A 282,076-nucleotide genomic window follows, 5' to 3' on the forward strand; every position below is an offset into this window, starting at 1 on the left:
AGGCCCAGGCCACTTATGTTTTCAAATTAAGCAAGGTTTAGGTCACTTATGAAGCCTAACTAGCTTTGCTTGCTCAAGGGATCTTCAGGCCTGACCTCGGTTTTCATTTGTTTTAACAGTGTTTATGTGTATGTGTGTGTGTTTATGTATGTGCATGATGGGGGGAAAGCTCAGAAATCGAGTAAGCCAAACACAAATATGTAATTATAAGCAGGGATAAATTCTATGATGAAGGAGTATGGGCCACGGGAGAGCACTTGTGCCAGTCTGGTGATCAGGAGCAATGTCCTTCGGGAAGTGACATTCAAGCCATGCCCTGAAGTATGATAGGAGTTGGTTAGGGGTGAGGCAGTGAGACCCAGAGTTGGGGCTTCCTGCACGAGCTCAGCTGGGCACTGAGGACCCAGTGGACTCTCCTACAGGGCAGTGAGGAGCAGAAAGGCTGAGGAGGGCTGAGTGTGGTGGCGCCCACTTGTAATCCCAAGGGCTTTGAGAGGCTGATGGGGGAGAGCTCCTGATGGATAGAGCTCAGGAGTTTGAGACCAGCCTGAGCAACACAGCGAGACTCCATCACTGTAAAAAGTTTTTTAAAATTGGCTGGGTGTGGTGGTATGCATCTGCAGTCTCAGCTACTCAAGAGGCTGGGGTAAGAGGATTGCTAGAGCCTAGGAGGTGGAGGCTGCAGTGAACCATGATTGTGCCACTGTACTCCAGCCTAGGGGACAAAGCGAGATCCTGTCTAAAAAATGAATGAATAGGTTGTGCGCAGTGACTCACGCCTGTAATCCCAGCACTTTTGGAGGCTGAGGCAGGTGGATCTCCTGCGATCGGGAGTTTGAGATCAGCCTGGCCAATATGGTGAAACCCCAATGCAAAAATTAACTGGGCATGGTGGCTCACATCTGTAATTCCAACTACTCGGGAGGCTGAAGCATGAGAATCTCTTGAACCTAGTGGGCAGAGGTTGCAGTGAGTCGAGATCACGCCACTGCACTCCAGCCTGGGAGACAGTGAGACTCCATCAAAAAAAGAAAGAAAGGAAAGAAGGAAGGAAGGGAGGGAGGAAGGGGAGAGAGAGAGAGAGGGAGGGAGGGAGAGAGAGAGAGAGAAAGAAAGAAAGACAGGAGGGAGGGAGGGAAGGAAGGAAGGAGAGAAAGAAAAGAATAAATAACAATTAAAATAAATAAATAAAGAAAAGGCCAGGGAGCACTGGCAGCCTGTCCAAAGTTTCAGGTCACTTTAGTAAAGGGAGAGCGATGGCTCCTCCCAGGATCTCTGGGATCTCAGCATTGATATGGCAGCCATGGAAGTGCTAGGGCCCAGGCAGACCATCTCAGGGAAAACAAGTGGCTCTGCCCCGCCTTGGCCACTTCCTGGCCCTCTGCATGCCCCAGGGTCTCAGCACCAAGCTGTTCTAGTGAGTAGCTCTCACTCAGTGCCAGGGCTTTTGGACTTACATCCTATGATGACGATGGAGTGCATAAAGGATGGGACTGTGATAGTCCAGAGCTAGGGGTTTGAATCTCATGAGATGTTCATGGAGCCCTGGGAGAGAGTTCAGTGCAAGTTCATTTCTCTTTTTTGGTTGAAATGGGACTCAGAGGAGGAAGGATTTGTTCAAGGACACACAGGGAGTGTTTCAGTGCGGGACGGAGGCTTACGGAGAAAGGGTGACCATCCAAGGCTTGGACAAAGATCTTAATGACTTTGACCAGCAAGCCTCAACTCTGTAGACTTGGTGGGGGCCAGGCCCTCCCAAACACACCCGACAGGTGTCTGTGGTCTTGGGGACATTGTCGCTCACCCTCCTGCTGATGCTCTGCTGTCCCCTTCCCATGACGCAGATCTCCTGTCCTTGCTGAGAGAGGATGGGTTCTCTTCTTACCAATACTGAAGATCTTTAGTAAAAGTTCTCTTTTTTCTGTATTTTCATTTTCTGAAAGTCCCTCTCTTGAGAAATCAGGACAAGTGAGTCAGGGCCAGGACAAAAAACAGTGTGGGCCAGGTGCGGTGGCTCATGCCTGTAATCCCAGCACTTTGGGAGGCCAAGGTGGCAGATCACTTGAAGTCAGGAGTTTGAGACTAGCCTGGCCAACATGGTGAAACCTCGTCTCTACAAAATACGAAAATTAGCCAGGCACGGTGGTGCATGCCTGTAATCCAGCTATTCGGGAGGCTGAGGCAGAAGAATCACATGAACCGGGAGGCAGAGGTTGCAGTGAGCTGAGATTGGGCCACTGCACTCCAGCTGGCAACAGAGCCAGACTACCTCTCAACACAAAAATAAAAACAAACAAAAAACAGTGTATACTTTGTGTTTTTCTCAAAAGCATTGTCAAGCCAGTGCCTGCAGCAGTGGGCCTAGACACCTCCAGAATTGCCTCAGGGTCAGTTTCCAACTTCCCTGGACACTTTCCCCAGGTACGAGTCCCACCTACTTTTTGATTGTCCTAAATCCAGAGTCTGTGGCCTGACCTGGTTTGTCACAGCTCTCAGTCCCTCCTCATCCTGAATCCCAGCGAGCTGCAGGTGTGTGCAGAAGAGGCACACCACACTCAATACATCTTGCATCCTCACTGGACCCAATCCATTGGCTTGGTGATGTACAGACTGAGCCTCATGGTAGCCGTTCGTTGCTGTTGTCCTTTCCAGAGCAATCTGCCAGCTTGGCGTCCCTGAGTTCTACTTGTCAGCAATTCCTCCAATCCCATCACGTACTTTGGACTTCTTTGTGGGGTGGGTTGCTTTATCTAAAATTTTCAGATTTGATTTCAGGTCCCTTCTTTGCCCTTTGCCCCTTAATATGGCTTAATGGCAGACCCTGTCAGAGGTAGAAAAAAACCGAGGAGCCCCGACGTTGAGGTGCACAAGTTGGAGGGTTAGACAAGTCCAGCCACAACCAGCCCAGGCCGCAGTGTAGGGAGGCCTGTCCAGCCGCTCCGTGGTTGAGGGTGGAGCATACAGGAAGGCTTCCTTCTTGCAGCAGCCCAGGTGCTCTGGCTGCCCCAGCTGCCTGGCTTTGGTAGAAGAAAGAAAGGTTCTTTCTCTGACTTGTCACCTAATGGCACAATGAGATTGCACATAAAGAACACTTAACCTGGGTCTGCTCTTCCAAAAGCCTTGGGCCTCTGACTGCAACATGGAGTCTGGGTATCGCTCCCCACCCCTGCCCCGGCCCACCTGCTCAGGTGCTAGGCGTGTGCCTAATCACCTAATTTCTCTGTGTCACCTCTTAGGTATCACTTCCCCTGAGCCCAAATACTTATCAGGTGGGGGCTGACACCTGAATAGTTACTCGGGGGAGGTATCTGCTTCTTACTGGGAACTCCGAAACCAGACAAAAAGCAAGGTCAAGTCCGCCTAAACGACGCTTCCTCCATGACTTCAGGCTTGCGGGGGCTGGAGCGTGGGGGTGGGAATGGAGTAGGGGACCTCAGGGAGGGCAAGTGGAAGTGTCTTGCTTTGCAAATTGTAGAGAACTGTGTAAATAGGAGTGATTATTCTGTCCCTTCCCTTTCTTTCCAACAGGAATCAGCATCCCACGGCCCATGTTCAGCTATGAAGAATGGAAACTGAGGCTCTGGGAGGGGTATAGGGAGGAGCCAGCAGGGTCTTCAGTTCATATTAGTGCCCTTTCCTCCACAGGCATGTCTGTGTTTTATTTTATTTTATTTTTTATTTAATTTTTTTTTTTGGCAGAGTCTTGCTCTGTCACCCAGGCTGCAGTGCAGTGGTACGATCTTGACTCACTGCAATCTCTGCCTCCCGGGTTCAAGTGATTCTCCTGCTTCAGCCTCCCGAGTAGCTGGGATTACAGGTGCCCGCCACCACACCCGGTTGATTTTTGTAATTTTAGTAGAGACAGGATGATTTCACCATGTTGGCCAGGCTTGTCTCAAAATCCTGACCAAGCGATCCACCTGCCTCAGCCTCCCAAAGTGCTGGGATTATAGGTGTCAGCCACTGCGCCTGGCCACATCTGTGTTTTAAATGGGAGGAAAGGGGATAATGTGCATTTTGTGGAAGCTTGGGCCATTTGTGTCTAGGACTCTTATGAGCTTCATGAGTTTTCCCCAGGGAGGACACCACTCCCCTTAGGGGGTGAGGACCTCCAGTCCTTACAAGATTCAGCCTTTCAAAATGGAGGCAGCAGTTCCAGGCCTGGGCGGGTTCTGTTCACACTGGGAGAGGGCAAGTGAGTGGTGTTTGGGACATGGGAAAGTCTTATGAAACCAGAGATGCTCCAATTCCTAGTGATAGGAAAGCATTAAGCTACTTGGCATCTTAAAACCAAGAGTGGTTCCAGTTTGGAGATTGTTAACACACCTTACAACACCGTCGCCGTTATTAAGAAGAAGCTCTGTTTGATGACATCCCACCCTGTGGGTACCTTTATGAACAGGAATTTGCTTTTTCAAATCCCAGAGAAGTAAGATTAAAGTTGGCTCTTCTCCATCCTTGAAAAATTTGGTTTTAGGGTGAATTCAAGAATGACTGACCATACAGAATGGGGAGCAAACTTGGGAAGAAATAAGGCACAGTTCAGAGCTCTCCCAAGAGTCACCCCTGAACTGCTCAGGCCATCAGGTATCTCTGTGGGTAGAGCTTAGGAATCTACAATCCATTTTAAAATTAAAGTACATCGGTGCTGGGCGTGGTGGCTCGCGCCTATAATATCAGCACTTTGGGAGGCCAAGGTGGGAGGCTCATGAGGTCAGGAGTTTGAGACCAGCCTGGCTAACATGGTGAAACCCCGTCTCTACTAACAATACAAAAATTAGGTGGGCATGGTGGCAGATGCCTGTAGTCCCAGCTACTCGGGAGGCTGAGTCAGAAGAATTTCCTGAACCCGGGAGGCGGAGGTTGTGGTAAGCCAAGATTGCACCACAGGACTCCAGCCTGGGCGACAGAGTGAGACTCTGTCTCAAAAAAAAAAAAAAAGAAAGAAAAAAAAAGACGAAAGTATGTCATACATACTACTGTTAAAGGCACAGACCTTAAGCATACAACCCAATGAAATTTTACACATCTATACAGCTATATAACTACCACCTAGATCAAGACACTTTCCAGGCACTCAGACTCCATCATACCCCTCCCCAGCAGAGGTAACAGACCCACCTCTCCTGCTCCGGTGCTAATGAACCACTATTCTGACTTTCCTCACTATCAATTAGTTTTGGCCATTCTTGAATTTCACACAGATATACATTGTCAGGCATGGTGACTCATGCCTGTAATCTCAGCACTTTGGGAGACTGAGACGGGAGGATCACTTGAGCCCAGGAGTTGGAGACTATTCTGGATAACATAGTGAGACCTCCAACTCTACAAAAAAAAAAAAAAAAAAAAAAAAAAAAGTTAGCTGGTCATGGTGGTGCATGCCTGTAGTCTTAGCTCTTTGAGAGGCTGAGACAGGAGAATCTCTTGAGCCGGGGAGGCTGAGGCTGCATTGAGCCATGATTGCACCACTGCACTGCAGCCTAGGTGACAGAGTGAGATTCTGCCTCAAAAAAAAAAAAAAAAAAAAATATATATATATATACATATACACACACACACACACACACACACATTATGTACTTTTTGGCATCTGGTGTCTTTTGCTCAACATTGGCGAAATTAATCTATACTGTGCGTATGAAAGGTTGGTTCTTTTTGCTGTGATGCAGTATTCCGTCGTGTGACTATAGGATGATTTGCTTATCTGTATTCCTATCGGTGGGCATTTGGGCTGTTTCCAGGTTCTGGCTATTACGAATAAAGTTGCTATGGATATTCTTGTACACTACTTCTGGTGAGCATATGCACTTATTTCGCTCATGTAAATATCTTGGGTGGAATTACCTGATCATAAGGTAGGTGTGTTGGCTTTGTAATGGGCTGACTTGGTTATCCTGAATTCCCTTTCTTGTGCATTTCTGGTTAGACTGGAACATGAGGGTGACTCTTGGAGGAATCTGGAGGGCAGAAGGGAAGCAGCAATCCGTTTGTGGCTCACACACGTTGTGGCTGAACTGCTGGTACACCTGGTTGGCAGGCAGCTGGCTTCTCCTTTGGCTTCGCCTACCGTAGGGCCAGGTGTGCGTGTGGTTAGCTCCATGCAATGAATCCGGGCTTCTGCCAAATACTCACATTAACAACGACAGAGACAACAAAAGCTGATGTGGATTTAAAGGCTTCAGTTCATCCTCCTGGGGTTCCAGTTCATACTTATGGGGCTCAGCTTGCTCTGTCTTCCCCACTTTATATGCATCTTCCCTTCCCAACTGCCTGACCTGTGGAATTCAACTGCAACATGACATGCAAAGATAATAACCTTACAAGATTGCCTAACTACCTCTTACAATTGAGTAAGGCCAAATCCCTGCAGCAATCCACAGAGAGACTGGTTCCGCATCCCTGGTTGAACTTGGCTGATTCATTAAGTGTTTGTTTAACTCATTTCAAAACTGCCAGACACTTTTCCAAAGTGGCTGTTACTGCTTACTCCCTCCAATTGTTCTGTGTCCAAGCCCCACCTTGATATTTTCATTCTTTAAAATTTTACCCATTCCAGTGGGTGGATATACCTGCATTTTTAAACAGCTTGTTATGAAAGCGAGTGGGTAAGAAACTAGTCTGAGGAAAGAATTCAGTGCCGAAAGGATGCCAGTTTGATTTTCAATGATATCTTCACCACTTACTGGCTGTATGATCTTAGTTGACTTTTTATCTCTCTAGGCTTCAGTTTTCTCATCTATGAAATGAATTATTAATCATCGCTAACAAGTATTGACTGCTTACCAGATGGCAGACACTGTTCTAAGCACTTTATGTGTATCCCCTCATTGAATCCTCTTGACAAATGTTGAGGTGGGTGCTATTATTATCCCCAGTTCGGAGAAAGGGAAACTGACTTAGGTAATCTGCCCGAGGTTACAAAGCTTATAAATAACAGAGCCAGGATTCAAACCCATACAGTCTGGCTTCCAAGTCCATGTTTTTACCATCTCTGTCCCTCCATTGTAAGGAAGCGCGAGGATACAGTGACAACACGGAAGTGAATTATCTGCAAAGGGCAGCACAGCTAGTGTGTATTGATTATTTCTCTTCAGTGGGTCTCAATGGGAAATTGCCTTTCGGTTCTATTAAATATGCAGAAATTAATCTAAGCAAACAAGGAAACAAAAAGCCTTCCACAATCATGATAAATGTAGCCAGAAAGGTAAGCTCTTCCTAGGATCCAGAAAAATCCAGCACTGTCCAAAGGAGAGGACACCCAGATGGCTCCTTGCCTTGGATATTCTGATCCTTGGCTGGATGGAGGCTTTATAGTGGTATGTCAAGCTGCACCTATGTGTTAATCCATCAACTCCCTTCCCTCTGACTTTGTACTCAACAAAGAACCTTCTGGTATTGATTTCCTTTCCCAAAAGCCTGTCCTTCCTGAAAGAGATTGTGCTGACCAGTCAGCCTTAGGATTCCCGTCTGCTGGGTGGTTTTATTTCTCAGTGTGAATTAATAAATTGCATTTCAGGTTTATCAATCAGTCTCTTATGAGTTGGTTTAGTGTGGGTCATTTCCCCTAGACTTAATCACAACAACTAAGCTCCCAGGGAGGGGCGGGGAAGGGAACACCACTGGAGTAGTATAACAGAGATGTCCAAAGAATGGTATGAAAAGATATACTATTAGGCTGAAGAGGACACAGAGAGGACTTCTGTATGGGGAAGGGAACATCAAGACAGGATTCCTGGAGGCAGATCACACTGGCACAGGAAAAGAGGTCCTTCAGCATCATGGTGAAAACATGGACTCTGGAGTCTGCCTATCTGGGCTGGAAGTCTATCTCCTCCCATTTACTGACTGAGTGACTTGACCAAGTGACTTCATCTCTTGAGGCCTCAGTTTCTTCGTCTTTAAAGTTGGCATAATGATAGTACCTCCCCTCCTTATGGGGTGGCTGTGGGCATTAAATAATAATATATATTACATATAGCTCTCAGCACAATGCCTGTCCCAAAAGCAACACTCAGTAAATGATCGTCATTACTGTTGCCATTATTAATACCCAAAAGGGTGCTTTCATTGAGAATTCCAGACAGGCACACATTTGAGGCCTACTGCCTCCCTGAGGCCCCTGAGGCAATTTTGTCTTAAAAGGAATAAGAATTGAGTCTGTGTTTGCTTTAAGACCTGGAGGGCAGAATGCTTTTTGCAGATAGGGCTCTTTCCTTGAGAGTGGTCACAGCCCATCTTGCGGTTTTGCAACCCACGAGGAGAGCTGCATGTACAATCTATAAGAACCCATCAGCCCCGGGAACTTCCGTGGTTTCTGAGTCACTCTCAGGCCATTTGAGCTTCCAAGCAGAGGCTCCCAGGGCAGACTCACCATACAGGCCTTTTCTGCCCTCTCCCATGCCGCATCTGGAGGCACACTGCTGCACCCCACGACAGATCCCTGCTCACTGTCAGCCTCTGTATGGAGTCCCAGCATTTCAGCAAGTCAGGGCTAAGAGAGGTTCAGCACTCGCTTCACAGAGGTAGGAATGGAGGCCCCAGGAGAGAAAGGTGCCCGGGGTAGCCCACCCAGGGGGCTCCAGAGCGAGGACTGGACCCTGGGTCTCCCACTTCCTTGTCCAGTGCTCTGTCTACAGTCCCCAGTGGAGCCTTCCCTAATTTCACCACAGACTTGCTTCCAGTCTAATGCCATGCCTCGAGTATCATCTGGGGTTCCCATCCTACATGGGCTCTCCTGGCAAGTGGAGGTTCCCCTCCGCCCCAGCTTCTCCTTCTCCCTCCAGCTAATCCCTACCTGCTTCCCCACCCGCCAGCGCCATGGAAACTGTTCCAGTCTTTTCCTGCTTCCCTTTGCCTTTTTTCACAACAAAAGTCCAGTGTTCAACTGGCCCCAGCAGTTTCCTGCTCTTTTCATCTTGGGGGAGTTGGGCAAAGCTCCCAGTGTGAAAAACCCCGTTGTTTTCACTCAGGAGTCCTGTCTCCTCCTCCTGGATCCATTTCCTCTTTTCATGATCATGCGTGTGGGTGGGTGTGGGTGTCTGTGTGAGCAGAGCAGGGAGACACAGAATCACAGACAGGCAGCACTACTCTCTTTGTTTTCATCAAGGGTGCCATCTGAAAGAACTACCCATCTTCATTCCTATTAGTGATAACTGGTACCCCCATCAACCCGATTCCAGAGTTCCTGCTCTGTCCAGCTCTTGGGAAGCCTCCCAGGAAGGCTGCGTAGGGCACAGATTAAGAGCATCCGCTGGCTGGGCATGTTGGCTCAGTCCTGTAATCCTAGCACTTTGGGGGACCGAGGCAGGCAGAGCACTTGAGCCCCGGAGTTTGAGACCAGTCTGGCCAACATGGTGAAACCCCATCTGTACTAAAAATGCAAAAAAAAAAATTAGCTGGGTATGGTGGCGCACGCCTGTAATCCCAGCTACTCGGGAGGCTGAGGCAGAAGAATCACTTGAACCTGGGAGGTGGAGGCTGCAGTGAACTGAGATCACACCACTGCACTCCAGCCTGGGTGACAGAGTGAGATGCTCTCTCAAAACAAAACGAAACAAAACAAAAAGCATTCGCTGCATTCAGAGCATCAGGTTTCTGTCCCAGTCCTGGCACTGCTACCTGGTGATGTTGGGGGAGCTGCTTCATCCCTCTGGGCCTCAGTTGGCCCAGATAATAGATGCTAATAACAACACCTATCGTGAGATTCAGTGACAGATTAAGCAAAAAGCGTTTCGAATCAGATACGTAGTCATTGCTCAGTGCACTGCAGGTATTATTGATATTTCTCCTTTTTCTTCTCAGGGATGGGACGCGCCTGCACGTTGACACACTGTTCCCCAGCCTGGTCCTCAGAGTTGCAGGTTTAGATATTGTCAGTGCGCTGAGGCATTCCTTTCTGGCAAAGTCTATTGGGAAGTCCAGTTACCAGTAAACGGTTGCTTGATGAACATGGAAGTGGAGCTGGGGCTTGGGAGGGTGAGTAGCAGGAGCCTCATACGGCCTGGTGTGATGGGGCCTGGGGCTCCTCTTTCTATTAGGCCTGGCCCAGCGCTTCCAGTGTCTGGTCTGGTGGAGGAGCTCTGTTTTCTGCATGATGAAAGGGAGGCTGATCCAGGTACAACCTCTGCTGCCTCTCGCATCCACTGAAGCTGAGCCGGCTGCTCTGAGGGGCCAGAGTGGCCCCCTCCCTCCAGTGCCTCTTTGGGTGTCCTTTCAGATTCCTCTCTGTTAAACAGAAAGGTCTCCCCAGAGCAAGGAGGCCTCATGTTGGCTGTGTAGTAGCTCCCCACCCTCCTGAGAACTGCTTTGAACACACTAGGAGATACCCTGAAGAGTGCAGCTCTGAGGCTCCATCCCCTTCCTGTCTACTCTGGCTCACGAGCAGACTTCCCACAGCTTACAGGACGATCCAAGCCCCTGCCTTAAGCCCAGACAGTCTTGGGGGGTTGCACTTGGGGGATAACATTTGGGTGTTATCTAGAGATCAGTTCTCTAGGGTGGGGCTTCTTAAGCAAGGTAAACTGAGCTCACCCATTACTTAGTGGATTTTTTTCACTCCTAATTTATTTCTCTTTTGGGTTAGGAACACTTTAAAATTCTCCCTAAATGTGACTTTGTTTTCCGGTAAGTCAATCATATTTGTTAACAACAGTAGCTGCTATTTATTAATAGGGTACTAATTGGGCAGTTTTCATACATTATCTTTAATCCATACAACTCAATTCCAATTTTACAGATGAGGAGACGGAAGCTTGGAGATATCAGTCATTGGCTTGATAGCAGTGTGCTTGTATTATTTTTGGCACTGCCTCAAGAGGATTAGAACTTTCTCTGCAGGTGAAATGATGTTTGCATTTACCTTTTGCTCTCTGACTTCCAAAACAGGCTCTAGAAATCCCTTTCAAGACCGTAGGTGAGAAAACTAAACATTTTAATTTGCAGGAGCCCACTGTGGAAGGAAAGCTGATGTTTGTTTGTTTATGTGTTTGGGGTATGGGAAATCAAAGCCCTTTATGTGAATGGCTCAGAGTTTATCTGCATATTCAAATTTAGAAAGTGATGTCAGAGGGTAGGAGAGAACATCTGGACTCGGCCCAGGGAGTGGCAGCTGCCCTCTCTGAGGTTGTTCAGAGGAAGCTTGAGGAGAGAGGTCTGTGGAGAGGTGGGGACTGCATTGGAAGGTGGTGCTCTTGAGGACTAGAGGATACTAGCCTTTGCTTATGCCAGGGGAATGATGGAGTGCAGCTCACTTATACTGCCCTGTTTGGCAAACCCTCTTTCCCTGACCTCAACATATCCATCTTCCCACTCTGCCCATAAAAACATCCATAGGGTGGATCCTGGGTATCCAGATCTGCTGATGATGGGAAGGAGAACCACCTCCCGCATTGGTACTTCGGTAGCAGGATGCAGGAGACCCCGTTCTATGCTCCCTCTTCCCCTCAAAGCAATGCCCCATGGCTGGCATCCCCAGACCCTGGACTGGTCCTTATTAGCCAGTTGACTGGACCTCAGAAGGGTTTTGAGCAGTTAAGGAAGTCATCCAGTGGCAACCATGGAAATAAACTCTTGCAGCAGAATGGCGATGGCTTGGAAGCAGATGATGCCTGCGTGAGAGATGATAAGTGTCTGCATAGAGCAGTGGCCAAGGATGGATAGGAGAGATATTAAGGGGTGAAATCAATAGGACATGATTGACTGATGTGGGCTGAAATGTTAATGTTCTCACTTAGACAGCGACGCTGGCCTCAAATCTTGCCATTTTCTTCACAAACCTGTGCTCTAGCTGGTTCCCAAATGTTCTGGTTTTGTTGAGGTTCCGTGCCTTTCAGTGTGCTGTGCTGGCCTGTGCCTGGAAGACCATTCTCTCACTCCAGAAATCTTGTGTTTCTTTGTCTCTCCCACTAGAGAAGGAGCCCCTTGAGGGCAGGCACTGAATCTCTTCTCTATGAATCCCAGCACCTGGCACAGAGCCTGGGGTGCCACAGGTATTTGTTGAACCAATCAATCAATTAAAAAAAAAGATGTGAGATGATGCAGAAGGAGGCGAAGAGAAAAGGGATGAAGACATCGGGCGTGCCATCAGACCTTATTATAATCACTTCTCTCCCTGATGTTACTCATTAATCCTCATCGGAGCCAGGCAGGAGAGTGATCAGAATAGCATCTGCCTTTTCTAGCTGCTGGAATTCGAACCAAAGAACATGGGAATGGTTCAGAGGATATTCGAATTTCCTGTCCCAAGAGTTCAGTAAGACGTGTGTTAGCAGAGGCCATATCTTCTGCAGACATTGTCGGGAGATGTGTAGTGGAGGCTCTGAGTCAAGAGAGGTAACAAGATAAGATTCTCTCTTTGCTTTGACCTTTTTCTGTTTCTCCCTTGCTACTTCCACACTTACTGATCCCTCAAGGTCCTCAGGAGACTAAAAGAGCAGAAGATAGGGCATGCATTAATTTCAGAGTCTGTCTTGCAGTAAAATAGAAAATCTTGCATCTTAAGCCCTGATTGTCCTGGGCTGCTATATTTTTGTGGATTAAAATATATTTCTTAAAATAACTTAAAATGTTATTTTAAGAAGAGACTTGTTTTCTCTAATGTCCAAATGTTTGTTAAGATGGGGTGATGAGAGCATAGGTTTCAGAGTTGGGAAGGTACTGCGGCTTCGTAGAATGACCATGGGCAAGTTCCTTTAAAATTCCTCCCCAAAGCTGCTTCTCTGGCTCTGTCTACATAACTGCAGACTAGAAATCCACTACCCTACAATCTGCCTACAGCACCCGCGCCATGCAGGGACCTCATACACCCATCTCATACTTCTTTTAAGACAATTCCTATAATTAAGGTACTCTTGTCCTTGTCTTACAGGTGGGGCAGCCAAAGAGCTTGCCTCAGGTTGTATAACTAGCAAGTAGCTTGGGGTACAGGACCCCAGCCACCCTTCCTCCATTCAGTCAAGTCACTAGAGTGGTCACAGACTTTATCTTTTGTGTTTTGGTGGTGAACTGGAAAATACTCAGTTGGATCTGGAAAATACTCAGTTCTGGCTGTCCCCTATCCTAACCTCTATTTCTTCCTCTTAAAAAAAAGAGGAGTGGGCTTGGAATAGCTGGAGTTCCTGGGCCCCCACGGGATCCAGGTAGCTGGGGTTGGGAGTCTGCAGACTGCATCTAATATGCAAGAAGCTCTCCCCCAAACTGAGCTTTTGGCAAGGGAACAGCCACACAGGCCAAAGAAGACATCAGCTCGCATGCTCTGGACTGGAAGGATAGCAAGGCAGCTGCTTAGACTGGCTACCTCACGCTGATCACAAGCTCCGATGGGCAATTATATATGTCTTTGATTAATAAAAAATGGGGCAATGAATGAATAGTTAATCAATGCAGTCTGCTGGGAAGGCTCTTTCAGAACCTGGGGGTGGGGGTGAGGCAGGGAGTCATCTAAGGGGTCTTTGGGAGCGAAAAGATGGGGCAGTCCTCCAGGGGGTGGTTTCTGAAAAGCCCTCAGTCCTGGTTCTTGGCTGCCTGATTCTGTGGTTGGGATGTTTTTGGCAGCTGTGGGAGTGTGAAACTGGGAGAGAGGGTTGAGGTGGTGAGCAAATAGGAAAAATATGTTCCCTGCCCACCCAGCGGTCAAGGCAAAATGCACAAATAGAGAGAGTGTGTGTGTCCCTATGCCCGCATGTGCTGTCTGCGTGTCCTCTGGGTGCTGTAAGTGGGTGAGTGGGTGACATTTTTCCTAGGTGGGCCTGAGCGTGTAACAGCATTCAACTAACTTGGTTAGGGGAGGCAGAGGCAAGGGGGCTGGGAGGCTGAAAGGCGGTGAGGAGGGAGGGAAAGACACCGCTGGGGTTATAGGGGATCCTAGAGGGAGAAGTTTCAAAAGGGAGAGGTAAAAAAAGGCGCGGGAGGCTGTGAGCAAGGAAAAAGAAGAAGGAAGTGATGGAGAATGGGAGGCCTGCCCCAGCCCCTTCCGGGAGGGCAGGCAGGGGCGGAGGCGAGCAGGGGACTGGGAGGGGCGGCGAGAGGCGCGAATGCGAACCTGGCCCGCGCGGAAAGGGCGCGGAGAGCCCCGGCGCGGAGCACGCGGGTAGGGCGAGGGGTCCCCTTTCGGGGGCCTTGGGGCTCCGAGCCCGGGCTGGCCCCTCGGGCTCCTCTGCGGGGAGGGCCGGCCGCAGGCTGGAGCGGGGTGCGGAGGCTGGCGGGGAGCGGCCCCCCAGGCTTTCCTGGTAGAAGTTGATGCGAGGAAGGGCAGCGGGGACCATGTTTGCGAGTCCTAGGCGAGGGTCATGGGAGCTGGGGTATTTCTGGCAGTAGAATGGCCTGCCTCGTGACTAAACTAGCCCTGTGATCTTGGGCAAGTTCCTGAAATCTGCGGGAGTTTTTGTTTCATTGTCAATAAACTGAAGATAACAACACCAAATTGGCAGCGGGAGTGTGTGTCTTCTGTGAGCCTCCCTGCCCCTGCACCTGGTTGAGTTGCTGTCATTATTTTAGTGGACGGTATTCGGAATTCGAGCGCAGGAGCCTCCGCTTGTCCACCTGCTGCCGGGGAGCTATTGGGTAAGTCGTTTATCTCACCTGTGACTCTAGGTGGCAATTAAGATCTGCCTCTCTACTTACCACGTGGTTACTCAAATGCAGTGCCTAAGATAGTGTATTGGAGTATTTATTCCCCATATTTGCTGCCAGCGGCCATGATCACCCTGCCTCTTAATGCACCCCACAAATAACTCTAGTCCACCTTTGCTTTTCCCGCAGGCCTCCTCTTCCAGCAGCCTCTGTCTTTATTTTACAGGATCCAGAGAATCACCCGCTGACGGTTTTTGCCCAGGCCTGAAACAGAACCAGAGAGCTACGGGAAGGGAAGGGCTTGGCTTGCCAGAGGAATTTTCCAAGTGCTCAAACGCCAGGCTTACAGCGCCTGTGATCCGTCCAGGAGGACAAAGTGGGATTTGAAGATCCACTCCACCTCTGCTCATGGCGGGCCAGGGCCTGCCCCTGCACGTGGCCACACTGCTGACGGGGCTGCTGGAATGCCTGGGCTTTGCTGGCGTCCTCTTTGGCTGGCCTTCACTAGTGTTTGTCTTCAAGAATGAGGATTACTTTAAGGAGCTGTGTGGACAAGATGCTGGGCCGATTGGCAATGCCACAGGGCAGGCCGGTAAGGGCAGGGATGACTTTTCTAAGGAAGTTAAGTCTGGCTCCCAGGTGGTGGCAAGGAGCAGGAAGGACTCTGCCCCCTGCCCACCCCTCTTTCTATGATGAGAGGAAGGGTCAGCAGCCCTCAGCCCACTTGGTCTGGGAAGTGCCTGGAAGGGAGGCACCAGCTCCTGAGGGGTAATTAGGGGCAGCCACATTTCAACTGAGCTGAAGGGACAAGCTTCTGACTGACGAGCTCTCCGAGGTGGAGGGGAGCCCAGGCTGTGTGCTCATTTGGCAGGAAGGCTGGGATGCATGGGAGACCTTTTTTCTCCTCCAGACTGCAAAGCCCAGGATGAGAGGTTCTCACTCATCTTCACCCTGGCGTCCTTCATGAACAACTTCATGACATTCCCCACTGGCTACATCTTTGACCGGTTCAAGACCACCGTGGCACGCCTCATAGCCATGTAAGTCCGAAAGGCCCAGCCCAGGCAAAGGTAGGCGATAGGAATCCTTCAGGCCGCAGCCTAGCTTGGAGTGAAATCCAGGTCAGACGGCCCGGCCGCCCTGCCAGGCACCACACCTGCATCTCGCTCCCAGCGGCTGTTAGGAACAGCCCCAGGCAGCGGGAATTTGTAGACTCCCCACTTCACCACAGCCCCGCTTCCATTTCCTTACCTCTTTCCCTGCTCCGCCTGAATGTGGCTTCCCTATCACGTGCTGAACTGAGCCGGAGGCCAGGCTGACTTCCTGTAAGGGCTGGCTTAGAGCCAGGTTACAAAATTAGCAAAAACTAAAATTGCTCTTCTCTTCCTTCACCCCAAGGATCCATGTCCTCATCCCCTGCACAGCCTCACATCCAGGTTGCTCAGGCTTCATCCGCATCCTCCTCACCGCCTCCCTCCCCCATCACTCCCCAGGGGCTTAGCTAATAGGAAGTTTCCTTGGTATTGCCACTGGTGGAATTTCAGGTCCTTTCTGACTGGAGGGGAGGCAGTGGGGGTTTCCTGTGCAGATGAGTCAGAAGGTTTGGGACGTGATCTCACACACACAGTGTGTTGCTGCATCCTAATCTCGTGCTCTGTGGGCAGCCTCAGCGATAATCAGCGCCCTGCTGGGGACTGATACAGCTCAGAGCAGGTGCTCCCAGGGAGGCACATGTGAGATCAGCTGTCAGAGAGAGGAACAGGAGGGCTAACTGGGCCTGCCTTTCTGGAAATAGCCAGAGAGTAAAGCCAGTCCCTTACATTTTAAGCCTTTGGATGCAGAATGACTGTATCTCAGTCCTTCTTGGTCCTGGGCTCCCTGCTACCTCCCCTTTCCTCCCCTTCCTTAGTCCCCTCCCTCTTCTCGAGCCTTAGGACATTGCTTTTTTTTTTTTTTGACTCCATGCCTTACAAGACCCCTAAATGCTAAGGGAGCCTTATAACCTTGGGACTGTAATCCTGAAATCATAGCACTCTGAGCTAGTCAGTCCAATCATTTCTTTTTATAGAAAAGGCTCCTGAGGCCCAGAGAAGGACAGCGCCTTGCCCAAGGTCACAGAGTGAGGAGGAGTTAGAACTCAAGGTCTTGATTTGCAGACCAGGCACTAACCTCTTTCTCCAATGGGTTGGGCTGTTGGGGCTTCCAGGCGGGAGGATCTTGGCTTTGCCCACTCTGTCCTGGCTAAGTCCCAAGCCAACCACGTCATCAGCTGAGCTCCTTGTCCAAGGCTGCCTATGCTAGCATTGGGCCTCAGAATGAGCAAAATGCACTGTCCATGAGGTCAGGACCACATCTCAATCTCATCGTGGCTTCTCACCTGGTTTTGAGCCTGGGGCTCAGAGGCATCAGTGCTCGTTGCATCCCAGGCTGAGGGTGCGGTCAAGTCCTACACTTGTGGGCTGGGTGAGCAGAATCATGTTTGTCTCCCAGGTTTCTCCTTTCTTGACAATATTCTCCTTTTCCTGTTCTGTGTTTCAGATTTTTCTACACCACCGCCACACTCATCATAGCCTTCACCTCTGCAGGTGAGTGCTGTCAGGTGGGTGGGAGGGATGCAAGCTCAGGGGCACCTGGTGGCTGGGGCAGGTGTGAGCAGAGAGCTATAGGCAAGACATACAGACCACGTGGTTATTCAGAGATCTGTAGCTTGAAAGAATCCTGGAAGGATCTTGAGTTATTGCTGGTCTGTGAAAACAGTTTAGTCTATTGAGAAAATGTGAAAAGCAAGGACAATGGAGAGGGATTACTTTATAGAGTAGAATTTATTCAAAACTTTACATCTGGCAGGGCGCAGTGGCTCACTCCTGGAATCCCAGCACTTTGGAAGGCTGAGGTGGGTGGATCATCTGAGGTCAGGAGTTCGAGACCAGCCTGGCCAACATGGTGAAATCCCTTCTCTACTAAAAACAAAAAATACAAAAATTAGCTGGGTGGTGGTGCACGCCTGTAATCCCAGCTACTCAGGAGGATGAGGCAGGAGAATTGCTTGAACCCAGGAGGCAGAGGTTGCAGTGGGCCGAGATCACACCACTGCACTCCAGCCTGGGTGACAAAGTGAGACTCTATCAACAAACAAACCCTAAAAAACAAAACAACAACAAAAAACTTTTACATCTTGTATGTGTTAAAATGTTCTCTTTCTTTTTAATGAAATGATTATATGAATGACCGTTTTGAAAATATCCTTACTTAGCAGGGTAAAAGTTGACAACCCTATTGTACTCAAAATCTTTTTTTCAAATTTTACCAGTCTGTAAGTCTGGAATTCCAATCTGGTTTGTTCTCCACCACCCTTCCACCCATTACACAGAGGAGAAACTGAGGTCACAAAGGGACCCTTTGCAAAGACACGTCCATGGCCACAGAGAAAGCGAGTGGGAGGTGGGCCTGGTGTGCAGGCCTCCTGATCCCTGACTCTTCTTTCTCTCATTGCCTTGGTTATGGTGGCCACGAGATGCCTCCCGAGGTTCCTCCCTAGTGTCAGACCTGTGGCTCAATTTTTGGTTTAGGAAAGAAGAGTACATTACTCTTGTGTGTGTAAGCTATGCTAAAGCCCAACAGCATCATGAGATTGTCTGCACTCATGCTGGGCAAACACAGAGACTGAGTGTCTTTGTCCACACAGATCTCATGAGATGGCCTGGCACCTCAAACCAATTATTTCAAACCACTCTCCTTATCAAACCAGCATCATCTACTCTAAAAGCCTGTACATGATTTTTAAGCGACTGAATGTGGAGGTGGTGGCTGGGTCATATTTGACTCGTGCTTGCAAATTGAGCAACAATCTTCCTCTTCCTCCATAGTAGAGGGCTCTTCGGTTTTGAAAAAAGCATTGCGCCCACAAGGACTGTATTGTGAAAGAAGCCTCCAACCTTTAGCAATAGGAGAGATGTACATTTTATAACGACAGAAATTGAATGTTAAATTGTGTGAATACTCTAAGATTGGCTCTTGGCAGTGCTTCTTAAGGTATAGCACGGGCCGGGCGCGGTGGCTCAAGCCTGTAATCCCAGCACTTTGGGAGGCCGAGGCGGGTGGATCACGAGGTCAGGAGATCGAGACCATCCTGGCTAACACGGTGAAACCCCGTCTCTACTAAAAATACAAAAAACTAGCCGGGCGTGGTGGCGGGCGCCTGTAGTCCCAGCTACTCGGAGGCTGAGGCGGGAGAATGGCGTGAACCCGGGAGGCGGAGCTTGCAGTGAGCCGAGATCCCGCCACTGCACTCCAGCCTGGGCAACACAGTGAGACTCTGTCTCAAAAAAAAAAAAAAAAAAAAAAAAGGTATAGCACGGTAGTTAAGAGGATGTTAGGGGCACATGCATACTACATCAACTACACTAACAAATATCAAATCACCTGGCAGAACAGCTATTCCCTTTTTATGTCTCTTTCAGTCCTTCTGATTTCATGAAAGAATGTCTTGATGTGGGGCCAGTGTGATTTTAACACTGATGGAAAGAGCAGGTCTTAGGCTTTGAACATTCTAAGGGCAAATGCATCCAGCTACAATTGAATAACATTGTTTTCCTTTCATTGCATTTATTTTTACAGTTACTTCCTATTCATGACAAGCAATGCCAGTGTTTTCATCTACAGTAGTGAAATAAAGTGTCCTTTAAAAATAGATTTTTTTTTTGGATAAAAGTGAGTCAACTTAAAACATTTTAGCAAATAATAGGACAGGCATAGGTTATGGCCAGAATAATGGTGGGCAGAAGTCTGGTTTGGGGAGGAATAATTTGTCAGGGGTTCCCCTCCCCCAGCTCTTGAGCTTTTCTGCTGTGGTCTCACACTTACCAGACCTGTTATAACCATTTGTTTGCATGTCAGTCTCTTTAAGTGCAAGGAGTATCTTTTATTCATCTTGCATTTCCGGTGCCAAGCACACTGCCTGGCACCAAGGAAGTGCTCAGAGTTTAGTGAACAAAGAAAAGACTATGGTCCTTTTCTCACTCAGTTCTCGTAGCACCTGAGGCAGGAAGAGCAGGAACTGTTGTTCCCATTAAACAGATAAGATGACTGAGGCTCAAGGCCAATGCCATGAATTAGGGGATGGGCTTGAGGGTTGAGCCTGGCACCTGAGTCCAGGGTCCTCTTTTCCTAGAGTGTCAAGGATGAAAAGGAGAGGCAGCTTGTGGTTTACTGAGGGAAGAGAGAGGTGGCTTCACTTAGAGCTGTGCCTCTGTCTGTAAACTTCCTGGTCTGCCACAGACTGAGGACCCACTTTGGTTGGGAAGAAGGTGGCTCAGGAGACTTCCACAGAGATATCTGGGGAAACCTTGGCCAGTATCCTAAAAACCCTTGAAGGACGCTGGAATGCTGGCTCGAACTGGGGCCTGGACACTAGGATTGTTGGGAATTTGGAGCAGGTGGGAGCAGAGGTTGGGGCTCCATGTTTGGGTTGCACTATGACGCCATCCTGCTTCTGACTTTGATGGTCCAGGCTCCGCTGTGCTGCTCTTCCTGGCCATGCCAATGCTCACCATTGGGGGAATCCTGTTTCTCATCACCAACCTGCAGGTGGGAGTCTTCCCTAATCCCAGGCACTTGGCAGGGTGGAGGGAAGGTGGAGGGAAGGTGGAGGGAAGGTCAGACCCTTTTCTATAATTGGCTGCCTCAGATGGGGTTGGCTCAAACTGAGGTGGAAGCTCTAGCAGTAGAAGGTGAGTTTGGGTATAAGGAGGGCCTGCCACATGCTGGGTCCTCAGGAAATATCTGTTTCATGAATAAATATGTGATCCAGGCTGGTCCTATCATCCCCAGATTGGGAACCTATTTGGCCAACACCGTTCGACCGTCATCACTCTCTACAATGGAGCATTTGACTCTTCCTCGGCAGTCTTCCTTATTATTAAGGTAAATATAGCAACAGCCTACATTCATTGAGCACTTGTATATGCCAGACGCTTGTCTTGTGAACCTTGCATTATTTCTCTCCATCAACTCGGTGAGGTATGCACTATGTTGCCCCCATTTTACAGACGAAGCATTTGAGTCTCCGAGGTTAAAAAGCTTTTAACAATAAAGGTTCTGCCACTAGTAGCCATGACGCTGGAACTCAAACCCAGGCTTGTTGGTTCTAGAGCCTGAGCTTGTAACCGCTAAGCCCCTTCTTCAGCCTTGCCCAAGCTTTTGTGGCAGTGGTCATGATGTGCTTGGGCCAATGTTGGGCAGAGGCTGGGGGCCCTTCAGAGTGGGGTGTTTGCTGCTGTGAGCTTCTAATTTGGACAAGAAGGTGGCAAGTGGCTAGTGGGTACAGCAGGGGCAGACACGGAGGCTTGTCCAGCTGTCCCAATGGCTGATGTTGAGGTTTCAGGAGATGAACTGTTGCCAAGGCTATTAGAGGTCAATCAACAACCATTCTGCCTTATTCATTGCAAATGGTTTTATCTGGGCAGTGACCTGCTTAGCCCAGGGGATGAATCCTGATTGATGAAAGCCAACCACGGCAATCCGTTTACCCCTTGCTAGTGATGGATGGAGGTCAGCATAGGATCCAGTCCTTTTTAATGAGATAAAGGGGGTGTGTATATTAGAAGACTCAAGGGGCTTTTCTTCCCTGACGGAGGGTGAAAGCAGAGTACAAATGAAGTCTTCCTCATTGAATGTTGCGGTGTGAGGATGTGATAGCTGGGGCTGTGGCAACCATGCTTCAATTATGAGACAACAAGCTGGAGTACTAAAGCCGGCACGCCACAGATGGCTGAGTGAAAGGAAGGGAAGAGTGTGGATCTCAAGCCGCCCAACCTGGGACTTCTCTCTGGGCTTAGTGTTAGGCCAGAGGCAGTTGGCATTCCATGTCGGTTATGGGGGCAGAGAAGAGGATCTCTGGCAGTCACTACCCAGACATGAGTCTAGCTTAGTCCTATAAGCTTTGGAGGTTTGGAGAGTCATACAGAGACTGAGTCCCTGGGGCACTCAAGCCTTTCTACTCCTGGCACAAGAGCCACTTTCCAGGCTCTTCCTCCTTCCCCTGGGTATGCCTCCCTTTCTTTCCTCTTTTTTTTTTTTTTTTTTTTGAGATGGAGTCTCACTTTGTCTCCCAGGCTGGAGTGCATTGGTGGGATCTTGGCTCACTGCAGCCTCTGCCTAGTGGGCTCAAGCAATTCTCCTGCCTCAGCCTCCTGAGTCACTGGGACCATAGGCTTGCCACCACACTCGGCTTATTTTTGTATTTTTCGTAGAGATGGGGTTTCGCCATGTTGACCAGGCTGGTCTTGAACTCTTGACCTCAAGTAATCTGCCTTCCTTGACCTCCCAAAGTGCTGAAATTACAGGCATGAACCACCATGCCCAACCTCTCTCCTGTCTGTCTAGAGTTGGAAGGGGAAAGGCAGCAGGAGTGGGAATTCTTAGTTTAATCTGACTTTGCTGCTGCTTACTCTGACAATTCATTGAGCAATTTACTGCACCTCTCTGGACCTCAATGTCACTCTCTGTAAAATGGGAGGAGGTTGGGCTAGGTCAGTGGTTTCAAACTGAGCATCGAGGAACTTAGGGATTCTCTTTGATGTCATGCCAGTCACCAAGGAGAATAAAGAGGGAGATGACTGGCAAGCTCCCCATTGATGTGTTTTGTAAGTTGAATTTTTGTGTAAAATTTTCTTTGAACAAAAGGCCTTTGCTGTTGTTGGGGGAAGAAAGGCACTGGCTCCACCGGCTGTGGGGAAGGGTCATATGAGGACTCCTCTACCGCTGGGTGTGTCTTGGAGTGGCGGCATATGTGTATCAGGTATCCCTAATCAGCTTCCAGGATGGTAGGTGATGGCTTGTACTCGGACTCCTTAGAAAACAGGGTTCCAGCTCCTGCCTCTTCTGCTGATGTTTTTGTGTGTGATAAAACATGCATAACATAAATATTACTATCTTAACCTTTTTTTTTTGAGACAGAGTCTCACTCTGTTGCCCAGGCTGGAGTGCGGTGGCAGGATCTTGGCTCACTGCAACCTCTGCCTCCTGGCTTCAAGCAATTCTTCTGCCTCAACCAGCCGAGTAGCTGGGATTACAGGTGCGTGCCACCATGCACTGCTAATTTTTGTATTTTCAGTAGAGATGGGGTTTCACCATGTTGGCCAGGCTGGTCTGGAACTCCTGGCCTTAAGTGATCTGCCTGCCTCAGCCTCCCAAAGTACTGGGATTACAGGCATGTAATCATGTAATCATGTAATCATGTAATCACACCCTCTCACCTCAGCCTCCCGAGTAGCTGGAATTACAGGCATGCACCACCACGCCCAGCTAATTTATCTATTTATTTTTAGTAGAGATGAGGTCTTGCTGTTACCCAGGCTGGTCTCAAGCTCCTGGACTCAAGCAATCCTCCTGTCTTGGTCTTCTGAAGCACTAGAATTACAGGCAGGAACCACTGAGCTCAGCCCTGCATAGTGCTCTTAAAGTTCATCCATGTTGTAGTGTATGTCAATTTCTTTCCTTTTTATTTTATTTTTTTTGGAGACAAGGTCATGCTTCATTGTCCAGGCTGGGGTGCAGTGGCCCAGTGATGGCTCACTGCAGCCTCAAACTTATGGGCTCAAGTAATCCTACCACTCAGCCTCCTGAGTAGCTGGGACTACAGGTGTGTGCCACCACAGCCAGTAGCGAAGGGGTGATGTTGTCCATGCTGGTCTTGAACTGGGCTCGAGTGGTCCTCCTGCCTCCCAAAGTGCTGGGATTATAGGTGTGAGCCAGCATGGTGGCCTCCTTCCTTTTTAAAGGCTGAATAATATTCCACTGTGTGTATAGATCACATTATGTTTAGCTGTTCATCTGCTGATGGACCTTTAGGTTGCTTCCATCCTTTGGCTATTGCGAATAGTGCTGCTGTGAACATGGGCGTGACACTGACTTTTTCCTCCTCCTTCTGCAGCTTCTTTATGAAAAGGGCATCAGCCTCAGGGCCTCCTTCATCTTCCTCTCTGTCTGCAGTACCTGGCATGTAGCACGCACTTTCCTCCTGATGCCCCGGGGGCACATCCCATATCCACTGCCCCCCAACTACAGCTACGGGTAAGGACTATCTGGCGATTGTGGTCCAGAGCCCCTCATTGGCCCTCAGGTGGGATGGACAGGGCAAAGCAAACCTGTCACAGGAGAGGAGGAGGACTGGAGCAGTGCATCTGTTAGCTATTGCTGCATAACAAACGATCTCAAAACTCAGCAGCCTAAAACGTTCAGCATTTATCATTTTTCACAAGTCTGTGGGTAGCTGGCTAGTTCTACTGATCAGGGTCAGATGTAGATGATTTTGACAGGGCTCATTCATGCATCTGATCATTTGGAGGGTTACAAGGGGGCTGACTATGCTAGGATGGCCTCATTCACATAGGTTTGGAGTGACAGGGATGCCTGGGTCACGTGGCTGTCATCCTCCAGCAAGCCAGCGTGGGCTCATTCACACCGTGATTTCAGGGTTCTGAAAGAGCGCAGAAATGCACAAGTGTTCTTGAGGTTTAGGCTTGGAATTGGCACAACCACTTCTGCTGCATTCTTTTGGCTGAAGCAGTTCACAAGGCTGGCCCAGATTCAGGGCATGGGGAAATAGAGCTGCAAAGTCTCATTCAAATGGGGGTAAATACAGAGGAGGTGAAAACATGTGATCATTTTTGCAGTCAGTTGCCACAAGGAGTAGAGGAAGGGTGTTCCTTTGCTGCTCACTTACTATTTGTCAGACCCCATGTGCTCTCTGATTTCATCCTCACAATAATCCTCTCAGATATCCTTATCTCCATTTTCTAAATGAGAAAAATGAGGCTCAGAAGGGTTAAGTCTGAGTCATCTTTCTGTTGCTAGGAAGAGGCAGAGCTGGGATTTGAACCCTGGCCTGCCCTGCTCTTTTCATACTTCCAGTGGTTCCCAAACTTTGCTGCATATTAGAGTCACTAGATTCACATAGAGATCTTAGAAAAGGAAGCCTGACTCTCACCTCCAGACATACTGATTTAATTGGTCTGGTCTGCAGCCTGGGCATCAGGGTGGCTAAAAGGTGATTCCAAAGTGCGGTGAAATGTGGGATTCACTATACTGTTCCCTCCAGTCTGAGTCTCAGGTTCAGCTCACAGTCCTTGGCCTTGCTGGTGGGGCTTTTGTTTCCATAGCCTGTGCTCTGGGAATGGCACCATGAAGGAAGAGAAGGAAACAGCTGAGCATGAAAACAGGGAGCTACAGTCCAAGGAGGTCGTTTCAGCAAAGGAAGGTGAGCCCTGCTGACTAATCTCTCTCTCCTCCAGACCTGAGTCTCTCCTTGTGCCTTTCCTGGCCCCTCGCCTCCAGAGCTCCCCCAGAGGCCCAGAATCAGGAAAGGCAGGACAGAGAAAGGACCTTAGGCATCTTTCCAACCCCCTCACTTAATGGAGGGTCCAGAGAGGGGCGGGGCTTTTGTCTCTTTTCTGTCCCTCTTTTCTCTCTTTCACATCCCATCACTTTCCCCCGCTTCAAGCCTGCCTTCCATGGGTTGCCTTCCCTTCCCCCACCTCCTCGGTTCTGCCCTCTTCTGTGATGCCATTGCACTAAGTCTGGTGCAATGTCCCCATTTCTCCAGGTCTCCTGGGTCTGTCCTCTCTTATTGTCCCAACTCTATCACTGCTTCCTTTCCTTCCTCTCTGTTCTGAGTCTTTGATTACACACATCACAAACCGCAGCTAGCTACAGTAGAAATAAGAACGGGGTGGGAGAGGAGATGGGAGATGCAGGTTGAAGGACATGAAGGAGCAGATGAGCAGGATGAACAGGCCTAGAGATCTAATGCACAGCATGAAGACTGTAGGTCATCAAATTGCATTGTGTCTGGGACTTTGCTAAACAAGTAGATTTTAACTGCTCTTGCCACAAAACAGGTAGAAATGTGAGATGATGGATATGTTAATTTGCTTTACTATAGTAACCATCTTAGTAGCTATATGTATCCTATGACCTCATGTTGTACATCTTAAATATACACAATAAAATTGATTTTTTTTTTTTTTTTTTTTTTTTTTTACCATCTGACAGTTGGATCCAAAACACATATTTATTTATTTGTTTTAAAGAAAGAAGAATAGGGTTCTGGGAAGCTTCCAAAATCAAGGGAGGAAATTGAACTTGCCAGGATGTAGGACCTATTTTAGATTAGGTCCGTCCTAATCTAAACTTATGGTCGGTCTGCCTTGTTAGGAGGAACCATCTCATTGGTTAACCTTGAGAGAGGAACAGAACCCTGAATTCACGGTGCCATCTGATCATGAAGATTAGGGTAGAGGAAGATTCCCCAAGGAAACTCAGGATACTGGTACCAAAAGAAAGGGAGGCACTGAGGAGCAGGTTAGAACAGAGTGTCCACACTCATCCTCGTCTTCCTTCTGACTTTCTCCTCTCCTTGTCATTCCTTTCACCTTTCTGGCTGAGAAAGATCAGGAAGGTATTACTGCAAGAAGTGTCATTGACCAGGCTGTGAGAGACAGATCGGATTTCAATAGAGAAGAACACAGAGGGTCATCCAAGGTGGTAGGGCCAGCATGACAAAGCAGGGAGGTGGGGATGTGTGAGTCTGAGGCAGGCGCAGAGCATGCTGGGTGAGTTATGGGACCCAAGGGTAGAAGGTGGGCCTGGACCTGAAATGTTCCACTGAAGCCTCCACCCTCCCCATCCTACCTGTCCACTTTCCTCGCAATTCACGCCCAGATCCTCCTCTCCCCGTTAGAGACCCCAGGGAAAGGGCAGAAGCAGGAACCCCGCTCCTTCTGGAGCTACGCTTTGTCTCGGCGCTTTGCCTGGCACCTGGTGTGGCTGTCTGTGATACAGTTGTGGCACTACCTCTTCATTGGCACTCTCAACTCCTTGCTGACCAACATGGCCGGTGGGGACGTGGCACGAGGTATGTGGTGGGGCTGGGAGGTAGCCCATCTGCACATCCCAGCTGGGAACACAGAGCCTCCCAGCAGGGCTGTACACACCAGAGGAGGGTCTGATGGTGTGGGGAGGAGGGACGTGCAGACAAGAGCAAAGTGGGAGAGTCCTTGTCTGGAAGGGAGTTTTGGAAACTTCTCATCAACCAACCTCTCTTTTCCCTCTGTAGTCAGCACCTACACAAATGCCTTTGCCTTCACTCAGTTCGGAGTGCTGTGTGCCCCCTGGAATGGCCTGCTCATGGACCGGCTTAAACGGAAGTACCAGAAGGAAGCAAGAAAGACAGGTGAGATGCAGGGGAGGGCAGGGCTGGGCAGGGAACCAGGAAGGGAGTCTTCATTTACCCCATGTCGTCTTCTCTCTCTCTTTCTCTTTTTTTTTTTTTTTTTTTTAGATAGAGTCTCACTCTGTTGCCTAGGTTGGAGTGCAGTGGCGTGATCTTGGATCACTGCAGCCTGCGCCCCCTGGGTTCAAGAGATTCCCCTGTCTCAGCTTCCCGAGTAGCTGGGATTACAGGCATGTGCCACCATCCCCTACTAATTTTTGTCTTTTTAGTAGAGATGGGGTTTCACCATGTCAGGCTGGTCTTGAACTTCTGACCTCAGGTGATCTGTCCACCTCAGCCTCCCAAAGTGCTGGGATTACAGGCATGAAGCACCATGCCCAGTCTTCTCTTGTGTTCTTAACCCTGTCTGGTTACACTCATTGATTCATTAAAACACTAGTCACTGAGTGACAGTTATGTGTCAGCCATGGTGCCAGACACCAGGAATTCAACAGCAGACAAGACAGATGTGTTCTTTTTCTCAAGGTGTTCTCAGTCTAGAAGGTGGAGAAAGGCAGATAGGCAGTTACAATCCATGAAGCAAGCCCACAGGGGGTTATGGGGGCACAAAGAAGGGCACATAATCTATTCTGGGTGAGGATGGGATTGGTGCCAGGGAAGGCTTCCTGGAGGAGGTGGCATCTAAACCAAGACCTGAAGGATGAGTAAGAAGGGAGGAGATGAAGAAGTGGGGCCTTGGAGAGTGGCCCAGGAGCACAGTGGGGTCAAAATGGTGAAAGACAGAGTGAAACACTAAGGAATCTGGGCAGGTGAATCAGGCTGGCTAGGACACAGAGCACTGGGGAATCTTAGGGAAGTGGCTGGAGAGAGAGAGGTAAGAAGGGGTCAGGCTGTTTACCACATCAGGGAGTTTTGGCCTGGTCCTTGGACATGGTTGGAGGAGTAGAGATATGCTGAGGTATTTTAACTGCTGGGTCAGGAGGGACAAAAGTAGATCAACATTTTACATACTTATTTCATCTATCCCTTCCCCCACCCCATGCACCTGCTTCTCCCACACCTGCTAGAGTTTTCAAAGCAAATCTTAGACATCGTATAATTTCATCTGTAAATATTTCTCTATACCCATAAATGTTTCTCTAACATATAAGGCCTCTTTTACTTAAACATCCCCATAAAATCATGATCACACCTAAAAAAAACAATAATTTCTCGTATCACCTACTGTGCAGTCACTGTTCAAATTCCTCCAATCATTTCAAATACATCTTTTTACATTTGGTTTGCTCAAATTAGGGTTGCTGTGTCTTCTATAGCTTTTAAAATCTAGAAGAGTCCTCCCCCCTTTTCTTATTTATTTGTTGAAGAAACTGGGCCATTTCCCCATATTTTGGATTTGGCATTGTTTTAATGTGTTATTTAAAAGTATTCCTTTCCGGCCGGGCGCGGTGGCTCAAGCCTGTAATCCCAGCACTTTGGGAGGCCGAGGCGGGTGGATCACGAGGTCAGGAGATCGAGACCATCCTGGCTAACATGGTGAAACCCCGTCTCTACTAAAAATACAAAAAACTAGCCGGGCGTGGTGGCAGGCGCCTGTAGTCCCAGCTACTCGGAGGCTGAGGCGGGAGAATGGCGTGAACCCGGGAGGTGGAGCTTGCAGTGAGCCGAGATCGCACCACTGCACTCCAGCCTGGGCGACAGAGCGAGACTCCCGTCTCAAAAAAAAAAAAAAGTATTCCTTTCCTTGGGTATTTCCTGTAAACAGTGGGATTAGAAGCTTGGAGGAAACACAGTTTAATTGTTTGGGGTTTTTTTTGGCATGAATAACTCAGAGGTAGAGCTGTGGGTTTCCTCTGGTCTCCCATCAGCAGGCCCTGGTGTCTGTTGTCTTGTTGCTGTGTTAAGATTGATCAACTGGTTTAGACATTGCCAGTCTGATCCATCCACTGTAAAGTTCCCCCATATACTTAGTGATTTTAGCAGCCATTAATGATCAATGCCTAGGCCCATTAGAATTACAAAAGGATGATTTTCTTTTCTTTTCTTTCTTCTTTTTTGAGACAGAGTCTCACTCTGTTGCCCAGGCTGGAGTGCAGTGGCACAATCTTGGCCTACTGCAAACTCCACCTTCCAGGTTCAAGCGATTCTCCTGCCTCCGCCTCCTGAGTAGCTGGCTTTACAGGCACCCACCACCTGGCTAATTGTTGTATATTTAATAGAGATGGGGTTTCACCATGTTGGCCAGGCTGGTCTCAAACTCCTGACCTCAGGTGATCTACCCGCCTCGGCCTTCCAAAGTGCTGAGATTACAGCCACTGCTCCTGGCCAAAAGGATGATTTTCTATTTCTATCTTCTGCTTTTAATCACTAGAGTTCTTCTAGAAAGAAAAACATTCTTTACTATTTTGTTACCTAGAAATAAATGCTTGGTTTACATGTTTATTTACCAGTCCGAAATAATGAATTGGTGCCCTAGTGACCTCCAGACGTGGCTACTAATTTTTTTAAATAAAATTTCATTTTAAAATATATTTGACATGTTTCAATCTGTTCTGTCATGATTCTTCTTGATGCTCAAATTGTCTCACCTTTGGCCATTGAAAACTTTACCAACCCAGAATCTGTGTCTTTTAGACAAAATCACATTATTTCTAGACAGTATCTTTACTTTCTAGCACAATTAAATGTTCAGGTCCATTTCACTAGGTGTCTTTCCTGCCCCAGACCTGCAATCGTCATTTTTTCCCAACTAACCCTGGGTTTCTTTAATTGGAAATGGTATTTAGAGGCTACAGTCTGGATGCCGAGGTTTCTTATTGCTCCTGTGTTGTCACTGCTTTTGTGCTTTGGATAGAGTTAACATGTATATAATTTTTGATAAGAAAAATATCATAAATATTTAATACTGATATTTTTATTCAAATTTTTATTTCCTTGATTTTACATTTGCAGCCCTTTCTCTTCCTCTGATAATCCTGGTTCCTAACATATGCATATATACACGTACATACACATATATAGTATTTTAAATATAATTACTGGTTTTAGCAATATTGATGTTACTTGGTAACAGTACAATTGCTAAATACTGTTGCTACTTCTTTCTTTCCTTTTTTCTGTCCTTTCTTATTCCTTTCTCATCCTTAGGATATATCCCATGAGAGATGTACAGTCAAGTTGCCCTATTTTCTTTTTTATTTTTAGGGATGAGGTCTCACTCTGTTGCCCAGGCTGTCGTACTGTGGTATGATCATGACTCACTGCAGCCTCAACCTCCTGGGCTCAAGTGATCCTCTCCCTTCAGCCTCCCAAGTAGCTTGGACTACAGGCGTGCATTACCATGTCTGGCTAATTTAAATTTTTTTTTTTTTTTTTTTTTGGTAGAGAAAGGATCTGTGTTGCCCAGGCTAATGTTGAACTCCTGGGCTCAGGCTTGCCCTGGCCTCCCAAAGTGTTGGGATTGTAGGTGTGAGCCACCACACTGGGCCAAATTACTGTATTTTAAGGATCACCAACTTGGTATAGAGTTCTGTTCATTGGTTTCATTTTATTTTATTTTGTTTCTGATTTTTTAAGATTGTTTTACTTGTTTTCTTCCTATTACTATTTAATTGTATTTGTAAAACATTTACATATCAGACATTTACAGTTTCCCAAAGCTAAAACTGTGAAACAAGATATATTCAAAGAAGTTTAGTTTCCCTCTCTGTTTCCTGTACCCCTTTTCTTCTTCTTTAGGTAACCATTTTTATGTTTTTTAATATAAACATTGCGTAGGCGTATATACATGTATTAGTCTGTTTTCATGCTGCTGCTAAAGACATATCTGAGACTGGGAAGAAAAAGAGGTTTAATTGGACTTACAGTTCCACATGGCTGGGGAGGCCTCAGAATCATGGCAGGAGGTGAAAGGCACTTCTTACATGGTGGTGGCGAGATAAAATGCGGAAGAATCAAAAGCGGGAACCCCTGATAAACCCATCAGATCTCGTGAGCTTTATTCACTATCACAAGAATAGTGTGGGAAAGACTGGCCCCCATGATTCAATTACCTCCCCCACCCAGGTCCCACCCATAATACATGGGATTTCTGGGAGATGCAATTCAAGGTGAGATTTGGGTGGGGACACAGCCAAACCATATCAATACATTTCCCTCTCTTTTAGATAAAAGGTAGTATACTGTACACACTATTCCGCAGGGGTTTTTTTTGTTGTTGTTGTTGTTTTTTTTTTTTGGTGTAGCTCTATCCTGAGGGTGCTCTGTAGCAGGGACCTCTCCTCATGCCTTTTAACCACTGCCTGGGTCTCCGTTATATGGCTGCAACCTAGTTGCTGCAGCGTTCCCATACTGACGGCTATTTGGATTGTTTCCAGTCTTTTGCTATTACCAGTAGTGTTACAAAGAGGATCTGGCCACATGTTCAGGGCGGGGAGGGCAGATGTGTGTAGCCTGTCAGGAGGGCATTGCAGTAATCCATGACTGAGTTAATGGTGGTTTAAAGCTAGGACAAGTCAGTGGGGTTGCAGAGGAGTGGGCACATTTGAATGGTATGTAGGAGGTGAATGATCAGCATCATTGATGAATTTGAGGTGGGGCCTGTGGGGAAGGGATTCGAGGATGACTCCCAGGTTTCTGTTGGGTCAGTGAATGGATACTGGCTCCTCCCCCTTTTTCAGTCTTCCTTGGCCCTTCCCTGACTTCTGTTGGGTTGGCCTACAGAGAGCCTCTTTTTCCTCTCTGTTCACCCAGGTTCCTCCACCTTGGCAGTGGCTCTCTGCTCGACGGTGCCTTCGCTGGCCCTGACATCCCTGCTGTGCCTGGGCTTCGCCCTCTGTGCCTCAGTCCCCGTCCTCCCTCTCCAGTATCTCACCTTCATCCTGCAAGTGATCAGCCGCTCCTTCCTCTATGGGAGCAACGCGGCCTTCCTCACCATTGCGTAAGTGGCCTTGGGGCGGGCTCTTACGCAATGGGACACACTGGGGCAAAGAGAAGCTGGAGGTAAAGAAGTTGGGATGTGAGGCTGGGCCTGGAGGCAGTCAGGTGCGGGAGACTGGGTTTGGGGGCAGGTGTGGAGGGGGTGAGACCAGAGGCGGTGGGAAGGATAGAACATTCATGCACTTGAGCCTTTACATCTGCAGTGTCCTCGCCCTCTGTTTTCTACTTGGTGAACTTGTATTCATCCTCTGAGGCCCACTTCTGTTCCAGTTCTCCAGGGAAGAGATGGAAAAGTGTCTTCCCTTCTTTGTGTCCTTAGTACCGTAGTCTTACTTCCTTTGCTAGTACGTGCATTGTCTGGCATGCTATCCATTTACATGCCTGTCTTTTCTTCCCTGGTGTAGCCTGCATGAGGGTCCTCTCTGTTTGTCCAGGGCCCCGCATGTGCCTTCTCTGGGTTCTGTGGGTCAAATGTCTGAGCAGAGGTGAAGAGGGAAAGGCCAGACAGGTGTGGGTAGAGGGCAGGCGTAGGACAGGGGAGCTGGGAACAAGCAGCTGACAGAGGCCCCTGAAGCCAGGCTCCTGCTTGGAGGGAGGGTGCCTGAAGCTCACTGGAACTCCTCTGGTTTCTCTCCCCAGTTTCCCTTCGGAGCACTTTGGCAAGCTCTTTGGGCTGGTGATGGCCTTGTCGGCTGTGGTGTCTCTGCTCCAGTTCCCCATCTTCACGCTCATCAAAGGCCCCCTTCAGAATGACCCATTTTACGTGAGTACTGGGAGGATGGGCATCCCTGCTGTGGCCTTAGGCCTTGGCTGCCCCAAATCTGGCTGTGATGGCTTGGGTATGTAGCGTGGCGCAGCTTCCCAAAGAGTCTGTGTTATTCAAATATTTGGGGCAAAAGTATTTTTGTGTGTGAGGAAACAGACATTCTGGACTGGGGTGGAAATTCTCACAAAACTTCAAGCAAAATCCTGAGACCTCAAAGGTGCTTCCTGCCTGTGGTGAGTGCGGGCCCACCCTGGCCTCTCCCCTAGGCCCACGCAGGGTTTCCACTGTTGGCCCCAGGGACAGGAGCTCTGTGCTTTCACCTCTGTGTCCTTACACCTGGAGGGCTGCTCTGAGGTCCTGCTCTAGGAGGTGGGCATGACTCTCCTGCTCTTTGCAGAAACTGAGGCTCAAAGAGGTTACTTACGTGTTCAGAGGCACTGGCTAAGGAGCAAAAGTCTTTCAACTTTGAATTCTGTATTTTGACCACTGCACAGCTCTTATTTGCCTCATTTTTTTTTAAAAAAGCAACAAATTGTAGAATAGGAGTTTAAATCCATCTCTTGGAGAAAAGACTAAATGTTTTTTGTTTTTGTTTTGAGGACAGGGTCTTGCTTTGTCACCCAGGCTGGAGTGCAGTGGCACAATCTCGGCTCACTGCAGCCTCAATCTCCTGGGCTCAAGTGATCCTCTTATCTCAGCCTCCTGAGTAGCTGACACTGCTGGCATGTGCCACCATGCCCAGCTTTTTATTTTATTTTATTTTATTTTATTTTTTATTTTTTTGATAGACACTGGGGTTTCGCTATGTTGCTTGGGCTTGTTTTGAATTCCTGGCCTCAAGCGATCCACCCGCCTCTGCCTTCCAAATTGCCGTGATTACAGGCGTCAACCACTGTGCATGGCCAAAAGACTAAACTTGAAATCTGAGGCAAATGACTTGATTGTGACATCAGATGACCAAGTAATCAAATGTATATTCTAGCTGGTGCCTCTACCAGCTTCACATGTGACCGTGAACATGACATTGAATGCTCGCTAGGCCTCTGTTTCTTTACCTGTGAAATGGGCTTAATATTCCTCCCCTTCCCCACCCCGTAGTGCAGAATGAAAAGTAACTGAAAATCCTTCCTCCAGGGCACCATAGTGTCTGAGTGAAAAGTAGAATATAAACTCGGTAGACTTCTGGTCCCTTCGTTGGTCATGGAATGGATCAGTGCTTGCTTCATTGAGCAACAGTTCTGTTGTTCAGAATTCCTGGATTTCACCTGACTTCTGCTCTCCCTGCAGGTAAATGTGATGTTCATGCTTGCCATTCTTCTGACATTCGTCCACCCCTTTCTGGTATACCGGGAATGCCGCACTTGGAAAGAAACTCCCTCTGCAATTGCATAGTTCAGAAGCCCTCCCTTTTCAGCCCTGAGGATGGTTTTGTTCATCTTTCTCCACCTTTGAGGACCTCGTGTCCCAAAAGACTGCCTTTCCCAGCAAACACCACACACACACACACACACACAAACACACACGCAAAGACATATTTAACTGTTAACAAGGACGTTTGAGCAGCAAGAAAAGAATCTCAGTTGCCAAGCAGACTGATATTGCACAGACTCAAAGCAAAGGCATGTGGAACTTCTTTATTTCAAAACAGGAGTGTCTCCTTGCACTTAGCCTTGGTGACTCCAGGGGAGATGACATGGGGGAGGAAGTATGTTACCTACTTCTTTATGCCTGTTTGGCTCTGAAGCCCATGTGTGCCTGGATCCTCTGCCACGGGTTAAATTTTCAGGTGAAGAGTGAGGTTGTCCTGGCCTCAGCTATACTTCCCAGCTCTCCCTCAAGAGTGCAGCCTTGGCTACAGAACTCACAGCTCTGGGAAAAAGAGGGGCAGACAGGGTTCCCTGGGCCCAGTCTCAGCCCGGCTAGTGATGCTGGATGACCTTGGCCTGACCCTGGTCTGGTCTCAGAATCACTTTTCCCATCTGTAAAATTGAGATGAGTTTTGGTGCTGAAGGTTCTTCCTGGAGCAGATGTCCTAGATGGTTTTAGGGACAGTGACAGAGTCAGGCCACTGCAAGGGCCATGGGAGCCAGCTGACCTGCTTGACCGAAGGATTTCTGACAAACTGTCTTTGGGGATGTTTTCCTCTTCAAGAAAGGATATAAGTTATTTACTTTGGGCATGTAAAAGAAAATTTCTCTGGGGAATAATTTTATAGAAAAATAAAGCTGTGTCTAAGGCAACTACTGTTTGCATCTCTAGGCTTTGGGGCTGGGGTGTGTGTGTGCGTGTGTGTGTATGTGTGTGTGTGTGTGTTTCTGAGGAGGCCCTACCCTGGCATGAGAAGAGTGTAGGAAATCTGGCTACACATCCTTGTGTGGCAGCTGGACCCAGAGGTGGGGCAAGAACCCTGTCTATGATTCACCCCGCTGGTCCTGGCACATGGGCCCAGAGACTTTCTCCTCCAGGAACCCCTCTGCTTCCTCTTCCTCTCCACATCCTTAACCTTCAGCAGAACCCTACCCCTCACTCCACATTCCCAGCTAGAGCACTGGATGGAATCAGAAAGTCCTAGTTTGAGTTTCAACTCTGCCCCTCAGCAGCTGGGCAAGCCCCTTAACCAGTCTGAGACACTAGTTCCCCACTTGCAAAGTACAGGTAATCATTTTTATCTCTGACGGTGATTGTGAGAGTGTAAAGCCATTTCGACTGCCTAGCACGTGGTGGGAGCACATGAGGGTTTGCTCCTGTGTTTACTCATGACCCTCGGGGAGGACGGAGGCAAAGAGGGAGAAGTTGAGGGTGCAGGAGGAGAGATGGTAGGTGGGTGGGATGGGAGAATCTGGGGCACACCAGCTGTCTCATTCCCATCTTGTTAGCAGAGGGATTAGGGAAGAACGGTGGGAGGCGCAAGGATGGGGGTGGAAGGCAGGGGGCTGGCAGGCAGGTTGATCCATCCATTCATTCAATAAATGTTTATCAAGGACCTGCCACGTGTCAGGCCCTGTCCTGGGTTCTGGGGCTATAAAGATGCAGAAGGGTCTGAAGCCCAGCTCTTCCTTCTTCCTGTAGGCATCGGGGTATACTTTCTAGGGGCCCAAGAGCCTGGGTCTGAGGATGGACACCAGAGTTCTAGTGGTGTCTGTGAGCAGCATCTAGATATAATGGATGAATTTGGTCTTGTTACCCTGCTCAAAAGCTTTCAGCAGCTCCCCACTGCCCACAGGACAAAAACCCAGAGGCTAGCCTGACATTCAAGGCTGTCACTAGTGTGATCTCAACCTCTCCCCTGCCCTCTTTACCTCCTACCAACAGAGGGGCAGAACCCATCCCCATGGACCAAGATTCCCGGTCTCTGGGTCTGTGTGTGCACCAGTTCCTCTGTGTGGGCGGCTCACCCTGCCTCAGCTTGTGAAATCCATCTGGTCTGCTGGGATCCTGCTCAAAATGTCATCTTCTCCAAAAATCATTACTCAGGCTTTCCAGCACGGCTGAGTCCCTGGCACTTGGTCACACCCTTCCTGGTGACTGGCATCTGCCTCCACATCATGACCCTCCCACCCCTTGCTTGGGCAGCAAACTCCAGGAGGCAAGGTCTGGTCTCACCTGGCTCTAATTAATCTGTGCTTACCATCCACATGGTGTCAGCTAATTCTTTTTGAACGAATGATCGCTGAATGAGTGGATTCTTGTTTTGGCCTCAGAACCAATTAGGAGCCAGAAAAAACACATGGGGGTAGGGGAGGTGCAGTGTGGTGCAGTGGAAAAAAACCCTTCTGGAAATCTCAGCTCTGTCACTTACTTTATCAGCTCTGTGACTTTGGATGGACAACTTCTTTGTCAGTACGGTGGGAGAAATAGACATGCCTCTCTGGGCTGTTGTAAGGATTACAAATTTGGTCGAATGCTCGGCACCTGGTAGGTTGAACAGATCACAGCTAGCATTCCAGATGATATATTAAAACAAAACAAAGATGCCTGATGTCCAGCAGTTGGTGAACGGACAAAGGAAATGTACCGTGTTTGGGATATTATTTGGCAATCAAGAAAAGTACTGACAGGTGCTACAACATGGATGAATCTTGAAAACATCAGACTAAGTGAAAGAAGGCCAAACACAAGAAACTGCTAATGATTCCATTTAAATATGAAATGTCGGGCCAGGGTGCAGTGGCTCATGCCTGTAATCCCAGCACTTTGGGATGCCAAGGTGAGCAGATCACTTGAGGCCAGGAGTTTGAGACCAGCCCAGCCAACATGGTGAAACCCTGTCTCTACTTAAAATTAGCCGAACATAGTGGCATGCACCCGTAATCCCAGCTACTTGGTTGGCTGAGGCATAAGAACTGCTTGAGCCTGGGAGGTGGAGGTTGCAGTGAGCCAAGATCGTGCCACTGCACTCCAGCCTGGGTGACAGAGTGAGGCTCTGTCTCAAAAAAAAAAAAAAAAAAAAAAAAAGAAAGAAAAGAAAAGAAAAAAAGAAATTTCCAGAATAGGCCAATCTGTAGAGGCAGAAAGTAGATTCATGATTGGGTAGGCCTGGGTGGAGGCCATGGGTAGTGATCGCTCATGAGGAAGGGGTTTCTTTTGGGTGATGAAAACAGGAGGACTTATGGTATGTTAATTATATCTCAATAAAACTGTTATTTAAAGGAAGAAAAGATGCCTGGATTCCCCAGGAAGTGTACAGTACACTTCTGTGAGAATCAGAGACGATTTCTGGGGAAGATGGGCAGGAGGAGAGTAAGTGGGGGAAGCGGCCACATGCGAAGCTCTCATCGTTCTGTCCTGAGAGGCTTCCTCCTGCAACTTTATTTATTTATTTATTTAGAAAGAGGTTCTCACTGTTACCCAGGGTGGAGTGCAGTGGTGTGATCACAGCTCATTGCAGCTTTGACCTCCCACGCTCAAACAATCCTCCTGCTTGAACTCCTGAGTAGCTGGGACTACAGGTTCGTGCCACCACGTCTGGCTAATCTTTTATTTATTTATTTATTTATTTATTTATTTATTTATTGATATTGGGGAGTCTCGCTCTGTTGCTCAGGCTGGTGTCAAACTCCTGGGCTCAAGTGATCCTCCCACCTTGGCCTCCCAAAGTGTTGGGATTATGGGTGTGAGCCACTGTACCTGGCACCTCCTGCAACTTCTTCCTCAAGTGGAACCAATGAGGAAGCAAGCAACCCAGGGGTTTCACAAGTTTTTATTTCAATCAGCAATGGGCTTCCAATGCAACCCTTCTCTTCTGCAACCAGCCTCAGTAGAGAGGAACTGGAGATGAATTGGCCCCCATCACACCCCCACAGTGCCAACCTGGGCCCTTCCATTGGGGGAGAACACCTGCTGTGTAAGGAACAGAAAACAGCATGAAATAGGAACTTTGTGTGATGATCCCCTTTAAGCCTATTCAGCCCAGGGAAGTGCATATGATCAGCCCCATTTCACAGATGAAGAAAGAAAGATTCACCCATTAGTGCATTGTGGGGCTGGTATTTAAACCAGGTCTGTCTGACTTGCAAGGTCACATTCATTTAGACATTACCTTTACTTTACATTTCTTCTTCCTCCTCCTCCTCCTCCTCCTCCTCCTCCCCCTCCTCCTCCTTCTCTCCTTCTCCTTTTCCTTCTCCTTCTCCTTCTTCTTCTTTTCTTCTTCTTCTTCTTCTTCTTCTTCTGGTGGGGTCTTGCTCTATTGCCCAGGGTAAATGCAGCATCATCATACCTAAATGCAGCCTTGAACTCCTGGCCTCAAACAATCCTCCTGCCTTGGCCTCCAAAAGTGCTGAGATTTCAGGCATGAGCCACCATGCCCAGCCTGCATTTATTCTTGTAAAACAGATGAGAAAATAAAGAGGGGCGTGAAAAAGACGCATCACTATTAAATGGACAACTCAGAGATAATCATAGTTAACATGTTGCTATGTTCCCTCCTGTCATTTGACTGGATGTATGTGATCATTAAAATTATCTCATAAGCTTTTCCTTATGTAATCAAATAGTAGCCAAAACCATGATTTTAAATGGCTGCTCACAACTCCATCTCATGGCTCTGCCATACCTTATTTATCCCCATCCACCCCCTACCTCCTTTCCCCTTCCCTGCTTGTGCAGGGGTCCTAGATGGTGGTGAGCCAGAGGGCAGCTCCGGTCAGCAGACTAGAGAGTACAAGTAATAATAACACTCAGCTGACGGGCGAGCAGTTGTCAAGTGGGCTTATCACAAAAGAGCACCTTGGGATATTCCAGAGAACGACCTCACACCTGCTAATCACCATCCATAATCTGGTGCTAACTGTGCTTTAGCTGAAGGTGCTGGCAGGTCCTGCCCAGGTGCTGCCACGAACACTTCTATTCTGTGAGAATCAGAGATGATTTCTAGGGAAGATGGGCGAGAGGGAGTAAGCAGGAGAAGCGACCCACAGGCACAGATCTCATCTTTCTGCCCTAAGAGCCTTCCTCCTGCAACGTTTTTTTGTTTTGGTTTGTTTTGTTCTGGTTTTGTTTTGTTTTTGTTTTGAGACAGGGTCTCAGTCTGTCACCCAGGCTGGACTGTAGTGGCAAGATCATGGCTCACGGCAGCCTTGACCTCCCAGGCTCAAGCAATCCTTCCCAAATTCAACGCTTGGAGGGATGGTCCCAGTGGTTATGTCTAGGAGCCCTTTTTCCTGCCAGCCCCTCAGGGGATAGATGGCTCTCAAATGCTTCAGGTGTGACACGAGCACAGCAGTGAGTCATTCCTCTGACATTCTTTGGGAAGAACATTTTCCATCCAGGCTTCCAGGCATAATAAGCCCCAGTCCTTTGGTGATAAGGAGTTCACAGACAGGACAATGTCTGAGTGAGTCTTAAACCCAGGACCATGGCTTGTGTTCACACCAGACCCTTCAGGGATTTTGAGGTGTTCTTTGTTGTTGTTGTTGTTGTGGTTTGTTTGCTGGAGTGCAGTGGCACAATCTTTGCTCACTGCAACCTTCGCCTCCTGGTTCAAGTGATTCTCCTGCCTCAGCCTCCTGAGTAGCTGGGACTACAGGTGGGTGCTACTACGCCCAGCTAATTTTTGTATTTTTAGTAAAGACAGGGTTTCACCATGTTGGACAGGATGGTCTCGATCTCTTGACCTCGTGATCCTCCCACCTCGGCCTCCCAAAGTGCTGGGATTATAGGCGTGAGCCACTGCAGCCGGCCCGATTTTGAGTTTTTATGTTCTAATTCCAAACATCTGCCTACAGGCCCCTCAGTATATTCTTTCCTGGGTCCAGTGTCACCTCCCAGGCCTGCAGGTAGGCTAGAGCAGTAGGGTGTGTGGGAAAGGCTCTGTGCTTTGCAGGCACTGACCAGCTGTGTGACCTTAACCACCCTGAGCCTCAGTTTCCTCAGCTGTAATGGAAATAGGTACCACAGGGGTTTGTTGCAAGGACTAACCTTGGGAATAAAAGGTAGCAGCAGCTTGGGCTCTGGACAGTCCATCTGGAAATGGACCAACTTCCAGTTCCTCCCAACACAAGCTCTGGCACTTAGATTCCTGGTACCTCCACTGCTTCATCTGTAAAATGGAGTAACAATAGGAATACTTTAGAGAGTTGTAAGGATTGAGTGGCTGGAGGAACATCAAGCACTTCAAAGAGGACCTGGCATGTAGTGAGTGATCAATATCAACCACCTGGCTTGTAGCAGCTGTGCTGTGTGTGGCCGCAGGTGTTATTAGTAACATCTGTGCACCCTTCAGAGCTTGCACCACATTTCACTCCTGGTGGAGTCTGGAACGCCACTACTATAGGTCAGGATGGAAAACCTCCCTGCAAGCACTTGCCTTAGCTTGTTTCCACCTAACAAAACAGCACAAGTTCTTTATTATTTGGAATGGGAAAACTTCAAAGGCAAAAAAAAAAAAAAAACAAAAGACTTTCGAATTACTCCAAATCTTAAGCCAAAGTCAATGAAAAATATCAATCTTTACATTCAAATTTTGCGATACTTTTGTCTCCCCAGCAGTCAACAGAGAGAATCCAAGTGCGTAGGAATGTCAATTATCAGGGGTGGGGCTATGAATTCCTTTCAGAGCCCTGGGCTGGGGAAGAGTGCAGGCAGACAGATCTGAGTCCTGTTATCATGTTCTCAGATCAGGTGTCGTTTTAGGAGTCATGAAGCATCTTAGTGCCTTGGTTTGCTACCTATAGTGCCCACTTCAGAGAGTAATAAGGATACGTAAGTCTCCACGTGAAAAGTGCTTGGCCCTGGCACATAGTAGGTCCTTCATTAATGGCAGTTACTAATTTTTATTACATATGCAAAATCATATTACAGGTCAAGTACACTATATGACAGTGAAACAGTTTTTTATTTGTTTGTTTTTGAGACAGAGTCTTGCTCTGTCACCCAGGCTGGAGTGCAATGGTGTGATCTCAGCTCACTGCAACTTCCACCTCCCAGGTTCCAGCAATTCTCCTGTCTCAGCCTCCTGAGTAGCTGGAATTACAGGCATGCGCCACCACGCCAGCTAATTTTTTTTGTATTTTTAGTAGAGACAGGGTTTCACCATATTGGCCAGGCTGGTCTCAAACTCCTGACCTTGTGATCTGCCCACCTCAGCCTCCCAAAGTGCTGGGATTACAGGCATGAGCCACCAGGCCTGGCCGTGAAACAGTTTTATTGTGTTTCTGTGGAATGTGTCCTACCCAACCTATAGCTAACTCCTATAGTTCCCTCAGTTCTCAGCTCAGATATCCCTTCCTTTCTGTACTGTTACCTAGTACTGGTTTTCATAGCACCAGGTACCTCTCTGGCATAGAGCTTGTCACAGTTGCAGTTTAATGTACCATCATAGGGTATTAAAAATATTCAGGTGTGTCTTCCATTAGGCTTTCATTCGGGAACTCCACACAGACAGTAACTGTATATTTTTTATTGCCTACTGCATCCTGAGAACTTTGTACCCTACTTAGCACAGAATGGAGACCCAATAAATCAATAAATACTGGACACATAGGGGTAGAGAGGAGGGAGGGGGAGAGAGAGAGAGAGAGAGAGAGAGAGAGAGATTCAACCTACAATCCCATCTCTAAGCTTCTAGCTCCCTGATGGTGGGGACTGTGATGTGTCTCACATGGTAATGAGCATTTATGTAGAAGAGGCTCAGAAAATTTCTCCTTATGGACAACAGAAGAGTTAGAGTTCTTTTCCAAGCTCCACCATTTACTGGCATGCAAAATTTGGACCACCACTTAAGTTTTCCAAGACTTGCTTTTTCTATCCCTAACATAGGACAATATTCAGGATTGTTGTTTGTTTGTTGGGGGCACCATGTTTCAGGCACTTAGTAGATTACTGTGTCACCACATTTCAGTTGGTCCTCCTCAAGCCCTGCAACATCTGCGAGGTGGTCATCCTTAACAACTCACACATGAGCAACAGGAGACTGGGGGGATGAGGGAACTACCAAGGTGGTCCAGCAGAACCAAGAATGGAACCAGGGTCTTTTAAAATCCAAGGACCACATTCTTTGTGCTTTCCAAATCATCACCTGCCCCATGCATCTTACAGGATAAGCTACATTAAAGAAGGTAGGCAAAGGGTAAGTTACATTAACGAAGGTATGCAAAGCGTAAGTTACATTAAAGAACATATGCAAAGGGTAAGTTACATTAAAGAATGTAGGCAAAGGGTAAGTTACATTAAAGAACATAGACAAAGGGTAAGTTACATTAAAGAATGTACAAAGAACATAAGCAAAGGGTAAGTTACGTTAAAGAATGTACATACCCAAAGGGTAAGTTACATTAAAGAACGTACATACCCAAAGGGTAAGTTACGTTAAAGAACGTACACACCCAAAGGGTAAGTTACGTTAAAGAATGTACATACCCAAAGGGTAAGTTACATTAAAGAATGTAGGCAAACGGTAAGTTACATTAAAGAACATAGACAAAGGGTAAGTTACATTAAAGAATGTACACACAAAGAACGTAAGCAAAGGGTAAGTTACATTAAAGAACGTAGGCAAAGGGTAAGTTACATTAAAGAACTGTACGCAAATGGCTTTGTGCTAGTTATTCACTACCATGGGGAAGTGAGGCATGCACAAGAACGCAGCCTCTTCATTCGGATCCTGGCTCTGACACTTGCCTGGCAAGTGACTTAACCGTTCCCAGGATCAGTCTTTTGTCTGTAATTTATGAAGTTTAATGGCACTTGCATCCTAAAGTTGTTTAGAACATTGAATGACATGGAGCACTTAACATACTCAGCACCTAGAAATTCCTGCCTAAGGTCTCATTTCAGGGAGCCCAACTCAATCTTTGACAGGCTTAAACAAAAATTGTTTTTCTTCATGTATTCACTTACACAGCAAACATGAATTGAGCCTCTACTGTGTTTCCGGAACTGTGCAGGACCAGAGAGGCACAGGTGAAGGAGGCAAGGCTTTAGCTGTACTGGGGAAACAGCAAGAAGATTGCTACAATGAAGTGGGAAGGGGGCTGGACTAGAGAGAAGCCCTGATTAGTCTCCTTGCTACCGTTCTCTGGGAGAGCCAAGGCAGGCTTCCTGGAAGAGGTGATCCTTGGTTGAAACTTCCATGAAGAAAAGGAATGAGCGCAGTGGTTAGGAAGGAAAGGACATTCTGGGCAGGTGAAATGACATGTGACAAAATATGGGCGATCATGTCATGTTAGGAAAATAGCAGGGTGTTCAACATGATTGGAGCACTGTGTGTGTGTGGTGAGGGGGAGAACTGAGGTTGTCAAGAAGTGGTTCTCAGCTGAGCATAGTTTTGCCCCAGAGGGGACATTTGGTAATGTCTGGAGACATGTTTTAATTGTCACAGCCCAGCAGAGAAGGTACTACTAGTGCCGTTTTGGTAGAGATCAGAGAGGCTGCTAAACATCTAACAATGCACAGGACAGGCCTCTGTAACAAAAAAGTATCCAGTCAAAAATGTCCACAGTGTTGAGAGGTTTAGGTAAGTAGGGGCCAAAACATAAAGAGAGTGTGCCCGAGAGCAAGAAGGAGTAATTGGAAAGTGCTGGTGTAATCAGTTCTGGGTTTTAGAAAGCTCATTTTGGCTGCTTGTAGACAGTGCATCAGAGGTGGAGGAGTTGGTAAGACTGGAGGTAGGGAAAGTAATTTGGGAGCCACTGAAATGACCCAGATGAAAAATGGTCAGCAGGTGACTAGGAAAGTGGCAGAGGAAATGGGGATGGGTGGCTGGATGAGATGGTGAAGAAAGCACTACAACTTACTAATGTGTGGATGACGGGCAGGAGGGATGAAGGATGCCCAGAGTGCTGCCTTGCAGGTCTAGTTGGAAGGTGATGATTTCTTCTGAGAAAGTGCCCACAAAAAGTGAAGCGGGTTTGTGTGTGTATGTGTGTGTGTGTGTGTTTGTGTGTTGAGTTCAGTCTGAGATGTGTTGGACTCACAATGCCCATGGGAGTGGAGAAGCACCTTGGGTGATTATATGTGTGAGTGCATCTCAGAAGCAGACCTGGGGCTGGGGATGAAGACTTGGGAATGATCTGTGTATATATTTGGTAGCTTGAGCCACGAGAGATGACATAACCTGTGGAGGGTGTGCAGAGTTGGGAAAGACGTGCACCAAGAAGCCAGGTGATGCCCAGTATTTAACCATCCAGAAGAGTAAGAGGAGCCTGCCAGCAGAAATTGGGAGGGAATGGCCACAAAGGCTATTGAGAAGGGAAGCAGTTCTTAAGAAGGGGGAAGTGAAGAGGTATCAGTACTGCAGAGGTCAAGTAGAATAATAACTGAAGAATGTCTGTTGGGTTTGGCAATGGGGTGGTCAGTGGGCACCTTGGCAAAAGCAGTTTTGGTGGAGCAACAGGGATAACAGAAACAAGATTGCTATGGTATGAGGAGGAAGAGGGTGTTGAGGAAGTGGTCAGCGGGTCTACACTGCTTGCTGGAGGAGCTTGGCTTTGGTGCAAAGCAGAGAAGCCCGCTCACTCATTGACTTAACCTCCAAGAAACACAAAATCATCCATATCCTGGCTCAATTTCCAGCACTACCAGGACATGGTTGGCCCCCCAAAAATGCCATCCCACTTCTCCTCTACTTATCCTATCCTGTCTGTCAGTCTGTTGAGCCCAGGATAAGCACTTCTCCTCAAGAAAGCCTTACTCTGCCTGCCCTCGCCCTTTATGTGATCCTGGCAGCACTGAAAATGTGTGTGTCTTCCATTCATGTTAGTTCTACACTTCTGAGTGTCTCCTCAATACATTGCCGTTTTACTAATATGTTCATCCTGTTTGCCTTATTTATCAGCTACCTTAAACCTCCCTGAAGCTAGAGGTTCTCTTTAAGTATTTATTGAATGAATGAATGAATGAATGAATGGATGGATGGATGGATGATCCAGAGTCTGGCAGAGGCTTGTGTGCATGGTGGATGAGGCTCAGAAAATACCTGCAGAATCGAAATAAATAGACTTGTACTCTGACCTAAACACAGTTAAACTTTCTCCAGGGGGTAAAGTTCAAGTTGATTAGTCAATTGATTAATTAATTCATGATGTAATGGAAAAACTCCTTCTATGATCTGGGTAAGTTATAGGGCCGTGAACGAGACAGACAAGGTCCCTGTTGTCATGAAGTTTAATTTCTGAAAGAGACAGACAATAAACAAGAAACCAGTAAGAAAGCAAGATTGTATCATTTTGGTAAATGCTCTGGTGGAAATAAATGTGATGACGTGGAACAAAAGTACCAAATAGGAGAATGGGGTAGGTGGGCTTCTTTTAGAAAGAGTTCTCAGAGAAGGCTCGTCTGAGGAGGTAGACTTTTAACCAGTACAAATGCTTTAGCTTGGCCAATGGAGCGGGGACCAGTATGACAAGGGTCACTTGGCATGCCAGTGAGTTTGAGCTGGTAGACAAGAGCCTGATCATGAAAGACTTTGCAGATGGTTGTAATGGGTTTGAGTTAATTGCTAGTATGTGGGAAGACTTTGAATGGGAAGCGTGGGGACAATGGCTTGTGATACATGTTATCAAATATGGTCGCAGGGGCTAGTGAGGTGGCAGCAGAGATGGGGAGAAGTAGATGGACTGGGGAAGGTGGAAGGTGGGGCAGGGGAGGCAATTACTGCAAAGTCATATTCCTTCTAAGCTCACTGAATGTTCATGGTCTCTGGGAGCAGAGGTCCCTGGAGGGGAAGGAGGATAATGTCACTCCTGAGGAAGCGGGAAGAACCTGTCTGAGCATGGGGACGAGGCTGGCTCGTTTCTAAGGGGCCTTCCAGATCTCACATGCCAATAGTCTTGGTCAATCGTTGGGGCATCCAAATGGGGAACTGTTGTCCAGGCCGATTTCACAGAACAACAGCCCAGTCCATATCTCCCGGGCCACTCGCCCCTGCGGTGGTGTTAGCACTTTCACCAGCTTTTATCTGCCCCATGAGGATATTGGCCAAGCCCAGCTAACAAGCAGTTGATCAGCCCCAGAGGGCAGGTCCCTGGAGTCCATCACTTTTCTGAGGGCGGGGAGAGAATCCTGGAGCAGAACTTGTAACTAGAAGGGCCACCTGGCTTCCTGTGGTCTGAGGGAGAGAATGGTGAGATCTCTGCCCTGAATCAAACCTCTCTTTCTCACTGTCCATCTTACCTCTCTGCTGTCTCTGGGTTATTTGCCAGCAGCTGCTCAGCCCATTCTTGTGGGACCCTTCTCTGCCAATTCCTGCACCCACTGTAAATTTCACCATGGGAGGGAGATGGGCCTTGAGGGCTGTATTAGTCTTCTATTCTGCATAACAAACTGCCACAAATTTAGCAGCTTCAAACAACTCATGTTTATTAGCTCACCATGAGTCCATCAGCAGTGTGGGCCCAGCATGGCTGGGTTTTCTGCTCAGGGTCTCACAAGGCTAAAATCAAGATGTTGTCTGGGCTGTGTGCTCATCTAGAGTTTAGGGTTCTCTTCCAGGCTCATGTGGTTGTGGCAAAATTCTGTTCCCTGGGGTTGCAGGGCTGAGGTCCTGTTTTCTTGCTGACCGTCAGATGAGGGCTGCTCTCAGATCCTTGAGGCTGCCCACATTCCTTGCCACGTGCGTGGTCTTTTCCATCCTTGAAGCCAGCAATAGAGAATTTCCCTTGTATTGAATCACACACATGGTTGTAATCTCTGACTTCAGGAAGAGAGCCCTGTCCCTTTTAAGGGATCACCTGATTAGATCATACCCATACAGGGCAGTCCCTTTTCCTTAAAGTCAACTGTGGCATGTAACATCACACAACCACAGGAGTAAAATCCATCCTATTTACAGTCCCAGCGATTATGCAGAGCGCACCAGGGGACAACTGAATCCTGCCTATCAAAAGGTCCAAGCAGGATTATTTTGGTGAAGAACAGTGGGATGTCATTCTTGGTTCTTCTGGAAAAAATCACCCAGTAAAGTTAGAGGTTCTCTTGCCTTTTGGGAAGTCATCACAGAATCTCATGGAGGGTTTGGACCCTCACCCTAGAAATATCAAACCATATGTTGTCTATAATTGCAGGGTTCATGGTCCCTTGAAGCCTATTCGTAGTTTCCAGTTTGAAAAGTTCTGCTGCAGGGTGTGGGGAGGGACGCAGGTGGAGGTGAGGGCTAAATAGTGTGAGCTGCGTATCTAGAGCTGTGATTTTTTTTTTAGTCTTTAAGCTGCCATGTGTTGGGGGTTGGGCATGCGAGGGGCATCCCGAGAACTCCTTGGTATTGGCACCATCTCCAAGGTGATCTGTGCTCTGCCTGGTGCACACGTTTTTCTCCTGTTGCAGCAGCCCACCCTTGTAGGGGGGCAGATCCCTCAGTACCAGGTCTGACACTGGACAGGTTGTACCAGGAGCTGTAGCACGCTCTCCCACAAGCCTAAAGTTGGGGTGAGTCCCCAAGAATGAGATCAGAAAAGATTAAATGCAGCGGTGATCTATCAGGTCCCCTTTGGGAGTGCTGGTATGGAGAGGATTGACTGAGTCTGTTTAGGAACCTCCAAGCCTCGGTAGTAACTTTAGGGCTAGAAAGGAGGATGCCTAAGATTCAGGATCCTGCAATGTTGAGTCAACATTTCTTGGGGAAGGAGGCAGGGCCGAGGATTAAATGGAGATGATGGGTATCAGTTCTCTTGCTCAAAGGCACCGGACCCAAAGGCCTCCAGCTCTTTGCTCCTATTCAAAATTCAAGTCCTGAGCACACCATAGTTGTGATGCAGGGAGAGAATGTACTTATCAGAGAGCCCGGGCAAGTGGGCCCCGTGTGAGTACAGTTCAACCTCATTTGTGTCATTGGCACTAGAAGTAGACATCAGTCTCTTGAGAGTTTGATTAATGTCGGTCACACTCAAAGACCCTGGGTAGCATTCATTTACTAGGCAATAACTAAATACCATTCCTGCGCTAAATGCTGCATCAGTTAGGGCTCTTAATGGCAGGCAACAGAAACTCTTCACGGCAGATCTGAGTAGAAAAATCCAGGACCGAAAGGAAATGGAGTAGCTCATGAAATTGCAGGAAGGGCCAGAAAACCAGACATGGAGCCAAAGTCAGGCTGCAGAACAGGTCTAGGGAGAATCCCACTGCTGCTGAGACCTAGACCTTGTGGCTGGCACCCAGGATGTTGTAGGGCCCAGACCCTGGATCAATGTATCCTGCAGTGCCTCTGTGGGTACTGCAACTCCAGGTACTCAATCTTGCCAACGCCACTGCCAGAGAGAGACCTTCTTGGCCTCCATCTTTTTGGTCACTAGCTCCAGATTCAAAGTCTTGAACAGATGCTTCTTCTCTTTGATAGAGCCCAGTCATATGCCTTAGCTGCAAAGGAAGCTGGAAATCTATTAGGCACTTTTGCCTTAAAAAATGAGAGGCCTACCCTCCACCAAGATCCATAAGAAATGGAATCCCAGAAACCACAGGAAGGGGTGAGGTGGTTGGGCATCTCACAGCATGCATGCTACATGTGAATTATCTCATTCATTTCTCACCCTACCCCATGAGGTAGGTATTGCCATCTCTATTTCATAAATGATGATAATGAAGTACAGAAAGTTTAACGAACTTGTCCAGGGACACGACACACAGCTATTAAGTGCTAGACCCAGTCACTTTGAGTCTGACTTGGACTGTCTGACTCCAGAACCCACCCTCTCAGACACTGCTGTATACTTCCAGTGAATGTTGATGAAATGAAATTTTCAGGGTTGCTAAGCTGTGGATTTCAGATCCTGGATTGTGTGACCTAAAAGAGAGACTTCCCTAGGGGTGAGTGTCCCTGAGCAGTCAACTGGCTTCCAAGAATGGGCTCCCTCTCATTACCTTCTGACGGTAATCCTCTGTCCAACTGCCAAAGAGGCCCTGCGGGGAGGGCTTGCAGATGGGAGTGGGCAGAACCCAGCTCGAAGCTCCTGACGAGGCTCTTGTGGAGTCTGTCCTTTCCTGCTTCTGTCTTTTAAATCAATGGAGACAGTGGATGGTTATCTCCATCCTCGGCTCAAGATGAAATGCATCTTTCCTTGTTTTTCTGATTCCTTCCCAATGTGTGTACTGTTAACTTTAGTTATGAAGGCAATAACAGTGTCCTGTGCATACGCCAAGGTTGTCCAACCTCCACATCTTTGCTCAAGCTGTTCCTTCTACTTGAAATGCCTGTTTCCTTCCCTTTTAGTTGCACCTTTCCATCCAGGTAGGAATCAGCTCCTTGGTTCATGGAGCCTTTTCTGCTCTCTTTTTCTATGGATGGACTTCCTTCTGAATTAGCAGAGGGTGTTTGCTGGCTTGGTCTTAACCCTTTTCCTTTTGTTTGACCTCGATTTACTCATCTTACAAATTAGGTTGTAAGCAAATAGAATACAGGATCTATGCTTCGCTCTGTTTTTATCTCCAACTGGACAACATCATTTTTGACACATAAGCAGACACATGGGAAGGGAAAGAAAGAACTGGATTTGAATTCTAACCCTGTTATTTACCTGACCACGTTACTTAACCATTAATTACTTCAACATATGTTTATTGAGTACCTACTATGTGCCCGGCACTATACTAAGCACCAAGGATACAATGGTGAGTAAAGAGATGCAGCCTTCACCATCATGAAGGAAGACCCATGTTAATCCATTAACCAAGTAATCTCACAAGAAAAGTAAAATGACTATGATAAGAACAAGCTGTTGGAGCTACAAAAGGGTGTATACAGGGCATTGATCCAATAAGGGCAGTGTTGTGGGGGAGTCATGAGCCACACAGAGCCTGAGTTTCTCACTTGGAAAATGGGGTATCAACCACCTACCTCACTAGGTTTTTAAAAAGAGGCTAAATGAGGTGATACTTGCCATGAATGGCATTTTGATTGATTGATTGATGGATTGATTGAAATGGAGTCTCACTGTGTTGCCCAAGCTGGAGTGCAGTGGTGCAATCTCAGCTCACTGCAACCTCCACCTCCTGGGTTCAAGTGATTCTCCTGCCTCAGTCTCCCACGTAGCTGGGATTACAGGCAGGCACCACCATACCAGACTAATTTTTGTATTTTTAGTAGAGATGAGGCTTCGCAATGTTGGCCAGGCTGGTCTCAAACTCCTGACCTCAAATGATCCGCCCACCTCGGCCTCCCAAACTGCTGGGATCACAGGCATGAGCCACTGCATCCAGCCACTTGCCATGCATGGCATTTAAAAATGTTCAGTAAATGTTACCACATGAAGGCTGGTAGGTTGGCCAACTCAGTGGTGTGATTCAGAAGGAAAGCAGTTAGACGTATGTGAACATTTCCCGTACTTGAAGATTCTCAGGACAGTGACTCCTAGACCCATCTTCCATCACGATCAGCTGGGAAACTTTAAGCAAAAATGCAGACATCTGACCTTCACTCTAGACCTGTTAGCCAATCAGAAGTTTCTGGTCAGGGCATCTGCATATTTTAAAAAATATTTACTAAGGCAGCCTCAAAATTACAGGTTCAGCACACATTTGCCATAACCACTGAAGAAATGCAAAGTTATAAAAAGAGGATAAACAACAATCTGCCTCCCGCTTTCTTCCCTCTCCTCCTCTGCTTCTGGAGGCGACAAGGTCAACTATTTGGTGTGATTCCTCTTAGCATTCCCTCCATCAATGGCCACATAAGGACGCTCACAGATAAGCACCTGTGCGGGTTTGTTTTCCTTGTAAAACTATTCACATACTAAATACTTTCCTCAGTATCTTGCCTTTTTTCACTTCATAATGTCACGCACACATCTCTTCAGGTTTATAGATACAGGTCCAGATCTTCTTTTCATAGCCATACAACTTTCTGTAGAAGAGAGAGAACACATTTTATTCAGTGTCCAATTGATGGATCTCAAGATTGCTTTCATTTCTACAAACAGACAAGCAATAACACAACTCTGTAAAAGTTTTCTTACTTATAGGTGCTTTTATGTCTAAAGGATGGTCTCCAAAGAGTGAAACTGATCAAATGTGTATTTTTTATTCTAATAGATATGGACAGATTTGCTCTCAAAATGTTTGTGGCAATTCAAAACACCAGTAAAGCAGGGGAGATGTGTATTTTGGAAAAGCACCCAAGGCGATTCTGAAGTGTAGCCCAGGATAAGAACCATTGCCCAGGGCTGTTCTAGATGGTCCCTGGGTTCCTGAAGGAGGTACCAGGAGAGAAATCTTCACTGAATGAGTGGACTCCCCAGGGAAGTGATGAAATGGTCCTTATCAGCCTTGCTATCTCCCTCTGACAGAGGCAAACTCTCTCCCCCTGGGGGAAGTTCCTCCAAGGCCTCTATATAAGATGTCTTTGTGAGAGGGAGCCAAGAAGGACCTGGGCTTTGGGAAGATCTAAAGACCCAGGAAGGTCTCTAGGTGAGTGAGTGCTTTCTCTGCTGTGGTGGAGCTGGCGACAGTTTATTCTCCCAGGAGGTCCCTGGCTGTGGCTGACGGTTTCTGGAGGGCTGGCAGGGGTCTACCAGTGGCTTTCAGGTTACGAGGTGTTGGCAGGGGCAGCCTGCATCCTCTGCCTTGCACATTCCTTCTGTGGGATGTGAAAGCGCTCCTTGGCTGGGGAAGACGGTGGAGACATGAAGGAGAGTGTGGGTGGCTTCTTGAGCTTTGAGGAGGGGACATACCTTCTAAGTCCTGTGTGTTCCTAGGAAAGCCAATAATCATTGCTTCTCCCTCCTCTTTTATGTCATAGACTCTGAGGGACCCATTAAGTACAAACAAACAAGTGTAATAGTTCCTTCTTTACTTCCAGGCCTGAAGGAAAGCCAGCCTCAACCACCCCTCAGGGTTTGCTGCGTCCTGTTTGGAAAGAGGTCCTTGTGTCCCGGATCCTGGAGCATCAGGAACTGAGCTTGGTGTGAGATTTTCTGTCCCATCCAGATTTCTGTTCAGGCCTTCTTTTTCTCCACCTGACTCCCACAGTCCCCTAATGGTGTGATTGTGATGTGTGTGTGTGTGTGTGTGTCTGTGTGTGTCAATGACAAACTGTGTTCTCCATTGCAGGATAAAGCCAAGATGAAACTCCCCCTAATTCTGGCTCTTCTATTTGGGGCAGTTTCTGCTCTTCATCTGAGTAAGTGTTGTTTGCCTTCAGTCTTTCTTTCTCCATTTTTTTCCTTTCTATAGTAAATGAGGTCAGAGTTACACACCCACCCCCTTCTTTGATCGTCTTCTATTTCTGAATTTCTGTGTGCTTAAAGGGATGGGGACCCTATGGCCATGAGTTGAAAGAATTTTTCAGGGCATCTGTTATGTCTGTGGTCTTGGTTTTGCTGTGACATCCCCAATTTTGTCCTTTCTCCACGATGCTTACTTTGAGCTTACTGGGTACACAGCACTTTCCATGCCTTCTCTCCTTTAACTCTCTTAGCATCTCCATGAAGTAGGTGGTATTGTATACCCATTTCACAGATGAAGAAATAAAGCTAGTGGATGATAGAACCAGTACCCAAGCCCATGACTGCCCAACTCTAAGTCCATGCTCTTAACCACCCTGACCTTGTCGGGCATGTTGGGTTCCCCTCATGGAGACTGGGTTCCGGGTTCCTCTTCCCAGGCAGGGTTGAGCACTCTGATGCCCAGGGCAAGGTGGGAGCTGTCCGTGGTTCTGGGGAGGAACAAGGGGAGATGTGAAGGAAGGACACTTGGCCATCCTCCCTGCCAGGGCCTGAGACTTCCACCTTTGAGAGCACTTTGGGTGTTAAGACCCTGCCTGAGGATGAGGAGATGCCAGAACAGGAGGTGGAGGAGATCCTTTCCAGGGAGCTGGAGGAAGAGGAGGGGGGCTCTGGAAGTGAAGATACCTCCAAGGAAGATGGGGCTGTTGCGTTGATCTCAGTCCCAGATATGGTGGACAAAAACCTTACGTGTCCTGAGGAAGAGGACACAGTAAAAGTGGTGGGCATCCCTGGGTGCTCGACCTGCCGCTACCTCCTGGTGAGAAGTCCTCACACATTTAACCAAGCTTGGGTGAGTGACCTGTGGCTGAGGCTGAGGCGGGAGCATGGGAGGGGTGTGGGACATGTCTCCAGCATTGCTATCACTGGCTCTTTTCCCCATTGAGGCTCAGTAGATGTCCCAGAGGCCCTGTCTCAGTAGATGTGAGGGCTCAGTAGAACCTGAGCCTCACAGAGGTGTTGGAGTAAGAAGGGAAGTCCACCTAGAAACAGAGGTGGCATTTTGGTCTCCAATCTTTAAATGGTTGTGGCAGGGAGGGAGGACATGAATTGTGGGAACTCAAGACCCACATGAATTCATGTAGGAAGGATGCTCCATTTGTCTTTTATCCTGCCCTGCAGTTTACTTGCCAGAGGTGCTACAGGGGCAACCTGGCTTCCATCCACAACTTCAATACTAATTCCCGAATCCAGTGGACAGTCAGAGCGCTCAACCAGGGTCAAGTCTGGATTGGAGGCAGGATCACAGGCTCGGTAAGAGAGGTGTGAACACTAAATGGTGTGCACCTGCTGATCTCAGCCAGTACTCAACTTGCGGCAGATTTGTCTGTTTTTCTCCTCTATAATCTCCAGACGAACCGGGGATAGATGGAAACCCACAGACAACACCGAGGGGGCTGCCTGGGCATTCAGGGAAGAGCTGAGAATTTAGAATCAGGAGGTTTGGGTACAAGTTCCTTTCCATCTCTCACTATCTACGTAACTTAACTTATCAGGGCATGGTGGTGCATGCCTGTAATCCTAGGTATTCGGGAGACTGAGGCAGGAGAATCACTGGAACCTGGGAGGCGGAGGTTGCGGTGAGCCAAGATCGAGCCATTGCACTCCAGCCTGAGCAACAAGAGTGAAACTCCACCTCAAAAAAATAAATAAATAAATAAAAATAAATAAAAACAAGACCGTGAGTTTGTTTCCTCATCTCTAGGATGAGTTGGCAACCCCTGTTGCCAACCTTTTGTTAGGGCTGGAAGGATAAGCCTGTCACTGGGATGCATAGAATCTGATGGTGATGATTGCCGTGGATCAGCATTTCAGATGACCAGGACAGTTCCCTTGATGGTCCAGCAGGGAAGGGCCCATTGCCCAGTGGGCAGCAGGAGGAGTTGGCAGATACAGGGCCAGATCTGCCTCTCTGCCTTCCCTCTGCCCCATCCCTTCTTCCCCTCTTGCTTTCTCCAGGGTCGCTGCAGACGCTTTCAGTGGGTTGACGGCAGCCGCTGGAACTTTGCGTACTGGGCTGCTCACCAGCCCTGGTCCCGCGGTGGTCACTGTGTGTCCCTGTGTACCCGAGGTGAGTTGGGGCTGGGGATGAACGATGGGAAGGTCTGGGAGGTGGGAAGTGCCCCAAGGAGGAGATGCTACGAAGAGCCTGACCCTTTGAGGGAGAGGTTTCCTGGGTCTTTTGTATACTTCGACTCCACAGTGGTGTGTGGGTGGGAGAAGAGGCCCTCCTGTGGGTTGAATTGGGGTGGACAAGAGGCTGAAAGTCCCTTTCTGTTCTGCCTTCACAGGAGGCCACTGGCGTCGAGCCCACTGCCTCAGAAGACTTCCTTTCATCTGTTCCTACTGAGCTGGTCCCAGCCAGCAGTTCAGAGCTATCCTCCCCTGGGCAGCTGCCTCCCCTCCTCTGCTTGCCGTTTCTCCCTCCACCTCCCTGCAATAAAATGAGTTTTACTAAAACAGATTTATTTTCTCATCTGATCGCTGATCCACTCTACTTAGCCCTCATTGAAACTTCTTCCTTATCATCTCTCCCCACACCACACCTTTCATAGAAGGGTCAGAAGCTAACACTCCTTGAGGAGGAGGATGGAGGGTGGAGTTGGGTCTATGGAGCCTTTTGGAGATGGAGGAATGGGCTCAGCTGGCTCTCTTCATAGAACATCTCATTACTGGGCACCTAAATAGGTGCTGCTAGGGCCTTTCAAGGTTGTAGGTAGACTCCCAATGGCCCAGTTTGCATCTCTGTACTCAAAGGCCTTTTCTCTCTCTCTCTCTCCAACCCCAGAACTGTGGTTGGTTTGATATGTAAGGAAATTAACATGTCCCTGAGAACAGTCCACAACTCTCAGGAATGAATGTATAAGTACCCCAATCCCCGACCCCTCAAGTGGAATAAACCTAACATGTATTGGGCACCGTTTCCCAGTGGCCTGCTGTGGTAGTTGGCCTTATTTCATGCATTTTATGGGTTGCCTTCCCTTCCTCAGCTGCATTCTCTGCTCCTTCCTACTCTCTGCAACTCCCAGATAAACACTTGTACGCAACTCCCTGTCTCAGGATCTCCTTCTGGGGAAACCTGATATAAGACAGCTTGCCATGTGTCAGACTCTGAATGAGGCCTGGGAATACAAGACGTAGTTCCCTGGCACTTGGGATATATGGTTGTTTGTAACATAGGCACAAAAACATCTACTAGTTGTTACCGCTTATTGAGTGCCCACAACATACCCCCTGCTGTGGCAGGCACCCTGCCTAGACAACCTCATGTGATCCATAATTATCAGCCCTATTTTACACAACCAGGCTCAGAGAAGTTAGGACCTGTCAAAAGACTTGCCTGAGACTGAACCTCTAAATGCAACCCGTACTGAAATTCAACCCTGCTCCAAAGCATGTTCCTTTAACCCTTGTGCTTTTACAGCTGGTTACTCCCCTTAGGATCACACCGGGATGAAGCACAGCGGGAGGAAAGATAGACTGTCTCACTCTTGGGTTCATCTTGGGACACAGGACTCTGGCCCAGCTGGAGGTGAGACAGCTTTAATCAGAGGGGAGGGAGGAAGGCATTCTCAACCCCTTCTCTACTGCAGAGGTCAGCAGAAGAAAATAACTCAAAGTTCTAAAGCCATTTTTTTCTCCAGCATGCCTCCAATTCACAGATCTTCATATGGGATTGGAGGCTCAGAGAGGGGTGAAACAAGAACTCTATTTTTTTTTGGAGTGTGGCACAGAGAAGGGATGCTACTTGTCTAAGGTCACACAGTAAGTTGAGAAAGAAATCAAACTCAGGTCCATTTCAACTCTTGCTCTACGAGAATCTGTTGATTTCAAAGATGGTAGACTATGGGTTCAGCCCTGTGATGAGTGCTGTGAGGATGCAACTGAGGTGGAATTTTCACTCCTTGCCCTATTGGACTTCATATTCTGGTGTGGGAAGGCATTGCTTCCCTTATTTCAATATTAACAACAAAGGGTAATAATATTTCCCATTTATTAAGATTGACTAGGTATCAGGTTCTGTGCTAAATGGTAGGTGAGCTTTGTCTGGTTCCTCATAAATCTCTGCTGCTATGGGTGTGTGCTTTGACAGAAGTTTGACTTCCAGTCCACAGAGATCTTCTTTGGGGGAGTAATATCAAGAAGGGGCATGAAGGAGGCTGCAGGGCTCCTAGTCACATTCTGTATCTCGACCTAGGCATGTTCACATTGGTGTGTTCACCGCAAAGACTCCCCGAGCAGTCCACTCTACAGTGTGCTTTACAGGAGCACATTGTACATTCATTAAAAAATTTTTCTTGGGCCGGGTGCGGTGGTTCAAGCCTGTAATCCCAGCACTTTGGGAAGCCGAGACGGGCGGATCACGAGGTCAGGAGATCGAGACCATCCTGGCTAACACGGTGAAATCCCATCTCTACTAAAAAATACAAAAAACAAAAAAAACTAGCCGGGCAAGGTGGAGGGCGCCTGTAGTCCCAGCTACTTGGGAGGCTGAGGCAGGAGAATGGCGTGAACCCAGGAGGCGGAGCTTGCAGTGAGCCGAGATCGCGCCACTGCACTCCCGCCTGGGCGACAGAGCGAGATTCCGTCTCAAAAAAAAAAAAAACAACAATTTTCTTGGCTAGGCACGGTGGCTGATGCCTGTAATCCCAGCACTTTGGGAGGGTGAGATGAGCCAATCACCTGAGGTCAGGAGTTTGAGACCTGCCTGACCAACATGGAGAAACCGCGTCTCTACTAAAAATACAAAAAAATTAGACAGGCGTGGTGACGCATGCCTGTAATCCCAGCTGCTCGGGAGGCTGAGGCAGGAGAATCACTTGATCACTTGAACCTGGGAGGCGAAGGTTGCAGTGAGCCGAGATCATGCCATTGCACTCTAGCCTGGGCAATAAGAGCGAAACTCCATCTCAAAAGAAATAAATAGATTTTTTTTTTCTTAAAAAGTAAAAATCATGAAATAAAGGGACTGGGCTAATATTGCAAAATATGGGTTTGTGTGTGCATTTTCCTCTCCTGTAAGATACTAACTAAGCTCTGTGAAACAGTTTATCAATGATTCTTTATCATTGAATCCATGGAGTTCCTTACACAGTGCAGAGCACACAGTAGGGGTTCAGTCAACAGTACACTCATTGCTTTTTCATAGACAAGGGGCACCCTCACTCAACCCATGTGCCAGACATATTTCTGAGAGCTTTGCTTAAGCTGATCTCACAGGAGGCAAATCTTGTCACTAGCCTTAGTTTACAGATAAGAAAGCTGAGGCAGAGAGGGGCTGACCCTGGAACTTGTGATTTCATTATACATCATCCTACACTGCCTCTCAAGATGGCAAGGCCTACCCTCTGCATAATGAGGGGATGGACTGAATCTTGGAACAAGAGGCAGAGTTTGAAACCCCTATGAACATAAATGCAAACATTAAGCCAGAGGCTTAGGGTTCCACGGATGCTGAAAACAATGTTGGCATCATTGGCTAGATCATCTGGGAGTAACACATCTGGGTGTGCAAAAAAAAAGCAAAGATTTGGGAGTCAGACAGGCTAGGATCTGATGCATCATTTGTTACTAGTTGTGCAAACTTGGGTAAGTCATTTGACTTCTCTGAGTTTTTGTGGTACATATATAGACTAGAGATGGCAATGCCCAATTTGTAGGATGACTTTTAAGGATTAAGCGGTTGTTAAGTAACAGATGTAAAAACCTTAATGAAGCATAGTGTCTGGTCCCTGGAAGACCTTCAAAAAAGTTTTTTCTTGTTTTAAATCAGACAGAAAAGGTCACTGAGGTCATTGGAATATCTTTGCAAAGGGTTTATATACAATGAAAACAGGGTTGACATGAAAGAGGGAATGGTCTGTTCAGGAGGGAGGTTGATGAGAGGAGGCTAGAGAAACATAGCTAGGGGGTGGATAAGGAGCTGGGAGCCTATGGTTCAGGCCTGTCTCTACTTGCTGTGTGACCTTGGGCAACTTGTTTAAAATCTCTGAGATGCCATTTATCCATCTGTGAAATGAAACAACAAGGCCGGGTGTGGTGGCTCCCGCCTGTAATCCCAGCACTTTGGGAGGCCAAAGGCGGGTAGATCACCTAAGGTCAGGAGTTCAAGACCAGCCTGGCCAACATAGTGAAACTCCATCTCTACAAAAATAAAAAAATTATCCAGGCATGATGGCGGGTGCCTGTGGTCCCAGCTACTTGAGAGGCTGAGGCGGGAGAATCGCTTGAACCTGGGAAGCGGATGTTGTAGTGAGCCGAGATCATGCCATTGCACTCCAGCCTAGGTGACAGAGCCAAGACTATCTCAGAAAAAAAAAGAAAAAAGAAAAATGAAAAAAGAAAGAAAGAAAGAAAAGAAAAGAAAAAAGAAACAATGAGTGAGTGTGAGGCTTATGGTGGCATTGGTTCCTGAGAGCAGCCAACCTTACTAGTCATCCCAATCACCAGGTGAAATGGTACCCCTGACCTGGGTCAATGGATGAGGAAGAATAATGGCAAATGGGGGTCTGTGCTTCTACCCTCCACCACTAGGGAGGTCTCAAGCTTGGAATTCAGCAACCAGGGTTTTAGGTCCTGGACCTGGCCCATCCTCCTACAGTCAAGTAGATAAGTGGAGGGTTTGGTCCGTTGGGCTAAGGAGATAGTGATCAAGGCCGTTACTCTGCAATCAGACTGAGAAGTGGCCTCTCAGTTACTTCTCCATTTGTGGGTCACCTTGGGAGAGCAGAGGAGGGGAAGGAATTTAGGTCTTCTCACCCTCTGGGCTGCCTGTCCCTGCTCCCTGAGCCCTGGAGGGCTGGGGTGGAATATGGAGAATAAACCTGTACCTATTTTTTTTTTTTTTTTTTTTTTTGAGACAGAGTCTCACTCTGTCACCCAGGCTGGAGTGCAGTGGCATGATCTCGGCTCACAGCAACCTCCACCTCCTGGGTTCAAGTGATTCTTCCACGTCAGTCTCCTGAGTAACTGGGATTATAGGCACCCGCCACCATGCCTGGCTAATTTTTGTATTTTTAGTGGAGCTGGGGTTTCACCATGTTGAGCAGGCTGGTCTTAAACACCTGACCTCAGGTGATCCATCCACCCAGGCCTCCCAATGTGCTGGAATTACAGGCATGAGCCACCGTGCTCGGCCCTACAAATCTGCACTTTCTAATTGACAAGGGTCACCCTCCACTCATGTGCCAGGCATACTCATGTTCTGAGAAGCATACCACAGGATGCCTCTGAGTTCACCCTGACAAGTCCACTAGCTCTTGGCAGAGATATCTGGCAAATTCAAGGTTTGAGACATGCTGGCCTCTCTTTAACATGCAGCAAATTTGGTTAGAGCTTGGTCAGTTAAAATTTTGATGTTTTGTTTTGCATTAATTTCAATGTATAAGAAATATTTCATTTCTATTTCACTATTTCATTTATCTTGAATAGTGAATTTCTTAGTATCCCCTTAATTTCTTAGTGTCCCTGAGTTGAGCGCCTCCCCTGCCTGATTCTAGTCCAGACCCTGGGGTGACACAAGGCTGGTGGGAGATGGGAGGTGAGGAGGGGAGGGTTGGGTGGAGAGGATGATCTACAGAATGCTGGAGAGACTCCGCGTGGAGTTTTTCATGCTGCCTGCTTGCCAGCCCCGAAGCTATGCCTTAAGGTTGGACAAGGTGGCATATTCTAGATCAGAGATCCTCAACTGGGGCCATTTTTCTCCCCAGAGGACATTTGGAAACATGTGGAGACATTTTTGATCATCTGCGGGGGTGGGGAGAGGTGCTACTGACATCTGGTGGGTAGAGACCAGAGGGGCCATTAAACTTTCTACAACGCTCAGGACAGTCCCCCACAACAAAGCGTTATTTGACCTCACATATTAATAGCACAAAGGTTGAGGAACCTTGATCTAGATCCACAGCACAGAAGAAAGGATGTAGATTTTTCACACATAAAAGATGAGAAAGCTCACGCTTGTAATCCCAGCGACTCAGGAGGCTGAGGCAGGAGGATTACTTGAGCCCAGGAATTCAGGGTTACAGTGAGCTATCATTGCAGCACTTCACTCCAGCCTGGTTGACAGAGCAAGATTTTGTCTCTCAAAAAAAAAAAAAAAAAAAAAAAGAGGTGGACAGGCGCAGTGGCCCATGCCTGTAATCCCAGCACTTTGGGAGACTGAAGTGGGTGGATCACGAGGTCAGGAGTTCGGGACCAGCCTGGCCAACATAGTGAAACCCTGTTTCTACTAAAAATACAAAAATTAGCCAGGTGTGGTGGTGGGCGCCTGTAATCCCAGCTACTCGGGAGGCTGAGGCAGGAGAATCGCTTGAACCCGGGAGACAGAGGTTGCAGTGAGCCAAGATCGCACCACTGCACTCCAGCCTGGGTGACAGAGCAAGATTCTATCTCAAAAAGAAAACAAAAAAAAAAGATGAGAAAGAGAGAAGAGTGAGAAAGAGGAAGGGAGAGAAAAGAGAGAGAGAGAGGAAAGAAAGAGAGAGACGGTTTTAGAGTAAAAAAGACTTAGAAATTCCAGTTCTTCCACTTCCCATGGAACCTTGGCAAGTTGCCTCCTCCCTTTCTCTGAATCTCACATTTTGCCTCTGTGAATTAGGGGTGGTCATACATGCCTGGTGGAGACGAGGTGGAGATGAGGGTGAGGGGTGTGTTGCCCACAACACCCCTAGGATGGGTGAGAGCTTGGGAGCACTGAGCCTCCCCTTCCCCTCTTACTGCCTCCCCTCATTGTCTCCCACAAGCTCCCTGGGATCTCCACGAACAGGAAGCTACTCCTGGGGTTAAGGTGTGTTGTTCAGACTGGGGCACTTTAGGGGGCATAAATAATAATTATGCCTGGACAATGGACATAACATCCAGGGCCTCCTGAAGCAAACCAGGGTATGGGGCACCCACACATGGCAGTAGGCCCCAGGAGGCAGGTCCCTGCAGTCCCAGCAGAGAGCAGGGCACAGGGTTGAGATAACTGAGCAAACTTCATTATCAGCTCCTTTGTCCCCAACCCTGGCCTAGAGCAATCATTCTGGCCTCTTCCCACTTCCCCAAAAACCCAGTATAAAGGCTGCTTCTGGGCCCCGAAGGCAGAGGCACTGAGAGTGGAGGTCTCAGACTCTTGGAAGGTAAGTTCTCTTCCGGCTGCCCAGGCAGGACCAATGTAGGCCCTGGGAAGAAGCAGCACCTCATAGGGCAAACACGTAGGAGGCCTGTCCTTAGGAACATCGTGGCTAAGCAGACCTGTCCCCGCCGGGGCAGGAGTCTGGGCTGAAGGTGATACTGGGGAGCAGCAACAGAGACTGGAAGACAAACGAACTTTTGTACCTGAGTTATCCCTCCCACTATTCCTTTTCTAGACTCTCCAGCTCAGCGTCTGCTCATGGCAAGAAGAGAAAGCAATGGAGTTGCTCTTTAATCAAACAATTAAACAAACATTCCCTCTATACTATGTGCCAGGGGCTACACTAGATACACAAAGACAGCCCGCAGAAGGAAGGTGGAGTAGCGTCCTCACTAAAAGACAGTAGATATGCAACGCCTCCTGTTCCTGCCCGTTCTTCTGCTGGGAACAGTTTCTGCTCTACATCTGGGTAAGTCTCTCCCTTCCCTCCTCATCCATCTTTCTCTTTTTTCCTTTTTCCTACACTCCCCTCCCCCAGCTTTTATTTGCACTCATGAGGTCAGGACCACAGCCTTCCCTCTTTAGCTGATACAGCTCATCTCCAGTAAGATATCACCTGGACTCAGAACTGTAACCTGGAACTTTCTTTTTTGGTTTTTTGTTTTTTGTTTTGAGAAGGAGTCTCACTCTGTTGCCCAGGCTGGAGTGCAATGGCGCGATCTCGGCTCACTGCAACCTCCGCCTCCCGGGTTCAAGCAATTCTTCTGCCTCAGTCTCCCAAGTAGCTGGGATTACAGGCACATGCCACCACGCCCAGCTAATTTTTGTATTTTTAGTAGAGACGAGGTTTCACCATATTTGCCAGGCTGGTCTTGAACTCCTAACCTCATGATTCGCCCACCTTGGCCTCCCAAAGTGCTGGGATTACAGACTTGAGCCACCGTGCCCGGCCAACTGTAACCTGTACTTTCAAAAGGAAAAACCACCCACCTGTTAAGATGAAGGGCTGGTGACTGCTCTGGGCTTCTCACACGTGCTTTCTCCCACCTTCAAAACACACACTCATGGTGTTGGCCAGGAGTCAGGTTCTTGTCCATTTGTGGGTGTGACCCGAGAGATCTCTCCTTACCTAACACCAAGGAAATCTTCCAGTCTTGGCTTCAGGTGGAGTTCCTAGGAAAGCTCGAGAGAGGTTGCTGGAGCTGTCCACGGTGCTGGAACAAGGAAGCTCTTGACCTGATAGCAGGTTACCTCTTTTTCCCAGAGAATGATGTCCCCAGTCTGGAGAGCCTAGAGACAGGGGCAGACCTAGGTCAAGATCTGGCTAGTTCAAGGGAGCAGGAGAGAGACTTGGCTCTGACTGAGGAGGTGACTCAGGCAGAGGGAAAGGAGGTCAAGGCCTCTGCCTGTCAAGACACCTTTGAGGATGAGGAAGCCATGGAGTCGGACCCAGCTGCCTTAGACAAGGACTTTCAGTGCCCCAGGGAAGAAGATATAGTTGAAGTGCAGGGAAGTCCAAGGTGCAAGGCCTGCCACTACCTATTGGTGCGGACTCCTACAACGTTTGCAAACGCTCAGGTAAGTAGTAGGGAGGCTACTGCGGAGGACCTGGGGGAGAAGAGAGTACATTCAGTCTTCTGTTCCCTATTCATTTAGGCTAGTGCATCAGAGTCACCTGGAGGTATTGTTAAAACAGATTTATGGGCCTCACTCGCACAACTTCTGATTTAGGAGGGCTGGGGTGGAGCCTGAGAATTTGCGTTTACAACAAATCCCCAGGTGATGATGATATTGTTGGTCTGGCGGAGAACCACTGATTTAAACAAAAGGCTTCAGTGTTAGAAACACCTGTGTTAAATTCTGGTTCTGCCTTTTATTGGCTGTGTTACCTGGGCAAGTCGCTTTGCCTTTCAGTGCTTTAGCACCTTCATTTGTAAAACGAAGATATACAGCACCAACTTCTTAGAGTTGTGGTGAGCATTATATGCGATAATATATGAAAAGTGTTTGGAATAGTCACTGGGTCATAATAAACTCTCAATAAAAGGTGGTTATAATTATTATGAGTATTATTATTTCCTGCAGGATTGTCCTGACAGCTAATTAAAGAGCAAAAGATAGGATTAAGGGAGGCGAGTAGGTTTATTTTTAACCTGAAAAGGGATGCTGGGCTCTTGCCTGGAGACTCAGAAATTTGAAATAAATAAGAGGAAATTCTCTACTTTGTTTCTGTCTGCAGAACGTCTGCAGCAAATGCTACAGAGGCAACCTTGTCTCCATCCACAACTTCAACTTCAACTATCGCATTCAGCGTTATGCTAGCACAACCAACCAGGCCCAGGTCTGGATTGGAGGCATCCTCAGGGGCTGGGTAAGTCAGGGGCCAACTCTCGGGTGCAGTAAGTTCTTTCTGATTGTGTTAAAGTAGCACCTCATGGTGCCAAGCTTCAGGCCAGCAGCTAAAGTGTCCTTAATGTGGCAGGCAATGATGTTCTGGAGCTGGCTTGTACTGGCTCAGAAGAACTGATGGTGCACATCTCTTCCCAACTCCATGCTCAGTGACTACATGCTTGCAGCTTGACATCAGCCATGGTGGGAGTATTTACACACAGGAAATTGGCAATTGCTACACATCAGGGCTCCTTTCTACTCCCCATCCTTCCACCCACCCCAAGAGCTGGTATAAACATTTACCAGCATACCACTGGAGTCACGAGACAGAGTCCAGGCCCACCCAGCTTAGTCACTTAGAAAGCTAGCTAAATAGGTTTCTTGGAGCCTTGTTTTTTTTCTTTGTTTTTTTTTTTTTAATCCCTGAAATGGGGACCTTCTTCTCTCAGGGTGGTTCTGGAATTGTGGGTGAAGAAGTGACATTATATTTGGTACTCAAAGTATGGTCCATAGATCAGCAGTACCACCATCACCTGGGAGCTTGTTAGAACTGTAGAATCTTGGATCCCACTGCAGACCTCTTGAATCAGAACCTACGTTTTAACAAGATCCCCAGGAGATAATGTACACAGAGTAAAGTTTGAGAAGCCTGCTCTGTGTGATGGCTGAGAGAGATGGTTGCTCTTCTTGTCACTGCCTGGAAACTCTTAGGAGTGGGTCTCTAGGGTGTCTGGCTCCTGGCCGGGTAGGCAGTGAGAGAAGTCAACAGGGGATATTCTGTGAGGTCCTGGATCTGAACCTCTGCCCTCTGACCTAGCCTGTCGCTTCTCTAGTTCCTGTGGAAGCGGTTTTGCTGGACTGATGGGAGCCACTGGAATTTTGCATACTGGTCCTCAGGGCAACCTGGGAATGGGCGTGGGTGCTGTGTGGCCCTATGCACTAAAGGTGAGGGGGAAGGGCACCAGGACAGGGAGAAGGGGTAGTAAAGTGGATTCTTAATACTACCCCTTTGAGCTGCCTGAACACACCTCCCCAGACTCAGACCCTCCTGCTGACTTAAAAATCAAAGTCCTGTGTGTGAGGAGGGCTGAGACATAGGGAAGCCTCAAAGCAAAACCAGGTGATAGGAGTTCCGGAGAGGGGGTGGGGGGTGGGCTGGATGGTGTGTGTGTGGGAAAATTCTTTGCCTCCTGCAATATGAGGGCAATAGATTCCAACAACAGATGTGACCAATGAGAGTGCAGAAGTGGATATAAGGTGTGGATGAGAGAAAAGGAAGGATGGGGAAATTAGGGATGGCTGAGAGACAAGATGCCTGCCTCCAACAGCAGATGTGGGCAGCAGCATGGGTGCCAGATGTGACGGACTTTAGTATAGTGGCTAAGACCATATGTGCTGGAGAAAGACCGCTGCAGTTCACATCCCAGCGCAGCCACTTGCCGACTGAGATACAGGCACGTTGTTTATCTCTACTAAGCCCCCGTTTCCTCATCTGTGAAATGGGGATAATGACAGCACCCACCTCTTGGAGTCATGGTAAGGATTAAATGCAGTAGTCCACCTAAGTCCATCTAATGCATTTAGCACACAGCCTAGCTTGCAGTAAGAGTTCAGCAAATGTGAGCCAGTAGGGATGTGGGGCAAGCACACAGCTGGCAGATGACGATGGCCATTGATGGGGACATAGGGGCCCCTGAGGAGGGAAGGAGATGAAGCCCAGGCCAGACCTCGCGGGGCGGTTGACTTCACTGTGCTCTCTGCTGCTAGGAGGTTATTGGCGACGAGCTAAATGCAACAAGCAACTGCCCTTCGTCTGCTCCTTCTAAGTCAGCGGCACTGAGATCCTGCCAGCAGCCTCCTCCCGCCCCCCAACCACTCCTGCTCATAAATCCAGACTTCTCACAGCATTTCCTGACTCTCGTTTCTTTATTGCTCACTTTGGGGGATTACCCCAGTTCAGGAAAATCCTGGAAGCATTCACTCTTTCGGGAAAGTGACCGATGGGCCTGGCGGCTGCACTGGGAGGTGGAGTGGGACCTGGGGTGGCGAGGTCCCGAAGGCCTCCTTGGGCGTGGGGTAGGGATGGGGGGATTGGGGCAGGGGTGTGAGTGGTGGGAGTAGAGGTGGTAGAGATAGGAGTAGGGGTGGGAGTGGGGAGGTGGGGCGATGGGGTAGGGGTGGAGGTGGGAGGTGGGAGAATGTGCGTAGGGATGGGTGTGGTGGAGGTGAGGGGTTGGGAGTAAGTGTGGGGTTGGGAGGTGGGGGATGGGAGTAGGGATGGGTGTGGTAGAGGTGAGGGGTTGGGAGTAGGGGTAGGGATTGGGGGGTGGGGGTGGGAGTAGAGGTAGTGGAGATGTGGAGATGGTGGTAGGAATGGGAGTGGGGAGGTGGGGGGATGGAAGTAGGGGGATGGGAGGTGGGGAATTGGGAGTAGGGGTAGAGGTGGGAGGTGGAGGGATGGGAGTAGGGATGGGTGTGGTAGAGGTGAGGGGTTGGGAGTAGGGGTAGGGATTGGGGGTGTGGGGGTGGGAGTAGAGGTAGTGGAGATGGTGGTGGGAATGGGAGTGGGGAGGTGGGGTATGGAAGTAGGGGGGTGGGAGGTGGGGAATTGGGAGTAGGGGTGGAGGTGGGAGGTGGGGGGATGGGGGTAGGGGTGGGAGTGGGAGGTGGGGGATGGGAGTAGGGATGGGTGTGGTGGAGGTGGGGGAAATGGGAGTAGGGGTGGGGGTGGGAGGTGGGGGGATAGGAATAGGGATGGGTGTGGTGGAGGTGAGAGGTTGGAAGTACGGGTGGGGGTGGGAGGTGGGGGATGGGAGTAGGGATGGGTGTGGTGAAGGTGAGGGGTTGGGAGTAGGGATGTGGGTGGGAGGTGGGGGGATAGGAATAGGGATGGGTGTGGTGGAGGTGAGGGGTTGGGAGTATGGGTAAGGATTGGGGAGGTGGGGGGTGGGAGCTCAGTTGGTGTGGGGTGCTTTTCTGGTCCTCTTGCTTTGTTTGGATTCAGTATGGGGTGCAGGTTGGGATGGATGGCTTTCCAAAATAAAGGCCATGGAGCTGATTCAACAGTTGGTGTGGAACATTGAGGTCCCACCTAGGGAACACCACGAGGAGGTGGGGAGAAAGCAGTCTTGTCTTGGGGCAGACTGCTCCTCAGGCCCTATGCCTTTCTGGCTTCTGGTAATGGCCCCCAATTCCATTCCCAGCCACCTCTGTGAGTCCCCAGCCTCCTCTGAGGCACGTTGCCCATCCATTGCCAGGAGGGTGATGGTCCTCCCCTTCCTCCTGGCCTACCTCTGCAGAGGGGCCACATCCTTAGGAGGGAGCGGCTTCTCCCCAGCAGGGCCCTGGGTGCAAAGCCAGGGTATCTGGTAGTTCCCATTCCCAGTTCGGCAGCCCCAGGCCTCTGTGTCTCTCCATCACCCTGGCTCAGACCCTGGGGACATTGAGAGAGATTATTGTTGTTGCTCTTAACTTTGTCACAGATGAGGTACCGGGCTCCAGGAAGGGTGTAGAGTTGATGAAGCAGGAAGCTCACATCTGAGACTGGGTATCAAGAGGGTAGAGAGCCCTGGATTGTGGGGGGTGGAGGCAGAGAGGAGAGAGAGACTTCTTGGGAGTGTATTTCTACATGGGGCCCAGGGAGAATACAAAAGTATTTCTGTGTGTGCACATGTACATGTGTGCGTATATGGTGTGTACATGAGTCAGTGTTTGTGTACGTGTATACCTGTATATGTGTGAATTTATGTATGTAAATGTGCATAAATCTGTGAGTCAGTATGAATTTGCATGTTGAGTGTGCATATATTTATATATCTCTGTGTATTTATGGATATGTCTGTCTGCGTACACCTGTGAGTGCATACGTCTGCAAAGCTTTGCAGCCTTATGTTCCTGAATCTCTCTGTGTATGTGTATGTGTCTTCCTCTGTGTCTTTGACTGGTATGTACGTGGGTGGGTATATGTCTCAGTGTGTGTCTGAGCATACCTGCATACCGGACTATGTTTGTGTGTATGTGTATATCTGTACCAGCATCTGGTGGGATGTGGTTTCAGGAGCGAAAAGAAGTTTTCCTGGATGTGCTGTGTTTCTAAGGGTGCTAAAGTTGAGGGGACAGGATCAGAGAGCCCTGGGGAAACTGGGTGATGGAGAGAGCACAGAGATGAGGCCCTTAAACATGGGCAGGCCTCTGGCAACAGGAGAATGGGAACTGGCATTGCCAGGGACTTTACCCATGCTGGGCCCCAGGGACTGTCTCTACATGAAAAGGCCTGTCCTCAGTAGAGGGGTCTGTCCAACTTCTATGGATGGAAATTGGGTCAGGCAGCTCCTAATCACAGCATATCAGGTGATCCTTCTCCCCAAGGGCATGGAAGGGGAGCTACCTGGGAGTAGGGCGCCACACAGGTCTGCACACTACACACTACAATAGTCCATTTTTTTTTTTAAAGTTTATTTGAGGTTCATGGGTACTTGTGCAGGTTTGTTACATAGGTAAACTCATGTTACGGCGGTTTGTTTGCTGTTCAGATTATTTCATCACCCAGGTACTAAGCCTACTACCCAATTTTTTTTTTTTTTTTTTTTTTTTTGAGACGGAGTCTTGTTCTGTTGCCCAGGCTGGAGTGCAGTGGCAAGATTTCGGCTCACTGCAAGCTCTGCCTCCTGGGTTCAGGCCATTCTCCTGCCTCAGCCTCCTGAGTAGCTGGGACTACAGGCGCCTGCCACCACGCCCGGCTAATGTTTTGTATTTTTAGTAGAGATGGGGTTTTACCGTGTCAGCCAGGATGGTCTCTATCTCCTGACCTCGTGATCCACCTGCCTCAGCTTCCCAAAGTGCTGAGATTACAGGTGTGAGCCACCGCGCCCGGCCTACCCAATATTTTCTACCCACCCTCAAGGAGACCCTAGTGTCTATTGTTCCTTTGTGTTCATGAGTTCTCATCCTTCAGCTCCTACTTATAAGTGAAAACATGAGGTATTTGGTTTTCTGTTCCTGCTTTAGTTTGTTAAGGATAATGGTCTTTAGCGCCACCCATGTTCCCAAAAAAGACATGATTTTGTTCTTTTTATGACTGTATCGATTCCATGGTGTGTATGTACCACACTGTCTTTTTCCAGTTTGTCATTGATGGGCATTTAGGCTGATTCCATGTCTTTGTTATTGTGAATAATGCTGCAGTAAACATTCTCATGCCTGTGTCTTCATGGTACAATGACTTATGTTCCTCCGGGGATATACCCAGTAATAGGATTGCTGGGTCCAGTGGTAGTTCTGCTCTTAGCTCTTTGAGGAATCGCCATGCTGCTTTCCACAATGGCTGAACTAATTTACACCCCCACCAAGGGAGTACGTGTTCCCCTTTCTCCACAACCTCATCAGCATCTGTTATTTTTTGACTTTTTAGTAATAGCCGTTCTGACTGGTGAGATGGTATCTCATTGTAGTTTTGATTTGCATTTCTCTAGTGATCAGTGATACTGAGCTTTTCTTTTTTTATATGAATAAACCCATTCTTTTATTTTATTTTTTCCTATTGGAGAGTCATGCTTTAAAATAAGCCCATTTTTGATGCTATGCTTCTAGAACAGTGTCGTCTGTCTGTGGGAGTGGGAAGGACAGGCGATAAAGGAAGTTCTGTGCATGTGGTCTGGAGACTGGTATTTCAGCTGAATGCCAAGCCCCTTATATCAACCTCTACTTATCTCCCTGACGGAGAATGGGCTTTAGCCAAATCCAGCCAAACTGCAGCCCAACATCCTGCCAGTCAAAATCAGGGGTAGAGGTAGGGAGGGGAAAGAAGAGGGGCTAAGACTCCTCCAGACTGAAGCTTACTTGAGGCAGGCCAGGGTAGACAAGATGTCCCTCAAATCTCCAGCATGATCTAGCATTAGGCCTCAACGTCAACTCTTATATTTTCATTCCTTTGGCTGATTAAGGCCTTCCAGTCTTGAATAACCCCCGATTAAAAAGGAAATACTCTTGAGAGAAGAAATTCCCCAGAATGTTATCTATTCATACCCCTGGAAGGCTGATTGGTAGCTTGCTGAGAACAAGATTTTGTGAGAAGGAACGCAGGAGGAAAGGATGTGTGGAACCATCAGTGGAAATGGTGGGAGTGGGGTGGGAGGGGGAGAAGAGAAGCTATTAAAATGGAGATAATGAAGCAGAGCCAGGGCTGTGCTCACTATTTTCTCTTCCTAGAAACCCAAGAGAACTAGGACTTTCCCAGTATCCTTGCAGTAAAGCTGGGCTCTGCAGCACGCTGCTGAATCCTGCCAGTGAAAAGTGGCTGGAGATGAAGTAAACCCACTCCAGGCCTGGTCTTCGGATTACCCCCTGTGATCCTCCAGTTTTCACTTTCCCTGCAACAGTGACCTGGGTGTCCATGTGTCTGAGATGGCACGGCTACCAGATGGAGGGGGCTGTCTGACCTACTTTGCTGTATTAAACCTTGCGATTTTACTTGTTACTGCAGCAAAACCTGTATTACCTGCATGAGCACACATAGAAAAAAAAGGTACTAACAAGTTTCTGGATTTTCCCCAGACAGATAGAGCATAGAAGTCAGGATCTCAGACTCCAGAGTCATACAGTTCTAGGTTCAAATCCCAGTTCTCCTATTTCAGTTTCTTTATTTTAGTATGCATCAGTTTCTTCTTCTGTAAAGTGGGGGGTGACTTAGACAATCCCTGTCACTCATTTGGTCCATTGCCTGCCAATGGTAAGTAATCAATGTTGGCTTTTATGCTGAATGATTAAAGAGGCAATTTAGTGTTAGGAATGGGCATGGGTTCCAGATCTCATTTCCATGTACTTTAAATTTCTTTTTCTATCAAATAGGATTAATAACAAAACACAGCAGACTCACCAGGGTTGGTGTGAGGATTCATGTGATTATGTTGGTGATTGTGCTGAGTAAACCATAATGCAACAGAGACAAGGTAGCTGTTTTCATCACAACTGATATTAACCCTACATCTAGCACACAGAAGCGGTAACTTAGTTCAGATATGGGGAGGACAACCTCAGGCTCACACACACTTGCTGGCCGGCTCCAGAGGGGCTGAGGCACCTGCAGGAGGACCACCTCCATCTGGGTAAAGGGGAGGGATTGGGGGGAGGGTCCCTTCAGGACACCACTGTCTCCATCTCCCCATTAGAGAGCATCCCTATGACCCCAGCCTCCCAAGAACTGGATTCCCCAGGAATGCCTGGGGACTCCCAGGTGGAAAATATAGTGCTGGCTTCACTGAAGTCTCTGCTGGAGAAGCATAGTCTGGTCAGATCTCCAGGCACTGCCCAATTCCCAAGGCTGACCCTGGGGAGATATGCCCTACCATCCTGGGCATGAGGCTGTGGGTTAGGGCAGAGTGAGGGAAGTCGTGCTGAGCCTTATGTGGAGACAGTCTTCTTACCCCTTCTCCCCCTGGGGTGGGGGGTCATTGGGCAAGGCCTTTGCAAGTACCCACCGTTTGAGCCTCCTGAACTACTCCTGAAGCTGTCCCCTTCCCCACTTCCTGTGCCTTGTGTTGAGGGGCCGCCCTCCATCTACAGTTGAGCTGGTGCTGCTAAGACCTCATGATCATGCCTACTCTGACTGCCAGATGCAGATTTATCGTGAAGCTATCAAAACATTCTTTAGGCTCATTCACTAGCATGAGCCCCTTCTAACACCTAATTTTGTATTCTTTCTAAAGAGATGCCCCCAAATTGTATATGCTTAGGATTCACAAAACCTAGGTCTGCCCCAGAGCCCTGCCCTGGGGCAATTTCTGGGCCTCTCACTGTAAGAGAGGCCAGAAAAGGGGATAGAGGATGTCTGGGTCAATGGACCCAGCTTCCTGTTCTTGCCTCCTTCCTTGAAGGGCAGGACATGTGGGTTCCTTTTTGGCCAGGAACTGTGGCACTGAACCAGTCATTTTCCCTTTCTGGCCTCAGTTTCCTCATCTGTAAGCAAGAGGGTTAGATAAGATGGTTTCTAAGGCCCCTTTAGCTTCTAACCTTAGAAAACGGGGCACCTTATTAAGACCCTATGGGGACAGGCCTGGCCGACCCAGCTGAGCAGCTCACAAGGTACCAGGCCTCACTGGAGCCTTTTCACCGATGTTGTAAATGAGGACTGCTGAACTCCTGGCACAGGGTCCCAGCCTACGACAGGACCCCAGGTCTGGGAATCAAATCCCCAGAGTGAGGGGCCAGATGTGTGTGGGTGCGGGGTCCCGGAGAAGAACAAGAATGACCCCTTCCCTGGTTTGGAGAGAGAGCTGTGGCGTGTGATGAGGAAAATTCACCGACAGCCATGCCTTCGGTTTCCTTCTAAATCTGGGACCCACCCAAGTCAGAGACGGGGTCCCTCACCACTGTCTAACCAGTCTCCCTGAAATGCGGCCTTTGTTGCTGGGAAAGGCATGGGGCTTACTCTTTACTAACCGAGTCATGGTCAGGGCAGAGGCGGCTGAAGCAGCAGGGCTGAGGCCCCCAGGAGTTCATTCTTCTCTCATGGGGTGTAGGTGATGGAGTTAGTCAGACGGAGGTTCACATCCCAGCTCTCTCATCTCCTGACTGTCTGGCCTGGGGCAAATGACTCAGTCTCTCTGAGCCTCGGTTTATCTTCAAAACAAGGGAAACTAATATGTACCTCATAGGATTACTCTAAGGATTAAATGAGATAACGTGTGTGAAACTGCCTGGCACCTGGTAGGCCCTTGTGGCCATCTGTTCTACATCATCATCTCTACTCTTTGGGAAAGGGACGGCTCAGGTGCTCCTGCCTCAGGGGTCCTAGGAAGCAGATGGGGTCAGGCAAGGAGTGAAGGTGAGATTGGGGTCTCAGCAGGGGGCACTGCCTGTCCGCTGGAGCAGTGGGAGGCCCAGACACCTGGGTCCCAGCTGTGCTCATGGAGTGAGCAGCAGCAATGAGAACCCCTCTTCCCTCCCATGCCCCCTTGCTCAGGCAGGGTCCCCTGTGGGGAGGCCTGGAGCCTTTGTGAGTGTGGGTCCCTGGACAGAGGCCCTAGTGGCCTATGGAGAAGGCCCCCGAATCGGTGGACTGCTTCTCCGCCGTGGTCTGGTCGCTGGGGTACACTGGGTTGGTCAAAGCGGCGATTTTCAGCGTAGTCTCATTCACCTGCAGGCAGAAGAACTGGTGTTGCTGAGTTCTGACTATGGGCAATGTCCTCCCATGTGACCCCATTTGCCAGACTCAGCAGTGGGTGTCCATGACCCGGTCATGAGGGGAGCCAGGATGTCTGTGTGATCCCAAGGCCCCTCCTATGTACCCCGAGGGCAAACAGAGCCCCCCTTCATCCCATGGCCTTCCCTAGTCCTGCCCCAGAAATGGAGAGGGGAGGTGACGGGGTGGGGACCTTGACAGAGATGACCCATAGAACCCCCAAGATTCTCTGCAGAGCCCAGTCTTGGCCAAGTCTTCCCTTGTCTGGACCCCAAATATTCATTGAGGGCTGGTGAACTCCCCTTCAGAAGGCCTCAGAAGGGGAGCCACTGAGAGTCCCTGCCCACTCTCCCTTTCATCCAAGGGTGTCCCTCCCCCAACTCACCTCCTCAAACTTCTTGGCCTTGTATTGATCGGCCCCCTTGAGGAAGTTGAGTAGGATGATGTCACAGAGAACAGTTCCCTGGAGGAGGAGAGGCAGGGTGGGCTCCGAGGGGTGCCCTGGGGTGGGTGGGATCAGGGTGGCAGGAAGTGCTGGGCTCGGGCAGCACCCCCAAGCTGCCTAAACAGTGGGCAGGACATTTCACCCTTGCAGCACACTTTTGGGATAGTGCTATGGTTTGAATGTCCTCATCCAAACTCATGCTGAAACTTAATCCCCAATGTGGCCGTATTGACAGGTGGGGCCTTTAAGAGGCGATCAGACCCTGCGGGCTCTGCCCTCATGGATGGATTAATCCGTTCATGGATTCATGGATTCATGGATTAACGGGCTCTCATGGGAGGGGAGCTGGTGGCTTCATAAGAAGAGGCAGAGAGATCCGAGCTAGCACATTAGCAGACTGCAGGCCAGGGTGGGGACCAGTCCTCCAGGGAGGCCTGACTGATGTTCCCTCTTAGAAAAATGCCCAGGGACTTTGCAGGATGTTTCAGGGATGCCTTCCCAGCTCCTAGGGGTGACCCAGACCACAGCTGCACAGAGACAGGACTGTGTGGGGTGGAAGGGTGGAAGTCCCTGAAGGCAGGCTTTGTGCCCACCCTGCCACGTGGGCTCTGTTCCTCATTAAGGCATCCCAGGTCTGCAGAAACCCAGAGCCTCCTCCCCCAGCTACACGGTGAGAAACAGGAACTCTGTAACAGGTGGAGCCTCCTGAAAACGGGAAGGCTGCTTCCGGAGGTAATGAGCTCTCCATGACTGGAGATGTTCCAGCCAGTGCCGACGCAGCAGGGTGGTGGCCAAGGAGACTGAAGCACCTGGCAAGTGCGGGGGGTGGGGACTTTACATTCCAGGCAGAGGCAGAGCTGCCCCCGTCACTCCCCTGCCTGCTGGTGCCAGTCTGGGCCCCACTCTGGCTGGCCCGTCAGAGCCTGGAGGGGCTGAACTCACCACTCCCACAGAAGTAAAGGCCGCCACAGAGCTGATGATGGTGGGGATGATGTTGAACTTGCCAGCCTGTGTGCACAAAGACCAAGGCGAGTGGGCAGAGGGCCCACGGGAGGGGGGTGAGGCCTGAGGCTGCACGTGGAGCCAGAAGGGTTCTTCATGGATCAGTAGGTCCCTCCCCTTCACGGCACAGGTGAATCGATGGGAGAGTGACCCGCTGAGGGTGTCAAAGCTGGCCAGCAGCAGATCCCTGCCCCCAGAGGAGCTTCTTCAGAACCCGAGAGGTGGTCCGGGCTGCCTCCCCTGTCCACCCCATCTGCCTGGCCCGTGGACTCACATTCCCGTACACCAGCACGTCGAAGCGGATGCCGAAAGCCTTCAGGAGGGTGCGGTACTCACTGCCGTTCTCCATTTTGTAGTACTTGGCAAACCTGGAGGTCAGAGGCAGAGATGGGTCCCTCTGTGGGCTCCTTTCTCTCCTGCCTGAACCTTCCGGGCTCTCCAGAGCCCTGTGTCTTCGCTCACTGAGCAACCCTTACCGACGGTTTCTGAGATACTTGCCACGCCCCTCCCTGTGTGGTTAGCTGACCCCTCGCACAAGCATCATCTTGGGGGCTTCTTATAAAAGCAGATTCCTGAGCTCCACCCTGAACCCACAGAATCAGCATCTCTGTGGGTGCAGCCCAAGAACTTGCCTTTCATTTATTTTTATATTTTTGAGACAGAGTCTCACTCTGTTGCCCAGGCTGCAGTGCGGTGGTGCGATCTCGGCTCTCTGAAACCTCTGCCTTCTGGGTTTAAGCAATTCTCCTGCCTCAGCTTCCCTAGTAGCTGGGATTACAGGCATGCGCCACCATCCCTGGCTAACTATTGTATTTTTAGTAGAGATGGGGTTTCACCGTGTTGGCCAGTCTGGTCTTGAACTCCTGACCTCAAATGATCCACCTGCCTTGGCCTGTGCTGGGATTACAGGCTGAGCCACCATGCCTGGCCAGAACTTGCCTTTTAAATAATTTCCATCAGTGATTCTGATGTGTTAGAAAGTTTGAGCCACTGCTAGACTCCAAGCTTCTTCAGTTCCATTTGTCTGGGTCTCCCAGAGCCCAGCTCACTCTGCTTATTTGGGCTCAAAGCCTGGCTCTGCCGCTTACTGACTGTGCAACGTTGGGCCAGTTACTTAACATCTCTGAGACTCAATTTCCTCATTTGCAGGTGGGAATAATATACAAAAGTCCTGCTTCATAAGGCTGCCATGAGAACTGAGTGAAAGCACACACGTCAGGGGTGTAGACAGCGCCTGGAACACAGTAAGCACTCAGGAAACACTCGCTGATGTTGGCCATTGTTATTGTTAACATTTATAGAGCAGTTTTAAAAGGCGCTTTCAGACTCCTTGTCTCATTTCACCCTTGCAACAAACCTTTGGGACAGTGCTATGGTTTGAACGTCCTCATCCAAAACTCACGTTGAAACTTAATCCCCAACGTGGCAGTATTGACAGGTGGGGCCTTTAAGAGGTGATTGGACCCTCCGGGCTCTGCCCTCATGGATGGATTAATCCATTCATGGATTAATGGATTAATGCGCTATCACGGGAGGGGAACTGGTGGGTGTGTAAGAGGAGGAAAAGAGATCTGAGCTATCACATTAGTACACTCAGCTCTGCTCCATGTGACACCCTGCGCCGGAGACTGCAGTCCCCACCAGTAGGAAGACTCACCAGATGCAGCTGGCTCCACAGCCTTGGACTTCTCAGCCTCTATACATGAAGAAATAAATTCCTTTTCTTTATAAATTATCCAGATTCAGGTATTTTGTTAGAAGCAACGGAAAGCGGATGATTATAGATAGGCATGTGATGGCTCTGTTTTTCAAACGAGGCTCTGAGGGGGTGAGGTGACTTGTCTGGGGTCACCCAGAGCTGCTGCTGAGTTCACCAGCTGGTGAGCTCAGCACTAGATTTGCCCAAGTCCAAGACTTTGACCCCTGCACCTTCTCTGCCTTGGCTTCTGGGTGCCATGAACTGTGCTGGGGACTTCGGAAAATGATCCCATTTCATTCTCACCACAAACAGGGGTTAGTGTTCACCACACAGAGGTGAGTGTTCAGACCCCCATTTTGCAGATGCCTATGGTAGGGAGGAGATTTGCCTGTGGTTTCGCAGTTAGTGAAGTGCTGGATTTGGGATTCAAATCGCATCAGTCTTTGGCTTCTAAAGCCAGTGCACTTTCTGCTGTGTGGCTCTGCCCATCATGGGCCAAACTCTAACATTAGGAAAGTGTCATCTCTTTGGGCTACTGTCCCACAGCTGTAAAATGGGTTTCTGATGCCAGTAACCTTGGAAAGTGGTGAGGATTAAGTGAAATCGAGGGAACGAAAGGGCCCAGAAGCTCCTTAGCCTTGTGGGGTCGACACTGTTCCCTCTCAGTGTCTCCAGTCCCGACAGATTCCCAGGCCTCTCCCACCAGGGGTCTGAGAAACTGATTCCCTGAAAGTGTTCAGTGATTGACGTGATGCTCCTGACAGGGATATTTGCATTTGAACCTGTACAACAGAGAAGGAAATGCTCAACCCAAGTGAATCAATCATGGCGAGATTACAGGCATGGGAGGAAGATAACTTGTGATGGGGAAGGAAAACGTCTGCCACTATCTGCTCTGGCTGCCATCTGGCAGTGGGGCGCTCTGGAATCAGGCAGAAATGAATCTAAATCCTGGCTCCACCACTTGTTAATGTGCCTCTGGGGTTCCTTAGCCTTCAGGGTGTCTGTTTCCATGTCTATAAGCACAGGTGTGCTCATGCCCCGCTAGAAGGTCTGTTGGTGAGACAGGGTAAACGCGGACATCATTGAGATTCTTGTGTTGGAGACTCTGTCTGCTCCTCCACACCCATTCTCTGTCCCTTCTGTGCCCAGTTCCGGGCCCTGAGAGCCTGGTCTGCAAAGACTGCTTTGGCCTCCATTTCCAGGTGGGTTCGGCCAATGGAAGGCACTGACAAGGAGATCAGAGGGCAGGGAAAAAGAAAGACCAGGGCACTGAGGTGGCTGGGCAGCCTGGGCATTTTTTCAGGTTCTGGGAATTGCTCCTCTCCTCGCTCCCGCCAGCCTAGGTGGTAGCAGCTTGGCCTCATTGCCAGCACAGAGGCCCTTCACTGGCTTGGTTAGTTCCCCTCCCTTTACCTCGAATGCACCTTTGTGTACAGTCTCTTTATTCAATCACCCCTGTGAGGCCACCCACTGTTTCCCCTCAGGACACCTACCCTGACCACTCCCACTTTACAGAGGAGCAAGTTCAGTCCTAGAGAGCTTTATCTGGGTCAGGAGGGAGCACAGGAGAATGGGTGACACATTTTCTCTCTGCCTGTGCGTGGGCATGAGCAGAGCTGGTGTGCCTGAGTGATGCACCTGTTGCTCCAGTAAGGCTGAGAACGACTCAGTGAAAAAATGGTTTCCAGGGGAGCCTGACCTGGGAAGGTGTTTCCTTTTGGGCTCTGCAGCTGAGGGAGAGGCAGGGGAGGCAAGAGGATCCCAAGAAAGAATGAGAGTGACCCTGAGAAGGCAGCAGAAAGAAGTGCAACCACTTAGCTGGAAGAGGGCTTGGAGGTCAGGGAAAGAGGGGAGGGGCTAAACCAGCTTTAAAATGATGCTAAGTTCAAGTCTAGGTGGTGGAGGAAGATAGCCTCACAACCAAGGCAAAACAGAACGAATTCAAGGTGCAGCAAAAGGAGAATAATAGGATGGACACAAGAGAGGACGTCATTTCCACAAAGACGACAGGGTCTAAGAACATAAATTCTTCAAGGAGGACTCTCAGGATATTTTAAAGAAGTTTGCAAAAGAATTATCTGGAATGGGCAGAAGGCTCCAGGAAGTCCTTACTGTGGCTTTCAGACTGTTCTGAAGGTAAGTACAGACCATCACTGTCTCCACGCCCACTGTTTATAGAGCACCAGCAATATAGGTGGTTCCTTAATATAAGCATCTCCACTAATCTCATGAAGACTACACTGTTGTTGACCCATCGTACAGATGAGGAAACAGGTGAGAAGGTAACTTGCCAGAGCTGGGATTCTAATCCATACTGATGCCTCCAAAGTTCATGCTCATGTCCCTTGAGCCGTCCTGCCTCTGAGCTCTTGGAGGCTGTTAAGGATAACACAGCTCTTGTGCGAGATCTCAAAGCCTTCTAAATACTGTGTTCTGTCTCACATCACTGGAGAATTCAAGGCCCTTGTCTCAGAGATTTGGCTTCTCATGCCCATGGGAAGTGGGCAGGGGCGAGAGGGTAGGTCACAGATGTTTGGCTAGGGCAGAGGCTGGGCCTGCGATCCTGAAATCTTCACTGCTGGCCAAAAGCTGCAACCATGAAAACGGCTCTGACAGTGACATCAACTTGGAGAACAAAAAGTCGTATCCTGGGCACTGCCGTTCAAAGTGAGGGCTGGCTAAATTTATCCTGGGAAGGAATGTGAAGGGAACAGGGAGAAAAATCAAAGCGGACTTGGTTTTTCTCCAGCACCTGCCTTCCAAGAGGCAATAAGCATGGTAAGATCATTATCTCACCAACCACCCACCCTCTGAGGAGGGTTGGCAGGGACTGGTTCTCTTCCCGGGTGGAGGGAGGACGAACAGAGCTCAGGGAGTGTGGGCCCAGGCTGCAGACAGGAGGGGTAACCCAGGAGTCCCAGCTTCCACACTCTTCTGTGGCTGATGGGGATCACAGAATCTGCCCACCCCTGGGGCAGAGACGGCTCATTGGTCACCAGGATCTGGTTATCTCCTCTCTTTGCAGATGATTAGACCACATTTCCCGGTCCCCTGCATTTAGCTGCGGCCCCATGACTAGTTTTTGCCAGTGAAATGTGAATGGCAGTGAGGTCTGTTCCCTCTGGACTGAGGTGGTTTAGAGCAGTGTACCTTCTACGTCTTCCCTTTCCTCACCGGACGGCCAGTTGCTCAGGAGTCAGGAGAGGACTCTGAGACTCTAGAGAGGCTGAGTCAAGATGGTAGGAACCTAGAGCCCTGAATGACTGCACGGAGCTCCCTACCCCCACTGGCCCACAGTGCACTGTGCCATAGGCAAGAAATCGACCTTCACATTAAGTCACTGAAATGAGGGGTTTGTTTGTTATAACAACTAGCAATACTAACCCTGACTATTACAAACTCCCAGAATTTCATGGGCAAGAGATGTAATTTGCCAAGGGACAAAGAAAGAGCTGAAGTTGGGGAGTTACTCGGGATTAGACAGAGGGCACAGTCCCTTGATGCTACATCCCAGGAGTAAACCCTCTAAGGAGGCCCTAGGGGATCTGGGTGCGGTGCTATGGCTGTTGTGAATTAGCTTCTTGATCTTGGGAAAGTCAATCGACTTCTCTGAGTTTTTTACTTCAACTGAAAAATGGGAGGAAAAAGAGCTCTGAGGAGGATGAGTTGAGAGAGTGTCCATATATAGCCAGTGCTTAAAACGCATCCCTTTCTTATCCTAGCATTAAGATAAAATGAAACAATATCTACATTGACTTTGATCATTACACTCTCCTGGCTCCTGTAGATAATGATATTAGTAATAATGACAGCCAGCATCTACTGAGTGCTCCTCTGTGACCAGACACTGTGCTACGTGCTTTATGCTTATTAGCTCATTTGATGCTCATAACCACCCCATTGCATTTAAGTACTGTTGCTACTCCCATATCACAGCTGAGGAATCAGATCAGAGAGGTGAAGCAACTTGTCTAAGGTCACAAAACCAACAGTGAGTGAAGCTGGGATTCGAACTCAGGCAGTCCAGTTGTCGGACCCACACTCTTAGCCAGCATTCTACACTGTTCTTTCATTGCCTGATTTCTGTGAGGTCATAACTAATTTTGTTCTCCGGCTGGGGCATCTTTTTGCATTTGCTAGGTGGGTCTCCATGCCCAGAATCCCTGGCTGGGAGCAGAACAGGAAGCCTGGGGGGCCGTGCAGTGTCAGGACAGAAGGACCCTGCAGCCTCCTCATCCAAAAAGGGGAATGGCTCAGCTACATACACCATGCCCAAGGCTTGATTTCCCCCAAGTCCTCTGGTTCTTACCAGATCACTTTTTTTTTTCTTGGTTAGGATTGGGGTTGGTGAGAATGACAGCACCATTTGATACCTTGGCCCTCCCGACCTGGCCCAGTCCACCTGCCTTATCTGCAGGCTCTTCTTCCTGCCACACACTCAAGTTCCAGCCACACCAGACTACCTGCCTTCCTGCATTTCCTGAACACATCCCACAGACACAGATGTCTATGCTTTTCCCCATGCTGTTCCTCTTGCCTCCCTTTTCCACCGTGCAGACTCCAATTCATCCATTAGGGTCCAGCTCAGATGGCCTCTCGTTCTTTTAGCATTCAACAAATATTTGGAGCACACCTACTCTGTGCCAGATACTGTTTCAGGTACTGCTGATACCTTGCCAAGCTCTGCTGTCACCTTGCCAAGCTCTGCTGTCATGAGAAGGAGAGAAATACTAATTAACCACACAAACCCATAAGTAGCTAAAATCAGATATAAGGAAGGGCTGGGAAGGAGAGGAGTGCCATTCTATGAACATGGTTAGATGTCTGATCTAGGCTGGGGGTTAGGCAAGGCTTCATGTGAAAAGGACCCTGAAACCAGAAATACCATTTAATCCAGCAATCCCATCACTGGGTATATAATGAAAGGAATAGAAATCCTTCTATTATAAAGATACCTGTATGCATGTTTATTGCAGAACTGTTCCCAATAGCAAAGACATGGAATCAACCCAAATGCCCATCAATGATAGACTGGATAAAGAAAACGTGGTATGTATACACCATGGAATACTATGCAGCCATGAAAAGGAATGAGATCATGACCTTTGCAGGGACATGGATGAAGCTGGATGCCATCATCCTCAGCAAACTAACACAAGAACAGAAAACCAAATACCGCATGTTATCATTCATAAGTGGGGGCTGAACAATGAGAACACATGGACACAGGGAGGGGAACAACACACACTGGGGCCTGTTGGGCGTGTGAGGGGAGGGAGAGCATCAGGATAAATAGCTAATGCACGCGGGACTTAATACCTAGGTGACAGGTTGACAGATGCAACAAGCCACCATGGCACACGTTTACCTATGTAACAAACCTGCACATCCTGCACATGTATCTCAGAACCTAAAATTAAAAAAAAAAAAAAAAGAAAGTGACCCTCGAGCTGGGGCTTGAAGGATGGAGAGTTAAAAGGGCAAGAAGGCCAGAGGTAGGGGCCGCTTTCCTGGCTGAGGGAACTGCAGGCCCTCTCATGGGAAAGAACGTGGTGTTTCTGAAGCAGCTGGAGGAGGGTTAGTGGGCTGGGGGGTAGAGGCAGATGGAAGTGGCAGTGGCTGGGTCCACACGCCCCAGTTGGCAGCCAATTGTGTGCATCTCTTCCCAATTCCATGTTTAGTGACTTCACCCTGGTAGCTTGAAATTGACCATCCTGGAGTATTTACCTCACAGAAATCCAGCAAATGCTACAAACCAGGGCCATGAGCTGAGACTGGGACATCCCCTGGGGCTGCCTTTTCTGTCTCTATTAGGATTCAGGCCTCTACTACAGTATCTGCCACACCAGACTATAGCTGATAATTTGGACTATGGACTGTGGACTATTAGCCATATCTCACTGTTTCTTTCTTTCTTTCTTTTTTTTTTTTTTTTTTTTGAGACAGAGTCTCGCTCTATCGCCAGGCTGGAGTGTGCAGTGGCACGATCTCGGCTCACTGCAACCGCCACCTGCCGGGTTCAAGTGTTTCTCCTGCCTCAGCCTCCTGAGTAACTGAGATTGCAGGTGTGCACCACCATGCCCAGCTAATTTTTTGTACTTTTTTAATTTTATTTTTTAGCAGAGACAGGGTTTCACCATGTTGGCCAGGATGATCTCCATCTCCTGACTTCATGATCCGCTCACCTTGGCCTCCCAAAGTGCTGGGATTACAGGCATGCGTCACCGCGCCTGACCTCATATCTCACTGTTTCTGTTTGCCCAAAGGCCTCATGCCCACAGTAGGGGGTTGAGTAAATGCTTGCTAGAAGAATAAATGAACTTCTGGGATTCTTGACATCTCAAAGATTGAGTTTAGCTAGGCTGTCCTCAGGGCTCCCTCCTGCTGTCGCTGGTTTCTCCAAATGCTCCCAATTCTGCAGGTGGAGCTAGTATAAGGTGGTAACAACAGGCTATTTCTCTCCCCAGCAGAAGACGGTTAGGTTCGGCAGCGAGCTAGGTGGGAAAGTGGGTGCCACTGGTGGGAGCCAGCCTCTCGATAGGGGCAATGGGGGAAAGAGTAGGAAAATACATGCAGGACAGTCACTCCTGCTAGGCACTAGGCTAGAGGCTTCCATACCTGTTGTTTCATTCAGGACTCACAGCAACTGAACGAGGTAGCTGGTGGCTTAGGGACTTTGAAATGAGATGGTCCTGGGCCTGAATCCTGGCTATGCCACCTAGTTTATACGACCTTGGGTGAATTACCTCTCTGAGTCTGTTTTTCCATCTGTAAAATGGAGATGAGAGCAGTAGCTGTAGGGTTGCCTAGAGAATAAAATGACTCTGGAATGTGAAGGTTGAGCACAGTACCTAGCACACAGCTTTCTATTAATATTGTGTACTGGTCATCAGGCAACATTCCTGATTTTACAGGCTGGGGAAAGGCACAGACATGCTCCATAGGCTACTCTGCCCGCAAAGGGCACAGCTAGGATCTGAAATCTGGCTGCTTGACTCCAAAACCCTCGCCTACCCCTACGGCCTCCCTAAGAGAGGAGCCAAAAGGTGTTCATTGCAGCCTCAGTGGGCAGGGAGCTTGTTAAGCTGGTGTCTGTGAGAACACTCAGCTGTGGAGAAAGCACAGCACGGCTGTGACTGTGATGATGCCATAGGCATCAGAGGAAAGAACAGAGCCCGAACAGCTGCCAGCACCGAGCTGGAAAAGGGAAAAGCAGCCCCAGAGGCACAGGCAGGGCCGGAGTTGTCAGGGCCAGGGGCTCCTCTGACAGGCGCGGCTGGAAGGGCCGCTGGAGCCCAGACACTTGAAGGGAAGCAGGAATGGTTGCCTGGTGGGCCGAAAACTCTGCGCTTGCCCCGGGAGCCAGTCTTTGGTCTGGGGAGCCCTGCAGGTGGACCTCTGCAGCCCACATTCCCTGGCTTCCTCCCCGCTGGTTTCTGGGGAATTTGGTCAATGGGCGGCACTGGCAGGGGACCCAAGGGTGGGAAGAAGGGGATGGGGTATGTATCCGCTTGCCGCTTCCCTGCTCTGCCTTGATTTTGCCTGTGGCTGTGTCACTTTGACCGCTGCTCCTGTCAGGTACCCCAGCTCAAAACCAGGCTCCCATTCCCCACTGCGGGGGCGGCAGGTCTACAGTGGTGACGGGTTCCCTGAGTGCCTCGACTCCCATGCTGGTCCCTGTTGCGTAAATTTCTTCACAAACCCCAGCTGAATGTGCTTTCCCTCTGGGCCCTTCACTGAGACACCCCTAGCTGTGACCAGACAGGACACCTCTAACGCAGGACTCAATCGAATGATTTTGATTTTGAGGCCTAATAGTGCTGGGATGTTGTGCGTGCATGTGTGTGTGCGTGTGCTCCCTTGTGGCATTACCAGCAATAGATAAAGAATGAGTAAGTACAAACGTCAATTACCATAATAAATCATTTGTCAGATGCGCTTCTGCAGGGCAGGGCTGGAGCTCCATTCCAATGCGATTGTGATAGGTCTATAAATAATAGTGCATGCTTCAGCAGCCCAAATTTCCACAGCCCTTCCTCACACACCCACACACGTTTGATTCAGACTTTTAGAGCTTGAAGGAGCCTAAAAGATCATCATCTTTAACCAGCCCATTTTACAGAAGCAGAAACTGAGGCCCACAGAGGCGATGAGATGTGCTTTACATCACATCCAGGATTTACAGCAAGGCCTGAACTGTAGCCCACAGCCTGGGCTCCTTCTGCTTTACCTCTGCTTCATCTTGACTATCCTCAGCTTGCCCCAGCACAAAATATTTTTTTTTTTTTTTGTATAAGCATTTTTGTTATTTGGATTCAAGTTTATCATCACTATATTAAAACTTGCTTGATTCTAGGAACTGGTCTGGTTCATCTCTGCGTTCACCACAAAGCCCAGCATGTGATATAATCTGGAAGTTGAAAGAGACCTTCAAAGTTCTCCCTACATTATCTACAAAGGGTTTCCCTGCCGATGCCTGAATACATTCAGTGCAAGGAAACTTACTACCTGTAGAAGCAGCCCAAATTTAGCTTTGGATAGCTCTCACTGTTAGAAGTACTTCCCCATGCTGAGCTGACATTCGCAGTAGTCAGCAGTCAATAAACGTTTGCTGAATGGAGAAGGGTTTTTTTATCACGATGTACAAATCCCTTGGAAGCTCTCAGACATCTGTTTAGAAATGATCCATCCTTTCATGGAGTGGTGGAAATTCCTTCTTAAAGCAGGGACACGTAACTGTTACAGCAGCAGGAAAAACAGCAACAAACTTGCGGGAGCCGGGTTTGACTTGCAAGGGAAAACTTGGGCCTGGAATTTGGGTTTCTAAGTGAAAGTGGTGGTGTTCTCAGCAAAGCTTTGCCTGGTGGGAAGTAATTTTGCCAGCTGAAATACACTTTTACAGTTGATTTCATACTGATAGGAAAATATCTCCTGGCAGACTCTTTGCTTCAGGGTGGGGCAACATCCTTAGAACACGCTGGAACTCTTCTCCTTAGAGAAGGGCCCAAAGCCATCCTTATTTATTCATATTCCAGGCACTAAATCAACCTCAAAGGCAGACATTAAAATAAATGCTTCTTGTTGATCTTTTAAAAATGCATTACTATTAATTTATCTTTAATTAATAAGGTAGGGAAAGATCAATGGACCTGGAGCCAGAAGATGTACCTGAGAGCCAGGTTACTCGCTGTCTGCTCCCAAGGGGGATCTTTTGGGCCTCAGTTTCCTCATCTGTAGAATGGGAGTTACCACACTGGTCCTACTTGTGGTTGCAAGCACAGGCTCTGGAGCCAGGCTGCTAGGGTTTGAATTCTGGCACCAGCAGTAGGAGCTGTGTGGCCTTGGGCAGGTAGATGAAACCCCTGAGCTCAGGTATCCAGTTCTAAAATGTTCTCTTGAGCTGTTACTTCTTTTTTGACTTTTTCATTTTTGACAGAGTCTCACTCTGTCGCCCAGGCTGGAGCGCAGTGGTGACATCTCAGCGCACTGCAACCTCTGTCTCTGGGTTCAAGAGATTCTCCTGCCTCAGCCTCCTGAGTAGCTGGGATTACAGGTGCGTGCCACCACGCCTGGCTAATTTTTTTTTTTTTTTTTAAGTATAGACGGAGTTTCACTATGTTGGCCAGGGTGGTCTCAAACTCCTGAACTCGTGATCCGCCCACCTTGGCCTGCCAAAGTGCTGGGATTATTACAGGTGTGAGCCACCACTCCTGGCTTTAAAATGTTCCCTCTTCAGGGTCAACAAGATAATCCACACAGAGCATCTGCTAATTCTCTGGCTCACTGGTAAGTGTTCAATGAGTGTTAGCTAGTATTTTCTATGAATAATACTGGTTGCTGTGAGAATAGGGTAGGCATGAACATGATAAAGGGCTGTCTAAATCCAGGATCACTCTAATTGCATCACTTCCACTGAAACCTAAAAAAGATGAAGAAGCAAATGGATTACGGAGAATTCAAGCAAGTACACTTCCCATGGAAGAGGGCCTTCAAGTGTTTCTGTGGAAATGATGGTGCTGGCTGCTTTTAACACATATTCTATGGCTTTTGGAAAGAGAAAAATCCAGATTGTAGAGAGAATGATCAAAGCCAAGGGTGCACTTCGATTCTGTCTCTGTCAATTGGCCTAAGATCTTGCTGATCCACACGTTTTTGCCTGGAAGCAGGACAGGCGCCAAATCTCCGAGCTTCATGAAAGCTGCTGTGGGTACATTTCCAACATGAAACGATCACTAAAAACACCTACCGCACCAGGAACATCTAGCAGCTGAACAAGTGTTTTTTTGTCCCAGACACCAAGAGAGGAAATCCAAAACTGCGTTGCCTTTTAGTAGCAAAGCTGTCTTAGGAACTCTCAGAGGAGAAACAAGAAATCAGGCATTTTGAAATGCACCGTTTCGATTCTCTCCCATCAATCACACCAGCCATCGCCACCGGGTATATCTCTTACGGCTATTTTTTTTTTTTTCCTTTTTTGCAAGCCATGTGATGGCGCAAGGTATGCTGGAAGCAACGGATATAGATCAAATCCCTGGATCTGAGTCCTGATGTGCCTCTTAATTAGGCTGTATAATCTCAGGCAAGTTTCAAAATCTTTCTGAGCCTACCTTGGGGGGTGGGGAAAGATGGCAAGCTGTGAATCCTGTCAAAAATAGGTGTGACAGGGCTTTGCAAACTTAACTCTAGGGCTCTTAATCTGAGGTGCAGGGATAGGCTTTCATTGATTATTTATTTTTTAGAATTTTTAATCTTATTTTTATAGAGAAGGAGTCTTGCTATTGCTGCCGAGGCTGGTCTCGAACTCCTGGCTTCAAGGGATCCTCCCGCCTCAGCCGCCCAAAGTGCTGGGATTACAGGCGGGAGCCTCCACACCTGGCTATGGGATAGGCTTTTAGAGGGCCTCAAAGTCTTGGAATTTTATGCTGTATAAATATCAATGCATAGAATAAGAACTGGAAGGAAACTCATTAAACTGTCCCAGATGTTAACTCCCTGCAAAGGGTGCAGGCCTAGGGAATGAAGGGGACTTCCCATGTCATTACTCTGTATACAACAGAATTGCTCGGATTTATTTCTCCGAGAATGTATTTATATCTTATTTGTAGAAATGAAATAACTTGGCTAGGCGTGGTAGCTCACGCCTATAATCCCAGCACTTTGGGAGGCCAAGGTGGGTGGATTACTTGAGGTCAGGAGACCAGCCTGGCCAACATGGTGAAATCCTGTCTCTACTAAAAATACAAAAATAGCTGGGCGTGGTGGCGGGTGCCTGTAATCCCAGCTACTGGGGAGGCTGACGCAGGGGAATTGCATCAACCTGGGAGGTGGAAGTTGCAGTGAGCAGAGACTGAGCTACTGCACACGCCAGCCTGGGCAACAGAAAAAGACTCTGTCTCAAAAAAAAAAAAAAAAAAAAAAAAAGAAAGAAAGAAAGAAAAAAGAAAGAAAATATCCTTTAAGAAGATAACTTGCCTGCGAATTTTCTCATGTCTGTGAATATGTGCATCTTCCTTGGATGCATCTTCCCCACTTCTCATCGGGGGCATAAAGCAGTTAGAGACCTCTGAAAGTTAAGGAAGGGCTGTGATTTCACAGATGAAAGTCGTCAGGACTTGTCCTGGACATCTCTGCAGTTGTCCCTCTGGTCCACGCTCCTCCCTACCTCACCCTGCCCTGGGCTGCCTCAGTGGGCCGCTTTGCCTCAGCTCTGGCTTCCGGTGAGGCTCTCCCGAGTCACAGCCACACGTCAGGCTGTCCTCTGCTCACAGCTCTGTCCGTCTCCATGTTCCTGTCACTGCTTCCTCTCCTCGCCTCTTCAGACCTGGGTGGTAACCGGTGTCCTGTTTCTGGCCCTGGTACTGCACTATCCTGTGTGGTTTCCGTCCACCCTGCCCACACCTTTGAAACAGTCTCTTTATTAAACTCTCCTCAGATTACCCAGTTAGAATGTGCCATCTGTTTCCTGCGGGGACCCTGACGGATACAGTATTTTTAATCTGTCATTGCACCATCAATGCCTATACACTCACGCATACACACACACACAGACACACTCACTCTCAGCCTCACACATTCACCCACTAACAAATACACCCACTCTCACGAACTCACATGTGCACGCGCGCACACACACACACACACACACACACACCATCACCTGCTCCCAGGACTTTGGGAAACATAGTACTCTGGTTAAAGTCCTGTTCTGTGAATCGAGGGTCTACCCGGGCCTCAGAAATCTCGCCAACAGAGAAGAGAGCCTCCTGAAGAGCTGCAGGGCTCTGCTGAGAGCGCCTTTCACTTGTGCACCACTGAACTGGCGACTCCCAGTGGTTCTTATTTTTAGAAATTGCTGCACTTTGTCTGCTAGAAATCCAGATGACCCCACCGACTGCAATCTCAATATGCTTGGAAAGAGGCTTCATAAAAATACTAAGTTAAAGCAGCCCACAGAGTCTTTTAGCCACGCAGAACAGACCAAGGAGTAAAAATAAAATCTCTCCACTAAATTTCAGGTAGGGGAAGAACAGAATCTTCAGGGGACCACAGAAATAAAGATTAATTTGCATGGACAGCACCAAGTACGCTGGGGAGGAGTTGAAGGGAGAACATTTTGGCTCAATTTGAGGTCACCTTTCCAATGACTGGAGCAGGCCAGTTTGCTTGCCACGGATATCAGAGATCCCCCAGTGTCAGGGTGATTACATGGGCCCTCTATAAACTCTTTTAAATCACAGGGGTCAAATTAGGAGTTGAGATCCAATGACCTCTGAGGCTACTCTAAGATGCCCCCTTTGGAACTTCCGCTTTCTCATCTGTAAAGTGACCACCTGACTTTGGGTGACTGCAAGGGAACTTCAACAGCTATAAATTCTCAAAATCTCTTGATTCTGCAGGCAAAAAGCTACAAAAAGTAGGGGCGGGGGGAGTGACATTTGGAAGGGAGCTGCGAATGTAATTAGTGATGGAAATGTGAATCTCTAGCTGCCTCTGGATGTCTTAGTTAGCAGATTCAAACAAGGCCGAATCTTGGCTGAATAATTCCATTCCCTCCAGAGCAAACGGCAACAGTAGGGGTGTTGAAAATACTGCCTCTGTTGGAGGGAGCGGCAAATGAATTTGTTTGGGAGACAAAAGCCAGGCTATGAATTGCACCGCCAGCATCTGCTAGTCTTTAAATCTCCCTGGAACTTGGATTCTTTGTTTTTAAGCAGGGATGAAAGTGTCAACCACATAGGCAGGCTTTTTTTTCTGAGGATTAACAAGTACAAATGTCCCTAGTCTTCCTGGCTGGGGTGGAGATCATCCAAAGAAATATGTTTTGAATCCAGGCTCCCCCTCTTGCTTGCTTTGTGACTTTGAGAACCTTATCTAACAGTGAGGCTCCATCTTCTCCTCGGTAAAGTTGCAGGGGATATTGTAGCACCTACTTTGTAGGGCGGGCAAGGAACGCTGAGCTGAAGCACACAAAACGTTTTGCATACAGGGTGACTAGTATGGTTTCTACCGGTAAGTAGCTTGGTGAGATTCTAAAAAACAGTGTAAATTTTACCATATCATAGAAAGTGCACTGTGAGCCACACTGAACCTGGCTTTGTGACCCTCTCTCCTATTCGAGGATTCAGAAAGACGGCTTTGCAGCCTCCCACACGTGGGCTCTTAGCTTAGCCTTGGGTGCCAGCAGTTTGAGGGTCACAGGAGGGTGGTGGGTGGGCACCCAGGTGAAGGGACTGGAAGGGGCTTGGGCAGAGCCCTCTGCTTGCCACGGATATCAGATATCCCCCAATGTCAGGGCAATTACTTTGGCCCTCTGGAAACTTTTAAATCACAAGGGTCAAACTAAGCAGCTGTGCCTCCTTCTCTGGCCTGGAGGGCATTGTTGGAAGAGTCAATTATTTGAGGCCCTAAGAGGGGGTGGTTTCTCTTAGGCCTCTGGGTATTACGCAGGCAGGGTCTTTGGAGATACTCTGTCCCGCCTTCCCAAATACCCTCCAAGCTTATTTAGGACCAGGTCCAGCTCACATCCTTCTGTGCTCAGGTGGGGAGGGAGGGAAGGCAGCTGCAGTGCAAGAAATTGGAGATGAAGAACTCCAGACCAATTTTTCTTTAGATGAGAGATGCTGTTCTAAAACTGTATGATATCAGTAGTTGGGGGTCTTTATAATATTCAGATTCTTCATAAGCTCTCCTGCCAAATGAGTTATTTGGAGGATTAAAGAATTCCCAATGGCCAAAGGAAAGTTATGTAGATGAAAACTTGCACTTTAGATCAAGAGAATTTTATTAATATGTTACTATTTTAAGCCACCATACAAATATCCTTTGTATTGATCTCAGTGTGATATACCAACTGAATAAATATGCCAATTTCTGCCAGTGAGCCGAACAGTATTTTTAACCTACTTTAAAATATGTGTTGTTTCCTATGGTTTTTTTAAAGTTTGGAGTTGATTATGAAAGTACTTTCAATTTTTAAAGATTCTTCTTTCCAGAGAATATACATGTATATTTTAAACTATTAAATATAAAGCTTAATGGGGTGGGCGATTATTTTTTAAGTGATAAATTAACATTTTAAAAAGGTGAGATGATTATTTTTGGCTTATGTATGCCATTGTATCAGAGAATACCACCTCAACAAAGGAAATTTGAGTAACAATTATTTGAATATATTCAAATGTATATTCTTATGTTCAAATGTAACTGAAATATATTCTTATGTATTTTTCCCCCTGGTCACAGCCTATTTAGTCTATTTAAGCTGTTTAGTGTATAATGTTGTGTACTTAAACAGGGCCCGGCCAGAAACTTCAGGATCTTCAAAAATTGGGGGAAATCTACAATGTATACACATATCAAAACATCACATTGTATCCCATGTATATACACATTTGTTATTTATCAATTAAAAAGAAAATAAAACTTTTAATAAGTAGTGTTGACCTTGTAGTCTACACTTTGAGAACTGCTAACCTAAGATAACTGAGTACGGTCCTTAGCATGTTGTAGACAATTGGTACATGTTTAATGGATTAATCGATAAATGAATGATTCAGAAAAAAGTAAGAGACAAACAAAACAGAAAGCTGAAGCTTTTCACACATTGGTTAATTGAATCCTGAAGATTACAGCGGTACTATCACCATTTCAGAGATGGGGAAATTAGGATGGGAGAAGACCAATGGCTTGTTCAAGTGCTTTCAGTTACTTCCAAACAGTTTATTCTCTGATTCCTCTCTCCCTTTCTTCAAAATGGAGAAACAAAACAAAACCAAACCTGAAAAGATCCCTGAAGTCTCAAAGCCATTGGGATGATATTTAAAGACTGGTCTGAGTTCTTGTTTGGAGAGGCATTGAAGAAGAGCCAATGACAATTATAATTTGCTATTGGTGACACATGTTTGTGGACAGACACGCAAAAGTGCCATCTTGTAAAATGTAAAACGATACTAGTTATCACCCTTACTTTGTAGAATGAGAAACCTTAGAAAATTCAGGCCCAGGGCAGGGACTGCACCTATCTGGAAGTCACTTAAGCACGTTACAGTTTCAGGCCAGTGTTAGGAACAGGCAAAGAATCGCAAAACCCCAGTATTTCAAGAGACCTTGGCCGTCTCTTCTAACGACTGACCTGCAGCAGGAATCCTTGGCGTGCTCCCCTCCAGTGATAAGGAGACACTGTCTCCCAGGACACCCAGCTAGACCCTAATGGCTGTTAGAGAGTCCTTCCTGATTTGAAATGAAACCTGAGGTGGGACTTGGCGCCAGGGGTGAGTGGATGGATGTGGGACCTTGTCTCGCCGATAAACATTGCTGCTTGAAATAAACTTCTTTAGAACAGCCCGCACCTTCTTCTCCTGATGTCCCAGGAGACAGGGGATTACCTGAAGTTGTAGCCTGGGGACACGCTGCTCTTCTCAGAAACGCTGTCCAGCCGGGTGAAGGAGTATTTGGGGATGCACTGGTCCCAGGCCTTGTCCAAGTCGCACACCCAGCCAATCTTAATGCCCAGAACTCCTCCCTGAAGAAAGGGGCCGGGTATGAGCTTTCCTCTCGCCCTCCGACTCCCTGCGCTGGGCCAGGGTGGGGGTGGGGTGGAGGTCGTGACAAATGATTTCCTCCCATCCTCCAGGTGGGAGACGGAGGCAGGGAGAAAGGAAAGTGATGTGTCACATGCTGCTCAGTAAAGAAGTGCTGTGGTGGCCGGGCGCGGTAACTCAGGCCTGTAATCCCAGCACTTTGGGAGGCCGAGGAGGGCGGATCACGAGGTTAGGAGATCGAGACCATCCTGGCTAACAGGGTGAAACCCCGTCTCTACTAAAAATACAAAAAATTAGCCGGGCGTGGTGGCGGGCGCCTGTAGTCCCAGCTACTCGGGAGGCGGAGGCAGGAGAATGGCGTGAACCCGGGAGGCGGAGCTTGCAGTGAGCCGAGATCGCGCCACTGCACTCCGGCCTGGGCGACAGAGCGAGACTCCGTCTCAAAAAAAAAAAAAAAAAAAAAAAAGGCTGTGGCTCGGCTGTGGACACTGGAGCCTCTGAGTCCTATTTTTGGGATCTTCAGTCCTTTAGCTACAACACAGGAGAAAGTGGCCACAGGTCTACTTTCCCATCGTTTAGGGGTTACCACAGATCTAAGGCCTTTCCCTGAGGTGAAGTGTGAAGATAGGAGTGGGAAACTGAGGCTTGAGGAAGGTGGGCTCAGCGGGAGCGGGGGCGGGCAAGACAGCTCCGCGTGGGGAGAGGAGAAAGGATTCAGGCACAAAGCCAGTGGCAGGCCCGGGATGCTTCCACCAGGTGGCGCTGTCTCGCGGCGGCTCCTGGCCAGTGCCGGCCAAAGGGCCCTGAAATCTGGGAAAGGGCTGAAGTTGGGGAGTTTGGGGTCGCGGAAGAATGGCTAGGTCCTCACCGTGCGCGCCAGTTTGGCAAAATCCTGCCCCGCAAACTTGACCACGTCCCCTACCCGCAAGATGGGGCAGAAAGGGTCCTTGTCCGGGTGGAAGCGGCAGGTCTTCATGTCCCTGGCTGTCAGGTTGGGAAGGAGGTTTCCCCTGGGGAGGAGCGGAGAGAGAGGTCGGCCCAGGGTTCATGGGAAGATCGTCTTATGCAATCTCCCCGCCCCCGCCCCCCGCCTTCCGGAGCCTCAGGGCCCTCCACGCCTAGCGGGGATCTGAGCCCTCCATGCCTAGGGGGGATCTGAGCCCTCAGCCTTCATCTGGACCTGGCCATCTCCCTCCCCTCTTTCCTTTCCCTGCATCTTTCTGGTGCCCCATCACCCCTTTCCCTGTATCAGGGTGATGTACATCGGTGACTAATCTCCAGTTGCCAGGCTGGGAGTTCCGGAGGGCAGGAATCATTCCTGGTTACTTTGTGCAATTTTTTTTTTTTTTTGAGATGGAGTCTGTCTGTTGCCCAGGCTGGAGTGCAGTGGCGTAATCTAGGCTCACTGCAACCTCCGCCTCCCACGTTCAAGCGATTCTCTTGTCTCAGTCTCCCAAGTAGCTGGGATTACAGGCGTGCGCCACCGTGCCTGGCTAATTTTTTTTTGTATTTTCAGTAGAGACGAGGTTTCACCATGTTGGCCAGGCTGGTCTCAAACTCCTGACCTCGTGATCCACCCATCTCGGCCTCCCAAAGTGCAGGGATTACAGGCCTTTACCACTGAGCCTGGCCTAGTGCACTTCTGTAGTGCCTGGCATTGCCCTCTGCACATGGCCAATGCCCACCGAGTAGCTGTGGAATTAATGAGTCAATGAAGGGGGACTGAACTAAGAGAAAAGGGATTTCCACACATGGGCTAGATGTGGGGAAAAAGAAATGGGACGAGACCGAAAGGGTTTCAACCGTTGAAGGCATCCTCCACCCAGGACTAGGCCTAAGTTGTCCCTCTCCTACCCCAAGCAAAACTCCCATTTGGATCTGAGCCCCAAGGCAGGGAGGCTGGCAGAGAAACTGACCCCAAAGTTCACCTGATCCTCAGTGGCCAAGGCCCGCTGGGAGATTGGGAATGGAGGCCCCGAGAGATGGGTCAGTGGAAGTGGGAAGAACTGTGGCGAGGGGGCATCTCCACTTCCCTGAAAACAAGGTGGCAGGGCTGGGGGCGCCTGCATCTTGGCTTTAGGGAAAAAGTGGGGACTCACTTCTCAAAGTTGAAGAGGGGGAAACGGATGCTGTTCTTGATGAAAATAGTGAAGTTCTCAGCTTCCATCATGATGGGCCTGTGGGTGAGCACAGGAGGCCTCAGCTTTCCAGGAGGAAGAGGGGGAAATGAAGGTTTTCACCCCCGGGCGACCTTTCCTGGTGGACGCCTCCAAAGGGAGAGCTCTTATAGATAAAGGGCACCTTGAGAGCGGGCTACAGGAAGGGACTGTCTGTGCCTGAGGGTCAGAGCGGGAGGAGGCGGCAGGTGAGTGGGCTGGGGAAGATGATACCCTGGGCCTGAGTCCACCCGCCCCCCACACACCAGGAAGGGACAATACTGGGGAGAGTCACAGACTCTCCTCAAGTTCAGAGATGCACAGCTCCCACATGGGCAGAGGGGAGCTGAGGTGAGGGCCTGTCTCCTTCCATCTGTCTTGGAGCCTTACATTTCCACCGTGTCCACCTCCGTGGGGCACCAGCCCTGGATCTCACAGGTCCGGAACACAGAGCTGTAGTTCACGCAGCGGCCAGTGAGGATCCCTAAAGTGGAAGCCACAGCTGCTGGGTGGCTGCCTGCCCTTTGCTCCTCTCCCTTCCCTTCCTCCCCCGTCCCTTCCTTCCCCCCATCAGGGACCCTGGCAAGTGGGGGAAAAGAATGGGCAGGGAAAAGGGAGCTGACTTCTTTCCTGCTTCTTCTCCTGAGCCCCAGACCCAGACAAAAGGAGGTGACAGCTTTCCTTTCATGTGCTTCCAGGCTCAGCAACCCTGAGGACCTCCCTTCTTCTTGCTCTTCCTTCCTTGCCTCTGAGTCTGTGCTGCAGCTCTTCCTTCTGTCTGGAATGCACTTTTTGAAGCCCCCTCTATCCTGCCAAATCCTATTCATCTTCAGGGACCTTCCCAAATGTCACCACCTCAAGGAAGCCTTTTGATACCACCCACCCAGAAGCACTCTCTCCCCCGCCCCCAGGCTCCACAGTCCTTTGTACCTCCTGGGCAACACATGCCACTTCAAGCACCCCTGTCTGTCACCACCACCCTAGACTAGCAGCTCCTCTGGGCAAGGGCCATGCCAACCTTATAGCACCTGCTGGGTGTGGCACCCAGGGAACATCATGTAAATGCCAGCAGAATGACATGGAACAGGCTGGTTCCCACTCCCTCTCCAACGACGGGCTCTCCCCCATGGGTCCTGCTAACACTTGGGATTGTGGGGTGGGGAAGGGGCTGGACTCACCCCCGCCTGGGAAGCGCTCAGGCCCGCACTGGCTATCTGATACACAGCGGTATTTCTCCTCACTCTGTGGGCAGACAGGTCACAGGTTGGTGAAGGACCCTGTCCTGGCCTGGTGAGCCCCTCAGCTCCCATGACCTCCCCACAGCCAGCAGCCTCAGGAGGGTGGAGGTCCCAGGTCCCAGCTGCAAGGCCAGACTTAGGGCCTCTGCTTACACCCCACCCCTCCCTGCCACCAGTCCTACTCCCACCAACATTTTCAGCCTTAACCTGCTTCACCCAACCTCTCTGTCTCCTCCCCTCACCTCTGGGCAGAATCCTTGCATCTGGTTTTCAGTAACAATCATCTTGGTGATGATGACAAAGACCGAGGTGCCCTTGGGAGGAGAAGAAGGGAGAGAAAAACATGCAACAGTCCCAGTCTGTGAGACAGGGACTATCACTGATATCCCCTCTCTGTAGACGAGGAAAGCGAGGCTTGTGTTTAGTGACTTGGCCAAGGTCACAGGGCTAGTAAGGGGCAGAGCTGGCTCTTTGCAACCACCCACATGGCCGCCTTCCCCCATGTGTGTTGTCCTTGATTGCACTACAAGTTGTGGCAGAGCCTGGAGAGGAACCCAGCTTTCCTGGTGCCTAGCACCGCAGGCCCAAGCCCCCGCGCAGCTCTCAGCTGCTGGATGAGAGGTCCTCTGGATCAGTGACATCATGGAGTCTGCTTTGGGAATCCCACTGGCGCTCTCTGCTCTGCTTTCTCCCCTCCAACCTGCCCAGCGCCTGGGCATCCGCATGCCTCTCTGGGTAGGGGACCATACCTGAGGTGGCGTCACATAATCAGACACATCCATGACTCTGTTGGCGTAGAGTCCGAAGCCCTTCACCTTGGTTACCACCGAGGACTCAATGGCTGTGTCCCGTACCTGATATGCCTTCTCGTGCAAGAAAACCCACCTGGGTAGCAGGAGAGCAGAAATGGAGAGAAAGAGAGGAGTCCACAGACCCAGCAGACAGAAACTGGGGGAGGTCACCTTCCTGCCAACACTCGGCCATGCCTGGCAGGGTGTGCGGATGGTTCCTTCTGGAGGCGTGAGACCTAGGGTGAGCCCTTGGTTGACTTAGAATAGCGTTTCTCCACCTTTGGTCCCATTACCGCCCCTCAGGTGCCTTTCTAGACATTTCCCCCACAGTGGTCCCCCCTCCATGAAACTTTCATGTCACAGATATCTGTTTATGTACTGTATGCAAATTTGTGCTTTATGCATAAAAAGAGTGAGAACCAATTTTCACCTCCTTGGGGGCCATATGGCCCCATTGAGAATGCATGGCTCAAAGTCATTCCATGCTGCTGATGGGGGCCACTTCTCTGGCAGGTACCCAGGAGACAGGAGGACAGAGGATCCCGGGCCTCTGCTCCCGTGAGTTCCAGCCTTGGCCCAAGGCTGTACCCTAAGTGCCCAACACAAAGTAGCTCAGTAAACAAATCAATGAAGGTCCTTGGGAGCTGGGTGCTTGGAAGAATCCATCTGCCCAGATGTCAGATGAGAACGGAGAAGGAAGCAGGGGCAGCGGCTGAGCTTTCACCTGGCAGATAAAGGAGTTGGGTAGAAGGTGGGAGGCTGGGGGAGGAGGGAGGAGAGACGCTTCTGATCTTATTCCTTGGATTGTGCTGCCACCAAGTGGTCATTTACCTGTACTGGCTCCTTCCTGCAGCTTTAAGTCATTATGGGACCATGTGGATGAGGCCTTCCCTTCTTCCTTCCCTACCTTCCTTCTCAGACTTTCCCCGCCTTCAGCAAGTAGGGCTTGCAGATACTTGCTGTCAACTCGTGCCTCTGCTTTCCTATAAAGTGCCTGCCTTTCCATTTGAAATCGCCAATCACAGCCCTCAAGGCTCAAGTCCCCGCTCAGCCTCACTTAATCCCACACTTCCAGCCTTTGGCAAGATTGCGTTTGTTCCTGATGGCACACTGGGAGGTAGATGCTGCCACCGTCCCCATTTGACAGATGAGAAAACCTCATCAAATACATGTAATCCCAGCACTTTGGGAGGCCGAGACGGGCGGATCACGAGGTCAGGAGGTCGAGACCATCCTGGCTAACACAGTGAAACCCCGTCTCTACTAAAAAAAAAAAAAAAAAAAAAAGAAAATGCTATGCAACCCTCCTCCCTCCCTGAGAAACATACAATGTAGACAAACAAATACGTCTGTTACATTTTGTTAACCTCACTGTCTCCCAATCTTATTTGACCACAGAAGCCAGTCTTGGAGGAATATTGGTGACCTCTCGTGCAACTGAGGAGCACACTTTTGGAAATGCTGGGTCAGGGCATTTTCTGCATCTAACCAGGGTGGCATGAGGTTGGAAAACCACACCAGATGAAGGTGAGTGGAAGGAAGTTGAGACTGTGTAGCCCAGAGAAGACAAAGCTGTAGGAGTTAGAGGTTGGGAAGCTGCAGAGGCAGGAGCTGGGCTGACCTGAGGATTCTATAAGGAGGTAGGTGAAGACTTCAATCCCAGAACCAGCTGCTGCAGGAAGTCACCCCATGTGTGCCACACATCTGGGAAGACTCCAGGACAGCGTGACGCTCACCTGGCAGGTGTGCTGAGAGGAGGCCCCTTCCTCAGGTGGAGGTTGGACTGAATGATCTCTGGGGTCACCTACTGTTGGAACATGCAAAGAGCAGCAGCTCCCAGAGCGTACCGGGGGTCCCAGTCACTTGTAGTTTGGACACCACAATCCTATTTACTGCAAACACCAGCGGGTATTTGCAAGTGGCTCTTTGTTCAGTTTTCAGTGACAGGGTTTGGTATTATCTCCATCATAGGGCTTCCTTTGCTCACTTGAATCTTTTTTTTTCTTTTTATTCTAATTTAAGTTTAAATTTTTGATAAATAAATACTATTTATTATTATTATTTGAGTCAGAGTGTCACTCTATTACCCAGGCACTGGCGCGATCTTGGCTCACTGCAACCTCTGCCTCCCGGGCTCAAGCGATTCTCATGCCTCAGCCTCCTGAGTAGCTGGGACTACAGGCATGCACCACCATGCCTGGCTAACTTTTTTGTGTTTAGTAGAGATGGGGTTTTTCCATGTTGGCCAGGCTGGTCTCAAACTCCTGGCCTCAAGTGATCTGCCTGCCTTAGCCTCCCAAAGTGCTGGGATTACATGCGTGATCTACCACGCCCAGCCCTATTTATTATTGATAATAATTGTATGTATTCACGGGGCACAGTGTGAGTGTTTTGATACGCCTGTACCTTGTGGAATGATTATGTCATGCTAGTGATCATATCTACTACCTCACATAGTTATCATTTTTTTGGTAGTATTACTGGCTTGAATTCTGAATGATTTCTTGAGCGGGAGAAAAAGGGTGTAGTCACAGCACCAGCAAATGGCTTCAAACGCGTTACCTGTTTTCCTATTGCTGCTTTATAGCAGGCAGGCGGCATCCTGATTAACGCACCACTTAGAGTGACTTGCGTGCTTGTAAAATGATCTCATGAACACCGCCTTCGATGGGGCTTTGTGGTGCTGCTTTATCTCCCAGCACTTTTCTTTTCTTCTTTTTTTGGAAGGGGAGGGGTTTCATTCAGATTTCACAAGGAAGTAAGCCTCACGTAGAAATCCCATCTGCCAAATTACGTACTAGCAGAAGAGAAGGGAGCCTCCCTGTCACAGGAAACCCAAATGTGCATTATTAGCTCACGGCCTGGGGCCCTGCAGAGTGAAGGGAGGGAGGTCTGGGGCCCAGGCTCTCTGCTTCCAGCTAAGATGGCTGCTGGCCGCAGCTGGACATTCGCAGAGTGCAAACTGTGGTCTAAACACACCCTTCTGGAACCGAGCCTCAACGTGCCTAGCCACAGAATAGACACATTTCTCCGTGTCAACCTCAGGAAATGGTTTTCTGAGGCCCCTGCCCTGCATCCTTAAAGTCCAGGAACATTTGGAGATGCAGAGTTCAGATTACGATTATATAACCAGTGCGGCACTCGCACTGGATCTTTCACTATGTTCTTACTGAGACAGCTTTGTTATTAACTCCATGTCATGAATGAGGAAACTGAGGCTCAGAGGGGGTGCTAAGTTGACCAGGATTACACAGCTGGTATGTCGGCTCTAACCAGACAACCTGCTCTAGACCACTCACAGCCCCTTCACTCAAAGGTCTCTAGCTGTGTCCCAGCTCAAGGCCAGGCCATGCTGGCCCCCTGAACCGGACCCTGTGCTTTTCCTACCAGCTCCTGCTCCATCACCAGTGAAAGCATCTCCTGGCTTAGGAAAGTCTCAGGAGGAAAGGGCTGAGGACTCCAAGGAACAATCAACCAATCTCCTACCTCCTCCTCCTCCTCCTCCAAGGCTCCTTCTTGTGCCCGGTGGGGCGGAGAGGCCGCATTAGAATTCTCTCTTTGACTTAAATAACAAGTGGAAGAATTTCAATGGCCTCGTGGGGCCTGAGGATGTCGTCAAGGCGGCTAGAAAGAAGGGGATGCTTCATTTCCAGAACAGAGGGGCTGAGTCTGTCTCTGGAGGCCAGGGCTCAGGAGCTAGGGCAGGCCTGAGCCTTCAATTCTTGGCATTTACTCTGCTGCTCTGACTATTTTCTTCTCGCATTCATGGTTTATTATTTATAGAGCGGAAGGCGTGTGGCAGCTCCTTGGCAGGTGGGATGTGCAGGAGAGAGGCCAGAGCCGCGCCCCAGCACCCTCCCATCCGCCCCCAGGGAGTCAAGGAGGAGGCTGAGGAGTGGGTGTGAAGAGTGCACGCTTGTGTGTGTGGGAGGAGGAGAGGGGTCTCTTAGGAAGGTGTGAGCTGGGCAGAGGGAAAGGGGGAGGGGTGATGGGGGGGGGTCTTTGTGAAGTAGTCACAGTTGCCATCTATTACTGAGTCACCATCTCTGCAAGGCACTTGACATATGTTACCTCCCTTCCCTATAACTCCCAGGGAGGAGGTATTCCTAAATCCATTTTCCAGATATGGGGACTGAGACTTAGAGACGTAAAGTCACTCTTAGGAGGCCCTCTCCTAGTTGGTGTCAGAGCCAGGCTTCTAACCAAGTGCTCTAAATTCCATATTGGGGGAGAGGGCAGGCAGGAATGAGAGTCACTCCTCTCTCTGGACCAGGATGACTGGTCCAGATGGGGCATCCGGCCAGGCATGATGGCTTATGCTGTAATCCCTGCACTTCGGGAGGCCGAGGCACGTAGATCACTTGAGGTCAGGAGTTAGAGATCAGCCTGGCCAATATGGTGAAACCCCATCTCTACTAAAAATACAAAAAAATCGAGCATCATGGCACACGCCTGTAATCCCAGCTACTGGGGAGGCTAAGGCAGGAGAATCGCTTGAACCCAGGAGGTGGAGGTTGCAGTGAGCCGAGATCGCACCACTGCACTCCGGCCTGAGGGACAGAGCAAAGCTCTGTCTCAAAACAAAACAAAACAAAACAACAACAACAACAACAACAACAAAAAACAAGATGGGGCAGCCCAACAGCTCTTCCCACCATAACAGCTCTTCCCACCATATCTGTCACTTAATTGTGCTGACAAGGTACCTCACAGTGCTACCTTGGGCTGAGAGGATGGAGTGGAGAGCTGAGAAGGCGGGATTCCAGACCCTTCTCTTTAAACCAGAGCAGCTCCTTGCTTTAAGTATTGAACTCCCACCTAAGATCCCACATAAGAATATTAGAATATCCCACATAAGAATATTATGAACCACAGCATGCGGCCATACAGATGGTGAGTTTGTGAACTGGGCCTTGTATGGGGGAGGAACAGAGCAGGCAGGGCAGGGCTGTGATGGGGCCAGAGGCTCCAGCGGCCACCAATGACCCTTCAGCGCAATGGGGCATCAAAGGCCTGGGAAGTCCAAGGCCCCGGAAATCAACCTCAGGCCAAGCACAGGTTATTGCTTCCAGGGACTCAGATCCCAGGGATTTCTTTCAGCTTCTCAGGTCCCCACAAGATCCAGAACGGGGATGGGCTCTCGGGAAGTCCCACTCCACAGAGGTGAGTGGGGATTACCACCTGGGCCCAGGAAAGATGTGAGAAACCTCAGGTAAGTCCAGGCCTTTCTGTATGCCCTGGAGTGGGTAAAGGAAAACAGTGGTGAAATGGAGTCAACCACAGACAAGCAGCTGAGGCCAGAGGCGGGGGTGAGAGCGTATGTAAGATGACCAGGTGGTGTGTTTCTAAGAAGTTCTCAGAGAAATGATGGGCTCATGTGAGGCAAAGTCGAGGTTGCCGACCTGGTTGGGATGATGGGGAAGAGATTGAAGTATCAGTGATTAACACTATAGCCTTTAAAATCCCTTCAAATTCAGTTGGGTCCAAGCCACTGTCACCTCTCTCCATAAACCGCCTCTTAGTAGGTTTTCCTGCACCCGCTCCAACTCCCTCCACTTCCAGGCGCATCAGCCCCGGTGCTCTTCCCAACTCAGATCTCATTGCGTCTGTCTCTCTCTCTCAAACTCACGTGCGTGTGCACACAAAAGTGCCCACAGACACATGGGTTAAAATGCTTCCGTGGCTTCTGTTTATTCATCTCCTGTAAAAACAAAAGCTCTCTAAGGGTGTCTGAGGTCCGGCCTCTGTGTGTGTTCCCATCCACCGTACACGACCCTCACCCACCTCTGCTCCCTCGGCTCCAGCCACAACAACCTTCCTTTCTTTCCCCTGTTTGCCAGGCTCCTTCCCTTTGCAGAGGTGGGTTCCTCTGCCCTGAACTCTCTTCCTCCCCTCTTTCACCTGGGGTGCTCCTACTCATCCTTCGGGTCTTGGCTAAAACGTTACATCTCCAGAAAACCTTCCCTTACTCCCTGACCAGGCCAAACACCTTCACAGAAGCGGCTCTCCTATAACTGTTCACCTCCAAGCCACAGTTGACATTTCACATTTGCGGACGTCATCAGATGAATGCCCATCTCTTGCCTTCCACTGTAAGCCCCACGAGGGCAAGGACCCTGTCTTCTTTTGCCCACCATTCCGTCTCAGTCCACAGTGCGTGGCATGCAGAGATGCTGGTACATTTTTGCTAAATTAACGACGGTGGACTCATGAAGTCACAACATGCGTGGGTTCACATACACGGAGATGGGACTCAGGTCAAGGGACTGGGCTGCAGGGGGCGCTGATGTAACTGGAAGGCAGTGTCTCGTGGGGAGCTGTCAGGCTGGGAGATGGATGGGGTTGGAAATTAAGATGCCAAAGAGCTTCACATACTCGCTCCAGCAGGCTGGGCTCCAGCCCTGAGACCTGGAGGATTCGATCTGATCATGATGAGAGAGAGACAAGGGCAGTGGGGGCTGAGAGGGCTGGTCGAGGAGCCCACTCTCTATCCCCCATCAATCTCTGCCTGGAACCAATGGAGCCAGGCCAGACGGGGAATGTGCTGAGCCAGCTTTTGCACTCACCTGGGCCAACATACCATCTTGTGGCTATAAACAACCACAGCATTGAATATACACGTGAACACAGAACATTTAAGAACCAACTTTGAGCCAAGCTCTGGAGATGCAGACAGCGAACATTTGCAAACCTCGTATCTCACAAAACCTCAACATTGGAAGGGAACTTTATGGCCATTTAATGCTATTCCAAAGCTGGAATCCCTATTCTAAAATCTCCCAAAGGAGCACTGGATGGTGCAGCCTTTTTACAATACCTGCCCACTGAAGCCTACCAGCACTTGCCCAGCACACAGAGCAAAAAATCACCTAAAAAGTCACATCTAGCCACCTTTCCCTCCACACCCTCACATAAACTTCAACTTTTCAGGCAAGCAGGCTTGCATGAAGCTTCAGCCCACAGTCACACAGGATTCTCCTTTGACCCGCTTGAACTAACTCCTAACAGTCAGTGGCTTGCTGCCTCGAATGCACAGACCCATTGTCTCAAAGAACAGCATAAGATTGGAGACCCACACCCCAGGAAAGAAAACCTTCGAGGTTTCTGCCTGTATTTCCTGGTGCCCACCAGTGCGTGGAAATGACCACAAGAAGGATAGGACCTGCATTCTCCCCCAGCCATTGTCTGCTCCACAGCCCTTTGTGTATGCGTGCACGCGCGCCTGTGTGTGTGTGTGTGTGTGTGTGTGTGTGTGTGTAGGTGTGTGCTTCCAGGCGGTGGGGGCTGAGAGGGGATGCTTGCACCTTCCTGGCTCTTAAGCAACTGCTAGGATGGGTTACATGGCACAGGGTCAGGGAGAGGTGGGGAACTTAGGCTTTTTGACAAAGGGGAGCATTTCTGGATTCCTGGAGAGGAAGCTGCACTGTGTTCAGAAAAGCTCCTTTTCTCCTTGGCCACTCTTCCCTTGGGCCTGTGTTTGCTTCCTCATCAAGGGGCAGTTCCCTCCTTGTCCTCCCTTTCAAGAGCACAGCGCTTCTCCCTTGCCCTTCTCTCTCTCACCATCTCACCCATCCACGCCAGAAGGAAATTCCTCACTCTGAAATGGGCCCAGTTCTCTCTTTCCCTCCCGGCCACCAACTTGACCAACCTGCCACCACCCCCTTGTCTCAGTACCTTCCCTTCCCTATTTCTGTGCTGTCTTGTCTTTTTGAGACCCCGAAGAGTTGACTGAGGGGAATTTGAAGATGTGGGAGGGGGTCTGCCTGTTCTCTGGTTGGAGAGATGAGAGCAGGGAGGGTGGAGATGGAGCTCCTGAGCCCTCCCTCGGTGGAGGGCAGTGCCAGGGCAGGGACCCTACTCCTCCGAGTGTGTGTCTTGAAACCACTCTCAACCCTGGAGGATGAACTGGGAAAAGAATTCATCTAGGTGAATTCAGGTCCTAGGTGGGGGTGGCAGAGGCCAGTCTTTAGGACTCGGCTCCACAGAAGAAAGTGTTTCCCCGGGAGGGGAGGAGCTCAGGAAGCTGGACACAGGTTTCTGAGGCAGGAGGGTGAAGATGGGACGCCAGGCAGCCCACCCCGCCAGGGACCTGAAGGGCCACAGACTCACCCCACAAAGTAGGAGATGATCAGAAGCTGAACTACTCGGTTGATGATCCCGATGGTCCAGCTCTTCACAACCACCGATTTGGTGGTCTCATAGGTGAAGAAGTCGGATATGCAGTTCATACTGAGAGAGTGCTCGGGGACACTCAGAAGGGGGCCCAGTGGTGGCCTCAGGAGAGGGAGGTCCTACAGGACAGGGAGACAGGATCACGACCTGGAGGGGGCAGCTTAGAGGGGTCGGAGGAATGGGGAGCCTGTCCCTTTAAGCCAGGCAACCCTAGTCAGGTTCTTTCTTCTCTTGATACTCTGGCTTCCAAGAGACCAGGGCGGGGGACCCCCTTTTTGTTCGTCTCCACCCCACTCCCCTGTGATGTCACAGCAGGGGTGGGGTCTCCAATCCTGGGCTCCTGATTGCCTGGGATGTAGCTGGCTGGAGCCCTCTGGGACTAATGTTTTATCTGCACTCTGTCTACTGTTTCTGTTCTGTTCTCCTCTGCAGCATCCTCATCCCAGCTCACCAGCTGCTCACGCTCTCCCTAAAGCCCTTTGCAATTTCCCGTCCCCTAGTCACCTAACAGCCTGCCTGAACTGAAGACCCCCTTCATTCCTGAGTGCCAGCCACATTCCACCCAGTTCTGCAGCCGTCCCCTCCTTTCCTGAATTGCCCCCAGTGGCATGGGTCAGGGGGAGAGGGTCTCTTGAAAGTTTTTCTGGGTCTTCTGGGGTGTGATGAGTAAAGACTCACATATTTCTAACTCCAGTTGGTAATGAGTTTCACTCTACCTGTAGCATAGCAGTTAGCACTTCTTTTTTTTTCAGTTTATTTATCAAAATCATTTGTTAGATTATGTTTTCCCGAAAGGTTGGGGCTGGGTCTTTCTTTCTTCCTTCCTTCCTTCTCTTTCTTTTCTTCCTTCCTTCCATTTTTTTTTTCTTTTTCTTTTTCTTTTTTTGGCAGAGACTCGCTCTGTTGCCCAGACTGGAGTGCGGTGGCACGATCTCAGCTCACTGCGACCTCTGTCTCCTGGGTTCAAGCAATTCTTGTGCCTCAGCCTCCCAAGTAGCTGGGATTATAGGCACCCCCCACCATGCCTGGCTAATTTTTGTATTTTTAATAGAGACGGGGCTTCCACGTTGGCCAGGCTGGTCTTGAACTCCTGACCTCAAGTGATCTGCCTACCTCGGCCTCCCCAAGTGCTGGGATTACAGGTGTGAGCCACTGTGCCCAGCCAGGGATGTTTTCATCTTGTTCAATTCCTCAAATCCGAGAAGTGTGCTAAATTAGTAATAGGCCCTCAATATCTATTTATTAAACCCAGTTGAATTTATATTGCTAGATAATGCTGGAATAGCCACTACTCAGAGGTTAAAGCTATGAATTCAGGGGAGAAGGGTGCATTCCTGTTGTCTCTTACCTCAGGATTGAGTTAGCAAGCTGGTGTACTGATTGTCAGGGAAATCTTGAGTTTACATATTCTGTACTAATGTCTTCATGTAGGACACATATCATCAATCATTCTGAACATACAGTCACTGTGATTATGACAGAAGATAACTGGACTGGTGGTGGTAAGGAGGTCTGTGTCCTAGCCTTGTTGCCAACGCACTGAGACCCTGGGCAACTCACTCCCCTTTGGGTCTCAGTATTCCCATCAGTAAAAAGAGGTTGGGGTAGAAAAACTAAAATATATTTTCCAGGTCTGGTCTCTGATGTTGCAAAAATGCACTCTGGGACTATATGAGGGAGAGCTGGCTTCCGCAACCCCAGGATGATGTGGTTTCAAATCAGTTCTGGCTCCAAAGTGAATCTGATACCAGGACTTGAACTGGATACGGCCATTTGCCAGCCTCTTGGGGGGGACCTATACATTTCGGTTAGGGATGTGAAAATTTTGGGTGTAGACAGCGAACTTGACAGGTCAGCCAGAAAGCAGTGCACCCACGGTGACACCAATACCCAGTGCGAGAGGTCGTTTCTTCCCACAACTGTTCAAATACTTTTCTTCGTGTTCCATCGACTCCTTTCCATGACACAGAAACTATTTTGCAGAGAAACGGGCACGCATCATTTCAACACACACCCCCACCCCATTCCTGTACTATCTGATACAATAAAACGACACAATTTCTCTTCAGTATCTAGTCTCCACTGAAGAAGTGTCTGTAGTTTCTAAAGAGCCCTACACAAATATTCTAGGCAGATTCCACCCGGCTGAGAGAGACTTCACGGCAACCACTCTTCCCTCAGGTCCTCCAGAGTCACTGACGCTCTATGCGACTGTCTCGCAGGCGGGCCGGGCTCGCGTCTCTCTAGCCAGCTCGTCGTCTCTGTGGCCTGTGCACAGCTTCCGGTGGCGGGACGCGGGGCCGCGCACGCGGGAAAAGCTTCCCCGGTGTCCCCCCCCATCCCCTGCCCCCCCGCGTCCCCCCAGCGCGCCCACCTCCTGCGCCGGGGCCCTCACGAGGCTGCAGCCTGAGGAGGTAGGTGGTGGTCGTCCCCCGGTCCCAGGAAGGCAGGGGCGCCCCTCCCCCAAGGGACGCTCGACATGGACCATTCCGCGTTCGAAACCGCGGGGAGCGGGCGAATCCATCCTGTGGGGCGGGGGTGAACCGGCGGCCCGCGGGGTGGTGGGAGCGCTGCGAGGGAAACCCTGCACTCTGAGCTGGATTGGGGCGCGTGCGAGGTGCGGGCTCCGGGCTGACCCTGGGGTTCCGCTACTCGTTGCCATGGCTCCCGCCAGAGCGGCTAGAGCGGGCGTCGGGTTGGGTGTCAGCGGTATTCCAGGCCCGGTTCTCCACCTGGGCTTAGGCCTGGACCCTCGAGCGCTGCAGCGTCCGTCTGTAGGTTTCCAGGCAGAGGAAATCCTGAGACATCCCAGGCGCAGTTGGGAGTTGCTGCTGTGCTCCATCCGTGAGCACAGCGAGGTGCTGTCTTTCATGCTTATCTGTCTTCCTCTTGAATTTAGATTCCCAACCTGCTGAGCATCCGCCCACCCACTCAGGAGTTGGGGCCCAGCCCCCAGTTTATTCGGTTTCCCTTGTGCAGCCTGGGGCTCTGCCCAGGCCACCACAGGCAGGGGTCGACATGGCAGAGACACTGGAGTTCAACGACATCTATCAGGAGGTGAAAGGCTCCATGGTGAGAATGGCTTGGGCAGTTGATACAAGTAGAGAGAAGGAAGGAGGGTAGAGTTTTTGTCCATTAACGAGAACTTGCTTTGGTAATGTTATTTTGGAAAAAGAGGACTCAGTATAACGTGTACCTAGTGTCTCCCCCAACACGAGGCAATACTGAGAGATAGTCTCAGAGTTATAGGGACCGTATATGCTCTTCAGTTCCCAATTCCTGTTTTACAAATGAGGAAACTGAGAATCTGTTAAGGATTCTAAATACCAGAGCCTGGTTTGGAATCTAGACTCCTTGCACCTCAGCTGTTGCTCCTGCATTGACAATCTGGCCAGCCCACTCGCAGCTGGAAAGTGTGTTGGGTAGAACTGTACCCAGGACATGCTGTGTACTGTCCCCATGCATCTGGGCCTGCTTTTCTTACAGAATGATGGTCGACTGAGGTTGAGCCGCCAGGGCATCATCTTCAAGAACAGCAAGACGGGGAAAGTGGACAACATCCAGGCTGGAGAGTTAACAGAAGGCATCTGGCGCCGTGTTGCTCTGGGCCATGGACTTAAACTGCTTACAAAGAATGGCCATGTCTACAAGTATGATGGCTTCCGAGAATCGGTGAGCTGTCCCATAGCTATAAACCCCCTTTTTACTGCATCATCTTGTTTTAATCTTCTAGAGACTCGAGGTTCCTTCCTCATGTAACCCTGTGATTGCTAGTTTGGGCTCCTTAGAGCAGGACTGTGAAGCCATGAGGCAATCAGTGTTCGGCTTTGAGTGTTGACGTCTTGTGAATTTCTGTGTGCCTTGACTCCAGAAGATTTTCTTCTGTCTTGATTTAGATACTAGTTTCTACCTGTGACTTTTATCAAGGTTCAGGATCTTAGCTTGATGTCTTTTTGTGTTTTTTTTTTTTTTTTTTTTTTGAGACAGGGCCTCGCTCTGTCACCTAGGCTGGAGTGCAGTGGTGCAATCTCGGCTCACTGCAGCCTCTGCCTCCTGGGTTCAAGTAATCCTTCCACCTCAGCCTCCTGAATATCTGGTACCACAGGCACATGCCACCATGCCCAGCTGATTTTTCATAATTTTTGGTGGAAACGGGGTTTCGCCACGTTACCCAGTCTGGTCTTGAGCTCTCAGACTCAAGGGATCGCCCACCTTGGCCTCCCAAAGCGTTGAGATTACAGGCATGAGCCTTTGCGCCTGGCTAGCTTCATGTCTTAAAGTGTGGGTTTTGTTTTCCATTTTGAACTGCTTGAGTTAAAGGCTTTATTTGATTTTAATTTCCACTTTCATTAAAGTAATACCTATACAAAGTTTATAAAATCAGATGGCCCATAACCAGGAATGTCAGATCCAGTGGCTAGAAGCAACCTCTCTAAACCATCTTTTAAACAATGTTAGAGCTGGGTTGCTAAGTCAGCATGAGTTTCTTTTTTTTTTTTTTTTTTTTTTTTTGTGACGGAGTCTTGCTCTGTCGCCCAGGCTCGAGTGCAGTGGCGCAATCTCGGCTCACTGCAAGCTCTGCCTCCTGGGTTCACGCCATTCTCCTGCCTCAGCCTCCAGAGTAGCTGGGACTACAGGCGCCCACCACCTCGCCCGGCTAATTTTTTGTATTTTTAATAGAGACGGGGTTTCACCGTGTTAACCAGGATGGTCTCAATCTCCTGACCTCGTGATCCACCCGCCTCGGCCTCCCAAAGTGCTGGGATTACAGGCTTGAGCCACCGCGCCCGGCAGCATGAGTTTCTTATAAAGCCTATTTGGGACAGTTTCTCAGAAATAGATAATCCCAGGACATTCAAGTCGGTGTTAAGGCCACCAGGGTTTACTGGGATTGCGTTTTCTTCCCTCCACCCACAGGAGTTTGAGAAACTCTCTGATTTCTTCAAAACTCACTATCGCCTTGAGCTAATGGAGAAGGACCTTTGTGTGAAGGGCTGGAACTGGGGGACAGTGAAATTTGGTGGTGAGTCCTGGGGAAGACTGAGGTTTGGGGAGGAAGATAGGGTGAAGGGCTTCAGCCTTTTACTTGTTTTGCTCTTTTCCTTCTGCCACTGTCTCTGGTTTCCTATCTGTTTGCATGTTCATCGTGTGTTTATTGAGTACCTACAGTATACTGGGCACTGTGCCTGGGGTTGGGGTTACAGTGTAAAGAGACTAACCCCAGTATCCTGTCTCTGTGGAACTCAAGTTTGGTGGGAATGTTGCTTATGCAGACTTAAGGGGAGGAGCTTGTGGCTTGACAAGCCCTTTCCTCACAGGGCAGCTGCTTTCCTTTGACATTGGTGACCAGCCAGTCTTTGAGATACCCCTCAGCAATGTGTCCCAGTGCACCACTGGCAAGAATGAGGTGACACTGGAATTCCACCAAAACGATGACGCAGAGGTGTCTCTCATGGAGGTCCGCTTTTATGTTCCTCCCACCCAGGAGGATGGTGTGGACCCTGTTGAGGTGAGGCGTCCCCTGGTTGCCTTGGCAGCAGATGGTGCTGAGCAGGCATTGGCTGGCCTGGGAGCAGGGCCTGCTGCTTGGTTACCAATGTGTGCTTTTTGCAGGCCTTTGCCCAGAATGTGTTGTCGAAGGCGGATGTAATCCAGGCCACGGGAGATGCCATCTGCATCTTCCGGGAGCTGCAGTGTCTGACTCCTCGAGGTCGTTACGACATTCGGATCTACCCCACCTTTCTGCACCTGCATGGCAAGACCTTTGACTACAAGATCCCCTACACCACAGTACTGCGTCTGTTTTTGTTACCCCACAAGGACCAGCGACAGATGTTCTTTGTGGTAAGCCGAAACCCCTATGGCCGGATAATCGTGGTTTTTGCGTGTTAAGTAGACGGACCTCACTGGTGTGCAGAATTCTATGTTAGTGAATCGCAAGTTGTTGTAGAGTATCAATTGGTGCTCTTCCTTACTAGATCAGCCTGGACCCCCCAATCAAGCAAGGCCAAACTCGCTACCACTTCCTGATCCTCCTCTTCTCCAAGGACGAGGACATTTCGTTGACTCTGAATATGAACGAGTGAGTGTCTCCCTGGACTCGTTTCCTGCCACTGTCCAGGCCGGAGACAGGTGTGCCATTAGAAGGCAGTAGTGTTGTGACCTCACCTTGCTGTCTTTGTAGGGAAGAAGTGGAGAAGCGCTTCGAGGGTCGTCTCACCAAGAACATGTCAGGATCCCTCTATGAGATGGTCAGCCGGGTCATGAAAGCGCTGGTGAACCGCAAGATCACAGTGCCAGGCAACTTCCAAGGGTGAGAGTGTGGGCCTGGGATCCTGCCCTGCCTGGGTATGGGAAATGCTGTGTCTCCTTGGTAAACCCCTCCTGAGATAGGATTGCAGCCTGTTACAGGTCTGGATGGGACCTTGTGTCACAATAGGTGTCAGCGCCTCTGTCAGAACAGCTCAGTAAGGTTTACTTAGTCGAGGACATGAGCACACATGTCGCTGCTGCTAGATGTGCCCTTTGCCTCTGCTGAGGTTGGCACTAACCAGGCTCCCTGCACCCTCTGTCAGGCACTCAGGGGCCCAGTGCATTACCTGTTCCTACAAGGCGAGCTCAGGACTGCTCTACCCGCTGGAGCGGGGCTTCATCTACGTCCACAAGCCACCTGTACACATCCGCTTCGACGAGATCTCCTTTGTCAACTTTGCTCGTGGTACCACTACGACTCGTTCCTTTGACTTTGAAATTGAGACCAAGCAGGGCACTCAGTATACCTTCAGCAGCATTGAGAGGTGAGAACCTCCACCCGTCACTTTCTGGGCATCCTGGTCCTGAGCCAGCTTTGTCCAGGAAGCCCGGCATGGCCTGCGGCACTCTCCAACCCTAGAGCAGAATTTTTCTTCTGCTACATCAGGATTTGGTCATTTTCCCTGGAGTGCTCAGACTTTAGAAACCTCTCCATTGCTTTCTTTCTGGTCATTTAAAAAAAACAACAAAAAACTTTTTCTGTATTCTGAAAGCTATGTCTTCACTACTGACCTTTTTACTCCTCCACTCCCCACAATGGAATTGCTATCTCTTTCTTTCCTGGAATGAGTTTTGTGCCTGAGAACATAGCAGCTAATGCTTATTTGGTGCTCACTGTGAGCTAAACGTTTTATAAGCATTTTCACGTGTAATCCTCATATCAACCTTGTGAAGTATGAAGACAGATGACCACACCCCCTGCCCCACACTTACTCCGCCCTGAGCTTATTTGGTAAACAGATGTGCACCCCTCCCTGCCTTTTCTTTCCCAGAGCTCTTCACAGCCATGCAGGTTCCTCTTTCAGGACTAATGTCAGGCTCTGGCTCTGCCTTACTGCTGTCCTCTGGAGGTCTCTAAGCTGTTGGGTTGGGTAGCATGGTCAGGAACTCCAGGCTCCACAGTCTACCCCAGCTCATGTAATCAGAACGTTGTTTAGTCCGCCCCTGTGTCGGCACTACCTCTCTGGTAACATGGTGCATGTCCCCTCACAGGGAGGAGTATGGGAAACTGTTTGATTTTGTCAACGCGAAAAAACTCAACATCAAAAACCGAGGATTGAAAGAGGTACTTCTGTGTGGGGAGCATGAGACCCTCTCCTGGTCTTTCTGTAGGGGAGAAAGGGGTGGAGATTTTTTCCGGCTTCTTTTTCACTCTTTCTTCTCTTCTTACCCTTATAGAAAAAAGAGGTGCGTGTGACCCTTTCCCCCTCCTGGTGCAGGTTTCCTCTGCATGACCTTAGACCAGTCTATGCAGCCCCTCAGGAGCCCCCAGTGGGGCTGGGAGAGGGAGGGGCTTGGGGCTTGGACTAACCCAGTTGGCAGGAAGTACTTGGGCGTAGGCCCTGCACGTTGGCTGTGTGTGGACAATCCAGCCCCAGGTCTTCTGGGCGCTGCTGCTCTGACTTGACAGGCATGGGGGTGTGCTTTTGAGTGTGCAGGGATTCTGGCTCGAGGGTGAGTTGGCCCCACTGTGAACTCTTCCCTGGCTAGGGCATGAACCCAAGCTACGACGAATATGCCGACTCTGATGAGGACCAGCATGATGCCTACTTGGAGAGGATGAAGGAAGAAGGCAAGATCCGGGAGGAGAATGCCAATGACAGCAGCGATGACTCGGGAGAAGAAACCGGTGGGTTAGCCTCCGTGCTGAGCACGAGGATGGTCAGATGTTCCTTGCTGTGGCCCGGGCTGGACTCACCCTTGGGCCAGAGCTGGGTGCCTGGGTGAGGGGGTGGGGATTTCCACTGGGGCAGAAGCTGATGCGTCCTGTGCCCTTTTTCAGATGAGTCATTCAACCCAGGTGAAGAGGAGGAAGATGTGGCAGAGGAGTGAGTTTTGGTGGTACCTTGTGGGGATAAGATGGTGACCCATAAGCTTAAAGGACCAGAAGATTTCTGGACATTTCTCATGTCCCAGCATTAGCTACTGACCCGGAATGGGAGAGTGACCTCCAATGAGGTGATACACAAAATGTTTTGGAAATTGTCAAGGGCTTCGTAAGTGCAAGGCACATTTTGAAGTCAGAAAAGTATAGTGGGGTCTATGGCCATACCACCCTGAATATGCCAGTCGGGGCTGGTTCGTAGTTGGATGAGGAGAGAATGGGAATGAGAGCTGGTGCTTGTCACTTATTTCCTGGAGGTTGTCGAGTCAGTCATTGAATCTCAATTTCCTCATCGGTAGAAATGCAGTAGTACCGACTTTTTATTAGCAGTGTCAGAAATGTGACTCACTCTCACTTTAAAAGGAAATATATAAAAGGGAATTTCATAAGTTCATGTTACTGCAGAGTCTGGGGATTTAATTGACTTCAGACACTACTGGATTCAGGCACTCAAATCTATTTCTTCTGATTTCCGTAATTCAAAATAGGTTTGCCCCATGGAGTGCCCAGTGACTCTCAGAAGCTCAGGGCAGGCTTAATCCTACTGGTTTAAAACAACACCAGAAGCGCTTCTTTTGGTGAACAGCATAGTGAACACAGTGGTTACCTGCCCCTTCCTAGCCTGAGTTGTTAGGATGGGCCAGGGTCTGATGGGCCAGAAATAGGCCAAGTGCCCACCCTTAGAGCCTGTGGTTGGGGTGAGCCCTTCCTGAGTGGGGGCAAGGTGGTTCCCAACAGAAAATTGGGACTCTGCTCTTTTAATCCAGAAGGATTGCAAAAGAATGTCAGGCAGCAAAAAAACAACCAACAGGAGTCCCCTAGTTCAGCCTGCCACACGTGTATGAAGGCGTATGAAAGCTTCATGAGCAAATACTTGTGAAAGTGCCTTGAAAACTGTCCAGCAGCATGCAGGTCTAAGGTAGTTCCATTTTTTGAGGAGTTTCACATATATCAGATAAGACTGTCAATTACAGGGGTGGGTACTGTAACTGATTATCTTTTCATCAGAAAAGACTGTAGGGGCCGATCCTTTTGTAGTTCATAAACATGATGGTTGGGTGTTACGTGCGTGTGTGCAGCGTGCCACCCTCCAGCTTTGTTATGATGTTGACACATTACCCATCTGACACGAAAAAAAAAAAAGACAAAAAAGACTATAGGGTAGATTAAGGTGATTACTCCGAAGGAAGTGGTGAAGTGGATTTGGGCCATGTTCCAGGCATGAATGAGGCAGTGTTTCTGCCCGTGGTGTCCTGGGAATGGACTAGGACCTGGTTTGGCCATGCCCAGGGAGATCAGCTGAAGCTCATTGATTGATTTTCATTCATTAATTCTGATCAAGTAACCCATTGCTGTGGCTGGGTCTGGAGAGGGCATGGCTGAAGCCACCTCAGTGAATGGGAGGAAGCAGTGTTGGGGATTGGCGGTGGATCCTGTCCTCTGGTCTTCCTCCCTTGACCCTTTTGGGTGGGTATCTTTGGATTTGTTTTCCTCCTGCCTTGAGGCCATGGGGTCCTGTCTTCCCTCCTCAAGTCTAAGCCTGGCTTGCTCTCTGGCAGGTTTGACAGCAATGCCTCTGCCAGCTCCTCCAGTAATGAGGGTGACAGTGACCGGGATGAGAAGAAGCGGAAACAGCTCAAAAAGGCCAAGATGGCCAAGGACCGCAAGAGCCGCAAGAAGCCTGTGGAGGTGCAGACTGTAGATGGGAGGGGCTGTGTGTGGTGCAGTGGGCGGGGGTGGGGGAGGGTGGGAGGCATTCTCTTTACCTTCTCCTGTCCACCACCAGTAGGACCTGTTCATTGGTCTTCCTTGGGGCTGTTTTTTATAGCCAGTGATTATAGCCTTGAGGGGTATCTTCTTGGAAATTGTTCTCACTAGCCCTGAGATTAATAAGCTTCTGGAAGGTCTGAATTAGGAGATGGGCTTCTGTCCTGGTAAGCTAGGCACTGAATTGCAGAGGGGAAGGAGATACTATCCTTGCCCTTAGGGAGCGTGCGTCTCGCCTGATGCTATTTAGTCCTCTACTTTTTCTCCAAGTTAAGTGATATAAATAATTTATTTGGGAAAATGTATGGGTTCTATGGGAAATAGCTGAAGGCGTTTGGGTTCTTATGCAGGTGAAGAAGGGCAAAGACCCCAATGCCCCCAAGAGGCCCATGTCTGCGTACATGCTGTGGCTCAATGCCAGCCGAGAGAAGATCAAGTCAGACCATCCTGGCATCAGCATCACAGATCTTTCCAAGAAGGCAGGCGAGATCTGGAAGGGAATGTCCAAAGAGAAGAAAGAGGTGAGTAGCAGCAGAGGAGGGGTGATGCCTCTCATGGGCTGGTGAGAGGTGCTCTCTTGGCATGGTGAGTCCGATAACTGATAGGGGAGCAGTATGAGCCATTGGTGGGACTTTCTGTATCGATTTTGCCTGCATCAGGGGAGAGGGGAGACAGGAGAGGTCTTATTCTTCACTGTTTTTTTCTGTGTGTGTGAGACAGGAGTGGGATCGCAAGGCTGAGGATGCCAGGAGGGAATATGAAAAAGCCATGAAAGAATATGAAGGGGGCCGAGGCGAGTCTTCTAAGAGGTGAGTGTCGAGAACGTGGCCCAGTCACTGATTTTTGTGGCAGGTTTTTTTTTGTTTGTTTTTTGTTTTTTATACAGGCCGAAGTTGAGCATTGGAAAGTTAAAGACAGCAGATATGCTTCTGACTGCAGTAGGGTAGTGCTTCTCAAACCTGGGTAGGCCGTTGCCCAAGTATGGGTGATACGATAGGGCATTCAAGTCACTGGGGAAATATGGCCCATTTTCGTGGACTATTTTATTTGAAGGTATGGGGGAACGGAAAAACTATTATGGAGTGTAGTGCACAATTCACATGAACTCTAAAAGATACAGCAAGAAATGTCAAGTAGGTTTTGCATATGGGGCTGCTTTAGCCTATGCCCTCTGATTCTTACGGTGTACTCATGATACTCTCCCTTGGTGCCCTTCAGGCTGACATGGCTATTTATGTTCAGAGTGAAATGGGCTGTGTGGCTGGGATTGAGAAAGGCCTTGTTAAAGCTGGGAGAGGTTTGGTCATGGTGATAGGGGACCTGAAGGCCTAGCTCCTCTTCCCTCTTGCCAATACAGGGACAAGTCAAAGAAGAAGAAGAAAGTAAAGGTAAAGATGGAAAAGAAATCCACGCCGTCTAGGGGCTCATCATCCAAGTCATCCTCAAGGCAGCTAAGCGAGAGCTTCAAGAGCAAAGAGTTTGTGTCTAGTGATGAGAGCTCTTCGGGAGAGAACAAGAGCAAAAAGAAGAGGAGGAGGAGCGAGGTGCGGCAGGAATGTGGGGGCTGTGGGCTGGGCAGCGTGAGGGGCATGTGTGTCTGTGTGGGGTTGGTCTGTAAGAGTAATAGAGTTGGAGTGGATGGTGGAATTCTGAGGTTCTGAAGGTGGGTGCTGTAGTTGGGAGGCGGTAGGAAATTGCAGGCCCTTCACTGAAGACTGGGTAGGGCACCCAGGACTCCACCTTTTCCCTGAAGACACCTTTGGTTTTCAGGACTCTGAAGAAGAAGAACTAGCCAGTACTCCCCCCAGCTCAGAAGACTCAGCGTCAGGATCCGATGAGTAGAAATGGAGGAAGGTTCTCTTTGCGCTTGCCTTCTCACACCCCCAGACTCCCCACATTTTGGTACCAGTTTCTCCTCATGAAATGTAGTCCCTGGATTCTGTGCCATCTGAACATGCTCTCCTGCTGGTGTGTATGTCACTAGGGCCGTGGGGAGACTTCTTAACTCTGCTGCTTCCCAAGGATGGCTGTTTATAATTTGGGGAGAGATAGGGTGGGAGGCAGGGCAATGCAGGATCAAAATCCTAATCTTACTTTCCCGACCTTAATTAAGGATGTAGCTGCTGCTGGTCCTGTTCAAGTTGCTGGAGCAGGGGTCATGTGAGGCCAGGCCTGTAGCTCCTACCTGGGGCCTATTTCTACTTTTATTTTGTATTTCTGGTCTGTGAAAATGATTTAATAAAGGGAACTGACTTTGGAAACCATGTCTTTATGCTTTCTTTGTAGCCCTGGTTTGTTGCTCCTACTTTTATTGGTGGTGTTTACTGCCCTGGTCAGACTAGGTAGAGCCTGGCCAGCCGGGAAGCAAGTCTCGAGGCACATCCTGTTCTGTTCCCGGCTGGAGAAGCATTGGTTTTCACCCGCCTCTGCCCGGATGGGCCACCTGAGAATCTAGAAATGAGAGCTGATCTGATTAGGAAGTCTCTCCCGGTTACACTCCATTAGCCAACCAAGCTAGGGGGAGGCAGCTCTTGGCCACATCCTTACCTATGAGTCAAGGGTCTTCCAAGGCTTTAGATAATGAAATCAGGATTGACTGTCCTTCCCGCAGCCCGGGGAGTGGAAACGTGAGCCTGGAGAGTCGGGGAGGATGAGCGTGTGTGTAGGGTGGTGGTGGTTGCAGCCTGGTGGGGGGTGCAAGAAAAGTACGGAGTATATGTGAAGCTTTTGTTCTTACGGGAAGAAGGGGGGGATACAAACTTCAGTGTAGGGAGGAACCCATGTCTGAGAAGGGACCTGAAAGGAGATAAAGGTCACTACCGAGGAAAGCAGAGCTGCCAGACTTCCTCACCGTGGCTCTAAATCTGAATTGACACAGGAGGGGTGGCCACGTTGCTCGCGTTCTCAGCACTCAGGTGGCTGTACCAGGAAGCCGCTCCAGTCCGCCGGCGGATACCTTCTTGCCGGCGTAGCTCGATGGTACTGCACGCCGTGCAGGCGGCGGGGCCCGGGAGGGGCCGCCAAGGCAGTCTCTCTAGGCAGTCGTCTCGGTGTCCATTTTACCCGAGCGCCCCCGGCTGAATTGCGTCAGTTTCGCCCCGGTCTGAGCCTGGGGCGGGCCCCTCATCTGCAAGCCTCATGAATAATTGAGTACTGGGCCGCGCCTGTTTGCCGACGGTGGGACGAATTCTGCACGGGCTTCCAACTCCCGGGTTCCACCGGCTCATGCATATTCATGAAGCGCCCTGGGGGCGTGGGCCTGGGCGGAGTTAGGGGCGGGGCCCCGCCGGGGCTCACAGTGGCTTCGTCCCGCGGTGACGGCGGCGGCGGCGGTAGCAGCGGCGGCGGCGGCGGGGACTGGCGTCGGGGCGCCGAGCCGAGCGGAGCCGGATCCCGGGCGAGCGCGTGAGTGCGCGGGGGCGGGCGGGCGAAGGAGGGGGCGGGGTCCGGGATGGGGCGGGGGAGGGGCATGGAAGGAGTGGGCGCTTTCCAGCCGAGACCTCGGGTTGAGGTGGTGGTGGTGAGGGGGTCACCAGGAAAGTTTGCAGGGGCCGGGGGCGCTGGGGACGCTGGAGGCCCGGGGGAAGCTGGCGCGTGTGCGCGGGGGCGGAGGGCGCATGGTCTGGAGCTCGTGCTGGCGGAGCCAGAAGAAAGGGGGGAGGGGGCGAGGGCTTGGGGCGGGGCCGGGGGCGGGCAGAGCCGCTGGAGGGACCCCTGCCTCCCCTTCCCCTGGGCCGCGCTAGCCCCCTCCCCCGGCTCCTTCGGCACGCCCCCAGCCACCCCAGTCCGCCCCCACCTGATCGACGTCTGCAGCCCACCGTCTGTTCGCCGGCTGCTTCACAGCCCGCTCACAGGTCCTCCGCTTCTACCGCCACCGCCGTCCCCTCCTCCTCCATCCTCTTCTCCTCCTCCTCTTCGGCTGCCGCTGTCCCTTCTGTGTCCAGAGCTCCCCACTGGGCCCCTCCAGACAGCCCATTGCCCGGGGCTGTTCCATCTTCCCGTTGGCCCTCCCTCTTTCCACCAGTTTGCGTGCTGTCCCTGCCGACCTCTCTAGCCTTCGATCCGGCTGGAGATCCTGCGGTCCATAGGGGCGACCCCGCCTGCGCCGAGTCCCCTCCGGGGCTGGAGCTGCCCAGCCCTTCTGGAGGCCTTATCTGTCAGGGGTCAGTTCGTCTCTACCCCGCTACCCTCTACCTCCTGGTCTTTTGGGGGTGGGGAGTGCTCAGATCCGCTGCGATTTTGCAGCTTCTGGCCACAGCCTTGGTGGCCTTGCTCACCTGGGGCTCCTGGCTGGGGTCTCTGAGTTGCTGTGGCCACCTCCGCACCTGGGGACTCTGAGCCCGCCTTCATTGCTGCAGCCCCTCATACCGCAGAGGGGCCCATCAGAACCTCAGGTGAAAGGATTTTTTTGATTCTGAGCCAATTCATTTCCATGTCCAACCACCCACACTATGTCCCTAGTAATAATGTTCAAGGACAAGGAAACAATCTTGTGTTTTAATTTTATTTTTTCTATCATGTGCCCCTCCCCCCACCACACTTGGCCTGGCTCTGCACAGTTATTCACCCACCCACAATGGGCAGTCTTCCGTGGTGGTTGACTGACCAGTGGGTTGACAGTACTGGGTTTCTCTACTGTCTTCATACCCTTTCCCATCTTTGAAATCCCTGGGGCAGGGTTAGCGTTAGGGGAGAGGAGTTGGATTTTGCAGAGGTTGAGCACTGGGATTTGGTGCTGTCTTCCCAGACCAGCTGGAGTGGGTGATTTTAAGTGAGGCAATGCCCCTTGCAGGTTGGAGAGGGTTGGGTTGTCCTCAGGGCTCTGCACACCGGGTGAGGGAAACTTCCCCCTTGCATGAGAGGTGCAGGGCCCTATTCCCCAGGGTCTCCATGTTTTTGTGGGTGGGAGAGTGCTTCAGGAGCCAGGATGGGAACTGAGGAGGTGGTGGAGTATCTGAAGAACAGGTGACAGGACTAGGGCCTGGGAGAGTGAAGGAATGGTCTGGGAATGCTGGTAGCCTGGGGTCACGGAAGAGGAGGAGGTGGTTATCAGGATATTAGCTCATTGGTGACACTGAATGGAATCACAGTAATCACAGGCAACATTTATTGAATCCTTATTATGTACTAGTCATTGTGCTAAGCAGTTTTCATGTACTATATCACGTAAGCCCCCTCAGGGTCTCAATAATCCCATTTTTCAGTTGGAGACACTGAGGCTTAGAGAAGTCACACGGCTAGAAAGTGGTAGACCCATCCAGCCTTGAATCTTGGTATATCAGACCCTGAAGCTCCTGTGGCAGGCTTCTACCACAGGGCTGTGCCACTTGGTTTAATTTCTTCTGTTCCCCTCAGAACTCCTTAAAGCCAACCCAAGGCTGGTGAGTGAAGCCCACATAGCCCCTTTTCATAGGCTGTGGCTGTTCCGCCCTGACTCTCTTGGAAGGTGGAGCCCCAGGGAATTTTCCCCCAAGTCACTCCACCCCCCGGATATTCTCAAGCCCTGTCCCGTTCTCCCAGCCCAGGCCTGGGCCGGCTCCTCCTTCCTCTTGGCTAGGCTCTGGAAATCCAGTGGGAGGCCATTGCTATGGCAACAGGACTAGGCCCTGGCTTTACCTCATCAAATTCCAAGCTGAAGCCAAGCGATTGAGAAATTAAAGAAAAAAATATATTCCAGATGTTTACTTTTTATTCCTTATTTTTCCGTGTTTGGATGAGACAGCTCTGAGGGAGGGGAGAGTGGGGCAGGGATGTGGAGGGAGAACAGGGAGAGGGGGGAGAAGGAACCACTCCCAGCTTTGGGAGGGAGGGAGAGAGGGAAGGAGGGTGAGCGGGAAGGGGGAGGCAGGCAATGGGGCGGAGCCCAGGTTGGGGAGGAGCGGGTTTTTCCCGTCTCCCGTGAGGTGATTCACAGAGACTTCATACTTTGCAACTCTCTAGCTCTGCTTTGAGTAGACACCTCCAGCGGGGCCGTCCTACCCAAGGGGCACTCTGGGGACTGTAAGTGGGGTGTCTTGGAGAGTTTGTCAGAGGAGGGAGCAGTGAGTGACTCCCTGAAGCGCTAGGACTTTGGGGTTAGAAGATAAGAATGGGGAGGATCTGGGAAGAGTTGAGGATATGGCTGCTGGGAACCTCCCTTGACCTCCTCCACCCTCCCCACCCCCCCACCCCCTGCCCCAAGTTCTCTCTTCCTGTCCCACACTCTGCCTCTGCTAGAAATAGGAGACTTCTCTCTGCTAAACCTACTGGCAACGCCCAACTCTTTTTTTCCTTCTCTTCTCTCTCTTTTCTTAGGTCTGCAGCCACCCCGGCTCATACCTCTCTGCCTCCCAACTCTCAAGGAGGGTCTGCCGCATGTAATGAAAGTGTCTACTCTCAGGGAAAGCTCAGCCATGGCTTCCCCACTGCCCCGGGAGATGGAGGAGGAGCTGGTGCCTGCTGGCTCTGAGCCAGGTACCAATGGGTGCAGGGTGGAGCTGGGTGGCTGGGAGGGGGTGGGAAGGGCAGAGGCTGCCCCCTCTTTCTGTCTTGGGGGGTGGTTGAGTGATGATTCTGTTGAGATAGAGAAGGAGTACCAAGGCAGTGCAGGATGAGTGTGAAAGGTTCTCAGCTTCTCTTGAGACTCTTCAGAACTGTTTGGGATCATAACTTTCTAACAGGTGTAAGAGTAGACAGGGACCTTTGAGATGATACAGATCAAGCTGCATGCTTTGCAGAGGGGGAAACTGAGGCCCACAGGGACAAATGGAGTGTACAAGTGGGAGTTTGAACCCAGACCTCCTGGCTCCTTGCATAGACTCTTTTCTTATATTTAGCCAAATGTGTAGGAGGTAAAGGATTCCATCAGGAGGGTGGTGGACGAGGTTACTTCCAAGGTCATTTAGCTTTATATAGAAGGTAGGTTTCTGGTCCTGTTTTTTTTTTTCTCCCTGTAGCAGATTTACTTTTGTTTGACTTAGGTCAATAGTAAGTTTGCATTCCCAGTCACACACCAGATGACAGTGGGGAGGTGGCCTGGGAGTGTGCTATGACTGGGGGAGGAGGCAGCCTGGAGGCAGGATAGAGAAGCTCAGCTGAGATTGAAAGTTTACTATGGTTGATAGAGAAGAGTGTCACATAAGGTGAACAAACTAGATTGGGAATATGGGGGCTGACTGCTTGATAGGGGCAGGCAGGCGTTTGTCTGTTGTCTCTTTTGTTCATTCATTCTTTTGTTTGATTATAACTTATAATTAAACTTATGTTAGCTGCAAAATACAGTACAGGAAGAAATAAGGTGCCAGGTGGGTCCTTACATAGCTTCAGCTTAAAAGGGGAATTGGCTAAAACATTTTGGGAGTTTGAAGAAGGAAGAAGATGCTTCTGGGATGTGTGTAGAAAATCAAGGAAGGCTTCACGGAAGAGGTGGCATATGACTTGTGTCTAGAAAGATGTTAATATTCTTAAATTGGAGGGTGGGAGATGAGGTGGAACAGGAAACAAAGGAGTTCTGCTTCCTAGTTCTTCTGACAGCTCCCCTGCCAACTCTTTCCTTTTGGTAGGTGACACTCGGGCCAAACCCCCTGTCAAGCCCAAACCCCGGGCCCTGCCTGCCAAGCCAGCCCTGCCTGCCAAACCCAGCCTGCTGGTGCCTGTTGGGCCTCGGCCTCCCCGGGGTCCCCTGGCTGAGTTGCCTTCTGCCAGGAAGATGAACATGCTGGCAGGACCCCAACCCTATGGTGGCAGTAAGCGCCCGCTTCCCTTTGCACCAAGGCCTGTGGTTGAGGCCTCCACTGGAGGAGGAGCCATCCAAGAGACTGGGAAAGAGGAGCCACCCCCTTTGACACCCCCAGCTCGATGTGCCGCCCCAGGGGGCGTACGGAAGGCCCCTGCCCCTTTCCGCCCAGCCTCAGAGCGCTTCGCGGCCACCACGGTGGAAGAGATCCTGGCCAAGATGGAGCAGCCTCGGAGGGAGGTCCCTGCCAGCCCTGACCGCCTGTGGGGTTCCCGCCTCACCTTTAACCACGATGGCAGCTCGCGGTATGGCCCCAGGACCTATGGCACGACCACTGCTCCCAGGGATGAGGATGGCAGCACCCTCTCCAGGGGACGGTCCCAGGAGGAGCCAGTAAAGCCTGCAGCCGAGTGCCAGGAAGAGCACAGCAGGACCCCTGAGGAGAGGTGAAGGGTGGGAGGTTGTATGTTTTGTGGCAGCCTGGAGGTCAGGTGGGGTGGGATTGGGTGGGGGCTGGGGACCAAATGCATGGCCCCGTATAGGGTTGTGACTTACCCGTAGATTGGTTGTGTGCCGTGAATACAGGCAGATCCCGATCTAAGTCACAAATCATTCCCCAGCAGATGGTGTTATCATTACTGTATGCTTTTAAAGTTGTAGTTTTCGTTACAGAATTGATGTAGGTTTATGTTAGAGAGTTCAAGTGTATAGTACAGAAGTTTAATAGACAATAGATTTTTTTTTTTTTTTTGAGATGGTGTTTTGCTCTTGTCACCCAGGCAGGAGTACAGTGGTGCAATCTTGGCTCACTGCAACCTCTGCCTCCCAGGTTCAAGTGATTCTCCTTCCTCAGCCTCCCAAGTAGCTGGGATTACAGGCGTGTGCCACCACACCTAGCTAATAGTTTTTTTGTATGTTTAGGAGAGATGGGGTTTCATCCTGTCGGCCAGGCTGGTCTTGAACTCCTGACCTCAGGTGATCCGCCTGCCTCGGCCTCCCAAAGTGCTGGGATTACAGGCGTGAGCCACCACGCCCGGCCAAGAAGTTTATTTTTAGTTTCCATATACTGAGAGCTGGCCACCAAACTTTGCCTCATTGGCATCTTGTTTGTTCAAGGGAGTATTAGATCCATTGTAGAGATGAGGAAACTGAGGCTCAAAAATGACTTCCATAGTCTCGGCAAGGTAAGAGGCAGAGACGGACATCTTGTTTGATTCCAAAGCCTCTGCTCTTAACTGCTAGCTCTTACAGTGGGCAGAGCAGTGTGCCTGTCCTGGGGTGGGCTGTGCGTGTCAGGAGGAGCAGGGCACAGTCTCTCCCTGTGAGGCGGAATCTGATGGGAGAGATAAGACAAGAACACATCTTGATTCCAGGCCAGCTAGTGTCTGCATAGAGATTTTGGCTGGTTGGAGACATTTGCATATGATAACGCTTCTCCAGAGTTGCCACTAGTGGAAAGCAGGGCTGGCCAGGAGGTGCTTCTTGGGGTTGTGGGCACGGGACATTGGAGGAAGAGGCTGAGGCATCTCAGGAGCCATCAGCTGCACAGGGGCTGTCCTCAGTGCTGGGAGAGCCAGCTTGAGGCATGGCTGGCTCCTTGGGCCTTTGACCGCTCTGCTGGGCTCAGAGGCTCCCTTTCTCCTCCTACTGCTATGAGAAGCAAAGGCTGGTGTGGTCTGGGCTGAGCGGGAAACTGAGAGTCCCTGCCCTGCCCTGCCCTCTGGCCTTGCCCTTCTCTCACCTTCCCCTTCTGTCACCTTCAAGTGTCTGGAGCCTTGGCCCCAGAGCTAGTCCTTTGCCTGTCCCAGACCAGGGTGCTGTGAGGTCACACTCTTGCCCATGCTGGGTTCCACCCGCCATCTTCCTTGCCTCCCTCACTCCAAGGAGGGCTTAAGAACAACTTCAACCCTGGAAAATCACTCTTTCCTCTTCCCCTCCCCCACTGCAGTTCTTCAAGAAGTATTGGCAAGGCAGCGGGACCAGCTGCACTCTTCCTGGCTAGAGGAGAACTTTAACTCCTTATGGGTTAAGGGAAAGAGGAGTTATGTTTTTAGGAACCATTGAGAGGTCTGGGCATCCAGGATGCTTTTCCTAAAGGAGCTGGGGAATTTAACCCTTCACGCTCAGGTAGGGAATAAGCACTGTCTCCCGGGGCACTTGCCAAATGGAAAATGGACAGATTCTGTGTCCCTAATGGTTCCAGGCAGGGCTCAAGATTGTAAATGGCTAGGAGGGTTTAACCTTTGGGTGCTGTTAAAGTTGCACTGGGAGACTCTCCCACATTCTCATTCTGTGACAGACTCTAACATTCCGTGCTTCCGTTTCCTGTTCTCGTCCCTCACAGGAGCCTTGCTTCCAACCTGGCCTTCAATGGGGACTTGGCTAAGGCAGCCAGCTCAGAGCTACCTGCTGATGTGAGTTGTCCTCCGGTTATGAATCAGAATCACGTATTTTAGAGCCGGGAGGGTCATCTGAGATCATCTTTTCTACTGTCCTTATAGTTCAGATGGGGAAACTGAGGCCCATGGAGAGAGTGACTCAGTGGAGGACTGACTGGGATTTTTCGACTCCCAGGCCAGTGCTCTTGATCACCGAAGTGGCTAAGTGTGGTTCTGGCCATAAGGCCATTCATCATAAACAGTAATGATAGTATCCACAGCAACTGCCATGGATTAAGTCCCTACTATGTGCTGGGCCTGTCCCAGGAACGTTAACTGGCTCAATCCTTGTGATAGCTTTGCCTAGTAGACCCGGTTAGTCCCATGTGAGAGATGAGGGCGCCTGTGCTCACAAAGGGTAAGTAACTTAGGCTGAGGCAGGAGCTGCCGTGTCTGCCTCCCATGCTCTCCCTGGCTGGGCTGCCTTTTCTGGAGTCAGAAGAGGGCTGAGTCTTTTTGCTGAGATTTTCTCATTATACTCCTGTTCTTGAAGATGGTCAGCCTGCTTTCTTGAGTAAACAAGGTACAGGATGGCCCTTTTTGCTCATACAGCCCTTGCTAGCTGGAGACCTGACTTGATTATTTATCCATCCAGCAAGCAGTGACTGTTAGGAACTGCCTGTTAGGAACTGGGTGCTGGGGATAGCTGTGAAGGTAGAGAGTGCAGGGCCAAGTGTGGTCGGGGAAGGTGTCACTGTGAAGGGCAGAGGCTGAGCTGTGTGCATGTCTGGGGAGCAGCATTCTTGGTAGCGGGCACAGCAAGTACAAAGGCATTGATGCCTTGCTGGCAAGGAGGCCAGGATGTCTGCCTCGCAGTGAGAGAGGAGTTGGGTGGTAGTGAGGACCGACGGAGGGTGGGGTTGGATTGTGTCAAGTCTTGAAGGCCTCTGGAAAGACTTTGGCTTGAGTGAGGGCAGCAGGCCATTTGAAGGGTTTGCAGGAGAGGCTTGGGATGCTGCTGTCTTAGTTGTAAAGAGTCACCTGGCCCACTGGATTAAGAATCAGTTGCAGGGAGGTAAGATTAGCAGCATGGACCAGTCGGGGGCTGTTGGAATCGTCCAGGTGAGAGATAATGATGGCTTGGACCCTGGAGGTAGCTTACAGTGAAGATGGGGAAAAGTGGTTGGTTCTGGATAGAATTTGAAGGCATGGTGGAAAGGACTTTCAGAGAGATTGAGAGCACAGAATCAAGGGTGACCCCAAGGCTTTTGGCGTGAGCAACCGGAAGGATGAGTTTATGGTTGCCGAGATGGGGACTTCTAAGGGTGAAGCAAGATTGGGGGAGATGGGAGGAGTTTGCTTGTGGATTTGCTGAATTTAAGATGGCTTTCAGACATCCATGTGGAAACGTCAAGTGGATGGTTGGGTAGTTGAGTCTGGCCTTCGTGGGAAGCGAGCAAATTTGAAAGGAACACTTGGGAATTGTCAGAGTAGGGATGCTTGTGACGACTGGTTGAGATTACCGAGAGAGGGGATGGTGCAGGAGGGGAGGGCCCGGAGACACAGCCAAGGAGACTGGGAGGATAGTGAGAGAGTCCACCAAGTAGAGACAGCCTCCAGGACTGGGGGAGGGCGCCATCAGCTGTCAGATGCCGCTGACAGGTCAAGTAAGGTGAGTGCAGAGAATTGGATTGAGCTTCAGGGAGGGCATCCGTGACCTTGACGAGAGTAGTTAGGTGGTTTGGAGTGGGTTCAAGAGAGAAGGGGACAAGAAGAACTGTGGATATTAATAGTGAATGTAGACAGGGCTTTCAAGAAAATGGGTGGTAGCTAGTGAGTGATGTGGGGTCAAGAGTGGTTTTTTGGTTTGCTTTTTTGGTTTTTCAAGACAGAAGAAATTAGAGCAGTTTGTGTACTGATGGAAATGATCCAGTAGAGAGGGAAAAAAAATCAATGATGCAGGAGAGAGGAAGGATTGGCCTCAGCCCCAAGCGAGGACAGTGCCTGATAGCAGAAGAGGAGGCAGAGTGCTTGGGCTCCCATGCAGGAAGTGGGTGGTGTGCCAGTGGGGGGTTGTCGGGGTGGGAAGGGGTTCTCTGCTGGTGGCCTCTGTGTTCTCAGGGAACAGGAAGCAAGGCCATCAGCTGAGAGGGGATTGGGGGAGGTGCGGAGGTCTGACGGGAGAAGATGCTAAAACATTGCTTGGGAGAGTCATGGAGTGAATGGGAGGGGGAGTGCCGTGGGATTCTGGGCAGCTCTGGGGCCGGCTTGAGGTCAGTGGTGAATCTGGAGTGAGACCAGCTGTCACAATTGTGTGTTTTTCTCCAGCCACATGCAGCTACTCAGGTGCTGGGCTAGGATTGGCCCAGCTGTATTGGAGAGCTGTATTTAAACAGGTTAAACAGTGTGATGAAGCAGATGAAGGAGTTGAGCGTTGGGTAAAAAGTGACGTTAATGGTGATAAGAAGAGAGGTAAGGGTATGAGGGGAGTGGGGGACAGTGAGAAAGAATGAGGGTTAAGGGGCTGTGCTACCAGAGGAGCTGAAAATGAGGGTATTGGGGTAATAGAGTGAGCCTTCAGATAAACGGTGGGGGTGGGCGAGCGGGATACTTGGGATTGAGGTGATGCAGAGGGTGCAGCCACTGGTAAGGCTGAGGTCTAGGGTGTGACCTTGAGAGGATGGATCGCACCGTCGCTGGGGCAGAGGAGGCCAACGAACCAGAGGCTGGAAGGGTCGCATCTGGCTGTGGAGATCACTGTAAGCTATCACAGCAGTGCTGGAGAGGGTTGCAGTGATCCAGCGGTTATGGTTTTCAAGAAATGATGGGTGTGTAAGGGTTGATAACAAGAAGGAATTGTGGGTGCTGTAGTTTAAGGGCACGAGCTTTGAAATTAGAACGTTGTAGAGGGAAGTAAGCATGGAGGGAACAGAAGGGACCTTGAGAAGCAAGCAGGACCCTTTATTTTGCCCGGTCCTAGTAGGTGATGATGTGGGAGAAATAACTGCATGGGAGAAGGCGGCCAGGGAAGCGTGACCTATGTAGAGGGCAAAGGTCAGATGGAGCCAGACTTGCTTCATTGTCTGGGGACAGGTGGAGTGCCAGGTGCTTGGTGCCTCGTTTGTCCCCCTGTTCTCTCCACATCCTCCCCACTCTGCCCCCATCATTCCGTGAGTCCTATGCCAAGGGGCCAGTGTACACATTTCCCTTCACCCTCACCTAACTGGGAGACGGGCATTGTGGCCACCAGCCCTAATGTACAGATAGGGAAGCTGAGACTCAGAGAGACCAAGTGTCTGCCATACGTGAGGGAGGGCACATACTGGTAAGAGGCAGTGCTGGGACGGCTCAAGCTAGGCACTGTCACGTCCCCCAGTGCCTTTTGCCTGGGTCCCATGGCCTTCCTGCTTCCTTGGCACCTCTGGAGTGGCACGAGGAGCACCCCGTGCGTGCTGTAGCCACTCCTGCGACTGCTCTGTAGCTGCACTGCACCTCGAGTCCTGCTTTGAGGCGAAACCCTCTCTCCCCTCCCGACTCCCACGTGCCGAGATGCCTCAAGAGCCAGATTCTCCATGTTCCTTTTCCCTTTATAAAGCAGGTGTTCTGGACCCCGAACTGTGGCCTCTGAGGAGATCCTCAGATGAGCTTCGGGTTGAGTGGGTCAGGGGTTCCAACCACCTGAAATGGTAGGAGTAAGGCTAGGTACATTCTGGGGGAGAAGGTCTAAAGGGGGCTCTGTGAGAAGTCCTGCCTTGAGTCATCTATGGGGCCTCTCCCGTCTGTCCTGAGAGGAGCCCCTTAGGTTCCAGTTCCCTCCTCCCAGCCTGGGAGAAGCTGACTTGGGGTCTGTGTGGGGTTGGAGGGGACCCTCCCCACCCCACTGAGAGGTGAGTGACGGCTCTTGACCTTTTTCTTGCAGATGTCCAAGCCCTGGATTCCCTCAAGTCCAGCCCCCTCTTCAGAGAATGGAGGCCCTGCCAGCCCAGGCCTCCCCGCAGAAGCCTCAGGCTCAGGCCCTGGCTCTCCCCATCTTCACTCACCCGATAAGAGTTCTCCCTGCCACTCGCAGCTTCTGGAAGCCCAGAGTCCTGATGCTTCCCAGGCTTCTCCCTGCCCCGCTGTGACTCCATCAGCTCCAAGTGCAGCCCTGCCTGAGGAGGGCTCCCGCCACACCCCCAGCCCCGGGCTCCCTGCTGAGGGGGCTCCAGAGGCCCCCAGACCCAGCAGCCCTCCCCCTGAGGTCTCGGAGCCCCACAGCCTGGATCAGCCCCCTGCCACCTCGCCCCGGCCCCTGATCGAGGTGGGTGAGTTGCTTGATCTCACTCGGACGTTTCCATCTGGCGGGGAGGAGGAGGCCAAGGGTGACGCACACCTCCGCCCCACCAGCCTGGTTCAGCGCCGATTCTCTGAAGGTGTGCTCCAGTCACCCAGCCAGGACCAGGAGAAGCTGGGGGGCTCGCTGGCTGCCCTGCCCCAAGGCCAGGGGAGCCAGTTGGGCCTGGATCATCCCTTTGGAGCAGAGTCCAACTGGAGCTTATCACAGTCCTTCGAATGGACCTTCCCCACGCGGCCCTCGGGTCTGGGCGTGTGGCGGCTGGACTCCCCGCCTCCCTCCCCCATCACTGAAGCCAGTGAGGCCGCCGAGGCTGCTGAGGCTGGCAACTTGGCCGTTTCCAGCAGGGAAGAAGGAGTGTCTCAGCAGGGGCAAGGGGCCGGGTCAGCTCCAAGTGGGTCAGGAAGGCCTAGTTCCTGGGTGCAAGGGGATGATCCAAGCATGTCCCTCCCCGAGAAGGGCGATGGGGAGAGTCAACCTCAATTCCCAGCTGTTCCCCTTGAGCCCCTACCTACAACTGAGGGCTCACCTGGGTTACCTTTGCAGCAGGCAGAGGAGAGAGATGAGTCGCAGGAGCCCTTGGCTGGACAGGAGTCCCCTCTCCCCGTGGCTACCAGGGAGGCAGCCCTGCCCATCCTGGAGCCGGTCCTGGGGCAGGAGCAGCCAGCACCCCCTGACCAGCCCTGTGTTCTCTTTGCTGATACCCCTGAGCCTGGGCAGGCACTGCCTATCGAGGAGGAGGCCGTGACCCTAGCCCGGGCCGAGACCACCCAACCCAGGACAGAGGCTCAAGACTTGTGTAGGGCGTCCCCCGAGCCTCCGGGCCCTGAAAGCAGCTCCCGCTGGCTGGACGACCTCCTGGCTTCACCACCACCTAGTGGTGGCGGTGCAAGACGGGGAGCTGGATCTGAGCTGAAGGACGCACAGTCCCCAAGTACCTGCTCTGAGGTGAGAATGGGCATAGGGAGAGTGGGACTTCTGGGGACAGAGGCCAGGGCTTGGGTGGGCTTCATTCTTTGAACATGGATTTTACGTGTTGAGAGCTTGGGCTGTGGTAGCGAGCAAGGCAGCTGTGGACCTGCAGATCGTAGCTCTGCAGAACCGCACAGGACGGTGTGTGGGGTTTCGTGTGAGGCTGTATCCCAGCTTCAGCATTCGCTAGCTGATTGGTCTTGGGAAGAATGTGCCTTAACTGCTAAGCTTCAGAGTGCTTTCACGATAGTAGCGCCGGCCTCTTAGAGTTATATTGTGGGTAAACAAGAGGGGGAAAGCTCTCAGTACAGTGTGTGGCAGGTGCTGAGTATTCAGTCTCTCATTATGGGAATATTGTTCAAGGCAAAATAGTGTAGCCATTTAGAGCGTGGGCTCCTGGGTTGGTCTCCTGGCTCTGCTTTCCTTTGCCCAGGTGTGACCTTGAAAGAGTGACTTTTCTGCCCTCTGCCTCAGTTTCCACATCTGTAAAATGCGGATAAGATGAGCTCTACCTCCAAGGGTGTTGGCAAGGGTTCAATGAGCTGTAATGTCTAAAGTGCTAAGAATAGTGCCTGGTTCATTCTAAGTGCTTAATACGTGTTGGCTTTTACAAACGTTATTAACACTGAGCTCCAGACCTGCTTTGTAGACAGGCAGCTGGGCCTCAGAGGAGGCGAGCCTTGTGCAGTTACCCAGCAAGTTGGTGGCTGGGCCCGGGCCAGCGCCGTTTCCCGGCCCAGTGCCCTTTCTCCTACCAGGCTGCCTCTGAATTTAAAGGCCGGGGGCCAGGTGGCTTTTGAAATTTATTTCTCAAGCCGGGCCTGGGCTGTAAGGGGCGGGGCTGCAGGAAAGGAGGAGCCAGGGGGCCTCTGGAGGCTAGGGGGCGGGGAGGAGGAGGAGCAGGAAGGGGTTAAGCTGACTCCTGCAGTAGGTGTGTCTGTCCCGGGATGTGGGTGACTCAACTGGCTCCTGGGCGGGGCTGCCCAAGCTGCAGCTGCTCCGAAGGGAGCAGGGCCAGGGTGAGGGAGAGCCAGCGCTGCCGGAGCCGTCGGACAGGTCCCAGCGTGGGGAGCAGCCCAGCCCTATCCCTGCGCCCGGCTGGCCGCACCCAGCAGCCCCGAGGCGGGCGGGGGGCGGAGGGCCATGGCCCAGCCTGGGGACGGGGAGGCCAGCATGTCTGTCCTGGAGCGGCTGCTGGCCAACGCTGCGCTGAGGGATGAGGCTGGCCGGCTCCGAAGCCCTGAGCCCAGGGCTCTCCCGCCCACGAGGGTGAGTCAGGGAGCGTGAGGTGGGGGTTGGGGTGCAAGAAGCCCTGGCTGGGATTTTCCCCTGTGCTAGAAGCTGCCCCTCCTGTCTTTCCTGGGCCGAGGTGAGGGCTGAGAGGTCTTCCTGGGAAGGATTGAGCAGACGGCACTTTGGCTGGGGAAGAAGGGGCTGGGTACTTACAGGAGGATGGGGGTCAGGTGGGGCGTGGGGGAGGACGGGCTGGAAAAGCTCTCATTGGTGTTGGAACCTTGCCTTGCAAGGGAGGTTGCAGAGAGGCTTTGAATCTTGACCTCTCCTAATCAAAAGGAAACTACATCGCCCGCCATTCCTGTGTGAAGACCACTCGTCTCCTGGCTGTTAGCCGAGTGTTGCCCAAGAGTTGTAAACATGACCGTGGGACCATCGATTGAGTGCCCACTGCATGCCAGGCATTATGCCGAGTGCTTGGTCTGAATGATTTCGTTTAATCCTCTCACACCGGCCCCACGCAGTAGGAATTACCTTCATTTAAGGATGAGGACGCTGAGGCCCCGAGTGGTTAAGTTATTTGCTCAAGGTCACACAGCTTTCTGTGGCCAAAGTGGGGCTTTCAGGCACTAGGCAGTGCTGACTCTGCTGGATTGACTCCCACCCCGATTGAATCTAATCGTTGTTTCTTTGTCTGTTTTTTTTCTTATTCCCAGGGACTCCTTGGCTGGTCCCAGAAAGATCTGCAGAGTGAATTTGGGATCACAGGAGACCCACAGCCCAGCAGTTTCAGTCCTTCCAACTGGTGTCAAGGTGCTTCTCAGAACTATGGCCTTGGGGGTGCAAGCCCTAGAGGAGACCCAGGTCTCGGAGAGAGGGACTGGACCAGCAAGTATGGGCAAGGAGCTGGGGAAGGGAGCACCAGGGAGTGGGCCAGCAGGTGTGGCATCGGCCAGGAGGAGATGGAGGCCAGCAGCAGCCAAGACCAGAGTGAAGTGTCTGCCCCTGGGGTGCTCACAGCCCAGGACCGGGTAGTTGGAAAGCCAGCCCAGCTTGGCACTCAGCGGAGCCAGGAGGCAGATGTTCAGGACTGGGAGTTCAGAAAGAGGGATTCCCAGGGCACTTACTCCAGCCGGGATGTGGAACTCCAGGACCAGGAATTTGGGAAGAGAGATTCACTGGGTACTTACAGCAGTCGAGATGTAAGCCTTGGGGACTGGGAATTTGGGAAAAGAGATTCTCTGGGTGCTTATGCCAGCCAAGATGCCAACGAGCAGGGCCAAAATTTGGGGAAGAGGGACCACCATGGCAGGTACAGCAGCCAGGATGCCGATGAGCAGGACTGGGAGTTTCAGAAGAGAGATGTGTCACTTGGCACCTATGGCAGCCGGGATGCGGAGCCGCAGGAACAGGAGTTTGGGAAGAGCGCCTGGATAAGGGACTACAGCAGTGGTGGCAGCTCCAGGACCCTTGACGCCCAGGAAAGAGGCTTTGGAACGAGACCCTTGAGCTCTGGGTTCAGCCCCGAGGAAGCCCAGCAACAGGATGAGGAATTTGAGAAGAAGATTCCAAGTGTGGAAGACAGCCTTGGAGAGGGCAGCAGGGATGCTGGCCGGCCAGGACAGAGAGAATCAGGGGGCTTGTTCAGTCCTAGCACTGCCCACGTGCCGGATGGGGCACTCGGGCAGAGAGACCAGAGCAGCTGGCAAAACAGTGATGCTAGCCGGGAGGTGGGAGGCCATCAGGAGAGACAGCAGGCAGGGGCTCAGGGCCCTGGCAGTGCTGGCCTGGAAGATGGGGAGATGGGGAAGCGAGGCTGGGTCGGTGAGTTTAGCCTCAGTGTTGGCCCCCGGAGAGAGGCAGCATTTAGCCCAGGGCAGCAGGACTGGAGCCCGGACTTCTGCATCGAGGCCAGTGAGAGGAGCTATCAGTTTGGCATCATTGGCAACGACAGAGTGAGCGGTGCTGGCTTTAGCCCTTCTAGCAAGATGGGAGGTGGTCACTTTGTGCCTCCTGGGAATACCACAGCTGGCTCGGTGGACTGGACTGACCAGCTGGGTCTCAGGAACTTGGAAGTGTCCAGCTGTGTGGGTTCCGGGGGCTCGAGTGAGGCCAGGGAGGATGCCGTGGGACAGATGGGCTGGTCAGGCGGCCTCAGCTTGAGAGACATGAACCTGGCCGGCTGTTTGGAAAGTGGAGGGTCTGAAGAGCCCGGGGGAATTGGAGTTGGGGAGAAGGACTGGACTTCTGATGTTAATGTGAAGAGCAAAGATTTGACTGAGGTCGGGAAAGGAGGAGGCCACAGCCAGGCCAGAGAGAGTGGCGTGGGGCAGACCGACTGGTCAGGTGTGGAGGCCGGAGAGTTCCTTAAATCAAGGGAGCGTGGAGTTGGACAGGCAGACTGGACACCTGACCTCGGGCTGAGAAACATGGCCCCAGGGGCAGTCTGCAGTCCTGGAGAGCACAAAGAGCTTGGGGTGGGCCAGATGGACTGGGGTAACAATCTGGGCCTGAGGGATTTGGAGGTGTCCTGTGACCCAGAGTCTGGAGGTTCTCAGGGGCTACGGGGATGTGGGGTGGGGCAGATGGACTGGACCCGGGACTTGGCACCCCGGAATGTGGAGCTCTTTGGGACTCCGAGTGAAGCCAGGGAGCATGGGGTGGGCGGGGCCAGCCAGTGCCCAGAGCCCAGCCTGAGGCACAATGGCAGCTTGTCCCCTGGCCTGGAGGCCAGAGACCCCTTGGAGGCCAGGGAGCTGGGGGTTGGTGAGACAAGTGGGCCAGAGACCCAGGGTGAAGATGAGTCCTCGTGTTCCTTGGAGCCACACCCTGCAGACCCTGGAATGGAGACAGGAGAAGCCCTCAGCTTCGGAGCCAGGTAACGAACGGAGCCCCCTCCCAAGTGTGGGAGGGAACATGTGAGGGTTATCCAAGAAATTGAAACCTTTCTGAGGAGGGAAGAAACAGTTTTTCCTGAGAACTTTTAGTGTTTGGAAGATTGAGACATTTTAGACTAAGAATTTTTAATTCTACTTAAAAAAATTGAAATACGATACACATACAGGTGAGTTCTTTTTTGGAAGGATGACTAATGTGTTACTTTTGCAACCCATGTTTGAGCTTTCTTGGTGATTTAGAATTGTGACTGTGATGGGGAAATGGTGCGTGTCATAGCTTGGATGGTTTCTGGTGGGTTCTACTCTTGTACACAGTAGCCGTTCCGCAGGCCTCTCAGCCCTGAAGCCACAGGTGGTTTCATAGGTGTAGGGCAGAGAATTCTGTGTCTTCTTGGCTGGGGCCACCACAGCCAGGAGTGGAGTGGACAGTGGCACCCACGGGTTCTCAAAGAGGTTAGGGACTTGGTGCTTCTTGCCTGTCATGAAGCCTGGAATAGCAAGTTCAAGAACCTGAAGGGAATGGGGACCTGGCCCCATGACCTTGGCCTCTATGTGCAAAGTTGCTGAAAGAACTTTCCAAAGGCTTTGCAAGCCAACCACAATCTGTTTCATGGATGTTTTAAAACCAGCTGAGATGATTTTGCAGCTGAGAAAGGTGCTAAAAAGGCATTGCATCCGTTTTGTTAACATTTGCATCCATTGAGATTCGCTTTTATTCCCTTTAGTGAGTAGCACATGTTTCCTTTTCCAGCCCACAGTGGGAGCGTCTCACTGGGTATGTGGGGAAGGCAAGGGAAGTGTGGGGGTGGGGGCTTTTATAAGTGGAAGGGGTTGGTGATGGGAGGAGAGGAGCAGGAAGGGGCTAGAGAGCATCATGGTGGTCTTGGGGAGTCAGAGAGGCATTTGGGATGGAGGAGAAGGAGGGAGAGAGGAAGGTGGGCCCAGGGAGATGCCCAGGGGGGTTTGAGGAAGGGGAGCTTCCTGACGACTCAGGCTGTTGAGGGGGTGGTGATGGAGCACAGGGAACCACTGAGGCTGCATTGAGGACTGCAAGGAAGAGGGGAGGGCGCAGGACTAGGAGCCAGGAGGCCCTTGTGGTCCTGGGCAGGTTGCTGGGCTCTGAGCCTCAGTTTCTCAGGGTTTGACTCAGAAAGTGCAGAGTTCCAACTTTAATGTTCCTGGTGCAGGCGAGAGTCCAGGCTTGGCGTGGTTATTCCTGATTTCTCTTCCTGGGACTCATAGACCTTTGCACGCCCCATGCTTAACCACACATCTTACCTCATTGATCTTCCCAGCTGCTCTGTGAAGCAGGAAAGGGATTTTTATCCTCTCCGCTGGCGGGTGGAAAGGTGGTGTGACACCTTAAGGGCAAAGAGTCGGGAGTACCTCTTTCTCACTTGCTTATGTTAACTGCTTTCAGGTGTGGCCGCTGTGGGACCCACCCCCCCCCCCCCCCCCCCCCACAGCTCTCTGCCTTTCCCTTCTGTGTGGGGTGGCTCTTGAGAAGTGGAAAGTGATCATCTTGTTCCCTTAGTTTAGGATGGAGGGAGGTGGGGCGGGGATTGTGGTGGAACTAGGTTAGGGGAAGAGGAGGATAGCGTTGGAGAAGCAGGGAAGCACTCAGCTCTCCGAGCTTTGGTCTCATTGTGCCTTTAAAGCACCCAGGCTTTTGTGGTTGTGTTACCATAATCTGGTCAGTGTTGACTTTAACCCGAGTTCAGGGGTTAGCCGTGGTGCCATACAGGTGAGCCTCATTGTATGCAACAGAAAGCGCGGCTCCTCAAAAGCCGAATGGAAACAGTTGCTTTAGAGAGGAGTTCCAGGGGCTTGTTTGAATTTTATGCTTTCGGGCAGCCTTTTCTGAAATGTGTCCTAAAGAATGCCAGTCTGTGAATATGTTTGGGAAATGCTGGGTATTCTATGACCATACGGAAGACTCAGTCTGTATATTAGCATATGTTAGTACCTTAAAGACAAGTAATGCACTATTTTCCAAACTAATTTGGCTACTATCCAAGAGCCTAGTGTTCTGAGCAGGGAAATTCTGATGTAGGGAAATTCTACACTATGGGCACTTTCTCTTTTTTTTTTTTTTTTGAGATGGAGTCTCGGTCTGTTGTCGCCCAGGCTCCCAGCCTGAAGTGCAATGGTGCGATCTTGGCTCACTGCAACCTCTGCCATCTGGGTTTCAGTGATTCTCCTGCCTCAGCCTCCTGAGTAGCTGGGATTACAGGCGTACATCACCACGCCTGGCTAAGTTTTGTATTTTTAGCAGAGACAGGGTTTCACCATGTTGGCCAGGCTGGTCTTGAACTCTAGACCTCAGGTGATCCGCCCACCTCGGCCTCCCAAAGTGCTGGGATTACAGGAATGAGCCACCATGCCTGGCCCACTATGGGCACTTTGTCTTTAAAGAAAATTTTGGAGATTCCCTTTGTAACGAGAAGTCCTTGAGAATAGCTCAGAGGGGTCTGGCTTTAGGTCCATCTGCCAGGCTTGCGTTCTGATTCTGTCACCACCTCTGTGACCTTGGGCAAGTTTGTTCTCTTCTGCAGGCCTCCGATTCCTCATATGTAAGTTAGGAGTAGCTTACACCCAGTACTCACGGGGTTTTGTTAATTAGTCCTCACAAAAACTAGGGAAACTGAGACGCAGAGAGGCAGTGTGACTGGCACCAGTTCCCGCGGCTGGTGGCTGTGGGTTTTTCTTGTCCCCCTGGGCCCAAGCCTTGCAGTCCTCTGTGGCCACCCTCCCTGTCTCTTTGGGGTCAAGGTCAGCTGCTGTTTCTCTAGACACATCCTTCCAGCTTCACTCCTCCCTCATTTCAGGTTTCAAAACACTGGGATATTTACATTTTGTAGTTCCAGCACCATGTTTGCCTCTGGAGTGGTGGTGGAGGGTGAGGTGGGATACAGTCTTGGTCCTCAGGGTACTCTGAAGTTTAGATCAGGTGAAGGGTGTAGATGCGACAAGATGAGGCACATCCTCTCTGGCCAGGGACCTGTGTTGATGATAATGACTATGCTAATTGTTGTATTTGTCAAGTGCTAACTATGTGTTAGGCACGTATTTCTGCCAACAAACTAGAACAGTTTATGTACTTTTATTATCCCCATTTTACAGATAAAGAAGCTGAGGTTCAGAGTGGGACAAGTAACTTGTGGTCAAAGCCACAGGCATAGGAGGAGACAGAGCCTAGCTGTGTCCTGGAGGGGCAGGACTCAGCCCCTGTGTTCCTAACTACCCCTCTTTCCTGCTCCCATGCTGGGAGGGGCTCAGCTTGTACGTGATCTGGGCGCTTAGGGGTAGAAAAGCTGCTTCTAAGATGAGGTGAAAGGCGAGTAGGGTTTAGTCCGGCTGGGTGGACGTAGCTGTACTTCCTTGGGCTCTCCCCACTTGCCACTCTCCACTCCTCAGGGCTACCTCCAGAGCCCACTGACCTCTGCCTGAATGGCTTGGGCCAGCTCTCGGTTTAGAAGTGGATTTTTTTTGTTGTTTTTGAGACAGAGTTTTGCTCTCATTGCCCAGGCTGGAGTGCAATGGCGCAGTCTTGGCTCACTGCAACCTCCACCTCCTGGGATCAAGAGATTCTCCTGCCTCAGCCTCCTAAGTAGCTGGGATTACAGGTGCCTGCCACCACACTGGCTAATTTTTGTATTTTTAGTAGAAATGGTGTTTTACCATGTTGGCCAGGCTGGTCTGGAACTCCTGACCTTAGGTGATCTGCCTGTCTTGGCCTCTTAAAGTGCTGGGATTACAGGCGTGAGCCACTGTGCCTGGCTGGAATGGATCTTTTTAGCTACCTGGGCATTTTACCTCTCTTTAGCTCCTGGGGCCTGCCCTCAGCCTTCTTTTGCCCCACCCCAGGGAGAGGCTTTGGGCCTGGCCTCTGTAGGCTGGGTGGGGTGCTGTTGCCGCCCCCTCCCTCCAAATCCTCCCTGATTTTAAGCTGGCTGTCAGGGTGAGCTGGCTTTGGTCCCCAGCCAGGACTGCTCCCAATTCTGCTGCCTTGCTGTACTTCTGCCGCCGCCACTGCCTCCTCCCCCAGTCTCTCCCCAGACCGCTTTAATTTCCATCTGTCAGCAGCTTGTGGAAGGACAGACTGCCACTCGTGCTGTCTCTCCCTGCCCCCTCTTCCTGCTTGGTATTGACTCACCTGCCCCACTCTCCTGCTTTCATCCCAGTGGGAACCTGGGGCCTGGCTTCCAGGCACTGCCGTGCCAGCCTTTCCCATACCTCTGTGCGTGGTATGAGTGTGTGTGGGGGCGGGGGCGGGGGCGGGGGCGTGGGCGCGGGTGCGGGGATGCGCATGTTTGTGTTAGGTGTGGCTCTGTGCCGTGCCTGTAGACGTGGTGGGTGCGAGGTGCATCTTGAGGAGTGACAAACAGCGTACAAGCTATCTGCCTGAGTGTGTGTGATGAGTGTGAATATGTCTGTCATTTTGGGGAGTGGCCGCTGGACAGGGTGGGTAATATGAGTTAGAGAGTGTGTGGTATGCTTGTGCTGTATTTGTTTTTTGTTTTTAGATGGGGTCTTGCTGTGTTGCCCAGGCTGGTCTTGAACTCCTGGGCTCCCAAGATCCTCCTGCCCTGGCCTCCCAAGTAGCTGGGATTACGGGTGTGAGCCATGCATCCCGTGCCCGGCTGTACTGTGTTTTGAGGAAGCAGCAGACAGAAGATGCATATGCTGCATGGAGGTCCAAGGTGACCCAGCCCCTCATTTGCTTGGCAAACATTTGCTTAGTGCGGTGCATAGCCAGGCTCTGGGTCAGGTGCCGGGTGCATAAAGGCAGAAAGGGCCCCGTTTTTGCCCTTGAGGAGCTCACAGTCTATGGGGACAAAGAACCACAGGACAAAAGCAAGAACTACATGGGTTGGAGCCCAGGGCTGGTAGGGCTGAGGCAGCCATGGTGGCTGGGAGGGCGCAGGGCAGCTTCGGAAGCAGAATTGAACCAAGGGGACAGTACCACAAGGGACAGTGTGGTGTGGGGAGCTTTCCAGAAGAGGGAGCAGCTCCTTCAAAGCCACCAGCACGTGAGGGCCGGGTGTGTTCTGATGGTCCCCGGTTGCTCTGTGAGCTTGGGGAATGAAGAGGCATGACATGGGGACTGAAGACAACAGGAGTCCAGAGAGGCGGGTGGGCCAGTACCCGGCTCACCCCAAGGAGTGTGACTGCCCGAGCAGATGGCCCTGGGAGGGAACACATTGCCAGCATCCAACAGCAACAGCAGCAGGAATAATGGCTGCTCCTTCTGGGGTGCGTACTGACCAGGACTGCGCCAAGTGCTTTAGATTCTTCTTCCATCCCTGCGGTGACTCCGTGCAGTTAGAGGAGCCTGAGCTGTTTCCAGGGGAGGGGGCTCACCCAAGGTCTCAGGGATTTGAACCCACCAGACTGGCTCAGCTCTTCCCCTGTGTGCTGTGTTGCTCAAGGCCCTGACCACGTCCTTCTTGAAGGAGTCTGGAAAAAGCATGGGAAGGAGGGCAAGGGAGAGTTTGGGAGCTGGGGGAAGGAACTTGTGAAGGGGGCTTCAGGGCAGGGAGATGGGGCCTCACGGTGATCTTGTTCTCTCTGTGTCCCCTTTACAGCCCTGGCAGGTGCTCAGCCCGCCCCCGGCCCTCCGGCTCCCAGGGCCTGCTGGAGGAGATGCTGGTAGCCAGCAGCTCCAAGGCGGTGGCTCGGAGGGAGTCAGCGACCTTGGGCCTTGGGAGCCTGTTGGAGGAGGAAGGAGCCAGGGCAGGTGCTGCCCAGGAGGAGATGCTGGAGCCTGGCAGGGACTCTCCACCCTCCTGGAGGCCCCAGCCTGATGGTGAGGCCAGCCAGACAGAAGACGTGGATGGCACGTGGGGCTCTTCAGCAGCCAGGCGGAGCGATCAGGGGCCAGCACAGACTTCTCGGCGGCCCTCCCAAGGCCCTCCCGTCAGATCCCCCAGTCAGGACTTCTCCTTCATTGAGGTCAGTGGAGGGTGAGCCCAAGACAGTGGGTAGGTGAGGGCGATGCTGCCAGAGCCCCGTTCCTGGAGCTTCCCTGAGCAGTCCCAGTCCAGGAGGCAGAAAGTGGGTGTAGGTGCGTCACGTGAACGTGAAGCTCCGGCTGCAGGAGGGGTCCAGCTCCTCCTGGTCAGTTGCTGTTGAGGGGCTTCCGTGGGATGAGGCAGCAATGGCAGTGGTGTCGCCGTTGTCCCAAGCAGGACACCGAGATCCTCGATAGTGCCATGTATCGGAGCCGTGCCAACTTGGGGCGCAAGCGTGGGCACCGGGCCCCAGCCATTCGGCCTGGGGGTACCTTGGGCCTGTCGGAGGCAGCAGACTCGGATGCACGCCTGTTCCAGGACTCTACGGGTAGGGCTGATGTATTATTTGGTGATGTCTCTTGATCTCTGGGGCATTAGGCCAAGCTTGTGCAGGGACTGCGGGTGGGGGAAGTCTGGATGTGCTGCCTTTTCTGAGCCCGTTCCCTGGGCCTTTGCAGAGCCACGGGCATCTCGGGTGCCATCTTCAGATGAAGAGGTAGTGGAGGAACCTCAGAGCCGCCGGACGCGGATGTCCTTGGGCACCAAGGGGCTGAAAGTCAACCTTTTTCCTGGCCTGAGCCCTTCAGCCCTGAAGGTACCATCTGATCATAGCAAACATGTCCAGCCATCTGGCCAGGTGGCCACCTTGCATGCTGTCTTTCTTCTTTCCATCCATCAGTTAATTCCCCTGTCCCCCTCTCCCATTCCTCCTCTCATTCTCGTCTCCATTGAGGGCTCCAGAAGATCCCTTTGTGCCCCTGGGCCCTGTGCTGTGTGCCTAATGGGATGGAAAGAAGAACAAGACGTGTTCTTGTCCTGGAAGCTCAGGGGCAGTGGGAGACATGACGCCCGTGATTAGCCTGGATGAGGGAAGTTCAGGTGTCCCTGAGGAGAGGCACAGATAAGGGCTGGGCCTGTTCAGAGAGGAGTTATTTCCTAACAACAGAGTGGAGGGGAAGGGGAAGGGGAGAGTGGACTGGAGAAGGCCTCCTGTAAGTATTTGATCCTAGCCAGAGGCAGGCACAGGAATTGGCTCCTGGAGCCAGGGTGGTGGGGTGGCATTGCAGGCAGAGGGAACAGGGGTGGGAAGTCACCACTGGCTTTGTCCCACCCAGTTTGTCTGAATTCAATCCTGCCGTATCTTTCTGAGGACAGAAAGGTGTGCAAGGCGTAGCTCAGTTCTGCGGGAAGTGCATCTCTCAGTGACTTCCCATCCTTTGGGGTGAAAGGACTGCAGAGGGGTCTCTGCTTGATTCTGGGGACTGCACACTCTTGAGATAAGGTCTCCCCACCTGAGAATCCTACTGCCTGTCCCACTACTATGTGTCTGCATCTGGACTTGTTTCTTAGGCCAAGCTGCGCCCCCGGAATCGCTCAGCTGAGGAGGGGGAGCCGGCCGAGAGCAAGTCGAGCCAGAAGGAGTCTGTGGTCCAGCGTTCGAAGTCCTGCAAGGTCCCAGGGCTGGGGAAGCCCCTCACGTTACCTCCCAAGCCAGAGAAGTCCTCAGGGTAGGTGACCTAAGCTCTGGGCATCCACTGACCTCACTGTATTACCCCGATGAAAAGGGAAACTCCCACTTCACAGAAGAGGCAAACGAGACTCAAAGAGGCACCTCAGTTGGACATGCCCCAGATGAACGGTATGGAGATGGTGTCAGAATTTGGGTCCCTGCAGCCAGGCCCCAGACTGCCTCTTCTGGTTGGAGGGTGGGTTCTGTCCCTATCGCGTCTCCTTGTTTTGTTCAGTTTCCTCAAAGTTTGCATCCTGAACCTTTCCCCTCTGCCTCCTAGGTCAGAAGGATCGTCGCCCAACTGGCTTCAAGCCCTGAAACTGAAGAAGAAGAAGGTCTGAGAAGTCACTGAGGTGAGGACGGGTTCCTGGGCTTGGATCCAGTCTGAGGAGGGCCTGCCCTGGAGGCTTGGGAGGCCTTGTGCCTCTTCTGTCCCTTAGTTCCCACCCCTTTCTGTGGGAGGTTAGAAACAGCAGGTGCAGCCAAGTTCCAGAGACTCGGTGGGCCCTTGGCTCCCCTAGATTTTGTCCACAGGGAGGTCAGGGTGTTGTCTGGCCTGGTATGGAAGAGGAGGAGGGCCACCATCCTAGCCTGCCTCTCTTTGCTCAGGGACAGTCCCCCCATGCTCCCTGGCTGGACGGAGAGTGGTCAGCCAGCCCTTCTGGTCTGGGGCCCTGCAGGCACTTACCAGGCTCCATGACCAGGCTTAGCAGGGGGAACCAAGATGGGTGTGGGGGAGAGGAAACTGAAGCCTCCACAGTGTCCTTCCCTGACGTCTTTTCCTCCCTTCCCATTGCAGGTTCTTCCCACCTGGCAGTCTCAGGCAGTGCCCATTCCTGTGGGGTCCCTGGGTGAGGAGATGGCTGGAGCCCCACCATGCCCCAGGCTGCAGCCTCTGTCCCCCTCCACCTCTGAGGAGCATCTGGGGAGGCACATTTATGCACTTTGTATCACCTTCCCAACACCCCCCACACCTTCCCTTCCCTGGATTTCGTCACTAGTGGTTGAAGGTTTTATCCCTTCCTCTCCTTCCCTCTCCCTCTCTGCTTCCTTCTCCAGCCTCCCTTGGGTTTTCTTTTGATACCAATTTATAGCATTTTTTATAAAAGCCTTTGATTTTTATAATGGGTGGGACTGTACCCCTGCCTCACCCCAGGTCTCCCTCTGCCCCGCCAGGTACCCCACAGAGACCAATGACATTTTGCCACTTGAAACAATAAATAAAGTTTTTTGGGAATTGGTGCTGTCCAGGTGGTGGTGCGTGGTCATGGCTACCCATCTCCTCTTCCAAGGCTGCAGTTGGAAAGTGCTGATTCCCACTCTGCCCCACCAGGGGCTTACTCTGACATTGAATGTGTCACTTCCCTTTTACTTACCTCACTGAGAAGGGTATATTGTTTACGATAGGCTGGTCAAGAATTCAGACACCCCCTAAATCTTAGTAGTTTAACACAAAAAGGTTTATATTTCATCCATGACACAGTCCAGGGTGGGCTGGTGATAGGGGCACTCTGCACCTTGAAGTCATTCAGAGCCCAGGCTCTTTCCCTGTTGTGGCTCGGCCATCTTCAGGGCTTGGAGTCTTGTGCCACATCTAATGGAGAAAGGGTGAATCTTTTGTGGGAGACACTCTGAGTCCATTCAGGCTGCTGTAACAAAACACTGTATACTTGGATGGCTTATAAACAACAGACACTTGTTTCTCACAGTTTTGGAGGCCAGGAAGCTGAAGAACAAAGCACTGACAGATTCAGTGTCTGGTGAGTACCTGTTTTCTGGTACACAGAGAGTGCCTTCTTGCTGCATCCTCACATGGTAGAAGGGACAAGGGAGCTCTCTGGGGCCTCTCTTATAAGGGCACTAATCCTATTTGTGAGACCTCCAACCTCATGAACGAAACATCTCCCTTTGTTGTTGTTGTTGTTGTTGTTTTTTGAGAGAGTCTTGCTCTGTCACCAAGGCCGAAGTGCGGTGGTGCGATCTCGGCTCAGTGCAACCTCCACTTCCCAGGTTCAAGTGATTTTCCTGCCTCAGCCTCCCCAGTAGCTGGGATGACAGCCACCCACCACCACACCTGGCTAATTTTTTTTTTTGAGATGGAGTCTTGCTGTGTTGCCCAGGCTGGAGTGCAGTAGCACAATCTCTGCTCACTGCAACCTCCACCTCCCGGGTTCATGCCATTCTCCTGCCTCAGCCTCCTGAGCAGCTGGGACTACAGGCACCTGCCACCATGCCCAGCTAATTTTTTTTTGTATTTTTAGTAGAGACGAGGTTTCACTGTGTTAGCCAGGATGGTCTCAATCTCCTGACCTTGTTATCTGCCTGCCTCAGCCTCCCAAAGTGCTGGGATTACAGGCGTGAACCACTGTGCCCGGCCACACCTAGTTTTTGTATTTTTAGTAGAGACGGGGTTTCACTATCTTGGCCAGGTTCATCTTGAACTCCTGACCTCAAGTCATCTGCCCACCTTGGCCTCCCAAACTGCTGGGATTATAGGCCTGAGCCACTGTGCTGGGAAAAGGCCTCTCTTCCTAATAGCACCGTAGAGGTTAGGAATTCAACAACATTTAACAAATGTTGGGCACATTCAGACCTTGGCTTTCTACCCATCTGAAGTCTCATCTTAATATTATTTAATGCCGGGCGTGGTGGCTCACACCTGTAATCCTAGCACTTTTGGGAAGGTGGGTGCATCACTTGAGGTCAGTAGTTCAAGGCCAGCCTGGCCAACATGGTAAGACCCCATGTCTACTAAAAATAAGAAAAAAAAAAAAAGGTATGGTGGTGTGTGCCTGTAGTCCCAGCTACTCAGAAGGCTGAGGCACAAGAATCACTTGAACCTTGGAGGTGGAGGTTGTAGTGAGCTGAGATTGTGCCACTGCACTATAGCCTGGGTGACAGACTCTGTCTCAAAAAAAAAAAAAGGCAGATATGGATGAGACTCAAAGTGCAATTCATCCTGAGACAAAATGTTCTCCAGCTGTGAACATGTGAAATATGTGCTTCCAAAATACACTGGTGGGGTAGGTAGGCAGAGGATAGACATTCTCATTCCAAAAGGGAGAAATAGGCAAGAAGGAAGGGGTAACAGATCCCTAGCAAGTGCAAAACTCTAAGGCTGGAGAATAGTCATCTTTGACTTGAGGTTCTGCCCTCAAAGTCCACAGGGGTAGAGAGGTCCTGTCTTCTGGTCCCACTGGGGTGGTGGTCCTGCCTCCATGGCAGTTCTGTCTTGTGGTCCCATTTTCTGTGGAGGCTCTGTGCCTGGGTTGTGCAGCTGTAGCTATCTTGGGCTGGGATCACGCACTGGTGGCCCCACTGGTCTGGGTTGTAAGGTAGCCCTACCTCTGTGGCTCCGCTTGGCATTGCCCTCATCGAGGCTTTCTGCAGTGGCCCTGCCCCTGCGGTGGTTCTTTGCCTGGCCCCTTAGTCTCTCTGGGGCATTCTTTGAAATCTAGGTGAAGGTAACCATGTCCCCACAGCACATATAGTCTGTATACTGACTGAGATGGCGCCATGCGGATGCCACCAAAATTTACCACCTGTGTCCTTCACAGGTGGGAGGAGGGTGGCCACTGGAGCTGAACTTGGGATGGTGAGGAGGGCTACACTGGAATGCAGGGAGCAGAGCCTTGAGGTGATGCTGGACAGTGAGCACTGAGGGCCTATGGAGGCCTTTGGCTCCTCCTTTGAAATCATTCTTCCTTAGGCCCTGGCACTCTAGGCCTGTGATGAAAGGGGCAGCCCCTCTAATCTCTGAAATGCCTTTGGGTCCATTTTTCTATTGTCTTGATGAATAGCACATGTCTGATTCATCCTAGTATCTATAGCAAATGCCTGAACACACTTTCTCATTTTTTACAATATGAATAGGCTGAGACATTTCCTAATCTTTAAGTTCTGCTTCTCTTTTGACGAAAAATTCCATCTTTAGAGTTTGTTTTCTTGTGTTTTACTACAAGCATTTAAGAAGAGCCAAGTTGCACCTTCAACACTTTGCTTAGAAATTTTTTCAGCCAAATATCCTATTTCATTGCTCACAAGTTCTACCTTCCACAAAACGGTAGGACATGAACAAAAGCCAAATGTCTTTGCTGCTTTTTATCAAGGGTCATCTCTCCTCCAGTTTTCTTTTTTTTTTTTTTTGAGACGGAGTCTTGCTCTGTCGCCCAGGCTGGAGTGCAGTGGCCGGATCTCAGCTCACTGCAAGCTCCGCCTCCCGGGTTCCCGCCATTCTCCTGCCTCAGCCTCCCGAGTGGCTGGGACTACAGGCGCCCACCGCCTCGCCCGGCTAGTTTTTTGTATTTTTTAGTAGAAACGGGGTTTCACCGTGTTAGCCAGGATGGTCTCGATCTCATGACCTCGTGATCCGCCCGTCTCGGCCTCCCAAAGTGCTGGGATTACAGGCTTGAGCCACCGCGCCCGGCCTCTCCTCCAGTTTTCAATAAGATGTTCCTCATTTTCATCTAAGACCTCATCAGAACAGCCTTTACCGTCTGTATTTCTAGCAACATTCTGATCATGACCACTTGAGTGATCTCTAAGAAGATTGAGGCTCTCTCTGTAGCACCCCTTTTCTGAGCCCTTACCAGAATCACCTGTAATAGTCTGTTTATGGCAATGTAGATTTTGTTTTCCTAGCATTCATCTCAAAATTCTTCTAGCTTCTACTCATTACCCAATTCCAAAGCCTCTTCCACATTTTAGATATTTGTTATAGCAGCACCCTACTTCTTGGTACACATTTTCTGTTGTTAGTCCATTTGGGCTGCTGTAACAAAATACCTTAAGCTGGTTGGCTTACAGACAACAAACATTTGTTTCCCATAGTTCTGGAGGCTTGGGCGTCCAAAATCAAGGCACTGGCAGATCTGATGTCTGGTGAGGGTCTTTTCATATGAACCCATTGTGTTAGTCCGTTTTCACACTGCTGATAAAGACATACCTGAGACTGGGCACTTTACAAAAGAAAGGTTTATTAGACTTATAGTTCCGTGTGGCCGGGGAGACTTCACAATCATGGCAGAAGGTGAAAGGCACATCTCACATGGTGGCAGACAAGAGAAGAGAATGAGAATCAAGCAAAACGGGTTTCTCCTTATCAAACCATCAGATCTCGTGAGACGTATTCACTACCCTGAGAACAGTATGGGTGATGCAGTTACTTCCCACTGAGTCCCGTTCACAACACGTGGGAATTACGGGAGTACAATTCAAGATGAGATTTGGGTGGGGACACAGAGCCAAACCATATGACCCATCCTGGTTCATAGATAGTGCCTTCTCACCATCCTCATGTGGTGGGAAGGGCAAAGGAGCTCTCTGGGGTCTCTTGGAAGGACACTAATCCCATTCATGAGGGTTCTACCTTCATGAACTAATTACCTCCCAAAAGGCTCCATTTCCTACACCTATCACCTTAGGGGCTAGGACTTCAATATATGAATTTTGGGGAGATACAAACATCCAGACCATAGCAGAGATCCACATTCCATTGGGCAGAATTCAACTCATTACCTCCGCCAACTGCAGGGGAGTGAGAAATGTAGTTTAGCTCTGTGGCCAGAGAGCGAGAACCTGATATTGGTAAAAGTTTACCCCTCTTGCCAGGGGTTTGCCTTCATTGATATCTAAGGGTCCTTTCAGCCCAGGTATTCTAGAATTTCCCCTAAGCTGTGTCATTTCTTACCCAAGCCCATGGCCATTGCCATCCTATTATTCCTCAGCCTAGTTCTATGTCATCCTGGTCTCCCCAGACTTGCCAGCCTTTTTCAAGGCCAGCCTCGTCTTTCCCTGAGGTTTGGTAAAAGGAAAGTGTCCTGGGGGCTTGCCCTGATGGGGAGCCTGAACAGGGTCACCAAGTTGTAGCAGGTCATAGCTACAACTGAACTTAGGAATCGTCTCATTTACTAGTGCTTCTTGGCCTTTTGTTTTAATTTTTAATTTTTTTTTTAGAGATGGCATCTTGCTCTGTCACCCAGGCTGGAGTACTGTGGCATGATCATGGCTCACTGCAGCCTCAAGCTCCTAGGTTCAAGTGATCCTTGAGCCTCAGCCTCTTGAGTAGCTGGGACTACAGGTGTGTGTTACCATGCCTAGCTAAGTTATTGTTATTTTTAAAAATTATCTGTATAGAGGGGGTCTTGCTATGTTGCCCAAGCTGGTCTTGAACTTCTGACTTCAAGCTATCCTTCTGCTTCTACCTCCCAAAGTGCTGGGATTATAGGCTGTGAGCTACCACATCAGGCTTGTTTTTAAAAAAACTTTTAAAGGATTATGGGGACTATTGACCTGATTTGAGAATTTGACAACTGTGGACTGTAGAAAAATGTGCATATACACAATTTTATAAACCAGGCCGAATCCCTGTCATTGACTTTCTGGAACAATGGTTTTTAATCTTCATTGTGCATCACAATCTCCTGAGGTGCTTATTAAAAATGCACATTCCTGAGCCCCACCCCAGGATTCCAACCCAGGAAGTATGCCCAGGAGTCTGCATTGTGGGAAGCCCCTGAAGTGGAAGGTAAAGAAAGGCTGTGGGCCTCAAATGGGTGCCTGGCTGCACCCCTGGGTGGGTTTGGGCCAGGCAACCCCTGTGCCAGTCCGCCCAGGGCCCAGCAGAACTGAGCTGGCACGAGCTTTGTCCCATTCTTCCCACTCCCTCCTCTCTGTAGGAGTAGGACTGGCAGGAGCCCAAGCCAAACACTTAAGACTCATTAGAGGAACAAATGGAGCCTGGGCTGATCCCAGCACAGGGGCTCTGTGCTGGGAGGGAGAAGAGGCAGGGGGCCACGCTTCTGGGGAAGTCAGAGGAGGATGTCCCACACTCTGCCACCATCTGGGGAATGGTTCAGAGCCTTTGTTGGGAGTCAGGGAGAGAGGAAGCCAACACATACAAGCTTTGGCCCTAAAAGCAGGTGTCCGAAAATAACACAACTGAGAAAGTAGTGATATGTCTGCCATGCAGCCCTTTCTCAGACTATGCCCAGAGTTCTCGGGAGCGGCCTCAGAGGGGCAGGTCTTGATCCTTTGAACCTAGATTTGGATTTTGGAAATAGCTGAAAGTTCTTTGGCTACCCCTATTGGGGAATACTTTGGACAGTCAAGCAGGCTGACCAATTTTGGTCAAAGGTCACCCTGAAGGCAATTTCTGATGAATGAGCTCTGGAGAAGTCACTAGAATAAGGTCCGCCTTTCAGGGGACCACTTTGAAGCCAACATCTCAGTGTTTGTATTTAAAAAAAAAAAAAAAAAAAAGCCTTTTAGAGAGGCTACCTGTGGCCGGGTACAGTGACTCACGCCTGTAATCCCAGCACTTTGGGAGGCCAAGGTGGGTGGATCACTTGAGGTCAGGAGTTCGAGACCAGCCTGCCCAACGTGATGAAACCCCGTGTCTACCAAAAATACAAAAATTAGCTGGGCATGGTAATGTGCGCCTGTAATCCCAGCTACTCCAGAGGCTGAGGTGAGAGAATCGCTTGAGGCAGAGGTTGCAGTGAGCCAAGATCACACCATTGAGCTCCAGGTTGGGTGACAGAGCGAGACTCCATCTCAAAAAAAAAAAAAAAAAAAAAAAGAAGGCTACCTGTTAGAAAGCTGAGTTGTCGTTCCTCCCGGGGTTCTTATTGCTTACTCTCAGAGAGAGAAAGAGTCTGGTCCCAATGCAATTACAGTGAGAAATGTCTCAGCACCGTCTTTCTCCTGGCCCCTGCTTCGGAGGTCCTCAGCAAGGGGAGGAGCTGTCCGCCTAGGAATTGGATACCAGGACAATGGAGGATGCCCTTGGAAATGGAACAGGAGTGGAGCCCAGGGAGCAGTCGCTGGTCCTTTCCCACATTTCCCAGGATCCAGGAGCTGCAACTGGTGTTTGGGCCCAAGAACGAGCTGGCCTTTGTCCATGGAGCCCTCAGTATTGGGGTGGTAGCGGTTGGTGTCAGGGGAGGTCTGAAGGGTGCTGCCCACTGCTTGACACTTCCTTTCTCCAGCATCCTGTCTCCTAAACGTAGTCTAGCCATCTGCTGTGGTCATGGCACATTCCCGAGATGGGCAGAGACAGGTGTCCTTCTCGTGGGCAGGTCTGGAGTGACTAGATCAGAGTTTATATCCTGCTTCTGACTCTTGTGAGATGGGGACTCTCTGAGCCTGAGCTTTAAAAGAAGTGCAAAAATAATCAGCTTTATGGGACTGCTTGAGGTCTGGATGCAGGACAAAGTGCCTGGGACAAACCACACATTCCCGGCGAGTCTCGTCTTGTCTTCTGTTCCTATGGTGAGAACTCAGGACCCTTTGCAGTCCTCCTGCCTCCCAGACTGATGACCCAGAGCAGGCTGAGGCTTGGCCTAGAAGCTGATGGACGACATTTTCCTGGGGCTGATTTGCCTTGGGCCTCTCGAGCCAGCAGTGTAGGCTCACCCAGGATAGCCCTTTGACCTCTGCCAGCAAGTGCATCATAGAAAAAATGCTGGCAGGTTCAGAAGCACACCACCCTCCCCCGGGGAGAGTGCCAGGCCCTGGTGGCCAGAACCGCCTGGGCATAGAGTGATAAAGTGTTTTTTTTGTTTGTTTTTGTTTGTTTGTTTTTGAGACGGAGTCTCGCTCTGTCACCCAGTGCAGTGGTGGAGTGCAGTGGTGCGATCTCTGCTCACTGCAAGCTCCACCTCTCGGGTTCGCACCATTCTCCTGCCTCAGCCTCCCGAGTAGCTGGGACTACAGGCACCCGCCATCACGCCCAGCTAATTTTTTTGTATTTCTAGTAGAGATGGGGTTTCACTGCATTAGCCAATATGGTCTCGATCTCCTGACCTCGTGATCCTCCCACCTCGCCCTCCCAAAGTGCTGGGATTACACGCATGAACCACCGTGCCCAGCCTTTTTTTTTTTTTTTTTTTTTTGAGACATGGTTTCACTCCTTTTGCCTAGGCTGGAGTGCAATGACACGATCTCGGCTCACTGTAACCTCCGCCTCCCGGGGTTCAAGAGATTCTCCTGCCTCAGCCTCCTGAGTAGCTGGGATTACAGGCGCCTGCCACCATGCCCAGCTAATTTTTGTATTTTTAGTAGAGATGGGGTTTCACCATGTTGGCCAGGCTGGTCTTGAACTTCTGACCTCAAGTGATCCACCTGCCTCAGCCTCCCAAAGTGCTGGGAATACAGGTGTGAGCCACTACGCCCGGCCGATAAAATGGGTTTTAGTCACTGTCGAAGGATGACTCTAGTTATACTTTTATGTATATAGTACTGTCTCCAAAGAGCCCAACATCCATTCACTTTTTTAAAAAAGTAATGTTGATTGATTTTTTTTTTTCTGATGTCAAAAGCGGTACGTATTCCTCATAGACCATTTGAAAAATACAGACCCAGCTACAGACTCAAGTTTACTTGCTTGAGCCCAGGAATTGGAGGCTGTAGTATGCTATGATCGAGCCTGTGCATAGCCACTGCACTCCAGCCTTGGCAACACAGACAGACCCTGTCTCAAAAAGAAGAAAAGTTAAAAATATACAGACAAATAAAACTAAGAAAAGAAATTATCTGTAATCTCACCACCAGATCGATCGCTAGCATTTTGAAAGCGAATACGCTTTTTTAGAATAGATGTAGATGTACAGAAAAGAAATGATGGTACAGAGAGTTCTCCTGCACTTCACCCCCAGCTTCCCCTAATGTTAACAGCTTACATTAGTATGGTACATTTGTCACAACGAATGAAGCAATGTCGATACAGTATTGTTGACCACAGTCCATGCTTTATCCACATTTCCTTACTTTCTGCCTAATGTCCTATTTCTGCTCCAGGATCCTCTTCAGGATACTGCAATACATTTACTCATCCTATCTCCTTAGGTCCCTTTAGATTGGGACAGTTTCTCAGCTTGTTTTTTGAAGACCTTGATAGTTTTTGAGACATTTTGGTCAGGTATTTTGTAGCATGTCCTTCCATTTGAGTCCGTCTGATACTTTTCTCATGATTAGACTGGGTATATGAGTTTTTGGAAGTTAGAGGTAAAGTGCCATCTATCTATGATACGTCTATCATATCAAAGGTACATGCTATCAATGTGATTTATCACTGGTAACTTTAACCTTGACCAGCTGGCTGGGGTAGCGCTTGTTGAATTTCTCCACTGCAAAGTTATTCTTTCCCTCCCTTTCCATACCATACTCTTCGGAAGGAATCACTAATTACTAGAATTTTCATATATTTACTTCAATCTAAATCCATCCCTTTGTCTGAGTCTGATCCTGGAGAGTGCTGGGGGTGAGGAGAGGGACCCTGTGCTCTGAGGATATTGACCCCAGGACAGGCCTACCTAAGGGCCATTCAAGCCTCAACCTTGCTTTCCTGGATGACTCTATTCTAGAGTTTCAGAGAAACTGGCTGGCCACTCCCCGCGGAAGCCTTTGCCCTCACTGATCAATGGCTGCCGCGGCAGATTTATTGACCCAGCCCTTTGTTTTCGGGAACCAGCTGCCTTTCTCTTGTTAACCCCAGCCAGCCCGGCCCGAACAGGATGCCTTCTGTGCTTTGGGCTCAGCACTAGGGGAAGATGGACATCAGGAGAAGAGTAGCATCCTATGGATAAAGGACGTGCTCCAAAGGCCAGGAGCTAGGCTGGGCCCTTTCATCTGGCTCCTTTATCAGCTGACAGCAAAGGAGTGTGGCTTCTAACCAGGACTATCTGAAAGTCAGAGGCTGCGCCCTCCCTAGGGTTCTAGAAACCTCCAGCCCTGCTTCACCACACAAGTGAGTTTAGGGATTTTTCCACCTCAGGATGCACATATACATCCCTCCCCTGGGTCCTCTCCAACACACACACACACACACTTCCTCTGATTCACAGACAGCTCAGAGCTGATTTCACCTAGTGTGGGAAGGAGCTATTAATTCAAACTTTGGGGTGCTGGATAGGTGAGAAGGGACCTCCCCTCCCCTCAAGTTTGCTATGTTCAGCCCCTGGCATCCTACATTGTTGTCATGAGCAATCCATGTCTCCAGGTTAAACATTGCCCTCCCCCAGTCTTTGTTTTATAATACAGTTGCTCCTTGACTTACGATGTGGGGTTAGTGCCCAATAAACCAACCCATTGTAAGTTGAAAATATCATAAGTTGAAAATGCATTTAATACACCTAACCTACTTAACATCATAACTTAGCCTAGCCTACTTTCAACGTGCTCAGACACTGGCATTAGCCTACAGTTGGGCAAACTCATCAGGCAACACACTATACTGTACAGTACCAGTTGTTTGCTCTTGTGATAGCGTGGCTCAGTGGCAGCTGCAGCTCATTCCTGCTGCCCAGCATCACAGGAGAGCATATTTCCACTTATTGCTAGCCTGGGCAAAGATCAAAATTCAAAATTTGAAGAATGGTTTCTAATGAATGTGTATTGCTTTTACACCATCTTAAAGTCAGAAAATTGTACGCTGAACCATTGTAAGTTGGGGACCATCTGGACCACCTCTATACAGTTTCTAGGACAGTGCTAATTCTTTTGACCTTAAAGCCTTTTTTGGCATTTGTGCAGGGTACAGGGTGGATGCAGTGAAGGGGAAATGTGGGATCTGAGGGCCAGAGACCCTGCCAGGGGATGCTGAAACACAGCAAATTCTCCAGTCAGTTCAATCCAGCAGACATTTTATCAGACCATTTGTTATTCAGGTTGGGGATGCAGAGATGAGTAAGGAATAGCCCCTGTCTCCAGGGTCAAGATCTGGCAAGAAGATAAAGTATGGTGTCATAGAGATGATAATGGTTACATGTGTACAATGCGAGACCATGTAGCACAATTCACTGACTCAGGACTTGAAGAGACATGTCATGGAGGAATTGGCAGGGAAGGACTGGAAGCTGGTGTTTTTCAGAGGGTCAGGGGAGGAGGGAGAGAAAGGCACCCCAGGCAGGTGTAAAAATGTATAACATTTAGGAAATGGGAGTTGTATAGTTTGCTAGGGCTGCCGTAACAAAATGCCACAGATATAAACAACAGAAATTAATTTTCTTATGGTTCTGGAAGCTGGACATCCAAGAGCAAGGTATCGGCAGGTCTGGTTTCCTCTGAGGTCTCTTTCCTTGGCTTACAGATGGCTGACTTCTTGACCTGCCCTCCTCTGCACATTCCTGGTGTGTCTGTGTGTCCAAATTTCCTCTTCTTATAAGGACACCAGTCATACTGGATTAGGGATCGTCATAAGGCCTTAATTTTTTTTTTTTTTTTTTTGAGATGGAGTCTTGCTCTGTCACCCAGGCTGGAGTGCAGTGGTGCGATCTTGGTTCACTGCAAGCTCCGCCTCCTGGGTTCACGCCATTCTCCTGCCTCAGCCTCCCGAGTAGCTGGGACTACAGGTGCCTGCCACCATGCCCGGCTAATTTTTTGTAATTTTAGTAGAGACGGGGTTTTACCGTCTCTATTATCCTATAGCCAGGATGGTCTCCATCTCCTGACATCATAATCTGCCCACCTTGGCCTCCCAAAGTGTTGGGATTACAGGCGTGAGCTACCACGCCTGGCCTATAAGGGCCTCACTTTAACTTAACTTCTTTAATGACCCTATCTCCAAATATAGTTCACATTCTGAGGCACTGGGGGTCAGGACTTCAACATATGAATTTTGGGGGAACACCATTCAGTCCATAATGGAAGCTGACTGCGAAAGACAGGGGGTGGTAGGGGGATGGACAAAGCCAGATCAGGATAGGCCTTGGTTGTTAGGGCTTCACATTTTAGGATTTAAAATGCTGGCTTCTGGTTCGAGCCTTGGGAGGTTCATTGGAAAGCAAAAGCATCTCAGCTTCCCATCCCCAGTTTCTGGTAATTCTGGGAGGGGTGAAATCTTTCAGGCCCACAGCCACGCCCCAAGGAGTGGCTAGCATTATCCCTCTGCCTGGGCCCTGTGGAAAATCCCCACCCAGCTGGGTGGGTCCAGGAAGCTTATCAAGTGAGAAACCTTCCTGCCTTCCAGAAACTCCCATTTGGATAGACATGGATGCACAGAGCCCACGCTAAGCAGTCTTACAGGCAGTGGAAGGCTCTGCCTCACTGAGAGGAAGAGAAAGACCCTAAGACTGTAGTTCTGCCTTGGCTGTCAGAGGAGTCTGGGCCTCACCTGCCTCCCTGGCTGCACATTCAGTTCCCTCCACCACTCCCCTTCCTGCTTTCCTCCTCCATAAAATGAGGGTATGAAATGAAACTACGATAGTCCTGGCACCGTCCAGCACTTTTGGATTCTAAAACAGAGAAGGAAGTTGGAGCAGAAGGGCAGAGGAGGGACTGAAAACACTTCCCCAAAGAGCTGCATCCACACTCCATCGACTAGCCAGAGCTGGGAGGCCTGGGAATCTGCTTTTCTAGGGCATGTAAATCTGGCTAGGGGAAGGGATGGAGAGTGAGGTGCTCTGACTGGACAGGATAATTCTTTTGTTCTCCCTCTCCTCTCCTCCTGAGGATAATTCCTTTACAAAATTTTTATGGAAGTAGAGAATGCGTAGTGTGGTCAATGCATGACTTTTAAGTGTATAAGTTGATTAATTTTTTACATATGAATACATTTGTGTAACAAATGTATTAATATAAAGAACATGCCAGAAGCCTAGAAGGCTCCCTCCCTTGTGCCCCTTTGCACCCCACCTGCAGGTAACTGCTATTCTGAACATCATTTTTTCTTTCCTTGAATGCTGCATAAATGGAACCATATAGTTAGCACTCTTTTGCACCTGTCTTCTTTTACTTATCATTATGCCTGGGAGATTCTGCCATTGGATTCTACAGGAAATTCCCTGATAGGGGAAGATCCTCTGCAGTCTCTTTTGCATATGCCCTTGAGCTTGGCTCCTTCCTGGAAGACAGGGTGTGAAGGCTTTAAAACATGGCCTTCAAATTCCTTGACGTTCCTCTGCCTTAGTAGCTGGAATACTGGTGCTTGGAGCACTGGGCCACTATGTAGGAAGTCTCAGTACTCCAAGGCCACCATGCATTGAGGAAGCCAAGCTGCAGGGAGAGACCACATGTAGGTGCTCTGTTGTTAATCCCAGCCTTTGAGTCTCCCATCATATGAGAAAAATGGTCCCAGATAACTACAGCCCTAGCCACCAAATCATTCCTTGCCTTCAGGTCTTTCTGGTTGAGGTCCCAGATTATGGAACAGAGACAAGTCATCCCTCTGGTCATACTGTTCACCCCATACCCTGCCCAAGTTCCTGACTCACAGAATTAAAGGTGTTTAATAAAAATGGTAATTTTAAGATGCTAAATTGTGAGGTAATTTGTTATGTAGCAATAGTAACTGGAACACAGGGTAAGAGGTGGCTGGACTTGGGGAGGGCAAATTTAGCCTTCTCACTGGGTGGCTTTTCCACAGTAAGTCCACTGGCTGATGTACAGCCCTGCCTTGGCCTCATCCTCTGGTCCTGTCTTCAGAGCTTCTCTTACTCACTTTAGGCCAGTTGTAAATTGTCTGCCCCATTTCCCTCTAAAGCAAAAGGCATCTTCTGGTAAGGGCATGATTTTTCCTGTAGACTTTTGCCTTCCTATCAGAGTCTCCTGAAGAGGGGGGCACATGGAATATTTGGGCAGGACAGATAGTTTCTGGCATGTGCAAGTAAATTGCTTAACACAGTCCCAAGCACATAGTGCTCAAGAGATGTGCCTACCAAAGGCATTATCCTTCCCTTCCATATAATCTGTTCTTTCATCACTAAAAAGAAATATTTGAGGCTAGGTAATTTATGAAGAAAAGAGGTTTAGTTGGCTCATGGTTCTGTAGGCTGCAGAGGAAGCTCGGCACTGGCATCTGCTCCTGGTGAGGGCCTCAGGAAGCTTACAGTCATGGAGGAAAGCAAAGGGGGAGCAGGTGCGTCACTGAGCAAAAGCAAGAGCAAGAGTGAGAGAAGATGGAGGTCTCAGACTCTTTTAAACAATAAACAATCAGATCTGGCAGGGCATGGTGGCTCACGCCTGTAATCCCAGCACTTTGGGAGGCTGAGATGGGTGGATCATGAGGTCAGGAGCTCAAGACCAGCCTGGCCAAGATGGTGAAATTCTGTCTCTACTAAAAATACAAAAATTAGCTGAGTGTGGTGGTGGGCACCTGTAATCCCAGCTACTCGGGAGGCTGAGGCAGAGAATTGCTTGAACCCAGGAGGCGGAGGTTGCAGTGAGCTGAGATTGTGCCATTGTACTCCAGTCTGGGCAACAGAGCAAGACTCTGTCTCAAAAAAAAAAAAAAAATCAGATCTCACAAGAACTAATGGAGAGAGAACTCACTTATTGCCAAGGGGATAATGCTATATCATTCATGAGGAATTCGCCCCCATAATCCAACTGCCTCCCACCAGGCACCATCTCCAACACTGGAGGTCACATTTCAACATCAGATTTGGAAGGGACAAACATCCAAACCATACCATTCCGGCCCGGCCCTCTAAATCTCATGTTCTTCTCACATTGCAGGATACAATCATTCCTTCGCAACAGTCTTCCAAAGTGTTAACTCGTTACAGCATCAAGTCCAAAGGTTTAAGTTTTATCTGAGACTCACTCCTTCTACCTATCAGCCTGTAAAATCAAAACAAGTTATTTACTTTCAAGATACAATGGTGCTACCAGCATTGGGTAAATATTCTCATTCCAAAAGGGAGAAATCAGCCAGAAGAAAGGGGCAGTAGGCCCCACACAAGTCTGAAACCCAGCAGGTTAGGTATGAAATCTTAAAGCTCCAAAATCGTCTCCTTTGACACCATGTCCCACATCCAGAGCACACTTATGGAAGAGTGGGACTCTAAGGCCTTTGGAAGTTCTGCCCTTGTGCCTTTGCAAACTCTGCCCTTGTGACTTTGCAGGATGCAGCCCCCATGGCCGCTCTCTTGGATTGGAGTTGAGTGCCTGAGACTTTTCCAGGCTCAGGATACAAGCTGCTGTTGGCTGTACCATTGTGGGGGTCTGAAGAGTGGTGGCCCCCTTCTTACAGCTCCACTAGGTAGTACTCTAGTGGGGACTTTGTGTGGAGGCTCCAACCCCACACTTTCCTTTCGCACTGTCCTAGTAAAACATCTCTGTCGGTGGGGGACGGGGTCCACCCCTGCAGGAGGCTTCTGCCTGGGCTCCTAAGCCTTTCCATGCGTTCTCTGAAATATAGGTGGAAGCTACCAAGCCTCCTTCATTTTTGCATTCTGCACACCTACAGGCTTAACATTATGTGGAAGTCACTAAGGCTTACAGCTTGAACCCTCTAGAGTGGCAGGTTGAGCTGTACCTGCACCCCTTTGAGCCAAGGCTGTAGCCAGAGTAGGCCTGAATCAGGAAACAGTGTCCTGAGGCTGCGCGGGGCAGCGAGTGTCCTAGGAGTGGCTCCTGAAACTGTTCTTTCCTCCTAGGCTTCTAGGCCTGTGATGGGAGGGGCTACCTAAAAGATTTCTAAAATGCCTTCAAGGCCCTTTTTCCCATTGTCTTGGTTATTAGCACTTGGCTCGTTTGTTAGTCACACTAATCTCTTTAGCAAGTGAAGTTTGCAGCCTACTGGTATTCCTCTCCTGAAAATGCTTTTTCTTTCTTTACCACATGGCTAGTCTGCAAATTTTCCAATTTTTAATGCTCTGCTTCCCTTTTAATTACAAGTTCCAATCTTAAGTCATTTATTTGTCTCCGTATTTGATTGTAGGTTGTTAGAAGCAGCCATACCACATCTTGAATGCTTTGCTGCTTAGAAATTTCTTCTGCCAGATACCCTAAGTCATCACTCTGAAGTTCAAACTCCCACAGATCCCTAGGGCTGAACATAAAGCAGCCAACCTCTTTGCTATGGTGTAACATGGGTGACCTTTGTTGACCTCCACTCTCCAATAAGTTCCTCATTTTTATCTGAGACCTCATCAGCCTGGACTTCATTGTCCATATTTCTATTAGCATTTTGGTCACAACCCTTTAACCAGTTTCTAAGAAATTTCAAACTTTCCCTCATCTTCCTGTCTTCTTCTGAACTCTCCAAACTCTTCTAACCTCTAACTGTTACCCAGTTCAAAATCCACTTCCACATCTTTAGGTAACTTTATAGCAATGCCCCACTCCTTGGTACCAATTTTTTTGTATTAGTCTGTTTTTGCATTGCTATCAAAGAATAAGTATTCCTTAGGCTGGGTAATTTATAAAGACAAGAGATTTAGTTGGCTCACAGTTCTGCAGACTGTACAGGAAGTGTGGCACTGGCATCTGCAGCTGGTGAGGGCCTCAGGAAGCTTACAATCATGGAGGAAGGCAAAGGGGGTGCAGATGTGTCACATGGTGAGAGTGGGAGAGAGAAGAGGGAGGTCTCAGACTCTTAATCATATCTCACATGAACTAACAGAGAGAATTCACTCATCACGAAGGGATGGCACTAAGCCATTCATGAGGGATTCATCCCCATGTTCCAATGCCTCCCATTAGGCTCTACCTCCAACATGGAGGTCACATTTCTTTTTTGTTTGTTTCGTTTTGTTTTATTCTTATTACTTGTATAATTGCAGAATGGAGGTCACATTTCAACATGAGATTTGGAGGGAATAAATATCCAAACTATGTCACCTTCTCATGCCAGGTGTCCTGTCTGTGGCCTCTGGATAGGGACACCACTCAGGGGGAATGATTTTGGTACCCTGGTGATATGGTTTGGCTGTGCCTCCACCAAAATCTCATCTTGAATTGTAATCCCCATGTGTCTAGGGAGAGAGCTGGTGGGAGGTGATTGGATCATGGGGGTGGTTTCACCCATACTATTCTCGTGATAGTGAGTTCTCACGAGATCTGATAGTTTTATAAGGGGTTCTTCCCCCTTTGCTCACACTGTCTCCTGCCTGCATGTGAAGAAGTTCCTTGCTTTCCCTTCACCTTCTGCTTTCCCTTCTGATTGTAAGTTTCCTGAGGTCTCCCCAGTCATGCAGAATTGTGAGTCAATTAAACCTCTTTCCTTTATAAATTACCCAGTCTCGGGTATTTCTTTATAGCAGTGTGGGGACAGACTGATACACCTGGCTCTCAGGACTCTTTTCTGAGGGGCCAACTCTGTGTCAAGCTCTTTATTGACTTATGAAATGTCACTCTTGCTATATGGATAGAGTATAGTATGACACTTAAAATGATGACTTGGGCATAGTGGCTTTGCCACTTGCTAGCTTTGTGACAATGGAGAAGTTGTCTGACTTCTCTGAACCTCAGTTCCTTCGTATCTAAAAATGGCATAATAAGAAATCATTCTGGATTTGTCCAGGGCTGCAGTGAAGACTAACAGAGATATTAATGCCTGTACAACATTTGCTTATAACCTAGTAAGCCTTCAATAAATGTTAGCCCAACAAAAGAAAACAAACTGGGGAGGGGGAGAGTGAGGGCAGTTTACTTGATAGGCATTATTATTGAATTTTCTAAAAGATGAGTGTAGGCCTGAGGTCATAGAACTGATAGACAGAAGGGACATGGTGCCAATTTGGATCTGTCTGTTGCCACAGCTCATGTTGTTTCTGTTCTGTCTCTGTCTTTAGAGCAGGTGTCTGTGGGTCTGGAGCCCATGTGTGACCTGGCAGAGTTTATGCCACACCCGGCCTTACAGCCATACCTGGTGCTGGTAGAGCTGTGTTACTGTCCTTGGTACATGGTGTCAGCCTGTTACAGTGTATCCTCCAGCTTCAATGGGCCTGGCCATGCTGGTCACTGGCAATGAGCTGCTGCCAGGACTGAAGAGCCCTCTGGGCACTGAGGGTCACAGTACAACACAACTCTCCTGCCTCCAGCCTCCAGAGGTCCTGATTTTGTTTTCCTTCTCTGATTCATACTGTTGGAACACAGGGGCTTGGAAACTGCCCTTGCCTCAAGCAGGTGTACAAAGAAGAGCTTGATTTATTTTGTTTTTTAGCAGATTTATTGATAAATAATTTACCTGCCATATAAGTCACCCATTTAAAGTGTACAATTCAATGGCATTTAGTATATTCAGAGTTGTGTAACCATCATCACAAGCAATTTAAGAATAGTTTCATCACCCCATAGAGACACCTTGTACCCCTTAGCCATAATCATCTACCCCCACCCTCAGCCTCATACCTGCACCAGCCCTAGGCAACTGCAAATCTACTTTCTGTCTCTATAGATTTACCTATTCTGAACATTTCATTTCATATAAGAAAATTATGCAGTATGCACTTCTTTGTGACTGTTTCTTTCATTTAGCATAATGTTTTCAAGGTTCCTCCATGTTATAGCATGTGTTGGTTCTTCATTCCTTTTTATTGCCAAATAACATTCCATTGTATGACTATATACATTCTTCTTTTTTTTTGTTGAAACAGGCCAGGCTGGAGTGCAATGGCGCAATGTTAGCTCACTGCAACCTCCGCATTATGGGTTCAATTGATTCTCCTGCCTCAGCCTCCTGAGTAGCTGGGATTACAGGCTTGCAACACCACGCCTGGTTAATTTTTTGTATTTTTAGTGGAGACCAGTTTCACCGTGTTGGCCAGGCTGGTCTTGAAATCCTGACCTCAAGTGACTTGCCTGCCTCCGCTTCCCAAAGTGCTGGGATTACAGGCATGAGCCACTGCACCCTGCTGACTATACACATCTTATTTGGTGCATATTTGGGTTGTTTTCACTTCTTGGCTGTTACGAATAATGCTTTTGTGGGAACTTGTGTGCATGTTTTTGTGTGGATATATGTTTTCATCTCTTGGATATATATAACTAGGAGTGGAATTGTTGAGTCATACTGTAACTCTATAACCTTTTGGGAAGCCTCCAGGCTATTTTTCAAGAAGTTGCATCCATTTTCCATTCTCCCAACCACCCCCCGGAAGTGTGTGAGGGTTCTGGTTTCTTCACATTCTCACCAACACCTGTCTTTTTGATTTTAGCTCACCTTGTGGGTGTGAGGTCATGTCTTTGTCATTTTGCTTTGCATGTCCCTGATGGCTGATCATGCTGAACACCTTTCCATGTGCTTATTGGCTTTTAAAAAAAATATCTACTTGGACCTGATATGGTTTGGATCTGTGCTCCCACCAAATCTCATATCGAATTGTAATCCCCAGTGTTGGAGGTGGGGCCTGGTGGGAGGTACTTGAATCATGGGTCCAAATTCTCATGAATGGGTTAGCACCATTCCCTCAGTGCTGTTCTCCTGATAGTGAGTGAGTTATCGTGAAATCTTGTTTAAATGTGTGTAGCATCTCCTTGCTGTCTCTCTTCCTCCTGCTCTGGCCATATGAGTTCTTTGCTCCTCCTTTGCCTTCTGCCATCATTGAAAGCTCCCTGAGGCTTCCCCAGAAGCTGCTATGCTTCCTGTGTAGCCTGGAGAACCATGAGCCAATTAAACCTCTTTTCTTTAGAAATTATCCAGTCTCAGGTATTTCTTTTTTTTTTTTTTTTTTTTTTTTTTTTGAGACGGAGTCTCGCTCTGTCGCCCAGGCTGGAGTGCAGTGGCGGGATCTCAGCTCACTGCAAGCTCCGCCTCCCGGGTTCACGCCATTCTCCTGCCTCAGCCTCCCGAGTAGCTGGGACTACAGGCGCCCGCCACCTCGCCCGGCTAGTTTTTTTTTTGTATTTCTTAATAGAGACGGGGTTTCACCGTGTTAGCCAGGATGGTCTCGATCTCCTGACCTCGTGATCCGCCCGTCTCGGCCTCCCAAAGTGCTGGGATTACCGGCTTAAGCCACCGCGCCCGGCCTCAGGTATTTCTTTATAGCAATGTGAGAACAGACTAATACAAAATCCTTTGCTGACTTTTTTTTTTTTTTTTTTTTTTTTTTGTGGAGATGAGGTCTCACTATGTTGCCCAGGTGGGTCTTGAATTCCTGGGCTCAAGTGATCCTCCCACCTTGGCCTCCCAAAGTACTGAGGTTACAGGCATGAGCCACCATGCTCTGCCAGGTTGCAAGGGTTCTTTACATATTCTCCATACAAGTCCCTTAGGCTGGTGTATTTTTAAGGATCTTTAGAAAGGTCATGCCATAACTTCCTTGTTCCTGTGTTTACTGGCTGAAGAATTGCATCAGAAACAAATCACTGGCTCTCATTCCACGAGGTGGAGCTGACACCCCTTGGAAGCACCAGCTGACATACATTCCTGGTGCTGGTGAAGACAGACAGGATCCTTTTGGCTCCCTTTCCCCTTTTCTCTCTTTTCAGCTTCACCGAAATCAGACAACCTGAAGTGCACAGAGTGGAGGGCACGCCAGGGTCCCCTGCAGGATTCTTTCAACCCCCACAGTCTCATCTGCCTCCAAGAGCTGGATGTGTTTTCCTTTTCCTCCCCCACCCCCACGTCCTACTTTCTTTTGAAAACCACTATCCCAAGGAATGCTTTGGAGAGTTATCCTGGCATGGCATGAAATGTCCTCTGGGTGGCAGCAAATCTGAGACAAAGGCCTGGGATTGGCAGCAGTGACCAGTGCCGAATCTCAGACAAAGGAAAGAACATTCTCTTCTTGCAGGCAATTGCACGTGAAGCCGGGTTAGGTGGTCAGTTTGTTCTCCAGCTGGAGCCAAGAGTATCACGTAGTGAGACACGATCATGCTCTGGGGGAGGAAGGAAGGAATAGTGGCATCTTTTTGTCTCCAAGAAAGATTTTGGCAGCATCATTCAGTGTTTATTAAGTTCTAATGTTGAGCTAGGCATTGTGCTAAGCATTTTATATTCCTTGTCTCATTAATCCTCACCATAATCTTATGGGTTAGGTACAGTGGATCCTTATTTTCCAAATGAGGAAAGCGAGCCCAAGTAGATTAACTTGCCAGCTATCACCCAGCTAGCAGGTGGCAGAACTGGGATTAAAACCCAGGCCATCTGACTTCAACACCTGCACGCTTAAATAACTCCTGGGAGCACAGAGAACCCAAGCTTTTGAATTCAAATCCTATGGATGTTCATTTTCACATTGCCGATTTCCATAGAAATTTGCATGAGATACAGCTGAACTGTAGAAGAAAGAGCCCCTAGCACGTGTTAGAAAACTGGCACTGAGATGTATTCCAGCATGCACAGGTTTTGAGCGACTTCGGTCAATTACATCATCCTTCTCTAAATTTCCTTATCGCACAATAGAGGTACAGATAGCATACCCACGTCATAGGGTTATTGTGAGGGTCAAATGAGATGATTGCTGTATAATTTGGAAACTCTAAAGTTTGAAAAGTCAGGGATTGTTATTCTTATTGCATTGTTCACTTAATTCAGGTCAAATCCTGTAATTAACAGCCATAAACTTAGATAACAAGAGTTCTGAGTCTTAGCCAAGAAGCTTAGGGTTGGCTCACTGGTGAGCAATATTCAAGACAATAGACATGGGGTACCACCCAAGTGTTGGGTGCTTTGTACCTGGGTAATTCCAGAATCCTAGCCATCTCTCCCCACTCCCCAGCCACCAGCTTGAATCTTGGCTCTTTTGTCCTCTCCTACCCTCCCAATTTGTACTGACTGGGCTGGCTGAGCCTTTATCTTCTGCGTGACCCTTGGCGGGAGTGTATGGCTCTTTGTGGCAGAGATGGGATGTGTTCGCCAAATGTCCACACACTAATTGGTTGGGTCAGTGAAATGTGAGCAAGAGTGACATGTGTTCCCTTTAGGCTGAGGCAGCAAAGAGCCAGTGCTCCTCTTCCACCTCTCCCTTCCTCTTTTGGAGGCCCCCTATCAGACGCAGGAGGGCCACTTGCCCCAAATTAGTCCATGACATGAGCAGGACATAAATCTTTGTTGTGATAAGCTACTGAAATTTGAGGGTTTATTTGTTCAGAGTGTAGCTTAGTGTTACTTTGATGAATGTATTCCTTGATATGAGTCTACAAAGAGGTGAGGAGGAAGACCTTATTCAAGGCAGTGCACCATGAATAAAGATATGACATGTTCAAGGGAGAAGGATAAAATTGGTGTAGACAGGACTGAGGTTTGTGTTCATAGGGACCTAGAAGATAGTGGCTAAGGTCACACACTTTGAGTTGTGGCTCTGCCATTGACTGGCTGTGTGCCTTGGACAAGTTCCTGTCTCTGAGCCTTGGTTTCCTTCACTGTAAACTGTAGACAATAACAGCACCCAGACCATGGAATTGTGAAGATTGAATGAGTACTTAGCTCAGGGTAAGTGCTGGATAATAATTAACCATGTTAAATATCAGTCATTGTTATAATAAGAGAGGGCTAGTAAACTGATTTCAGAACAAGAAAAAGGGCTTTCTATATTTACAGTAATCTGGAGCCTAGGGTGGTAAATATGAGAAGATGAGGAGATAGAGTGTTCTGAGGGCACTCAGAACCAATTCATCCACCTTTCATTGCATTCCTCTATCTGTCCATCCATGCATCCATCCATCCGCCCATCTCTCCATCCATCCATCCATCCATCCATCCATCCATCCATCCATCCATCCATCAAACTAAACAATCAATAAATTGTTAATTTATTAATCTGTCAGGGAGTCTAACCAACAGGGAGACTGAGCCTGAAACACTAGGTTATGAGATAAATCTTTTATAGTCCTGTTGCCTCTTTAACAGGAGCTGGAAAAAAATAGAAAAGTCAGGAAGGGAGCCAAGGCCAATGACGTCTCAATAGGAAGGGCAGCGACAGGAAACCAGCATCAAGGCTAAGTGCTTTTTCTTGGTGTGGGTTCTCTCTGTAGGAGGAGCTTGGTCAAGAGGGATGAGGGGATTCTCCATCCCAGGGCACCTTAGTCATGGAGTCTTTGGCTTTCACACTACCAGGCTTCTGGGCTCGTGGGAGGAGAGCAGGGTGATGGAAAGTCAGGCTCTGCTCTGCTCAAGTGAAATCTTAGAGCCACAGTGAGTGGGAAATGTCACTATGTGCAGCCTCTCATGGCCTCTGCAGTAACACCCCTTGCAGACCCTTCGGTGTGTTTGGAGCTCCAGTGAACAGAGCTGTAAAGTCTGGGCAGAGTGAATGTGGTGGACTTTATGTGCTCAGTGTCCATTGCCCTGTCTCCTGATTGCTGAGCCCACTTTAAACCCATAGGTTCGGTGGGACTGATTCTATCTCCAGCTCCAGGAATGGGCAAGTGATGTATGTTTGATAAATTACAGTGTTGATTCTTCTAGGCCACAGTGATTAGCCCAGGGGTGGGCATGTGACCAAATTGGTCCCATGAGATTCTATTGGTAAGCTTTTTTTTCTTTTTTTTTCTGTAATAATTTTGGCATCTATTGGTGAACTTTTGTTTGAACTGTTGGGGAACAGAATCTCTCTTTTTAATAATAGACTTATAGTTAGAAGGATATAACCTAGAGCTTTTGGAAGTTAGTAAGTATAGATAAAGCCTGCTTGAGAGTGAGGCTAACACAGCAAAACCTAGTGTTGAGAGAAAGACAGAGGCCACATCCTAAAGCCATTGCATGTGAGACCCTGGGTCCCACCATACCTGAAGGCTGCTGACTTTTTCAGTTATTTGAGAGTCCTGACTGGTACACTGGCATGGTTTTCTAAAGAACATCTTTGGTTTTCTGAACACAATGAGATGGGGAATCTCGCCACTAGCATGCATATCCACCTTCCGTCTTTCCTAGCTTCTACATTTTACAATGGACAAATTAGTCTGCACCAGTTTCAGAGCTGTGCTCCTGGGATAGATAAACAAACAGGACCTGGGCCTTATCACAGTCACAGTTTAGAAGGGGTGACAAACATAACTAGAACAGTTCAGCATAAGATGTACAGAGATAAAAACTAAGTGTCCTGGGAACTAAGAAGAGAAAGAAAGCCTGAATCTCACAGGGAGAGGAGTGTCAATTAAAGCTATTTAAAGGAGATAATATTTATTTTTTCATTCAATAAGTATTTACTGAGTGCCATAAACTGTTCTAGGCACTGGAGATATAGGGGAGGCCACAGACAGATATGGTCCCTGACCTAAAGGAGCTGATAGTCTATGGGAACAGGAGCGTCATATTTCTCAGAATAACCCTGGGGGCAAGGCAGGAACATGGTGCTATGAGAATAAATAACAAGGGAACCAGACTTGACTTTGGATCTATGGGAGGCTTCTCTGAAGATGAAATGCTTCAGTTGATAGTTGAAGGAGGAGCAGGAATTAACTAGGCCAAGTGGAATGGAATGAGTGTGGAGGTGGGGAAGCATCCTTAGCAGAGGAAACAGCACCTCCAAAGATTCTGTAGAGGGAAGGAGAAAAAAGTGCAAGGGAAGGAGCAAAAGGTGCAAAGAACTATTATAATAAGACCCATGTGTTTGGAGCACAGAGAGAGGAGAGGGTAAGAGATGAAGATGGAGAAACAGACAGGAGTCAGACTCTAAGGGCCTTAAAACCCATTGCCTTCCTATGGGTTTTTGGTCTGTCTTTGAACTGGATCTGGAAGGATAAGTGGGCAAATGGCACACCAGGAGGAAGAAATGGCATGTGCAAAGGCAAAGCTGTATGAGACTTAGAGATCATCCCATAGTTATGTGTGCCTGAAGTGCCAGGGAGCATCATGGGGCCAGACTGTAGAAGACCTTGTCTGCCCAGCTAAGGCTCATGACATTCTCTTGCTGGTTCTTGTCTTGACCTGCCCTCCCCACTCCCTGCCTGTTGATGACATATCTTTTTTCCAACACACCTCCATAACTCCTCCCCCTCTGAGTAGTATTTCAACTAACTCTTGATGCAAAATAAGCTATCCCTAAACTTAATGGCTTAAAACAACAATGATATATGCTTTCTCATTATTCTATGGGTCAGGAATTTGGGCAGGGTTCAGCTGGGTGGTTCTTCTGCTCTAGTCACTCACTCAGTTGCAAGCTGGGGCTGGGATGGAAAGCCTAAGAAAGCTTCATGCATGTATCTGTCACCTTGGTACTCTTCCACTTGGCTGTCCTCTCTCTCTCTGTGTCCCTGTCCATAGCTACCTTGGGCTTCCTTGCAGCATGGTGGACCCAAGGTAACTAGACTTTTACTTGGTGGCTAGCTTTCAAGAAAGAGGTAGCAGAGCTGCTAGTCCTCTTTGGTCTGGGTTCAGAATGGGCACAGTGTCATTTCTATCATATTTCAGTCACTAGGGAAAATCACAAGGCCAATGCAAGTTGAAGGGGAGAAAAAAAAGACCTAACTTCTTGATGTGAGGAGTTGTGAGCAAGAGCAGGGAGGGAAGGAATCTATGGCACCATTTTTATGTACTACTGACCACACCCAGAACCTTTCAAACTCCATCTCTACACCCACCAAGCAGGGTGACTACTGAGCCTACTCATTCCAGAACTCTGCTCTGAGATCTCTAGGTTAGTGAGATCTTTTTCCAGTTACCCCTCCTGCATGCTAATGTTGAGAAAACATGGATAAATCAGCGCCAGCTTTGCCATATGCTAGGTGGTGACTTTTGATGAGTTACTTAATTTAACTTTGCATAGGTTCAGCATGAATGAAATACCCTTTTGTGTGTGTGGGTGTATGTGTCAGAGACTTTTTTGGGTATAGCAATCGTTTTTGTTTATTTTCATACTCAGAGTAAAGCTTTGTTATTAATTTTACATAATCACCAAACAAGTAGAATGAATTATCTGGCTTTTTTTTTTTTTTTTTTTTTTTTTTTTTTTTTTTGAGATGTGGCTTTGCTCTGTCACCCAGGCTGGAGTGCAGTGGCACTATCTGGGCTCACTGCAACCTCTGCCTCTTGGGTTCAAGCAGTTATCCTGCCTCAGCCTCCCTAGAAGCTGGGACTACAGTTGTGCACCACCACACCCAGCTAACTTTTTGTATTTTTAGTAGAGACAAGGTTTCATCATGTTGGCCAGGCTGGTCTCAAACTCCTCACATCAAGTGATCTATCCACCTTGGCCTCCCAAAGTGCTGGAATTACATGCATAAGCCACTGTGCCCGGCCTGATCTGGCTCTTAACCTGAGAAGTTAGGACTCATGATCCTTAGCTCCATGGCTTCCTCAACCCATATGTTTTAAAAATCACTCTGAGTATCATTTTTCTTAACTATAAATGGGATAATAACACCAACTTGGTATCACAGGCCTGTTGTGGGGATGAAATGAGAAGGTAGTCAGTACATTTCAGTGAATTAAAAAGAATCTTTAGAGACAGGGTCTAGTTCTGTTGCCCAGGCTGGAGTGCAGTGGCACAATCGTAGATCACTGTAAACTCAAATTCCTGGGCTCAAGGTATTGAGCCTTCTCCTGCCTCAGCCTTCTGACTAGCTAGGACTGCAGGCACATGCCACCACACCCGGCAATTTTTATTTTTATTTTTATAGAGAAGGGATCTTGCTATGTTGCCCAGGCTAATTGCAATGATTAATAATGCTTTCCTTCCCCACAGGCCCATCCCCATCATCTCAGTGGACAGTGGTTTAGGTTGTCATTTGGTCTCCAGAATTTCCATTTCCATCAACACTCCTTTCCACTCATCAGCTCCTCACAGTTCTGCCCCTAGAACCTCGCTTGCACTGACATCTCCAGGTGGCCAAGAAATGACTGGAGCAAGAGGGATGGAGGCAGACAGAGGGTGTTATGGGATGAACTGTTCCCTATGCTCCCCAATTCACATATTGAGGTTCTAACTCCCAGTACCTCACACTGAGACTATATTTAGAGATAGAGTCTTTAAAGAGGTCATTGAATTAAAATGATATTATTAGGGTGGGCCCTGATCCAGTACTATTGGGGTCTTCCTAAGACGAGATTTGGGTATAGACCTGTACGGAGGGAAGAGGATGTAAAGACATGGAAAGACTGAGGCCATCTATAAGCCAAAAAAAGGGGTCTGGGACAGATCTTTCCCTTATGGCCCTCAGAAAGAACCAATTTTGCTGACACCTTGATCTGGGACTTCTGACCTCCAGAACTGTGAGAAAATAAATTTATGTTGTTTAAGCCCTCTGTTCTGTGTTGCTTTGTTACGGCAGCACTAGCGAAGGAATACAGGGTGATAGCAAGAGGCACGGAAAGGCACCTGTGTCCCCCAGCAGTTCCCTGAGGCTGGGAGAGGGGCCTGTACTCTCCTGTCCTTGGACACAGGTGAGAGAGGGAGAGAAATAGGCCCTGGGAACAAAGAGCTCAGTCCTCCTGCTTCCTGCACCTGTCGTGGGATGTGGGCAGGTGAATGGTGACATCTCTCAAGCCAGGCTGGAGTCAGACTTCCTGGGCTCTGATGTCCTGACCCTACCACCTCCTGGCTGTGTGAGTCTGGGAAAGTTACTTACCCTCTGTGTGTTTTACCTTTGTCATCACTACAATGGGAATCGTACGTGTACCTACCCTACTGAGTTGTGGAGATTACAGGACAGTGCCTGGCATACAGGTAAGACCAAAGAGGACTAGCAGCTTCACCACCTCTTTCTTGGAAGCCAGCCACCATGTAAAAGTCTACTTACGCTGGGCCCACCATGCTGTAAGGAAGCCCAAGGTAGCAATGGACAAGGAACATGGAGAGGGAGGGAGGCCAACTGGAAGAGCATCAAGGGCCGTGCTGTGTAAGGGCTAGTGAGTGTTGGGATTAATCCCATCCCAGAACCTCACTCTTAACATGGGAGGCACATTCCTGGCCTCCTGAGATTATGCTAAAGCTGGAATAGGACATGAGGTGTAAAGGAGTCTATAAATGTTAGTTCTTAAATTATTCACTTAGTTCAAGTCCTAGTTCTGCCACCCTTTTGAGCAGTCAGGTAACCTCTGGATTTTAGTTTGCCTTCTTGTATTTATTAAGGGCTCAGCCGACTCCTTGTGCCCCTGCCAGCCTCATGGAGCCCTTGTGAAATGCAAATGAGATAGTGATTTTGAAATTGCTTCATAGAACTGTAAAGCCCTGTAATAGAATGAATTTATACATACTCCCCAAAATACATTACTAAGAGCTAATATTTATAGTGTGCTTACCATTATTTGGCATTCTTCTAAGTGTCTTACACACATTTCTCATTTAGTGTTTACAACAACTCTGGGCTGGATCCTATTATTTCCCATTTTATAGATGAGAAAACTGAGGATGAGGAGGTTCAGTAACTTGCCCAGGGTTACCAGTAAGCAGGGGAGCTGGGATTGCATCCTTGAGTCGAATCAGGGTTCACACCCTCAATCATATGGCCAGTGTTGTCCCGTGGAACGTACTGTGATGATGGAGATGCTCTGTAGCTGCCCTGTCCAATACAGTAGCCTTGCTGAGCACTTGAAATTGCCTAGTGTGACAGAGAAATGGAATTTTAAATCTAATTTAATTTTAATTGATTGAAATTGAAATTTAAACTGCTCCGTGTGGCTTGTAGCTACTGTATCGGATAAGCACAGCTTTAGGTACCCTGCCTCCATATTTATGTGCAAAAGCTAAATTTCAGAGAGCATGCAGGTGAGAAAACAGAAAATTGTCCAGGTCCTCACAGCTACCAGCCACAAAGCTGGGACCCCAACTTTGCTCTTGGCATTGATTCCAGGCTTCAAGCCAGACCTGACTCTTCCTTGATGAACCAGTAAAGAATAGGCTATAACTCCCCATACCTGAGAAGCCACAAAAGTCAGGGGATTTTTCCCATGGCAAGGATCAGAATCTCTGGGTTCCCGAGGGGAAGTGGCCGCAGTGGTTGAGGGTCCCTCCCTTGTTCTGCTGCTCTCCTCGCTCCCTCCATCCCCAGGCCCTGAGCTCTGCTTCCCCTGCAAGGCAGAGAGAGGATGGAAGGGAAGCTGAGGCCACGCATGCCTGCATTTCCTCTCTGAGCTGGAAGCTGAGCTGGCAGGCATTCAAGGTTTAATTAGCTGAAATAACTGCACATAATAATCTTTAAAATGATAGTGGTTAGAGCTCAGGCCTCACTGCTTCTGATTATTCAGCTGCCCTGCATGAGTGTCCTGTTGCCAGCTCAGCCGTGCCAATGAAGCTGCCAGGCTGAGTGGGATGATTCTGGCGTGCCCTGTTGAAGCAGTCCTCCTGCCATTCATTTGTTGTGTGATGGGAGAGGTGAGGCTCAGTGTCTTCGGGGCTCAGCTCTGCATCTGTGTGGTGGAGACTGTACCCATCAAGCAGAAGGGTACAAGAGGAGTCAGCTAGAGACTTCACAAGCCATCAAATACTCCCAAATAACAACCAGCGGTGTGAATGTCACAGATAAGGGGACACTGGCTTTTGCTGCTCAGTGACCATGAGCATGACACGTCGTGTCTGTAAGCCTGTTTCCTTCTCTGGAAAATGGGAAGCGCTCACTTTTCAAGGTTGTCCTGGAGGATATATATATATATATATGCGCAACACTTAGTCTAAGGGCCTGGCATATAGTAAATGCTCAACAATTAGTACCTTCTTCTCTTTTGGTTTTCTCTGCTCTTTCTGCTGTATCTTTGTAAACTTTCCTACTGCAGAATGAGAGGGAAGGACTTTGTCAGCAGGTTGAAAGGGGCTGATGCCCCGGAAACAGTTCTTTCCCCAATGCCTGCCAACACTTTCTCTAAGGGACACAGATTTTAGCAAGTGTTGGGGCCTGTGGGGTAGAGGCAGTGGGTGGGACCCCTGTGAGGACAAGTTGTGTGTGTTCTTCCCTAGAAACCCCTAGCAAGGGAGAGGCCTCCAAAGCTAACAGATTACTTTTTGTAGTAAAATTATTAAGTTGAACCATAGGAAATTACCTTTTTTTCCACCATTTTATTTATTTATTTTTTAACATTTATTTTACGTTCAAGGGAACGTGTGTAGGATGTGCAGGTTTGTGACATAGGCAAATTTGTGTCATGGGGGTTGTTGTACAGATTATTTCATCACCCAGGTATTAAGCCTAGTGTCCATTAGTTATTTTTCCTAGTCCTCTCCCTCCTCTTACCCTCCATCCTCTGAAAGGTCACAGTGTGCATTGTTCCCCTTTATGTGTCTACGTGTTCTCATCATCTAGTTCCCACTTACAAGTGAGAGCATGCGATATTTGGTTTTCTGTTCCTGCATTAGTTTGCTAAGGATAATGGCTGCCAGCTCCATCCATGTTCCTGCAAAGAACATGATCTCATTCTTTTTTATGGCTGCATAGTATTCCATGATGTATATGTGCCACATTTTCTTTATCCAGTCTATCATTGATGGGCAGGTAGGTTGATTCCATGTCTTTGCTATTGTGAATAGTACTACAATGAACATACACACGCATGTCTCTTTATAATAGAACCATTTATATTTCTTTGAGTATATACCCAGTAATTGGATTGCTGGGTTGAATTGTTGTTGGTGGAATTTGGGAGCAGGCCCAAGCAAGTGGCTCAAGGGCCCCGGTTACAGAATTTTCTGGGGTTTCAATACCCTCTAGAGGTTTCCCATTGGTTACTGGGTGCAAGCCCTATGTAAATGAAGAGGATGAAGTTAAATTACAAAGTCATCTACTGGGTGTATGCCCTATATAAATGAAGACAATATTTCTTGTCATAGCTCAGGTGTTTCCATTTGATTTAGTGCTAGGAAGTCCTTAGGTTCCCTGCCTCCAGGCCCTATTCTATTACCTCATTTCCTCTCTGAAAGATGTGATCCCCATAAATCTTTATGGGAGGCGGAGGGATTAATGGTCTTTCTTCTGTAACTGCTTCCTGTTGGCTTGGGGTGTAGTCCCTACCTATTGGGAATCACAGACCTCTTGCCCTGCTCTGTCTAGTGGAAACAGGGTAGATTCTTGATGGCGGGGGGTAATGTCTTCACTTGGAACTTGCTGGAAACCTTGTCGCATGATTGTCTGAAGCTTGATGGTCTCTAGGGAAGAAGATGTGAATTTGGTTAAAAGATTGAATGGGAATATTGGGGGTGGATACTGATGTAGTCAAGAATATTTGTTATAGAGATGAAACATTCTGCTTAATTACTACAAAGGAAGTAATTCCATCTGTTTGGAAGGGGGCAATATAAAAATGGCCACTATTATCCAGGGCAGGTGATCTCTCCTTCCATGTTTTAACAAGTGCCTTATCTCCTGGCCTGATTTTGGGTTGCTGGGATTGGGCAAGACTCAGCTGTTGTTTCATGTGCATATTCCTAAGTTAGGTTACAGTTTGTTCACAAGTTCTCAAATATAGAAGTACAGAGTCCTTCTCAGGCCATGGAATGCAGAGCTTTTAATCACAAAAGCTTTTAGGACTCAGGAAGGACAAGGGAGCCATTCTGGTTCTCCATGAGTCCATGCTTAACACTGAATTTACGTCCTCTTGAATACCAATTGTTTCTCCAGTTCAGGTGCATAGCATTGATAACTAATGGGTTATTATAGGTAATTTGACTTAGCCCATGGAGTTCATTCAAATTGTATATCTAAACAATTTCAGTATCAGCTGATTTTGCATGCAAATCTGGCAATGTATTTTCTCGGTATTCATTTAATTTTGGGTTAGTAGTTTTATCCAAGGAAATTTGATTATGTCTGTGGTCTACAGTAACTTAACATAATAAGCATTATAACTGATAGTATATACTCAGACATATTTAGAATTTTAGAAATCCCATACAATTTTGTAACGTATATTAATATTCACTAAAATATAACTTGAAAAAGATTAAACTTTTTTTTTTAAATTTTGACAATGCTTCCCATGTAACTAAACATGTCAAATAATCCTGTTTACCTCTCTTTCAGATGCTTCAGGGGCCCTCTGTAGCATCTCAAAGTTAGATTTCAGAAATGGCTATTTTAAAGCTGAAGTTTGATTTTGGAAAGTCTATTAAATATGTTAAAGGTTTACAAAATTTACATTCCTATTTCTTCTTATAATCTTTTACCATTCATTCAACCAGTTTGCAGAGAGATGGGGCAGAAGTCTGACTGGTAAGAAATTCTTACCTTATTGATGGCATGTCAGGTTCTGGGTTCTCTTTCCCTGAGTGGCCCTAGCAACCCTGCTCAACTGTATGCAAACAAATGCATTGCCATGAATTTAGAATATTCACAAATAATTTACAAATTTTGGAGAAATCAGGCAGAGAGAGAAATATGACTCAAATGCTATTTACAAATGTATGCTCAACACACTTAAAGTATCAGGAAGCCTAATATCCAAAAAGTTAGTTTAAGGTTTAAGAAAAAGCTACTATGCTCCATCAGTTCTTGGAGGCCAGACAAAGATAGCTTAGGAATTCCAGATAAATGAAACAAATGATTACTTGCTAGAAATGCATGGGAAACAAAGTAACTATTCACATAACCAAATAAAATCCTTCCACTAGAAACTAAAAAAGCATCATGGCTAGCTGGGCACAGTAGCTCATGCCTGTAATCCCAGCACTTTGGGAGGCTGAGGTGGGCGGGTCAGCTGAGGTCAGGAGTTTGAGATCAGCCTGGGCAACATAGTGAAATGCCGTCTCTACTAAAAGTACAAAAATTTAGCTGGGCGTGATGGCAGACGCCTGTAATCCCAGCTACTAGGGAGGCTGAGGCAGGAGAATCACTCGAACCTGGGAGGCAGAGGTTGTAGTGAGCCAAGATTGTGCTATTGCACTCCAGCCTGGGCAATAAGAGCAAAACTCTGTCTTAAAAAAAAAAAAAAAAAAAAAAAGGGCATCATGGCTTTATATATCTCCATACATAAGCAAAGCCCAGAGGAGGATAAATAGCAAACAAAAGAAAATTAGCAGCAAAAACAAATAAACAGAAAACCAACCATAAATTTTTCCTACTCAATCTACCCTGGAAGTTACATTGTTACCCAGATCCCCTAAAAACCCACATAATGCATATTTTATTCCTGATACACAATTTAATATCCTTAAGTCCACTAATATCAACATACATCCTGTGCAATCAAGAAATTCACTCTAGGCACATGACCAGTAAGTACTCCAGTGCCAGCACTATCCATGAAAAACAGTAAACATAGTGTGAAGCAAGCAGGTATGTGAAATTTGACTCCATGCTAAATCTAGCTCCATGCTTAATTATATCAAAAAAAGAATTGCCAAACAGCCGATTTATTTCTTTACAATATTTCTTATTTTTCTTTAATCAAGACTAAGAGTTTAAACTATGAAAATGTTGATTAGTCAAATATCTCCAATTCTCTATGAGGTTTTAAGGAATATTTTATTATCTAAACTTTCCCCCCAAGTTTAGAAACATATTGCCCCATATCGCAACCCCTTCTTAACTGGAAATAACCCAGATATTCCATGAGCATCAAAAATAATTTTAAGATTTTAATTTACACAAAAATTTACCTAAAATATTTATCTTATTTACTGTACTCAATTCTTTCATTTTTAACAGTTCATCTAGATTACTTCTGTAAGCTGAGNACTGTACTCAATTCTTTCATTTTTAACAGTTCATCTAGATTACTTCTGTAAGCTGAGCTATTAGACAGTATTACTGTTTTGAATAGCCAGGGAACATCAGGTGCTCCCCTAAACCTAAATAAGAGCCTCAAAGTTAAATACATAGGTATTTTTGCCAATAACTCAGAAGATTTAGCTACCAACATTAAATTACTCTCATTTGTCAGAAAAAGGCATGCAAACCAAGAACATTTTGTTTTGGCTGGGTTATAGCTTTATAACCTTCTATGCCAAATCCTGACACCTCAAAATATCTAGCAGAGACAAATATAAAATCCAGACAAAAATGTATGCTTGACAATTCTTTTTTTTTTTTTTTTTTTTTTTTTAAGATGAAATTTCACTCCCGTTGCCTAGGCTGGAGTGCAATGGCGTGATTTGGCTCACTGCAACCTCCACCTCCTGAGTTCAAGTGATTCTCCTGCCTCAGCCTCCCATGTATTTGGGATTACAGGCATGTGCCACCACAGCTGGCTAATTTTGTATTTTTAGTAGAGATGGGGTTTCTCCATTTTGGTCAGGCTAGTCTTGAACTCCTCACCTCAGGTGATCTGCCTGCCTTGGCCTCCCAAAGTGCTGGGATTACAGGTATGAGCCACTGCACGTGGCCATGTGCTGACAATTCTGAAGGCATTTCTATTTTTATTTTACCAATAATTTTAAAACTATCTTGTTTAGTAAAGTTATACTTAAGTCATGTGCACTCAAAAATTGCTTAGACTTAATTTATAAGCGCTCTTTTACTTGTAAGCCAATTTAGTAGACACAATATACAACAATAAGTGTGCATACAAATAAACACATCTAGACATATGTACACACACATAAATGAAGATCCAATAGCTTTTATTTTGGAACCCTAGCCATGAGATAGCAATACAAACTCATCAGTTATACTTTATTTGCCCCACTAGGTAATCCAATGAAGGCTGGGAAGCAAAATTTTGGCTACAGCAGTTTCCATGGCCATTTGATTTTTAAAGGCCAAACGTCCCCAGACTCCAAAGAACACGGGGGTCAAATAGCACCACAGGAGAGCATCACGTACTAACCAGGCCTGACCCTGCTTAGAACAGCAGCACAAGAGCCTAGCTATTGCAACGCCAACCTACTTTCCCCATTCAACAGCAAACTACAGATTCCAAACAATATTGGGGGCAATATTGTGAGAGAAAATTCTAAGGGGGGCTTAGTACTAGGCCTCAGAACCTCTGCTAGGGGCATCCCCTTTGCAGAGTTTGAGGTCCAGGGGATCCCCTGGGGTGTCCCCTGTTTGGTGTCCAATCTTAGAGTTTCAGACATCTCTGACCTTAGGTGGGCACTGGTGCCGCTTTGCATATTTTCCCTCCAGAGGCGATGACCTACTGTGAACTTTCCTTTTGTCCCTGGATGAAGACCTTGACTTCCAGCATCCTTATAATTTGATACGGCCGCATTTTCCCATGCTTCCTGTTCCATGAACGCTCATGTTCGTGAAACCCACCCACTGGACGCTGGGTGGGTTTCTTTTGTCCTTAGTGAGATGAGTAGAGGAAGGGAAGAATTTAGCATAAGAAAAGGTTTAAGTCGCCTGAAACATATGTGAATTTGCCTGAATGAGCGGAGCCACGTGTACGGACCAGGGACCACAACCAGAAAAGATAGAAAATAGTCCTTCCCTCTCCAATCAGGGCAACCATCCCCATTTACTCCTTGGTCTTCAGGCAACACCGGAGAGTGGCCCTGGCCAGTCACCCTCAATTGCCGAGGAGCTGCTAGGAAGTGACCACTGAAAGACTGAAAGAGAAAGAGAAAGAAAAGGGAAAAAGACGCAGGCCTCTTACCTGAACCAAGTGGTGGCAGTTAGGCGCCTCCACACGGAAACTCCTCAGTTTCACCGGAGAGTGGCCACGGCCAGAAACCTGCAGTTGCCTCTGTGTTTAGGAACTGTCCACCAAGGGTCCCAAGTTGGAAAGAAAAAGAGAGAGAGAGAGAGAGAGAGAGAGAGAAAAGAGAGATTCCCCTGTATGGAGTAGAAAGGAAAAGGGAAAGGAGAAAAATAAATTCCAGACTTTGGGCTTACTTCCTGGCTGGCTGGCCAAAATATGTTACCGGTGGATGGTGTCCAGATTCTTGGCATTTTGAACAAAGAATTGGACAAAACCCACAAACAAAGCAAGGAAAGAATGAAGTAACAAAGGCTGGGATTTATTACAAATGAAAGCACACTCCGCAGGGTGGGAGCGGGCCTGAGCAAGCGGCTCAAGGGTCCCAGTTACAAAATTTTCTGGGGTTTCAACACCCTGTAGAGGTTTCCCATTGGTTACTTGGTGTATACCTGATGTAAATAAAAAGGATGAAGTAGGCTGGGCATGGCAGTTCACGCCTGTAATCCCAGCACTTTGGGAGGCTGAGGCGGGTGGATCACAACGTCAAGAGATCGAGACCATCCTGGCCAATATGGTGAAACCCTGTCTCTACTAAAAATATAAAAATTAGCTGGGCATGGTGGCGTGTACCTGTAGTCCCAGCTACTCGGGAGGCTGAGGCAGAAGAATTGCTTGAACCTGGGAGGCGGAGGTTTCAATGAGCAGAGATCATGCCACTGCACTCTAGCCTGAGGAAAGAGCAAGACTTCATCTCAAAAACAAAACAAAACAAAACCAAAAGAGGATGAAGTGAAGTTACAAAGCATGTGTACACCTTATGTAAATGAAAAGCATAAAGTTACAAAGTCATTTACTGGGTGTACGCCCTATGTAAATGAAGAGAATGTTTTCTGTCATAGCCGAATGGGTCTCTGATTTAGTTCTACGAAGCTCTTAGGTTTCCTGGCTCCAGGTCCTATGCTCCTGCCTCAGAGTGGCATGTGTCTCTTTAGGTCTTTGAGGAATCACCTCACTGTCTTCCACAATGGCCGAACTAATTTACACTCCCACCAACAGCATGAAAGAGTTCCTTTTCTCCGCAACCTTGCCAGCATCTGTTATTTTTTGACTTTTTAATCATCACCATTCTGACTGGTGTGACATGGCATTTCATTGTGGTTTTGATTTGCATTTCTCTATTGAGGAGTGATGTTGAGCTTTTATTCATATGATTGTTAGGAAAGTGCCATTTTTCTAGGTCAAAGTTGGATGAATGTAGACAAGTCTTCTAATGTAAATATGTGTACTACACTTGGTTTTAATTAATTAGTTCAGTCTGCATTAGGGAATGTGCTGCTTCTGTGGACCTATTTAACAACATGAGAAAAAGGGATACATATTTTAATAATGAGATTTCAATAGCCATTCAAAACACAATAGGAGAGAGACTATCAAGCAGGATGTAACTAATTGCCATGTAATCAATAAGAAAATGATTGGTGTAGGAGTTGAGAGGAAGGAGAGGGTGTGCCAGAGTAAGTGGGGTGATGGGTTAGTGGATGGAGGCGCGGTTTGAGTTGTGTGTAGGAGGGTTAGCAGCTTAGACAGGTAGAGAGGAGTCAGAACAATGCTCTTGGCAGAGAGAAACAGCAAGACCAAGGTCTGGGGACTAAATCACCAGGTCAGGGAGACCACGTCTGTGTAAACATTTCTGCATCACACACACTTCCTGTCACAGAGCAGGCACCAGTACATATTGGATAAAAGAGTACATGAATGAATGAATGAACACATGAAAAGGGTGTGGAGGTGAGTGAGCGAATCGGTCATTTGTGGGGTAATGGGAGGCAAGGCTGAAATGACTGGCCATGGAGGGTTGTGAGTGCAGATGAAGGAGTTTGGATCTGACTCAGAGGGAATAGGAGTTCCCCTCTATGAATTCAAGAAATACATATTCTGTGTAAAGCCAGATTCTAGAGGTTAGAGAAGGGCCATCTAGGATCTCATAATTTGCTGATTTTAAGTTGATGTGATCCTGGAAAATGAGGCCATTCTGTATAAGTTGGGATAAGTTAGATTATGTTGCAATCACAAATAACTCTTGAATTCCAGTGGCTTAAAGCGACCAAATGTATCTCTTGCTCCCTCTACATCTCCACCCAGGTCAGCTGTAGCACTACCCCATGACATCTTGGCTGATCGGTAGCCTGTATGTGGGGCATTACTGGGTTTTGTTTAGTTTTGAGACAATATCTTGCTCTGTTGTCCAAGCTGGAGAGCACTGGCACCATCATGGCACTGCAACCTTATCCTCCAGGCTCAAGTGATCCTCCCACCTCAGCCTCCCAACTAGCTGGGGCTACAGGTGCACACCACCATGCCTAAATAATTTTGTATTTTTTATAAAGACAGGGTCTCACTATATTGCCTAGGCTGGTCTTGAATTCCTGGGCTCAAGCAATCCTAGCTTTGGCCTCCCAAAGTGCTGGAATTACAGGCATGAGCCACTGCACCCGGCCTATTTTTTAACTTTTATTTTAGGCTCAGGGATACAGGTGCAGGTTTGTTATACAGATAAACTGCATGTCATGGGGGTTTGGTGTAAAGATAATTTCATCACCTGGGTAATAAGCATAGTACCTGACAGGTGTTTTTTTCTGATTCTCTCCCTCCTCCCACCCAGTGTCTGTCATTCTCCCCCTAGTGTCCATGTGTTCTCTCTGTTTAGCTCCCACTTACAAGTGAGAACATGTAGTATTTGGTTTTCTGTTCCTGTGGTAGTTTGCTTAGGAATAGTGACCTTCAGCTCCATCCATCTTGCTGCAAAGGACATGATCTCGTTCTTATTTATGGTTGCATAGTATTCCATGGTATAGATGTACCACATTTTCTTTTTCCAGCCTACTGTTGAGGGGCATTTGGGTTTATTCCATGTCTTTGCTATTGTGAGTAGCTCCAATGAATATACGCATGTATGTGTTTTTATGGTAGAATGATTTATATTCCTTTGGGTGCATACCCAATAATTCTGTTTTAAATTTTTTGAGAAGTCATCACACTGCTTTTCACAATGGCTGAAAAAATGCTCAGCATCACTAGTCATTAAAGAAATGCAAATCAAAACCACGTTGAGATATCATCTCATACCAGTCAGAATTAAAAAGTAAAAAACTGGCAGATGCTGGGAAGATTGCTGAGAAAAGGGAATGCTTATACACTGTTGGTGGGAGTGTAAAGTGTACAATTCAATTTTTTTTTTAAAGAATACTTAGAGGTGGCCGGACGTGGTAGCTCACACCTGTAATCCTAGCATTTCAGGAGGCCGAGGCGGGCGGATCACAAGGTCAGGAAATTGAGACCATCCTGGCTAACACGGTGAAACCCCGTCTCTATTAAAAACACAAAAAATTAGCTGGACGCGGTGGCGGGTGTCTGTAGTCCCAGCTACTCGGGAGACTGAGGCAGGAGAATGGCGTGAACCTGGGAGGCGGAGCTTGCAGTGAGCCGAGATTGCACCACTGCACTCCAGCCTGGGTGAAAGAGCGAGACTCCATCAAAAAAAAAAAAAAAAAAAAAAAGTAAAAAAGGACTACTCAGAGGTATGCACTCATCACTATAATAAATTTTAGAGCATTTTTATCACCCTGCAAAAATAACCCCATGCCCATTAGCAGTAACTGCCCTTTTCACCTCCCCTTCTTCCTGCTCAGCCCTAGGCAACCACTAATATGCTGTTTAAAAATAGATTTGTCTATTTTGGACATTTCCTATAAATTGAATCATACAGCATGTGGTTCTTTGTGACTGGCTTATTTCACCTAGCACAATGTTTTCAAGGATCATCCATGTTGTAGCAGGTATTAGTACTTCATTCCTTGTTATTGTCAAATAATATTTCATTGTGTGGATGTGCCACATTTTTGTTGATAGGCCTTTGAGTTGTTTCCCCCTTTTGGCTACTATGAATAATGCTTCTATGAACATGTATGTATACATTTTTGTCTGAACACATGTTTTCATTTTTCTTGGTGTTGTAGTAATACTATAGGCTAGGTGGCTTATAAGCAGAAAATATTTATTTACCACAGTTCTGGTGGCTTGAAAGTCGAGGATCAAGGGCACTGACAGATTTGGTGTCTGCTGAGGGCTTGTTCCTCATAGATGGTGTCACTTGCTGTGTCCTTTCACAGTGGAAGGGGCAAGACAGCTCTCTGGGGCTTATTTTGTAACAGTACTAATCCCATTAACAGGAGCTCCTACCTCATGATCTAATCACCTCCCAAAGGCCCCACCTCCTAATACTATCATCTCGGGGGTTAGGATTTCAACATATGAATTTTGAGGGGACATAAACATCCAGAAAATAGAAGCTGGGTATACACCTAGGAGGAGTGGAATTGCTGGCTCATACGGTAACTCATTTGGGGGAACTGCCAGATAGTTTTCCATAGCAGCCGCACCATTTTACGTTTCCACCAGCAGTGTTATGAGGGTTCCTTTTTCTCCATCTTCACCAACACTTCTTATTGTCTGTAGTTCTGATTATAGTCATCCTACCGGGTATGAAATAGTATCTCACTGTGGTTTTGCTTTGCATTTTCCTGATAGCTAATGATGTTGAGCCTCTTTTCACATGCTTATTGGCCATTTGTATATCTTCTTTGGATAAAAGTCTTTTCAGATTCTTTGCCCATTTAAAAGTTGGCTTGTTAGTCTTTTTTTACTGTTTTTGCTGGATATAGGATTCTTAGTTGACCATTTTTTTTTTTTCCTTTTAGCACTTTGTATGTAATCCTACTGCATTCTGGTACCTATTGTGTCTGATAGTTGACTGTTAATGTTATCAGGGTTGTCTTCTAGCTGACTGTTTCACGTGTCTATGTGAAGAGATCACCAACAGGCTTTGTGTGAGCAACATGGCTGTTTATTTCAGCTGGGTGCCGGCGGGCTGAGTCTGAAAAAGGAGTCAGCAAAGGTGGTGGATTATCATGAGTTCTTACAGGTTTTGGGATAGGCGGTGGAGTTAAGAGCAATGTTTTGGGGGCAGGGGGTGGATCTCACAAAGTACATTCTCAAGGAGGGGGAGAATTACAAATAAACTTCTTAAGGGTGGGGGAGATTATAAAGCACATTGATCAGTTAGGGTGGAGCAGGAACAGATCACAACGGTGGAATGTCATCAGTTAAGCTATTTTCACTTCTGTGGATCTTCAGTTGCTTCAGGCCATCTGGATGTATACATGCAGGTCACCGGGGATATGATGGCTTAGCTTGGGCTCAGAGGCCTGACGCTGACAAGTCATTTTTCTTTTGCTGCTTTCAAATTTTATCTTTATCTCTGGCTTTCAGCATTTTTACCATGATGTGTTTGGATGTGAATTGTTGTATATTTATCTTACTTGGAGTTAATTAAGCTTCTTGGATGGTATTTTTTCATTAAATTTAAAAACATTTTGCTGGGAGTGGTGGCTCATGTCTGTAATTCCAGTGACCCAGGAGGCTGAAACAGGAGGATAGCCTGAGGCCACACATTCAAGACCAGTCTGGGCAGGATAGTGAGACCTCATCTTGAAAAAAATAAAAAAAATTAGTTGGGCATGGTGGTGCACGTCTACTCGGGAGGCTGAGGGGGGAAAATCACTTGAACCCAGAAGTTCAGGGCTTTCTCAAAAATAAATAAATAAATAAGAACTTTCTTACCATTTTTTGAGTATTTTTTCTGCTCATTTCTTTTTGTCATTTCTTTTTTTTTTTTTTTGAGACGGAGTCTCGCTCTGTCGCCCAGGCAGGAGTGCAGTGGCCGGATCTCAGCTCACTGCAAGCTCCGCCTCCCGGGTTCACGCCATTCTCCTGCCTCAGCCTCCGGAGTAGCTGGGATTACAGGGGCCCGCCACCTCGCCCAGCTAGTTTTTTGTATTTTTTAGTAGAGACGGGGTTTCACCGTGTTAGCCAGGATGGTCTTGATCTTGTGACCTCGTGATCCGCCCGTCTTGGCCTCCCAAAGTGCTGGGATTACAGGCTTGAGCCACCGTGCCCGGCCTCTTTTTGTCATTTCTTTCTAGTAATCTCATTATGCATATTTTCGTGTGTTTAATGGTATCCCACGTTTCTGTGCTCTATTTTGTTCATTTTCTCAATTTTTTTTCCATATCTTTGTCCTCTGTATTGCATAACTATTACTGACCCATCTTCAAGCTCATTGATTTTTTTCTTCTGTCAGGTAAAATCTATTTTTGAGTTCCTTCAGTGAGTTTTTCATATCAGCTGTATATTCTTAACTTCAGGATTTCCATTCGGTTCTTTTTAAAATAATCACCATCTCTTTATTTTTATTCTCATTTTGATAAGACATGGTCATCATACCTTCTTTTACTTCTTTAAATATGATTCCCTTTAGTTTCTTGAAAGCATGTACCATGGCTGCTTTGATAGCTTTAAAATCTACATCTGTGCCATCTCACAGGCATTTTCTGTTGTCTACTACCCCTCCATGTATGGGGCACATTTTCCCATTTCTTTGCATGTCTTTGCATTTTTTTGTTGTTGAAACCCAGACATTTTAGGTGATATATTTTAGGAATGCTGGAGACTGAGTCTCTCTTCCCTCCATGGTTTGTTCTTGCTGTTCTTTGTGTGTTTATTTGTCTAGGGACTTGGCTGAACTATTTTAGTGAAGCCTATTTCCCCTTTAATATGAAGCCTCTAATGTCACGCCTCAGAGAGTGTAGCCATGGGCATGCATGCGGTCATCCTGGATGACTAGTCTCAGCAGGACTGTCTCGGTCTGTCTCTTTCTTGGATCTCTTTGTTAAACTGTCTGACTCTACGAGTATAACATTGAGATTTTACCCTTCACTAATTTTCATCTGATTTCTCTATTGTTTTTAACAATGCACTGTAACATAAATTGCTTTGCAGTCTGATCAAATTAAATGTGGGACTTTTGCTGAGGCAGTTTTAAAGGCAAGACTTTGAGGTTTGTTCTGACTCTAGGAAGGCTCTTCTTAGTTGACTCTTACCATGATTATCTCCGGTAAATGACCTGGACTTTTGTTTATCTTGCTGCCCTAATGGAGCTACCAGCCTCCACTTATTCCACTTATTGCTTACTACCAGAATCTCCACTGTTGTTTAGAGCACCCTTAGGCTTGAACTTCCCTGCACTCTGTTTCAAATAAAGTCAGTTCATCTTGGGAGAGCTTTGGAGCTCTTTGTTCTTATTAACTACGTCTCCTATTGGCCAAAACCTTTGAACCTCTTCTCTGGATCTGGGAACAGGGATAGTGACCCACTTCTCTTAGAGTGATACGTAGATACCAGAGCAGAGCACTGAGTGATAATGGTTAACTCTTTCTCTTCTCAGCTTGCCTCCTCCAGCATGGAACCTCTGCCCTAAAACTAAAGGTAATCAAGACCCCCATATTCTCAGTCTGCTGTGCCTGGGCTGAGTCTCTGCTCCATGAGTGAGGACTAGCTGGAGAAAGTGAGCTCCTGATATTTTGCCCACAATTCCCAGGAATTTATCCTCTGCATTTTGGAGTTTGGGGAAATGAGAAATGCTGGTGATCTGTCTTTCCCGGTGAAATATTACGTCCCTTGTCTGGGAACTTAAGGAAGAAGGAGTCACATTTTTTTGACCACACCCATTCAGATTGAGGCCGCTGTTGTCTGTCTGGAGCAAGAATGTGGGACTGGGGGAAAAGAAAGAGAGAAAGAGAGAGAGTGAGCGAGAGAGTGAGCATACATGTCATCGCTCAAGTTCCACAGACTCTTGCTGTTGTATTGAACTTTAGTTTTTGAATAAATATTTCACGGGCTATATACCCTTAGGATATTTTCTAGAGACTTTAAAAGGTGGGGTTTTCCAGGGCTATCAGTTCTGAGATATTGACTTATGTCCTAAGGTCACCAGAGATTTCTGCATCTCAATGTCCATCAAGTATCCTTCTCTCATCTTATTTGATCTGTCAGCAGCATCTCAGCAGTGTTGACTATTCCCTCCTTATCGACCAGTCCTCTTCTCTTGGGTTTTGTGACTTGGTGCTATGATTTGGATGCTCGTCCCCTCCAACACTCATGTTGAAGTTTGATCTCCAGTGTTGGAGGTGGGGCCTAATGGATGTGTTTTTGTCATGAGGGAAGATTTCTCATGAATACATTAATGCCGTTTCTCAGAGGTGAGTGACTTCTCTGTCAATTAATTACCATAAGAGCTGGTTGCTAAAAAGAGCCTGGTATCCCACCCCTTTCTCTTTTGCTTCCTCTCTCTTTTTTTTTTTTTTTTTTTTTGAGACGAAGTCTCGCTCTGTTGCCCAGGCTGGAGTGCAGTGGCCAGATCTCAGCTCAATGCAAGCTCCGCCTCCCAGTTTTACGCCATTCTCCTGCCTCAGCCTCCCGAGTAGCTGGGACTACAGGTGCCCATCACCTCGCCCGGCTAGTTTTTTTGTATTTTTTTTTTTTTAGTAGAGACGGAGTTTCACCGTCTTAGCCAGGATGGTCTCGATCTCCTGATCTCGCCCGTCTTGGCCTCCCAAAGTGCTGGGATTACAGGCTTGAGCCACCGCGCCCGGCCTGCTTCGTCTCTTGCCAAGTGAACTCTGCACAAGCTGGCTCCCCTTCACCTTCTGCCATGAGTGGACGCAGCCTGAGGCCCTCACCAGATGCAGATGCCAAATCTTAAACTTACCAGCCTTTAAATCATGAGTCAAATAACACCTTTTTTTTTTTTATTAAAGTATCCAGCCTCAGGCATTCCTTTATAGCAGCGCAAAATGGATAAAGACATTTGGCACTCACGTGGATTGCCCTGATGTAGAAGGTTCTAGGCTCATTCTCCTCTACCAGCTACTAAAGGATGGGGTCCTCCAGGCTCTTGCATGGGCTCTGTCTTAGTTATTAACTGCTGAGAAGCACATCCTCCTCAAACTTAGTAGCTTGGAACAATAGGCACTTTTTATCTTGCAGTTTCTCTGGGTCAGGAGCCTGACTGCGGATTAGCTAGATATTTCTGACTTAGAGTCTCATATGGCTGCAGTCAAGGTGTTGCAAGGTATTGGCTGGGGCTCAGTCATCTGAAGAGTTGAGAGGGATTGTAGAATCTGATTCCAAGCTCTTTCACAAGTAGTTGGCAGAATTCCTTTCTTCACAAGATGTTGGACTAAGGGCCTCAATCCCTCACTGACTGTTGGGTGGAAGCCTCCCTCAGGCCCTTGCCACACAGATCTGTCCACAGGGCAGCTAACACCATGAAAGTTGACTTCTCTCAAAACAAGTGACTGACAGACAGGGCACTCAAGATGGAAGCCAGTGTTTTTGTTATCTAGTCTTGGATATGATATCCCACTACTTTTGCCATATTATATATTTTTGAAGTGAGTCACAAGGTTCAGTCCACATTCAAGTGGAAAGGATTGCAAATGGACAAAAATACCAGGAGGTGCAGATAATTGGAGTTACCTTAGAAGCTGCCTACCACAGGCATCCTCTTCTCACTCTCTTCCTTCTCCTTAGACCATCTCACACACACAGAGGTTTTAATTAGCAGCCACAGGTGAAAGGGAGACTATTCACAAACTTGTATTTTCAGTACAGACCTTCCCTCTGACATCAGGGCTCATAGCTAACCGATCAATTGCTATTTCACTTAGATTTCTCAAAACCTTCTCAAATGCAAAATGCCCCAAACTGCACTCAAGCCTGTCTTGTTCCACTGTTCCCTAAGTGTGAGTTATGGTGCAGGTTAAGATATGAGACAGAGAGACAGGGCTTTAAAAAGAGTCACTTTTTAAGGTCAGGAGCAGTGGCTCACGCCTGTAATCCCAGCACTTTGGGAGGCTGAGGCGAGTGAATCACGAGGTCAGGAGTTTGAGCGCAGCCTGACCAACATAGAGAAAGCCTGTCTCTGCTAGAAATACAAAAAATTAGCTGGGCGTGGTGACGCATGCCTGTAATCCCAGTTACTTGGGAGGCTGAGGCAGGAGAATCACTTGAACCTGGAAGGTGGAGGTTGCAGTGAGCCAAGATCACGCCATGGCACTCCAGCCTGGGCAACAAGAGCGAAACTCCGTCTCAAAAAAAAAAGTCATTTTTCTTTCTATTAATAAGCCAGAGGTAGACGGGTGGCTCAGCTCTCCTGCACACAGTGTCTTGTTGCTCTGCTTCCCTTTGGATGTTGTCTTCATCTGCACGGTCAAAGCTGGCTTGCTATCCCACATCCATGTTCCACCATATGAGAAAGAAGAAAGAAAGGATATAAAGAGTAAGCAATTTCCTTTTTTAAAGAATGTGACCCAGAAGAAGCACACATCACTTTGTTCATATCACATTGATAAGGCTGCAGGAAGTTGTAAGGGGAGCTGGAACGTGTAGTCTATAGCTGGGTAGTGTGTTTCCAACTAAAAATTGGATATTATGTTACTACCTTAGCCTAGTGTCCTAGTTTGTTTTGTGTTGCTATAACAGAATGGCATGGACTGCGTATTTTATATGAATGGAAATGTATTGGCTCATGGCTCTGGAGACTGGGAAGTCCAGTGTCAAAGTGGTAGCATCTGGCCAGGAACATCTTGCTGTGTCATCCCATGGCAGAAGGTGGAAGGGCAAGAGAACACAAGAGAGCAAGAGAAAGGAAGGGGGCTGAACTTACTCTTTTACTGGAAACCCACTCCCATGATGACTAACCCACTTTGAGGTCGTGGAATTAATCCATTTATGAGCATTGATCTATCCAACGGCATTAATCCATCCATTAATCCATTCATGAGCCCTAACGATCTAATCACTTCCTGAAGTTCCCACTTCTCAACACTGTTGCATTGGGGATTAAGTTTCCAACACAGAAATTTTACGGGACACATTTAAACCATCCCACTGGGTTCCCTGGAAAGCGAGTCTGGAGCTGCAGGTTTACAAATAGGAGTAACTAACAAGGAGAGTGAAGTTGCAGGTTTACAGATAGGAGTAACTAACAAGGAGAGTGAAGAAAAAGAGAGAGACAACTAATATGAGGGTCCATATTAATTGACCAATCTATAGAAACAAGACACCAAGCACTTGTATCAACTGTTCCTGAGGACCAAACCTGTGGGAGAGAATGCAGGAAGACTATCTCCAGTAACTTCTCTCATTGGTTAAAACACTTTTCCATGGGCTGCCAACTCTCTTGCTTTTCTAAGTTTCCATGCAAAACATGGGCACCATGCCAGGTCCAGTGATATCAGCAGAAGCCCACGTGGGAGGTGAGAAGGGCACAGCAGGGGCCAGAGGGGAGGGAGCCACCAGACTGTGCCTGCTTTGGGTCCATCAGAGCCCTCCCAGAGCTGAAAAAAAAGGTAAGTGAGCTCGAGAAGATCGAAAGTTGGCATGTAAGAGGACTCTGGTGCAATCACTAAAGGAAAAAGGAGAAAGTAGATACAGGGGCTTGCTCACCAGTTCCGTCACACCATTTTCATTTAGTTCCAGCAAGCAAGTGAGGAAACCTGAGACGTCCTGGCAGCTCCCTTTTCCTTACACCCATACCCAATCCAACATATTGCTCAAATCTTCTTACTTCTCTCCATTTTGTCTACCACACTCATAATCCAGGCTCCTATTTTCTCTCCTGGGGATTCACGTCTCCTTATTGGACTCCTGTCCTCTTGCTCTCTTTCTCTTGTTCTCTTGTGTCCTCTTGCCCTCGTTTAATTAGACAAATCTCTTAAAATATGTGTGTATATTTTCCTTTCCTTCTTTCTCTTTCTGGAAATACATTTTCCTGTTTCTCAGGCAGCAGCCACTCTGGTAAGACACGGGAACTTCAGCACAGACAGGTTGTGGGGGACACAGTTAATGACTGAGCCAGAGCTGGGGCTTCAGGACTCTGTGACTCACTCAGAAAATGTTCACTGAGTCCTTCCTCTGTAGGGGGCCCTATGCTAAGCTCAATGGTAAATAAAAACCCCACCCAGGACTCTGCCCTTGAAAGACAGAGCCTTGTCAGGGAGAGAGGCGTTATAGCAACACAAAACAAACTAGGACACTAGGCTAAGGTGCTTGTCCTCTTGCCTATCCACTTTCGGCATACAGTCAGTGTGGCTTTTCTGTAACACCAGCTGGATCATGTCACCATGCCCTGCCAATTAAAACCCTTCAACAGCTTTCCATTGCTTGGAGGATAAAGGCAAAACTCCTCAAGGTGTCCCACAAAGCCCAATGTGGTTTGGCTCCTTGTCTTCTCTTACAACACAGTTCTCATTGTCCTCTGTTCCAGCCTCTCCCCACTTCTTTCAGCCTCTGTTCTCTCAAGCTCCCAGCTTCCACAGGACCATTGTATACACTCTGCCCAGTGCTTGCTATAATTATTCGTCATGGTTTTCACCTTTCTGCCTTCTTATCCTATAGCTCTCAGCACTGTTACCATTTTCTTAGGCAAGTTTTTCCAAATTTTCCTGACTAGGTCAAACTCCTATTATATATGTATCCATTCCTGGATTCCCCAACAGGCTGGCTAAACATCTATTTCAGGCACTAGAGAAACAGGGTCACTCCCGATTTTTCATAACATGCTATTTGATTCCTTTTAACATAAAACACTTTCAAAGACGTCATTATGGGAAAAATAAGGCTTTTGGGGAATTTCTTTACACCTATCTTTAAATTGTTTGTTTTCATTTAAAATAGATTATGGAGGGGGCCATGATATTTTCAGTCCTTTAAAGTCTCTAAAAGTCAGACTCTAAAAATCCTGTCTGCGGACATAGCTCTCCTTGTAATACTTTGCACCGTTACAGCTTTATTTTTTTACATCATTCTTTAGTAGATGCCTCTCTCCCTGACAAGGCTCTATCTTTCGAGGGCAGAGTCCTGGGTGGGGTTTTGACTTACCATAGGGCCCCCTACAGAGGAAGGACTCAGTGGACATTTTTTGAGTGAGTCACAGAGCCCTGAAGCCCCAGCTCTGGCTCGGTCGTTAATTAGCTGTGTCCCCCACAACCTGTCTGTGCTGAAGTTCCCCCGTCTTACCAGAGTGACTGCTGCCTGAGAAACAGGAAAATGTATTTCCAGAAAGAGAAAGAAGGAATGGAAAATATACACACATATTTTAAGAGGTTTGTCTAATTGAATCTGTGTGTGACCTTCAGGGCCCCAAGGCTGACACTGGAATAACTGGGAGGGCTCATGGATAAAGAATATCTCCATAGACACCTTCTTACTTGGGCCAACTCAACTGTGTGGCCACGCTTTTTCCCATGCTAAAATTAGTGAGTGTATCGAAAGAGATTTCAGTGCAAAGTCCATTGAGATAAAAGATTCAGATAAGGGGCTCCGCAAAGAAACAGATGAAAGGCCACCTAAGAAATGCTCAATAAATGTGGTGGGTAGAGAAATGAGTGGAAGCTGGGATCGCTGTCCTGCGAGCAACCACAAGGTGGCGCTGGGTGCTCAGCAATGAGATTCCTGCCTCCAGGGACTTGGCTCAACTTTTTTCTTATCAATGTTAGCTTATTAAAAAAACAAAACAAAACAACAGTCTCTTTCTAGTCCATAATTTTCCTTAATAAAACAGGGTAACATTTTCCCTTTCGTATGTTGTCTTTACAGGGTGACATGCTTGAGGAAGAGTGATGAATAATACTGAGGATGATTCAACGTCTCTTGGTTTTACTTCTGCACCACCCAAAGAGAAAATAGTAAGACAAGAACATTTCTTTTTCTATATCAGTGTCATAATATGTATTATTACAGTGCGGTGTAACCACATGTCAGAAGATAATGCGTAGCTGAAAACACTCAACTAGGTGGAGGGGCTGAGGCCTTAATTCTCCGAGACTGGGACCTGTGCTGGGTTCTAGGGCCTGTTCAACATCAGAATCATCAGCTGGGCAAGTTCCTTTTGCTAAGGGTTCTTCTAGCTCCTGAGCCATAAGGTTCTGGGGTAGACAATTCCAGATGCCACAGGGCCCTGGAAGAAGGAGAGAGGTTGGGCTTAGGTGGGCTCTCTGGGATCTCAGGCTGCTGGGTCTGCATCCCGGTGGCAGGGCTGGCAGCCAGCGCTGGGACTCCTGGTGCTTAGGGGGAGGTGAAAGCTGAGTAGCAGCTCATCTCCACCAGAGGTCAGCATCACCGAGCCGTCAGAGGCACAGCAGCCAAACAGCCAGGCTCAGGAGGCAGCTCCGTGCTTGAGCTGGCCCACCCATGTCCAGTTCTTCTTTCCACCTTGCCAACCATCCTTAGGCCCTGAGCAGTCCTAAGAGTGGGAGATGCTGTAGCACTAGTGTTGTGCCTTTTTGGCAAGGGTAGATTGCCGCTGGACCCTGGGACTGGTGGGTCTTTCATCAGCAGAGCCCCGCATCAGCAGAGCACCCGGGGCAGCCACCTCTCTGTGCTCACGCAAAGTTGTTGACTAACCCACTGGCTTCTGTCAAAACCTCGGGCAGGCAGGGCAGTGCGTTCCACACTTCAAGGAACTAAGATGGAAAATATCATTAAAGAAGAGGAATAAGAAAAAAATATGACTTTACAAACTGTTTAAGATTTGGAACTGTCTACCATGGTAGTAAAGACTGCAGATGCTCTCTCTAATCAGCTCTCCTAGGTCTGAATCCCATCTCCAATACTGAGAAATGGAGAGACTTAGACTAGTTTCTTATTGTTTTGCCTCTCAGTTTCTACATCTGTAAACTGTGAATATTATCATTCCCATTTGTCACTATTGATCCTCTCTACCTATTGGGTTATTGTGGGGATTAAATGAGATGACTGTAATAGGCAATGTTAACTGAGCATTCGCCCTGTGCCAGGCACGGACCTAAGTCTGGTATCTAAGCCTAGTATCTCATAATTCTGACAATGTTGTGTACGGTTACCCCTATTTTATAGTTGATGAAACTGAGGCTTCATATACTAGCAGAACTAGTGTTTGAAACTAGTCATTTTTGCTTCCAGGGTTTACTTTTTAAATCATGGTCCTTCACTAAAACAGTGCCTGCTGATGTGGAGTAAGCACTTAATAAATAAGAGCCATTATTATTATTATTATTATTTATTTTGTTTTCAGTTCTGGGATACATGTACAGAACATGCAGGTTTGTTACATAAGCATACATGTGACACGGTGGTTTGCTGCACCTATCAACCCGTCGTCAAGGTTTTAAGCTCTGCATGCATTAGGTATTTGACCTAATGCTCTCCCACCCCTTGTCCCCCAACCCCCACCAGGCCCTGATGTGTGATGTTCCCCTCCCTGTGTCCATGTGTCCTCATTGTTCAACTCCCACTTATGAGTGAGAACATGCTGTGTTTGGTTTTCTGTTCCTGAGTTAGTTTGCTGAGAATGATGGTTTCCAGCTTCATTCGTGTCCCTGCAAAGGACATGAACTCATTCTTTTTTATGGCTGCATAGTATTCCATGGTGCATATGTGCCACATTTTCTTTATCCAGTCTATCATTGAGGGGCATTTGGGTTGGTTACAAGTCTTTGCTATTGTAAATAGTTACTAGTGTTATTCACTACTATTGTTATTGCCATTATTATGGAGTCATTCATGGCTTGATCTTTATGTCTACAGGTTGATGAGTAATTAGAAACATGCTGGTTTTACAAATTATCTTTTTATCATCATAGCTGTGAACCCCTGTGAATTTTTCTCCACTCAGTCTCACTGTCCTTCAGACAGGTGGAGAGAGCAGGATCCATCTACGAGATTTCTGTGCCGTCCCCCTTCACCGAAGCAACAGCAGGTCATATCTGAATGCAGAAGCAAGACCTTGTGCTGGGAAAACACAACCTGGCTGTAGAGCTCTCAGGCTTCTAGAGTCAAAGCCAAGGGTTCAAATCCTCTCTCTGTTACTCAGAAGCCAGATGGTCCTGAGCCAGTGAAGTAACTCTCCCAACCTCAGTTTACAAATCTATAAGATGGGGATCATAATGTAAAAGATGGCATTAAAACTTCCATTGGGAAAAAGCATTTGAGTGTGCTTACACACTGCCTGGTAGTAAACTTTACCTATTAGGATGCAATACACTACCTATTACTACGGGAGTAATAGTAAGAGACTACTACCTGCGTTGGGTATCTAAGCCTAGTATCTCATAGTTCTGACAATGCTATATTCAGTTACCCCTGTTTTATAGCTGATGAAACTGAAGCTTCATATACTAGCAGAACCAGGATTTAAAACCAGGCCTTTTTGCTTCCAGAGTTTACTTTTTAAAATCATGGTCCTTCACTAGAACAGTGCCTGCTGACATGGAGTAAACACTTAATAAATAAGAGTCATTCCTATTATTATTATTATTATTATTTGTTTGTTTGTTGGTGACAAACTACCTGTGATTGGAAAATTGGAATTGGAGTCCTCTCCTTAATATGGGCCTTTGGTCTGAAAAACTGCACCTGTTTCCTAATGAACCTACCCATTCTAACCTGTCCTCAAAGATGCCTCCAGAGTGAGCATCCTAAGGCTTAGGTATGATCCTTCAGCTCAGCACTATCCAATAGGGATATAACAGAAGTTACATATGTGATTTTAATTTTCCTAGTAGACACATTAAAAAAGTAAACGAGGCTGGGCACGGAGGCTCACTCCTGTAATCTCAGCACTTTGGGAGGCCGATGTGGGCAGATCACTTGAGGTCAGGATTTTTAGCCCAGCCTGGTCAATATGGCAAATATATCTATGTCTCTACCAAAAATACAGAAATTTTCCAGGCATGATGGCACATACCTGTAATCCTAGCTACTCGGGAGGCTGAGGCAGGAGAATCTCTTGAACCTGGGGGGCGGAGGTTGCAATGAGCTGAAATCACACCACTGCACTCCAGCCTGGGTGACAGAGCAAGACTCTGTCTCAAAAAAAATTAAAAAATAAGTAAAGGAAACAAAAAAAGTAGACTTCATTTTAACAATGTACTTACTTTAATATATCCAAAATGTTATCATTTGGACATGCAATCAATAGAAAAAATTACTCTTTTTTTTTTTTTTGATACGGAGTCTCGCTCTGTGGCCCAGGCTGGAGTGCAGTGGCCGGATCTCAGCTCACTGCAAGCTCCGCCTCCCAGGTTCACACCATTCTCCTGCCTCAGCCTCCCGAGTAGCTGGGACTACAGGTGCCCGCCACCTAGTTTTTTGTATTTTTTAGTAGAGACGGGGTTTCACCGTGTTAGCCAGGATGGTATCGATCTCCTGACCTCGTGATCCACCCGTTTCGGCCTCCCAAAGTGCTGGGATTACAGGCTTGAGCCACTGCGCCCGGCCCCGAAAAAATTACTAATGAGATATATTACATTCTGTTTTCATACTAAGTCTTTGACACCCAGTGTGTGTTCTACACCTGCAGTGCCCCTCCATCTGCCTCGCCACGTTTCTGGCCCTCCATAGCCACACGTGGTGAGTGGCTCGCCCACTGCACAGTGCAGGGTTAGCTCTTCAGCAGCCCCTTATCAGCAGCAAAACGGCATGTGCTGATTTTCCTAGCCTTATGTCACTTTAGTCCTAGGACATTTTACATTTTTTCTTTCTTTTCTTTTCTTTTTTTTTTTTGGGGGGGTGGAGTCTTGCTCTGTTGCACAGGTTGGCTTGAAGTGGCACAATCTCGGCTCACTGCAACCTCCGCCTCCCAGGTTTAAGCAATTCTCTGTCTCAGCCTCCCAAGTAGCTGGGATTACAGGCGCCCACCACCACACCGAGCTAATTTTTGTATTTTTAGTAGAGATGGGGTTTCACCATCTTGGCCAGGCTAGTCTTGAACTCCTGACCTTGTGATCTACCCGCCTTGGCCTCCCAAATGCTGGGATTACAGGCGTGAGCCACCACACCTGGCCTTCAATTCTTCCTTTTGCATCTTTGCATCTTGGCCGGCATCTTTCTGTCCACACGGCATTCTTTGCACGCTCTCTCCTTTACCTTGCTGAATCCTTATAGCAGTCCTGGGGCAGTAGATATTCTAGTGACTCCCATTTTACAGATGAGAAAACCGAGACTTGAAATGATCACACTCCTTGGTGCTCCATGGCAAAGTGACTGGTAAGTGGCTACCTGACTCCAGCATCTTTGTTCTGAACCACTCTTCTGTGCTGAAGGTTGAATGGGCAGGGATGCCAAGACTGGAATGGGAATGTGCTGCTGGGGGCAGAATGAAGTGTCTGGTCAACAGGGGTATTCAAGAGACACCTGGCTGGTCGTCAGAGTGGGTGTGGTAGAGGGATTTCTGCACTCCATTGGGGTCAGGGATACAGGTTGAAGATGCTCGTTGCAGGTCCAGGAATCTAGGATGTTTTCCGTTCCTGGGGGAGGTTTCTGGGGCACTGTGGTCTCCAGTGCCTGTTTAGGCCCCAGGGTGGAAAGCTTGATTTTTTCTTTAGCTGTGCAAGGCTGGCCTTCCCCAAGCTCCCTTTGCCTTTGTGCAGCCTCTGGGCTAATGGCGTTGGTCTTCTCCCCTGGAGGGCCTGGCCCAGCATCCTCCCATTGTCAGTGCTGATATATATCTCATTAATGTAGACTCACTGTAAATATTTTTAGAAACACCATGTTGCTCTCCTGAAGGCTGGCAGGGCTGGGTGTGAGCCAGCCTGGTCCTGTCAGCCTCTTCCTTACCTCCTTCCTGCCTCTGCTGTACTTCCTGTCCTCACAGCCTCCTGCCCAAGTCCCTCCTCTCAGCCAAACAAAGACTTCCTCTGCACCCAACCTTTGGGGGTGGGAGGAGAAGAGAGGGTGGCATAGGGACACCTGGACAAAACCTTTTTGCTCTCCCTCCCTCGCTTTCCCCATCGGTAAGGTCAAGGGCGTGGAGTAGATCGCAGCCACAACCTTTCAGCATCAAAGGCTGTCTCGCTTGCTTTCCTGTTCTCCCCACAGTGAATCCTTTTTAAGGAAGGAGTCTGTTGATCTAACTCACCTTGTTTATAAAATCGTAATGAATTCATCTGCTCAGTTTTTATTCATCAAAGGCACACTGAGCAGCATGGCGTAGCCGGAGTCCCCACACTGACTTGTTAAAGTCCAAGCTCGCGGTGCTGCAGGGTTGTCTTGTGATAGGGTGAGAAGAATGTGCTGTTTCCACAAGATTTCATGAAATGCTGATGCTGGCCCAAGCTACTGCCTCTTTCCCCACTTCTATCCTTGAGGGCCTCTGATGTCAGCGTGGGAATCAATGGGCTAATAAAATTTTAGGCATCTTTTCTGTTCTAAGTCATGGGAATCCAGTGCCCTATCCAGATTGTACTAAGAAAGTTCTTTCTTTTTTTTTTTTTTTTTTTTTTTTTACCACAGTTTTTCTTTTTTTTTCTGGGGTTGAGTGCAATGGTGTGATCTTGGCTCACAGCAAACTCCTGGGTTCAAGCAATTCTCCCTCCTCAGCCTCCTGAGTAGCTGGGATTACAGGTGCCTACCATCACACCCAGCTAATTTTTTGTATTTTTAGTAGAGACAGGGTTTCACCATGCTGGCCAGACTGGTCTCAAACTCCTGACCTCAGGTGATCCACCTGCCTCGGTCTCCCAAAGTGCTGGGTTACAGGGGTGAGCCACTGAGACCGGCCCCTAAGGAAGTTCTGATTACTCCTGAGGTTATAGAAATGGGGGTCCTACAATCCCAGTGCATTTATTAGAGTTCACTATGTATGGGGTGCTGTGCCAAGTAATGGGGGGATGGGTGGGTAATGATCGGTAAAAGGGTGACAGGAGGTGGGTGGCAGATAAGGAAAGGCTTCCAGACTCCTGATTCTCACAGTCTAACAAATAGCCCACCAAACGGGGCTTGGTGCTGTAGTGGGGAGAATGGATTCTCATGTGATTCTGCCATTCATCAACAAGAGGGTCAGTTTATCTCCCACTTTTGATCTTTTTGGCAAGAAACCCACTTCTCCAACCACATCTGGAAGCCATAGCCCTAATTCCCAGAATCACAGGAAGCTAGACCTGGCTGACCCAATGTCCTCATGTACAGATAGGGAAACTGAGGCTCAGAGAAGGGCAAAAGCTTTCCCCAGAGTACGAAACAAGCTAGTTATTGGGGTTCAGGTAAGATATCAGTGACTCCTAAGAGACCTCCCCGATTTACACTATCTGAAAATGCCAATTTCCGTTTATTCACTGCATCATTCTCCCGTTCATCTTTCTTTGTAGTGCTTATCATTACCTGAGTTCACTGCATTTATTTAATGTTCGTTGTTTTGTTTCTGTTCCACCTCTAGAATGAAAGGGCAGGAAACCGAGGGCATAGCTTGAATTGTTCACACTGTATGGCAAGTGCCTCAAATAGAGCCTGGCACATAGTAGTTGCTCAATATTTTCTGAGCGAATGAATTAGGATGGGATTAGAACAAGAGGGTCAGTTTGTCTCCCACTTTTGGCCTTTTTGGCAAGAAACCCACTTCTCCACCCGCATTTGGATGCCATAGCCATAATTCCCAGAATCACAGAAAGCTAGAACCAGGCCAGTGAGTGAGTTTTCTTGCTGTCCCCAGAGACCAGGGAATTCTGGGAGTTTGCAGGATGGCCTTAGGGTTTGAAATAGCACCAAATGGTGGGGTTGGGGGTGGAGAGAGTTGCTGAGGGGGTTTCTGTTTTAATTATCAGAAAGCAGCTGACCATTTGTTTTTGGTCAGATAAGCTGCTAAAGTAGGGGGTGTGTGTGTGTGCATGCGTGTGTGTGTGTGTGTGTGTGTGTGTGTGTGTAAATTCCTAAGTGTGGGCTGGGCAGCCAAGTTCTATCCCGCCTGTGTCCCTGCCTTCCCTTCCCCTTTCCCTCAGATAACACCACCAGCTGTTAGGGACACAGCTGTGGCTGCCTCTCGGGAAGGAGAGAAAAAGGCGCTGTTGCCCTGGGTGAGTTCCCCAGCTGTGGAGTTCAAAGCAGACCTGTGAAGTGAGGGGGCTGGAGCGGAGAGCTAGGAGGGAGGAGGTGAGAAGTCCGGAAGGGCACAGAAAGGTACTACTTCCACTCTGGTGTCCCCAGCCCACAGCTTTGGGTAGCGTCTGGGTGAGGTCCCAGCAGAGGGGTTCAGCTTTTCCCCCCTCATCTCAAACTCTTAGAGAGATCCAATGAAGCACCCCTTCCTGTACTCCAAGCAGGATGTTTATTCAGATCTCCGATCCCACTACATACAAGCAAGCACACTCTTCTACACACCCAATGTGCATTCCTTGGGTGAATGTGTGCATTCATGGCACACTCGTGCCTACAATACACAAACATGTACACTCTTCTATACACGTTAATGCATGAACCCAGTACACATGATAGCCCACTATGCACAAGCAAGCACACTGTTCTACCTGCATGAATGCGTGCACCCAATGCACATCATACCTCATTATTCACAAGCAAGCACACGTTCTACCTGCATGAATGCGTGCACCCAATGCATATCATACCCCGCTATGCACAAGCAAGCACACGTTCTACCTGCATGAATGTGTGCACCCAATGCACACTCATATCCCCACGCACACACAAGTTCAGCCGGCTCACAAGCACCTACAGAATTCACATCCAAGTGGCCTCGTGGCACACAGAAAACTTGCATTCACAAAGCACACACAGCCAGCATGTCCCTGGGCACAGGCCAAGTCAGGCTCTGCTTTTTAGACCAGGCACAAACCTGGGGGTGGGGTGGGTGAGGGATATTGAACCACTGACTCCAGAGGTCTCCCAGAAGTCTGGGCTGTCCTCAAAGGGCACTAGCAGGTCTGGAGTGCTCTTTTGCCAGGTGTCATTCATCTCGGTCTCATCACAATGCTCTGAAGAAATCACCCGGAGAGAGAGGGCAGTTCCCCAGGAAACCTGTTCAGGCCTCTCCAGGGCAGGCCAGCTCTGGGCACCCTGACCAACAGACTTGCCTTAGCTATTGGTTTGCCCGATAGCTCAGAGTACATTTTCCTGGATCACTTTAGCAAAAGTCGCCTTGTTAATGCAGTAGAGCGGCTCTGGGGTGAAGACCCAAGTCTTTACACCCTTCTCCTGAGTGTGTTTCTATTGCTTTAATTCAACAGACTTTTACCAGGTGCCAAGTAGGGTGGGGGGCAGAAATGAAAAGAAGGTATCTGTCCTAGGCCTTGTATATGTCTAGTCTGTGAGGCCCAGGAACCACACACTTTTGAGCCCCAGGACACACACGGTTCATTTTCAGGTACTGGTCTCATTTTCCAGTCTTTCTTCTGTGTGGAATGATGCAATGTGGAACAGGGACAGATTAGATCAGGCGGGATGAGGAGTGAGCTGGCTAATTCTGCTCACTTCAGGCTGTCATTGCAGGGGGCACTCAGGTCATCTGGCTACAGCTGGCTCCTGGTTGGAGGCCGGATCTTATCAGCACTCTACCCTCTCTGGTCCCAAACGGTGGCCTCTTCCCAGCCCTGGCTTCCAATTCCCTCCCCTCTCAATGAGTCTGGTAACTAGTGAGATTAACTGCTCTTTACCCCCTCCAGGGCACAGATCCTGGAGGTCGGCAGATGAAAGCGATGGATCCATATCCTTTCCCACGGGGGTCTCCAGGCTCCTGTCTGCCTCAGCATTCCAGTGGGAACAGCTGAGGGGAGGGAGACGGGGACCTGATTTCAGGGACACTCCAAGCTCATTAGCTCCCCTCTCTCTGTATTTCTGGCTGCAAAGGGCACAGACATCTGCATCTTTCTGGGAGAATCGTGGCAGAACTGGGATCACTAGGTGTCTCAAACTTGGTCTTTCTCCTGGAATGTCCCAAGCAGTAATGTTTACTCTTAAAAGGGACATCTGTTATGACCTGACCTGAGCCAAACTGGTCCCTGCACAACTCCTAGGTCCCCTTTGATAGGTAAAGATAGCTTACCGCTGAAGAAGTCTGATGTGGCCCATGGTTAACTATTTCTACCCAGGATATAATGTCAGGATATAATGAAACTATTATATCAGGATATGATGAATGAATCATGATACGATGAATGAATGTTGGGATATAATGAAAACCATTCTGCCATCTGCGCAGAACTTCATTAGCCAAAAATGCAGAAGCAAGAGGCCCCAAGCAATTCCTACCCTGTGTACTGTGAGGTGGAGGGAGCCCCAGTTCTGGATCCTATTGGGTGTCCCAGCCCCCACTCTGCAGAATGCCAAGATTCCAGAGGCAGAATCCTGTTAGCTTTCTAGCTGGCACCAGGCAACCAGGAATTCTCTTTGGCAATGGCTAGATCCAGGGTGGCTTCTGAATCAAGTCTATGGTGCTAACCCTAAGTGTACAGATTATTATCTGCAGGATTCTTAGGCCCTGTCTAATCAATGTGAGACGTGTCTCTAAATAGTCAATCTATTTAAAATCTCACCCGGGAGAACTTATTTTAAGGTAAATTACAGGTATCCTAGCATCACCCTACATTTCTGTAATGCTTAACAGATGACACACCCCTCAGTTTCAAAAGGATTGGGCGTTTTTCTTTGGGAGCATGGTGGTTTAGTCCGTGGCCTCAAGACAGCTGTGGTTCAAATTCTGGCTCATTACTGCTGGGTGATCTTGGCTAAGTTGCTTCACCTCTGCGTGCCTCAGTTTCCTCATCTGTAAATTGAGGCTAATGAGAGCACCTGCCTCCTAATGTTGTTTTGATGATAAAAAGAGATACTAATACATATATGTAGAATGTATACAATGTTTAGAAGAATGCCTGGGACACAGTGAGTGAGTAACATGTAGTCCTCATGAGAAACACCAAGATATTCATCACTTCACATTGCATTTAGGTGAAGGTCACGGGATCTTTCTAATCTCTCTCTGCAGCCTTCTCTCCTCTATCTCCCCACTGCACTCTAAGGCTTTTTCAATCTTTGCATTTTATGTCTCCTCCTCCTGGCCCATCCTCTCAGTTCTTCTGCTGCCTTCTATTCTTGGCAAGCTCCTGTGTAAAGAACACAAACTCGGGGGCCAAAAACATGTTTTACTTACCATGGTCTGTGCTTTTTTTTTGAAATGATCATTGATTTCCAAAATTTACAAGTATGAACATTTCTTACAAAAATCCGTCATTTGAAAATGTCTTGGAAAAATCCTAAGACACAGTCATGCTGGGGTCCAGCTTTCTGCATGGTAACCAGAGACTAGAGCTGAAGAGGCCTCCCTGTGATGGAATGGGCACCCTCCAGTTTGCCACAGTCTTTACCATTCTCTATTGTCTCAAACTGCACTCTTGGCCTGTTTTTTTTTTTTTTTTTTTTTGCAGGTATTTGAATTTGAGTTCCCTGATCTCTGCATATGATTTTCTGATCCACTTTCCCTCCAGACAATGGACTCCAGCTTTCGTAGTAACTTAAGAAAAATATATATCGTGAGACAGGGTCTTGGCTATGTTGTTCACGCTAGTCTTGAACTCCTGGGCTCCAGCGATCTTCCTGCCTTGGCCTCCCAAAGTGCTGGGATTATAGGCATGAGCCACCTTGCCTGGCCAATTCCAGCTTTTGTAAGTCTTTTGCCTTGGATGTGGTTAAGGCTCAGCTCCTGCTTTTGTTCCATCTCACTATTACCCAACTTTAGGTGGTGGAAAGGGTGCGTATTTTTAAAAAATCTTACGTCGTGCATCTTCCTTCCTTCCTTCCTTCCTTCCTTCCTTCCTTCCTTCCTTCCTTCCTTCCTTCCTTCCTTCCTTCCTTCCTTCCTTCCTTCCTAGAGGTCCTGGAGAGGTGATGAGATGGGGCAAAGTGAGCTTCTACAGAACTTTCCCCACAGCATCCTCCAGTGACTGCGTCTCTTTCTAGAGACCCCCCTCCTCTAGCTCAACTTCCTGACCCCCTGTGGTCTTATACAAACCTCTTGGTCCACGGAGGATAGTAAAAACCTGAGAACTGAAATGTATCCAAGTTCTCGCCACGTAGTAATTCATACACTCCTTCTTCCACCTATGGATTCCCCTTTTCCCTCACACGTTACGTCATCCATCCACTTACTCACTCATCAGCCATTCACCGGGCCGGCAGGGCAAGGTGGCTCATGCCTGTAATTCCAGCACTTTGGGAGGCCGAGGTGGGTGGGTCCTCTGAGGTCAGGAGTTTGAGACTAGCCTGGCCAATATAGTGAAACCCCGTCTCTACTAAAAAAACAAAAAAATTAGTCTGTAATCCCAGCTACTGGGGAGGCCGAGGCGGGAGAACCGCTTGAACCCGGGAGGCAGAGGTTGCAGTGAGCCGAGATTGCAGTGTTGCACTCCAGCCTGGGCAACAAGAGTGAAACTCTGTCTAAACAAACAAACAAACAAACAAACAGCCTTTCACCTACGACATGCCAGGTACTGTGTTATGTTCGTGCTTGGAGAAGAAGAAAAGCAAACAATCAACTGTAGCAGAATTCACTTTATTTCCTTGGGCAAAACATTGACCTTGTTGGGCCTTTGTTTCCTACAGATTTAATGACTTGTTTAGAGATAATTTTGTCCTGGATTTCTTCCATCCTGTGACTACCTTCAACCTTCAAAAGCATCCTGTGCCATCTGCAAACTGCAAACTGCAGTCTACACTAGTGTAGGGGGATTTCTCTAGAAACCACAGAAGTTCTCAAGGGAGGGTCAAAGCCAAGGGGTAGCGAAAGATGAAGCCAGAGGCAAAGTAGGAGAAGACCCTCCTGTGACACCTGGTCTGGGTGGGGGCTGGGGGTGCAGGAAGGGAGCCAGGGGGCCAGACCTGCCTGCTAGGAGGGCCTGCCAGATGCCCTGACGATCCTGCGAAATCTTACACCCTCTTTGCTCCCTACCAGCCCTGGCTCCAGCTCAGGCTGGATTGCAATCTGCATAATGTGTCCCATTTAGATTGGATGGGAGGGGGTGAGAACAGGAGGGCGGAGAGCACTGAGGAGGGAGTGCCCTGAAGGGCAGGCAGGAAGTGGTGGCCAGAGGAAAGTGGAGGGATGGAGGCTGGGGTGAAGGTGGGTGGCAACCAGAAGGGGGAGGCGGGGCCAGGAGAGCAGACTTGCAAAACCACAGATAATGTTCAGCCCAGCACAGTAGGGGTCAATTTGGTCCACTTGCTCAGTGACAAAAAAAAAAAAAAAAAAGTGGGCTGTCACTTAAAGATTTTGACTCACAAGAGAGGGGCTGGTCTGGAGGTGGGAGGAGGGAGTGACGAGTCAAGGAGGAGACAGGGACGCAGGAGGGTGCAAGGAAGTGTCTTAACTGAGACGGGGGCAAGGCAGGAGAGGGTGGAGGAAATTCTGCAGGAGACAGGCTTCCTCCAGGGTCTGCAGAACCCAGAGGCAGCTCCTCCTGAGTGCTGGGAAGGACTCTGGCCATCTTCAGCCCTTCTTACCCTCTGAGGCTCAAGCCAGAAATTCAGGCTGCTTGCAGAGTGGGTGACAGAGCCACGGAACTGGTGTCCCTGGGACCCCCTGCCCGTCTTCTCTCCACTCCCCAGCATGGAGGAAGGTGGTGATTTTGACAACTACTATGGGGCAGACAACCAGTCTGAGTGTGAGTACACAGACTGGAAATCCTCGGGGGCCCTCATCCCTGCCATCTACATGTTGGTCTTCCTCCTGGGCACCACGGGCAACGGTCTGGTGCTCTGGACCGTGTTTCGGAGCAGCCGGGAGAAGAGGCGCTCAGCTGATATCTTCATCGCTAGCCTGGCAGTGGCTGACCTGACCTTTGTGGTGACGCTGCCCCTGTGGGCTACCTACACGTACCGGGACTATGACTGGCCCTTTGGGACCTTCTCCTGCAAGCTCAGCAGCTACCTCATCTTTGTCAACATGTACGCCAGCGTCTTCTGCCTCACCGGCCTCAGCTTCGACCGCTACCTGGCCATCGTGAGGCCAGTGGCCAACGCTCGGCTGAGGCTGCGGGTCAGCGGGGCCGTGGCCACGGCGGTCCTGTGGGTGCTGGCCGCCCTCCTGGCCATGCCCGTGATGGTGTTCCGCACCACCGGGGACCTGGAGAACACCACCAAGGTGCAGTGCTACATGGACTACTCCATGGTGGCCACTGTGAGCTCGGATTGGGCCTGGGAGGTGGGCCTGGGGGTCTCGTCCACCACCGTGGGCTTCGTGGTGCCCTTCACCATCATGCTGACCTGTTACTTCTTCATCGCCCAAACCATCGCTGGCCACTTCCGCAAGGAGCGCATCGAGGGCCTGCGGAAGCGGCGCCGGCTGCTCAGCATCATCGTGGTGCTGGTGGTGACCTTTGCCCTGTGCTGGATGCCCTACCACCTGGTGAAGACGCTGTACATGCTGGGCAGCCTGCTGCACTGGCCCTGTGACTTTGACCTCTTCCTCATGAACGTCTTCCCCTACTGCACCTGCATCAGCTACGTCAACAGCTGCCTCAACCCTTTCCTCTATGCCTTCTTCGATCCCCGCTTCCGCCAGGCCTGCACCTCCATGCTCTGCTGTGGCCAGAGCAGATGTGCGGGCACCTCCCACAGCAGCAGTGGGGAGAAGTCAGCCAGCTACTCTTCGGGGCACAGCCAGGGGCCTGGCCCCAACATGGGCAAGGGTGGAGAACAGATGCACGAGAAATCCATCCCCTACAGCCAGGAGACCCTTGTGGTTGACTAGGGCCGGGAGTGGAGAGAAGCCTGGTGCCCTCGGCCCTCCCCAGCCTTTGCCCTTGCTTTCTGAAAATCAGGTAGTGTGGCTACTCCTTCTCCTATGCACATCCTTTAACTGCCCCCTGACTCCTGCCCCGCCCTGTCCTCCTCTACTGCTTTATTCCTTCTCAGAGGTTTGTGGTTTAGGGGAAAGAGACTGGGCACTACGGACCTGACCTTGCACAAGCCATTTAATCTCACTCAGCCTCAGTTTCTCCATTGGTATGAAATGGGGGAAGGTCATATTGATCTTAAAATGTTGAAGCCTCAGTCTGGACTCAATAAAAGCTTGTTTCCCTCCGCTGCTTTCTTAGATCTGCAACTGTCTTTTCTCTCTCCTTTCCTTGTAGTTTTTCACCCCAACACTCTCTGCAGCTGTCGCTCCTCATCCCTGCCTTCTGGCACCAATCCCCTCCTATAGCTCATCCCCCCTCCGTCCATCCCTCCTTCTCCCCTGTCTACGTTCTTGTTCTGAAGGGCTACTAAGGGTTAAGGATCCCAAAGCTTGCAGAGACTGACCCTGTGTAAGCTCTCTATCCTGTTTTCTGAGTGTGAGGCAGGGAATGGGCTGGGGTGGTGGTGGGCTGTGTGTCAGCAGGTAATTAGCACTCCAGCCCTTAGATATGGGAGCTCCAGAGCTTGCCCTAAAATTGGATCACTTCCTTGTCATTTTGGGCACTAGGGCTAGGGTGATTCCTGCAGTTCCCCCATGGCACCACATCACTGACTAGATATGCTTTCTCCAAATTGTCCGCAGACCCTTTCATCCTTCCTCTATTTTCTATGGGAATTGGAAGGCAGCAGGGCTGATGAATGGATGTACTCCTTGGTTTCATTATGTGAGTGGGGAGTTGGGAAGGGAAACGAGAGAGAGAGGATGGAGGGGTGTCTGCATTTAGTCCAGACACTGCTTGGCTCACTCCCCAAGTCCTTCTGTCTCTGACTTCCTGCAGAACTGTGAGCTGAAGGTTTTCCTCGTCTCCCCATCTTACCCCATCACGCTGATTTCTTTCTTGGGCACTAGTACTACTTGGTGCCAAGAGTCATGTTGTTTGGGATGGAGATGCCTGCCTCGCCTCTGTGTGTTGTACTTACATGTCTATATGGACAAGCCTGGCGTGAACAGCAGTGTGCCTGGATCATTTGGACGAACCTCCCCCCACCCCCCACCCCCCACTCCACTGCATCTCTGCTGTTCACACATTACCCTTGGCAGGGGGTGGTGGGGGGCAGGCACACACTGAGGCAATGAAGAATGTAGAATAAAAATGAGTCCATCCCCCTACTGGATTTGGGGGCTCCAACGGCTGGTCCGTGCTTTAGGAGAGAAGTTAATGTTTGCACCAGGCTTCCTGTAGGGAGGTTCCTCCCCAAAGCAGCTGGCGCCAAGGCTTGGGGGTGTCCTACTGAGCTGGGTTCCCGCTCCTTCTTGGGCTCCATGAAGGAAGTAAGAGGCTGGTTGAGAGCTTCCCTTGGCCCCTTTCTGGTGCCTCCCCACCTGGCTTCAAATTTATGAGCATTGCCCTCATCATCCTTTCTTGTTCCAGGGTCAGTGGTCCTCTTCCTAAGGAGGTCTGCTTGCCATGGGCCAAAAGGCACTGGGTGGGTTTTTTTCTCTTCCTACCTTCAGGATTGGACCTCTTGGCTTCTACTGGATTGGGGATCTGGGAATAGAGACTGTGATGGGGCAGATGGCATGATGTCTACACTGCCAGAGAGACCGTGAGGATGAGATTAATAGTGGGGCCTTTGTGAGCTAGAGGCGGGGAGTGTCTATTCCGGGTTTTGTTCTTGGAGGACTGTAAAAGTGAAAGACAAGACATGAGCGATGGAGATAAGAAAAGCCCAGCTTGATATGAATGGACATCTTGACCCTCCCTGGAATGGCGCCGGCTCTGGGGGCAGAGTGAGGAGGAGAGGGGAAGGGCTCCTTACAGCCTAGTCTCCCCATCTTAAGACAGCATCTTCCACAGAGTCACCTCCTCTGCCCAGAGCTGCCCTCAGAGCATCCAGTGAACACTGGAAGAGGCTTCTAGAAGGGAAGAAGTTGTCCCTCTGAGGCCCCCGTGGGTGACCTGCAGAGACTTCCTGCCTGGGACTCATCTGTGATCTGGGACAGAAGCAGAGGAGGCTGGCTGCTGTGATAACCCCTGACCTCCCCCAGTGCCTTCTTCAGAATGTCTGCGCTGTCTTCTGACCCTGTTAGTCACTGTGGTTCATCAAATAAAACTGTTTGTGCAACTGCTGTGTCCAAAGCCTCTTCTCATGAAAGTGTCTTGGGATAACCTCCAGCTTGCAAATGTTTCAGCATGGTGAGGGGGAAGCCGTCAAGAGAAGTGGGAGCTAAAAGGAGGGGGTGAAGTGAGGAGGGAGAGAGGATGGAGGAAATAGGCACCAGGAAAGGGAAAGGATGGGATTTAGGTGCAGAGAAGAAAAGGAAGAAAAGGAACAGGGTAGCAGCTAAGTGTTGTGCTCTGAAAAGCCACAGAACAAAAGGACGCACATTTTGGAGGCCAGAGCATAGGTCTGGGGAAAAATACTAGCATTTCTTGCCATGGAGGTAGACCTATTATTCATCTATCTATCTATCCATCCATCCATCCATCCATCCACCCACCCATCCATCCATCCATGCACCCGTCCATCTACTCATTTATGCCTTTATTCATTTATAATCTCCTATTGATTGACTCACTTAGTATCACTTGAGTAGCCGCTGAGTTTAGACCAGAAGCTTGAATCCCTGTTCTCCAATCAGAATTGCTCTGGATGCTTTTGAAAATACCCAATTCCTGGGTGTCACCCCAGACCTATGGAGTGAGACTCTCCTTGACTCACCCCAGATATTTACAATTACTAAAAACTCTTCAGATAATTTTTTGGGACAGCCAGGCTTAGGGAATCTCTATCCAGATAGATTCTGCCCAAATTAAAGTGGGCATAGAAGACCAGAGGGTCAGAACCAGAGCCAACTGGGCTTTGGTGGTCATCTATTTGGGGGAGGGAGGAAGGGGCTGCAATGATCCTGGGATTGGCGTGGTGGTGGGGCTATTCAGTCCGGAGGTGTTTGTCGTCTTCAACAATGATCTCCTGGGTATTAATAATGTTTGCAGACAATGCAAGAAAAAAATCACCATAGTAGAACTGATAGTAACAAGAGAGCTCGCATTTATGGAGTTTTGCCACTGTGCTAAGCATTTCCCAAGCATCATCTCATTTAATCCTTGCAGCCATCCTTTGAGAGGGGGCATTTTCACCTCATTTTGCTCATAACGAAGCTGAGGCTCGGAGAGGTTAGTTAGACCTCTTGACCAAGGTCACAGACTAGTAGGTGGAAGAACAGGGCTTGGAACCAGCTGAATCTGTCTGGCTCCCAAGCCCAAAGTCCACATTCTCGACCATGGTAAGGGGATGTTTCTCCCAAAGTACAAATGAGGCAGCACCAGGTGTCTGGGAAAGTGAAATCTTCTCTGTGAGATGCATGGCACACAGTGGAGAGCGAATGGGGATGGGGAGGGAAATGATGGAGAGTACCCAAAAGACGGATGGGCGGGGGAGGAGAAGGGAGAGGGAGAAAGAAGAGAGAGAGGCGAGATAATGAAGAGAAAGATAGAGACAAGGGGAGAGAGAGAGAGAGAAACAAAGTGTGGGGAGAGAGAAACAGAGGCAGAGATAGTGAAAGAGAGAGATATAGAAGCAGGGATAGAGGAATCGGGAGAGAGAAAAGAGAGGGAGAGGGAAGAGAGAGTGAATCAGGTAGACAGTGAAAGAGAAAGATAGAGACAAGGGAGGGAGAGAGAGGAGAGACACAGAGAAAGACAGAGATTGAGAAGAGAGAGAAACATAGGCAGAGATAGTGAAAGAGATAGAGATAGAGGCGGAGGGAGGGAGAGAGGAGAGACAAACAGAAGCAAAGATAGTGTAAGAGACAGAGACGGAGGGAGAGAAGGAGAAGGGAGAGGGAGAAAGAGAGAGGAAGGAGAAAGAGGCAGAAACAGTGAAAGAAAAAGAGACAGAAAGAGGAAGGGGGAGAGAAGAGAAAGGAGAGAGGGAGATTGAGAGGGAAGAGAGAGAAACAGGTGGAGAGAGTGAAAGAGAGAGAGAGAGGAGAGAGACGGGACAATGGGGAGAGAAAGAAACACAGACAAAGACAGAGACAGAGACCGTGAAAGAGAGGAAGAATGAGGAGAGAGAAATAGAGACAGAGAGAGACAGAGAGGTGAGGACATAGGTGGGAAGAAGAAACGGGGAGGCAGGGAGGGAGACTGAGGGCAGGGAATCAGTGCCTGCTCTTCCTCTTCTGAAACACACCTGGGAAAACCCTTTGGGAATTTACAACGGTAACAACAGGCTATTGGAGCTACTATTATTATTATTTTTACAGATGCTGTAAAAAACCTCAGCAAGTCTCCTGGGAAATCTGAGGTAAGCTATCCAAAACATGATACGGTTTTAGCCTTCCCTTGGCTGTGACAGCACTTACTAATTCACTGGTTAGTAAAGCACTTAGTAATTCACTTACTAATTCACACATGCCTTCATTTATTCACCCATTCATTCATGTGTTTGTTCCGCAAGTCCTTATTTATCACGTACGTGCCAAGCACTATGCTGGACGCAGGACCAAACAGTGAGCGGCCTCCAGCGGGCTCGCAGTGGGCTGGTGGAGGCAGACAGTGAAATGGGCGATTACAGCCCAGGATGTTGAGTTCTAAGGGAATGTGTGAAGTGTTCGAGGGCCTGTCATGGGGACAGTGGAATGAATCAGGCAGGGTGTCAGGGGAGACTTTACAGCCACGGTGCCTGCCTGGAGCCTGCTCTGAAGCGTGGAGTGTGAGCAGTTAGTGGAGAAAATGTTCTGGGCAGAGGAATTGTCCACGGAGAACACAGCCCCTGTGAGGAACCGGAAAGAACACTCATCCTTGTTTTTACTCACCCCCACCCCAACTCTGGGAGGTTGGCCAGTTAGAGGCACAGAGAAAATCTTGCCCAGTTCTCATGGCGTGGATGCCGAGAATACTGGGGGCTGGGACTAAAATCCAGGAATGCAGGTCTCTAGACAATTGATTGGGGGGTGTGCAGGGCTTTCTTTTCTTTTCTTTTTTTTTTTTTTTTTGTCACTTCCAGTTTCTTTCCTTCCTGGGTTTGAGCTATCTTCCTCTAAGTTATCTGCCAGGATCTCCTAACCAGGGGCTGGGAGGCCCAGGCCCTTTCACTCTGAGTTTGTTAAAAAGGGGCAGATGGATTCCGTGGGAAGATCCTCCCCAACTTCAGAAGCCGGGATGATCCCCAGTGCAATAAGCTTTAGATGTGACACACCTTCCTACCATCTCAACAGACACCCTGTCTGCATTCCAAGGAGTTCAACACTTGCAGGGCCTGATCTGGCAGGTCCAGCTCTTCTCAGTCATTGCGCAAATGCTTATAAAGTCTCCATGCACAACATTGGAGACAGACACAAAGATGTGACCCAGGGAGCTTGAAATCAAATGCACAAGAAAGGAGGTTCTCAGATGCTGAGCTCACTCTAGAAGTTTCCATTTCTAGTTAGAGTGTTGGAGTATCAGTGCAGTGCTCATTTATTTATTCACTGAATCTTGTTTTTTTTTTTTTTTTTTTTTTTTTCAGTGTCTGCTTTGTGCCTGGGACTGTCTTAGGAGCTGGAGATGCTGCCGTGAACGAGACACACCGTCCATGCCTTCATGGACCAACTAGAAGCACCTTCTAGTCTTACTTTCTCATTGAACAGAGGGGTAAACTGAGGCCCATGGTTGGGAGGGGGAAATGATTGACACATGGTCATACAGTGGGATGGTGGCAGAAGTGGGACTAGATCTCAGGTTTCTCACTGCCAGGCAAAAGCGTGTTCTGTGACTCTAGACTTAGAAAGGAGAGGGAGTCTCTTATTGAGAATACACAGGGCAAGTGGAGAGTAAGATCCATCGTGAGCCACCAACTGGGAAGCAGGAGGGCACAAAGGTGCTTGAGGATCATTTGAGGTTTTGTTAATAAACCTTTTACTGCAGAAGAGTTTTAGATTTACAGAAAAATTGCTGATAGAATACAGAGAGTCCTCATATATTCCACACCCAGTTTCCTTTACTATTAGCATCTTAGATTAGCAGGACATGCTTGCCACAATTAATGAACCCTATTGATACCTCACTATGAACCAAAGTCCATCCTTTGTTCAGACTTCCTTACTTTTTTAGCTCATGTTCTTTCTCTGTCCCAGGATCTCATGCAGAATACCACTTCACATTTAGTCATCATGTCTCAGACTTCTCTTGGCTGTGGCAGTTTCACAGGTTTTGTTTTTGATGACCTTGAAGGTTTGGAGGAGCATTGGTCAGGTATTTTGTCCCGTGTAGAAATATCTTTCTATGTCCATATATCAGGCACATGCTTGGTAATGATAAGAAGCAATACATGATATACAAGTGATTCCTGCTCTTTTGGAGTTTAACAATCAATAATAAAGTGCAGTAAGCATATTGCAGAGGAAGTACAGGATGCAGAGGGGACAAACACCCATATTCTGGTCTGCACCACAAAGGGGTCCCAAGACAGGGCTAGTGCACTGGCTCAATGCACAGGCCCACGTTCAGTTCCACAGGGGTGTAAATGTCTGGCATTCTCCTACTTCCAAAGCCACCTTAGGGTGCATTTTCTTGCCTAAATAACTGGAAACCTGAGGACATGAGACAAAGGACTATTTGTGCTCAGTGAGCATCTCCCCCGATATTGTTCTGTACTTTATTACTTAGTTGTATGGCACATCTCTTGCTACTTGAGGCTGCTTCTTACATGGACAGTGGATAGTCAGAAATGGATTCCTCAAACCTACTTGAAGTACCCCACTTAGCCAGCACCTTAGTACTCCCAGCCCCTTGTCCCCTGAGCACAGGGAACAGGTCTCTAGAAAAGCCCAGATTTGGCCACTCTGTCTGGGCTCTGTATTCCTTCTCATCTCTTCTGCTCTCTGGGCAGCTCCTCTGGACTAGGGCTACATTTATGCATAGTCAGGTGCTCAAAGGATGTTTGCTTAAATAATTGAACAACTGAATAGAGAAAGTGCAAGAGAAAAGGTGAGAAAAGCTGGTTTTGCTTACAGCAAACAAGTTGATTGCTTTTAAAACAGCCCAGAAAGATGAAGTTAAGACTGGTGCTACAAGAGACACACTGGGATTGATGAGTACTAAGATTATTAACCCCTGACCCAATTAACCCAAATGTTCTGGTTCCTAAGAGCTGCCCTCTGGGAACTCAGCGACAGAACAAAGGATGGGCTGGACCATGGTCCAGGGGCTCTTCTGATCTTCTCAGTAGAATTTCTCAAATTATGGCATTGTGGCGACCTGTTCAGGGTTCATGCTGGAAACTATGTCTTCAGGTCTCTTTGGCTGGATGATGGTTTGCAAAGCTGGTTGGCTTCCTGGGGAAGTTATTGGTGAGCCAACTGGAGCTGACACTGAGTCAAACAGTTTCTGGGAATCCATGTCTGGACATCCACTGTTCATGGAGGAAAGACTCTTGTGGTGGGGGTGGGGGATGTACCAATTGAATAGAAAATAAGATCTTGGATTTCCCCCTGTATAAAAATACTCAAGGAAAACTTCTCTTCCGTTCCCTGAGAAAATCTGGGCCACATTTAAGGGCATCCAGGAGGATTTGGCAGTCTTTCTTCTGGGTCTGGAATATGTTCCTAAGGTCACTAGGTCTTCCTGTATGATAGGGATGAAACTGCCTCTGATGATAAGAGAGGGACCCAGGGAGGTGGAGGTTGCAGTGAACCAAGATTGTGCGATTGCAGTCCAGCCTGTGTGACGCAGTGAGACTCAGTCTCAAAAAAAAAAAAAAAAAAAGAAAGAAAGAGAAAGACCCAGACTTTTACTCTACGTGGACTGGGTCTGGTCTCTGGCAGAAAAAAGACTCTGGTAGCAGGGCTGGCTAGTGACCCAGAGTCTGAGGACTGTCACTGAAACGTGCCAGGAATGAAGATAATGGATGCAACCCTTGCCCTTAGGAAAACAGATACACTAATATGGTGGTTAGCTGGCTTCCAGGATGAGACCTGGAAGCCCTTGAGGATTCTTAGGATTCAGCTGGTTGCAAGCTCTGTACTGAGGCACTGTCAGGGTCCCTGCAAGGTGGTGGTTACTTGCTGTGCAGATAATAAGCTATTTTTCTGCTTGGAAAAAGCAACACACCAATTACCAAAGGAATTGACTAAAGATAGACAATTGCAGGCTGGAGAAGGAAGTCATTCCTACTCTCATGGTTTCAGGAGCAGCTCAGTGGGCTGACGTGAGGAATGCCACATAATTGAGCTGCACAGAATTGTCCCTCCAGTCCCACTTCACTGGTAAAGAAAGTGGGGCCCCGGGACACTGGGCCATTGCTAAGTAGTGGTTGATTTGGCTGGCTTAGTTCTCTTGATTTTCAGGCCTGTTTACTTTCCACGTCACCAAGTTTCCTCCTTTCTATATTGTAGATGGCTTTGGAATTTGAAATGAAAAATGCAATTTTGAACCATCGTCTATAAGGGCTGACATTCTATGATTCTAAGAATGGCTAATGGTGGAATCTCAGGCATTAGAGCTGAAGACGGGCCTGAAAGGATAACTAGGATTTCGGTGACTTGAATGTGGAATGGGGGTGGTAGGAGGCATCCAGCCTGAGGAGACAGTGTGAAAGAGGGCAAGGAAGAGCATAGGAGGTCTGAGGAGCAGGTTGACTAGCTCATGTGTAGGGTATCCATACAAGGGAATGTGGAATAAAGGAGGAAGGATTAGACTGGGGACAAATCATGATGACTCATTCATTCGTTCATTCATTCATCAAATACTTGTTGAACATTTACCGTATGCCGCTCACTCAGCTAGCCACCGAGATTATAGTGATGAGATAGACCTTGTGTAGCTTAGCATTTTTGTAGGGAAAGATAGAAAATACACAGATACATAAACTAGCCATTTTATTAAATGGCCAGTTATGGAACACACTATGAAAGAAACAACATCTGAAGTAGAAAATAATATTAAGTACAACTTCAGAAATGGTGCTTAAGGTAGGCCATCTTGGAAGCTGACCTTTCTGTTGACATCTGAAGAATGAGAATGAGCCTGCCCTGTACAAGGGAGGCTCAGAGAGTCCCAGATGCAGAAAACAGCAAATGCAGAGACTGTGAAGCAAGAAATATCATAGTAGGTTCTGGGAAGGTTGTCAGGGCAACTGGAAGGCTAGTCCCAGGAAGCCAGGCAGGGGATGGCCTGAGACAAAGACAGACAAGAAGGGGCCAGGTCATGTAGGACCTTGAAGGTTGTGGTAAGAAGTGTGACTTTATTAAATGCAATGAGAAATCATCAGAAAAAATGACACAATCTAATTTGCATTTAAAATTGTTCCTCAAGCTGTTGCATAGAGAATGAGTTGAAGGGGAGTATGAGGGAAAGCAGAGAGACCGGTTAGGAAGCTACTTCAGAGGCCAAGATGAGGGATGTTGGTGGGTCACATTAGGGTGTTTTCCACAGCGACTGGGAAGAGAGGCAGGTTTGAGCCATATTTTTGATGCAGAATGAATAGGGCTTCTGACTGCATAGGTTTGAGTGAGTGGGTGGATGAGGGGGTGAGAAAGAAGGAATTATCCAAAGTTTCTGACTTGAGCAACTGGGAAGAGGGTGATACCACTTAGTGAGATAGGGAAGGCTGGAGAAAGAATAGCTTAGGTTTTAGCTACATCACCATATCATCCCTGAGATGTTAATGAGACATTCAAGTGGAGATGTTGAGAAGGCAGTTTGATATGTAATGGAAGAGAGGTCTGGACTGATGATAAAAATCTGAGCATCATAGAGATGAAACTGTGAAGAATCCTACTGAGAGGTCAGATAAGAGGAAACCAGAAAATGATCCACTGGATTTGGTGACACAGAGGTCTTTGGTGACATGGGCCAGGGGTTACAATGAACTATGTTCATAGAAGACAGACTATGGGTTGTGTTCGTAGAAGACAGACAGTAGAAGACAGATTGCAGAGAGCTGAAGAGTGGATAGGAGGATTGGAGAATGCTTGTGAAAACAACTCTTTTCAACAGTTTTGCCACTTTGGGAGTCCAAGGCAGACAGATCACTTGAGGTCAGGAGTTTGAAACCAGCCTGGCCAACATGGTGAAACCCCATCTCTACTAAAAATACAAAAATTAGGCGGGTGTGGAGCTAGTCAGCAGACTGAGGCCTGAGAATCGCTTGAACCTGGGAGGCGGAAATTGCACTGAGCCGAGATTGTGCCACTACACTCTAGCCTGGGTGACAGAGCAAGGTTCTGTTTCAAACAAACAAACAAACACTCCAAAACAAAGCAGTTTTGCTGGGAAGATAAGGAGAGAAATGGGCAATAGCTGGAGAAGGGCTTTAAAAAATTAAAGATACAAGGGCATGTTTGTGTGCTAGTAACAATCTAAGAAAGATCAAAACTATGAGTGAGGGTGAGGGCAAGAATGAGCCATGAAGAGAATGATGCTTTTGTGGAGCAGAGACCACCGGAAGAGAAAAACCTTCAAGAAAGACAGATGGGATGCAGGCAGGAGCACATGTGGGAGAGTCAGCCTTTGCTAGGAAGAGAGGACATTTCCTTCAGTGCACTAGGAAGATGTAGGAGAGGATGGGTTAAGAAGCAGATAGGTTGGTAGAGTTTGGTGGTAGGAAGATTAGGAAGTCCTGGCTTTGTGACCTCCCATTTCTAAGTGAATTGTAAAATGGGATCATCAGCTGAACGTGGGGTAGGGAACAGAGTCTAGAAAATTTTAGGGGGATAAAGTACTATCTTGGGCAATGAAAAAACAAGAATTCCTAGCGAAGCTTCCAGCACCAATTTTCCACCTGAGATTTGTGTCCATGAATTTAAAGTGAAATCACTTAGCCAGGTTGTGTGAAGTTCTCTGGCAACATTTAGATGCTGCAACATAGGCACAGAGACGGTGATAATCACATGTTGGAGTTTTGCAAGGGGACTGTGACAGAGGAGAGAGGTTCGAGGGCATTGGGGTTGTTTGTGAGAGTAATTGTGAAGAAGGACAATGGAATCTAATTTATGTAAGGAAGGTAAACAAAGGCAGGAAGTGGCTGCTAGAGGGTGGGTGTGTGGTGAGATCAATGGGTTAGTGGTCAAGATAAGAGGCCAGAAGTAGGGGGATGAAGGGTACCAGAGCAAATGAGCTGGAAGGACTTGAAGTGAAGGTCAAATAGAAGGATTTGGAAATAGAGATTTCTGACTATGTCATGGTCTATGGTGTGGCTGTTGAGTGGGTGGCTGCAGTGGAGTGAGGACAAAGGTTGGTGGGGTAGAAGACATCAAAGAACAAGACCAAGTGGCTGGTTGAGTTGCACATACAGATATTGAAGTTTTAAGAATTATTGTAGGAAGAGGGCAGTGAACATGATTGTAACCAGGACCTAAAGTCTTCAGTGAAGGAGGAAGGATGACTAAGAGGTGGGTAGAATGACCCCAGTGAGGAGGAGGGCAAGGGTATAAAATAGCTGAAATTGGGGCCATGGCTAGCTCGTATGATGCCTTTATACAAATTAGGAAAAACTAGTCTTCCTCCAGTGGAAGCAGCCCCACCCAAGGGTGACACCTGTGGGGATGTGGGCTGGATTTTACTTACCTCTCAGGTGGGCATCCTTGGCCAGCACGCAACCTACTTGTATAACCTGTACAGCTGTGCCTGGACACCCTGGTTGAATGGCATAGGTGTCAAAGGAATCCGCTTTTTGAAGGAGAAAGAGCCTGAAAGAGGCAATGGGGAGCAAAGATCAACCTTCTGATTTTACAGACAGGGAAACTGAGGCCCAAAGAAGGGAGAAATAATTCAAACACATTGGAGGTTGGGGGCAGAATTGGAACTAAATTCTGCTCTCCTGAGACTCAGTGCTTTCTGTGACACCCTACAATGGAAGGGATGTTTTAGCAAACATTCCAAAATTGCAAATTCAAAAATATGTTGTCCCTCAAAGTCGCTTCTGTGGGAGGTGAGAGACTTCTATCTAGTGATGCTGCCATTGTTCCAACCATTTCTGGAAACTCCTTCCGAAAGAAGATTTTCAGAAGCAGCTTCTGAGTCACAAAGACAGCCCACTGCACTGCAGAGACTTATTTAGCATATGGGGTGGGAACTGTCCTTTCCCTTCTTCAGTGCAGGGTCTCAGAGTCCAAGATTCAACCCGTGAACAAGGAGTCTTGTGGCTTTTCTTCATCGTATTTCAGCACATACTTATTTTCTGCTCAGCATGTTCCAGGCACATGAGATCCCAGTTTCGGTGGAGGGTCAGATATTGCTGTGAGGTCTATTCAGTCCGATGAGGTTTGATTTTGTTAGGCTGGCAGGCATGTGGTTTGCATCCTTCGGGAATCTTAGATGTAAACAATACCCCTCTTTACAATACAAGATGTAAACAGTACCCCTCTCAGCTATTTATGCAGAAAATGAATTTGATAAAGGAACTCAGGGAACTCACAGAAGCTCTGGAGCATTGGGCTGCAGGAAGGAGTCATCTGTGAATTATCTGTCTCTAGTAGGGACTTCTCTGCTTGCACAGTGAAGTTCTGCCTGGGACTGGATCTCCAGAACTTTCACCGCAGCTGTCTCTGAGACCTTGAAGGTTCTCTGCTACTTTCCCTCCTTAAACAGAAAATTGGCTTCATGCAGCTCCTGGATCCTCAGGTGGTTTCTTTCAAAGTGAATTTTCACACTTGGTGAATGGTGGAGCCGAGGTCAATGCTAGCACTAGTGGCAAAGGGATCTGGGAAAGTGAATTCTAGCTTCTAACTTGGAAGGTGGTGCTCAGATTGTGGGCAGATCCTCAAACATAGTGAGTCTGCTTTAAAAAAAAAGCTTATGTGCCACAGATGTGGCAAAGGTTGGCCACAAGGTTGTTGGTTTCCTTGGACGTTGGTTTCTAGAACTTGGGAAAGCTGCCCCAAGGTGCGCAGTCCTGGCAGAGCCGTAGTCCTTCCCGGTCCCATGGCCTATCTTTACAAAGTGTGATGGCCAGTTCAGAGATCACCGTACACTTGGGCTTTTTGTATTAAAAATTTAGAGTTTCCTTTAAAATGAATGCAATTAAAAGATATACAGGAAGTCTTTCTTCAAGCCCCCGAAAATGGATGGTTGTCAAGGTTAAAGCCTCCCACCAGTGAACTGGTGTCCATGAAGAAAGCTGAGACATTCAGCCTGGAAATGCTCTTCCTCAGTGATCCAGATTCTTTCCTTCCAGTCACTATGATAAATAGACAGATGACCCAGCAGCTCCCTATGCATGCTGAATGTTAGTAGGGCTTGCTAGGTGTCAGGGACTGGGCTTGAGCCTGAACCGAGGGGGATGGGAGGTTTCAGAGATGATGAAATTATGAACTCTGTTTACAGAAAACTCAGTCTAGTGTGGGAGACAGACAGGACCATGTCGATGTGTCCATGGAGTATGGTAAGTAGGGGAAAGGGGCCTTGGAGCCTTTTGACCTCAGGATCATATGCTGGGCTCTGTGAACTAGTTTTCCCATCTGCAAAGTGGGGATAAGGCTTAACTCATGTGGTGGTTAGAGTCTGTGGAGTAGCTAGTGGCGCATAGTGGGCGCTTAGCAAGTTGTGTGCCTTGCCCCCACCCCTCCTCTTCTCCATTCATTGTAAAGTGTGATGGGACCACAGAGAAGGTAGTGGTTAATTCCGCTTGATGGATTTAGGCTGGGCTCCTAATGATGACAGAGAGTTCTTTAGATGGAGGGCTAGGAGGACACTTCAGGAAATGGGAACGGTGATCAAAGCCACGGAATACTGTGTTTGGTGAATGGTGCACTGAGCGTCTGGCTGGAGGTGTGTGAGTGGGAGAGGGGAATGGCAGGAGGTGAGGCTGGAGGGGGATTTAAGAGCTCCATCAATCACAAGGGGAGGCTGAATGTTCTCTTGTAAACGTTCAGCTGTGGAAACATGGGTGGTCAACGAAGGGCTCTGAGGCAGAGGCCTATTCCAGGAAGGCCAGAGCAGCTGCTTTGGTTGGTGAAAATCTCTGCCTTTTATTTGGAACTGCCCTGGACTTTGAGAGATAAGGATGGAATGGGTAAAGTGCTTCTTGGCCCCCATTCAGCCTGGGGATGTGTCTGGTTGGTGAACATCTGCCACTCTCAGCACACTGTTAGGTGTTTTACATAAACAATCCCAAATCCTTTGAATAACTTTGTAAAAGGAGGCATTATCATCTCATTTTTGCAGAAGAGGTAACTGAAGCTCAGGAAATGATAGGCAGTTTGCTCAAGGTCATGTGATCAGTACACGGCCATGCCAGGATTCAAAGCTGGGTTTGCCTAATTGTAAAATTCGTGCCAGTTTCACCATGCCACGCTCCTGAGTTCCACTGGATTATTTTTAATTGACATGAAACTTGTGGCATGAAAACTCTCAATCTGTATTCATACTCTCTCTCTCTCTCTCTCTACCTATCCACCTATCTATCTAATGGAATGTCAGAAATGTACCTAGTATGTCGAAATCTCTTGCCTTCCTTTCCTAAAATCGCTGAGAAGTCCAGTGCATTCTCTTTTTTGGATGCTGAAACGTGGCTAACTATTACCATCAGAAATGTCCTAGAGTGAGGCTGTCCTGCCTGACACCTCAGTCACGCACAGACCCAGATCGATCTGGTTCCAGGAGAAGGAAGCCTTGGAAGCTGACTTACAGGGTGTGATAGAGATTCCTGAAACTTCTTTCTTATTTTAATAGGTTTTTGGGGGAACAGGTGGTGTTTGGTCACATGAATAAGTTCTTTAGTGGTGATTTCTGAGATTTTGGTGAACCTATCACCTGAGCAGTGTACACCGTACCCAGTGTGTAGTCTTTTATCCCTCACCCCCTTCCCATTCTTTCCCCTGAGTCCTCAAAGTCCATTGTATCATTCTTATGTCTTTGCGTCCTCATAGCTTAGCTCCCACTTATGAGTGAGAACATATGATGTTTGTTTTCCATTCCTGAGTTACTTCACTTGGAATAATAGTCTCCAATTCCATCAAGGTTGCTGTGAATGTCATTATTTTTTTCCTTTTTATGACTGAGTAGTATTCCATGGTGTATATATATATACACACACACATATATGCCACAATTATATATATGGTGTGTATATATATACATATATATATATAGTATGCATATGTATATGCCACAGTTTCTTTATTTTCTTTATTCACTTGTCAGTTGATGGGCATTTGGGCTGGGTCCATATTTTTGCAATTGTGGGTTGTGCTGCTGTAAACATGCATGTGCAAGTATCTTTTTTGTGTAATGGCTTCTTTTCCTTTGGGTAGATATCCATTAATGAGATTGCTGGATCAAATGGTAGATCTACTTTTAGTTCCTTGAGGGAGATTTCTCAGACTTCTGTCTCTCCCTGCAGATTCCTTTAGACACCTAGCGATGCCAGAAATTCCTCTGTCTTTTGGTCTATTTTGGTATCCTGAGATGCATATGGCTTTGGACTCACAGAGACCTCAGCTGAATTGTCAGCTCTTCCCTTACCAGCAATTGAGTCTATGGATGAGTTAGAGAACACCTCTGAGCCTTAGTTGTCAGCCAAGTAGAGGTGGCAGTTGTACCTACTTATAGGTTGTTGTGAGAGTAAAATGAGATGTCTGTAAAATTCTGGACACACGAATGCTTATTAGGTATCTTCTTTAAACTTTTCTTTTCTAGGGTGGAAATGTATTAAGCTATATTAGATAGTCATTTGGAATAATTACTTGGAGCCCTGTCTTTGAAAAGACAGGATGGAGTTAGATTGTAAGGGTGCTTGGCCATGGTGTAGAAGACTTGGGTGGGATTGGAGGTAGAAAAGGGAAGAAAGAACAAAAAGGGGCTCATCAGAAACAAAGTTCAGTGACTTCATAATTTATTCAGGACCCAGGCACAGGTCTGCCTATGAAAGTGGTAGTAGATGGGCCTGGGAAGGCCCCTTTGATGCTGACTCTGTCCGTAAAAGGTTGGATTAAATTTTCATGAAGCCATAAATATATTCTGGGCTCCAAATACAATCTTTCCTTAAAGGGCAAAATACTCTCGGGTGGAGAGGTGACTTTATTTGGGTTTCCCTGGGATGGGCAGCCCCTTACTGAAGACTGCTGGCAGGAAGCTGTCCTGGTGGCTCTTGGCCAGGCCGGTGGAGATCTCTGACCTCCTCTCTGGCCCTCAGGAACTTCTGCTTCCCCAGGAGGAGGAAGGTGGCGGGGAGGAGGGGAAGGCACAGGGAGGAGCAACTGGAGCTTTCCGGAAAAATATTTGGCAGTCAGGGAACCAAGGTGAGTGGGAGGACTCCAGCTGAACTGTAAGCTTTATGCGTTCCTTGGTAGTTTTGTTTTTGTTGTTTGTTTGTGACCCTTACTTCTTGAGTACTCCTTGAAGCCACTGCGTGATGAAGGATCATTGGGTCTCACTGCTCCATTTAGCTTTATGTAACAAAGACCTGGACAGGGCAAGTGAGGTTCCCAGGGTCCCCTGGACTCTTCACTATTCTCCCTATCCTTCTATTCTCTACTGTATTATTTTGTGATCGAATTGTTCTAGACTTAAGTGGTATCACTAGTAATAATAATAACAGCAGCAGCAGCACCAGCAGCAAAGTCAATTGAGCACTTTCCAAGCTGGACACTTCCTCAGCTAGAGTATTTCATGGGCTTTAATTTAATTCTGGGAGGCACAGGGTCTATTGTGATCAGCCCCATTATACCTCCATTATACAGATGAGGAAACTGATGTTCAGAAGGATGACGTAACCTGCCAAACACGAAATCATAGCCAGCAAGGGATAGTTGGGATTTGAATGAGGGTGGATGGGATCCAGGGCCTGAGGATTTCTCAACTACAATATTGTACTGTTTGGTTGAAAGTGATTGCATTTTACTCACCCCCTGGTCATCTGCAACACTTGTATGTGGGGTCAAATTGCTCAGTAAATTGTTTGTACATAAGTAACAATGAGATTTTTCTTTTTTGTACTTTACAGTTTTGCTTGGATCTTGGTGCTGAGAACACACGTTAGGCACTCAAAATTGATTGGTTCAAAATTAATTTTCATGAGTAATGAGGGACTGATGTAGAGAGACTAGGCATTAATGTGCACGTATAAGATCTATTGCCTCCTTGAGATAAACAACATGGCGAGAGAGAACATCATTAATGTTCTTTCACATCTATCCAGCACACTGAAGAGAAGCAGTGTGCTTTGAACACACTTGTGCTGGGCATTTTAGTATTGTTATCTTACAATCCCTGTAACTGTCTTGAGGAGAGGGTCCTATGTTATTCTATGTATTTTGCAGATAAAATGTAGAGTCAAAGACGCTGGCAGGGATGTGGAGAAAAGGGGACTCTTATACACTGTTGGTGGGGGTGTGAATTAGTACAGCCACTATGGAAAACAGTATGGCGATTTCTCAAACAACGAAAAATAGAATTACCATTTGATCCAAGCAATCCCACTGCTGGGTATTTATCAAAAAAAAAAAAAAAAAGAAAAAAAAGAAAAGGGCAATCAGTATATCAGATGATATCTGTACTCTCATGTTTATTGTGGCACATTTCACCATAGCAAAGATATGAAATCAACCTGAGTGTCCATTAATGGATGAATAAAGAAAATATGGTGTACATACACAATGGAACACTATTTGGCCATAAAAAATGAAATCTTCTTTTTTTTATTTTTTATTTCCAACTTTTATTTTAAGTTCAGGGGCACATGTGCAGGTTTGTTACATAGGACTACGTGTGCGTGGTGGTTTGCTGTGCAGATCATCCCATCACCCAGGTATTAAGACCAGCATCCACTAGTTATTCTTCCTGGTCCTCTCCCTCCTCTCACCCCCCACCCTCTGACAGGCGCCAGTGTGTGTTGTTCCCCTCCGTGTGTCCATGTGTTCTCATAAAAAAAAAATGAATTCTTGTCATTTACAGCAACATAGGCTGGGGGCGGTGGCCCACATCAGCAATTCCAGCACTTTGGGAGGCAGATCATGAGGTCAGGAGATCGAGACTAGCCTGGCCAACATGGTGAAACCCCGTTTCTACTGAAAATACAAAAATTAGCTGAGCGTGGTGGTGAGCGCCTGTGATTCCAGCTACTTGGGAGGCTGATGCAGCAAAATCACTTGAATCGGAAGTGGAGGTTACAGTGAGCCAAGGTCACACCATTGCACTCCAGCCTGGCGACAGAGTGAGACTCCATCTAAAAAAAAAAAATTAGAGTTAAATGAACTTTGCTAAGGCAATATTGTAATTGAAAGAGTCAGGTTAGGGACCCAGAAGAGTTGGAACCCAAATCTACTACACCAAGTTGCCTCTCAGGTGGTGGATAAATGATTTAAGCAGAGACAAGACCAGATTTAAATTCCACTCCACATGCAGGGGTGAGATCTAGGCAGAGGAAGAGGAGGGATCTCTTATTTTCACTTTGAGGACTAAAGAATTAATGCAAAGTAGAGGTAAGGAGTAAACTAAGCAAGGAGTTCGGGTGGGGCCTACATAAAGCACTGACTCAAGGGGCTTGGCCTCTGTGTTTCCCCACCACCGAGACCCCCTGATGCTCAGAAATATCTGGTCTCTCAAGCAGACTGTGCTGGATGAGAATTAATCCCTAGATTATTTTATTTACTAAGAAATTAAGCTGGAACAGCAGAACCGCCCACCAGATTCCAGACTGCCTTGTAATGGCCGATGATTACAATCTGGAATGCTGTTACTTGTTACAAAGATAGAGGCTGCACACTTTCATTCCCCTGCACTGCTTTGGCTTGTCCAGCATCTGCAGAACCCTGAAAATATTACTGGTACTTGGAGGGTGCCTTTCCAACCTGAATACACTCTTAGGGGTCTGGATCTTCAGGCTGGAACCCGTCAAAGCAGGAAATGAAATGTTTCTCTCCTGTCTTCATTTATCACTTGCCCACCATCCTTTGTCCTGTTGAGCAGGATCGATGGCTTCTGCTGGGATCACATGGGAAAGCCGACAGGGGTGGGGGGCTTCCAGTCTGAAGCATCTGTGACTCTCCTGTCACCAGGCGCTTAAAGAGGCAAGCAGCAAGTTTTCAACTGTCAGTTTTAAGACCAGGGGGCTGAGGCACAAGGGGCTGGGGGCTGGGGGCTCCTGAGGGTGTGGTCATTGGAGGGGCTTTTGCATCCTGGGAATGTATGGAGGGTGTTCTAAGTGCAGGGCTGTCTGATGAGAGGTTTGTTTTCTTAGTGGACTGAGCCCAGCTGTACTGGGAAAGGCGGGGCTGGTGAGTGTGGATTTGTGTGTATGTGTGAAAGTGTGTGTGTGTGTATATGTTTGTGTTTGTGGCTGTGTGGGTATGTATATGAGTGTGTGTGTTTGTGTTTGTATTAGTGTGGCTGTGTGGGTATGTATATGAGTGTGTGTGTGTGTGTGTGTCTTTGTGTGTATGTGTGTGTGTGTGTGTGTGCCTGTGCATATGTGTGTTCCTTTAGGGCTGCCAGGCCGAGTTTGGACTTAACCCAGCACAGCCCCTTTGAAGTGGAAATGAGCTCAGTTCCTCTTTCCCCTCCAGACCAGATCGAGAGCATGATGGGCAGGCGTTTGTAAGCTGTTTTTGCACTTTCACACCACCCCAAATGGTGGCACAAACAGTGTTTTCGCGAAAGACCCCCTGGCTGCTGGGCCTCTCTGGTTTCTGTGGAAACCATAAAGCCCATTTGCAGGGGCGCTTGAGAGGGAGGAGGGGCTGGGAAGGGAGGGAGCCTGGAAGCTCGGGCCGGTGGGCGGGTGGGAGGTTTCATCTCCAGACAAAGAGAGGAACAAAGGCTTGGGGGAGGGGAAGGAGGAGTGTCACCAAGGACCAGATTTTTCGGCCTTGTCTTCTGGTTCTCCGAACTGCTTCCAGAATAATGAGCTTTGGGGCGGGGTAGTGGGGGAGGTAGCTAAAGGAGGACTGTGAGGCCATGTCATGTGTGGGCCCTTTGTCCAACACAAGGACAAAGGGGTTGGAGGAAAAGTCCTCTTCACAACCCATTGCCTGCGGGATAAACTCCGAACTCCCTGGACTGCCATTCAAGGCCCTTTCAGTATCTGAGCACGAGTTGCCTACGTTCCTGGATATCCTCCCTGACAGTTCCATAGAAAAGCATCAGCTTTGGATTGTAATTTCCTCCAGGGCAGCAACCTTGCCTTATTTATTTCTGCATCTTCAATGCTTGGCCTTGTAGCTGAGTTGTATAAATTCTTAAAATGTGCATGCTAACTTCAGTACCCCCTGTCTGGAAGGCCCTGATTCTTCTCTCTCCCCATACAAATCCTATCCTTTTTAAAACTATCAAGTATCCAAAAGTTTTCCCAACCCACATTCATTACCAAAGTCCTTAAAAGATGAATATAGTTCCTTGGCTTGTAAGTGTATATTAATATCTGGTTTCTTTAAACACCTGTGTTTGTAATTAATCACAGTCTGTTTGTTTTTAAAATGCGCACTCTTTCCCTTCTGTTGGAAAGAGCATGGAATTTGGATAAACAATAATGAATAATGCTCATCAATAATTCAGTTTATATTATGAGTGCTTTGCATGCAAATTATCATTTGGAGTTAAAAAATCTGACTTTGAGACTTGGTTGTACATCTACTACTTGTGAACTTAAGTGAAACATTTCAACTCTCTGAACTTCAATGTCTTCATCTGGAATATGGGAATTATCATACTAATCTCCACATTCTCTTCATTGGGTTGTTTTAAGAACTAGTAGTCAGAACAGTGCTTTGAAACCTGGTGTTATAAGTTATTGTCACCGGTAGGAGTTCTTTGAATGCAGGGCACCTGTCTTACCGACTTTATAGCCTTCTTTCTGTCCCACCCCATGCATGAGGTTCAGCCACCAAACCAGTAACACACATCGGATGCTTCTTGAGTGGAACTGAAGGTTTGCAGATAAAATGGTGCTGGAGGGTTGGCTGAGTTTAGGTGGGGAATCCATTCCCATTGTGTGTGGTCCATTCGGGCCTGGGGATTGTTAGGGTGTTTGGGGGATTTTCTTAGGGTAACAAATTCACAGGGGTCAAAGATCACAGCTTAGGGTTGAGAAATATTAAGAGAAAAATTTAGGAAAAAGGGCAAAGTGAAGACTAAGAAATCCTAGGGAACAGAGTTAGGGAAGGTCAGACTTTAAACTACAGTTGACCCTTAAACAATGCACAGTCAAAAATCCGTGTATAACTTTGTACTCCCCAAAAACTACTAATAGTCTACCGGTGATGGTAAGCCTTATTGATAACATACATATTAACACATAGTTTGTAAGTTAAATGTATTATATATCATATTCTTACAATAAAGGAAGCTAGAGAAAAGAAAATGTTACTAAGAAAACCATAAGGAAATAAAATATATTTACTCTTCATTAAGTGTAAGTAGATCATCATAAAAGTCTTTATCCTGGTTGTCTTCACACTGAGTAGAGCAAGCTTGTCCAACCTACGGCCCACGGCTGCATGTGGCCCAGGACAGCTTCGAATGTGGTCCAACACAAATTCATCAACTTTCTTAAAACATTTTGAGACTTTCTTGTGATTTTTTTCTGTTAACTATTGCTAAAAGAAATTGTTAGTGTTAGTGTATTTCAGCTATTGTTAGTGTTAGTGTATTTCAGCTATTGTTAGTGTTAGTGTATTTCATGTGTGGCCCAAGACAATTCTTCTTCTTCCAACGTGGCTCAGGGAAGCCAAATGAGTGGACATTCCTAGAAGAAAAAAGGAGGTAAGGAGGGGTTGGTTTTGCTGTCTCAGGGATGGCAGAGGCAGAAGAGGTGGAGGAGATGGAAGGGGAGGCAGGAGAGGCAGGCTGTTAAGGGTGAACTGTACTTGAGTACCCCTGCTGCTTGACAGCCACATTCATCTATTAATCATCATCTGGTTTTATTTTCACAACCACCTTGTTAAGTGGGTGTTGCTATCCCATATTAAGGGTGAAGCGACTGAACTGAAGCTTGCCCTGCCCCAACCCAGGCCTTTTGCAGTTCTGTATTACCTCCATGACCCTGTACCCCGGTCTCGAAGTCTCATCGCCCTAATGGAGCTAAAGTAAGATGACCCCTGTGAAGCCTCACTGAAGATATTCCCAGGGGAGAGAAATCCAATAGGTGTGGTGACTGTAAGAAAACATTTGGTTGGAAATCACAGCTTGTCATCCAGGAACGAGCTCACACCACGGAGAAGAAACCCAACAGAGCTTCCTGTGTTGTTGCCCGGGTGGTCTGCTCCCTGCAGTCACACTCCCTGCCTGCCTGTCCATCTATTTAACTCACAAACATCCATCATCACAGGGCATTGCAGGGTGAGATGACACAGAGGGGCAGGGAACATGGAGGGGGAAGGGAAAAGCAACTGGTGATCACCAACAGCTGGCCTCCCTCTTCTTCCCCCCAACCCCAGGACCTCAAGGTTCCCAGGGGCAGGGGTGAGCCCGATTAAGAGCCGTCCATCAGGACATGCCCACCAGCTGCCGGGTGACCTCGGAGGCTGTTTAATGTCCAGCAACACAATGTCAGTCACAACCTTTGCCCTGTCTGCACTGTTGGAGGATGGAGCTCATTCCAAAGAGGAAAACATCTTTAAAATAGAATCTAGTCTCCTCAGCCTGCCCCCCCCCCCCCGGCTTTTCCTGCAACTTCAAGGCTCCTTTTGGAAGCGTGGAGATGGGTGTTTTCCTTCTTCAGTTGAGCCAAGAAAGGGACCAGGTGGGAATTTACCAAATGGAACAGACCACGAGGACCAATTGTTATCTCGGAGCCCATGAAAACATTTTGATTTCCAAGGAAATGTCTTAGCATGCCTCCCACCCCTTTTATGAAGGGAGGAGAGCCCCTCATTTTCATTCTTCAGTCCCTGCCTGTTATCCAGAGGGACAGCGTACCCACCTAGGTCTAGAGCTGCAGTGGTCCAGTATGGTAGCCAATAGCCACATGTGGCTATGCAAATTCAAATTTATATTATTTAAAATTAAATAAAATTAAAATTTTAGTTCTTCAGCAGCACTGGCTACTTTTCAAGGGCTCTACAGCCACATGTGGTTGGTACTTACCACATGGGACAGTACAGATATGGAACACTTCCATCATTGCACAAAAGTCTTGTGAACAGCATTGGCATAACGCGGTGGTTCTGCCCTGTGGCTGCACATTGCTATCATCTGGAAACTTTGGAAAAGTCCTGACGTTTGGCTGGGCTCACCTCCAAGACTCTAAGTCAGTGGGTCTTCAGCAAGGTCTGTCATTGGGATTTTTCAAAAGCTCCCCCAAGTGATTCTAATGTGTAGCCAGCACTGGTCCACTGAGTCTCAAGCTTATCTCATTATAAGAATTATGAACGGCCGGGTGTGGTGGCTCACGACTGTAATCCCAGCACTTTAGGAGGCTGAGGCAGGTGGATCACAAGGTCAAGAGATCAAGTCCGTCCTGGCTAACACCCCGTCTCTACTAAAAACACAAAAATTAGCTAAGCATGGTGGCACGTGCCTGTAGTCCTAGCTACTAGGGAGGCTGAGGCAGGAGAATCACTTGAACCTGGGATGCGGACGTGGAGGTTGTAGTGAGCTGAGATCGCGCCACTGCACTCCAGCCTGGTGGCAGAGCAAGACTCCGTATTCAAAAAAAAAAAAAAAAATTAGGAACATGAGAGACTTCTAAAAAGAAATACAGACTCTTGGAAACCGTTTTCTAAGGATTGGAATTCAGCAGGTGTGGGGCAGGTCTCAGGAATCTGTTTTTATTCAGCATGCCAGGTAATTCTTATGGTCAAGCAGGTTTGGGAAAATTTGATGTAGCCTAAAGATGAGAAGAACCAGGCACCAGTTTGGTCAGGCATTGTGTTGGGGCTGTGGCCACAAGACCCTAATGGCCACAGCAGTCCTACAAGGTGAGTTTTATGTGTACTTACGTCATAGGCAAGGAAAATGGAAATTCAAGAAAAGCTCATCCCAAGCCACAGCCAGTAAGTAATGCACTGGTCTTTGGACCTGGCTTGAATATTTAAGAAAGTAGGCTTTGGATTCATTTTGAGGTTCAGATCACACCACTAAGTGAGCATGGGCAAGTCACTAAACTTCTCAAAGTTGATCTCCTTCTTTGGAAAGTGAGAATCATGACAATCCCTACCTTCTAGGGATGTGATAGTGATTGATTGAGATTATGTAGGTAAAGGGCTTTTGGTTCTTTAGGCATCAGATAAGGGTCCAGTAGTAAACTTAGTTCCGGTGGTAACAAAGAGAATGCCACTGCAGGCAGCTCTGTTCTTCCCATCACATCTTTATTCTAAGATAATCTTTTGTTTGTCTGTCTATATCTCTTTCTCTTCTTTTTCTTTTTGAGACAGGGTCTCACTCTGTCTTTCAGGCTGGTGTGCAGTAATGTGATCATAGCTCACTGCAGCCTAGACCTTCTGGGCTCAAGTGACTCTCCTACCTTAGCTTCTTGAATAGTTGGGACTATAAGCATGTGCCACCATGCCTGGCTATTTTTTTACTTTTTGTAGAGACAGGGTCTCACTGTGTTGCCCAGGCTGGTCTTGAACTCCTGGGCTCAGGTGATCCTCCTGCCTCAGCGTCCTAAAGTGTTGGGATTACAGACATGAGCGACTGTGGCTGGCCTGTCTCTCTGTTTTATTAGGTGGTAGGGAGGTGCTGGTTTTGCTCTTTCATGGTGCGTGGCTCTAGCTGTTGGGTGTGGAAGTCAGGAGGGTTCTTGCTGTTGACCTGATAGGCCCAGTCTGTCTCCTCACCCAGAGTCTGCTGTGCTGCAGGACTGCAAATACAACTTCAGCAGAACAATAAATGCACTAATAGAAATGATTACTTTGTGACAAAGTAGCAGCTGCCATTGATTTATGGAGCACTTGAATTCCAGGCACTGTGCTAAGTGCTTTATGTATCAATGTGTTTCATCTTTTCAGCAAATCTATGAGGCACGGATTGTATGCCTCATGTTACAAGGCACTTTCACAGACATGGAGTCATTGGATTCATATAACAAATGCTATATGGTGGAGGTAGTTATCCCTGATTCCCAGATTAGGAAAACGAGGTCCCTAGTAGGTGTGATATATCAGGATTACCCGGCTAGTAGTAACCAAGCCGTGGTCTCTTAGTCACTACATTTCTGCTCCATCAACACAAAATCACTTAAGAGAAATTCAACTTATTATTTCCAGTTTTTAATTATCTTCATTCTCCTTGTGCCTTGTCCAATGAATGATGAAGAGCCAATGGCTTCTCTCCTTCAGGGGTGGAAGTGCTTTGATTTGGTTAAGGCCTGAGCAAACACAAGATGGGTGCTATCTCACTGTTACATCTTAGTTGTAGCTCTTTCCCAAGGATAAGGAAGATCCTGTGACCTCTAGACTCCCTATAGGGGAATTCTGGCCCCGGGAAGGCCTTTTTCCCCTCATTCACTGCAATTCTCCACTTACACAGAACAAAAACTAGCTCGTGGCAGCAAGTGGGTGGTGCAAGAGAAAGGGTGTTGGAGTCAGGAAGAACTGTATTGGAATTACTTTTCCTTTTCCTTCTTGCCGTGTGAGTTAGGGCACATCATTTAACCTCTCTGAGCCCCAGCCTGCTCTACTGTATAAATGAGATTAATAATAACATTTATCTTACATGAGTGTTGTGAGGGCTGAATTAGTCAAATGCCATTAATGCCTAGGCACACAAAGGCATTCAAATAGGAACGATGACCATCTGTGATCATAGAGATCAGCCAGCCGAGCAAAGAAGCAGCGGGAGGAAGGGGAGCTGTGATGCTCCACCTGGAGTTGCCCCAGGGCCCCTTTCTCTCAGTGTTGATTGGGGACAGAGGAAAAGGGGGGTTGATCCTGGAGAAAGGACAGAGGCCCTTTAATGAGCTCAGGAAAGCCCATCTCCTGACAATAACAGCCCTGGGCTCTGCAATAACATCCTGCCAGAAGAGGTAGGACAGGATATGTGCTAGGAGTGGGAGCGTGTGGCAGCCCCACTGCCCGCCCGCCCGCCTGCCGGTCCCTTAGCCCTAAGGAGGTTCAGGAAGTAGCAGCCAGGGATCAGAGGGAGATGAAGACTTCCCCCTCTGCGTGCATCCTGGACTGATATGGAGACTGGAACCTCAGCTCTCTTGGACAGACACGCCTGTGGGGCAGGTGGCTTCTCCATGAGCTGCTCCTGTTCCATCACTGTCCCTGCCTTAGCAGGAGCTACCTTCTGCGTCCATGCTCAGTGGTCTCTGTGGTTCCACTGAGTCAAGGAACAAGACACATAAAGGGGATTGGTCATCACTTGTCAATCAAACAACCTTACAATATTTGTCGAACATCCTCTGAGTGCTGATGACAGAGCCTGACTGCAAGTACATTGATGATGGGGAGAGAGAGACTGTTTCAGGCCAGGGGAGTCTGTGGTTGGGTAGAGGAGAGAGAGAGAGAGGATAAGCAAGCACAGTGAGCTGAATGGAAATGCAAAAGTCCAGGGTGCTTTGGAGGTTGTGTGTGGGGTGGGAGAGCACCAGGGAAGGCTTCATAGAGGAGGAGGCTGGGCATTCAGCTGAAGGAAGAGTAGAAGTTGGCTAGGTGAAGAAGTGGGAAGCAGCCCTGAGTGAGCTGGTAAGGTAAGGGAGGAGTTGGGAAGTGTCGAGTGAGGGACTGTGGCTCAGAGTGACAGGGCCATGGATGGAGAGAACATCAGGAGCCACAGTCTTGGAGGACACATCCGGAAGGATGAACTTCATATGAGGGTGGGGTGAAGGCACTGCAGTCCTTCAACAGGAAAGTGAGGTGATCAGATTTGCAGTCTGAATCTTTACATGCTCTCTCCCTTCAACAGACAGACACACCTTCACAGGCACCTGCTCTGCTCTCAGGCCTGGAAGGATCCAAGGAGGCTTCTTGTCAGGGCCAGAGTCCAGAGACACAGAGCAGAGAGATCCGTGTGGGACACCGGGGAGGAGGGCCCAGACCCTGGCTCTGCAGTCATCCACATGGCAAGTCTCTTTCACCCTCTGGACCCCATTTCCCACGTGTAAACAGAGAAGCTGGAACCAGGTGAATCCTAAAGGTCCTTTAGAACAATATATTCTGTGATCCAAACTTAAGATACTTCCCTGACTTCAAGAAACTTATGGTCTGGGGTTGAATGACCAAATGAGATAGCACATTTAGTCAATGCTGGTTGACTCTCAGAAAGCATCAGCTAGGGGTAGGGAGCGGGGCGGCGGGGGAACCGTAACTCTCCATTTCCTGGAAGATGAACTTTCTGTGTGCAGAGAAGGGAGGAATTGCCATCGTGTGCTCACCTCCTGCTGGAACTGAGGTTGGATTCTTTATTAATCTCGGTACTAAGTAGGGTCAGCCTCTCCAGCTGGTGGGCAGGTGACACAACAGGCTACAAGTGCTCTCCCCATGGGAGAGTCTGGGATCTCGCTCCTGGAGCCTTCCTTTTAAAGGGGTGATTAGGCATCCCCAGAGAGTCATTGGAGGCTCTTGTCCACAGGATAAACGAATCCCATCGCAAACTCATTCCCATCCCTTCAGGAAGGCGGGGATGCAACAGGGAAAGGTGTCAGCTTGAAGTAGTAGAAGTGGGTTAGATTCCTGGCCCTGCCAGTGAGTGACTTGTGTGACCCTGGGGGGGACACATCATTCTTTCTCCTGGATCTTGGTCTCCTCATCTATAAAATGACAGTTTTCCCAAGTGATAGCTGTGTTCTAGGCACTGGGTGCTGATGATAGAAGATGAAAAAGACTAGGTAACTTCCCTCAGGCAGCCTTCAGTCTGGATGGGGAAACAGGTGTGGAAATACATTCTCTCAGTGTAGTGTACAATGCTAGTGGGATGCCCAGGGGGCATAGAAACACAGATTTAGGAACCTTAGTCCAGCAGGGGTGCTGCAGGAAGGCTTCCTGAAGGAGGAGGCCCATTCACACTTGAATGATCCATGCAAGTCAGTGCGTGAAGTGGGGGAAAATTCACTTTAAGACATTTCCAAAGAAGAATCTATCTAGTCATCTTGCCTTTCCACAGTACAGACTTCAGCTGTCCTCCCAGTCTAATGCAATGGAGCCATTCCCCCTGGGCTGCCTGCTGACTGGGAGGGCAGCCAGCTCAGAGGGCTCTAGGGTGGACTTCTGAGCACCCTCTGCTGGAATGAACTCTGAGCATAGCCATAGCAATTGGCTAAGTCTCAAGCTTGCCTTGGGCAGAGATTTCCAGCAGTCAGCAGGATGTCTCCTCGGGAGCCTGAAAGTCTTAGATCAGACCTGTTTTACTCTTGGTCTCTGCCAGGGGTTGTTGGAAAAGATGCCATCCTCTACTTAGGAGCTTCCTAAGGGCAGAACATCCAGCTCTCTCTGCTCATCTTGAAAAGGTTTATTGAGTATAGACTATAGGATGAGAGGAATGAGAGAAAACAATGTCATCTCTGAACACACTCAGAAATGGACAGGAATGCTCTGTAGGGAAGGTGACGGTCTTATGGGAAAGTCTACCCAGGGAATCAGAGCTAGCCTGGCGAGTTCCCAGGAGGATTTCTAAGCAGAGATGCCTGAGGTGAAATCTAAAGGAAGGGAAGAAATTGACAAGTTGATGAAGGGAGTGGGATAGAGAGGGAGCAGTTCAGCAATCTAGGCAAAGAAATAGCATGAACAAAGATTAAGGCTTAGGAGGCTTGTCTATTAAGGAAGCGAAAGGCCAAGGGGCTTGTGTACATTGAGGAAGGGAGGGTGGTGAGACACGGTGCTGAGGGGCGGGCTGAGTTAGCCGTGAGGGTCTCACAAGCTGCGCTGTTGTTTACCCTAATTGCAATGGAAATCCATACCAGCAGCAGACTAACATGATCTTATGTCTTTTTTTTTTTTTTCTTTTTGAGACAGGGTCTCACTCTGTTGCTTAGGCTGGAGTGCAGTGGCATGAGCATGGCTCACTGCAGCCCTGACCTCCTGGGCTCAAGTCATCTTCCTGCCTCAGCCTCTTGAGTAGCTGGGACTACACGCAAGTGCCCCCATGCCTGGCTAATTTAAATTTTTTTTTTTTTTGGTGGAGCTGGGATCTTGCTGTGTTGTCCCAGCTGGTCTCAAACTCCTAGGCTCAAGTAATCCTCCTGCTTCAGCCCCTCAAAGTGCTGGGATTGATTACAGGGGTGAGCCATTGTGCCTAGCTGATTTGTGTTTTGAAAAGAAACTTCACCCTGGTAGTCTCCAGGACGAGGAGGAGGGAGGGGCGGCGGATGTTGCTTGACCAGTTAGGAGGCTACTGCATTGGTCCAGGTGAGAGCAGGCAGCCTGATTGAGTAGGTGGCAATGGAGCTGTCGAGATGGGGTCTGCTGGGTTACAGTGCATGCAGGTGATCAGGGGGACGGCGTGTCAAGATGTGTTCTGGTTTCTGAGATAACAGAGCTATGGACTGAGAGATCATCTAATCTGCCCCTCATTTAACCTCCCAAGGAAACTGAGGCTTAGAAATGGGAAGGGACTTTCCCATGCTGGCAGAGCAGGGACAGTATTAGAGCCAAATCCTGTCCATGCTCATCCTGTTCTTTTATGGTAGAAAGCTGAAATCGTAGGGCAGGAAGTAACCTTAGACATCAACTTGCCTAATTCTAATATTTCATAGATAAGGAAACTGAGGCCCCAAGGGATGAAGCTTTAGTGGCCAAAGGCCACCTAGGGAGCTAATTAATTAATCAGTCAAATGGCCTAAGCATATATAAACATGGCTCTGCTGACCCCTAGATAGTGGGACATGTGTTTGTTTAGGAGGGAGATGACTTGGCAGACATCCCTCCAAAGGGTTTCCCAAGCATCCGTGCGTTGCTGCCTCCTCGCTCAGCTGGCTGCCTGGGGTTAGGGAATCCAGATGTCTGGGGCCACAGAAGCCAGCTGGATTTTCCCATGTCATGGGTTCCCAGAGTTTGGGCTCAATAGTTCAGCAGCCATGAGAAGGGGGGTGAGAGGCAGGGAAGGAATGCCAAACAGTTATTTCGGCAAGTTCCCCAGCTGCTGAGGTTAGAAAAAGGGCTGATGTCCTCTGGTCCCTGGATAGCCTCCTTCTGGCAGGGCAGAGCCCTACACCTAAGGCCAGAGCTTGCACATTGCTACCTTGCATCAAAATACAGGGACCGTGCTCTTTAGAACCAAATGTGGTGACAGGGTCTGAGAGATGTTGTCAAATATTTTGCTGTTTCCAGATGTAACATCTCATTTGAGAGACGTATTAGTTTGGTGGCAATATGTTGGAATTTTCGTTCTTCAGAGAAACACGCAGAATATTTGAAATTGGGATTGCATTGGAAAATCTCAGAACATAATTTTGGCAGCTGTCTGAGTAGCTCATCATCTGGGTGACCTGGCCTTGTCCCTGAGGAATCACTTAGAGACCTGGCTCTCTGGAGCTGCCCCCCTTGACCCCTCAGGAATATTCAGGCAAGGGGGGAAAGTGGCATCAACTTACCTGGAGGCTCAGGTGGCTGGGAAGACTGTGGTTTGTGGAAAAGCACAGGGTCTTTGGAATGATACATCCCTGGGGCTGGAGCTGGGGTCACAGTTGTGTCCTGGCCTTACCACTTACGTGGGTGACGTTGGTATTTTCCTCTCTGATCCCCAGTTTCTCATTTTGTTAAGTGGGAATGAGGATGCCTATTTCACGTTACCATTGTGAGTATGAAATGAGAGAATTGGAAAAACACACTTAATACGTTGTCTGGCATCGAAAAAAGCATTCAGTAGATTTAAATTGTTGTTTTTTGTTCTCACTCCGGTATCCTGAAATCAACCAAGGCTGAGTCAGATGGATTTCGATCAATGGAACCTTCCTCTCCAGCTCTGGCCACTCCTGGGTGCCCCTTGGGGTTCACTGTCATGGCAACGGGTCTGTGGAGTGGTGTGGAAGCCAATCGGGGAAGCTAGGCTGCCAGAATGCTGCCTGGCCTGCCGGCGCCACAGCCAAGGAGGGCGGCCACCTGATTAATGCCTGCCTGATCCATTGGCCTCATCTCAGGCCACCCTCGTGGAAGCTTCTTGTTCAGGGAGGGATGGAGCCTCACTCCTTGGGATGTGCCAGGGCCCTGGTCAGTGGGCACAGTTACAGGTGCCGCAGAGTCTTCGAACTGCCCAAGCAAAGTATCGGAGCTGAAAGGGACCCTGGAGATTTGGTATTCCAGGCGCCTCTCTTTATGGCTGAATAAAGAATACATGGGTAATGAATGCTTACAGCGTGCCCAACACAGTATGAAGCTCTTTCCCCACAGGTTAATTTCTACAATAACCCCGTGGAATAAGTGTAATTATGCCCATCAGGGAGGTGGAAACCAGGGCTCAGAGACAGGAAATCTTTTGTTTATGACACACAGCATATGTTTGCACCCAAGACTTTCCCGTTCCTACTCACTTTACTGATTATTTGTCCAGCTCTCTGGAACTTGCCTGTCTCATCCCTGGCTCTGTTTCCTATGCTTGCACAGTGCCTCACATGTCTTAGGGTTTTGGTAAAAGATTGTGGAATAAATGAATTGCTGTGGTTAATCTTGAACTGTTTTGCAAGTATGACCCTAAAGATGGGTCAGGGAAGTGTATGCATGTTGAAGGGAGGGCCAACTATCAGACTCTAAAGATGGGAAACGGAGGACTAAGACCCTAAAGATGAAAATCCCCCCTGCACCTTCCAGACCCTCCGTTGCAGGCTATTCTTTCAAAATACCCTTTGTTCCAGTCACACTGGATTCTGTCGTGAGCATCCACTCTTCCTTCCCTTCTGTGCTGTCTCTCCTTTCCTTCCACCTGGAATGGCTTATTTCCATCTTTATTGAAGAGCCTATACCCATCTTTAAATTTCAGATGTCCCCTTCTCTTAAAGTTTGGTATCTCATTTCTCTCAATTCATATTGTACTTGCAAATCTCTTTCTCATGTCCTTGATTGCATTCTTCATCGTAACACGTCTTCTTGTGACCGTGGAACTCCGCCCCATTAGACCACGGGCAACTGGAGGGCCCTGGCCCTGTCACATCCTGGCATCATCTGGGGCATCTAGCACATTGGCACACACATCAGTAGTAATGAATGTCTAATTGAATGGAATTGACTTGGGGCAGAGTACTGATACACTGGGATTGGGCTGAATTGGTTAAGGAGTAGCGCTAGAGCTAGGCAGAGATGAGGGTGGGCAGAAGGGGTGGGCCTCTATCTGCTCCACTTCCCTGAAAGCGGCCCTCTCCAGGGACCTCTCTGACCTCTGCTGACCTTCACTAGGGCTGTTTTCTCATTCTCTTGGATCAGGCTGAGAAAAACAGGAAGAATCATTAAGAGACAGAGCCTTCTGAGCCAGCGAAATTATGCTGATTCTTTTTGCAGGCACCAAAAAGAATTTGTTTGTGCGTTGTGATGAAGAGTGGGCCTTTCCTGCTGGCCCCCAGGAGAAGCCTCTACCAACCTCCTGGATCCACCCTGGGCACCATGGCCAGCCCCCTTCACTTCTCTTCCTCTCTCTTCCACAGTTAGAGTATCTACTATTTTTTCATAATTAAAAAACATAGAATTGGAGGATCCCTCGTTGTATCCAAAATTTCTCCCCGAGAGATCATTTGCCCCATTGCTACTCAAAGGGTGGTCCATGGGCCAGCAATGCTGGAGGTTTGTTAGAAATGCAACTTCCAGGTCTTCTTTCCCAGCCTACTGGTTTGGAATATGCACCTTAACAGGATTCCCAGGAAATTGTTATGCACATTTGATTTTGAGAGGTGCTACTGTAACCCACTGACATTTTTTAAATTTTAAAATAGGAGGTGGAATACCAACCCCAGAGAGGGAAATTGATTTGTTAACTAGTGTCATGATTAATTAGGTTAAACAAACATTTATTGAAAACCTGTTACACATCCAGCCCTATGCTGGACATGGTGGATAAAATATGAATCGATAATCTCTGGTCTCTTTGGTTTTTAGTAATTCTTCATGTACCTAAACATTGCCTTGCCTCATGCCAGGGCCTCGGCAAGTGTTTGTTGAGGGACTATGTCTCTTGAATTAAAGCCTAGGGCTTCTTCTACATTACTACAGCTGCCTTCTATAATTACCAGCCTCCTGGAGTAAATCGTAGCACTTTCAGACAGAAATAAATAAGTTCTTCAAGGAGAAAATCGGAGAGTGGGCTGCATCGTTGGTTTTGCCAACTCTTGACAAATCCCAAGACTCTAATAATGAGATAGGGCTCATGCAGTCCAGAAATCCATATATCACAAATGGTAGAAGAGGAGGATCTCTATGGAAACAAGGAATGATTTCCAATGGACTAAACCAGCAGTCCCCAACCTTTTTGTCACCATGGAATGGTTTCACGGAAGACAATTTTTCCACACACCTGGGATGGGGAATGGTTTTGGGATGATTTATGATTATTATATGCACTTTATTATTATTTTTGCACTTTATTATTATATTGTAAACAACAATAATGAAATAATTATACAACTCACCAAAATGTAGAATCAGTGGGAGCCCTGAGCTTCTTTTCCTGCAACTAGACTGTCCCATCTGGGGGTGATGGGAGACAGTGACTGATCATCAGGCATTAGATTAGCTTGAGGAGCACAAAACCTCGCGAGATCCCTCGCATGCGCAGTTCACAATAGGGTTGGCGCTGCCGTGAGAATCTAATGCCACCGCTGATCTGACAGGAGACAGAGCTCAGGCAGTAATGCGAATGATGGGGAGAAGCTTTAAATACAGAGGAATCTTTGCTCACTTGCTCACCTGCTGCTCACCTCCTGCTGCGCGGCCTGGTTTCCTTTTTTTTTTTTTTTTGAGGCGGAGTCTCGCTCTGTCCCGCAGGCTGGAGTGCAGTGGCCGGATCTCAGCTCACTGCAAGCTCCGCCTCCCGGGTTCACGCCATTCTCCTGCCTCAGCCTCCCGAGTAGCTGGGACTACAGGCGCCCGCCACCTCGCCCGGCTATTTTTTTTTTGTATTTTTTAGTAGAGACGGGGTTTCACCGTGTTCGCCAGGATGGTCTCGATCTCCTGACCTCGTGATCCGCCCGTCTTGGCTTCCCAAAGTGCTGGGATTACAGGCTTGAGCCACCGCGCCCGGCACGGCCTGGTTTCTAACAGGCCACAGACCAGTACCCATCCGTGGCCGGGGGGTCAGGGACCTCTGGACTACACCGTTGCTTCGATAAAGCAATACAAGATGTATAACAGGTCCAAAGATCAGTGCTCAGCTCCACCTCCACCAAAGGTCTGGTGATTCTTCTCAATTCTACCGCTGATGATTCTACTCTGTTTAATCTAGACTGTCTTTTGGGTATTCCATGTTGCTCTTGTCCCCTGAGGTCTCTGTTGGAATGTCTGTTTTTTTCACTGAAGGACTTTATTATACGTTTAAAGTAATCCACAGAAATAACTTTGTTTCTAAGGAAGGCCTTGCTTTTCCCGTATCTATTTATTCATCAAAATGATGAATGCAGTACAGCTGCACTCCTCTATGTAACTCATGGGCTCAGCCTCTGTATCTGTGCCACCTTTGACTGCTGCTTTATTTCTGGGAACTCAATATTCTTCCACGATTGTGGAGTGAGACAGGGTTTTAAACTTCTTTACATAGACAAAGTCTCGTACTACTTTGTGTCTGAATTGGAAATTTTTTTTTTTGGCAAAAATGCCTGTCATGATACATTGGTCTGTAACAACGCTATTTTGCACTAGTAACTTGGGAAGTTACTACTCTTTTTTTTTTTTTTTTTTTGAAATGGAGTTTCACTTTTGCTGTCCAGGCTGGAGTGCAATGGCGCCACCTCGGTGCACTGCAACCTCTGCCTCCCTGGTTCAAGCGATTCTCCTGCCTCAGCCTCCCAAGTAGCTGGGATTACAGGTGCCCGCCACCATGCCGAACTAATTATTGTGTTTTTAGTAGAGACAGAGTTTTGCCATGTTGGCCAGGCTGGTCTCCAACTCCTGACTTCAGGTGATCCACCTGCCTCAGCCTCCCAAAGTGCTGGGATTAGAGGTATGAGCCACCGTGCCCGGCCAGGAAGTCACTATTCTTAACGAGCAATAGGAGACCAGTTGTGATCATCTTCTCTTTATTAACTTTTGTTGTCCTTGTCAAATATTTTAATAATCATGTCTTTACAATACTGTGCGCTAAAATTTCCTAAAGCAAAGGAAAGTGATACAAATTTCCTGCAGCATTATTCCTGGAGAAGTTAGAAGCAAAAACTAAGGATTTTTAGCTATTCCTTGCATTGCAATTACATTGCATCTAGAATAAGTGTCTTCTTGTTAATAATAAAAAAGCTAATTTTTTGTTGATTTCTTACTGTGTTGTTGGCACTGTTATACGCTCATTAACAGGACTCCAGAGCACGGGTGATTACTTTCTCTACAGCTTGCTTCTGGGACGCAACAGTTACTCTCGGTTTCAGCCTTAGGTTGCTGACACGTTTTTGTCCCCAATAAGTCTTTTTCTTACAGATTAGTGTTTCAGTTGCATATTGTTGCATAACAAATAGCCTCAAACATAGAGGCTTAAAACAATACATTGTCACCACTGTCGCTAAGTTGGAGAGTTGTTTTGCTGGTCTTGCTTGGGTCTCCCGTGGGGATGCAGTCAGAGGGTCGTTGGGGCTGAAATGTTCAATATGTATCCACTAATATATCTGGTGCCTTGGGGAAATGGCTAGAAAGGTGGGCTCAGCTGGCATGCTGGAAAGGTTGAGCCTCTTTTCTCTCCACGTGGTCTCTCCATATGGACTCTCCATCTCTCTCCATGGATCAGACTTAATCCATGGTGGCTCAGGGCTTCCAAAAAGCAGAAGCTGCCAGGCACAGCCTTACTTCTGCCACCTTTTGTTGGTTAAATCAAGTCACAGGGCCAGCACAGATTCAGTGTGGGAGTGGACCACTCAAGGATGTGAATATTGAGGGCATGGTTCACTTGGTCCCAGGTTTGGAGACTCGCCTTCACAGCTTGCCAGTGTGACCTATCTGGTATCTGATAGATACTGGGTCTGGAGGACAGAGGCGATTAAAACCCTGGCTTTGCCACATTTCAGCCCTGTGACGTTAGACAGGTTACTTAAGCATCTCTCAGCTTCTAAGTCTTTCCCTGTAAAAAAGGAATGATAGTAATCGTCGCTATTGCTTATTGAATATCACTCTGTCCCAGGCACTGTTCTAAGCGCTTTATTTACATGAACTCGTTTAATCTTCTCAGAGGTCCTGTGAAGCAGCTACCGTTATCCTCTGAAATGTACAGGCAGAGACACTCAGATTCAAAGAGGTGATGTCGCCTGCCCAAGGTGGCGGTATTGGGATTTGAAACCAGGCAGTGTGGTTTCCTAGTCCATGCTTTTAATCAAGCTCTGTGTTTTCTTCCAGGAAAATCGCGAGACATCCGTGAGATATTCCAAGTACATTGGTGCAGTGTGTAATACATTGTAAATGCATAATAATCATAATGGTTTTGGATGTTCTCAGTGTTAGCACCATCCTGAGACACCTAGTTTGTCACAATTGCCTTCCATTCCTTGGTTAAGATGAGTTAGTACAAGCTGTTCATTCCCATTTTTCTTTATGTGATTCTACGCAATATTCCCATTTCATATTTGAGCCCATCTCAAATATAATTTGTTCCCTGGATTTGCTTCCTGGTATACAGCCAAGGGAGTCTAAGACTCTCCTTCTAGGAAACAACATTAGATCGATGCTCTGCCTCTAGCACATCACTGTGGGTACAAATCTATCTCCACTGAAAATGCTGCTGATTATTAGACTTGAACTCCAGTTCCCGAGGCCCCATTGCTCTATTTAAGATCCACAGAGACGCTCCGAATGATATTTCAGACTGTTGAAACCAATTCTGTATGTTCATATTTTTCTACCCCCGTCTCCGGGCCCTCAGGTTTTGGCCGTTTCCTGACATTATGAATCTGTTTTTCTATCTGCTTCCTCCCTCTCCCTTCCAACTTACTCATCAGGGTTTTCTGACTTACTGATTGTTGACTATCTGTTGTGTGTGTATGTTTTTTAATAGAATTAAGACAGTCTTTCCGCTACTTAGGCCTGGCTGAGCATTGCTGCAGCTGATGTGAAAAAAAAAAAGATTAGGAGTTATTTTTGATTTTTCTTTTGTCCTCTCTCCCCACATCCAATGCATCAGCAAGTCCTGTTGGCTCTGCCTTCAAAATTTCTACTCTGATTGTTCCTTTATCCACCATGAGCCCTGGTGTTCCTTTGGAACACTTTTCCCCTGGACTCATGGAGAAGGCCCCTCCCTGATGTCACAGCTTATATATTCTTTCCCACCTTTTGAACATTCAGCATCTAGAATGGTCTTGGAAAAGAGCGTCAGATCATGTTATTCCCTGGCTGAAACCCCTCCAGTGGTTTTCCATTGCATTTACACAAAATTTGAGGTCTGACCAGAGCCCACAGAGACCTACTTATCGGGTGAGATCTAGGCCTACCTCTGTAATCTCACCCTCCAACCCTCTTCCTGCTGTATTTTCTTTGCAGCACTTATCACTATCTGGGACTACTTATTTTTCCTTATTGTCTGATCTACCACCATTCCTGACCCTCTCACCCCCACCCCTACATAGAAAGACAACAAGGGGCAGGGGCAGGAATGTGAGTTTTTTGAGCATCATATACTCAGCACTTGAAGTATATGTCTAGCATGCAGAGGTGTGGGATTCATATTTTTAAATGAATGGAGGCATAAACTGCTGTTTTATATGGGAATCTAACTCTTGGCCAGGTAGTCTTCTTATATCAACCATTTTCATAGCTTTGGCTTATTTATTTATTTATTTAAGACTGAGTTTTGCTCTTTTCACCTAGGCTGGAGTGCAATGGCATGATCTCAGCTCACTGAAACCTCCACTTCTTGGGTTCAGGTGATTCTCCTGCCTCTCCCTCCTGAGTAGCTGGGACTACAGGCATGCACCACTATGCTTGGCTAATTTTTTTGTATTTTTAGTGGAAATTGGGTTTCACCATTTTGGCCAGGCTGGTCTTGAACCCCTGACCTTAGGTGATCCACCTGCCTCTGCCTCCCAAGCTGCTGGGATTACAGGCGTGAGCCACTGTGCCCAGCCCAGCTTTGGCTTTTAATGTGCAGATCCAGGGATCTCTTTTGAATACTGGCTCAGCTACAGGAATAAAATCCTTAGCTTTGTAAAGTCAGCCACATTATTTTGTGTTTTCTAGACTGTCATGCAGTATACTCCTGAATGATTCCATGAGATAGGTGTAAAGCTGGGTGGAGGAGGGGGGCACATAACAATATTACTTTTCTTGTAACCATGTCACAGTGCGGTTTGTATTTCCTCTGCCTTCCACGTTGAGGGGGTTGGAAATAATGACCAGCAATACAATACAGCCAACATTTTCTCTTTAGACAGCCTCTTTACCAGCATCCATGAGCAGTAACTTTTCCCCAGCAACCTGGCAGACCTATCCCTGCTGTGGTGATTTCTGGTAGACTTTCTGAAATCTGAGTGTCATCAGTGAACTCTCTAGCTTGGTCGCATTTTTTTCTTCTTCTCCGTTTCCTTCCTTCTCATCCCCATGACCATTTCTCATGAGGAGTTTCATTCCCTTCATGAAGTTCAGGTTGCCTAACTGTTGATGCGTTTCAAATATTTTTGGTCTCAGCCCAGATTGCTCCAAACCAGGTTTCTAAATGCCTTACTTAGTTTTAAAGGAGTTTGAAATTAGAAATGAAAAGAAAGAGAAAGAAAGTAAAAAATGAGGGGCACTAAAAAAATGGGAAAACCTGACTGCTTTGAGACCTAAATGATAAGAGATAAAATTGAAAAAGGCTTTGAGTAACAAGGTCTCTAAAAACATCCAGTTAATGAGACTTAGCCAAGAGGAAATGAACAAGAATGAGAATGTGTCCTTCTCATCTGTTGTTTCAGATAATTGCAAGGTTGCATTAAGGGAAGAGAAAGAGGCATGGAAGAAGAGAAAGCAAAGCGTCGAGATAGGCTTGAAAGCACTTTTTGGGACAGAACTTTGTGTACGTACTGAAATGTGGAACTTAGTGGAAGCAAACAGAAATCTACTACTTTTTAAGGGAGGTAAATTGCTGTGAAACCATGAACCTGGAACCAAAAAGCTTTCAACTATTGAGTCCTAAAAGCAGTTTCAGGCCAGCATACTTGCATCAGCAGAAGGCTGGCTGTTGAAGCTGGGTAACCCCCAAAGGTTGCATTCTCCCCAGTATCCACTGTACATATAGCCATGGTGGATAATGGAAAAGGGAGGCCCTTCAAAAGGGAAGAGTCAGAGGTCACAGAAGACACAGTGACAAAGGAGTTCTTCTCAGAAAGCAGAATCAGAGTTGAATATAAGAACTTAATCTAGGCCTTCCTAATGCTCTCCAAGCAGGATTTCAGAATTGCTATGAACCATAATGGGCGTGTATGTTTTCCTCCTTTTCAAACAAGGTCTTTAATTTGCTGTTACTCTGTCCCTGTGCCACCATTGTATATTGGGTGTGTGTAGAGTAGGGGGTGGGTCGGGGGGCAGATAATTTTTCTTTTTAGTTCATAGGTCACTGGACCACCAAGAGACCTGATGGAGAGTAGTGGGACATTGGCAATCTTGAGCTTTGACCTTGATGTGGTGACTGGGAAAGATAAGTGTGGAGGAATAGTGAAACAGGTATTTGGTAACAAGAAGAGCAGACCATGTTAGAGACTGATGGAGTTGATCAAAGTCTGTTTCCTTTGCCTTCTACGTGCACAGCTAGTCTACTTCCTTGATGTTAAACGAAATCATGGGACTCAGTTCTGGCCAATGGAATATGCAGGAATTGAAGTACGATACTTCTATTTTTGACTCCTGCAAATGTCCTTGAGATCCTCCATGCGGTAGAGAATTCACTGGAGGGTTCTGTGGCCTCAGGGATGGCAGCGCCACTAGATGGAAAAATCCTGGGTCCCTGAATAACCATATGAGGCAGAGCCTCTGACGTGCTTTGGAACACGACGTGAGCAGGAAATAAGAATTAATTGTGTCAAATAATCTAGCAAACAGATCTTTACTTTGTTGAGATTTTGGAATAATCTATTATCACAATTAGTCTACCTTGCCCAATGCAGCCATTAAAGCTACTTGCAATGAAACAAATAGGATATGTGTTGGTTTTACCTATTACCCTCCAATTTTTCTTCACCAAATAATCATAGAAGACTGATATAGTTTGGCTGTGCCCTCATTCAAACCTCAGCTTCAATTTTATCTCCCAGAATTCCCATGTGTTGTGGGAGGGACCCTGGGGGAGGTAATTGAATCATGGGGTCTGGTCTTTCCCATACAATTCTCGTGATAGTGAATAACAAGATCTGATGGGTTTATCAGGGGTTTCCACTTTTGCTTCTTCCTCATTCTCTCTTGCTGCTGCCATGTAAGAAGTGCCTTTTACCCTCCGCCATGATGATGAGACCTCCCCAACCATGTGGAACTGTAAGTCAAATTAAACCTCCTTTTCTTCCCAGTCTCAGGTATGTGTTTATTAGCAGCATGAAAATAAACTAATAAACTAATAAACCTCTGGGGCTAAAACCCTACTTTTGACTGAGACTGAGTTTTCTCTTATGGCCCACATTGTTCTTGTCTTCTGAAGTTAGCCAGTCACCAAGTATTACTGAGTGTCTAAACTCAGATCAACTACTTACTAGCTATGTGACCTTAAGCACATATTAGCTTGTTTGTGCCTCAGTTGCCTCATCTGCAAAATAGAAATAATAATAGTACTTACCTTGGGTTTTTGTGAAAATTAAGTAAATTAATCCATATATAGTGCTTAGCAGAGCAGCTGGCACATAGTAAGTGATCAGTAAATGTTATATGATCATCATCATCATCATCATCAGTTGCTTGGCACTATGAACAGCATTGAATGAGATATGCAAGATGTGGTCTTCCGTGAGATGTCTGCTATTTCAGGAGCCTTATTTTTGATCTTGCACTTGTTCAGCATAGTCTCCATTAAATACTTAATTTGAAGAGAAGGGTTTTGCCTCCCTCTAATCTACTCTAGAATACACTGATTACAGTTGAAGATGTTCTCTGTTTAGCTGAGTGTTCTGAGTCAGTATCCGTGTTCCATTTAGAGGCTGTGAGTGCAGTATTTGTTTGTACCCTGCGGCAATTGGAGTGGGAGGAATAGAGGGAGGTTAACATCCCTATTGCTGGAAGGAACTACTTTCTGCTCAGAGCCACTTCCTGCTTGGATTGACTTCCTTACAGCCACTTCCTACTTAGAATACTAAGATAAAAACAGCTGCCATTGTACCTACAGAAGTACACTTTCCTTCTTTTCCTGTCCCTGTTCTCAAGGTACACTGCCAAGGCATCTCACTTCTGATGGTGTATAGGCAACACTTGCAAAACCCAGGAGGTTTAGAATCCTTTCCCTTCTTTATTAAGCTATGAGAAAAGAGGCTGAACTTATACCAGCGATGGCCTCATCCAGCCCCCACACCATGCATTTAGATGCCTGATTTACCTGCATGCCTGAGTTAATGTCTTTTTGTCCATGCCATCTCCCTATCACACACCCTTCAGTGATGCTAACTAGGCAGGCACACCCACTTGCCTTGGCATGTTTTATGGACGACCCAAGCTGCAAACATCAACATGTATAAGACATATGCTCTCTTCTTTGTGTAATTTCAGGCACCAAAATATGCCTACACAGAGGGGTATGTGCATACAGACACACGCGTATTCTTTTTTTGCCTGGTAGAAATATACTTCTGTGATGTTCCTTCAGCTCCCACACATGCCCCTCCATGGCTGGCACATCTCCTAATTATTCCCATCCACTCCCTCCCATAGACCTTTTGTGTGTATATTTTGGCACACATTCTCTTCGTTCCGCCTAGTTCCTTTCTCTCTTTCTTTCTCTACCTCCCTCCCTCTCCCTCTCCCTCTTCACAGCTCTTAGGAAAATTTGTTAAACTATACACTCTTTATTATTAATGTACATTTATGAAAAATTCTTCACAGTTACAAAAGTGCATGGTTATAAAATCATCTCCATACAAAGATTGACATCTTCCCTCTAACCCCACCCCTCCCCAGCCCTCCCACTCCCAGACATTAGCACATTACAGGACAGTGCTTAGAAAAACTGAGAGCTCTGTGGATCCAGCTCTCCGCCCAGTGCTGTGACAAACACAATAGTGATTTACAAAGGACCTTGTGACGCCCTCACTTCCCTTTTGCCTCTTCCTGGGGTGGGGAAGAGCAGACAATTTTCTCTGGCTTTAGGAAGATGTCCTTTTGAGGAATGGATCAAGATGTATCTTTTTACTCTTCTACTGCTGGAAAGGATGTCAGCACAGACACCTGTAGGGGAAAATGGAAGCTGCAGGTCTTCCCCCATGGTTGAAGACAAACACCTCTCTTGATCTGTTCAAATTTCATACATGTCCCTCCTTGAAAGGAGCCATGAACCTCTATAGCAACTCCGGAGACCTATTTCTGCAAAGTTCCCTGGGAATTCCTCTAGGAATGGAGAAAGAGAGATGAGGGTTTGTCTAAGAGTGACCAGAGATAACTGGCCCAAAGTGGTATGATTGAGATATGAGGGCTCTTCTAAAAAGGAATTTTCTTGGCCCAAATCTTGACCAAGCTGAACGTTGATATCCTCTGGCCCAGCATGGAGGAAGCTTCTGCAATGAGGGCAAGTCTCTGAGGGGCAGGAGAGAGCAGAGGGAAGCAGGGAGAAGTCAGGTTCTCATTGGGATGCCTCTGCCACAGATTTTTCTCCTTCTTTATTTTTTGAGTATCCAGTCCTGCCCTAAACCTGGTGGGATTCCATCTTAATCTATCAAACAATGTAATATTAGTTTGGTGCAAAAGTAATTGCGGTTTTTGCTATCACTTTTAATGGCAAAAACCGCAATTACTTTTGCACCAACCTAAATATGCCTATTTAGGCATGTTTACTTATGCATATTTAGCCACTCGGCCTATGGCTGAGTGCAGTATGTCAGAGAACTGAACCCAAATTCCAGAGAGATCTGTCCCACGTCAGCAGACAGCCAACATACAAGGAACCTCACAGACAGACATGCAGATGCAGAGATACCCCATTACATACATGTTAACCAGTTTGGACAATCTGAACGAAGCCTGTGGTCACCAGGGATGTGGGAGCAATTCCAATCAGGATTGCTAGATTATCTCTGGAAGCTTGCTTCTGATAGCTGGGACAAGATGATGGCAGTCGGGGAGAAGCAGGGAATTCCTTGGCAGTAGGGAGGTTGAATACTTTCCTCATTGTGCTCTAATAAACTGAGGAACCTCTAGCAGCAGGAGAAACATCTCTCCTTTAAAAGCCATGTGTCCTGCTCAGAAGGGTTTGGCTTTGATGGAGACCAAATTGTCCCACTAGAAAGGACATTGATGTCAAGGGGGCATGTGGTGTCTTTTCTGGTTCTAGTCCTATGCAAAAAAGCATGTGTCTTAAAATATATTAACTATATTTTGGCAAACAATAGTTCCTAGGAGGTTATTATAGTATTATGGTATCCCTCTGTGGGAAACTTTTCTGTTTTGTCAGGATTAAAGTTTCTAAAAGTTCCTCTCCAAGTATTTAGGTTGCCGGCCTGGCTTGTAGAGAACAGCTCGAGTTCACCATCCTTGGTCATCACAGAAGGAGAGAGCAGGGCACAGTTCTGCTTCGGATGTCACAGGGCCAGGGATTTGTCCCAGATGTTGTAAGCAAGATTCAGGGGACACGGGTTCAAGTACTTCAGGTCTAGCAGTTTCTGAAGACTCTTTCGCTTGACTAGCTCAGGGAAGCACGAGTGAGGGATACCTTCCTGGAAGATGATATATTAGCCTCCTTCATTCCTTTCAGGCTTTCCAGGAGGATAGGATGGTGGAATACTGCTGGAGCTTGGGACAAGGTAGGTGGAAAGCCCCTGTTTTAATTCTCCTCCTGGCCAGACTTCTCAGCATGTTGGACTGTGCCTTCATGTTCTTCTCCTAAACTGCAGGGGTTCTCACCTGTAGCTTTCTTGCTCTCTTATTATCTCTTGCAACACACACAGCAGGGCTTGAGTAGGAGTGGTTAACACAACTTCCTCTCTTGATTCCCGAAGATCTTACTTTTCACATGACTGCCACCATGGTCACCCCTGCTGATGTTTTATCTACACATTGTGAAGCAGGAGTCTCCTATTCAGATGTTACCTGTGTAGTTTCTGTTTCAGAGCCTGCAATTTGCCCTACCGTGAGCATAGTTCAATCTGTACAGCAGATGGGTTTGACTACCTTCTATTTAGCTGATCCACTAGCACATTCAGGGATGCTGAATTCCAGGGCCCCACTACCCAGCCCTCTGAGGCATTCTCTTCCCCAAGCACTTGGGAAAGCACTGGAAAGAGAACCGTGTTCGGGTTGAGTCCCAACCTTGTCACATAGACAAGTCATACCCAACCTTGAGACTTTTTTTCTCCATCTGTAAAACAGGATTACCAATGTTTGATTTACCTCCTGCACAGGGTTGTGAAAAGCCAAGGAGAATGATGCAAAAATACTCATGAACTATCCAGTGCTGAACAAATAGAGGGCAGATAATGATGACACTGACGAAACTGACGAGGAAGACAACGATGATAATTGTGCTTTGCTCGTAAAGTTACTTGATTTTTGACTGACTGATTAGATGCAGTTTCCCTGAATGGAGCTGCCTACCACTTTCCTCCTAGGGCTTATCCAGACAACCTTGGGTAAGTCACTCAACTCTCTAAGATTAATTCATCGGTCAAATGGGGATAATAAAAAACCACCAGGCAGTGTTGCTGTGACAATTGAAAGAAGTGAGTCAATAGATATAAAAGTGCCCGGAGGAGTGCCTGGACCTTATGAGGAACTTTGTCAGCTCTAGTTGAATTTGAATTTATATAACTCTAGAGGAAGTGGTGATGTTCCAAAACTTAGATGGGGCAGTAGAAAGAGCACGGACTTGATCGTGCTCATAGTGGCATATGACTTCAACCTCTCTGAGCCTTAATTGCCTCATCCGTAAAATGGGAACAACAGCCTTCACCTCAAAAGATTTGTGTGTGTGTTAAAGGGAATGGTTTGTGGAGAGAGCTTTTCACAGTGCCTGACACTGCCAAGGGCTTAGTATTTAACAGCTCTCTCACCCTTATGCTTAACGTGGGTAAGTTGCTTAGAAGAAAACGCAAAGCCTCATATGGTCGTAACTGTGCTGCCTTTGTCCCCTTTTAGCTCTGGGTGCTGCCAGGTTACGGGTCTGTGGCCCACCGTGCACTTTCCTGGTGAGACCCTGTGGCATGAGCACTGTGGCAAGAACAGTCACACGATTAGGGTCCCAAGGTGCCAGGACTCTTGCTCCCCCAGTTGCTGGGCCTCCTGCCTCTCTCTTCTGAAGCCAAGCTTGAGTGAGAGGCAGGTGAAAGGGCATTGACAGTGTCCATCCTCAGCCTGCTGCCTGGGACCTCACCAACTGGTGACAATTGGTCATATGGGGGCAGTCACTGGGAGGTGGTCTCACCTGGTAGCTGCTGGTGGAAGGAGGCCAGGGGCTGGTATGGAGGTGTTTTTACTCCCTGGAGGCAGTGGCTGGCATTGCTGAGAGCTGACAGTTTTAGTGTCAGGAGGTGGGGGGTAGGTTTGAGTTCTGTGCCACACCCCCTCTATACAAGTAAGTGACCAGGAACTGTTCACTCTTCTCAACACAGCGCACTATGCATATTCTGGCCTCTGCCATTTGCAGACACCCTTCTTTGCCTACCTGACGAAGTAGATATTTCCTGATGACCCAGTTCACAAATCACACTAATCTTATAATTCTCATGGACATTGCTAGACACAGATGATGGCTCCTCCTCTGGGCCTCCATAATGGCGTGCTCAGAGTCCTGACATATAGTCTTAAAGGGAATAGTTTTGGATCTCTCTCCTTGACCAGAGGGAAGTGCCTTGAGGGCAAGGACTGAGTCAATTCATCCGACGTTCCCAGTTCCTAGGGCACCGCCTGGCCCAAAGCAGATGCTCATACAAAGTGAGTGTCTCCCCCTTGCTTGAACCATGACTGAGGCAGCCAGGTCACCATGGAACCAGAGTGGGCAGTCAGGGAGGGCGTCTGGTGGCCAGTGGCTGTGGCGGTCAGCAGCATGGAGGGATGAGAGGCAGGCATGTCAGATCTCTTCCTCTTCACTGGCCTTACTCCAGCGGTGGCAGCAGTTGGCGGTGATGCCCAGGAGGAAGTTGGTGGCCACAGAGGCGATGGAGACCACGAAGCCCACGAATGCAATGAATAGGTAATCGTCCAGGGTCAGGGTCAGGTGGCAGGCCTTGAAGCTCTCCTCAGTAAGTGAGAAGAGCGGGGCGCCCTCGACTTCAGGGGGGCCCCGGCACTCAGCCAGCTGAGAATCTGTAACACAGAAGTCAGGGAGGGTGAGGTACCCGGGGAGGGAGAGGGGATTGGAGAGCCCCCCAACAACCGCTCACTGGAAAAAGTAAGAAAGACATTCATTGCATTCATTGAGGTTCTTCCATGTGCCAAGAATTCTACTTATCTCCTTTTGTTCCCTCAACAACACTCAAGGCAAGGATTTTTATGCCTGTTTCTATAGATGTGGAAAGTACTGTTTAAAAGTTTAGCAATTTGCTGAAAGTCATCTGGCTATGACCAGTGGTAGATCTGGGGACACCATCATCTCTTACAACCACCTCCCAACTGGTTTCTGGGCGTCAGAAGGTGTCTGTCCTCAGCCTGCAGCCTGGGACCTCACCAGAAGCTGCCAAACCATTTTAATACAGTCAGCTGGGTGGTTCTTTCAAACCTGATATCCTGCCATGCCTTCTCTACTTAAACCCTTCCCTGGATTCCTGTCTTTGAATGGAGCAAAAACCAAGGTGCTCCCCGTGGGCTCCAGGGACTCCTTCCCATCTCTTCCACTCTGTTCCTTATTTACTCTGCTCCAGCCACACACACCTCCTGGTCATCCTTCCATAACCCCAGAGTATCCCCTCTTGAGGCAGGGAAGGGATGCTTTTGCATTTGTCCCTGTGGGAGGGAGCTTCTCCCCTCGATCTCTGCACAGCTCAGCTCCCCACTTCCTTTGGGACTTGACTCAATGCCACATTATTAGTGAGGCCTTTCCTTAAGACTCTGAATAAAATAGCACCCCACTTCACCTCCCCCTGGGCTCCCTATCTTACCTGCTCTTCTCTGTTTTTCTATGTAGTGTTGATCACTGCCTGAAAGTTTATTGGTTTATTTTCTGTCTTCTCCCCTTTCAATATAAGCCACTCCCATGGTATCTTTAGCATCAGAACAGTGTCCTGTCCATAGTAAGTGCTTGATGAATCTTTACAACGTGAATAGAAGACTCTGTCCAACTCCAAATCATTGGGCCTTTCCACTACTTATGTGGCTTTTCTGGATACACAGAATATAGGTTAAGAGTATGGGTTCCAGAGCTATTGGCCTAGTTTCAAATCCCCTCTTCACCCCTTACTAGTTACATGATTACGAGTAAGTTATTTAATCTCTCTGTGTCTTGACTTCTTCATCTGTCAAATGAGGATAATAACAGTATCTACTTTTTAGGGTTGTAGTGAGGATTCAGTGAGTTAACATATATGAATTATATGTTACATATTATTGTAATATATATAATATATATAAAATATATTTCAATTATATGAATTATTGTATTGGTTGTTTTCCCTAGACAGGTCATTGGGGGTCATATTCTGCACTCAGCCTTCTGTAGGAGGGGCTGCTTTTTCTGGTGGGGTTATTGTTATCTTCAGCATTGATGGTCTCATCTCATCCTTCTGGGGTTGCTTTTATGAGTGCATGATGGCTGTCAATGGTCTTATCTCACTCTGCCTGGGAAGTAAAGGTAGTGTGCAGGTGACACTCTTGCCATGCAGCATTAGGCACCAGCTTTTGAGCAGCCAATCATTCCTTTGTTTAGTGGATAAATATTAATCAAGCTCTTACCTTGGGTAAGTCTTCTTCTTTTTTTTTTTTTGGTCTTTCTGGCTCTCATGCTCTGCCTCTATAATAAGGGGCCTCTATAAAAAGGGGATAATCCGGCCAGGCACAGTGGCTCACGCCTGTAATCCCAGCATTTTGGGAGACCAAGGCGGGTGGATCACGAGGTCAAGAGATTCAGACCATCCTGGCCAACGTGGTGAAACCCCGTCTCTACTAAAAATACAAAAATTAGCTGGGTGTGGTGGTGCACACCTGTAGTCCCAGCTACTTGGGAGGCTGAGGCAGGAGAATTGCTTGAACCTGGGAGGTGGAGGTTGCAGTGAGCTGAGATCGCACCACTGCACTTCAGCCTGGGTGACAGAGTGAGACTCGGTCTCAAAAAAAAAAAGAGGATAATCCAATCTAAATTTTCTGAGAGTCAATGTGAAGACATTTTCTAAGTTATGTGTTGTATAAATGGTACGTATTCATTCTGCAGTTTTTGAGGGCAAGGAATCAAATGATGGATTTGGATTGATCCTTTTAAGAATTGAATCAGCAGCAATATCCTTGGAAATGGGGAGTCAGGTTTGGAAGGAGAACACAACCTTCCCCAAATCCCAGGTTGAGTAATCCCTGTAGGCTGTGATCACAGGATCCGTGTGCTGCCCAGGCTAGGATCCTGTCTGGGGTTGACTCGCATGAGCTCTCCTCTGGAAACCCGAAGATGCTGAACTCTAAAGTCTGTTATGTAGGTGAAGTGGGTAGTGGTGAGACAGTGAGATGGGGAATGTGGCAACACTCATATGGACCAGCCAGAGGAGCCCCTGACAGCCGTTGGTGGGACCACACAGGATGCAGGATGGGAACATGGAGGCTGACAAAACCCCCTGGTATGTCAAGGCACGAGTCTTAAAGTCATGCTGTATCCCAGGGGCTTGCTTATTATGGCCCTCCTTGTTCAGTTTTTCCAAAAACCATGGGTAACAGTGGAGTTCCATGAAGAAAAAGGGAGGAAGCAGCTGAAAAGGACCTAAGGAGAAGAGCATCCCTAGTTCTGCCTCCACTGGCAAGGTTTTGTCGTAAGGAGAAGCACCCTGGTGCATGTGACCTGGTGTAAAGTGTGTTCTGTGGAGGAACAGGGAACCTGGCTTTCAGCTGGGCCTGCTTGCTTCCTCATCATGGGCCTGTGGACAGCCCCTGTCCCCCTCTGGAGCTCAGGTTCCTCACCTGTACTGACGTATGTGTGAGCCTACACTGATGAAATCTTGGACCCCTCTCCTGCTTGCTGGGAGTCTGAGCTTCTGCAGAGCAGCAGGGACCTCAGAGATCACAGAAAAGGAGTCCCCGGGTGTGATGGAAGCTTAGTGCTTCGGGTGCCCTTTCTGTTATTAGTGCACAGGAGAGAGAGGGGAGGCGCGGCCTCTGCCGAGGTTGAGCAAGTGAGGAGATTGCTCCAGGCAGCCTCCCCCTCCTGCCCTCCACCATCGCCCCATCCCAGTCCCCAGCTATTTTGGTGCCAGAGAATTTCCTCCTACAGTTCTGTGGAAACACTGGAATCGTGACCCACAGCCCTCCCCAAACTATTTTGGTCTTGGGCTCCCCACTCAGTCCTCCTCTCCCTTTTACCGCATTCAGCATTGCTTCTTCTCAACATGTGCTGAGCTCACGTTCTGGGAAAGCCCCTGGGGTAGGGCCTTCAGCTACTACTTCTAAGTGCTTGTGCCAAGCCTTGGTATTGTCACACAGGAGAGCTGGTGGCTAGGGCCGCGGCTGAACATTACCTGCCTCTGGGTCAGGCTCAGATGCCTCTGGGTTGGGACGCCCATTAAACCTGTGTGATTCGGGCTCCTTCAGGCCCCAGTCTACCCTCCAGTTGGGATTCGCTGGTTGAGTTGCTGCATCTCACTCTTCCTCTCAGCTCCCTACCTTGTGCCCAAAGTTTACACTGCTCAGGGCCTTGAGTTTGAGGAAGGCCAGGTTCTCGTAGCTGAGGTCCAGGTCATGGAGTTGCATGAGGTCCTGGAACTCTACTGCAGCCCTTTGGCCAGTCCAGGACTCAGGTTCTGACTCTTCTGGCAGGTCAGAACCTGACTTGTCAGGATCTAGTCAGGGAGATTGCCAGGACTCAAACCCTGGCTTCAATGCTTAGCAGCTGTGTAACTTCCAACAAGCTACTGAACCTCTCTGTGCCTCCTCCTACAGAGGAGGAACCTCAGCTTCCTCCTCTGTAGGGCGGCAACCTCATTAGTGTTATTCTGGGGATAGGAAGAGATAGGTAAAGCTGCTTAAGAAAGGGCCTGGTAAATAGCAAGTACTAAGGTTCAAGTTCCTCCTGGAACATGTTGGCTGTCACACAACTTAAGCTGTGGTGGCTCTGTTGAGATTGTGTTAGCCATTACTATTTATACGAGAGTTTCCAACACTTGGAATGCTAAAAAAGCAGTGTCGTAGACTAGAACAGGGCTTAGAAGTCAAATAAATCTAGGTTTTATTCATGGTCCTGCCACTTTCTAGTTTTTTAATATATTTTTTTTTTTCATGGCCGTGCCACTTTCTAAGTGCGTGATTCCTGTCAAGCCTTTTTATTGTTCTAAATCTCAGCTTCTTCACCTGGAAAATGGGTATAATCAAAATGGGGGTCTCATGAGATAATGGAGGCCAAGATCTTAGGTCATGGTGAAAGCTCAAGAAGAACCACCAACGATGTGCTATTCTCACTTGTCTACTATCTGTCTGCCTCATTAGCTCATGAGCACCACAGTGGTGAGGGACATCTATTTCATGAATGAATGGGCATTGCATGCATTGGAAGGATTCTACAAACAACCTGTTGGCAGAGCTGGTGTACAAAGAGGCAAGCCCACATTAGAAAATGCAGTAGGTGCTTTCCGGCTCGAAGTCCCTCCCTTTTCTTTGGAGCCTTTGCTTCCATTGAGGCAAGCCCTCCCCCTGTTGGCTGCCCCATCCTACCCCTCCATTACCTGCTGTACAGCGCTGGATCCGGTTTCGCAGCCACTTCAGAAGGGGCTCCATGGTGCAGCCACACACCCAGGGATTGCCGCCGATCTGCAAGGTCACCAGCCCTGGTAGGCCCTCAAGAGCCTCCAGGCTGAGGGAGGCCAGGCCCCCATAGCTGAGGTCCAGGTCTCGGAGCTGCACGAGGCCCTGGAAGGCCTGGGGGTGCACCCTCCGCAGCCAGGGGTTGTGGCTCAGGTCGATGTGGACCAGCCCATGGGCCTCCTGGAACATGTCGGCTGGCACGTGGCTGAAGTTGTTGTAGCTCAGATCCAAGTGTGCCAAGCGCTTGGCATGGAGGAAGAGGCCCCGGGGCAGTTCCATTAAGGAGTTGTTGCGCAAATCCAGCACCCGGAGCTCCATGTAGCATGTGAGGTAGCCAGGCGGCACCGCTGTGATGCGGTTGTGGGCCAGGCTGAGGTTTTGGGTGTCCATTGGCAGGTCTGGGGGCACGGAGAATAGCCGCTGGCTGCTGCAATCCACCACCTGGTTATGGCATGTGCAAAGGACTGGGCAGCTGGTGCCAGCGTCCGAGTGCATCAACCCGGCTGCCAAGAGGAGGGAGACCAGCAGCATTGCCGGTTGGGGTGGCCCGGGCCAGGGAAGCTGGGCCCAAGTGTCACCCATCTTAGGCAGCTGGCAACAGCAGTGCTGGAGGGAGCCCATGAGGACTGTGTCCATGGAATCGAGAGTCTGTGACACAGGAAGGCAGCTACATCTGGGGCCAGAGTCTGTGAAGGTGGAGCTTCTGAGCATGTGGTATCATGGCTAGAGACTTTCCCAGGAGCCTCTGAGCACCAGAGGGCTTCCTGAGATCCACGGGAGGTCCCCTTCCGGAGCCTAGGGGGCGAGACACCTAGTTGAGGTCTCCCAGGGTCTGGAATGATGATCAAAACCTGAGAAAGGGAGGGGACAAGGATGGGGCTGGGTCAGCTGCCAGCAGGTCCTGGAAAAGTTCCTGCAGATCTTTTGTGTCTCTCTCACCCATGCCTGCTGGATGTTTCCTCCTGGTGCTGTGTCTGGGAGGCAGGGGCTGAAGGAGATCAAAGGTGCCCTTTAAAGATCCTTGGCACTTCTTCTGAGAAAACTTAAGTCCTGTCCCACGTCTGGGACTGATTAGGAAGCCAGGGTTGCACCTGGGTCTCCAGTGTTGAAGGTCTCAGTGGCCATTTGTCCTGGTGGCCTGGTGGGCTTGAGTCCAAGGGGGTCCCAGGGTGGGTGTTTTGGGAAGAGGACCCGGGAGGAAGTGAGTCTCCATGGGTCTCCTAAAAGTCTGAGAGTCCTCAGCCTCAGTGGCTGCTGGAATCCTCAGGGAGCCTCTTATTTTTCCAAAGAGAGGAGGACCCCAGGTGATGCCCACTGTCTGGGCCTCCGGGGCCAGAAGAAGCCATGAGTCCTGAAGGTGCAGGCTGAGGGTCAGCTGGCAGAGCTCTGGCAACTTCTCCAAGCCAGCGCCTTCCTCAGCACAGCTCTGTATTCAGCAGGTGGAGGCCGAATTCCCTCTGTCAACAAGAAAAACACTCAGGCAGAGAAATCCTGTGCCCTCGACACCCCCTTGTCCCTTCACCTAGGACCCTTGTCTTATCTCTGTCTCTTTCTTTCCTCCCTTCTTTGCTTCCCCCAACCACAAAGTTCTCTGCTTACCGTCTCTCAGGTGTGGGCCATGGTACCTTCAGACCCCAGGCTCACGTTGCTGTAACCCACGAGCCCTCCTTGACCCAACCTGCAGCCATCCTCCTCTCGGTTCCCGTCTTGGGTAAGATGCATTTTCTTCTTCTCATCACCCCATCCCCATCAGTACCAAACACTCCACCCTTGAACAACTCCCTAAGAAAAACAGGCATCCACACTCTGGGGGTTTGCACACTCCTTTCAAACACTCTAAGCGCTTCTCTCTCTCTCTCACACACACACACACTCACTCACACACCATTCTGTGACTCCCCCATGTTTTGCCCTGCCCCATGCTCACGCCTCACGGTTTTCGCTCCAGCTTCCTTCTGCACAGGCGATCCTGCAGACCCCTCCCCATTCGACCTCCAGCATCTTTCGCCTGCCAGCCCACACCCCTCATCCCAGCATCCCTTTCCACACACTGCACTCTCCTGCTCGCCGCCCGCAGCAGAGGGACCGAGAGTGATGCCACGCCCAGAGCCTCAGCCCTCGCGCCCCGCGCCCTCTCGCTTCTCCCTTGCCCACCTGCTGTCCTCGGTCCTCCCCTCACCCTAGGCCTGGCGGTGCCTATTTTCCTACCGCTTCAAGCCTCAATCCCGCCCACTGGGAAATCACCCCAGCTCCCCTTCATGCAGACTCATTTTTTCTGAGCCCCAGGTCTCCCTCTGCACTCCCACAGGCCCCAGGAGCCTACTCACTCCGTTCCAAGGACACAGCCATCAATCTGCGGCAGACGCGGGTCTCCCTCCCTCCTCCTGGAATCCCCACTTGCTCCTTGCTTGCTTCGGAACAGATTGCCTCCCCGGCTCTTCCCCTCCCCCAGCCTCTCCTCCTCCTTGTCTCCTGGATCCCAGGCCAGCATCTTCTGTGATTTCCCGTCCTGCGGTCCCCCTGCCCCTTCTTTCACCCAAAAGGAAAATCACAGAGAAAGGATGCTCAGAAGAAAGTTCACAGAATCTGAATGCTTCTTTCTGAAACTCAGCTGGTGCCCAGGCTGCTGGGGTATAAGGCTTCCGGCAGAGCCAGGTCTTCCCCCTCCCTTCCCCCTTCCCACCCTCTCTCTCTCCCTCCCTCCATCCCTCCCCCTCTTCTCTCCCTTTTTCACTCCCCTTTTTTCCTCAAGGGCCAGGTACTGACGTTTCACTGTCTCTTAGCAACTGCCTCCACATTTCTGAGCAACAGGAGAACTGGCTGTGGACCCCACCACGAAGAGAGAGGAGGGAAGGAAGCACCGGGCAGAATTCACAGCTGCCCACAGAATCCTGGGGATAGAGCGAGGGGAAGAAGGGGAGACAAGGGTGGGCAACTGGACAGGGGCAGAGAAAGAGGAGCAGGCAGGGCCCAGTGGGAGATGTTGTAGTAGGGGCAAGGTGTGGACCTGGAATCTGAGACAGAGGAGGGACAGCTTAAGGGCATCAGATCCAGAAGAAAAAACTAAGAGGGCTTGCAATGAATGGAGAAAGGGACTTAATGGGGGATGGGAGAAGTGAAGAATGGGGGCATTGAAAACATGAATAGGAATGGAAACAAAAAGGAGATGTGAATATGACAAGTTTGCTCACTTGATGGGATATATCTTTGTAGTCATCTACTTACCTGGGTTGGAATGTATTTTGGGCTCCAGGTACCAGGGGATTGGCTCAGGGCTTGTTAGGGACCATTATTGCAGGAGAGACCTTTTATATGTTCCCTGATTTTCCCTAAGTCCTGACCCCATGGGCTTTCTGGGGCTAGGAGGCTTGGCTGGAGTGGACCGATTTCCCCTTGGCTTGGGATATGAGAACTTTTGGGATCCAAAGGGCCAACTTCTTGGCCAGGTGGGGGCACCTGGGGCTCTACAGACACTTGGATCTGTCAAGGGGAAAGGAAGCTTGTGATCCTTTCTTCTTTCTCCAGGCCCAGGGGATTCTGTCTGTTGTCTTGTTCTCATCCTTCCAAGCTTCCTTGGAGTGACTTCAGATGAGGATGAAATTTGTGCAATATCTGTTTTCTTGCTGACCCATTGAACAAGTCTCTAGCTGTCCTGCATTTTAAAAATTGTCTTGACCAGTTGGTTTGCTCAAAGAGCTGGCTTATTTCTTTGCTTAATAAATATTTATTGAGCATTCACTGTATGCTGGGTACTTGGCCAGACGGTGGGTAACAAGATGAACATAGACTCCTCCCTCATGGAGCTGCTTCATTCCGTTGACCTGGGGCCTCTCGCATTTAAGTGACAGCTCAGGTCTTTGGAGGAACCAAAATGGAGTAATAGGAAACAACGAGTGTGAAGTTATACAGATTCTGATCGTTTATAAAGTTCTTAAAATCATGGCCGTTGTCTTCTCTAACATGATTCTTTTTCCTATATGCTTGTAGAAAATCAGCTCCCTTCTGTGTTCTCTCAGATGTTCATTTTGAATCTTTCATGTTCTACAGTCTCTGGCACAGAGTAACATGGCAGCCACTCCATAAATATTTATATATTGAGTTGACTAAGGTAAATGAGATTTCTCTCCCTGCTTAAAAAAGGAAATGTTTGTTCCATCTCATTTATGAGTTTAGAAGTAAAATATTAATCTTAACCCAGAAAACACAACACAATGAAACAAGTAATCCATTCTAACTGAGGACTGTTGGCCTCCGGAAAGCAAAGCTAGCGTCCTATGTTATTAACATTAACTGAAAAATGGTAGAAAACATAATTATCTGAATGGAGGCTAAAAAAGCTATCCAGCATAATTCAAAATTTAGTGTTGACTAAAGGTAGCTTCTGAAGATTTTCTTCCTTTACGTGATACGAAGTTTATATTTAAAATTAGAATTAATAATATAACTAAAGGAAAATATTAGTGACTGTGTTCCTTAGAAAACAGGATCTAGGTAAGAATGCCTCATCACTGTTTGAAACTTCAGTTTCTGACCTATGAAGTAGGGATAATGACGCCTAAGTCACAGGGTTGTTAGATATATGAGCCATTATAAATAAAGCACTTAGAACACTATACAGTGAGCAGTACAAATGGCTCTGTCAAATGAACAGATAAAACAAAGTAAAACAAACAAATAGCAGAGTATAAAATCTCTGAAACAGTTATGGAGAAAGAAAAACAAATTGCTCAGAAAGTAAAAAGTTAAGAAAGGAGAATATTACATTTGCAGATGGTTTGAATGTATTCTTGTGCAAATGAGTTGCAAAACCTTCAGAAACCCGTAATTCAAGAACATTATCATTGCATATATCTTCTGTAGAAGTGAGGTTCAATGAGACAGAAATATTTTATATGACTTTATACTTTTAATCATTTGATGAATCATTATGGGATTCTGTGAATCCCAAATTGGTGTCCCAAGGTACACTGTGTGCCATGAGGTTCTTAAATAAGTTTGAGAAACACTGAGTTAAATAAAATGAAACTAGTTTATTTATTGTAAGATTTCTCAGAGGCTTTAATGTGTAAATGGTTAGGGCCAGTCTGCAAGTGACAGCATTGGGGAATGAGGAATATATAATATCCAGCATTTCCTAAACTTACTTGGGATCTGTAATTTTCTTTTATCTTCTGCTCTCCTTCCCCTACTGCCTTTCCCTCTCCCCTTCCTCTCCTATTCTCACCTCTTTTACCTCCTCTTCCTTCTTTTTGTCAGAACTGTTAATATTGGGAATAGTTTTTGATGAGCATGGTTTGGGAAATATGAAGCTAAAATTTATTATAGACTATTCCTTGCTTAAGTATCTTTAGTAATAGCAGTTAGCTTCCATAGAAGTCATTTTATTTTTTTTTTTACACAAAGAAATGTGTATCACTTTATGAGAGTTACTAGATATGTAGATAATAAATTCAGTGAATTCATTCAATGAATTCATGTTGAGACACCCATACTGGGAGGCTGGCTGTTTCCCTTTGCAAAATGACTTTTACCTGCACAGCATTCTTGCAGTAGGAGTGATTCTATTTTGAACCCCAGCAAAATGATAAATGATTATGTGTCATGGCCTTTTGGGGTCTCTTGCAAGTTATTGAAACTGTGGTTGTTCAATTCATGATTGTCAAGGATTTATTCTACTGGGAAAATACACAGACATCAATCAAAAAGTTGTACAAATGAAATGAGCTGAAAAATAATTTTCATTACTATGATTTCCCAAATACACGCTAAATTAGTTGTAACAATGGCAGGAAATCTTTAAATACATGAGAATTAATTTAATCTACCACATAAGAAATTCATTCAAGGAAAATTATGAAACCTTAATAGAATGAAGATCGAGGAAGAAATGGAAAAAGGTAATCTCTCTAGTGGCTGGGAATGTGTAAAAATAACAAAGCTGATTCTGCTTTCTTCATTATCGTAGCTTAAAGTATCTGAATCAGAATCTGGTGAACTGGTAATGAAAACCATTTGGGAGAAAAACTGGCAAGAATGCACAGATCATGTTAGTGAGATGATGGTGATGATGATGACCATGGAAAATGCTTCCAAGTAATGATAATGGACTCATCTAACTAAAAGATTTTAAAAAGTTTTGCAAACTAAAAATCACTTGATGACCTCACTAAATATTTGTGCTTTCTATTCACAATAGCAACGACATAAAATCAACCTAAATGCCCATCAGTGATAGACTGGATTTGTGGTACCTATTTACTATGGAATACTATGAAGTCACAAAAAAAGAGTAAGATCATGTCCTTTGCAGGGACGTGGATGGAGCTGGAGGCCATTATGCTTAGCAAACCAGTGCAGGAACAGAAAACCAAATACTGCATGTTCCCACTTATAAGTGGGAGCTAAGTGATGAGAACCACATGGACACATAGAGGGAAACAACCCGCACTGGAGTCTATAGGAGGGTGGAGGTGGGGAGGAGGGAGAGGATCAGGAAAAATAACTAATGGGTACTAGGTTTAATACCTGGGTGATAAAATAATCTGTACAACAAACCCCCATGACACAAATTTACCTATGTAACAAACTTGCACTGTAGCCCTGAACTTAAAATAAAAGTTAAAAACCATTTGTTCTTTGAAAAATGACCATAGAAGAGACTATAGTTTCTGGAAGTGGTTCTCACTATCAGAATATAGAATATGAAAAATGGGAAACTACAACAATGTTGGAATCAACCTCAAAGCAAGAAATGGTCTTGAGACATTAGCTCCATACTTCATTTTTCTGCTCTGAAAAAAATCCAAATGGTCCAAAGAAAGAAACAAGCCATAAAAAAAAATACGAATCAGGAAGAGAGCAGAAAAGCACATTTATCTTAGCTGTGGAGAGAAGATATCTTTCTGTGTGTGGAGGAAATGTACCATGTCATTTTTCAAACATATGACATTAAAAGACAATGGGGTCTTGCTGAGCAAAAAAGGATAAAACAAAATCAGAGAGAAAGGAAAGACAGTCAATGGAAAAATAAACAACATGAAAATCATTTGACATAATACATGGAGAATACATTAAGAATTGCTACAAATACAGTTCTTACAAATTGCTGTAATACACGAATTACTCCGATACAGATACAGAAAATATAACATTGTGGTAGGTAAGATTCTAAGATGGCCCTTGTGCTAGATAGAATAATGGGCCCCCAAAATGTCCACTTTCTAATCCTCAAAACCCAGGAACATGTCATCTTAAGGGACTTGAGATGGGAAGATTATCCTGGATTATGCAGGTGGGTCCGATGTAATCACAGGGATCCTTAGAAAGGAAGGAGGGAGGTAGGAGAGTCCTCGAAGGAGAGGTAAGGAGGGAAGAAGAGGTTGAAGGTGTTACACTGCTAGCTTTGGAGATGGAGGAAGGAACCTTTAATCAAGGAAGGCAGGCAGCCTCTAGAAGCTAGATAAAACAAAAAAAACCAGATTCTATCCTAGAACCTCCAGAAGGAATTCAGCTCTGGTGACCCCTTTTAGGCTTCTGGCCTCCAGAACAATGAGTTAATCAGTGGGCGTGGCTGTAAGCCGCTACATTTGTGGTGATTTGCTACAGCCGCAATAGGAAACCAGTACAGCCCTCAAGCTGACCACTTCCTGGTTGAGTTCAGGTAGAATCTGTGAATACAACGGGATAAAACTCCTATGATTAGGTTAGTTCATGTTAATCGAAAGGCAGGCTATCCAGGTGGGCCTTACCTAATCAGCTGAGGCTTTAAAAGTTCCCAGCCCTTCCTGAAAGGGTGTTTGACTCCAGGGATATTCTCCATTGCTAGCTCTGAGAATAGAGGGGAACATGTGGAAAGAACTTGAGAGCGGACTCCAGTTGCTATGATTGATCGCTGCCAACAGCCAGCAAGAAAACGGGAACCTGAATTCTACACCCACAAGGAGCTGAATTCTGCCAACAACTTGAACACGTTCAGATGACGATTAAGCCCAAGCTCCAGGTAAGAATGCAGCAGGCCAGCCAGTACCTTGATTACAGCCTTGTGATTCCCTGAGTATCAAACCCAGCTATGCTGTACCAGGACTTCTGACCCCCAGAGCTATGAGCTAATCAATGGGGATTGTTTTAAGCCACTAAATTTGTGGTCCTTCGTGAGGCAGCAGTAGAAAAGTAACATAAATGTCATGTGGGAAGATGCATGGTCTGGCTAAAAATTAAAGACATAAAAATAAAAACCATTTAGTGATAACACGTTAAACTAGTAACAATAAATCTACCCGTAAAACTCTATGTGCTGGGTTTGGGGGAACGGGATACATGTACCTTTCTGGGGGGCACTGGGAATTGGCTCAGGCCCACTTAGGAAATTACTTATTCCTTTGACTCTGCAATTAGTAAGAAATTAGTTCATTTAAAAATATTCATAGAAGGAACATTTATGATAAAGAAAAAGATGGAAGTAATGTGAATGTCCAGCCTTCAACAGAGGGTGCTAAGCAAGCATCTTATAATGAAAAGAAACACCAAATAGAACAGTGTTAATCGTGGCATCCTGATGGGTAATATTGTTGCCTGGAAAGCATGCACAATCATGTTAATGGGATAAAGCAGAGCAACAATTAACTAATACTTTACCACTCACTGGCTGTGTGCCCTTAGGCTAATGACTTAACCTCACTGTGCTCAATTTCCTCATATCTAAAATGGGCATGATTTTAGGATGCACCTCACAGGGCCATGGAGAGATTTCAAAGAGGCAATCCATGTAGAACCTGGAATAGTCCTTGTTCCTTTATAGAATCTCAAGGAATTGGCCATTACTGTAACAATTATGAGTAGTATCATTATATGAAAATGAAGTGGGGCTGGGTGCAGTGCCTCACACCTGTAATCCTAGCACTTTGGGAGACCAATGTGGGAGGATTGCTTGAAGCCAGGAGTTTGAAACCAGCCTGGACAACATAATGAGACTCTTATCTCTATAAAAAATAATAATAAAAAAAAAACAGTCTGGCATGGCGGCATGTCCCTGTGGGCTCCTCTGCTCAGGAGGCTGAGGCAGGAGGATGACTTGAACCCAGGAGACTGAGGCTTCAGTGAGCTATGACTTAGCCACTGCACTTCAGCCTGGGCAACAGAGTGAGTTCCTGGCTCTAAAAAGAAAAAGAAAGAAAAAAGAAAATGACTTGGATGACTTCCATTCCTGACACTAAAATCTCTGGAGGCAATATTATATGGTAGGAGGCTATGTAACATAGTATTAGGAGTAAAGGCTTTGGTGTAATTAATAATAATACCTGACTCATGGTTGTTAATGAAATGACTCATGTAAAATGTGTAGCATAGTATCTGTCAACTCTCAACAAACCATAACTACGATTATTATTTTGTTATTATTTTGGGAGGGAGTTGGAGGTGAATATGGAACTACAACTCAAATAATAGCACTTAGTTTTTAGATAACAACTGCAGCTGCCTATCCTTTTACTTGTTACCAGTTCACATGTTCTTTCTGCTCCTTGGTTTCTGCATCCCTGGTCCAGTTTTTGAGTTTTTATGATGTGTTCTTCATGCTCCTGCCTTAAAGATCCTCCACGTCATCCCTTTGTAATTAAATGTTGACATGATTCAACATCTGCATGATTCCTGACCACCACGGAGGTGTGAGTGTGTGCATGCATGCATGTGTGTGCATGAGTGTGTGCATACAAGGGTATGTGCATGCGTGCACAGTATGTGTGCGTGTGTGTGTTTGTAGAAGGGGGGATGTGGTTACCTTGGAAGCATAAACATTAAAATCTAATGATTATCTGTTGCCAGACAACATGCATTCATATATAATGTGAAATGGAAGGTGGCTCCAGTCCTGTGGCCACCTCACTGGCAGGGAGAACAACCTAGAGTGGAGGCAAGGCCAGAAGGGAAAAGAAGGGGAGTGGAGGGTAGCTCCTCCTCGTCACCCAGTACTCTCTTGGCCAAATCTTTCCTGGAGTCACTGCCACTGTCCTGCAAGCCTAAGACAGCTATAAGGCTTAGAATTGTCCCCACCAATATACAACCTGAGTTGCCAAGTGCTTATTAAGCGTGTTTTCTGGAAAAGTTAATGGGAGAACAAAATAAAATTCGTTAGGAACTGGAACTCCCTGCCCCTCTTCTCTTGCTTCTGTTGGGAATTCTCAAGGTAATTGTCTGTTTACCTGTCTGTTTCCATGGCTAGGCTATCAGCATCTTGTGGGCAGGTACAGGTATTTTGTTTGAATCTTTTTCTCTAGTGTCTAGCACATAATAACCACAGAAACTTCACAAATATTTGCTGCATGAATGAGTCCATTCTTGAGCATCAGGTCAGCAGTACCTACTGATGGGTTCTCTTGGCTGAAAGCCCATAAAATCTCTCTGGCTGAGGCAGGCTAGTTAAATGTCTATCTAGAGACACTACTGTTGATCACTCTTGATAATGGAAAGAGAGGCTTCTGGGGGGTTGCTAGATAAAATAGAAGTAGATATAAAGGGATGAACTAAAAGATCAAAATTAACACTCAGTGATAAGAGGTAGAGGTAGCAGATGCTGTTGCTTTGAGGTCCTATTGAGAGAGATCAATTTTACAATAGTAGGAGAGAGAATGGGGCCACAGGGGGACTCTTCCTCAGCTGACCAGAAGAAAACCACCATGGGAGTGCGAGTGCACACGAAGCAATATATGCTGAGTAGCTATAATATAAAGAGGGTACAGAGAGGGTGACTGACTGAAATTCATCCACCTATTTAACACATATTTATTCAACGCCTACTATATATCAGGCCCAGGTTGGATCTATCTGTACAGCATACATCCCTGCACAGCTTATGAGGCAGACATCCACTCTGAATGGTCAGTGTCCATGATGCTTGGTTGTTAAATATTTAACTATGCCTTCTGTTAGCAGTGAACAAAAAGTCCCTACTCTCTTGGTGCTCAGTTTTTGGTCAGAGGGAATAGATGATAAGTACAACAAAAACAAATATATGACAGGTGATGATAAATGATATGGAGAAAGCCAAATCAGGGTACAGGGACAGAGGTTACATAATTTGCCTGAGACTTCACAGCAAATAAGAGGTGGAACTAGGACTTGATGAATTTGAAAGCTGACTCTAGTCACATCTGAAGAGGGGCTGTGGGGGCAGCTGGTCACGAACCTCACTGTAGTCCTACCTGAGCAAATGTCAGAAAGAGAGATCTTTTCATAAGTGATCATCAAATATTTATTGAGCCCCTCCTATGTATCAGGCACCTTGCTAAGCCCTGGAGATACAGCAGCTGACAAAACAGAAAAGATCCGTGCTCAGGGAGGGGTGAAGCAGAGGAGACGAATCTTAAATCATTGAAAAATAGAAAGAGATAAAAAGTATTTCAAAAGAAGAAGACAGAATGGTACAGGGAGGTAAAAAGCAGACCTACCCTAAAGAAAATGAAAGCCAACCTGTAAAAGACTTACCTGCATTCCCATGTTTATTGCAGCATTATTCATAGTAGCCAATATATGAAATTAACCTAAGTGTCAATTGATGGACAAGCAGATGTAAGAAGTGCCTTTTGCCTTCCACCGTGATTCTGAGGCCTCCCCAGCCATGTGGATGTGTAAGTCCAATTAAACCTCTTTTTGTTCCCAGTTTCGGGTATGTCTTTATCAGCAGCAAGAAAACAGACTAATACAGTAAACTGGTACCAGTAGAGTGGAGTGTAGCTGATAAAATACCTGAAAATGTGGAAGCAACTTTGAAACTGGGTAACAGGCAGAGGTTGGAGCAGTTTGGAGGTCTCAGAAGAAGACAGGAAAATGTGGGAAAGTTTGTAATCTCCTAGAAACTTGTTGAATGGCTTTGACAAAAATGCTGATAGTGTTATGAACAATAAGGTCCGGGTTGAGGTGGTCTCAGATGGAAATGAGGAACTTGTTGGGAACTGGAGCAAAGGTGACTCTTGTTATGTTTTAGCAAGAGATTGGTGACATTTTGCCCCTGCCCTAGAGATTTGTGGAACTTTGAACTTGAGAGAGATGATTTAGGGTATCTGGCAGAAGAAATTTCTTTTCCTTTTTTTTTTTTTTTTTTGAGATGAGTCTTGCTCTGTTGCCTGAGGTGGAGTGCAGTGGTGCAATCTTGGCTCACTGCAACCTCCGCCTCCTGGGCTCAAGTGATTCTCCTGCCTTAGCCTCCCAAGTAGCTGGTATTACCACCGTATGTGCACTACCATGCCTAGCTAATTTTTGTATTTTTAGTGGAGATAGGGTTTCACCATGTTGGTCAGGCTGGTCTTGAACTCCTGACCTCAAGTGATCCACCTGTGGAAGAAATTTCTAAGCAGCAAAACATTCAAAAGGTGACTTGGGTGCTGTTAAAAGTATTCGATTTGAAAAGGGAAACAGAGAGTAAATGTTCAGAAAATTTGTAACCTGATGATGCAATAGAAAAGAAAAACCCATTTTTTGAGAAATTCAAGCCAGATGCAGAAATTTGCATGAGTAGCAAGGAGCCTAATTTTTTTTTTATTATACTTTAAGTTCTAGGGTACATGTGCACAATGTGCAGATTTGTTACATATATATACATGTGCCATGTTGGTGTGCTGCACCCATCAACTTGTCAGCACCCATCAACTCGTCATTTACATCAAGTATAACTCCCAATGCAAGGGAGCCTAATGTTGATCCCAAAGACCATGGGGAAAACGTCTCCAGGCCATGTCAGAGACCTTCATGGCATCCCCCTCTCATCACAGGTCTGGAGGCCCAGGAGGAAAAAGTGGCTTCATGGGCTGGGCCCAGGGTCCCTGTGCTGTGCAGCCTAGGGACTTGGTGCCCTGTGTCCCAACCACTCCAGCCATGGCTGAAAGGGGCCAATGTAGAGCTTGGGCTGTGGTTTCAGAGGGTGGCAAGCCTTGGCACCTTTCATGTAGTGTTGAGCCTGTAGGTGCACAGAAGTCAAGAATTGAGGTTTGGGAACCTCTGCCTAGATTTCAGAAGATGTATGGAAATGTCTAGATGCCCAGGCAAAAGTTTGCTGCAGGGGTGGGGCCCTCATGGAGAACCTCTGCTTGGCAGTGCAGAAGGGAAATGTGGGGTTGGAGCCCCTCCACAAAGTCCCTACTGGGGTACTGCCTAGTGTAGTTGTGGGAAGAGGGCCACTGTCCTCCAGACCCCAGAATGGTAGATGCACCAGCAGCTTGCACCATGCTCCTAGAAAAGCCGCAGACACTCAATGTCAGCCTGTGAAAGCAGCAAGGAGGAAGGCTGTATCCTGCAAAGCCACAGGGGTGGAGCTGCCCAAGACCATGGGAACCCACCTCTTGCATCAGTGTGACCTGTATGTGATACCTGGAGTCAAAGAAGATCATTTTGAGCTTTAAAATTTGACTGTCCTGCTAGATTTCTGACTTGCATGGGCCCTATAACCCCTTTGCTTTGGCCAATTTCTCCCATTTGGAACAGCAGCATTTACTTAATACCTCTACCCCCATTGTATCTAGAAAGTAACTAGCTTACTTTTGATTTTGCAGGCTCATAGGTGGAAGGGACTTGCCTTATCTCAGATGAGACTTTGGACTGTGGACTTTTGGGTTAGTGCTGAAATAAGTTAAGACTTTGCAGGACTGTTGGGAAGGAATGATTGGTTTTGAAATGTGAGGACATGAGATTCAAAGGGGCCAGGGGCGGAATGATATGGTTTGGCTGTGTCACCACCAAAATCTCAACTTGAATTGTATCATCCAGAATTCCCACGTGTTGTGGGAGGGACCCGGCGGGGCAGGGTGGGGGGTGTAATTGAATCGTGGCGGCCGGTCTTTCCCATACTATTCTCATGACAGTGAAAAGTCTCACGAGATCTGATGGGTTTATCAGGGGTTTCCACTTTTGCTTCCTCCTCATTTTTTCTTGCCGCCGCTATGTAAGAAGTGCCTTTCACCTCCTGCGATGATTCTGAGGCCTCTCTAGCCATGTGGAACTGTAAGTCCAGTTAAACCTCTTTTTGTTCCCAGTTTTGGATATGTCTTTATCAGCAGTGTGAAAACAGACTAACACAGCAGATAAAGAAAATGTGGCACGTGTACACAATAGAATACTATTCAGTCTTTAAAAAGGAGGTGGTCTTGTCATTTGTGACAACCTGGATGAACCTGGAGGACATTTTGCTAAGTGAAATAAGCCAGGCATAGAAAGAAATATATTGCATGATCTTACTTATATGTGGAATCTGAACAAATTGAACTCATAGAAGCAAAGAGGAGAATAATGGTTACCAGGGCCTGGGAAGTATGTAGGAGAGGTATGGAGATGTTGGTCAAAGGATACAATGTTTCAGCTAGACAGGATGAATAAATTCTGGATGTCTATTGTTTAGCATGGCGACAATAGCATGTACTTCAAAATTGCTAAGAGATTGATCTTAAATGTTCTCACCATAAAAATCTAAGGATGTGGCATGATGGATATGTTAATTAGCTTGATTTAATCATTTCACAATGTATACATATGTCAAAACTTCACAGTATACACCATAAATATATACAATTTTTTTCCTTAAATATTTTTTCTTTTGTAGTGGTGGGATCTCACTATGTTGTCTGGGCTGGTCTTGAACTCCTAGCCTCAAGTGATCCTCCTGCATTGGCCTCCCATAGTGCTGGGATTATAGGCAGGAGCCACTATACCTGGCCAGTATATGTAATTTTTATTTGTTGATTAAAAAATTAATAAACATTAAAAAATGAAAAAGCAGGGCTATTCTCATTTGGTGGAGGACGACCTCCCTGAGAAAGCTGTGTGTTAGCTGAGTGTGCCTGTTCTGTGCTCCCTCTTTCACCTGTGAGATGGTGTTCATTGTAAACCCGTTGACTTTGAAGAGCATCACTCCTTTCTGTCTGGCTCCCTACATTTTCCTTCCTTTGTGAATGTCAGCTGGGGCTGAGTCCTTCCCAGTCTCTTCAATTTGTGATTCTGATGCTGTCCAGATGGGCTTAGCAGGCTCTCATCTCCCCAGCCAGACCACTGAGCTCTTCCAATTACCAGCCAGTCACTTGGAATCATGCCTCTGACCCATTCATTCAGGGCAGATGCCTTCTCCCAGGCATCCTTAGAATTCTGGACAGAGGAGAGTGGGAAGGAGCCCAGATTTTCCAGAGATGGAGATCTGCAGTGTCCGAGGAGGAAGAGATAAGAGGCAGGAATTGGAAAGAGCTGCAAGCTCTCTTCCCAGGCACTTGGGAAGTAAGAACTATTTATCCTATTTATTGGATGATTGTCAATAAGTCTTGCCAATTGCCTGGAAATATCCTGGCACTGCAGTGAGGTCATACTCACCTCTGTGACCTATGCCCTTTGCTCTTTCTTATCTGTCCACATGGATAAAGGTGCAACACCTATCTCTTTGGTCAGGCACAGAAAAGCTGCCACATGGGAGTGATTTATTCCTGCCTGTGTTTGTGAGGCCACTATTGCTTATTTCTTTTCCTTACCATTATCATCCTTGCTCAGGTGCTGCTGGGTTGGAACCAGAAGACCCTGTTTGAAACCGCAGCCCTTCTTTTCTGGCTGTCTAACCTGGGAACGTTAATGCAGAGCTAACAGGTGTTGGGCACCTTCCCTGTGACAGGCAAGAGGTTAAGTGCTTTATGTCAATTATTTTATGTTGTTCTTATAGCAGACCTAGGAAGGGAGGTGCTTTTTTTTTCCGCTTTAAAAGAATCACAAAACAACCGAGGCCGAGATAAATTAGGTAGTTTGCCAAAAGTAACACAGTTAGATGGTAGAAAAGCTTATGACTGTCACTCATGAAACACTGTGTTCAGTGTTGTACCTGTGCCATCTTTTAAAATCTGCAATAGTCTTTTCTTTTTTTGAGATGGAGTCTTGCTCTGTTGCCCAGGCTGGAGTGCAGTGGTGCCATCTCAGCTCAACGCAACCTCCGCCTCCCAGGTTCAAGCGAATCTCCTTCCTCAGCCTCCTGAGTAGCTGGGATCACAGGCATGCACCACCACGCCTGGTTAATTTGTGTATTTTTAGTAGAGATGGTGTTTCCCCATGTTGGCCAGGCTGGTCTCAAACTCCTGACCTCAAGTGATCTGCCCACTTCTGCCTCCCAAAGTGCTAGAATTACAGGCATGTGCAATAGTCTTAAACCTAAGTATGACAACTCCATCTTTTATACATGAGGAAATTCAAAAGCAAAGACATTAAGAAACTTTCCCAAAGTCACACAGCTTGTAAATGGCAGAGGAAGAACTTCAGCTTAGTCATTCTCCTTCCGAAGTCCAAGCCTACACCATCTTTCTGAACCTCAGCCTTCCCTTCTATGGTGAAGGGAGCCCTATTGTGATAAACGGCTGTGAGGGAGGACATCTTGGAGTCACACCTTTCTTCTCTTGGGTCTGCACCAGGTCTGATGTTTGAGGGAGATGCCTATAGGGACTGGGAGAGGTTGGGTCACACTAGAGTCCCTGAGGTCTGATACACGCATGATCTTTTTAGCCAGCTTGGGTTTCACTAAATATTCCAGAGTAGGAGACATTAGAGAAACAGACATTGAAAAAGCAGCTACTGGGGCTCCTGCTTGATTAAGGGAAAGGGTTTTTCAAGTCCATGGCCAAGAAGGAGAGTGATATGGTTTGGCTTTGTGTCCCCACCCAAATCTCACCATGAATTGTAATAATAATCCTCACTGTCATGGGAGGGACCCAGGGGCAGGTAATTGAATCATGGGGGCGGGTTTTTCCCATGCTGTTCTCATGATGGTGAATAAGTCTTATGAAATGTCATTTTTTTTTTTCTTTTTCGAGATGGAATTTCACTCTTATCGCCCAGGCAGGAATGCAGTGGCATGATCTCGGCTCACTGTAACCTCTGCCTCCCCGGCTAAGTGATTCTCCTGCCTCAGCCTCTTGAGTGTCTGGGATTCCAGGCACTTGCTACCACGCCTGGCTAATTTTTTTTGGTAATTTTAGTAGTGATGGGGTTTCGCCATTTTGGCCAGGCTGGTCTTGAATTCCTGACCGCAGGTGATCTACCCGTCTCGGCCGCCCAAAGTTCTGGGATTACAGGCGTGAGCTGCCACACCCAGCTGAGATCTGATGGTTTTATAAAGAGGAGTTCCCCTGCACATGCCCTCTTGCCTGCCACCATGTAAGATGTGACCTTGCTCCTCCTTTGCATTCCACCATGATGCCAGCCATGTGGAACTGTGATTCAATTAAACCTCTTTCCTTTATAAATTACCCAGTCTTGGGTATGTCTTTATTAGCAGCGTGACGTGAGAACAGATTAATACAGAAAGATACTAACGTGGATTCCCTGCATGGCAGGCAGTGCAGAGGGCAAAGCACCAGATTGAGGGCTAGCAGCACTGGGCCAAAATGTATGGGCTGTTCCTTATCAGCTGTGTGAGCCTGGATTAGTCTCCTAGTCCCTGGAGGCTTGGTATCCCTCTATGGAAGTGGGAAAAGGCACTTCCTCACGCAGTGAATTGCTAAGAGCATTTTATAGACTACTGAGTGCTTTATACATGTGATGTTAATTTCCTTTGGGTAATAAACGAGACATGCTGGGGCTCCCTTTTTTAATAGGTTTCTAGGTCTGGCTGCAGGATCTCATGATGTGCCCTGGGATGTGGATGTGTCAAAGTATCAAAGAATGGAAAGAGCAAGAGATGGAGTAGATACAGAAAATTCTGAGATAGCTTCACTCCAATCCCATGAAAGTGACAAATTGGCTGTACAATCACTCAACTGCTAACTTTTCCAGCACCTCCCACGTGCCTGGTCCTGGACTTTGCACTGCTGGTGGGAGAAGAAAACCCATTGGTCTTGTCTGATGGGAGTTTATGGTTTTAGGTGGGGACAAGGACAACACCAAGTCAGAACTATTAGACACGGAATTTAATTCGGAACTAAGCTGGATGGGAAATGGAGGTGTACAGGTTCTGGAAAGAAAGGCTGATGGGGAGATGAGAGTAATCAGGGGAGGCTTTGGCAGAACCAGAGCTTGAGAGGGACTGAAAGGAGCAGGAAAGGTAGTGGTGGCTGCAGTGACATCCCCTTCACCCCACAACATGTGGCAATTACCAACTTCCTACTGCTAAAGAGCATCAAGCACTGACTTTATCCTGGGCACAGAGCCAAATCCTTTATGTCATTCAAGTCCCCCAACCTTTTGAGGTGACACCATTTTACAGATGAGAAAACAGGCAGGGGAAAGAAGCCGTTTCCAGGTCACATACCTAGTCAATGGCAGAGGCGGATTCTAACTCTGGACTGTCTGGTATATCCAGAGTTCGTGCCCCTCACCACAAAGCTGTACATCGAAGGCATGACAGACCCGTGTGAAACACTTTTTGTTGTCCAGCCAGGCTGAGAAGGTAGGGGCAATGGAAAGAAGGTTAGTACTTGTCAGGAGCAGAAAAAGAGAAATTTCTTTCTTATCCATTCTTTTGTTTTTCCCTTACTCCAGGAGGGACTTTGGGGCCAAGATGTTTTTGCCCAACAAATGCTTTTGGCATGGAGAGCTGAGAGGAACTACACCGTGATGGAGAAGCGAAGTCTGGGTGCTTTGGGTTGGTTAAGGCTCTGAATCCAGAATAGAGAGTGGGGCCTGAGGGTGCATTGTGTAGTCCTCAGTGGAGCACATGAGGGCAGAGAGGCGGGGTTGCAGCAGGAATCCACACCTGCAGCTACAACATGGCCTTTACTGGGAGAATGTGAGACATAAAGGTCAAGAGTTGATCTAGCCATGGAAGGCCAAGCTCCACCAGCCCCATGAAATAGAAGGATCATGACCTCAAATGAGACTCAGCCTGCTCTCAATCCCCAGGGGAAGGAGTCCTGAACTGAGAAATCAGGCAATGCCCAGCTCTCCTTCAAGTTTGCTGTGGGGCCATGGAGCAAATCATATCCCCTCCCTTGGCCTCAGTTTCTGCATCTAATAACATGGGGGCGTTTGGACCAGATGAATTCTAAATAGATTGGGTGACTGTAGAGTTGTATTCAGGACAGTGACTAAGCATTTTCCATGTTTTGAGATGATAGTTCACCATTTTCTCTAAGGGGCTGAATCCCTTTGGCCTGACTGCCTGGCTCTAAAGTCCCAGCTTTCGGACCCTACATCAATAAGAAGCTGGAGAGAGGACGGAGGTCTCCCCACTACCCTAGGGAAATGGGGACTGGGAGGGCTGGGGTGATGGAGCAGTCATTGCCTGCATCCTAGAATAGCTGCAGCCTTCCTGGCATCTGCCATCCTGGCTGCAAACTCCCATCTCATTGGCTGCTCCTTGTCCCTGCCGTCTGGCAGGCACTGCTTTCCAGGTTTTTGTGGCACCGACTAAGCAGCCTCCTTGCAAGCTACAGCATGCTGGCTTCTTTCTCCACATGGTTGGGATCATAATAGCAACTCTCCTCTGGTTCCTTCCATCCTGCCTCACTTCACCTCCCTGATGGGTGTGGACAGAGGGGTAGTTTAGGACAGTGGAAAGGGGCCTATACTTGGCATCAGGGGTCTCAAGTTCTTCCTGCCCACTTGCTATGTACATGGGAACAAGTCTAAACTTTTCTCCTGGCTTCAGCATCTTCACCTGTGAAATGGGTGTGATCAGGCTGTTGACCAGGGTGGTCATCCCTGTGGTTCACAGCTGGAGTCCCTTTTGCTTGGCCAGTGCCCAAACTATATGGGTTGTTTAATAATTGAAATACCTTCCTGAGGGTAATAACGTCTGGGCATTCACATAGAACTGCTGTGAGAATTTGATGGAGGTAAATGAAGGATGGGAGCAAGTGCTTTGGGAGCTGTGAAGTCATTATCAGGTAACGAATACGCCTGTCCGTCCAGTACCCATTTGTCTCCTCTGTCTTGAAGGTATATTTCACCTTGATTATCCACTCCCTCATTCTTAACCGTATAGTTCAGTTGGGACTTGCTCCACTCCCAGCTCCAAGTCTGCATGTGAGCAGGCCTGGGCAGGTGAGCATGTCTTCCTGTGGCTGCAGTGATAGGTTGAGAGATGAATTAAACCAAAAAAGCCTTACCCAAGTCAATCCTGGGGTAGGATCCAGACCTAATCAATAAGACCGCACATGTTCTCACTGTGGTAATGGCTCAGGAATAGGCTTATGACCTGAGTTAGACCAATCCGATGATTTTTCTGAGATTATTCTCACTGGAATGGGTGGGAAAACTCCTTTCTCTTTTTGGTGATGAGTTTGGAGGCTATGACTCATGGCTTTTTTTTTTTTTTTTTCCACACGGAGAAAGCCTGCCTGGGTAGAAGAGAACGGAGCCAAGCAAAACCAAAAAACGGATATGAGATGAAAAGGAAAGAGAGTAGAGTCCTGGCGACACCAAGTCCTGGCCCTCTTTGGTCCTTAATGCCCTCATTCCTTTAGCTCCTCCGACAAGCAGAGTAAAGAACAGAGGGTAGCAAGCTGTGGGATACATTTCTACAGTTTTACATTGGTGATCAGGGAAGGCTTTTTTACTAAAGTTAAATATGATCTGAGATCTGAATAAAGTAAGGGAGTGAGTCCTGCAGATACACAGAGGAAGAGAATTCCAGGCAGAGGGAATAGAAGGTGCAAAGGCTCTGAGATGGGAGGGAGCTTGGTATCTTCAGGGAATTGCAAGTGCACCAATTGTGTCTGGAGCTGAGTGAGAAAATAATAACTTATCCTAGAACTTCTCTCTGGGGGTGTCTCAGCTATGGAGTTTCTCTCTGCCTGGACTAGAGTTGATGCTGGGACCTGAACTGCAGCTTCATGGGCTTTGGTGCCTGTAGCTACCAGGGGCTAGAAAGCTCAGAGACTAGCACTGAGGTCTCTCCTCTCTCTCTCTTTTTTTGTGCTATGTAATCCTATATCTGTCAATACCCAAAGGTTATGACCTCCTTCTAATTAGCTTCCTCTAATAACTCACCCAGGAGCTGTCATAAACTACTGTTTCTACAGGAATCCAGAGAAGGGAACAATTCTGTGTGGCTAGAGTAGACAGGAAAGCTTCAGTGGGAATGATTTCTTTCATTACAATTGCTGAGGTGTGACATTCCATGAACACATGCCAATTTGTTCCCTGTGTGTTTGTTCCTTTCTTCATTCATTTAACAAGAATTTATTGAGTATCTGATATCTGCCAAGGTATACAGAAAGGCACTGAATATACAAAGATGAATCAGTCACGGTTTTTGCTTTCAAGGATCTCAGTCTGGGGTGGGTGTGGAGGAGGCAGTCATGTAAACAGATAATTAGAGAGAAACATGGCAGGTGCTGGAACCAAGGTAGGAATGCGGTGCTGGATGGGAGCCCTGAGGAGGGAGGGACACTTATACCCAGAAGAGTCAGGGTGGTCTACACTGACCTCTGAATTGGACATTGAAGACCCAGGGAAGTTTGACCAGTAGAGGGGATAGCACATGTTAACAGTATGTAGTCATGGGAAAGGATGGGATTAGGAAGTGGCAAACATTTAGTATAGAGGGTTTTGGGGCTTTGGGGTTGGTAGGTAAAATAAAGGGTAAGTGGTTGAGGTCAACCCAGTCTGCATTAGACTTTGTTCTGCTAATTTGGAGAATCACTGGGGATTCAAAGCAAGGGAGTAATAGCAACAGATTAGATTATTATGTAATATGATATAATATGTAAAATATAATATACTATTATAATATAATATGATGATAATGGGAGTTAGTCTGAAACATAAATGGTTAGTTGTTTGGGATGAGACAGAGTTACCAACTCAATGCCAACAGGGCCAGGCAGATGACAGAACAGTGATACAGAACAAGGAGCAAAGTCAGCAGGTCATACAGCCCTGCAGAGGGTAGGTGCTACTCAACTTAGTCAATTGTTGCCCCAATAGAAGCTTAGGTCCAGGGCTGTCAGAGCTTCTGAGTTTTCAAGAGCAGCTGGAAATCCAGATCCTTATGTAAAAAAATCTCACCATTTTTAAATGTTGGCAACTACTTTAAATTCCACAAAATGTTGTGTGGGCCAAGTATATAACACATCTGCCAGCCTGATCTGTCTGCAGGCCACTGGTTTGCAACTTCTGGGTTGAGAAAAGAATTTTCTCTCTTCAAAAGAGAGATGAGATGAAAATAGTTTTGGATCCAATGATTCAGGCCTGAAATGACCTTCTTTCATTCTTGTTCTAGAAAATTCCTAATCATTACTTAAAGCTCAGTTGCATTCCCCTTTGTGAAGCTTTCCTCATCACCTCCCCTCTCCCCGACACCCTCCATGACCTCCCACATCTCCCAAGCATGTGTTCGCCGCATCTTTTACATGCTCTGATACCTGAAAACAAAGGCAAAAACAAAAACAAAAGTTGGGGAGCAGTAGAGAAGCCAGGGCCAGAAAAGACATATAATTGTTGATTAATGGATGGAACCAAGACTTGCAGAAGTAGAAGAAACTCACAATACAGGCCCCCTCCTCCTGGTAGGACTATCTGAGATGGGAAGAAGCAACTGAATCTGAAAGGAAAGATGAGTTGCTCAAGAAGGGTTGGACTTCAAGAACTCAGTAGTGAGGCTCAACTTCGAGGCTCAATATTGAGTTTGTGTAGGATGTAATTCTTAAGCAGGTTACGTACCATTTTTAAGTCTGTAATCACATCTGTCTTTAGTTACTGCTCATCCTGAGACGATCAAGACTGATCTGGGAGTTTTCCATGAAGGGATTTAAGCTATGGGGGTGGAGTGGACATCTGTTGTTTTGCTGTCCAATTGCCTTTCATTTTTCTTTTGATTTCTCTAGGGATCCGTTCCTACCCAGTTTTCAGTCCATGTTTTTTTTTCTTTTGCTTTTTTGAGATGGAGTCTTGCTCTGTCGCCCAGGCTGGAGTGCAGTGGTGTGATCTCGGTTCACTGCAACCTCCACCTCCCAGGTTCAAGTGATTCTCTTCCCTCAGCCTCCCGAGTAGCTGGGACTATGCCTGGCTAATTTTTTGTATTTTTAGTAGAGATAGGGTTTCATCATATTGGCCAGGCTGGTCTCGAACTCCTAACCTTGTGATCTGCCTGCCTCGGCCTCCCAAAGTGCTGGGATTACAGGTGTGAGCCACCGCGCCTGGCCTCCATGTGCTTCTTACTTGAGAGTTGGGCATGGGACATATTCATGGCTCATTGAGGCTTCTGATTGCCTGGACACAGTGGTCAGTGTGGTCACACAACTCTACTAGGGTCTGTGAAAATGAGGCTCAGGAATTTCCTTGAATTGTTGAGAAAGAGGCACTTTCTCTTGTGTTTCTAGATTTGAACCTTGGAGGGTGTAGTTTTTAGAGCAACCTAAGAAGGAAACAATATGGAGAAGAGGAGAGTGAGAGATGGTGAGAGACCTGTATGCAGATGGTGTCATTTGAACCATTGAATCAAACTGTACCTAGGGCTAGTTAACTAGATTTTCTAGTTATTGTAGCTAGTAATTTTTTCTCCCTTAAACCACTTTGAGTTATGAATATGTTTTTGTCAGTTGTAACCCAAAGTGGTCCTTCAACCTCCATTAAAGGCGTGAATAATGGTCCCTCCCATGTGCAGTTTGCAAAACATTTTTACACTTACTGCCTTGATTCTCCCAACTCTCCTGTGAAGTTAGTAAAGCAAGTATTATCATCCTCATGTCACAGAGAAGGCAGTCGAGGCTTCATGAGGTTAGGATCCACAGTCAGATGGCTTAGGAATGGAAGAACAAAAATCCTCTTCTTTTGAGTCTGGTTCCAGAGTTTCTCTGCACCGATAATGTCATGCTAAATTAAACTCTGATAATGCTGAACTAAATTACTCTAAAGTACTCCTGGAAATAGCCTCTCAGAATCATAATTCATGCTGGATAATTACAAAATAACTTTCTTCTCATTATTTTCCTACTTACCTACCTCCAAGGGAAGGGTTGGTGATAAATGTCAGGGTTGGGACAATTTAAGTAATTATTTAGATGTCTGGCTGATAGATATCTTTTACCATGGTGCTACTATCTGCTTTTAACTTCTGCTTGATAACAAAGTGGAAACCCTACATTTCATATCCCCAACACAAATAAAGTTATTTTGTAAAGAGATTGTTGAGAGCCTTCCTCATGCAATTCCATCTTTCTGGAATGATGCTCCTACCACACCTAGGTCCTGCCCACCCTTCGGGTTTGGCTTCAATAGCATGGATGCAGAGCGGCCCTACTTTATAAGAAATAGGTTTTTTTCTCCCCTCTCCCAGCCTCAATTTTGTCCATTTTAAGCTGTGTTATATTCTTCCTACTTTTTTTTTTTTTTCACAATTAAGAAATTTGTTTTTAATTTTCTTCCTTTCCAGTTGAATTTCCGGTAACATGTTTCACTTCTTTATCCCTAGCACCTAGCTCAGTGCCTGGCATGTGGTATCTAGTCACTAAATATTTGTTGACGGAGTAAACTGGTGAATGAATGGCTTGTCCCAGAGTATTGAAGAGAAGGGGGCGTGTGAGTCATTAGAAACTTGGGACAGGGAGGGCTCTGGGTTGGAGGCTTTAGATTGGTGGTTGTCAGCAGTGAGGCTGGGCTGGGTTGGGGAGACAAATCCTGAGAAGGATGAATCCTCTAGGGAATGCAGTATGAGCGCAGAGAAGTAGAGTGCCAAGGACCAAGACCTATGGAATGGAAAAAGAATAAGAAGCCAGGGAAGGGGGCGGGGATGGGTAGAAACCATGTCCTAGAGGCCAGGACAGGAGGGGGCTCAGGAAGAAGAGGGAGTAGACAGCAGTGTTTCATACCTCCACAAGTTGCCAGAGCACCTGATTCACACCTGACTGACTTTTCCAATTATTTTTACCCTGATTGTAGCAGTTGGCAGATTTCCAAGTGGCAGTGCAATTTTGTTTGCTGCCTGCAATTCCCACCTCTCCAGGTTAGCAGACACGAGTCCTCTGACCTTGCCAGCGAAGGTGGCACCTCTCAATTTAGCTCTGTCTGCAAAAGTCAGCTGAGATGCTACGTGCTCTCTCCACTGGGTCTTAAAGTATATTCGTGGGGCCCAGCCACACCCACACCACACACCTTACATCCTCTACTCCCTCAGGAAGCGAGGGCATCTGCCGGACCACCACTTTGCAGCCCACCTTTGTGGAGATCCTTACCAGCTTTCCATATTGTTGTGATAAAGGGAATACGAAAGTGATTTGAGTGAGGAGTCTCAAGTCTAAGGAATCAATAACACGAAGAGAGGCAAAGCTGAGCCTCTGTTATTCTTCTAGGAAGTAGTCTCTAGAATTCTAGGAGCTGAGTTCATCACACTCCAGGGAGTGACACACACCTGGGCCCCTTGTTTCCCTTTGAAGGACCAAGCCTTCCACAGCCAGTGACATGTTCATGATAGCTAGAGATTTTAATAGATGCTAGTTTGGAGTACTTACAATGGGCTTAGCACTATGTTGGTCTTTTTATAGGTGTTCATCTTACTTAATCTTCTCCTGGAATCCTATTCGGTCATTATTATTGGCTCCATCTTGCAGATGAGAAAACTGAGGCTCCACGAGGTGGTATGACTTGCTGAAAGTCACACAGAATGTATAGCATGGAACTGGGAATCAAACTCAGATCTCTGCTTTTCCTATGACCCCTACTTCGTGGAGGCACTGAGTCATGCTGGTTACCTGATGGGAACGGTCAGCATATGTCACTGGAATTAGCTAACTGGGGCCTGGCCTTGTGCCTGAATGTTGAGAGAGCCAGCCACCTGGAAAGCCGTGCCAGTTCATGTGGCCCAATGGG

At 48.1% G+C, this 282,076-nt stretch overlaps 9 protein-coding genes and 1 non-coding gene across 20 annotated transcripts; 8 read left to right on the top strand and 2 right to left on the bottom strand.

Moving 5' to 3' along the window:
* Positions 1-13,553: 13,553 nt before the first annotated feature.
* SLC43A3 (solute carrier family 43 member 3) lies at positions 13,554-34,747 on the top strand. 5 transcript variants are annotated; one of them, XM_025355340.1, is made up of 14 exons: positions 13,554-13,591; positions 14,497-14,562; positions 14,798-15,163; positions 15,482-15,611; positions 17,110-17,156; positions 20,081-20,157; positions 20,401-20,493; positions 23,504-23,643; positions 24,732-24,829; positions 26,312-26,485; positions 26,687-26,803; positions 31,556-31,742; positions 32,381-32,504; positions 33,795-34,747. In XM_025355340.1, the coding sequence occupies exons 3-14, from the start codon at positions 14,980-14,982 to the stop codon at positions 33,897-33,899; spliced, it is 1,476 nt and encodes a 491-aa protein (XP_025211125.1). In that variant the 5' UTR covers positions 13,554-13,591; positions 14,497-14,562; positions 14,798-14,979; the 3' UTR covers positions 33,900-34,747. The 5 variants fall into 5 exon arrangements, with proteins under 5 accessions (XP_025211125.1, XP_025211122.1, XP_025211123.1 ...); XM_025355337.1 differs by lacking the exon at positions 13,554-13,591 and adding an exon at positions 14,003-14,089 and having other exon boundaries at positions 14,761-15,163; positions 15,443-15,611; XM_025355338.1 differs by lacking the exon at positions 13,554-13,591 and adding an exon at positions 14,003-14,089.
* A 16,489-nt stretch (positions 34,748-51,236) lies between these two features.
* On the top strand, positions 51,237-54,613 carry PRG2 (proteoglycan 2, pro eosinophil major basic protein). Of its 6 annotated transcripts, none has more exons than XM_025355342.1 (6): positions 51,237-51,342; positions 51,981-52,050; positions 52,642-52,946; positions 53,276-53,407; positions 54,113-54,224; positions 54,445-54,609. In XM_025355342.1, exons 2-6 carry the CDS (start codon positions 51,993-51,995, stop codon positions 54,501-54,503), a joined length of 666 nt encoding a protein of 221 aa, XP_025211127.1. In that variant the 5' UTR covers positions 51,237-51,342; positions 51,981-51,992; the 3' UTR covers positions 54,504-54,609. The 6 variants fall into 6 exon arrangements, with proteins under 6 accessions (XP_025211127.1, XP_025211131.1, XP_025211128.1 ...); XM_025355346.1 differs by having other exon boundaries at positions 52,642-52,913; XM_025355343.1 differs by having other exon boundaries at positions 51,281-51,338; positions 54,445-54,613.
* Positions 54,614-61,238: 6,625 nt separating this feature from the next.
* PRG3 (proteoglycan 3, pro eosinophil major basic protein 2) lies at positions 61,239-65,569 on the top strand. The gene is made up of 6 exons (XM_025357823.1): positions 61,239-61,275; positions 61,607-61,740; positions 62,536-62,849; positions 63,511-63,642; positions 64,496-64,607; positions 65,430-65,569. Exons 2-6 carry the CDS (start codon positions 61,680-61,682, stop codon positions 65,486-65,488), a joined length of 678 nt encoding a protein of 225 aa, XP_025213608.1. The 5' UTR covers positions 61,239-61,275; positions 61,607-61,679; the 3' UTR covers positions 65,489-65,569.
* Positions 65,570-70,280: 4,711 nt separating this feature from the next.
* Positions 70,281-104,642, bottom strand: P2RX3 (purinergic receptor P2X 3). The gene is made up of 12 exons (XM_025357428.1): positions 104,324-104,642; positions 96,173-96,308; positions 95,666-95,737; positions 95,364-95,427; positions 94,576-94,669; positions 94,129-94,206; positions 92,898-93,039; positions 91,874-92,010; positions 74,562-74,655; positions 74,228-74,293; positions 73,226-73,303; positions 70,281-72,795 (listed from the first exon to the last, which is right to left on the bottom strand). The coding sequence occupies exons 1-12, from the start codon at positions 104,440-104,442 to the stop codon at positions 72,682-72,684; spliced, it is 1,194 nt and encodes a 397-aa protein (XP_025213213.1). The 5' UTR covers positions 104,443-104,642; the 3' UTR covers positions 70,281-72,681.
* A 1,446-nt stretch (positions 104,643-106,088) lies between these two features.
* Positions 106,089-107,402, top strand: LOC112605844. The gene is made up of 2 exons (XM_025355778.1): positions 106,089-106,193; positions 106,609-107,402. Exons 1-2 carry the CDS (start codon positions 106,089-106,091, stop codon positions 107,299-107,301), a joined length of 798 nt encoding a protein of 265 aa, XP_025211563.1. The 3' UTR covers positions 107,302-107,402.
* LOC112605758 (FACT complex subunit SSRP1) lies at positions 106,661-116,830 on the top strand. Its single transcript, XM_025355605.1, has 17 exons — positions 106,661-106,800; positions 107,286-107,458; positions 107,873-108,058; positions 109,304-109,409; positions 109,705-109,895; positions 110,000-110,230; positions 110,365-110,468; positions 110,571-110,699; positions 110,962-111,183; positions 111,911-111,983; positions 112,409-112,547; positions 112,701-112,746; positions 114,362-114,491; positions 114,920-115,090; positions 115,290-115,378; positions 115,927-116,113; positions 116,340-116,830. The coding sequence occupies exons 2-17, from the start codon at positions 107,405-107,407 to the stop codon at positions 116,409-116,411; spliced, it is 2,130 nt and encodes a 709-aa protein (XP_025211390.1). The 5' UTR covers positions 106,661-106,800; positions 107,286-107,404; the 3' UTR covers positions 116,412-116,830.
* Positions 113,829-113,931, top strand: LOC112607512. Its single transcript, XR_003115850.1, has one exon. It is a non-coding gene; the product is annotated as a small nucleolar RNA U13 (small nucleolar RNA).
* A 1,040-nt stretch (positions 116,831-117,870) lies between the features above and the next one.
* TNKS1BP1 (tankyrase 1 binding protein 1) lies at positions 117,871-142,862 on the top strand. Of its 2 annotated transcripts, none has more exons than XM_025355603.1 (12): positions 117,871-117,974; positions 120,864-121,022; positions 122,111-122,729; positions 124,628-124,697; positions 128,581-129,942; positions 131,916-134,077; positions 139,685-140,051; positions 140,288-140,438; positions 140,569-140,705; positions 141,461-141,618; positions 141,901-141,973; positions 142,420-142,862. In XM_025355603.1, exons 2-11 carry the CDS (start codon positions 120,929-120,931, stop codon positions 141,959-141,961), a joined length of 5,181 nt encoding a protein of 1,726 aa, XP_025211388.1. In that variant the 5' UTR covers positions 117,871-117,974; positions 120,864-120,928; the 3' UTR covers positions 141,962-141,973; positions 142,420-142,862. The 2 variants fall into 2 exon arrangements, with proteins under 2 accessions (XP_025211388.1, XP_025211389.1); XM_025355604.1 differs by lacking the exon at positions 117,871-117,974 and adding an exon at positions 120,473-120,569.
* A 60,740-nt stretch (positions 142,863-203,602) lies between these two features.
* Positions 203,603-207,485, top strand: APLNR (apelin receptor). Its single transcript, XM_025357767.1, has 2 exons — positions 203,603-205,268; positions 207,204-207,485. Exon 1 carries the CDS (start codon positions 204,056-204,058, stop codon positions 205,196-205,198), a length of 1,143 nt encoding a protein of 380 aa, XP_025213552.1. The 5' UTR covers positions 203,603-204,055; the 3' UTR covers positions 205,199-205,268; positions 207,204-207,485.
* Positions 207,486-247,247: 39,762 nt separating this feature from the next.
* LRRC55 (leucine rich repeat containing 55) lies at positions 247,248-257,185 on the bottom strand. The gene is made up of 2 exons (XM_025357603.1): positions 256,249-257,185; positions 247,248-251,707 (listed from the first exon to the last, which is right to left on the bottom strand). The coding sequence occupies exons 1-2, from the start codon at positions 257,036-257,038 to the stop codon at positions 251,472-251,474; spliced, it is 1,026 nt and encodes a 341-aa protein (XP_025213388.1). The 5' UTR covers positions 257,039-257,185; the 3' UTR covers positions 247,248-251,471.
* Positions 257,186-282,076: the final 24,891 nt, after the last annotated feature.

This window comes from Theropithecus gelada, chromosome 14 (genome assembly GCF_003255815.1).
Source record: "Theropithecus gelada isolate Dixy chromosome 14, Tgel_1.0, whole genome shotgun sequence".
In the NCBI taxonomy this organism is placed as follows: domain Eukaryota; kingdom Metazoa; phylum Chordata; class Mammalia; order Primates; family Cercopithecidae; genus Theropithecus; species Theropithecus gelada.

What these genes read in the sequence shown, in the direction of transcription:
- P2RX3 (XM_025357428.1), bottom strand. Translation starts at nt 104,442, where the DNA reads ATGAACTGCATATCCGACTTCTTCACCTATGAGACCACCAAATCGGTG. An exon ending in ACGTGCTGGTGTACGGGAAT is followed by an intron (nt 74,294 to 74,561) that starts GTGAGTCCACGG and finishes TTGTGCACACAG; the next exon opens with GCTGGCAAGTTCAACATCAT. An exon ending in AGGCCAAGAAGTTTGAGGAG is followed by an intron (nt 72,796 to 73,225) that starts GTGAGTTGGGGG and finishes TTCTGCCTGCAG; the next exon opens with GTGAATGAGACTACGCTGAA.
- PRG2 (XM_025355342.1), top strand. Translation starts at nt 51,993, where the DNA reads ATGAAACTCCCCCTAATTCTGGCTCTTCTATTTGGGGCAGTTTCTGCT. An exon ending in ACACATTTAACCAAGCTTGG is followed by an intron (nt 52,947 to 53,275) that starts GTGAGTGACCTG and finishes CCTGCCCTGCAG; the next exon opens with TTTACTTGCCAGAGGTGCTA. An exon ending in GAGGCAGGATCACAGGCTCG is followed by an intron (nt 53,408 to 54,112) that starts GTAAGAGAGGTG and finishes TGCTTTCTCCAG; the next exon opens with GGTCGCTGCAGACGCTTTCA.
- LOC112605844 (XM_025355778.1), top strand. Translation starts at nt 106,089, where the DNA reads ATGATGTGGTTTCAAATCAGTTCTGGCTCCAAAGTGAATCTGATACCA. An exon ending in GGGGGGACCTATACATTTCG is followed by an intron (nt 106,194 to 106,608) that starts GTTAGGGATGTG and finishes ACTGTCTCGCAG; the next exon opens with GCGGGCCGGGCTCGCGTCTC.
- LOC112605758 (XM_025355605.1), top strand. Translation starts at nt 107,405, where the DNA reads ATGGCAGAGACACTGGAGTTCAACGACATCTATCAGGAGGTGAAAGGC. An exon ending in AGCGACAGATGTTCTTTGTG is followed by an intron (nt 110,231 to 110,364) that starts GTAAGCCGAAAC and finishes CTTCCTTACTAG; the next exon opens with ATCAGCCTGGACCCCCCAAT. An exon ending in ACCTTCAGCAGCATTGAGAG is followed by an intron (nt 111,184 to 111,910) that starts GTGAGAACCTCC and finishes GTCCCCTCACAG; the next exon opens with GGAGGAGTATGGGAAACTGT.
- SLC43A3 (XM_025355337.1), top strand. Translation starts at nt 14,980, where the DNA reads ATGGCGGGCCAGGGCCTGCCCCTGCACGTGGCCACACTGCTGACGGGG. An exon ending in CAGTCTTCCTTATTATTAAG is followed by an intron (nt 20,494 to 23,503) that starts GTAAATATAGCA and finishes CTCCTTCTGCAG; the next exon opens with CTTCTTTATGAAAAGGGCAT. An exon ending in CCCCCCAACTACAGCTACGG is followed by an intron (nt 23,644 to 24,731) that starts GTAAGGACTATC and finishes TTGTTTCCATAG; the next exon opens with CCTGTGCTCTGGGAATGGCA.
- PRG3 (XM_025357823.1), top strand. Translation starts at nt 61,680, where the DNA reads ATGCAACGCCTCCTGTTCCTGCCCGTTCTTCTGCTGGGAACAGTTTCT. An exon ending in AGTTTCTGCTCTACATCTGG is followed by an intron (nt 61,741 to 62,535) that starts GTAAGTCTCTCC and finishes TCTTTTTCCCAG; the next exon opens with AGAATGATGTCCCCAGTCTG. An exon ending in CAACGTTTGCAAACGCTCAG is followed by an intron (nt 62,850 to 63,510) that starts GTAAGTAGTAGG and finishes TTCTGTCTGCAG; the next exon opens with AACGTCTGCAGCAAATGCTA.
- LRRC55 (XM_025357603.1), bottom strand. Translation starts at nt 257,038, where the DNA reads ATGCTCAGAAGCTCCACCTTCACAGACTCTGGCCCCAGATGTAGCTGC. An exon ending in GATCCAGCGCTGTACAGCAG is followed by an intron (nt 251,708 to 256,248) that starts GTAATGGAGGGG and finishes TCTGTGTTACAG; the next exon opens with ATTCTCAGCTGGCTGAGTGC.
- TNKS1BP1 (XM_025355603.1), top strand. Translation starts at nt 120,929, where the DNA reads ATGAAAGTGTCTACTCTCAGGGAAAGCTCAGCCATGGCTTCCCCACTG. An exon ending in GCCTGCTGGCTCTGAGCCAG is followed by an intron (nt 121,023 to 122,110) that starts GTACCAATGGGT and finishes TCCTTTTGGTAG; the next exon opens with GTGACACTCGGGCCAAACCC. An exon ending in AAGCCAGAGAAGTCCTCAGG is followed by an intron (nt 141,619 to 141,900) that starts GTAGGTGACCTA and finishes TCTGCCTCCTAG; the next exon opens with GTCAGAAGGATCGTCGCCCA.
- APLNR (XM_025357767.1), top strand. Translation starts at nt 204,056, where the DNA reads ATGGAGGAAGGTGGTGATTTTGACAACTACTATGGGGCAGACAACCAG.